The sequence below is a fragment of the Pongo abelii genome, chromosome 8 (assembly GCF_028885655.2).
Source record: "Pongo abelii isolate AG06213 chromosome 8, NHGRI_mPonAbe1-v2.0_pri, whole genome shotgun sequence".
In the NCBI taxonomy this organism is placed as follows: domain Eukaryota; kingdom Metazoa; phylum Chordata; class Mammalia; order Primates; family Hominidae; genus Pongo; species Pongo abelii.
Window position 1 is genome coordinate 73,586,689 of NC_071993.2, and position 285,503 is coordinate 73,872,191.

The window sequence follows — 285,503 nt, forward strand, 5'->3', positions numbered from 1 at the left end:
ATTCTTGAAAATTATTGAGGATTTCCAAGAGCTTTTGTTTGTGTGGATTATATGTATTGATAATTATTGTATTAGAAATTAAAACTGAGCCCCTGCTGATCAGTAGTGGGATTGTACTTGTGAATAGCCACTGCACTCCAGCCTGGGCAACAGAGTGAGGCCCTGTCTCTAAAAAAAAAAAGAAAAAAGAAATTAAAACTGAGAATGTTTTAAATATTTATTAATTCATAAAATAATAACCTATTACATGTCGACATTATATTTTAATTATCTAAAATAGTGAGAACAGTGGCATTATTTTATATTTTTGCAAATGCTTTAATATCTGGCTTAATAGAAAACAGCAATATTCTCATATCTGTTTCTGTGTTCAAGCTGTTGTAATGTGTTTATTCAACTGTATGAAGAAAACCCAGCCTCACACAGGTATGTAGTTAGAAAAGAAGGTTGTCTCAGATCCCCGAGGGGCTCTCCAGATCACACTTTGAGAACCGCTGCACTAGGGCAGCACTACTTCTACCCACAACGTGCCCAAGGTGGGACTGGGAAGACACTCATGGGTAAGGCCAACATAGCTACTACCATCATTCCCATTTTGCAAATGAGAGAAATAAGGGTAAGAGAGGTTGAGGGGAAAACAGCTGTTGCTTCGCTGCTCAGAGGGTCAAACAGGTGCTTGGCAAGAACATAGACAAAAGAACTTACACAGCCCAGGGCAGGCCAGGGCATTACATGGTACTGATTTTGTGGTGAGTGCCCCAAGAATCCAGAAAAAAAAGTCCCCTGCCTGTCCTGCCATCTGGAAGCTGCCAGAGGTGCAGAGGGCTGAGTTTAACCCTGAAAGACTCTGAGACTTTGGACATGCCAACAGAGACACTTCTAGTGGAAGGAAAGGGGAAGATACTAGTTTACATTTGTGTAGAGCTTACAGTGCGTGGTTGATAAAGTGCATCAGTCCAGTAGGGGCAAAGTAACTCACACCTATAATCTCAGCAATTTGGGAAGCTCAGGCAAGAGGATGGCATGAAGCCAGGAGTTCAAGACCAGCCTGGATAACAAAGCAAGACCCTCCTCTCACATTTCTACAAAAATAAAAATAAACAAAAAATTATCCAGACATGGTGGTGTGCACCTATAGTCCCAACCTACTCAGGAGGCTAAGGTAGGAGGATCTCTTTAGCCCAGGAGTTCAAGGCTATAGTGAGCTATGATTGCACCACTGCACTCCAGCCTAACAGAGCAAGACCCTGTCTCTAAAAACGTTAGTTAATTAATTAAAAAATAAAGTGCATCACTCTTTGAACTGTTTTTATTTACAAATTTTGGGGGTGTTCTGGGGACAGTGAGGAGGGTCCCTTCTGGCCAGAGCAAAGGGTGAAGATGGCACAAAAAAGTTAAGCCGGGCGCAGTGGCACATGCCTGTAATCCCAGCACTTTGGGAGGCCGAGTTAGGCAGATCACCTGAGGTCAGTAGCTCAAGACCAGCCTGGCCAACATGGTGAAACCCCATCTCTACAAAAATACAAAAAAAAAAAAAAAATTAGCCGGATGCGGTCGCGCACGCCTGTAGTCCCAGCTACTTGGGAGACTGAGGCTGGAGAATCGCTTGAACCCTTGAGACCGAGGTTGCAGTGAGCCGAGATCATGCCACTGCACTCCAGCCTGGGTGACAGAGCGAGACTCCATCTCAAAAAAAAAAAAAAAAAAAAGACACAGAGGATAGGACTAAAGATGGGATGAAATGAAATAAAGGAACCAAAGTACAATTTGAAAGTTTTGGGGACAGGTGCTTTTTATTTATTTTGCCAGGCAGCCTGGGGGAAGTGAACAGAGCACAGGTTTTGGAACATACAGACTGGGTTTGAGTCCCAGCTCTGCCATTTACAAGCTGTGTGACCCCAGACAAGGTACCTATGCTCTCTGAGCCTCATCTGTAATGTGGCAATAACCATGTTACCTCATCTGGTAGCCCTGTGAATTAGCATATAAAGTGCTTAGCAAATAATTGCCTCTTGACAAAGTCATACTGAAATTAATTGAGGTTTTATTTATTATTATTATTTTTGTTTGTTTTTGAGACAGAGTCTCGCTCTGCCACCCAGGCTAGAGTGCAGTGGCGCGATCTCGGCTCACTGCCAGCTCTATCTCCCGGGTTCACACTATTCTCCTGCCTCAGCCTCCCGAGTAGCTGGGACTACAGGCACCCGCCACCATGCCTGGCTAATTTTTTTGTATTTTTAGTAGAGACGGGATTTCACTGTGTTAGCCAGGATGGTCTCAATCTCCTGACCTCGTGATCCACCCGCCTTGGCCTCCCAAAGTGCTGGGATTAAAGGCGTGAGCCACCGCGCCCAGCCGGTTTTATTTTTTATTATTACTATGTGTTGAGTCAGAGTCTTGCTCTGTTGCCCAGGCTGGAGTGCAATGGCGTGATCTTTGGCTCACTGCAACCTCCACCTCCTGGGTTCAAAGCAATTCTCCTGCCTCAGCCTCTCGAGTAACTGGGATTACAGGTGCCTGCCACCATGCCTGGCTAATTTTTGTATTTTTAGTAGAGACAGGGTTTCACCATATTGGACAGGCTAGTCTCTTGGCCAGGCTGGTCTCGAACTCCTGACCTCATGATCCGCTCCCCCCCTTGGCCTCCCAAAGTGCTGAGATTACAGGCGTGAGCCATGGCCGAGGTTTTTTATTTATTTATTTATTTATTTATTTATTTATTTATTTATTTATTCATTCATTCTGAGACAGAGTCTCGTTCTGTCACCCAGGCTGGAGTGCAGTGGCATGATCTCAGCTCACTGCAACCTCCACCTCCCTGGTTCAAGAGATTCTTCTGCCTCAGCCTCCCAAGTAGCTGGGATTACTGGCACGTGCCACCACACCTGGTTAATTTTTTTGTATTTTTAGTAGAGACAAGGTTTCACCATGTTGAAACTCCTGAACTCAAGTGATCCTCCTGCCTCAGTAATTGAGGTTTTAGATTTTCCCATTAGGACCTCTGGTGTCTCCTGCACCTTTTCCTCAATTAAAAGTCAACAGTCAGCCCAGGTGCAATGGCTTATGCCTGTAATCCCAGCACTTTAGGAGGCTGAGGCAGGTGGATCACTTGAGCTCAAGAACTCAAGAGTTTGAGACTAGCCTGGCCAGCATGGTGACACCCCATCTCTATCAAAAATACAAAAATTAGCCAGGCATCATGGTGCACGTCGGGTCCCAGCTACTACTTGGGAGGCTGAGGCAGGAGGATCACTTGAACCCAGGGAGGTGGAGGTTGCAGTGCCACTGCACTCCAGCCTAGGCGACAGAGAGAGACTTTGTCTCAAAAAAACAAAAACAAAAACAAAAAAAGTCTATAACTGTCTGGTTTCAAAAGTACCAGCACAAAATTGCCGTTGTGCTCTTTTGAAATAAAATGTGTGTGTGCAAATGCATGTGTGTGAGTGTGGTTGTGTGTGTGTGGATTTCTTCACCTCTAGAAAAGCCTAAAAAAGCTCACTAAACTAATTTTTTCGCACTTTCTAAAAACTTGCTTTTTTTGGTAACAGCTTTGTTGAGATATACTTATCTACCATAAAAGTCAATCTTTTTTTTTTTTTGAGATGGAGTCTTGCTCTGTCTCCAAGCTGGAGTGCAGTGGCGCAATCTCGGCTCACTGCAACCTCCACCTCCTGGGTTCAAACAATTCTCCAGCCTCAGCCTCCCAAGTGGCTGGGTCTACAGGCATGCGCCACCACACCCAGCTAATTTTTGTATTTTTCGTAGAGACAGGGTTTCACCATGTTGGCCAGGATGGTCTGGATCTCTTGACCTCGTGATCCACCTGCCTCAGCCTCCCAAAATGCTAGGATTACAGGCATGAGCCGCCGTGCCCAGTCAAAGTCAACCTTTTTAAAATGAACATTTCAGTGGTTTTTGGTATATTTACAAAGTTGTTTATCCATCGCCATTATCTAATTCCAGAACATTTTTATTGCCCCCCAAAGACAGCCCAGGAACATAGCAGTCGCATTTTCACCAAAATGTCTTGAACTTGATGGAGCTTATGCTGATAAATTTTATTTATTTATTTATTTATTTATTTATATGTTTTGAGGCAGGCTCTTCGTCTGTCACCCAAGCTGGAGATCATATCTCACTGCAGCTTGGAACTCCTGGGCTCAAGCAATCCTCCCCGTTCAGCCTCCTAATGTGCTGGGATTACAGGTGCAAGCCACTGCACCTCGTCAAGTTTATATTTTTTATTTGTTATTGAATGATTTTTTGAGACAGGGTCTTGCTCTGTTTCCTAGGCTGGAGTACAGTGGCATGTCCACGGCTCACTGCAGCCTCAACTTCCCGGGCTCAAGCAATCCTCCTGCCTCGGCCTTCAGAGTAGATGATGGGACCACAGGCACGTGCCCTGCCCATTTAAAACATTTTTGGGATCTCACCCTGTTGTCTAGGCTGGTCTCAAATGATCCTCTCAAGTGATCCTCTGACCACCTCAGCCTCCCAAAGTGCTGGGATTATAGGTGTGAGCCACCATGCCCAGCCTCAGGTGAGAATTTAAAGGATAAATCTATTTCTCCCCCATCCCCGGAGCCTACCATGGGAGACTAGGAGGCCCTCTACATGGCCTCAAATGTACAGGTGGATATTATCTTTGAATGAGTTTATCTAGATAGGTGGGGACTGGGGAGCTGCTGATTCAATTGTGACCCCACAGACACAAGACCCTTTAGATTCATGCCTGATGTATTTCCAGGATCAAACATGAAAGATGTCCCACACGTAGCCAACCCTGTCTCTGAATTTTTTAAATTTATTGATATTACTGGAGTTTGAAAGAAATGAATGCCAGGCATGGTGGCTCACACCTGTAATCCTAGCACTTTGGGAGGCCGAGGTGGGTTGATCACTTGAGGTCAGGAGTTCGAGACCACCCTGGCCAACATGGTGAAACCCTGTCTCCACTAAAAATACAAAAATTAGCTGAGTGTGGTGGTGGGCGCCTGTAATCCCAGCTACTTGAGAGGCTGAGGCAGGAGAATCACTTGAACCTGGGAGGTGGAGGTTGCAATGAGCAGAGATTATGCCACTGCACTCCAGCCTGGGCGACAGAGCCAGACTCCATCTCAAAAAAAAAAGGAAGTGGTCCAGTGTCCCTGACCTAGGGGTATCCCTTCTGTAGTCATCGATTCCGATGTTCAGCCACTTTGGCTTCCCAAAACCCATTCCTTCTAATCACCTGCACTCACCTGCTGCCCCTGTTCCCTCTGGTTCTGTCTTTCCCAGGGGGACAGGGAGGCTGGTTTCTGCCCTCTGTGATGTAGCTACTCATGCTAGATCTGTATCATATACAGATATAGCTTATATATCTGTATCATATACAGATATATCCTTACATATAAATGTAAGGATAATAGCCCCTTACATTTAGATAACACTTTTCCACTTCACAAAGCACTTTAACAACAATTAATCTCATTTAAGCTGAGCCACAGCCCAGTGATGGAGGCAGCCTGCTTATTATTCTTATCTACATTTTACAGATGAAGCTGAGGCTCAAAGAAGTTAAGTGACTTCCCTGAGGTCCTATAGCCAGGACCTGGTGGAGCTGGGACTAGAACCCAAGCTCCTGGTTGGTGGTCCTCTGCACTTTCTCCTGCACCTGTTGGCTTCCTGCACTCCTAAAGAACGCGAGGTGTCCTTTGGACACCCACCATTTATCAGCACATCTGCTTAACTCATTGTGGGGCGAGCAGCATCCATCTCCTGAGCTCCTGAGATATAAGGCAGAATGTGTTGAGAAAGTGATCATAATAACAGATAGCATGTTTAAGTGACCAGGTTGTGTCAGGTGCTGTGCTAGATGTCTTTTAGAGATCTTATCTCTAATACCACTGCCATACATAGTAGGCATTATTATACCTATTTTACAAATGAGGAAGCAGCCTCAGAGTAGCTAGCTTGTCCAAAGTGATCTGCTATATCTCTAGAAATTTCTCTGGCCTCTCACAGTTGTTTGGAACAGGTCACTGTGCCTAGGCTTTGACATCAGGCATACCTTGGTTTAAATGCTAGCTCTAACTACCAGCTTGCTGTATGACCATGAGCTCTGAGCCTGTTGTCCAAAAAATAGGAGGAAAAACTGCTCATTCACGGAGCGCTCTACTGAGGATTGACTGTCAGGCCTAGCTGAGGCTTGGCTGACGGGAAAGGCGATTAAGCACCAAGCTGGATTCAGGAAGGTGCCAGGGTCATTAGGGCTGGAGAGGAGCAGCAGGCTAGCAGTGTGTCTGTCTGCCCAGTATGCTGGAGGGGTCCATGCTTTAGTTTTAGTATTTCCCTCATTTGGAAGTCTTGTCAGGTGATGCCTTTTGTCTGTAGCTGTAGACTTCAGAAAATGAGGTACAGCTTGCTCAGTGTTACACAGGCCTAATAAAGTCATCTATTGAAATCGGTATTATTTTCTGCCTACTTATTACAATTCAACACCTGTCATTCATGTCTTTCTTCCTCTTCATCCTGATATTTAGTAGAAGATTCTTCATGGGTACAACTCCCTATAACCCCTGGACTGCAGGTGAAAGCAACCATCGAAGTGGGCAGGATGCTTAATGCCACACCACACCTGGTGGGATGTGCTGGTTTTCATAGCTTGAGCTCAACCAGAGAGAGCACTTTTGAAATGGAAATGCACTGTCATCCAAACAGTGAATGGTGTGCCCTGCCCTGTGCCAGCCACAGCCCAAGGCAAAGAACACTGCGTACAGAGCCTGGGAGCCAAGTGCCCACCAAGTTGAGGCAAGAGGTAAGAGGCTCCCTTTGCCCAAGGGAGCCTCTTACCTTTCTTGGGTGGAGCCCAGATTTTTACGATGACTGGGTGGGCACTGTTGGATTCAGGGTGGAAGATGCTGACTTGACTCTTGGGCATCTAATTCTCCATGCAGGCTTTAGGCAAGCTACTTGGCTTCCATTTATCCATCAATGAATTCACTCAGAAGTATTTGCCCAGATCCTGGAATGGCCCTGGCTTTGGGCTCAGGGATGAACAAGGGTAGACCTCATGGAGCTCCCATCTAGCCATGGGATCCACCTGCCTTGGTGACAACTCCTTGCATCCATATCTTCTGGCTGGGTTTGGATGGGTAATTCATCCATCCACACTGAACTGGACTCAGAAGCTGTGGGGTAGCAATAACGAACAATGTAGATTGGATTGCATCATCACTCTTTCTTCCATGGCTCCCCATAACTCTTGGGGTCTTGAATAAGGCCCTGCATGGTCTGTCCTCCTCTCCCACCCTCTCTCTCACACTTTCTGTGCTCCTATTCCTCAAACAGGCTATGCTTCCTCCCATTCTAGGGTCTTTGCACATGCTATTCCCTTTACCTGGTTGTTCTCTGTGGTGAACAGACTTTAAGGTTGCCCTCATGATCCCCATCTCCTGGTGCTCACACCCTTAAGTGTGGGTGGGGCCTGTGATTCCAATATGGCAAAGGTAATGGAATGTCACTTCTGTGCTTATATTAAGTTATATAAGACTCCATCTTGGTAGTAGATTCACTCTAGATTCTTCTGTCATGCACACTAGCTTTAAATAAACATGAGTCCTACAGCCACAGGAAATAAACTCTGCTAAGAACCAAGAGAACTTGGAAGCAGACCCTTCCCCAGTTAAGCCTCCACATGAGAACTCATCCCTGGCTCGCATCTTAATTGAAGCATTGCAGGAGACCCACTTCTGCAGAAACTGCAATATAATAATTGTGTTGTTTTGGGCTGGGTGCAGTGGCTCACACCTGTAATCCCAGCACTTTGGGAGGCCAAGGTGGGTGGATCAACTGAGGTCAGGACTTTGAGGCCAGCCTGGCCAACATGGTGAAACCTTGTCTCTACTAAAAAAATACAAAAAAAATTAGCCTGGTGCAGTGGTGTGTGCCTGTAATCCCAGCTACTCAGGAGGTTGAAGCAGGAAAATCACTTGAACCTGGGAGGCAGAGGTTGCAGTGAGCCGAGATTGTGCCATTGCACTCCAGCCTGGGCAACAAGAGCGAAACTCCATCTCAAAATAGTAATAATAATAATAATAATAATTGTGTTGTTTTTGCTGGGTGCTGTGGCTCACACCTATAATCCCAGCACTTTGGGAGGCCGAGGCAGGTGGATCACCTGAGGTCAGGAGTTCAAGACCAGCCTGGCCAATGTGGCAAAACTCCATCAATACTAAAAATATAAAAATTTTTTAAAAAATTAAAAAATATATATAAATTAACTGGGTGTAGTGGTGGGTGCCTGAATCCCAGCTACTCAGGAGACTGAGACAGGAGAATTGCTTGAACCGGGGAGGCGGAGGTTGCAGTGAGCCGAGATCACGCCGCTGCACTCCAACCTGGGTGACAGAGCAGGACTCCTTCTCAAAATAATAATAATAATAATAATAATAGTAATAATAATTGTGTTATTTTAAACCACTGAGTTTGTTGTTTGAAAAAAAAATTGAGCAAATTCATTATTATTTCTTATATGCAGCACAGGAAACTAAAGTATTCTCTAATATTCACCTAGTTGACTCCTACGCACCTCTTATAATCCTCTTCCCAGTCAGATTAATTTTGTCAGGGAAGCCCTCCTTACCCTCTCTGCCAAGGCCCAATCTCCTTGTCATAGGCTTCATGTCCCTGTGTGCCTCTCCTCCACATGACCTGTCCAGTTATAATTGTGTGAGGATTCAATTAATATCTGCCCCTCCACTAAAATTGTATGTTCTATGAAAGCAGCCTGTCATGTTCTCCACTTTTTCTCAGGGACTAGCACAGTGTCTGGCACATGTAAGGTGCTCAATAAATATCTTTTGAATAAATAAATGATTTGTAGGACATTCAGAGTGAGGAGAAGTGGAGTGATAGGCAGGGGCTGGATTGCTCAGTGGTTAGAGGCTAAAATGTCACAGGGAAATGTTTAATGATGTAGTACTAAAAACTCACTTTTTTTTTTTTTTTTTTTAGACAGAGTCTCCCTTTGCCACCAGGCTGGAGTACAGTGGTGCGATCTCAGCTCACTGCAACCTCTGCCTTCTAGGTTCAAGAATTCCCCAGCCTCAGCCTCCTGAGTAGTTGGGATTACAGGCACCTGGCACCATACCCGGCTAATTTTTGTATTTTTAGTAGAGACAGGGTTTCACTATGTTGGCCAGGCTGATCTCGAACTCCTGACCTTAAGTGACCTGCCCACCTTGACCTCCCAAAGTGCTGGGATTACAGGCATGAGCCACTGCGCCCAGCCAAAACTCACTTTTATTGTGACATATCTGGACAACTGGAGCTAAAGCGTGTTTGGGAACATCCTTGATGGGAATATGTTTCCATAAAACAGTCACACCAAGCCACCCCAGGGCTTGGCTTCTCTTGGAAACTCCAGGGTCCTTCCTCCTTCTAGATGTTCCTTCTAGAAGAACATCTTGTATTCTGATCCCCAGATAACTTTCTTAACCATATCCTCCCTATGAGTTCTACCTTCATGGTCAGAGAAGGGAAATGCAGGGGGAGAAGAGAGGGGTGCAATGAGGAGGAGGGAGCTACAGCTTGGCAGTTTTAATAAAGCCCACAAAATGCCAAATAGCTGATAGATAGAAAGGTGAGTCCATGGGGTGCTATGGATGGAATTCTCCTCAAAATTCTTATGTTGAAGCCCTAACCTTCCAAGTGACTGTCTTTGGAAATGGGGCCCATAAAAAGTTAATTATGGTTAAATGAGGCCATAAGGGTAGAACCCTAATCCAATAGGGCTGGTGCCCTTTTAAGAACAGGAAGAGAGGCCAGGCATGGTGGCTCACACCTGTAATCCCAGCACTTTGGGAGGCAAGGCAGGCAGATCACGAAGTCAGGAGATTGAGACCATCCTGGCAACATGGTGAAACCCCATCTCTACTAAAAATACAAAAATTAGCTGGGCATGGTGGCGTGTGCCTGTAATCCCAGCTACTCAGGAGTCTGGAGCAGGACAATCACTTGAACCAGGGAGTCGGAGGTTGCAGTGAGCCGAGATCATGCCACTGCACTCCAGCCTGGCGACAGAGTGAGACTCTGTCTCAAAAAAAAAAAAAAAAAAAGAACAGGGAGAGAACCTGGAGCAAGCATGTGAGGACACAGAAAGAAGGTAAGAAGGTGGCCATCTACAAGCCAGGAAGACAGCCCTCACCAGAACCATCAGCCACCACCTTGGTCTTGGACTTCTCAACCTCTAGAACTGTGAGAAAGTACATTTCTATTGCTTAAGCTACCCAGTCTATGGTATTTTGTTATGGTAGCCTGAGCTAAGATAGAGGGTTATCCAAAAGGCTCCATTTTGTGCTATAAAAATAAGGTTGAGAGGCTTCAGCGTTCTTAGTCTTGTGTTCTCCACTATCTTCAACTGGACTTTTTCTGTCCCTTCTGTTTTGTTGGCATCAGAATTTAAATACGTCCAAGTCTCTCCAGCCTTAAACATCCCTCCCCAGGTCCTGAGGCCCTTCCTAGCTATAACCATACTTTCCTCTTTCCTTCCAGCCAAGCTTCCTAAAAGCATTGTCTACACTTGCCAAACACTGTCTCATTTCCATCCATTCACTCCTCACTTACGTTTTGGCCTCTACCCAGTCAGAAACTGCTTTGATGTCACATCCAGTGGATATTTTGGTCCTCCTCTGACTGTTCTCTTTTTTGACCATTTGTCCTCCCTCAAATTTCTGGACACTGGTCTCTTCTGCTTTTCCTCATTCCTTCTTGGCATCTTCTGTTTGTTTTTGATTTTGTTTTGAGACAGGGCCTCCCTCTATTGCCCAGACTGGAGTGCAGTTGTGTGATCTGGGCTCACTGCAGCATAGACCTCCTGGGCTTAAGCAATTCTCCTGCCTCAGCCTCCCACATAGCTGGGATCACAGGTCCATGCTACCACATGTGGCTAATTTTTTTTTTTTGAGACGGAGTCTTGCTCTGTCACCAGGCTGGAGTACAGTGGTGCAATTTCAGCTCACTGCAGTCTCCGCCTCCCGGGTTCAAGTGATTCTCCTGCCTCAGCCTCCTGAGTAGCTGGGATTACACCCAGCTAATTTTTTTTTTTTTGTATTTTTAGTAGAGACGGGGCTTCACCACATTGGCCAGGATGGTCTCGATCTCCTGATCTTGTGATCTGCCCACCTCGACCTCCCAAAGTGCTGGGATTACAGGTGTGAGCCACCACGCCTGGCCACATCTGGCTAATTTTTAAAAAAAAATTTGGCTGGGCATGGTGACTCACCTGTAATCCCAGCACTTTGGGAGGCCAAGGCGAGAGGATCACTTGAGGTCAGGAGTTCGAGACTAGCCTGGCCAACATGGTGAAACCCCGTCTCTACTAAAAACTACAAAAATTAGCCAGGCATGGTAGTGGGCGCCTGTAGTCCCAGCTACTTGGGAGGCTGAGGCAGGAGAATCACTTGAACCCAGGAGGCAGAGGTTGCAGTGAGCCAAGATCACGCCATTGCACTCCAGCCTGGGTGACAGAGTGAAACTCCATCTCAAAAAAAAAAAAAAAAAAAAAAAAAAAAATTCTTCTTTTTTTTTTTTTTTGTAGAGACGAGGTCTCACTATACTGCCTAGGCTGGGCAGCGAACTCCTGGGCACAAACTGTTATAACTGTCCTGTTAATAAATAAATCCTCCTGTTTCCCATATCAGTCTCTCTGGTCCTCTGTTTCCCACAGCAAAATGATCCTCCTGCCTTGGCCCCTCAAAGTGCTGGGATTACAGGCATAAGCCACCATGCCCTGCCCTTTTTGGTCTTTATCTCCAGTCTGCTGCCCTAGTGCCCCTCACAGAAATGTTGATGTTCCCCAGGTTTTGCCGTTGGTCTTCTTCTTTTCTCACTCCACACCTCCCTCAGGTGAGCCTGCCCACTCCTGTTGTTTCAGCTTCTTCCAATGGTTCCCAAATCTGTAGCTTCAGCCTAGATTCCTTGCTAAGACCCCAGCTCAGATATCTAACTTCCTCCGGGTGTCCCTCTAACTGGATGTCTCCTAAATAAAGCCTGCTGTCTCCCCCTGCCAGTTCCCCCGTCCCCTGCATGCCCTCTCTTGGTACATGACATCACGATCCTTCTGATCATTCCATCTTGGTACATGACATCACGATCCTTCTGATCATTCCAGCCAAAAATTAAAGGTCAACCTCAATTCCTCTTTTTCCTTACTCCTCATATCTAATCAGTTACAATGACTTGTCTTTTCTATCTCTTAAATATCTACGTGCCTCTCTCTGTTTCTGTCTTTTCTGCCTCTTAGTCCCATAGGGAGAAGCTGAAAGACTGTGACGTATCTGTTGGCTCTGTATGGCTTTAAAAAAAACAAAAACAAAAACAAACAAACAAACAAAAAAAACACAGGCAAAAGGGAAAGGAGCAATGGATGCACAGGGGAAATGTTCTTTTGCTCTTTTTTTTTTTTTTTTTTTGTATTTTTAGTAGAGATGGGGTTTTGCCATGTTGGCCAGGCTGGTTTTGAACTCCTGACCTCAAGTGATCCGCCCATCTCGGCCTGCCAAAGTCCTGGGATTACAAGCGTGAGCCACCACACATTTCCTTAGTCTATTCTATTTATAAGAAATGTTGGTATTGGGAGGCGAAGCTTGCAGTGAGCCGAGATCAGGGGCCACCGCACTCCAGCCTGGGCGACAGAGCAAGACTCTGTCTCAGAAGAAAAAAAAAAAAAAAAACAGAAAAGAAATGTTGGTATCAGCCACTGTGATTGGCACCAGCTGACATGGTTCCCAATGATTTCAACCTCCTGGTATTCTTGCCATGTGTAATTCAGTCCCCTTGAGTGTGGGCTGGACCTAGTGACTTGCTTCTATTGAATAGGACAAGAGTATTTAACCGCCCTATAGGTTCACCTTGCCCACTGCCTAGACAGAGCCGCTTTATCAAGACAGGGGAATTGCAATGGAGATAGAGTAATTCACACAGAGCCGGCTGTGCAGGAGACCAGAGTTTAATTATTACTCAAATCAGTCTCCCTGAACATTCGGGGATCAGAGTCTTTAAAGATAATTTGGCAGGTAGGGGCTTGGGAAGTGGGGAGTGCTGATTGGTTGGAATGGAGATGAAATCATAGGGTGTTAAAGTGAGGTTTTCTTGCCATCTTCTGTTCCTGGGTGCGATGGCAGAACTGGTTGCGCCAGATTACCTGTCTGGGTGGTGTCAGCCAATCAAGTGCAGGATCTGGAAAATATCTCAAGCACTGATCTTAGGTTTTACAATAGTGATGTTATCCCCAGGAGCAATTTGGGGAGGTTCACACTCTTGGAGCCAAAGGTTGCATGACCCCTAAACTGTAATTTGTTTTTTTTCAGATATTTTATCTTTTTATTAAAATCTCTTACTAAAGCCTGCTTACACTGTCTTGATGCTTCTTCAGTTTGGAGATTTGTTTTCCTTTAATTTCCATTTTCTTAACTAGACACTCTAGTTCACATTCTATGTCGTCACAGACTGAATGGCTTTCAGTTTCCTTCATTTGTTTGAGTAGTTCTTGGTGCTCCATGCTCATTTGGTCCAGCTCATCTTGCATTGCCATCAAAAGTTCAGATAAATTGTCACAAATGGAAATGGACTTTTCTGAGTCAGGAGGAATAGCTTTACACCAGGAAGTTGTTCTAGAAGGCTTGGGGAGACATCTAGTCTCAGTCACGTTAAAAGGTTTCTGAAGGATATGTGGGTCACGATGTTGCCTCATCTTTTCAGCCACAAAAGGCAGTGCTCCAAACTTTGAACAAATTTGCCAAGGTGGTCCTCTCCTTATATATTTAGTTTTCTTTGAAGATTTCTTCTTTTCCTTGGAGTGCTTTAGATTTGAAACTGAAGGCATTATAATTTTACTGATTTCAAGTCCAGTTTGAAGCTCAGAAGCTTTGTCTTGAAATAGCTTACATTGATGTTCTTCTTCCTTAAGTTTTTCTTCTAAATGTTTAATCTTGTCCTCAGCAGTTCTCTGAGTTGTTGTAAGTCTAAAACACTCTTTTTCTAAGACATCAAGCTTTTCAAGTTTTGCATACAGCTTCATCTGATCTTGCTCTTTTTCCTTCTGAAGCTGGGCCTGTTGTTCTAGGATCATGTTCTTTTCTCGCTCTCCATTGAGAACCATTCTCTTTGTATATTCTAGTTGCTTCTCTAGAAGAGTGCAACGAGACTGGGCTGAGCTTAACTGTATACTTATATCTTTTTTCTGCTTTATCAGCTCCTGATGTGCCAGATTTCTCTCATTTGTTTCATTCTCTAAGGCCTTCTTATACTGTGCTGCTTCTCTGGAAAGAATGTTCAGGTTATCTTCAGCTTGTGTTCTCTCCAGCTCTAAACAATGAATTTTTTCCTGAAGAGTTTTTAAGGCTAAAATAAGAGCTTGGCTATTTGGGCTATGAAGTATCTTAGGAGAGGTAACTTCTAAGTTCGCAAGATGGCAATTCTGAGATGGTTCATTCTGGGTGAATGAGGGAACGAATACTCTTTCTGGAGGTTTATGATAGCTTCCTACTATACTATGCATTAATTCAGAATCCATTATCAAGCAGACGCTGTCAGTCAGCCCCTGCCACCGCTAACCGTTGGTTCGCAGGCACCCCCCTAAACTGTAATTTCTAACCTTGTAGCTAATTTGTTAGTCCTGCAAAGGCAGAGTGGTCCCTGGCAAGAAGGGAGTCTTTTTTTTTTTTTTAGACAGAGTCTCACTCTGTCACCCAGGCTGGAGTGCAGTGGCATGATCTCGGCTCACTGCAACCTCCGCCTCCTGGGTTCAAGCAATTCTCCTGCCTCAGCCTCCTGAGTAGCTGGGATTACAGGTGTGCACCACCATGCCCGGCTAATTTTTGTATTTTCAGTAGAGACGGGGTTTCACCATGTTGGTCAGGCTGGTCTCGAACTATTGATCTCATGATCCGCCTGCCTCGGGCTCCCAAAGTGCTGGGATTACAGGCATGAGCCACCATGCCCGGTCACAAGAAGGGAGTCTTTTTGGGAAAGGGCTATTATCAATTTTGTTTCAGAGTAAAATCATGAACTGAATTCCTTCCCAAAGTTAGTTCAGCCTACGGCCCAGCCATGAACAAGGACAGCTTAAGGATTAGAAGCAAGATAGAGTCGGTTAGGTGTGATTTCTTTCACTGTCATAATTTCCTCAGTTATAACTTAGCAAAGGCAGTTTCAAGTATAGATGTCACAACCAGGATTGGATTCTAAAAGACTGACTCTGCCTTTTTTTTTTTTTTTTTTTTTTTTTTTGAGACAGAGTCTCACTGTCGCCCAGGCTGTAGTGCAGTGGCGTGATCTCTACTCACTGTAGCCTCCACCTCCCAGGTTCAAGTGATTCTCCTGCCTCAGCCTCCCGAGTAGCTGGGACTACAGGCGTGTGTCACCACACCTGGCTAATTTTTGCATTTTTAGTAGAGATGGGGTTTCACCAGGTCTGCCAGGCTGGTCTTGAACTCCTGACCTCATGTGATCCGCCCACCTAGGCCTCCCAAAGTGCTAGGATTACAAGTGTGAGCCACTACACCCAACCAAGGCCCTTTTTTTTTTTTTTTTTTTTTTTGAGATGGAGTCTCCCTCCATTGCCCAGGCTGGAGTGCAGTGGTGTGATCTCTGCTCACTGCAACCTCTGCCTCCTGGGTTCAAGCGATTCTCGTGCCTCAACCTCCCAAGTAGCCGGGACTACAGATGCACGCCACCAAACCCAGCTAATTTTTGTAATTTTAGTAGAGACAGGATTTCACCATGTTGGCCAGGCTGGTCTCAAACTCCTGACCTGAAGTGATTCACCTGCCTCAGCTTCCCAAAGTGCTGGTATTACACGCATGAGCCACTGGGACCAGCCCCAAGGCCCTATTTTTAAGGTTACTTTTTATCTATGGCAAATGACACTATTTTCCACTTGTGGAATGATATACAATTCCTTTTTAAAAATAAATGTTTTTTTTTAAGTTAAAAAGTGAGTTGAAGGAAAAATATAAGTAAATAGTACTATGGTGTGTTGGTAAAGCATTTCCTTCAGAAAAAAAAAAAAAGGTCATGATTTGTAGTGTGTGCTGATTTCTATGGTGTAAGTTCTTCCACCATGCCTATTTCTAGTAATCCAGGTGATGGCACTGTACCCAGAGCTGGGAAAAAATGGGCAGAAGGAGCAAGCTCCGAGTCTGCACAAGTGACTCCGGCTCACCACTGGATGGGGCTCAGATATAGCAAAAATCAGGAAGGTGGTATGGCAACAACTGAAGCTTGAGAAATGCTTTTTGAGTCACCTTTGATAAGAATCGTATTTTCCATAGCAGAGCACAACTGCCTTGAGTTCTTGCTAATTTGACTACTTCTTGCTAATTTTCGTAAACCTGCAGTACCTGGCAGGGTAAGAGGGGTGGGCACCTCTCAACAGGCTGAACCTTCTGGAAGAGGTACTGGGGGAACTACTCTTCTGCCTTAGGATGGCAGTGACTTGGAGTGACCTCTAGTTCCTGGCTGTTGGTAGCTCAGCTCCAGGGAGAGGTGCGGCCCCAGGTGGAGGACAGAGTGAGAAACAGGATGATGTGTGGGGGCAGGGTCTGACTCACACCTGTGGAAGGTAGGAACTTCTCGGTTCGTTTTTATTTAAATGTTCCTTCCTCCCTTCCTCCCTCCCTCCCTCCCTCCCTTCCTTTTTTTTGCGGGGTGGGGACGGAGTTTTGCTCTTGTCACTCAGGCTGGAGTGCAATGGCCCAATTTTGGCTCACTGCAACCTCTGCCTCCCTGGTTCAAGCGATTCCCCTGCCTCAGCCTCCCAAGTAGCTGGAATTACAGGTGCCCGCCACTGCGCCCGGCTAATTTTTGTATTTTTAGTAGAGACAGAGTTTCACCATATTGGCCAGGCTGGTCTCGAACTCCTGATCTCAGTTGATCCGCCCACCTCGGCCTCCCAAAGTGCTGGGATTATAGGCGTCAGCCACTGTGCCCGGCCTCTTCTCTTTTCTTTTCTGTCTCTCTCTCTCTCTCTCCCTCCCTTCCTCCTTCCCTTCCTCCCTCCCTTCCTTCCCTACTTTCTTGCTTTTTTTTTTTTTTTTGAGATGGAGTTTCACTCTTGTGGCCCAGGCTGGAGTGCAATGGCACAATCTCGGCTTACTGCAACCTCTGCCTCCTGGGTTAAAGCGACTCTCCTGCCTCAGCCTCCCTAGTAGCTGGGATTACAGGCACCCACCACCACACCCAGCTAATTTTTTCTATTTTTAGTAGAGACGGGGTTTCACTATGTTGGCCAGGCTGGCCTTGAACTCCTGACCTCAGGTGTTCCACCCTCCTCAGCCTCCCAAAGTGCTGGGATTACAGGCATGAGCCACCGCACCTGGCAAAGATGATTTTCTTTCAAGAGGTGTGAGATAAGGGCCAATATGAGGAGAATAGAGTGGAAAAGGAGAGATTTACAGTTTTATATTGTATTACAGCTACTGCAACAAAGTGCTGCAGGCCAGGTATCTTACCAACAGAAATGCATTGTCTCACAGTTCTGGAGTCTAGAAATCTGAAATCAAGGTATTCGTTGGGTCCTTCTGAAAGCTATGAGGGAAGGATCTGTTCCAAGTCTTTCTCTTTAGCTTGTAGATGGCCATCTTCTCCCTGTGTCTCTTTACATGATCTTCCCTCTATGCATGTCTGCCTGTCTACCAATAACCACTTCTTATAAGGACACCAATCATATTGGATTAGGACCCACCCTAATGACCTCAATTTTAACTTGATTCCTTCTGTAAAGACCCTACCTCCAAGTGAGGCCACATTCTGAGGTACTAGGGGTTAGGACTACAACATATCTTTTTTTTTTTTTTTTTCTGGTGGATGTGCTAGACCAATTAGCAGGCCTAGAAGTTCTTTGATGAGGAGTAGACTCCATCAGGGTCTTCAGTCACAGGAGTTGAGATGCTGACTCTGTCAATGGGATACTGTCCCTTTTACAAGTGCCCTGAGAATTTATCCTGCCCAGTGAGGGGCAGACCCTTCAGGGAATAACCACAGAACAATTTTGTCTTAGCACAAGAGTCTTCCTATCTGCAAGTAATTTGCAAGGATTTCAAACATCTCCAGAGGCTGTGGCCAAGCCCTGGCAAACATCCGAGTCTGTTCAGGGTGTACAGCTTCTGACTCAGGTGGCCAGGCTTGGACCACCTCGCTAAGGGGTCCAGGCCTCTAAAGACGCTCTGGGTCTCTTCAGAGGAGACTATTTGTTTGGGGCCAGTTGAGCTTCTTCACTGAGAAGCCTCAGGGCCTTCCCTTGCACAGCCCTACCTTCCTGATTCCCTCACTTGCTGTTCTGAAACTGAAAATGGCCATGAACGGCGTGAGGCTTATAGACCCTAACAGTGAGGGATAATATTTTGCCAATTGACTGCATTGAATGGAGTCAGTAAACATAGTGACTGAAAATCTTACCACTGTTGATACGTATTTTCTGAGTACCCAATAGGTATTGTAAGAATACTTTTTTTTTTTTGAGACCTGGTCTTCCTCCTGGGCTCAAGGGCTCAAGCTATCCTCCCATCTCAGCCTCCTGAGTAGCTGGGACTACAGGCCCATGCCACCACGCCCGGCTACTTTTTGTATTTTTTGTAGAGATAGGGTTTCACCGTGTTGCCAGGCTGCTCTCGAACTCGTGAGCTCAAGTGATCCTCCTGCCTCAGCCTCCCAAAGTGCTGAGATGACAGGCGTGAGCCACGGAGCCCAGCCCAAGAATACTTATGGAGTCCTGTGACAGATTACAAAATTAGCCCCCACTCTCTGCTCATCCCTGTACTCATATTCTTTGCAATGTGACTTTGCTGCTCCTCCCATCAGGAGATGGAGTCTATTTCTTCACCCTTGAACCTGGGTTGGCCTTGCCATTTGGTTTAGTCGATACAACTGTGGAAGTGGACTAGTGCCAATTTTGAGCCTAGACTTTGAGAGACCTTGCACCATTCCACTCTTGCTCTCGGAGCCCTGCAGCTCCATGTGAACAAATTAGGCTAGCCTGTTAGTAGATGAGAGACATGCGACCTACTTGCCTCAGTTGGCAGCTAGCCACTTCCCAGAAGCAGAGCCTTCTGACTGCCTGGCGATGAACCCGTATGCATGAGGGAGTCCAGCTGAGACCAGAAGAACTGCCCAGCTAAGCCCAGCCTCAAATACTGACCCATAAAATCATGAACTAAGTAAGTATTGTTTTAAGCCACATCTAAGTTTTGGGGTGTTTTATTATGCAGGAAACACTGATGGATACAAGCACTGAACATGCATCAAGTTCTGGTATTTGCAATCAGGCAGACTCTCGGGAGTAAAGACTTGTGTAGAGATGATAGAATAATGGGTATAATGCACTAAGTGCTCTGGAGAAGCAAAAACAGTAGGAATAGAAGAGGTGGATTCGAGCTAGGGAGGGATCTTGTCTCTGTGGAGTTAGAGGGTCCAGGATGAACTGCCTGGGACAGGGAACTGGCTGAGGGAAAGCATGAATGTTGGAAACCCCAGGCTGGGGCCATCAGCCAGCAGTATCTACTGAGCCCTTACCATGGGTACAGAAACACTGTACTGGCTGTCTCAGGTCTGCGTATGGACTAGCAGGGGAGAGAAGACATCCACGTGTAAAAGTTGGGTAGAAGTGTCATGCTGGTTTTCAGTGAAAACAGAAGTAGCTATGTCTGCTTTGTCCACAGTGGCAAGCAGCATCTCGGCTTGGGCAGAATGGGACTCTACCCATTAGTTATTTATATCTGGTACTTGGTATATATCTGGCAGGGATGTGGTGTTGATGGGTTGAGAGAGGTCTCCATAGTTTTCCCTGGGAAGGCACAAGGGGTCAGAAAACACGGCTGCTTAAGTATCCACTTGACTGGTAACCCCTTGAGGGCAGGATCTGTGTCTGATTCGTGTCAATATACCCCAAGACACAGGGTCTTGCACATACTAAGCATTCAGTTTCAAAAGACTTAGTTTGGAGATATTTATCATCCTCTTCTCTTTATTCCTACTAACCTATTGCAGTTTTTTCCTAGGGCTGCTATAACAAATGGACATAAACTGGGTGGCGTAAAGCAACAGAAATTTATTCACTTACAGCTCTGGAAGCTATTAAGTCCAAAATCAAGGTGTCTGGAGGGTTAGTTCCTTTTTGGAGGCTCTGAAGGAGGAATTATTCCCTGCCTGTTCCTAGCTTCTGGTCCCTGCTGGCAGTGCTTGGCACTCCTGGCCTTGGAAATGCATCAGCTGATCCCTGCCGCCATCACCACCGGTGGTTCTCCCTGTGCGTCTCTTCTGTGTCTCTTCTCTTACAATGACACCAGTCTCAGTGGATTAGGGGCCTGCCCTACTCCAGCATGACCTTAACTCATTACATCTGCAATGGCCCTACTTCCAAATAAGATCACGTTCTGATGAACTTTAACATATTGTTGGGGGTGGAGAGGGCATAAGTAACCCTTAACATCCATCGAGGCCCAAGGGAATGTGTATTCTTTGACTGCCTAGACTCCCTAGAGGAGGAATTAAATATTCTTTTTTTTTTCTTTGAGACAGAGTCTCACTCTGTCCACTCAGGCTGGAGTGCTGATCTCGGCTCACTGCAACCTCCGCCTCCCGGGTTCAAGCGATTCTCCTGCCTCAGCATCCCGAGTAGCTGCGGCTACAGGCGCCCGCCACCACGCCCGGCTAATTTTTGTGTTTTTAGTGGAGACGGGGGTTTCGCCATGTTGGTCAGGCTGGTCTCGAACTCCCGACCTCAGGTGATCCGTCTACCTCGGCCTCCCAAAGTGCTGGGATTACAGGTGTGAGCCACCGCGCCCCGCCCTCAAGTCATATTTTATAGATGAGAACATTAGGATTGGAAACGCAGGGCCGAGACACAGGGCCTTGCATATACTAAAAACCTCAGTGGGCACCCGAAGTCATCATAGGAAAAGTTCCCTATGCTCCATGTTCACGTGTTTCGAAGTATCCCTGATCTGGCTAATTCAACTCCATTCCCTCGAGAAAACCCAATCTGGAGCCCCGGTCCTAGAGATCCTGGGATGTACTGCACGTCCAACTCTGTATCTCCGCCCTCTCAGGCGTTCTCCCTCTAGAAGCAGCACACAAAGCGGTTACTCCCTGCGGGCGGGAGCGCGCGGGCTGCCCTTCCGCGCGTCACCCTCGCGCGCGCCGCTCCCGCGCTGATTGGCTGCGCGCAGCCCGGGCCCTGCCTGCTCCCGCCGCGGCGCCGGTCCTGGGGCGGGGATTGGCGGAGTGGCCGCGCGCGCAGATCCCGCAGCCCCGCGCGCCCCGCCCCGCCGGCTCGGAACCCGCCTGGGGCGCCGCCGGCGGCGGAGGGAGCGTGACTGCGCTGCGCAGGGCGCTAGGAGGCATTGTCGCCGTAAGTGGAGCCAAAGCGGCCCGGAGCGGGACCACACGCTTCTTGCCCCGCAAAGTAAACGTAGTCCGAGGTCAAGCGTTGCAGGGGCTGGGGGAGAGAGGGCGAGAAGTGTCCCGATTTTTGCAGCGTCCCCTCCCCTCCCCCAGGTCACCCGGTGGAAAAGAGCAGCGGTGCACCAGCGGAGGCTCTGGCGGTGCCAAGGGGCCCGACATGCGCGGGCTCTTGCTTGCTCACCGCACCTGGACCCCGATGGTTCAGGGGAGTGGGTGCAGAGGTGCCAGGAAATAGGGAGCTCGGAGAAGCGCTCCCGGGCGGGCCTCCATTCCTCGCGGGAGGCGCCCTTGCTTGGAGAGGCTGCTGTGCATTTCGTCCCCGAAGCGACACTTTCGGGGTTTGCTTCCGCTCTGGGGAGCTGCAGACGCCTGCTCCAGAGCGTGCCTCTCGGCCTCCGGGCAGCGTGGGAGCCCCGGGGCCTCTGCGATCACTACCATTCTTCCCTCTGCCAGCTTTATTCTCCCAGTCCCCGCCTGCCAGGCCAGCGGACGAGGTGCCATTGGCTGCAGGCACCGGGGGTGAGGCGGGTCCTGGCACGCGGGGCGGGGGGACCCTTGCCTGGCTACCGTGCGTAGTGCTGGAGGCTCAGTCCGAGGATACCTAGATGTTAGCGAGGGAGCACGCGCTGAGCTTCCCGAACCCCATGCTACAAAAACAAGGCGCCAGCAGGTCCCGCTCACGTCCCAGCAGGCTTCTTTCCCTGGGGTGGGAAAGTGGGTCAACTTCGTTCTGATCTGAAGGGGGGTTTGGGACTGTTTGGGTCGCTCCTCACCTCCCCACCCGCTCCCCGGCTTGGCATGGTCCAGAGCCCGGGCTGGAGCCCGCGGTAGGGCCAGCTTGCACACATGGCTCCGGAGGCTCCGGTTGCCCATCCGAGCCGCTGCCAGGCTCTAACGTTCCCAACTGACAACACCAGTAACTAAATATAGGAGCAAATGGTGGGGACGGGCTGTCGCAGCGGCTCCTTTGCAGAGGTCTCCGGACTGCAGATAAGGTAGAGTTATTGATGGTAAGGGCTGGAGTCTGGGGGCCAGGTCAGGGTTTAAGCAAAAATCACCCCTCCCCCAGCCAGCCTGAGTCCAGGTGAAACCAGGTTATAGGGACAGGAGGGCTGTATTGCCAGCTCCCCCAAAGCAGGACAACGTTTTTGTCTGGCATTGAATTTATTACATCCAAACTTCCTCTCTACACCTGTTTGATTACCTACTGGTAATGCCTTGGTGTGGGAAACATGTAATGGTTTGCAAAGTCCTTTCCCAAAAGTTACATATCAGTTACTTCCCACAATAATCCAGTGAGGAAGGTGGTATTTCCATTTTACAAATGGGACTGCTCACAACACTGTTAACTTTGCAAAACTATGGATTCGGCTGCCTTCCTCAAAAAACTCTTAGTTCGCTACACAGAAGCAGAGGACAGCCTTGTAAGAGGGCTGCAGTTCCCTTCCTCAGTAATCTGGGAGCCCATTGGCTCCCTGTCTCTCTCTCTCCTGAATCTCTCTGTGCACCTGTTGCTCAGCCCCTGTCCCTTCCCCCTGGCCATGCCACGTGCCTTCATGCCCCCCTAGGCCTGGCCCTGTAGCCTTACTAGTATCAGGCTCATCCTGCCTCCCAGTGGGAAGCTTGTTCTAGCCCATACCCGGTCTTTGCCCCTTTACTCCCACAGTGGGGGCCTTATGGAAGGTGTCCAGGAGACATCTGCTGGATTTAAACATTTCACCGGACCAGGATGCTCACTCTGAGGAATGGGGTTGGGGGTGTGTGTGGAGAGGGCCATGCTTTGAGGATGTAGGCAGTGTGAGTATGAGCTTCGACCCTGTGCTGAAGTGTCGGATTTGGAGTGCTTTCCTTGACATTTTCGAAGGCCTACCGTCTATTGCCTGGGACTGGCTGGGACCAGTAGTGCCAGCTGGCTGGGGTGCCCCAAGCGGCGATCTGGCCCATGTGGGCTAATGGTGTCTGTTTCTCCCTTTTGGGACACTCTGACTCTCCACTACCACCATCCCTGCAGATGGCATTGACCAGGTACCCTGAGGAGCCCAGGCCTGTCAGCTGGACTTCATGAAACAATTCTTCCTTGTGGAGGAAGGGGCAGTTTTAGGTGAAGGGAGGATGGCTTCCTAGCTAGTTAATAAGTGTGGTGATTTTAAACAGCAGGAACCTTTTGGGGGTCCTGAGCACATTTGTGCTGTACTCAGAGCATCCTCCATCCTCTGGCATAGAAGGAAGGGGCCCTTCTTCCTACTGAATTGCCCTGACACCCAGACTTTACATGTTTCTGTTCCTGTACCTGTGTACACTCTGACCCACACAACAGAATGTCTGAACTTGCCACCAGTGGTGAAATTTTTAATCTGACTAGTTTTCATCAGTGGTCTAAGGCAAAGGTCCTCAACCCCTGGGCTGTGGATGGCATAGGTCCGTGGCCTGTGAGGAACCCGGCTGCACAGCAGGAGGTGAGCACCAGTAAGCATTACCGCCTGACCTCTGCCTCCTGTCAGACCAGCGGCCACATTAGATTCTCCTAGGAGCCTGAACCCTATTGCGAACTGCCAATGCGATGGATCTAGGTTGTGTGCTCCTTATGAGAATCTAATGCCTGATGAACTGAGGTGGAATAGTTTCATTCCTCTCCCGCTTCAGTGGGAAAAATTGTCTTCCAGGAAACCGAAAAAGTTGGGGACCGCTGATCTAAGGCACCACCTCCCCCACCTGGTGGCAGCTAATAGAATTGCAGGCATAGTGCCTGATTGAAAGTATTCAGCCCAGGTGATCCCACCAGGGATACCCCCGACCCTGGGCAGCTTGGTGGCTTCCCTTCCTTTCCCTCTCTGCTGTGAGGCCAGGATTGCTTCAGTGCTGTTCTTCAGAAAGCTCTTCCTCATCAGAATCGCAAGTCAGAGCTGTTTCCTGCATTTCTTTCTCCCTCTTCATTCTTATCCCTCATAGCTAGGAGATGCTTAGTAAATGTTTATGATTATTGATGATGAATTGGAGATGGAGAAAGGAGGGAGCATGGAATGGTGGGAAGAGTCCTAGGCTGGGACTTAGGATACCTGGGTTTTTTGTTTTCATCTAGCTGATTTGCCTCCCCTCTTGGGTCCTCAGCTTTCCCATTCATAAAGGGGTTAGAACAAGTCACCAAGATGCTAGCAACATGGCTATGATTTAGGCTTAGGGGTACGGTCTTCGAAGCAGCATGGTGAAGTTGTTGGGTCCAGTTTGCCACAGTCCTTTCTATTCCCTTCTGCCCTGCACTGGCTCGCCTTATGCAGATTGGCCACCTGGCACTGTTAGGCATTTGGTTTTTGACCCTTCTCAATTTTGACAATGTCTTAGACTTGTTGTAAGAGTCTCTTGACCTGTATTCAGATTGGAAACACAAATGATGTCTGCTGATCATCACCATTAGGGGATACTAACTAAGCACCTGTGTTCAGTGTGTGGAGAGAAGCACAGTATAGGTCTATTCCCTGCCCACAAGCTGCCCACAGGCCAATGGGGGAGACAAGTGTTTGTTTGTTTATTTATTTATTTTTGAGACAGAGCTTTGCTCTTATCGCCCAGGCTGGAGTGCAATGGCACGATCTCAGCTCACTGCAACCTCTGCCTCCTGGATTCAAACGATTCTCCTGCCTCAGCCTCCCTAGTAGCTGGGATTACAGGCATGTGCGACCATGCCTGGCTAATTTTTTTTTTTTTTTGAGCCCGAGGTTCACTCTTGTTGCCCAGGCTGGAGTGCAAGGACACAATCTCGGCTCACTGCAACCTCTGCCTCCTGGGTTCAAGAGATTCTCCTGCCTCAGCTTCCTGAGGCGCCTGCCACCACACCCAGCTAATTTTTGTATTTTTAGTAGAGATGGGGTTTTACCACGTTGGCCAGGCTGGTCTTGCATTCCTGACCTTAGGTGATCTGCCCACCTCGGCCTTCCAAAGTGCTGGGATTACAGGTGTGAGGCACTGCGCCCAACCATTTTTTTTTTTTTTTTGTATTTTTAGTAGAGACAGAGTTTTACCATTGTCGGTCAGGCTGGTTTCCAACTCCCGACCTCAAGTGATCCACCCGCCTAGGCCTCCTAAAGTGCTGGGATTACAGGCGGGAGTTACTGCGCCTGGCTGACAAGTGTATATTTAAAAGCTCATAAGTAATCCAGGTGACTTGTGCTAAGTCATTAAGTGCTACTGAAACTCAGAGGGAGGAGAGAACACTGAGGCAATAAGAGGAGATTTCCTGGAGGTGGAGAGATAGAAATTCCACTCATTCCTCAAAGATGAGTTCCCTCAGTGTTTTGTTCAGACTCACATGAGTATTAAACTGGGGTTATATGCTGCTGTTACATCTACATGTGCACTGCTTTATCCTCTTAACTTTTATTGAATATTTACGTGTCCTGGGCTCTGAGCTAGACAGGTATATATATTTTGTTCAATCCTCATATTAACCTAGCAAGTTGGGTATTACTAGATCTCCTATTCACATGAAGAAGAAACAGGCTGAGAGGAGTTAAGAAACTCTCCCAAGGCCTCTCAGCTAATAAATGGGGGAGTTGAGCATTTGACCTGTCTCCAAAATCAGTGTTTTCCCACTGCTCTGTATGAGTGTGTCTCAAACCTTTAGTGCCAGCCTGTTTAGTGGAAATGCACACACATACTAAACTCACAGTAACTCCCTGAAGCAGATGGGTGGGCTTGGCCAGCCCTGGCTTGGCCTTGCCTGCCCTGCTTGTCCAGCCCTGGCTTGGCCTTGCCTGCCCTGCTTGTCCAGTTGACCACGTGGGAACTTTTTCTTGGTGACTGTTAGCTCTTAGCACTGTCCCCATGCCCCTTCTCTCTGCCCTTCACCTTCTTCTGCCTTCGGCCCTTGGAGTGAGTTCACTGGAGCTTCTTGAGCTGTCTGTGAAGCTGGGACTGGGGTCTGGGGGCAAAGAGGGGTGCTGACCTTGGACTTGAGCTCATTCCTCTCTCCATGGGGTGCTGCTATTTTTATAAAGAAGTGAGCACTGGCTATGGAGCTGGGCTGACCTGATTCTTGCCACTTACTCACTTTGACCTTGGCCAGGTCACCTAGCCCCTCTCTGTGCTTGTTTCCTTCTCTGTAATAAACAGGGAGTTGAGGGTGTTTGCAAGTCCTTATGTCTTAACACCTTATCATTTTGTTTTCCTCACCTTTCTTTCAGCCTCTTTTCCTCTAGTGATCCAACTTCTCTTCTCTCATTTCCATCTCCACTCCCCCGGCCCCTGCCCGCTTTTCTTGCAGATAAACTCAGCATCAGGCTGATAATCAGGTCTGCAGGCTAGTACTGTAACCTCTCCTTCCTATTGGCACATGGGAAAGGAATTCTTAGAGACCACCCACCGCCAGTCCGTGTGTTCTGATGGGCTCACAGGGCTCTGATTTGCCTTCATGTCCCCACTTCCTGCCATGCACAAGGCAGATATGGGTGGGGTGAACAGGGGAGATGGGGAAATTGTCCTGGGCAGGGGGTGGACAGGGGACCAGCTTAGAGCCTGTGGGATGGAGGGACGGGTGTCTTTCTCCTGCAGTTGGCTGCGCCCTACCTCCTTCCCAATGCCCCGCCTATAGAGTGAATCACAGGCCAGCACACCCCTGAGTCCTCACACCTCCCTGGCTGCTGGCTCAGGCCTGGTCCCCATGTCTGGTGAGGTCACATGTTGATCCTCCCAGAAAACCAGTAGAACCCAGCTGCCAGACTGGCAGACCAGCTTGTGCAAAGGCCAAGCTGGATGTGGCCTGAGCTCTCGGCCCTGCAAGAGGAGGTGAGTGGCCTGGGGCCCTCCCTGCAGGCCTCCTGACAGCCTGGGTCCTGGGGGAGAAGGATGCTGGAGGGGGATGCCTGGGTGGGCCCCTGGCTGGCAGGCGGGCACTTCATGGCACTGCGTCTTCCCCAGGCTCAGGCCCTTTTGTGAGCAGCAGACCAGCCTGGGGGCTGGCAGCAGGACACCTGTGTCTGCATGCTGAAGAAGATGGGTGAGGCCGTGGCCAGAGTAGCAAGGAAGGTCAACGAGACGGTGGAGAGCGGCTCTGACACTCTGGGTGAGTGAGGGCAGGGCTTTTCCCAACTTCCCTGGAAGCAGTTATGAGATCAGCTTAGAAATGAAACAGAGATGAAAGACATAAGCATCAGTGTGCAACCTCATCCTGAGAATAAGTGTTTTGTGGAACTTTCATTGCAACAGTGTGTAATTTGTGTAAGACATTTCTTACTGTGGGTCCTGGTCAAAGAGGTTTGAAAACCACTGAGTGATGGGGCCTGCCTGCTTGTCCTTTGACTGCTGATGACTGAGTGTGTGTGCCCTTGGACCACGTGAAAATACAGAGCTGGTCCTGGCCAAGTAGCATCTGTGTGCCAGGCCCCGTGCTGGGCGCCTCCTGAATGTTATCTTGTTGAATCTTCACAGGCTCCCTGGGGTGAATGAAGCCAGCTGAGCGTGGTTAGCCTCAGTCATCCCATGAAGAAAGTGACGGCAAAATGGGTTCTTTGAGGTTGCCCAGCGGGGAGACCCCTTTACACTCCACTATTTTTCTTGAATTGTGTCTTATATATTTTTTTGCTTTGAATTGGCCAGGGCATTTTATTCCATCAATTACCCCAAGACTCCCAAGCATTTAGGCAAACCATCCCATTTAATTGAATTCAGCAGATACTTATTGACTGTCCACCAAGTGCAAGGGGCAGCAGGGGATACAGTGCAGTTACCTGTGTGTGTGTGCCTGTGTGTGCGTGCATGTGCCCGAGTGTGTTTGCATGTGTGTATGTGCATGTATGTCACCTCTGGAATGCAGGCACCACTGTAGAGGCCTGGAGCACAGTCCTGCCTTGGGGATGATCTTGCAGATAGGCAGGCAGAATTGGAGTTAGGTACACGGAGAGGAATTTCACAGGCAGGTAGGGTTGTGTGTGTGTGTCTGTCTGTCTATCTCACAAAGGAGCGCTTCCTTCCATGGTAGTTACTGCCTTAGCAAAGTCACAGAGACTGGAAAGGCAGTCAGAGGCAGAGAGAGGTGGTCCAGGAAGTGGAGAGACACTCAGCCTTCAGGATGAGCTTGATCACTGCCTCTTCCAGGAAGCCCTCCGCCTTCCCTCATCCACCCTTTGCTCCCTTCCTCCTCCGTAGCACTCCTTCAGCATCTGTAGAGCACAGGGACCCTGTGGTTATTTGCTTCCCCCTGCCCTGCCCCAGAGCCCAGCTCAGTGTCAGGCGCTTTGTAAACGTGTGGAAGTGTTTGCTGAGCTTAGCTAAGGCCAGAGGCATTTCCTCTATCAGCAGGCTTACTGAAGATTGTCATTGGTGTTGGAGGGAAGCCTTTGGAAGGAGCTTTAAGCTAGTGAGCTGATGACTGTGAGCCCTCAGTGAAGGAATTCCGGAATCCTGTACTGGTCAGTAATATGGTTGTTTAAGGCTCTCTACCACTGAGACTGCGGTTCAGAGCTAGGCTTTGAGTCACATGGGCCTGGATTTGAATCCCTACTCTGCCACCCACTCACCTGGTACTGTAGCAGATTGCTTAACCTCTCAGAGCCTCAGTTTCTTCATCTATAAAATGGGAATGGTAATTGTGTCTACCTCATCAAGGTAGTTAAGAGTAATTGGAATGTCTTAATTCCAGTAATTGGAAGAGTAAGGTGTTTGGCACATAGGGAGCTCAATAAATGGCAGCTATTATTTTTAATTTTTGCTCATTCCCAAAAGCTGGTGGCAGGATCTAAGCCCTTCCCCTTGCAAATGCACCTTCTACGGGTGTCAGCCAGCCAGGTCTGCGCTGGGTGTTCTTCTCACTGCCTTCCAATGGAGGGTTCAGTGCAAATTGACAGATGTCTGTGGTAAGTAACCTACCCCTGCTTCAAAATGTCACAGGGGGCCGGGCATGGTGGCTCATGCCTGTAATCTCAGCACTTTGGGAGGCCAAAGCAGGTGGATCGCTTGGGGCCAGGAGTTTAAGACCAGCCTGGCCAACATACTAAAACATACTAAAAATTCAAAAAATTAGCTGGTATGGTGGTACACGCGTGTAATCCCAGCTACTTGGGAGGCTGAGGCAGGAGAATCGCCTGAACCCAGGAGATGGTGGTTGCAGTAAGTCAAGATCTCGCCACCGCACCTCCAGCTTGGGTGATGGAGCAAGGTTCCATCTCAAAAAAAAAAAAGGTGTCACAGGGGATAGGGACACAGCAGCTCCACTTCATTCAGATGTGGCAGGAGTGGAGAGGCTGCAGGGGAGGGAAAACAATTCTCACCAGGGCGTCGGGGAAGCTGCTTAGGGGGTGGGTGCTGTTTGAGAGAGGATGTTTCAGGAGGCAGCGGTGAGGAGACAGGCACTCCAGGCAGTGGCGGGGGTGTGCCTGAGTTGGAGGAGAGGCCCTGCCCAGTTACCACAGCAGCATTGGGGCAGGTGGTGAGGGATGGTGCCTGGCAGGCGGAGAGCCTGGAAGGCCGTGTTGAGGAGCCCTTGAACTTCAACCTCTGTGGACTGGAGATTGCAAGGTCAGGTGGGCCGGTGGGCAGGTGGGCATTTCTGTGAGCTGAAGAGTGGGCACCCTGCATCAGGTGAAGTGTGCAGGGCGGCTAGGGCAGGGCATGCTGCGACCAGCTCCCCTGCACTGCCTGGGGGCCATACCCACCAAGGAACCCAAGCAGTTCTCTGGCCACCCTGCCAGACCACTGCTATGCCTGGGATTGGAACCTTGATTTCTCACACCAGAGCCTGGGCCCTGTCTCCACCATGCAGCCCTGGGGTGGGGGCAGATGTTTGGTGATTGCCAGGGTCATGACTGCTGTGAAGCTCTAGTCAAGTTGGCAGAGACTTTAGCTATGGCAATCTTGCCTGAAGCTCAAGACTTTCATGTGGAGGGGACTGGGTCTTAAAGATGTGGTTGAATAACAGGGATCTTTTGCATCTGTGCAGTGGCCAGAGAAGAAGCAAAATTTCCAACCTGGCCATAGTGGGCACCTGTAATCCTGACCCTTAGGAAATGGAGCTGACCAGGCTTATACAATCTAAGGGGGCTGGGTCTAAGCAGTTAGCATGTATTGAGTACCTGCTGTATACTGGTTGCTTGGGGGCTCCCAGGAATGTGTGTAGTAGAGTCCTGGACCTGAGACCAGCCCATCACCCACAAGACAGTCTTCAGAGAGCAGTGACACACAGGCTCCATGCTAAGGTGTGTCGGATGGAACACAGGTTGTCCTAATTCAGAGGTGGGAGATATTGCTGGGTATTGAAGTAGACCAGGAAGGCTTTCTGGAGGAGGTGGTAATTGAATTGAATCATAAAGTAACTCTATATGGTTCTTATGTAAAATAGCTAACAATCTGAAGCATCCTAAACATCCAGCACCAGAAAATTGCTTAAATAAATTTGGTTACAGGTATACAATGCTTTTTTTTTTCTTTCTTTTTTTTCTTTTTGTTTTGAGATGGAGTCATCTTGCTTGCCCAGGCTGGAGTGCCATGGCACAATCTTGGCTCACTGCAACCTCCCTCTCCCGGGTTCAAGTGATTTTCCTTCAGCCTCCCAAGTAGCTGGGATTACAGGTGTGTGCCACCATGCCTAGCTTATTTTTCTTTTTTTTTAGTAGAGATGGGGTTGCAGTAAGTCAAGATCTCGCCACCGCACCTCCAGCTTGGGTGATGGAGCAAGGTTCCATCTCAAAAAAAAAAAAGGTGTCACAGGGGATAGGGACACAGCAGCTCCACTTCATTCAGATGTGGCAGGAGTGGAGAGGCTGCAGGGGAGGGAAAACAATTCTCACCAGGGCGTCGGGGAAGCTGCTTAGGGGGTGGGTGCTGTTTGAGAGAGGATGTTTCAGGAGGCAGCGGTGAGGAGACAGGCACTCCAGGCAGTGGCGGGGGTGTGCCTGAGTTGGAGGAGAGGCCCTGCCCAGTTACCACAGCAGCATTGGGGCAGGTGGTGAGGGATGGTGCCTGCTTGGCCATGTTGGCCAAGCTGGTCTTGAACACCTGGCCTCAAGCGATCCACCTGCTTCAGCCTCCTAAAGTGCTGGGATTATAGGCGTGAGCCACTGCACCCGGCCTATATAATGCTATTTATGTAGCATCAACAATGGCACGTAATATTTCATTGTATGATTGAATAAAGACTGGCACATTCTTGGCCGGGTGCAGTGGCTCACGCCTGTAATCCCAGCACTTTGGGAGGCCGAGGCGGGCGGATCACAAGGTCAGGAGATCGAAACCATCCTGGCTAACATGGTGAAACCCTGTCTCTACTAAAAATACAAAAATATTAGCCGGGCGTGGTGGCGGGCACCTGTAGTCCCAGCTACTCGGGAGGCTGAGGCAGGAGAATGGCATGAACCTGGGAGGCGGAGCTTGCAGTGAGCTGAGATCGTGCCACTGGACTCCAGCCTGGGCGACAGAGTGAGACTCCATCTCAAAAAAAAAGAAGAACTGGCACATTCTCATATATAACGTGAATTGGAAAAAATCAAGAATGCCAAACTGTATGTAGGGTAAGGTACGAATTATGTTAAACCTGTGCATATATATAGGAAAGAAAATGGAAGGAAATAACCAACGTGGAAATGGGAGTTAGAAAATACTATTTTGCATTTTCTAAATGTTCTATAATGAATGTATTACTCTTAAAATTAGAGAACAGATTTTAGGGAAAGGACCACCTGCCACTATGGAAATAAAACACACATCTTGACAACAGATGAGAGTTCAGGGGTAGCTCATTCTCAAAGCCGAGGCCCCTGGGAGAGACATAGGCTTCCCTGGCTTTTCCCGTCCTGCTGAGTTCCCTCCTGGGGTGGTGCTCCAGAGCCACAGGTGCTGCTGCAGAGTGGGAGATCCCCTGTAGAGACTGGGCTGGAAGAGCTCAGTTACAGGCTTGCTCTCACCTTACTCACGCAAGTAACCCTGGTAAGCACTTCGCATGCTCCCCCAGTGCTCCTGTGGCACCCCTGGCTACAGCTGGAGCCGGGCCTGCTTCCTCCTGTAACTCGAGGCGAGGATCCAGCCTTTCTCACTCCACTCCAGGCTTCTCCATCCCCGGAGACGTGGGCTCCTTTCCGTTTGGCCCCTGGGAGGCCTTCAGCTTGAGTTGAAGCTGCTTTCCTCCCAGCCTCTCACCCCTCCTCAGCATCATCTTCTAGATGCTTCTAAGGAGCATGCAGAGTTGCAAACTGCCCCTTAGGTAATCTGCCTCCCCTGAGCCAGGCTCTCTTTCCCTGCCCCTTTTCTATCTGGGCTTCCATGGGTCCTGGACCGCTGAGGGGCCTCAGTCTGACCCCACCCTTCACTCTAGCCTGTGGTTGTGGGGCCAGGCTTCCCTGCACCCCGCTCCTCTCCAGGTCTTAGGCTCCCAGCTCTGCAGTGTGCACGGGGGCTGGCTTTTAAAGAATGATCGTGACGCAGAGGAGCAGGATTTGAAAAGGCCTGAGGCCCGAGACTCTACTACACACATCCCTGGGAGCCCCCAGGCACTTAGTACGCAGCAGGTACTCAATACATGCTAACTGCTTATATTTTTGGTAGAGACTCTGTCTCTACCAAAAATAAAATTTAAAAAATTAGCCAGGTGCAGTGGCACGCACCTGTAGTGTCAGCTACTTTGGGAGGCTGAGGCGAGAGGATTGCATGCGTCCTGGAGGTTGAGGCTGCAGTGAGTCATGATCGGGCCACTGCACTCCAGCCTGGGCGAGAAAAAGTTCTATTTAAAAAATCTGATATAATATACTCTAGTTTCTCTTCAGATCCAATAAATCTTTTGCTTCTTACTGAAAAAAAAATCTGATTTAAGGGAATAATCTTATTTCTTTCTTATGCTCTATTTTTTATTTCTTTAATCATTTTAGAAACAAGGTCTTGCTCTGTCACCCAGGCTGGAGTGCAGTGGCGCAATCATAGTTCCCTGCAGCCTTGAATTCCTGGGCTCAAGTGATCCTCCCACCTCAGCCTTTCAAGTAGTTGAGACTACAGGCACTTGCTACTATACCGACTAATTTTTAAAATATTTTGTAGAGATGGGGTCTCACTATGTTGCCTAGGCTGTTCTCAAGCTCCTGGCCTCAAGCTATCCTCTTGTCTCAGCCTATGCTTGTTTTAAATCTTTACTGCTTTTTCTTTTTTTTGAAACGGAGTCTCACTCTGTCGCCTAGGCTGGAGTGCAGTGGTGTGATCTCAGCTCACTGCAACCTCCACCTCCTGGGTTCGAGCAATTCTCCTGCCTCAGCCTCCCAAGTATCTGGGGTTACAGGTGCATGCCACCACACCTGGTTAATTTTTAATTTTTGTACTTTTAGTAGAGACAGGGTTTCATCATGTTGGCCAGGCTAGTCTTGAACTCCTGGCCTCAGCCTCCCGAAGTGCTAGGATTACAGGCTTGAGCCACCATGCCTGGCCTGCTTTTTCTATAACAGGACGTTCTTGAGGGTTTGAGTCTGTTGTTCCTGCTGACTCTTGCTTACAGTAGGTTATTCTGGGTGGACTTTATATAATAATTTGGACCCTGTGCTCCTGTCTGGTGAACTATAATTTGTGTAATCCTGGGTTGCAGGGCTGTGTCCTCTGGAGGGGTCGTGATTGCTTTGGTCAGGTGCCTGAGTGTGACCAGCCTAGAAGCACGTCTTCTATTAATGTCTCAGCCCTAAGCGCTTCTGTATATGAATTAAGGGCTGTGAATATTCAAACGCTAAGTATGAACAGGTCTGTGATTTCAGAATCTTAGTGGAGATTTTTGTTTTTTAACAATTCAGTGCCCAGGCAAGGACTAAACTGCTTTTTGTCTTATCAGGTAGTAGATTTTTATTATTTTATTATTTTTTATAATCAAGTAGTAGATTTGGCTCATTACAACCTCCACTTCTCGGGTTCAAGTGATTCTCCTGCCTCAGCTATCCCCCAAAATTAGCTGGACACCTGCCACCACGCCCAGCTAATTTTTGTATATTTAGTAGAGATGGGGTTTCACTGTGTTGCCCAGGCTGGTCTCGAACTGCTGACCTCAAGTGATCCACCTGTTTCAGTCTCCCAAAGTGCTGGGATTCAGATTCTCTATTTTTGGTCTTTTGGACTTGCCCTTATTAAATGCCAGGCATCGTGGTAAACAGTTTGCTGGTTTTAACTCATTTAATCCCCCATGACAACCCTATGACAAAGGTGATGTTAATACTCCCATTTTACGGATGAGGAAAGATAGATGTGAGAAACATCTTTTATCCAGTGTGTGTGTGTGTGTGTGTGTGTGTGTGTGTGTGTGGTTTTTTTTTTTTTGAGACAGGGTCTTACTCTGTCACCCAGGTGCTGGAGTGCAGTGGCACCATCTCTGCTCACGGCAATCTCTGCCTCCCAGGTTCGAGCATTTTATCTGGTGTTTTTAAGTGTTTTGTTGTACAAGGGTATTCAACTTCCCTCCTCTCCTGCTTTGCTTTTGCGGTAGTTTTCCTCTGTTTTATAGCTGCTGGAGCTAGGCTGAGTGTAGGTGACCTGCTGGTGACACAGCTGTTTGGAGTGGGAGCAGAGTTCATAGGTCAGCCTAGGGCACAGCCCTGCTTTTCGCCATCCACCCTGCTGCCTGCCCCGAGGGATGGGGGTGGAGATGAGGAGGAGGGCTGAGAGAACTAAGCGAGGCCAATGATGTGAACCTCCCTCTTCCCGCCTTCTCCCACCCACACACCTGCCTCTCCTCCCAGGTCTTCTTGGAACCGCAGTGAGCCCACCCTGTTCCTTGAAAAGGAGGAAAAAAAGCAGAGGTGAACATCTACCTTTGTACTTAATATTTACATCATTGTTAGGCTGTCTCGAGTTAAAGAAACGATGGGGACAGCCCCCATGGACTGCTTTCATGGGCAAATGTCCCTCTGTCAGTTCCTTCACTCCTGCAGGATTTTCTACAGGGTAGGTCCTGGGTAACCAATATCAGGAACTGTAGGAGTACTGGTTAAAAATGCAGATTCAGGCTGGGCACGGTAGCTCACACCTGTAATCCTAGAACTTTGGGAGGCTGAGGCGGACAGATTGCCTGAGCTCAGGAGTTCGAGACCAGCCTGGGCAACACGGTGAAACCCCGTCTCTACTAAATATACAAAAACTTAGCTAGGCGTGGCGGCATGCGCCTCTAGTCCCAGCTACTCGGGAGGCTGAGGCAGGAGAATTGCTTGAACCTGGGAGGCGGAGGTTGCACAGTGAGCTGAGATCGTGCCACTGCACTCCAGCCTAGGTGACAGAACAAGACTCAGTCCCCCCTGCCGCCAAAAATAAATAAAAATAAAACCTCAGTTAATTTCAGAAAAAAAATGCAGATTCAGGTTGGGCGCGGTGGCTGACGCCTGTAATCCTTGTGGTGGGTAGCTCACTTGAGGTCAGGAGTTCAACACCAGCCTGGCCAACATGGTGAAACCCGTCTCTACTAAAAATGCAAAAATGGCCAGGCACAGTGGCTCACTCCTGTAATCCCAGCACTTTAGGAGGCTGAGGCGGGCGGATCACAAGGTCAGGAGATCAAGACCATCCTGGCTAACACAGTGAAACCCCATCTGTACTAAAAATACATAAAATTAGCCGGGTGTGGTCTTGGGCGCCTGTAGTCCCAGCTACTTGGGAGGCTGAGGCAGGAGAATCACTTGAACCCAGGAGGTGCAGCTTGCAGTAAGCTGAGATCGTGCCACTGCACTCCACCCTGGGCGACAGAGTGAGACTCCGTTTCAAAAAAAAAAAGCAAAAATTAGCCAGGCATGGTGATGCATGCCTGTAGTCTCAGCTACTTGAGAGGCTGAAGCTGGAGAATCTCTTCAACCTGGGAGGTGGAGGTTACAGTGAGCCAAGATTGTGCTACTGCACTCCAGCCTGGGTGACGGAGCGAGACTCCATCTCAAAAATAAATAAATAAATAAATAAATAAATAAGGCAGATTTATGGGCACTACTCCAGAGCTGTCAAAATAGAATCTCTGAGGGTGGGGGCTGGTAGTGTGGATTTTAGCAGGCCTCCCAGATGATTCTGCCATGCCTTGACCTTATGTATTTTATTGTTATAATTTATATATATAAAATTTACCCTTTTTAGTATATAGTTGAGTTCTGACAAACATATGTTTTTATAACCAACCACAACAAGACTCAGAACCTTTTTATCACCTCGTGCTCCCCGGCAGCCAAACCCTCCCCATCCCTGGTACCTGGGAGTCACTGATCTCTTTTCCATCCCTGAGGTTTTGCCTTTTCTAGGATATCATGGAAATGGAATGATAGAGTAAATAAGCTCTTGAGTCTGGCTTCTTTCACTTTAGCATCACATGTTTGAGATTCATCCATGTTTGGTGGGAATCAGTAGTTTGTTCCTTTCACTGCTGAATAGTGTTACATGGTGTGGGTGTTCCATGATCTGTTTATCCTTTCATCTGCTGAAGGACATTTGGACTGTTTCCAGTTTTTTAACATCACAAACAAAGCCTGTAAACATTTGCGTGCAGGTTTTGCTGTGAAGCAAAGTTTTCTTTTTCTTTTTCTTTTTTCTTTTTTTTTTTTTTTGAGACCGGGTCTCACTCTTTTGCCCAGGCTAGATAGAGTGCAGTGCAGTGGTATGATCTTGGCTCACTGCAGCCTGCGCCCCCTGGGCTCAAGCGTCCTCCCACCTCAGCCTCCTGAGTAGCTAGGACTACAATATGTGCACCACTGTACCTGGCTAATTTTTGTATTTTTTGTAGAGATGGGGTCTCCCTGTGTTGGCGAGGCTGGTCTCAAACTCCTGGGCTCAAGCATTCCTCCCGCCTCAGCCTCCCAAAGTGCTGGGGTTATGGGCACAAACCACGGCATCTGGTCAGTAAAGTTTTCATTTCTCTCAGATAAATACACAGGAGTAGGATTGCTGGGTTGTACAGTTGTCCCTCCATATCTGAGGGGATTGGTTCCGGGAGCCCCACAGATACCAATATTCAAAGATACTCAAGTCCTTTATATAAAGTGCTATAGTATTTGCATCTAACCTACACACATCGTTTTATATACTTTAAATCATTTCTAGATTACTTATAGTATATAATACAATGTAAATGCTATGTAAATAGTTGTATTGCTTTTTAAAATTTGTATTATTTATTTATTTTCAAATATTTTCTGTGTTTGGTTGAATTTGTGGGTACAAAACCCACAGGTATAGAGAGCCAACTCTATATATTAAGTATATGTTTGACTATAAAAAACTGCCACACTCTTTTCTGAAGAGATTGAGAACTCCAATTCCTTCACATCCTTTTCAACACTCGGTATGGTTTTTAATTGTATACATTCTCTAGGGTGTAATGTATCTCATTGTAGTTTGATTTATTTTTTCTTTTTTTATAGTATTAAGAGGTGTATCATTGTAGTTTTAATTTACAGTTCTCTGATGATGAGTGATATTGAACATCTTTTATTTTAATTTTATTTTATTATTATTTTTTTGAGACAGAATTTCACTTCTTGTCACCCAGGCTAGAGTACAGTGGCACAATCTCAGCTCACTGAAACCTCCGCCTCCCAGGTTCAAGTGATTCTCCTGCCTCAGCCTCCCGAGCAGCTGGGATTACAGGCGCCTGCCACCATGCCTGGTTAATTTTTATATTTTTAGTAGAGATGGGGTTTCACTATGTTGGCCAGGCTGGTCTTGAACTCCTGACCTCAGGTGATCTGCCTGCCTCGTCCTCCCAAAGTGCTGGGACTACAGGTGTGAGCCACGTGCCTGGCCGACGTTGTACAACTTTTCATGTGCTTGTTGGCTATCCATTTGTTTTTGTTTTTGTTTTGTTTTGTTTTTTTTTGAGATGGAATCTTGCTCTGTCACCCAGGCTGGAGTGCAGTGGCACAATCTCGGCTCACTGCAGGCTCCGCCTCCCACGGTTCACACCATTCTCTTGCCTCAGCCTCCCGAGTAGCTGGGACTATACGCGCCTGCCACCTCGCCCAGCTAATTTTTTGTATTTTTAGTAGAGATGGGGTTTCACCGTGTTAGCCAGGATGATCTCGATCTCCTGACCTCGTGATCCGCCCGCCTCGGCCTCCCAAAGTGCTGGGATTACAGGCGTGAGCCACTGTGCCCGGCCTATCCATTCGTTTTTGATTAAATCTCTATTCAAATCTTTTGCCCATTAAAAAACATTGGGTTTTCTTTCTTTTTAGTTTTGTTTTTTCGAGGTGGGGTCTTGGTATGTTGCCTAGGCTGGAGTGCAGTGCTGTTCACAGGCACAATCATTGCACACTGTAGCCTGGAACTCTTGGGCTCAAGAGATCCTCCTATTTCAGCTTCCAGAGTAGCTGGAACTACAAGTGCGTGCCACCTGCCTGGCTCACGTTTTTAATTTTGATGAAATTTAATTTATCGTTTTTTCTTTTATGGATGATACTTTTGGTATTGTATGTGAGAAGTCTTTGCCTAACCCAAGGTCAAGAAGATTTTCTCCTATCAGGATCATTTGGGTATTGGTTAAGCATACAGATCCACGGACCCTAACTCTAGAGCTTTAAAAGTTGAATCTCGCCGGGCGCGGTGGCTCACGCCTGTAATCCCAGCACTTTGGGAGGCCGAGGTGGTTGGATCACGAGGTCAGGAGTTCGAGACCAGCCTGACCAACATGGTGAAACCCCGTCTCTACTAAAAATACAAAAATTAGCTGGGCGTGGTGGCGCACGCCTGTAATCCCAGCTACTCGGGAGGCGGAGGCAGGAGAATCCCTTGAACCCAGGAGGCGGAGGTTGCAGTGAGCTGAGATGGTGCCACTGCACTCCAGCCTGGGCGGCAGAGCAAGACTTCATCTCAAAAAAAAAAAAAAATTGAATCTCAGAGAGGATCTGGTGATCTGCATTTTAACATGAACTGTGTCTGATTCTTCTTTGCCTTGTATTTTGAGAATCACTGGCTTACTGTTTAAAATTTGGAGCTTCCTGTCCTGATGGCTGCTGCGGGGTGGGGCAGGGGCATTGCCTGGCAGGGTTCTGGATGTGCGTGTGGGAGATGATGAATAAATATGGACGTGGATGTGATGTGCTCCTAGGGAGAGACCTGAGCAGCTAGGCTGGGAGCTGTGGAATCAAAACAGGGAGACCAAGGCTAGTGCGAGGGGTGTGTCTACCTTTCGTCCCTCGCGGGCCCACCTGCGCTTTGGCTGAGCGCTTGCTTCCTTTTGTAGTAGCCAACAGATGGCGCCCTGTCACAGGCCAAGCCAAGGACCGGAAGCCGAGCCCAGGGACCTGGCCAGGCTGTTGCTGGGTGAGTTGTTGCTGGGTGTTCTGACCAAGGCTTCCACTCCCTTCTTGTGTTTATGTTCCTGTCCAACCCCTGCAGGGACCTGATGTTGCAACCCCTTTTCTGAACAAGATTACTCAGCAAAAACTTAATAGATACCTACTGAATCACAACCTTTTCTTCGTTCAGAAATTGCCACTGGCTCCTCCTTCAAAAAACACACTTTGAGCAGCTGCTGTGTGTGCTCTGCCTGGAGGGCAATGCATGTGCCCGGGAGTGCCCAGTCTGGAGGGGAGGCAGACATCTCTCTAGCACATTCTTACACTGAAAGGGGGCAGCCAGGGACTGGAGTGGGAGCTGCTTTTCTGGCCTGGTGGGGTGGTGATCTTGGCCCTCACCAGGGCTTGTTGGCCTGTAGTTCCTGGCCCAGAGCTGAGGCCGGCACCTGGTAGGGGTGAGGGGAGTGTGTTTTGCTGTGATGTTTCCTGGCCTGGCGAGTCCTGAGGGTCCGCCTGGCACAGTCCAGCTCTGAGAGCATGGGGGAGGGACTGCGCTCTCACACGGCAGCTCCCAGATGGCTGGGGCTGCCTGGCTGTGTTTGCCACAGGGCTGAGGCCTCAGATCTGCCATCCTTGGCTCTCTGCCTCTCGCAGGAAGCAGGTGGGAGTTTGCCAGGCAGGAGAGGGGGCTGGAGGTCCCCACTGCAGGGTCTGTGCTGCTCTCCCAGGGGGACTGAGTTCCTCTGTAAGGAGACAGACCTTTCCCAACTCTGCCTCCTCTGTGGTGTGCTGTGGTGGGGGGTGACTTGGAGCCTTCTGCCTAGCATGCCACCTCTAGACTTGCTCTTTCTGGATTGGGGCTTCTGGGAGGCTAAGAATGACCCTTCTCCCTCTTCTCCTGTGCTCCCTGGGGAGGGCTTTCTTCCCTTGAGGGCTCTGCACCTTTTTGAAAGGAAGGCTTTGTATCCCTGGGTGGGCACATCTCTGTCTTGACACCTTTGGTTTTTGAGCTGGATAATTCTTTGTTCTGGGGGGCTGTCCTGTGCTTGGTAAGATGTTTAGCAACATCCTAGCCTCTACCCACTTGAGGCAAGATGCCTTAGTTCATTCAGGCTTCTATAGCAAAATATAAACAGCAGAGATTTATTTCTCACAGTTCTGGAGGCTGGGAAGTCCAAGATCAAGGCACTGGCAGGCTCAGTGTTTGGTGCGGGTCTGCTTCCTGATTCATTAACAGATGTTTCTCGCCATGTCCTCCATGGTTGGGGGTCCAGGGAGAGACTTTTCTGGGGTTTCTTCCTTCCTCCCTTCCTCTCTCTTTTTCCTTCTTTCTTTCCTTGAGAGAATGTTCTGGGGTTTCTTCTCCTCTCCCCTCCCCTTCCATCCCCTCCGCCCTTCCCTCCCTTTGCCCAGGCTGGAGTGCAGTGGCTCAAACTCTTAGGCTAAAATGATCCTCCTGACTCAGCCTCTCGAGTAGCTGGGACTACAGGCACACATCACCATGCCTGGCTAATTTAAATTTTTTTTTTTTTTTAGTAGAGACGAGTCTCACCATCTTGCCCAGACTAGTCTCGAACTCCTGGGCTCAAGTGATCCTCCCACCTCAGCCTCCCGAAATCTTGAGATTATAGGTGTTACAGGTTTGAACCACTGCACTGGCCTGGGGGTCTCTTTCATAAGGACACTAATCCTGTCCATGGGGGCTCCACCCTCACGACCTAATCACCTCCCAAAGGCCCCATCTCAAATGTCACATTAGAGATTAGATTTTAACCTATGAATTTTGGGGTGACACATACATTCAGTTGATAACACTAGTAGCACCCCCTGCCCTCACTCCACCCCCAGTTGTAACAGCCAAATTTGTCTCCAGACATTTCCAAATGTCCCCTGGGGGCAAAACTGCCCCCCTTGAGGCCCATTGCTCTGGGAGGTCATGCCTGTAAAGGGCCGAGCCTGGCACTGGGTGGAGTCAGCTCTGTCAGGACAGGCCTCACACCAAGTGAAGTTGGGTGAGGTGAAAAGATGAGAGTTCTGTTTTATAGGAGGCTGTGGTCCAGAAATGAGGAAGCTGGGGTTCTGGTCCTCACTCTAAGTCCCCATTGCAGGGCCCAGTTCTCATCTGTCAAATGTGGGACTCCAGTGCTGACCTTTAGCAGTTCTGTCTGTATTAAACCTTCATTGGCTTCTTCTACACAATGAGTAAAACCCAAGCTCATACCACAAAGCTGTGGATGACCTGACACTTGCCAAATTCTCTGACCGCACTTTGAGTAGCTTGGGGCTTCCCTCATCTTTACAGCCCAGACTATCAGTCCTTTGAACTATTAAGCCTTTCTAGCCACAGGCCTTTGCACATACTGTTCCCTTTGCCTGGGATGCTCTTCCCTGTTCTTCACGTGTCTGCGCCCTTCTTATACTTTAAGGCCCAGCCTAAATGCTTCTTTTTTTTTGAGACAGAGTCTTGCTCTGTCACCCAGGCTAGAGTGCAGTGGCACAATCTCGGCTCACTGCAACCTCCGCCTCCTGGGTTCAAGTGATTCTCGTGCTTCAGTCTCCTGAGTAGCTGGGATTACAGGCGTGCGTCACTATACCTGGCTAATTTTTTGTATTTTTAGTAGAGACGGGGTTTCACCATGTTGGCCAGGCTGGTCTCGAACTCCCGAACTCAGGTGATCCGTCTACCTCGGCCTCCCAAAGTGTTGGGATTACAGGTGTGAGCCACCACGCCTGGCCTGAATTTAAGATCTTTTTAACTGGCACCTGCCTCAATCTCAGTTGACTGTTTTTCACTAAGGTGCATATTTTTGTCGTGCTCCAGTTCATCCCCGAGATTCCTGGTTTTGTCACATTCACTCCGGCAGATGTGTATTTATTGTGTCCTGTGTCTGTTTACCGTTCTGCAGAGGATGGGATGGGAGGGTGAGGGCAGGGGGAGGGAGCCAATGGCTGGGCCCTGGCAGGTGTGCCATCAAGCTGTGCGCTTGCTGTGATTTCCACCTTGATCATCCTTTCCCCAAATCTTTGCATGCCCTGCTCTTTTTTATTCTTTTTTGTTTGCTTGCTTATTTTAACACTGTACCTCTCAGATCTTATCCTTTTTATTCTTGTCTCAGCTAAATGTCACTTCCTCCTAGAAGCCCTTCCTGATCACCCTAGTGAGGGTTGCCCCTGCCCCTGCCTCAGTTACCTGCTCTCCCATTACACCATTTTGTTTTCTTGAGGGCAGTTATCACTGCTTGCCATTCCCTCATGTACTGCCTTCTCGCCACACTAGGGCGTAAGCTCCCTGAGAGCAGGGACTCACTCTGTATTGCTCACCATCATATCCTCGGACAGTGCTGGCATATAGTGGATGCTCAGGAAATATTTGTCTGATGAGTGAGTGCATCTGATTTTCCCAGCTCTGGAGAGGTGATATTTCATGTCACTTATCAAAGGGGAAACTGAGGCCTCATGAGCTGCAGTGGTTTGCGTGGACGCTCACAGCCAGCAAATCTTAAAATCTTGTGCTGGGATTTGAACTTGAATCTGTTGGCCTCCTGTGCTTCATTCTCTCTTTCTCTCTCTCTCTTTCTCTCTTTTTTTTTTTTTTTCTTTTTTAGAGATGGGGTCTCACTCTGTCTTCGAGGCGGGTGCAGTGGCATGATCATAGCTCACTGCAGCCTCAACCATCTAGGCTCAAGTGGTCCTTCCACCTCAGCTTCCTGAGAGCAGCTGCGACTATAGGCGTGTGCCATTATGACAGTTCCCATACCCTCTTTAACATGCCACCCATTTCAGTGGGACCTAATTTCTGCCTTCTGGGAGCTCTCTGCCCTGCTAGGAAGAGTGAGACAAACACATTGACAACTTTCATGTGAGACACAATGGGATAGGGGCCCTGACAGAGCTGGCAGAAATGCAGTGGGCCCGGTGTGGTGGCTCACACCTGTAATCCTCACACTTTGAGAGGCCAGGGCGGGAGGATCACTTGAACCCAGGAGTTCAAGACAAGCCTAAGCCATATAGTGAGACCACCGTCTCTACAAAAAAACTAAAAGAAAAATTAACCGGGCAGGGTGGTGTGAGCCTGTAGTCCCAGCTACTCAGGAAACTGAAGCAGGAGGATCACTTGAGCCTGAGAGGTCTAGGTTGCAGTAAGCTATGATCATGCCACTGCACTCCAGCCTTGGCTATAGAGTGAGACCCTGTCTCAAAAGAAAAGAAGTGAAGAGCAAGAGAAGGAGGAAGAAGAGGAGGGGGAGGGGGAGGAGGAGGGGGATGGGGAGGAGGAGGAGGAAGAGGAGGAGGAGGAAAGCAATGAGGAACCAGTAGTGACTCACATCTGTAATCCCAATGCTTTGGGAGGCAGACTGGGGTCACTTGAGGCCAGGTATTTGAGACCTGCATGGGCAAGATAGCAAGACCCCATCTCTAGTAAAAATAAAAATAAAAGAAATGTGTATGGGCACAGTGGCTCACGCCTGTAATCCCAGCACTTTGGGAGGCTGAGGCGGGTGGATCATGAGGTCAGGAATTCAAGACCAGCCTGGCCAAGATGGTGAAACCCCATCTCTACTAAAAATACAAAAATTAGCTGGGTGTGGTGGCGGGCACCTGTAATCCCAGCTACTCGGGAGGCTGAGGCAGGGAATTGCTTGAACCTGGGAGGCGGAGGTTGCAGTGAGCCGAGATCACGCCACTGCACTCCAGCCTGGGCGACAGAGGGAGACTCCATCTCAAAAAAGAAAAAAAATGCAGTGGAACAACGGGGGTTCAAGGGCAGGAGCAATTACATTAGTTGAGGACATGAACAAAGGCTTAGTGGAGAGGAGGCATTTAAACAAGTCCTTGAAATACAGTGTTGATGAGAACTTTTGAAGATAAGGGAGAACATTCTACTTAATGGGAACAGCACCAGCAAAAATGTAGAGGTGGAAAAATAAAGGGAGTTGCAGGGAATAATAAGCAGCCTGGCTTGGCCAGAGGGCAAGAGCTTTGATGAAGAGGTTCAAGAGGGATATCTAGAAAGGGAGGTGGGAGGTGGGAGCTGGATCCTTCTGTGTGGATGCTTGGCTGTGGACAGTGGGGTCAGCACCTCCAAACTAGCATGGAGAGTATTATTTTGAGACAGGGTCTCGCTCTGTTACCCAGGCTGAGGTGTGGTGGCGTGATCTTGGCTCACTGCAGCCTCAAACTCCTGAGCTCAAGTGAGCCTCCCAAGTAGCTGGGCCCACAGGTGCATGCCACCACACCCAGTTAACTTTATTTTTTATAGAGACAGAGTCTCACTATGTTGTCCAGGCTGGCCTTGAACTCCTGGGCTAAAGTGATCCTCCCATCTCTGCCTCCCAAAGTGCTGGGATTGCAGGCATGAGCGACTGTGCCTGGCCTGGCATGGAAATTCTTGAATGAGAGAGTGATGTAATGGAAAGTGGTGTTCAGGTGTTCGAATGGAAGGGTGGGGCTGGGGTTTGGAGGGCAGGGAGAGGGATTCTTCTGTGTAGATACAGCCACCACCTTTGTCAAGGCAGATTCCAGGATTACAGAGCTAGTTTCTTTCAGGCTACAGTAAAACCATAGTAGAATAATTACTTTGCTGCAGACAGTGTGGTTCTTGCTGTGAACTCAACACCTAGATAAATATTAGCTCATTCTTTTCTTCATTCCCTAAAAGTGAATTTGTACCCCCATTTTACAAAGTGGGATGCTGAGACCAAGCTTCCCGGTGGTGAGGGGTGTGACTACGTTCAGAGCATTTGCCCAGCACTGTACTGGGTGCGAGGGGTGGTCTGCAGAGGCTGCCGGTGCCCCTGCATAAGCTCACCTCTTGTGGGTCCTGGAGGCAGGCTGCAGATCTCTACCAGCAAGGAGAAAACAGTCCAGGTCATACGCTAAGACAAGTGTCCTAAGGTTTGAGGTGGGTGCCCTTTCTGGGGAGGTGGGGCTAGGCTGGTGGGCAGAGAGGGGAAGGAGGGGCATTCTAGACCGTGGTAGCCAGTCGGCATGGTGGGCGAGCTTGAGGAGTGGCAGGTGGTTGAGGCCAGCCATGCCGGGCAGTGGTGTTTGTCTGGGGCAGACGTGGTGCACAAGGCACTGGTTGGCAACGTTTGTTGCTGTTTCCTGGGTCCCATCAGTCATGCATCTGTGAGCTCAGGAGGACAAACAACTGCTCTGAGAAGCCATTGCTTACAGGGGTGGATTCCTTGCTATATCAAGCCCTGAAAGATTGTCCAAGGAGGAGAAAGGTGCTGTAGAAATCTGGTCAGTCGGTAACTGCAGCCCTCTATCCCCAGGGTGCTGTGTCAGTTCAGCTGTTGCAGCTCTCGCAGCTTCCATCTGCAGCCCCCTCGCCCTCTGCCCTGCTCCAGGTGGATTGGATTGTTTGGCATCTCATCACACCTGAAGATAACCTTGAGAGTAGTTTTGTGCATCCCACATTTGGAGAGACATAGGCTGTGTTCATTTCTGCATTTCACAGATAGGGAGGTTGAGGCCCCACAAGTGACTTGCCCAAGGACACTGAGTTAAAGGCAGCAGCAGATCCAGGTTTCTGGACTTTCTCTGTAGGCGATGTTCTCAAGAAGAAGTCAAGCTCCACCCTTTGCCTACTTAGTGTGTGGCTTTGAGCAAGTTCTTAACTTCTCTGGGCTTTTGTTTCCTTATCTGCAAAAAGGGACTGATTGATGCTTTCCTTGCAGGAAGACCTCAGGGCCTGCCCAAGCCTCTCCAAGGTCTGGCTTGGCCACATGGCCTCCTCCACTTGGACCAGCTGTGGTCCCTTTAGAGCCATTGGTGGCCACACTGTTAGTGTCATCCTGGCTGCTGTTTCTATTCCCTTTTGTATGTATATGTTTGTGATGAGTCATCAGTTAAATCAAAATAATTTAATGTCTCAAATTGTTGACTGTGTGTCATTTGATTGTATTCTGTGTGGGGTTTACTTTTGATTTTAATTGAATATGGGCTTCTTTTCTCCTTACTGGCTTGCCAGGAAGATTTTTTTTTTTGGAAAGTCCCAAAGCCCATGATAGGACATGCAGTTGTCTCCTTGTCCAGGGGTTGTGAGAATAAATGCAATCCAGGGGTCATTTCTCTCCTCCAGGGATGACAGAGCTGAAGCACATCTTTGTCAGATTCTCAGATAAAAATAGTATTTTTTGCATCCTCATAGCAGCATCTCTTACTTACTGAGCACAAACTACCTGCCAGGCACTGTGCTAAGAGCCTTGCAGATATTTTATTTCATGCTCAGAACCACCTGTTCGTTGGATCCTGTTGTCCTCATTTCTTTTTGAGGTATATTCAAATACTGTAACATTTACATTTTAAAATATACAATGCAGTATTTATTTGTATATTCACAAGATTGTATCACCATCACTGCTGTCTAATTCTAAGCCGTTTTCGTCACTCAGAAAAGAAACCCCGTACCATGCGGAGTCCTTTCTCATTTCCCGGTCTCCGCCCAGCCCCAGGCCATTACCAGTCTACTTTCTGTCTCTATAGATTGCCTCTTCTGGACATTTTATGTAAATGGAATCATGCAACATTTGTCCTTTTGTGACTCGCTTCCTTCACATAGCAAAATGTTTTCAAGGTTCATTCGTGTTGTAGCCCATGTCAGGATTTCATTCCTTTTTATGGCTGAATAATATTCCATTGACTGGATATACGACATGTCCTTTATCTATTCATCAGCTGATGGACATTTGGATTGTCTCCACTTTTAGACTATTGTGAAAATGCTGCTGTGAACATTTATATACAGGTTTTTGTTTTGTTTTGTTTTGCTTTGTTTTTTGTTTTGTTTTGTTTTGTTTTGAGATGGAGTCTCACTCTGTCGCCCAGGCTGGAGTGCAGTGGCACGATCTTGGCTCACTGCAACCTCTGCCTCCCGGGTTCAAGCAATTCTTCTGCCTCAGCCTCCTGAGTAGCTGGGACTACAGGCACCTGCCACCACACCCTGCTAATTTTTGTATTTTTAGTAGAGACGGGGTTTCACCATATTGGCCAGGCTGGTCTGGAACTCCTAACCTCGTGATCTGCCCACCTCGGCCTCCCAAAGTGCTGGGATTACAGGTGTGAGCTACTCTGCCCAGCACTACATACAGGTCTTAAAACTTTATTTATTTATTTTTACTTTTTTGAAACAAAGTCTCAAAAGGTCTGGCTCTGTTACCCAGGCTGGGGTGCAGTGGCATGATCTTGGCTTACTGCAACCTCTGCCTCCCAAGCTCAAGTGATCCTCCCACCTCAGCCTCCCAAGTAGCTAGCTGGGACTACAGGCATGCACTACCACACCCAGCTACTTTTTGTATTTTTTATAGAACCAGGGTTTTACCGTGTTGCCCAGGATGGTCTTGAACTCTTGAACTCAAGTGATCCTCCCGCCTTGGCCTCCCAGAGTGCACTCCCAGAGTGCTTGGGTTATGGGTGTGAGCCACCATGCCCAGATTGCATACAGGTTATTGAAAGAGCTCTTGCCCTCACTTTACTGAAGAGGAAACTGAGATTGGAGTTAAGTAACTTGCCTGAGGTCCCACAGCAAGAAAGAGTTGGCCCAAGAAAGGACTCAATTTGGATTCTGAGAAGATGTTGCTTTCTAGGTCTCTTGTGTGGTTAGAAGTTATTCTGACTGTTTGAGTATGACAGCCACTGGCTGGAGGGCCACATGCTCAGCTTTCTTCTCTGAGGCCAACTCTCTGTAGCACATTATTTCCTAGAGAGGCTGGGGCCTCTGCAGCAGGACGTGAGAAGGCACCTCTAAGATGCAGGATTCGTGTGTGCGGCGTTTGTCAGAGGGGTGTCCGCACAGCCCTCTGAGCACGCGGCTGGTCTCCCCAGCAGCTCCCGTGAGCTTTGCCCTGGCAGGACTTTAGCTCTGTTCCCCATGTCCCCATCAACACCCATCTCCACTGATCCAGGTTTTTGGGCGTTTGAGGAAAAACATACCCCAGGGGTCACCGCATGTTGGGAATATTCCTTTCTTTTTTTTTTAAAGGAAAATATTTTTAATTTACATAGAATTGAATGAGATTGAAACTACAGCATATCAAAATGTTTGGGAGGCAGCTAAAGCAGTATTGAGAGAGAAGTGTATAGCACTAAATACTTACATTAGGAAAGATAAGGTTTTACATCAATAGTCTAAATCCTACCTCAAGAAAGTAGAAAAAGAAGCAGCAGAATAAGCTAAGACAAGCAGAAAGAAGGTAATAAATATCTCTGTTACTGTATTGCAAAAGTTTTGGTGTGTTGTATTTTATTTTATTTTATTTTATTTTATTTATTTTTTATATTTTTTTTAATTTATGAAGTATTTATTGATCATTGTTGGGCGTTTCTCGGAGAGGGGGATATGGCAGGGTCATAGGATAATAGTGGAGAGAAGGTCAGGAGGTAAACACATGAACAAAGGTCTCTGGTTTTCCTAGGCAGAGGTCCCTGCGGCCTTCTGCAGTGTTTGTGTCCCTGGGTACTTGAGATTAGGGAGTGGTGATGACTCTTAAAGAGCATGCTGCCTTCAAGCATCTGTTTAACAAAGCACATCTCGCACCACCCTTAATCCATTTAACCCTGAGTTGACACAGCACATGTTTCAGAGAGCACGGGGCTGGGGGAAAGGCCATAGATCAACAGCATCCCAAGGCAGAAGAATTTCTCCTAGTCAGAACAAAATGGAGTCTCCTATGCCCACCTCTTTCTACACAGACACAGGAACAATCTGATCTCTCCTTCCTTTCCCCACACTTCCCCCCCTTCTTTTCAACAAAACCGCCATCGTCCTCATGGCCCGCTCCCGATGGTCGCTGTCTCTTCGGAGCTGTTGGGTACATCTCCCAGACGGGGCGGCCGGGCAGAGGCGCTCCTCACCTCCCAGACAGGGCGGCCGGGCAGAGGCGCTTCTCACCTCCCAGACGGGGCGGCCGGGCAGAGGCGCTTCTCCCTTCCCAGACGGAGTGGCCAGGCAGAGGCACTCCTCACTTCCCATATGGGGTGGCGGCCGGGCAGAGGCGCTCCTCACTTCCCAGATGGGGCAGCCGGGCAGAGGCGCTCCTCACTTCCTCCCAGACGGGGTGGCGGCCAGGCAGAGGCACTCCTCACCTCCCAGACGGGGCGGCCGGGCAGAAGTGCTCCGCATCTCCCAGACGGGGCAGCCGGGCAGAGGTGCTCCTCACTTCCTCCCAGACGGGGTGACGGCCGGGCAGAGGCACTCCTCACCTCCCAGACGGGGCGGCCGGGCAGAGGCACTCCTCACCTCCCAGATGGGGTGGCCAGGCAGAGGCGCTCCTCACTTCCCATACGGGGTGGCGGCCGGGCAGAGGCGCTCCTCACTTCCCAGATGGGGCAGCCGGGCAGAGGCGCTCCTCACTTCCTCCCAGACGGGGTGGCGGCCAGGCAGAGGCGCTCCTCACCTCCCAGACGGGGCGGCCGGGCAGAGGTGCTCCTCATCTCCCAGACGGGGCAGCCGGGCAGAGGTGCTCCTCACTTCCTCCCAGATGGGGTGACGGCCGGGCAGAGGCACTCCTCACCTCCCAGACGGGGCGGCCGGGCAGAGGCGCTCCTCACCTCCCAGACGGAGTGGCCAGGCAGAGGCGCTCCTCACTTCCCATATGGGGTGGCAGCCGGGCAGAGGCGCTCCTCACTTCCCAGATGGGGCAGCCGGGCAGTGGCGCTCCTCACTTCCTCCCAGACGGGGTGGCGGCCAGGCAGAGGCACTCCTCACCTCCCAGATGGGGCGGCTGGGCAGAGGTGCTCCTCATCTCCCAGACGGGGCAGCCGGGCATAGGTGCTCCTCACTTCCTCCCAGACGGGGTGGCGGCCGGGCAGAGGCACTCCTCACCTCCCAGACGGGGTGGCCGGGCAGAGGCGCTCCTCACCTCCCAGACGGGGCGGCCAGGCAGAGGCGCTCCTCACTTCCCAGACGGGGTGGCCGGGCAGAGGCGCTCCTCACTTCCCAGACGGGGTGGCCGGGCAGAGGCACTCCTCACCTCCCAGATGGGGCGGCCGGGCAGAGGCGCTCCTCACTTCCCATACGGGGTGGCGGCCGGGCAGAGGCGCTCCTCACCTCCCAGATGGGGCAGCCGGGCAGAGGCGCTCCTCACTTCCTCCCAGACGGGGTGGCGGCCAGGCAGAGGCACTCCTCACCTCCCAGACGGGGCGGCCGGGCAGAAGTGCTCCGCATCTCCCAGACGGGGCAGCCGGGCAGAGGTGCTCCTCACTTCCTCCCAGACGGGGTGACGGCCGGGCAGAGGCGCTCCTCCCTTCCCAGACGGAGTGGCCAGGCAGAGGCGCTCCTCACTTCCCATAGGGGGTGGCAGCCGGGCAGAGGCGCTCCTCACTTCCCAGATGGGGCAGCTGGGCAGTAGTGCTCCTCACTTCCTCCCAGACGGGGTGGCGGCCAGGCAGAGGCGCTCCTCACCTCCCAGACGGGGCGGCCGGGCGGAGGCACTCCTCACCTCCCAGACGGGGTGGCCGGGCAGAGGTGCTCCTCACTTCCTCCCAGACGGGGTGGCAGCCGGGCAGAGGCGCTCCTCACATCCCAGACGATGGGCAGCCGGGCAGAGGCGCTCCTCACTTCCCAGATAGGGCGGCCGGGCAGAGGGGCTCCTCACATCCCAGACGATGGGCGGCCAGACAGAGATGCTTCTCACCTCCTAGACGGGATGGCGGCGGGGCAGAGACTGTAATCTCAGCACTTTAAGAGGCCAAGGCAGGAGGCTGGTAGGTGGAGGTTGCAGCGAGCCGAGATCACACCACTGCACTCCAGCCTGAGCACCATTGAGCATTGAGTTAGCGAGACTCCGTCTGCAATCCCAGCACCTCGGGAGGCCGAGGCAGGCAGATCACTCGAGGCCAGGAGCTGGAGACCAGCCCGGTCAACACGGCGAAACCCCGTCTCCACCAAAAATACAAAAACCATTCAGGCGTGGCGGCGCGCGCCTGCAATCCCAGGCACTCGGCAGGCCGAGGCAGGAGAGTCACAGGAGCCCGAGGCAGGGAGGTTGCAGCGAGCCGAGATCACGGCAGTACAGTCCAGCTTCGGCAACAGAGGGAGACCGAGAAAAGAAGGAGAGGGAGATCGAAGAAAGGGGAGAGGGAGAGGGAGCGGGAGCGGGGGAGGGGGAGGGGGAGGGAGAGGGAGAGGGAGAGGAATACTCCTTTCTTTAAACTGAAGATATTTGTAAGAAGTCATTAAGTGCTTGTAAAACTCTTGCACAATATACAAGTCCATGAAATAGGAAGTGAAAGAAAAAAATCCCCCTAAACCCACTGGCACATTCAAGTTGAGTGGTTTCCCCACGTCTCAGAAGACGCCCCTTCCCGAAGTGCCTTTCTGCCCTTCTCTTCCCGACAACCCTCCCAGGTCCAGTAGCTGTGTATGCTATTGCGGTGGGACTTTCTGGACATATGTGGACCTCGGTGAGCTCTTCCTCCTATGCCCTTTTCTCTATAAGGGGCATGAAACAGGAAACAGGCTCAGAAACATTGCTGTAGAGATCGGGAGTTAAACACCCCCAAAGACCTGAAAGTGGTTGTCCATGGGGGAGGGGATTTGTGAAGAGGGAGCAAGTCCGGCTGCTTTTTGTCTTAAGCCTTTTAGAGCTAGCCAGCTCTGTAAGCACTACAACAAACAGCTTTGTTAAAGTGATGCCTAATTGTGCCCAGTGATGCACGGCGCGATCCCTTGATGAGCAGTTGTTTTGCTCGCTGTCTGCATCCTGTGTGTCCCTACTTTGGAAATTGAGTGACATTTCAGAGACTGGCAGCTCAAGTCGTGGGGGGCTCCTCTTTGACAGAGGGCTGCCTGAAGAGCCTTTGTTTAGTAGAATCATGGAGTCAGAGGATGTCTGGCCTGGTTGAGACCCCAAATCATCTAGTCCAAACCCTCATTTTACAGATGAGGGGACAAGGCCCATGAAGAAGTAGTGTCTCTGAGCCCCCCTGGCTGATAGTGGAGGGGCTGGGATGAGAATTTGGCCTCCCGAGTTACAGCCCAGGGCGGCCTCCACACCGAGGGTCACGTGTGCCTCCGAGTACCAGAAGCATGAACAAAGCAAGAGAAGAAGAGTGAAGAGACTCTGTCTCAGCGGCTCTGTCCTGAAATAGTCTGCTCAGAGGGGAAGCAGGAGGCACCCAGGGCACAAAAAATTTCCATGAGTGTGTAAACCTCACACCCTTAGGCAGGCAGGAGCAGCCAGCACTCAGTTACTGTCATTACCACCCCATTATCATCATCAATATGGGAAGCAGCTACAGCAGGAGGAGGCCTGGCCCCTCTAGGCCGGTGATGCTTCAGCTAAAACACAGATGCCTGGGCCCTACCCCCAGAGTTTCTGATTCTGTGGGACTGGAGTGGTGCCTGACAAGTTCTGGGGTGATGCTGATGCTGTGGGTGATGCTGATGCCCTTGGAGAACCACTGCACTGGACTAGCCCTTGCTACTTAGTGTAGTCCTTGGACCTGCTGGGTGGAAATGCAGACTCTTAGGCCCCACCCAGACATGTGGCATCAGAATCTGCACATTGGCAGTGTCCCCAGGTGGCACACTTTAGTTTGAGAGGTGATGGTATGGTGCAGAGTTCACCTGGCTGCACGTTAGAGTCACCCAGGGAGCTTTCACCCTCCCTTCCATTCCCAAGCCCCAGCCCCCACTAATTAAATCAGACTCTCTGGGAGAGAGACTTAGGCATCAAAAGTCTATAGAGCTCCCAAGGTGGCTCCTGGTTGTGGCCAAGTCCTAGAATCCACAGTGGCAGCTGCAAGGGGCCTTGGAGATGATCAGTTGCAATTTACCAAGATTTGAAAACTAAGGGCATAAGGATCCAAGGTCCCACAGACAGTAAGTGACAAATCCAGGCTGTTGATACCCTGATGACTCTTTGACCAGCTCTTTCAACTCTAAGTCCCCTTTTATATAGTTCCATGGGAACTGCAATATACCAGTGTTCCCGGGGAACCCACTGTAAATCATGGAAGATCTATCTGCTCATTGGAAACCCACCATCTCCTGTTCTGTTTCAGCATGGCAGGCTGTCCTGAATGCGGGTTACATATTCTAGGGAGGCAGTGTAGCATGGTGGTTAGGAGTAAACCCTTAAGCTCAGCAGCTTACTAACCAAGTAAGCTCTGCGGCTTACTAACCAAGACTCCTGGCTCTGTGTCTTGATTCCTCCTCTGTACAACAGGAATAGTGATAATAGTGCCCATCTTATGGATCATCTGAGGTCAGGAGTTCGAGACCAGCCTGGCCAACATGGTGAAACCCTGTCTCCACTAAAAATACAAAAATTAGTTGGGTGTGGTGGTGCATGCCTGTAGTCCCAGCTACTCAGGAGGCTGAGGCAGAAGACTCGCTTGAACCCAGGAGGCGGAGATTGCAGTGAGCCAAGATTACACCAGTGCACTCCAGCCTCGGTGACAGAGTGAGACTCTGTCTCAAAAAAATAAAAAATACAAAATAGTGCCTGTCTCATGGGGATGTTGTGGGGGTTAACTGAGTTAATGCATGACAATGCTGAGATCACGAAATGCAAGCAGCAGGCACTTTGTAAATGTTTTTTATTATTTCATTAACTGGTTGACCTTGAATAAGTCATATGACTTAGAACAATTTGTTTGACTTCTCCATGACTCAGTTTCCTTAAATGTTAACCAGGGGTAAGCATAGTAGTGACCTATTTATAGGGTGGTTGTGAGGAATGGAGGGAATAAAAGGTCTGAAGCCCCAGCACAGCTTCTGGCACACATCTGGTGTCAATCAGTGGTGGCTGCAGTTATGTATTAGAGACTCAACACCTGTGCAGGAGAAAGTTCTGGCAGGGCCAGAGTCTGAGCTAGGTTGGTCCTGCTCCTCTCATGGGAGCAGCCAGAACCATGAGGATTGAAGTTTCTGGGGATGTTTTTGCCTGGAAAAAAGTTTATAATGTTCTGTGGTTGCCAGCAGCTGGGGGATGGGAAAATCGGGGGTTAACAAGTAAAGAGTTTCCATTTCGCAAGATGCAAAGTCCTGGAGATTGGTTGATTGCACAACAATATAAATATACTTAAAGCTACTGAACTGTACACTTAAAAATGGTTAAGACGGCACATTTTAAAAAATACTTAATTTTTAAAGGGGAGTGTTAGGTTCACAAGGTTCACAGCAAAATTAAGAGTTAAGAATAGAGATTTTCCAGTATACTCCCCACTGCCGACAAACAGGCATTGCCTTCTCCATGATCAACATCCCCCACCAGAGGGGCATATTTACTACAATTGGTGAACATACATTGGTGCATCATTGTTACCCAAAGTCCATGGTTCACATTAGGGTTCACTCCTGGTGTTGCACAGCGTTAGGCTCAGATTAATGTATAATGACATGTGTCTGCCACTTGTCACTTTCACCGCCTGAGAATCCTCTGTGCTCTGCCTGCTGTTCCCTTGCCACTGATAAAATGCTACATTTTTTTTTTTTAGCAGTTTTTAAAAGGAGGATTTATTTGACAAGTTTCACTTAGCACAATATACCTAAAAGGAAGTCACACTACAATGAAAGATTTAAATCAAGGCCTCAGAATTTCATACAAACACCAAGGCCAAAATTCTAAAGTATTGGTATTGCGTTTCAAATTTTTCCCATTAACTTAAAAAAAAAAAAAAAGCTTAAATGTACATGCCTTACAGGTTATTAAGTGAAACTAGAATTAACAAACATGCCAAAATGTTTCTAGACACAGCTCCTACCTTGAGTTTTACCAAAAAAAAAGCATGTCTTTCCACATGCATCCAGTGTTCAATGTAACATGGCAAAGGGCAACATTTAACGTAATTCAACTTCTTTCACCTAAATACGCTTACTAAGTACATCCTATAATATAACTAACTTGAGAAAAGCTGGAACTTGCTTAACAGTTGTAGTTTACTCGGCTTCACTGTTACATCCTAGATGAGTATTGTGTTACAAAATACTGAGCCTTAAGTCTTCATAACAATCCTGATTTCCACTAGTAAGCATAAATCACAAGCTTGTATTGCAGAAACTGGTAAGTTGACCAAGAGTCGGTGATTAGGATCGATCAATTACGTTTCCCTCCACCACTCACACTGGACGTGTTAGACATCCCTCCCATTCCTCATGCCCATAGATGCATGGCTTCCACGACTCTAGTTGCTGCTATTCATTGCTCCTTGGCTACTTATGCAATGTTTGATTGAAAATCACGGGAGTTTTCCTGTAAAACTTGGTCATATCGCTTGCTAAATTTTTATGTTATGTGTGTTTTACAATAATTAAAAAGAAAATGTTTATAATGTCCTTTGTCATCATTTATGTGAAGGATTGCCATGCAGAAGAGAGGGCAGCAGGACTGGTGAGTGGTGAAGGGTGGCAGTTATTAATATAGTTCGTGAAAGAACTCTCTAACGGTTAAACTCATTCTATGGAAGGAGTGAGCCCCCCCATCACCAGTGTTCAAGGAGAACTCTATGACCTCAGATGGAGACATGGAGAGATTTCAGGCCCCAGATTGGAGGCTGTGTTACTCAGTGTTTCCCAAGTTTGCCTATTGATAAGAATCACCGAGGATATTGTTAAAAACAAATTTCATGGCACCATCTCAGATTCACTGAAAGCTAGAATATCTGGGGGAGGATGAAAGGACCAGCCTCTTCAGATGATTCTCTCTCTTTTTTTTTTTTTTTTCCCTTTTGAGACAGGGTCTCACTCTGTCGCCTAGGCTGGAGTGCCATGGGACGATCTCGGCTCACTGCAGCCCTGACTTCCTAGGCTCAAGCAATCCGCCCACCTCAGCCTCCTGAGTAGCTGGGACTACAGGTGTGCACCACCATGACTGGCTAATTTTTTATTTTTCTAGAGACAGGGTCTCACTGTGTTGCCCAGGCTGGTCTCAAACTCCTTGGTTCAAGCAATCCTCCCACCTCAGTCTCCCAAAATGCTAGGATTACAGGCGTGAGCCACTGTGCCCAGCCTTCAGTTGATTCTAACTCGGAAGTTTGGCAAACGTGGGCCAAATGACCCCCAGTCTCCTAACCCTGAGATTCCATGAAGAAAGCTTCTCAGTGGGAGTGGGTCACACTGGCCACAGAGTTCCTCCAGTAGCCTTGGGAGCCTTACTTCTTGGCTAGGTCACAAGCCCATGTGCCTACTGGCCTGAGTCCCTGACACCCTCACCTCGGGGTCCCTGTGACTTGGTTGGCAGGGAAGTCCCTCTCCATTTCCCACTCTTGGGCCCTGTCACCAGGCCCACTTCTCAGCAGGGGCTGGCAGGGGGTCAAAGTTCTATATTTCTAAGTCACCTTGCAAGCTCGATCAGGCGCTCCTTAATTGCAGCTGAGTGTTCTCTCTTCTTGGAGTTTGCTCCTTCTGCCCTGGTTCTGCCCACTGGTTACCTTTCATCAAGCATTCATTAGAATTAACGAGATAAGCTTTAATAAAGGACCCAAGCAATTTGAATAAAAGGCTTCTTTATTAACGCAAAAAACTGTTCTAATTAGAAGTTTGGGGACATGCAGTTTGGTCTTCTTGCAATAATAATTATAATTAGGAGGATTATCGCAGCTTGTATTTATTGTACTGCTACCGCCTCCCCCAAGGATCTTTCTGTTCCCTGCTGCAGCCCAGGTGTCAGCGGCTGGGGCTGCTAGGCAAAGTCTAGCTGCTGTCTACATGGTGCTGGAGGAGCCTGGCATTGCCCCTTACCTACCACGCCATTCCTGACCCCTGTCGGGGTCTGTGACCACCAAAATGATGCTAATCATTTAGCACTAAATGATTCCAATGCCAGGAGCCTTCCTCTCTGAGCATTCATGCAGCATGGGCGAGGCTCTGAGAAATTGTAGAAGAAGGCAGAGCTCAAGGAGGGAGTCCCAGAGGGGTGACAGTCCATTGCTCATGCTGTGGCTCACTCCTGGGTTCCCTTCCCTCTCTCCTTTTTGTCTGTAGAACTCTCATCCATCCACCTGAATCCAGGGTGACCCTAAACATCCCAATCTGCCAATGACTGAGGAGGGATTCCCCAGGATGCAAGACTCTCAATGCTAAAATTAGGAAAGTCCTGCTTAAACTGCCCCACTCGTCACCCTACTTGAATCTTTGGTTTTGAATCTTTGCATTCAGATTTTTTGATCCCATCACTGTACCACAATGACCATGGACGATTTACCTATTAACACGTGCCTCATTCTCCTGCTGTGAGGGTAACTCAGGTTGTTAAAGGAATTAAATGAGTTAATATAGAAAAAGTGCCTAGAACTGTGACTGGCATATAGCAAATACTCAGTGTTGTTAGCTGTGTTTATTTATTTAATTTATTTATTTATTGAGACAGAGTCTTGCTCTGTTGCCCAGCCTGGAGTGCAGTGGCACGATCTCTGCTCACTGCAACCTCTGCCTCCTCGGTTCAAGCAATTCTTCTGCCTCAGCCTCCTGAGTAGCTGGGATTACAGGCACGCACCACCACGACCGGCTACTTTTTGTATTTTTAGTAGAGAGGGTTTTACCATGTTGGCCAGGCTGGTCTCGAACTCCTGACCTCAGGTGATCCACCTGCCTCAGCCTCCCAAAGTGCTGGGATTACAGGCATGAGCCACTGCACCCAGCCCTGTGTTTATTAACTTGAATGGGACCTTTGAGATCACCAGCTCAGCCTCTGTCTGGTTTAGGAATTCTCTCTGTGGGGACTCTGCCTGACCATGCTGCTTGATGTGGTCCTCACGTCCTCACCCAGAAGCCTTTTCTTTATGCCTTGGTGAACTATATACTGTCTGTGCTGAGGACCCATAGAGAATGAGAGCGTCTCAATGACATCCCATAGCTCCTTGAGGACCACTCTCTCCTGCCTACAGCCTGGATCTTCTCTTCCCTGGGTGGGGTCCCCCTTCCCTAGTGGGACCTGGCCTCCAGTCACATCTTGGCTGTGTTCTCTGGCAGCAGTGCTGTCTGTTCCTATAAACTCAGGGCCCAACATTGAACTTGGGGCTCATGGGGCTTTTTCCTTCTGCAAACAGGTAGAATGGGTATAGATGGTGCCCAACCTCCGAATTAGACCTGCAGAGGAATTTCCGGAGAACAGAAGGTGACTGGCTCATGCAGAAGGCTGTTGGCCCCTTTCCCCAGAGGCATTGAGGGCTCCAAACTTGAAGGGCCTACAGGAGTTTGTAATCAAGACCTCGGTTTCCTGTGGGGGAGTTCAGCATATACTCCCTTTCTCTGGCTTGGCCTAGAGGCAGGCACCTAGGCATGTTTTTGACTCAAGGAGGCAGTAGAGTGGAGTGGTTGGGATCCCTGGCTTCCTGATCCACCTAACCTGGATCCAAATCTCCCCGTCCTCACTTCTAGCTGTATGACCTGGGGCAAGTCACTTTATTACAGTTTCCTGTGTGCAGAGGGGATAGTTCGTACTTACATAGCACATGTGAAATAGTAAGTGGTGTTGTTGATGGTTGTTATTATTCCCATCCCCGGTGTGTGGCATGCAGTATATTGTTCCTTGTGTACAGATGGGAACATGACTGTGTAAGGAAGAGATTTGCTCCTGGATCTCCATTTTCTTGTCCCAGGACCATGGAGAACTGTTCTGGAGATCATGGACCTCTCCTCCCAGCAGGGGTGAGAGTCCACATGCTGTGTTAGTGGCTGGTGATGGGGCTGGGATGAGGTGTTTGTATCACTTCCCAGCAGGGCCCTTCTGTGGAACTCCTGGATTGCCTTTGCTGTCGGTGGCAGCCAGGCTGTTCTGGGTAGGAGCTTGGGGGTGCACCTCTCTCACACGCATCCTGGCCTCTGGTGGGTACTGTAAGGGTCACATAATGGAGGAAACAGATGGAATCCCTGGGGACACAAAAAAGTCATAGGTAAGTCACAGGATACCATGCAGATCAGTACCTGGCACACAGGAGGGCCTCGATAGCTATTTGTGGAGAGTGAAAGAAAGAAGCAGATGTCAGAGGCAACATTCCAGGCCCTCGGCATCCTCTAGTGTTAGGGAAGTATGGTCTTGCGACATGTCAGTTGGCCAGATGAAGCCGCTTGTATGTTGCTGGTTTTTTGTGTGTGTGTTTGTTTTTTGGGATTTTTTTTTTTTTTTTTTTTGAGACGGAGTCTTGCTGTGTTGCCCAGGCTGGAGTACAGTGGTGTGATATCGGCTCACTGTAACCTCCGCCTCCCAGGCTCAAGCAATTCTCCCACCTCAGCCCCTCAAGTAGCTGGGATTACAGGATGCGCCACCACATCTGGCAAATTCTTGTATTTTTAGTAGAGATGGGGTTTCACCATGTTGGCTAGGCTGGTCTCGAACTCCTGACCTCAAGTGATTTGCCCGCCTTGGCCTCCCAAAGTGCTGGGAATTCCACGTGTGAGTTGCCGTGCCCAGCACTTGTATGTTGCCTAAATCAGAGACTGGAAGGGTGGGTGGTGTAAGGTTGAGATGGTGTATGGATGGCCCAGGTGGTTGGAATGAGGCTGTGGGCTGGACATTTCCGGGCTGATCTACTCCAGGAAGACAGGCTGCTTTGAGTACCCTTGGAAATAACTTGCATGGCTTTATGGCTTCTTCCTCATTTGTAAGCACTTTCTCTCCCCACTGTGGGGAGTGGTGGTGCCTGAAAGCTCCTATTCACAGCTCTGCCCCAGCCCAATGCAGAGTTCCTGTGTTTCTTGGGTCCTGCTTTTCCCTGTTTCCCTCACTGACAAAGAGCTGGCTGCCCTCAATTTATCTGTGAATTTTCCAGGTTATTTTTTCCAATAAAAGTTAACTTTAGCACTTAGGGAGCATGAGGTAGGTGGATCGCTTGAGGCCAGGAGTTTGAGACCAGCCTGGGCAGCATGGTGAAACACTGTCTGTACTAAAAATACAAAAATTAGCAGGGCATGGTGGCACGCACCTGTAGTCCTAGCTACTTGGGAGGCTGAGGTGGGAGAATCACTTGAGTTCGGGAGGTGAATGTTGCAGTGAGCAGAGATCGCGCCACTGCCCTCCAGCCTGGGCGACAGAGAGAGATCCTGTCTCAGAAAAATAGCTAATTTTATGATACATTAATTTTTTATTTTAAAAGTAAAGTATCACTGTATACAGATACTTGGCAAATGGTTTTATATAAATATAGAATGGTATTTTACTTACTTTGTATAAAGTAAACAACCATGAAGACTATACTTTAGTAACAAATTGCTCAAATCCTTTGAAATAACCACTGTTAGCATTCTGGTTATTTTTCTTTCTATTGTCTTTCCCAGGCATGTATCCTTTTATACCTAGTTGGAATTACAGTGTGCATATGGTTTTTATGTCCTGCTTCAGAAAAAAACCCTACGCTCTGTAACATGAATGATTCAACAAGAGAAACAATCAACATACCTGGGCTGATAATACTATTTAAAGAGCTCTACCAACATTTGGGAGAAAAAAATGCCAGAGCTCCAAGTAGAAAAATAGTGAGACATGAATAGGATTTTCCACAGGGTAAACAAATGGTTGATTAATATTTATTTTATTTTATTAGAGATAGGGTCTTGCTCTGTTGCCCAGCCTGAGTGCAGTGATGCAATCATAGCTTACTGCAGCCTTGAACTGGGCTCAAGTGATCCTCCCATCTCATCCTCCCGAGTACCTGGGACTACACACAGGCACCACCATGTCAAGCAAATTTATTTTATTTATTTTTTTGAGACAGAGTCTCTCTGTCATTCTGTCGCCCAGGCTGGAGTGCAGTGATACAATCTTGGCCTCCCGGGTTCAGGCAGTTCTCCTGCCTCAGCCTCCTGAGTAGCTGGGATTACAGGCACCCGTCACCACACCTGGCTAAATTTTGTATTTTTAGTAGAGATGGGGTTTCATCATGTTGGCCAGGCTGGTCTCAAACTCAAGTGATCTCCCTGCCTCGGCCCCTCAAAGTGATGGGATTATAGTGTGAGCCACCACACCCGGCCGTATTTTATTTTTTGTAGAGACGAGTCTTGCTGTGTTGCCCGGGTTGGTTGTGAACTGGCCTCAAGTGATCCTCCAACCTTGGAGATTACGGTTGTGAGCCACCACGCCTAGCTGAAAAACAGTTAATTAACCATGAAAGATAATCAGTCTCATTAATGAAAATATTGCAGATTAAAGCAGGATACCATTTCCCTTGATCAACTTAGCAAGGCTTTCTTTTCTTTTTAATGATTCTATTATTTGTTGGATAGGTTACATGTAAATTGGCATAAATATTCTGGAAAGCAATTTGGAAACACATCAGGAGCTATATATTTGTTCACTAATTATGGTTTTTCCTTTGTAAATATCTTACATCCTTTCCTTCTCAAGTGGTCTTAATTTTTTCTTTATTCAATTATATTGAGTAGTTTCAGTAATAAAGATGACTCTGTATGCATCCTATTTACAGATCCCTGTTGCTTGCTTTATTCTTTTTAAGCTTCTAAGTGTTTTATATTTTTTTAATGCAGTTAGTTTTGTTGATCTGTTCCTTTGTGATTCTGTTATGCTCCTAGATTTGGGAAGTCATCCTCACTTAAGAGGTTGTATAAATGTTCAATTATGTTTACTTTTTTAAATTTGGTTTAAAAATATTTAAAGTGTAATTCTATCTAGGATGTATTTTGATTCTTAGATTGAGTCTTTCCCAAAATTGTTAAGGGGTTATTCTGACATCAGTTGATTAATCCTTCCTTCTCCAGTTTATTTGTGAAGCTTCCTTTAGCATTTATTGTGACATTATTTCTGGACTATATTTTCTGAACTATATAATTTCTTCCTATGATCTATTTTCCATTTTTCCCTCTGTTTTAATTATTTTAGGCTTATAATATTGGTTATAACCTCACCTTTTTAAGAGGGTCCTGCTTATAGATTTCCCTAGTTGAACTTTAAAACCATTTAGTTAACTTAAAATTAAATAAAAAACCTTGTGAGGATTTGGGTAGTAGTTACATTCAACAATATATAAATTAATTTCTTTAAAAAACCAGTGTTTCAATATTTTGACTTGTCATCAATGGACATGATATATCTTCACATACAAAATTATTTTAAAAAATGTCTTTGTGGGCCGGGTGCCTTGGCTCGTGACTATAATCCTAGCACTTCGGGAGGCCTAGGTGGGCAGATCACTTGAGCTCAGGAATTCAAGACTAGCCTGAGTAACGTGGCAAAACTCCATCTCTACAAAAAATACAAAAATTAGCTGGGTTTGATGGCATGTGTCTGTAGTCCCAGCTACCCGGGAAGCTGAGGTGGGAGGATCGTTAAAGCCCAGGAGTTCGAGGCTGCAGTGAGCCGAGATTGTGCCACTGCACTCCAGCCTGGGTGACAGAGCGAGACCCTGTCTCAATAAACAAAACAAAACGAAAACAAATATCTTTGTGAACTTTTCTACTTTTTTTTTATATTGGTCAGATACATTTTTCATTATGCTTATTTTTCTATATTTTATATGGTTGTTAGGAATAGTATCTTTAAAAACTGTATTTTCTTGCTGGTGCATAGGAATATCATTGCCTTTTGCATGCTTATTTGATTAGCCGCTTTGCTGAGACCATTTTAATTTATGTTTGTGTGTCAGATGACTGTTTTGGGTTTCTGAGGTTATACAGTCATTTCATATGCACCTAAGAATCATTTTGTCTGTTTTCAATGTCTGTGCTTTCTATTTAATTGGCCAGACCCGACTTGACTTTTCTTTTCTTTTCTTTTTTTTCCTTTTCTTTTCTTTTTTTCAGACAAGGTCTCACTGTCACTCAGGCTAGAGTGCAGTGGAGTACAGAGGCTCACTGCAGCCTTGACCTCTTGGGTTCAAGCGATCTTCTTCCCACTTCAACCCCCAAGTATCTGTGACTACAGGCACACACCACCATGCCCAGCTAGTTTTAAAATTTTTTCTGTAGAGATAGGGTCTCACTATGTTTCCCAGGCTAGTCTCAAACTCTTGGGCTCAAGCAATCCTTCCACTTTGGTCTCCCAATGTACTGGGCTTACAGACATGAGACACCATGCCCGGCCTGGCAAGAACTTTCATGATGCTATTTAGGGATACTGGTGATGAAAGACATCCTTATTTTCTTCTTTGTTTTAAAGGGAAAGCTTCTTCCATTACTTTGATGTTGCTCCTGGGATGTATGATGAGATCTGCCTACTCCTACCCAAAGGGACTGGTGTAATTCACAACAACTCTAACAAAACTTCTTTCCAGCCCTTAATATATCTGTCACAGAGCACTAGAGGGCTTGTTGTTTGGAACTATTACTCTTTTTAGAATCCCCAGCTTGCCCCAAGCTCTGAGCCCACAGTGCCTCTTTGCTTCCAGCTCAGCCCTTGCTCTCTCTCTTCTGAAAGCCTGACTTTTGGGAACTTGTTCCTCCCTGGCAGGATTTAGCAGTCTCTCCTGCCAACCCCACCTGCTGATAGAAGAGCTGATGTTTGACATTGGACAGCCACAGGGCTGGGTTACCAAGAGCAGCCCTGGACCAGAGGAGGCATTAACAACACCCCTTATAGGCTGCCTGGCAGAGGAGCCCTGTGGACCCTCAGTCATCTGGACTTTTGCCCTTTTCCCACCTGTCCCTTTTTTCCCCCCAAACCACATCTGTGAGGTCAACTGGAGCCCCTGCCTTGCCCATGAGTCTGCTGGACTTCTGGTACTATGCTCTGGGGGTCTTCCCAGTCCACTGGGAAAATAGCACAAAAAGGGGTTAATACAACACAGGGCGAAGAGGTCTTATTCGCATTATATGAGGCTCAGCTCATGGAGCAACTAACTGCTTAGGACAGTCAGAGAAAGCTTCATGGAGGAGGTGACATTTGAGCTGGGTCTTGGAAATTCTATGAGGCAGATGAGGGAGAAAGGCTTCAATTGTGATTATTTCCATGTATTTCGTATTATTGTTGCTGTTAGGAACAGAATCTTTTAAAACCATATTTTATTGCTGGCATATAGAAATATTGAGTTTCACATGTTTATTTTGGAGCAATCTTCAAAGGCTTAGAAGCCTGGGAGAGCCTGGCCTCTTTGGGGAAAAGATGAGAGTTTTCTGAGACATAAATGAGGTGGTGCTGTCAGGGTCGATGAGTGCTGTTGGGGTTCGAGGTTGGGGGCTGACTGGACACCAGCAAAAGGGGTGACCCACAAGACTTCTGGAAGAGATGAGATGGAAGCTGGCCTGAAAGCATAAAGAGGCATTAGATCCAGTGGCAAAGGAGGTAAAGTGGAAGGGGAGGACTGCTACAATATTTGTAGCATTCCTGCTAAGTATCTTCTAGGTGCTTTGTTAGTCATTATTTTACTACATTTAATTTTTCCCAACAGCTCTGCTAGGCGTGATGGTACCTTCATTGTGTGGATGAGGAAACTGAGGCTCAGGGAACTTGTGTGACACCTTGATGAACTGGACAGACTAATTTCTGAACCCTTATGCTTTTAGTGTCTGTCTGCTGCTGTTCATATATATAATAATATATATAATTATATATGTATATATAGCAGTTTTATTGATATATAATTCACATGCCACACAATTCATCCACTTAAAATGTATAATTCAGTGGTTTTACTATGTTCAGAGTTGAGCAGTTATCACCACAATCCAATCTTAGAACTTTTTTTTTTTTTTTTGAGATAGTCTCACTCTGTTGCCCAGGTTGGAGTGCAGTGGTGTGATCTCAGCTCACTGCAACCTTTGCCTCCCAGGTTCAAGCGATTCTCATGACTCAGCCTCCCGAGTAGTTGGGATTGCAGGCAAGTGCCACCATGCCCAGCTAATTTTTTTTTTTTTTTGTAGTTTTAGTAGAGATGGGGTTTCTCTATATTGGCCAGGCTGGTCTTGAACTCCTGGCCTCAAGTGATCTGGCCACCTCAGCCTCCCAAAGTGCTGGGATTACAGGCATGAGCCACTGCGCCCCGCCCAATTGTAGAACATTTTTATTACCCCTACAAAGAAATCCCCCACCCTCCATCCCCTGCAGCCTTGGCTAATCTACTTTCTGTCTGTATGTATTTGCCTATTCTTGACATTTCATATAATGAAACTGTACAATATGCAGGCCTTTGTAACTGGCTTCTTTTGCCTGGCATCACATTTTCAGGGTTCAGCCATGCTATAGCTGCTATAACATACATTGGTACTTTATTTCTTTTTAAAAATTTTTTTTTGGTGGGGAGACAGAGTCTTGCTCTGTTGCCCAGGCTGGTGTGCAGTGGTATGATCTGGGCCCACTGTAACTTCCACCTCCAGGCTCAAGTGATTCTCTTGCCTCAGCCTTGTGAGTAGCTGGGATTACAGGTGCATACCACCATGCCCGGCTTTTTTTTTTTGTTTTTAGTAGAGATAGGATTTCACCATGTTGGCCAGGCTGGTCTCGAACTCTTGGCTTCAAGCCATCCACCCGCCTTGGCCTCCCAAAGTGCTGGGATTACAGGCGTGAGCCACCACGCCTGGCCACTTCATTTCTTTTTATTGCTGGATGATATTCCCTTTCATGGAGAGACCACATTTTGCTGATCCAGTCCCCAGTTGGTGGACATTTGGGTTGTTACCACTTTCTGGCTTTCGGGCCATTGTGAATAATGCTGCCATGAACATCCACATGTAATGTGTTTTTGCATGGACGTATGTTTTTGTCTCTTGGGTATATACCTAGGAGTGGAGTGACTGGGTCATATGGTAACTCTGTGCTCTGTGTTTAATCATTTGAGGAACGGCCTGACTGTTCCGCACAGCGGCTTCCCAGCTGCTGCTTGTACGAGGCTTGCCTTCAGCGTGACAGGACTAGGAAGAAGATCAAACCATAAAGTCTGTGTGAATTGCCTGTTTTCAAAGAAGTAGACTATTGTAAAGCAGTCTTTAGACTGCATCTGCGCTGTCGAGTCTTTGATGATTCTAAAGGGACTTGTGGATTCTGCAGGATCTCAAGGGCACTGCTATGAATGCCAGTCATCTTTGTGCTGGCAGACACGATTCTGGCTAGTAGGCTGTGGTAACAGAGATGGTGCTAACATAAATCTTCAGGTTCAGGGTGCAAGGGACGGACAGATGTGAGTTAATGCCTATGAGGAGGGCTCCTGGAAGAGGGAGGGCAGGGTCTGAAGCCTGGTCCTGGGGAGACAGGTGGGAGGGCAAGGAGGCTGGAAGGGGGCATGGAGGTGGGGTCTATGTGAGTCTGGGACAAGTTCTCGAGCAGCTGTGGCTGATAACTCTGGTTTGTCTTTGTTCTTTGGCTGCAGACCTGGCCGAGTGCAAGCTGGTCTCCTTTCCCATTGGCATCTACAAGGTCCTGCGGAATGTCTCTGGCCAGATCCACCTCATCACCCTGGCTAACAACGAGCTTAAGTCCCTCACCAGCAAGTTCATGACCACGTTCAGTCAGCTCCGAGGTAGGCCCTGGTCAGCTCCAGCCAGGAGGGCATGGCCAGCCCTCATCCCTCAGGCTCTGACCCTGTCTGGGGAGTGCCACCAGAGCTGGTCCCTGGTCAGCGACACCCATGAAGTCATTCCCATGGGTAGACTTTGAAAATGGACCTGTGTTCTCCCTGCAGCTTGGAACTCTCTAGGTCACTTCTGCCTCTAGCTGGCCGTGAAGCAGATTGAACAAGGGTCAAGGGTGTGGTTCCTGGAGTGATTCTCTTGTTCTGAACAGACCAGCAGGGTGTTTGGGTCCTGAGGCTCTGGGAGTCGTTATTTCCCAGTAGTCTTGAATGAGCCCCCTTCTCACCTTCCAATCTAGTGTTGTTCTCCTGTGTTGCTCTCTCAGTTCAGGAGTGACAGATGCCAGGGATGTTGGCATTTTCTTTTCTTTTTTTTTTTTTGAGATGGAGTCTTGCCGTGTCACCCAGGCTGGAGTGCAGTGGTGTGATCTCGGCTCACTGCAGCCTCCATCTCCCAGGTTCAAGCGATTCTCCTGCCTCAGCCTCCCAAGTAGCTGGGATTACAGGTGTGTGCCACCACACCTGGGTCATTTTAACATTTTTAATAGAGGTGGGGTTTTACCATGTTGGCCAAGCTGGTCTCAAACTCCTGACCTCCGGTGATCTGCCCGCCTCAGTCTCCCAAAGTGCTGGGATTACAGGTATGAGCCACCGTGCCTGGCCGATGTTGGCATTTTCTCTGCTGGGCATATTCAGAGCATGTGGATGTAGGTGCTTGGCATCAAGGTGGCAGGAGTCCAGCAGGTGGGCCTCGTAGATGCTCTAGAAATGGTTCCTCTGGATGGACAAGCAGTGTGGCCTGACTGCTGCCGTGCCTGCCCTCTTCTCCAGAGAGCAGTCTCTCCATCCTTCTACTAGAGGTCACTGCTGCTCAGTGACCCATGTGGCAGAGCTATGGCGTGGGCGCCTGTTGTACGTTTGTGAAAGAGTGGAGTGGGAGAATTGCGGAGGGCACAGGAAGCCTAGGGGGGCGGATCCTGCTTCATCCCAGACTCACATGGACCCCAACTCCATGCCCCCTTCCAGCCTCCTTGCCCTCACACCTGTCTCCCCTGGAGACCAGGCTTCAGAGCCTGCCGTCTGTCTTCCAGGAGCCTTCCTCACAGGCATTAACTCACACCTGTCCCTCCCTTGCACCCTGAACTTAAGGATTTGTAACAGCACCATCTCTGTTGCCACAGCCTACTAGCCAGAATTGTGTCTGCTGGTACAGTGACGACCGGCATTCATAGCAGTGCCCTTGAGACTTTGCAGAATCCACAAGTCCCTTTGGAATCATCAAAGACTCAACAGCGAAGATGCAGTTTAAAGAGTGCTTCACAATAGTCTACTTCTTTGAAAACAGGCAATTCACACAGACTTTCTTCCTAGTCCTGTCACACTGAAGGCAAGCCTCATACAAGTAGCAGCTGGAAAGCCGCTGTGTAGAAAGGTCAAGCAGTTCCTCAAATGGTTAAACACAGAGCACACAGTTACCATATGACGCAGTCACTCCCCTCCTACATATATACCCAAGAAATGTAAAAACATACGTCCATGTTGCCAGGTGCAGCGGCTCACGCTTGTAATCCCAGCACTTTGGGAGGCTGAGGCAGGTGGATCCCCTGAGGTCAGGAGTTCGAGATCAGCCTGACCAACATGGCGAAACTCTGTCTCTACTAAAAATACAAAAATTAGCCGGGTGTGGTGGCGCACACCTGTAATCCCAACTACTTGGGAGGCTGAGGCAGGAGAATCGCTTGAACCTGGAAGGTGGAGGTTGCAGTGAGCTGCGATCGTGCCATTGCACTCCAGCCTGGGTGACAGAGCAAGACTCTGTCTCAAAAAAACAAAACAAACAAACAAACAAAAACCAAAAAAAACAAAACCATACATCCATGCAAAAACACATTACACATGGATGTTCATGGCAGCATTATTCATAACAGCCTGAAAGCTGGAAAGTGGAAACAACCCAAATGTCTTATCAACTGGGAAATGGATCCACAGAATGTGGTGTCCCTATGAAAGGGAATATCATCCAGGATCTACGTGATAGGGATATGAAAAGGGTCTAAGATCCTGTTTAGAGAAAGAAATACATGAAATGCTGATGATGCATGAGGGACCCGAGCAAGCCTATCTCATAGGGCTGACTTTAGGCTGGGCAAGCTTCCTAGAGGAGGTGTGGGCATTGGACAGCCCAGGAGGGAGAGGGTGCATGAAGTGGTAAACACAGTGCAGGGACAGTGGCTCAGGCGGGAGCTACAGGCAGGACCTGGAAAGGCCACCGTGCAAACAGAAGGACAAGGAGGAGGCATTAGTCTACATAGCTGTTTCTGAGTGAAGCTCACAGAGTTTGTTGCATTTGTGCCTGAAAAGCTAAAATCCCTATGACTTGGAGGACAGGGAGAGGCTCCTAGAGCAGGATTTCCAGGTCTGGAACTATCCAGGCCATGGCTGCCTTTCCAGGCCACCTGTGTTAGTCCCAGGGTCCTCTAGTGCTATACTCAGCCAATTGGGATTGGATGTTTGCTTTCCCGAGGAGAATAGAATGATTGAAAATGGAGGGCGGGGCTGTCTAGGCCCCCAGAAAGGGCACAGTCAGGCCCTTTGGGTAAGAGGAGAGTTCACTTGTGCTTTTCCTTCATTAGACCTTCCCTTGAACACCTGCGTCTCCCAGACCTAGGTCCGGAGGCCCAGAAACAAAGGCCAATCCACCAGGGTCTCCCCCTGAGGAGACCAGGGTTGCAGGACACATTGTCCTCACCACCCAGTGCTGTGATATGGGTATGGACAAAATGCTGGAAGGGACTGCTGGGAAGAGGAATGAATTCTTCCTGAGTGACATGGGCAGGGCCTAGGTATGGATGCAAGAGCTTTGAAACTGCTTGACATTTGGGGAGAGCCTTGTGGGATGAGTAAGTAGGCCCTCTCCAGAGGGCACGGGGAAAGGTGCCAGAGAAATGCTACTTAGCCCATGCATCTGTGGGATGCGGAAATGTATTTACGTAGCACCTTCTGGTTAGAAGTCTGTTGAAGTTGCTGTTTGAACTCCTTCTCTGCTGCCAGTGGCTCCTGACTCCCTCATGCTGCCTTGAATCACAAAGTGCCTGCTAATTGAATTCACAGAGGCAGCGGATTGAGGGATGTGGTGGCAGCAGGGAGGGTGGGAGCTGAGCACCCCGTTGGGCTCTCCCCCTACCCTGAGAGATGGCTCTGGGCCTGAGCCTTTGTTGTGGTTTCTCTTTCAAATAGAAAAGCCCACTTTTATGTGTGAAGAGGAGGCTTAAATAGGCCTGGCTGAGCTCAGCAGGCCTGCTGTGTCCTCCTCTGGGTGCTTGACAGAGGTGGGCTGCCTTGGTGCTGGGGAGAGAACAAGCTGCTTCCTCCCTGCCTGCCACAATGTCTCCTGGGGCTGCCCTGCGGACTCTTCTGCAAGGCCCAAGGACCTGGCAGGGGTGGGTCATCTCTAGGTGATTCCATCCCCTTGATGTCCTTCATCTCTTTTATGGAAGGAAAAAATAAGACATGAGAAAGCCAAGGGCACACATGGAATTGGTCTGATGGCAGGTGGGCCCTGCAGAGAGTGGGTCCTCTTGTCCCACTCTGGCTCTTCTGTCCCTTCTGCTCCTGTATCCCTGTTTCCCCTCTTCCTCAAGTCTTAGCTCTTTTTAGTGAGTGTGTCCTGGGACTGCCAGACCAGAGGTGTAGGAGGCACACCTATGGCAATAAACGAAGTCCACCCAAATGAGAAAAGCAAAGGCTATGTACTCGGAGCTTGCTACAGCGAAGGAGTCAGTCACCATCACTTGTGTGTCGGCAGAGACTCAAAGGCAGGCAGCAGAGTGGTAGAGTGGAAAAAAGTGAAGACTTCAGGTACTCTCTGTTGGCACGGGGGAGTTCTAACTAGAGGCGGAGCATCCTCTGCGATTGACAAGGAGGGCATATTGGCTTTCTTTTGTTGGTCCTTAATTGGAAGTGGGGACAAAAATCGGGAAGCTGTTAGTTGTTAATTGAGTCCCGGCCATTTGGGACCAGTTGTTACAGGGATTATTGTTTAGCTTCCTGAATGATTGCTAGAGATAGCAGTCTGACTTCCTGCAAATCTGATGTATGGCAGGCTGGCGTCCTGGCTAGTTACTGTAGATCATGGGTTGGTTTCCTGGGCAGGCTGCTGCGGGTTGTGAGTGGAGTTCTATTTTTATATTTGGCTTGGTCATTGTCTGTTTGTGTATTCAGTCTCTCACACCCCTGCCCATCAACTCAATCCAGCAGATTCCCACAAGCATTGGATTTGGTGTGGCTGTGGGGATGCACGGGTGAGTGATAACAGCAGAGCCCAAATTCACAGGCTGCTCAGCTCTCCCAGCTCCATGCTGAGCGTTCTCCCTGTATCATGTCATTTAGTCCTGGTAGCACCCATGTCATTTGGGAATGATAAGAAAACTGAGAGCTGGATGTGGCCCTGGAGGAGCCCCTCATCTTGCAGGGGAGGCAGGTTTATGAGCAGACACCATGTCATAATGTGAGGGGCGGTACAGCAGATGTTTGTCCACAGTCTGTGGGTGTCCAGGTGGTGGAAGTCAGTTTTGCTTTCAGTGAGTAGGGAATCAGAAAGCCTCCAGAGGAAATGGCTTAAAGCGTGGATTTGACAGATAAGTAGGAGTTTACCAGGTAAATAAGAAGGAGTTTCTAAAGCATCTTTGGGACAGTGAAAGGTGTGTTTGGGAAATAACTAGAAAAATGGTACAAGACTGAGTGTTACAGAGTGGAGGGATGGTGTGTTGTTAGGGACTGGCTGGAAGGAGTCATCTGCCTGGGCGGGAATGTTTGGGAAGAGTTCTGGGAGGTTGGGAGGGGATAGGCCCTGTGGAAAAGGCAGAGAAGCATCCTAGCAGGGAGAAGCAGTGTGAGGCCAGGCCGAGAAGGCGCGGAACAGGCAGGGCCTTGAAGCCAAGTCATAAGGGAGGTTGTGAGCTCCTTCTGCCCTCCAAAGCAATGAGTTCCCTCATCTCAAGAGCCTGGGCCTGGGCCAAGGCAGCAGGAGGTGGCTGCTGGGGCTGCTGCAGGGCAGGGGGGCGGCTTTGGTTGGTCGGGAGCAGCTGTGTGTGGGTGCGGGTGGGCGGACTGGGAGGTGGGTTGCTCCAGTCGGCCGGCCTGGGGCCTCCATGGAGACTTGCTGACCCCAAGACCCTGCATCTGGAGGCAACACAGCCTGGCGGAACTGGGCCCCAAAGGGCTTGTGAGTAGTTGGGGAGCATCCAGCAATATGGAGTTGAGACATTCCCTGGGGCTCGCGGCTCATTTTCTCTGATTTTTCAGCAGCACCAGACTTCTTGCCTCTTTCTGTTTCCCCAAGTGTGTGTTCTTTACACTGTCCCTGACAGGGAGATGCCCGCCAGCCATAAACTCCGGGAGGAAGTGTGGTTTCCTCCTTAGAGCCAGGCCCTCCCAGGGGTGACCTCGGAGATGTACCCAGGGTGAGCCCACAGGGTGCATGACACCTGGGGGGAGCCTGTCTGCAGAGGGCTTCTGGCTGCTCACTGGGCTGCCTCTTACCCTCACCACAGGGCTCTCCAGGCAGCAGCTCCTGGTGCCTGCCAGAGAAAATGGGGCGATTTTCCTCATTATCTTAGCAATTAGGACAGGCAGGAGGGAGGCACCAGGCTTTATCTTTACCTCTGGCAACCGCCTTGGTGCCACAGGGGGCCACGCCTCAGCCTTGGCTCCTCTCTGCACACCTTGGGGAGTGGTCTTCCTGCTCCAAGGGCCCTACATGCCTGGTGCCTGGGGGTGGGTGTGGGCAGAGGGCATGGAGAAGCTAGGTTAAAGCAACTGAGTTCATGCTAACAGGCCAGGGTGGTGAGGACGGGGCGGGTCCCTCTGTTCCTCAGGCCATGCCACAAAGCTGCTGCCGTCCACGCGTGGTCAGGAGTCTTAGACGGTATTTGGGGGTGGGAAGGGGGTGTGCCAGTGAACAGTGTATGTGAGGGCCCCACAGGACTTACTATTTTCTTGAGTTCTGGGAAGGGAGGAGACGGGGGGTGTCCCCTGGGCACATGACATTTCCAAACCCGGGGAGCAAGGGAACCGTCCTCAGAAAGGCTGTTGGGGTGGTGGGGTCACAGTGTGCTATTCCTCTCCAGCTTCCTACTTCACTTCAGCCCACTGGGTTTACTTTTTCTAATAGCTGATGTTACTTAGTGGACAAAAGAGAAAAGAAGAGGGGGCTCAGGAATGTTCAGGGAGAGCCGGGCAGACATGGAAGCTTTGTGCGGTCAGTGGGATGCTGAGGTTTGGTTGTGGCCTGGGATCAGGCAGATCTACTCTGTCAGAAACACATTTTCTTTTTTTTTTTTTTAAGATGGAGTCTTGCTGTGTCACCCAGGTTGGCGTGCAGTGGCACTATCTCTGCTCACTGCCACCTCCACCTCCCGAGTTCAAGCAATTCTTCTGCCTCAGCCTCCCGAGTAGCTGGGATTACAGGCACCTGCCACCACACCCGGCTAACTTTTGTATTTTTAGTAGAGATGGGGTTTAACCATGTTGGTCAGGCTGGTCTCACATTCCTGGCCTCAGATGATCCACCCATCTTGTCCTCCCAAAGTGTTGGGATAATAGGCCTGAGCCACAGTGCCCGGCCAGAAACACATTTTCTGGTTCTTTCAGTGCAGCCCACCACTGGAATAGTGGGGTCTGGGAGAGTCCATCTCCCCTGAGTTATGCACAAGGGGCAGACCCCAATTGCAGATGATCAAGAGTTCCTACCTGGTACCAAGGCAGTGACAAGGTTGTGTCCTTCTGCATCAGTTTTTGCCATCAGTCCTCAAGGGCGCCCCACCCCTGGAGCTACCTGGATGACCTCAGTGAAGCAAAGGCCAAACTGTTTGTGACCCCTGCATGGCTGCTTCTGGGCAGTGGGTCAGCCCTTCCTAGCAGTGTTAAGGAACCCAAGCGTCATGGGCTTCAGCATCCTTAGTAGAATCCCAGAGATGGGATCACTGAGGTCAGAGGGCATTTTGAGGCTCTACTACATATAGCAGAAGAACCACCCAGCAGAGACCAACCAACCTACAGAGCTACAAAAAATAAGTTAAATTCCCTGTGAAGGGGAGTTGGGGCAGCCTGGAGATGTATTGCTGCTGCACCAGCAGGAGAGCATCGCTTCCATCCTGTGTCTTAACCACCCCTAGAAACCAGCAGACCTTGACAGCACCCTTGCACCCCCAGCCCAGAATTCTGTACAGTGTGTTGGGGGAGGAGGGCACACCTGGAACACCAGGACCGTGTGGCTCTGAGCCTCTGGTACCTCTGTCCTCCAGAGCCCAAGCTAACACTTCTTGCAACCCTGTAAGGCAGAAGACTGCAGTTTCCCTTCACTTCCCTCTTCTAGGCTCTAAGTGCAGCTCATCCTTTGCTCTGCGATTCAGATGTTTCCATACCTGCCTCTGCCCTTCTTACCCATTCCCAAGCACCTCTCTTGTTGCTGTTTATGTCTCTGCCACACCTGCAGAGCTCTAAGGCTTCATTTGAAAAAGTATCCTATTTACTTATTTATTTTTGATTAGGCAGTAGATGCACACAATGTGATATTTTGAGGATTGAAAGGCTAGTGGGGAAAAATAAGTCTGCTCTTCTACTCCTGTCCCCAGACATCCAAGTCCGTGTCCAGAGACAACCACCATTACCAGTACTAGAGATACTCCATGCCTATGTAAATATAAATATACTTCATAATAGTAGCATTTATAATATACCACCATGGGTAGGTACTGTTGTAAGCAAACAGAGCATAAGTAACAAGTAACTTGCCCAAGTTTACACAGCAAGAAAAAAGAGCTACCTTAGTCTTTTCTTTTGAAACAGGTCTCCCTCTGTCACCCAGGCTGGAGTGCAGTGGTGCAATCTCGGCTCACTGCAACCTCTGCCTCCTGGGCTCAAGTGATCTTCCCACCTTAGCCTCCCGACTAGCTGGGACTATGGCACACACCATCACACCCAGCTAACTTTTTGTATTGTTTGTAGAGACAGGGTCTTGCCATGTTGCCCAGGCTAGTCTTGAACTCCTAGACTCAAGTGATCCACCTGTCTCAGCCTCCCAAAGTGTTGGGATTACAGGCGTGAGCCACCACACCTGGCCTGCCTTAGTCTTTTTTACGGAGGCAGAATGTTTAGTACTTCATTTTAGTCTGTTCCAGACCTTGTTAAAAGTGCTTTTTCTCCCCTTCCCCTTGTCCACCCCCAAGGAGTGAGTGTGGCATCTGGAAATGCCCTCTGACCCCTGTGGGCAGCAGCTGTCTCTGTGTGAAGCCTCCTCAACACTGAGCATGGGCTGGTGGAAGGACACTGCCACCTGACCATCTGACTCTGCCCTGCGGGGGAGTCCGTGCAGTCAGGGACTGTGATTGCTCACTGATGCAGGTTCAGAGCCGAGGTGCTGATTGAGGTTTGGTGAGCAGGTATTTTTGGAGCTGGCACATTCCTTCGAGCATGGGTTGTATAATTACTGCAGGCCAGCCTTGTCTGTCCCCTAATGGAATTGGCAAGCTTCTCTCTCAGCTGGGGTTAATCTAAGGCCTCTGAGTCAGCCTTGGCAATTGTCCAAGATAAGGATGGTACAGGAAGTAATAAGAGGAACTTGGGGAAGAAGAGGTCCATTTAACAGACACCGGAAACCACAGTTCAGTAGGTTTAATCAATAAGGAAATGTCATGATGGGGGCTGCTCTCAGGCTGGGTACAACGTTGGGAGTGGAATGGAGTGGGATCTTTTTCCAGAGCCCCAGTCCATCCTGGGAGCCCTGGTTGTTCCACTCTGAACCCTGGCCTGAGTGCAGGAAGAATCTTTGGAACCCCTAATGTAGTCTTCTGGGACCAGAAGATCTCAGCCCTCTCTGTCCAGAAGAGGGGGCAGTGAGACCTTGGGCAGATGGCCTGGGTGCTGTGACTCCAGAGGTGAGAAGCAAAGCCAGACGTGGCTGTGGCTGTGTTAGGCTGGAAGCCCAACACACTGGCCGATCCCGTGGCTGGGGCTTTGGCCACACTTTTGTTCTTCCTCTGAACTGGAAACAATAGAGAAAACCTTAAGTGCCCGGTTTGGGGCCATATAAGAGATAAAAAGAAAGCCAAGGCATCAGCAGCCTTGCTGGCCCCAGTTGGCCTTTGTGGACCTCAGTTTCCCTATCTGAGAAATGGGGAAACATCTACTCCGTAGTGATTTTGTGAGGTTGGAGATAATGCATATAAGGTGCCCTGTGTAGGGTTTGGTGCATGCAAGATTCTTGATGAATGATGCTTCTGATATGGTGATGGTGAAGACACTGGGGGGCTTAGTTGCAGACAAGAGAGGTCTCTGGCCAAGTAGTCAGGATGATGGTCCAGTCATAGGAATCTCTCTCCACAAGGAATTTCAGTGAGAACAGAACTGGAGAGATCCCAAGTCCACGTCTTCACGGATGGGGACCCTGAGGCTCAGAAGGGAGAAGTGGCTTTTCTGACCTGCCTCCAGGAAGATGTAGGGCGAGACCTCAGTTCAAGGTCCCCGGGTCCCCGGTCAGGCTCTTTGCCATGGAAGCAGGTGGTGTGGTCACTTGCTTCTCAGCTAATGCTAAGAGGCTGTTTTTAACTGGTTGTGTATATATACCCCACCTTACCACACAGAGGATTTGTGGAGCTTGTGACACAGGCAGCTTGGGTAGACCAGTGGACACCACAGTGGGAGCAGAAGCAACTCAGAGACCCTGCTGGGCTGTGGCTTCTGAGAAGTGAAGCTGGATGGCTGGGGAGAACTTGCTGTCTTGCCGGCGCCTCCCGCCCCCCTCCACATCAGGATGCATGCCCCATTCTGTCTAATTCAAGGCCTTTCTGTGGAATGCTTCCTTCCCATGGAGCTCAGATTTGGCTACCTGGAGATTTACTCTATCAATTTTGGTGGAATTTGTCACATACATTGACATTCATAAAGCCCTAGGGGTTGGACAAGAGGGTGACTGACAGGAGTGGGACACCCATCCCCAGGAACCTGCTCTCTTTGCCCTCCCTTGGGGAGGGGCCTAGAAGCAGCTCCATGGTTTAGTTCCCACTCAAAACCTATTAGGTTTATTATAAACAACTTTATTCTTATAAATTTGGCAACTTAGAAGAAATGGACCATGTTCTTGAAAACCACAAACCACTAAAACTCAGCCAAGATGAAATAGAAGATCTGAATAGACCTATGACTATCAAATAAGTGGAATTCATAAATAAAAAGATCCCAAAGAAGAAATCTCCAAGCCCAGGTGATTGCATTGGAGAATTCTGTCAAACTTTTAAAATGAGAATTAACATCAATTTTACACAGCCTCTTCCAGAAAATAGAAGGGAAAGGCATGCTTCCCAATCCATGCTATGAAGTTGATATTACTCTGATATCAAATGGAGACAAAGACGGTACAAAAAATGTGAAAGAAAAAGAAAATACAGACCAATATCTCCTATGAACACAGATGGAAAGATTCGCAGCAAAATATTACCAGTCAAATTCAGCAATGTATAAGAAGAATATATGACATGTGTAAGTGGGATTTATCAATTATTCCAGGTGTGCAAGTCTGGGTCCAACTTTAGAAATCAATCAGTGTAATCTATTATATGAAAAGGCTAGGCTGGGCAAGGTGGCTCACACCTGTAATCCTAGCACTTTGGGAGGCCGAGGTCAGTGGATTGCCTGAGCTTGGGAGTTCAAGACCAGCCTGGGCAACATGGGGAAACCCCGTCTCTAGTGAAATACAAAAAATCAGCTGGGCATAGTGGCAGCATGCACTTGTAATCCCAGCTACTCGGGAGGCTGAGACAGGAGAATCGCTTGAACCCGGGAGGCAGAAGTTGCAGTGAGCCGAGATCGTGCCACTGCACTCCAGTCTGGGGGACGGAACCAGACTTCATCTCAAAAAAAAAAAAAAAAAAAAAAAGGCAAAAGAAGAAGAATCACACAATCATATCATTTGACAAAGAAAAAGCATTTGACAAACTCCAACTCTCAGTACACTAGAAATACAGAGAAACTACCTCAACTTGGTAAAGAGCATCTTCAAAAATCCTACAGCTAACATCAGACTTAATGATGAAAGGCTTTCCTCCAAGCTGGGAACAAGGCAAGTATGTCCACTCTCATCCTCAAAGTTCTAACCACTGCAATAAAACAACAACAAGAAGAAGATAGCTTTTCCCTGGGCTTTTTGCAGAACTGTTTTTTTTCACTCTGACCTCAAATTCCTTCCTAGCAATCTGAAATAACCTTTTCTTGTTTACTATTTCTCCCTGCACTCGTCTGTAAGCTTGTTAAGGTTGGGATCTAGTCTGTCTCATTGCCATGATTTCCCGCTGTCTAGCAGAGCCTGCCCTGTGGTAGGTGCTGAGTAATATTTGTTGAGTAAGTGGAGGCTGTTTTGGCATCATTGGCTCTGACTGGCTTCCTGCAATCCATGTGTCACAGCTGCGCTGACCCTCTCTTATTTTCTCTTTTGATTCCTGCTATCATGTTGGCTTTCAGTTTTGTTTCTGCAAAGGTTCCATAATCCAGGAACCAAGTGTCATGTGTCTTCTGTCTCTAAGAAAGTCTCACTCTCACTCCGTTGCCCAGGCTGGAGTGCAGTGGCATGATCTTGGCTCACTGCAACCTCCACCTCCCGGGTTCAAGTAATTCTCCTGCCTCAGCCTCCCGAGTAGCTGGGATTACAGCTGTGTACCGCCATTCCTGACTGATTTTTGTATTTTTAGTAGAGACAGAGTTTCACCCTGTTGTGCAGGCTGGTCTTGAACTCCTGGCCCCAAGTGATCCACCCACCTTGGCCTCCTAAAATGCTGGGATTACAGGCATGAGCCACTGCGCCTGGCCTTGTTGAGTGTATTTAATTTTCAAAGATTACCCTTTTCTGGTCGGGCATGGTGGCTCCTGACTGTAATCCTAGCACTTTGGAAGGCCGAGGCGGGTGTATCACCTGTGGTCAGGAGTTCGAGACTAGCCTGGCCAACATGGCAAAACCCTGTCTCTCGTAAAAGTCCAAAAATTAGCTGAGTGTGGTGGTGGGCGCCTATAATCCCAGCTTCTTGGGAGGCTGAGGCAGGAGAATTGCTTGAACCCGGGGAGTGAAGGTTGCAGTGAGCCAAGATCACACCACTGCACTCCAGCCTGGGCGAAAGAGCAAAACTCCATCTCAAAAAAAACTCCAAAAAACAAAGATTACCTTTTTTACGTTCAGTTACAAGGCTGAGCATATAGCAGGTGCTTAGTAAATATGTGACTAGGCTGAGCATATAGTTGGTGCTTAGTAAATATGTGACTAGGCTGAGCATATAGTAGGTGCTTAGTAAATATGTGACTTGTGTAGCTTATCCTGCCTTTCACAGCTCTCTCAGCTCATCATCACAGCCTGTGATAAACAGGCAGGAAAGACCTTCTCATGAGGCCACCCAGAGAGAGGATGGGCCCAAGGACACCTGATGAGTTGGAACATAACCAGGTCCTTCCTGGTTCTCCTCTTGTCATTCTTTGGCCACTGAATAAGCAAGGATTTAATGGTTATGTATTCTGAGAACAGGTATTGAAGGGATTAGGGGTGTAAAACTGGATGAAGTGAGGTGCCAGGGTGGCCTGCTTCTCTTAGGGAGGGGAAAAATGCAGAGCCCATGAGACAGGACAATGATGGACGAGATGAGGAGTCAGGCTCTGGACATGGCTGGCTGGGGTTCAAATCCTGGTTTGGGGGTTGGGAGAGGAAAGTCACATACCTTGGGGAGAGGCTGGGGTTTCTGTGACCTTGGGCAAGTTATTTCACCTCTTTGTAAATTGATGGTAATGGGTTATAGAAAAATCACAATGATGATTACATGTAAATCCCTAGAACAAGTGCCTCAAATGTAGTAATGCTCTATTAGCGTAGTAATAGGTGTTAGCTATCATTATTACTTTTTTTTTTTAGATAGAGTCTCACTTTGTAGCCCAGGCTGGAGTGCAGTGGTGCGATCTCAGCTACTGCAACCTCTTTCTCCTGGGATTCTTGTGCCTCGGATTCTCGTGCCTCAGCCTCTCAAGAAGCAGGGATTACAGGTACGTGCCACCCTGCCTGGCTAATTTTTGTATTTTTAATAGAGATGGAGTTTCACCATGTTGGCCAGGCTGGTCTCGAACTCTTGATCTCAAGTGATCCGTCTGCCTCAGCCTCCCAAACTGCTGGGATTACAGGCGTGAGCCACTGCGCCTGGCTGAGATCTTCTTTACTCAGTCCACTGATTTAAATGCTGATCTCCTCCAGAAAAACCTAACAGAACATCCAGAAATCATGTTTGACCAGCTGTCTGGGCATCCCTTAGCCTACTCAAGTCGACAAATAAAATTAAACATCACAGCCCCCACATCAGCTTCCACGGCCGCGTCGGCCATGACCCCCAAGACTGCAGACAGGGGCAAGCTCCCAACAGGCTCTTGGAAATGTCTCCGGGGTAGATGCTTCTTATTTTTCTCAGCCACTGTGGAAATATAATTAGACTCATGCCTGAGTTGGTTTGATAAAAGGCTATTTAAAAAAATTCTGAACATGTCGGCCGGGCGCGGTGGCTCACGCCTGTAATCCCAGCACTTTGGGAGGCCGAGGCGGGCAGATCACGAGGTCAGGAGATTGAGACCATCCTGGCTAACATGGTGAAACCCTGTCTCTACTAAAAATACAACAACAACAAAAAAATTAGCCGGGCGTGGTGGCAGGCGCCTGTAGTCCCTACTACTTGGGAGGCTGAGGCAGGAGAATGGCTTGAACCCGGGAGGTGGATCTTGCAGTGAGCCAAGATCGCACCACTGCACTCCAGCTTGGGCAACAGAGCGAGACTCTGTCTCAAAAAAAAAAAAAAAAAAAAAATTCTGAACATGTCAAAAAATTGGGGATAACAAAATCAAGTGAGGGGAGATTCTCCTCCCTACCCTCTGGCAGTTATCCTGGTGGCCCTGCCAAGCTGTGTGTGGAGTCTGGCCCTATAGTGTGAGAGCCCAGGCCAGCAGCTTCTGAGATTCCCCCCAAGTGAATACGCTGTGTGTCTGTGACACTGGCTGTGTTTATCAGCTTCCTGATGCTTGGTGCTCCAAACCCGTGTTCCCAAATGCCTCAGGGCCCCTTGGGAGATTTTTTTTTTTTTTTTTTGAAACAGAGTCTGGCTCTGTCACACAAGCTGGAGTGCAGTGGTGCGATCTTGGCTCACTGCAACCTCCACCTCCAGGGTTCAAGCAATTCTCCTGCTTCAGCCTCTGAGTAGCTGGGACTACAGGAGCATGCCGCCACGCCCAGCTAATTCGAGGGGGCTTTTTGAAGCATTTTCTTCTTTCCTCAGCCTAAGCATGGGCAGTTAGCCATACAGGTCTAGGACATAAGTAACTCAGTACTAACAAGATTCCTGGGTTCCTCTGGCTGCCCTGTGTGGTTTGCCGTATCTATCAGTCCGTCCGTCCATCCATCCTCCTGTCTATCTCAATATTTACGTGGTATTTACTATGTGCCTAGCACTGTTCAAAGTCTTTTTCATGTATTATTTCACTGAAACCTTACAACAACCCTACAGAGAAAGAGGATCTAGTACAGTCCTCATTTCACAGATGAAGAAATGGAGGCAAAGACAAACAGCCTGCCTGAGTTCACACAGTCAGGAAGAATCCTGGGACATCTAGCCCCAGAGCGTGTGTTTGTAACCCCCATAACCCACTGTACAGCCTCCCACCACAAGCCTCAGGGGGAGAGGTTCAGGGCGGCCCGACTCCCCCACTGTGCATGGGGCTGTACACCACTTCTGGACACTGGCTCATGTCCTGGGCGTCTGTGTAGGCGAGCGGATCTTCTGGTGGGGTGCAGGATGCAGCAGGTCCCAGGGAGGGAGGGATGAGAGCTGGGTGGGCTGTTGGGGAGCCTTCCTGTAGGTGGTGCAGGCATGCTGGGATTCCAGACATGGAAATGAAACAAACCTGGGCACAGCTGGCACCATCAAGGACTTTGGCCACCTCCCTGTCTGCAACACTGAATGGTACCTGGAAGCAAAGCTGTGTCCTCAAAAATGCCCTGTGATCACCCACTGATGCCCCACGGAGGCCAGGCTGCTCCCTCTGTGGCCCATACAGGCCTTGCTGACAGACAGGCTGCAAACTGCGGATTTGGAGGTGCTGTTGGCAGCCAGACCATGGAGCATGGCTGCCTGTTCCTTGGAAATGAGGGCTTAGAGAAATAAACTAAACAAGAACCAAATGGCCAGAGAAAGTGGGCCATGTTCTCAGCTAAGAAGAAATGTCTGTTCCAGCAAAGTGACTTCTGAGCAACTCCACAGGGCAGCTGCTCCCAGCCTGGAATGTGCTCTTCCCCCCAACTCCAGACTGGTGTAAATCCACCTAGGGCCCAGATTCCTCATCTGGCAACAGTGTCCAGAGAGAATTGAGTAACATTATTTTTGTGGAACACAATAACAACTATTTTCTTTTTTTTCTTTTCCTTTTTTTTTTTTTTTTTTGAGATGGAGTTTTGCTCTGTTGCCCAGGCTGTAGTGCAGTGACACCATCTCAGCTACTGCAACCTCCACCTCCTGGGTTCAAGGAATTCTCCTGCCTCAGCCTCTGAAATAACTGGGATTACAGGTGCCCGCCACCATGCCTGGCCAATTTTTTTTTTTTTTTTTTTTGAGATGGAGTCTCGCTCTGCTGCCAGACTGGAGTGCAGTGGCGCGATCTTGGCTCACTGCAACCTCCGACTCCCGGGTTCAAGCGATTCTCCTGCCTCAGCCCCTCAAGTAGCTGGGATTACAGGTGCCCGCCACCACACCCAGCTAATTTTTGTATTTTTAGTAGAGACAGGGTTTCACCATGTTGGTCAGGCTGGTCTTGAACTCCTGACCCCAGGTCATCCGCCCACCTCGGCCTCTCAAAGTGCTAGGATTACAGACGTGAGCCACCGCGACCAGCCTATTTTTCTTTTTATATAAGTAAGAAAGAACAAATCAATTTTAAGGAAAAATAGTAGTGTATATGGAACAGATATTTGGCAGAACTGGAAGGGTGATAGATTCATTCATTCATTCATTTATGTACTCATCACTAATTCATTTATATACTCATCATAATGTACTCATCATTATTGAGTGCTCACTATGTACTGGGCAGTGTCATGCGCACGTTTCTACAGTGTAGGCAAAGCCTCACCCTTGTGCAGCTTCTGTTCTCATGGGAAGAGTCAGTGAATACACAGATAAGTCAGCATGTTAGGTGATAACAGATGCTATGAAGGTTAATACTGCAGGGAGTGGGAACCCAATGGGAAGGGATCTTACTTTAGATAGAGTAACATTTGAGCAAAGACACACATAAAGTCAGGCAGCAAGCCTCACAAATGTGTGGGTAAAGAGCATTTTATTTTTATTACTTATTTATTTTTGAGACAGGGACTCGCTCTGTTCCCCAGGATGGAGTGCAGTGGCAGCATCATGGCTCACACTGCAGCCTCCACCTCCTGAGCTCAAGCGATCCTCCCACCTCAGCCTCCTGAGTAGCTGGGACTATAGCTGCACACCACCATGCCTGGCTAATTTTTTTGTATTTTTTGTAGAGACAGGGTCTTCCTATGCTGGTCTTGAACTCCTGGCCTTGAGTGATCCTCCTGCCTTGAGCTCCCAAAGTGCTGGGATTACAGGCATAAGCCACTCTGCCCGGCCTCTAACACTGTGACCTTATGAGCCACTCTGCCGGGCTCCCAACACTGTGACCTTATAATGGTGATCTGGATAGCAGCGTTCTGTGGTTTAAGGTGTGGCTATTCAAGAACCTGGCTGCCAGGGGAAGCCTGGGTTTGCATGAAGCAAGCACTGGACCTGTTGATGGAACCTTGGGTTCTGACGTCCCTGAAGATGGAAAAATGGAAGGCAGTCCAGGCCCCCTGCACTGTCTATTTGCCTCCTGAGGGGAGAAGAGTCATTATTTATCACATATTTTCTGAGTGACACAAGGTGCCTGCAAGAGGCTGGATGTAGGGACAAAGATGAATCAGATGTAGTTCCTCCCAAGAACCCCAGTGTGCTGGAGCAGGGCACTTGCAGTGGGGCTGGTACCCAGGCGCGCGCGCGCGCGTGTGCACACGTGTGTGTGTGTGTGTGTGTGTGTGTGTGTGTGTGTGTATACACAGAGACGCTGGGAACGGGGCAAGGGGTCAGCTTTCACTGTAGGGATACCTGGGAGGGGCTGTGGGGACCTCAGAGCAGCTGCATTGTGGGGCTGTGGAAAAGCAGGCATGGAGCACTGAGGGAGGGGCAGGGCCAGCTGCAAAATTGGTGGTGCACAGAGATAAATGACTCCAGAAATCAGGGGTCATTTTTCTAAAAGTTACATAGGAAGCTTTTCCCTTTCTTTTACAGTCTCTCTCAGCATGTCATGGTGCCTTTCATTTACTATTTCATGTCGTTCTAAGTAAGGAAAGATCAAAATTTAGCATGAATTTTACCATTTATGTTGTGGAATGCTAGTTTTAAGTGCAATTATGAGAGCATTAAAATCATATATAGAATCATGAAATTATATAATTCATATTTTGTGGCTTATTTTCTCCGGAGGTGCCTGGAGTAGGCCAGAAGGACAAACTCAAACCAGACTCAGAAAGGTTGGAAGGCAGAAGGGAGGAAGGACAGACTCAGAGGGCCCAGGGGCCCTGTCCACAATGCAGGGCACCCACGCAACCACCCTCAGGCCTGACAGCTGCTAGGTTTCTGCCCTTACCAGATGCTGGACTGACTGCCTTCCACCCTGGCCTGGGGTGATCTGAGGAAGCTGAGCCAGGTCTTCCCTGCCTAAGAGTCCACCACCCTCAGCCTTGGCAGGCAGGCAACTCCAAGGCTCTTTAAACCTGTGCGTCAGGACCTGCTCAGTGCCTAGCTCAGGGGTGGGTAAGAGGCTCACTGCTGCTAAGCCCCAGTGGCCCTGGGTGAGGGTGAGGGAGAGCTGCTGCCTGCGTGCTCCACCCTGAGACACATGGAACACACGCCTGACTCTGACCCTCCCTGCCGAAGTGGAGGGTGCAGTGTCATTGCAGAGCAGGGATGAGGAGGGGGAGGCCAGGCAGGAGAGCAGGCCGCCATCCTGGGGAGGCAGTAGGAGGTCGTATCATGTGCGAGCTCAGACTCCATGACCCAGCTCCACTGATAAAACTCAGATTCAAGGATAAAATTATTAAGACATTCAAGATGGCCATACAAGGCATTCCACCCCAAGTGTGGGGCCCTTCTGATCATGAGACCTCATGTGAATACACTGGCCCCATGCCCACAAAGCCAGCCCTGGGAGAAGAACTGGGGGGCATTCTTCAGGTTACTCAGCATTTCTGGGCCTCAGTTTCCCTCGGGTCAGACAGGGTGGGGAGACACTCACTGTAAGGCCACACCTGGATGGGGACTGGACAGCCCCTGGGGTCTTACCTCTGCCTCTCCCTGTCATGCTGCTTCACCTGTGTTCACAGACTTAATCCTCTCACAGCCCTAGAGACAGGCATTATGATGTTAGCTCCTTGCTACAGGTGAGACGAGGTCCTTTCTGCGGGGATTAAATAACGTCGTAAGGAAGAACAGTGAAAGTAGGGGCACGGCTGGTGTGTACCCAAGCATGGGGACTCCAGTTCCTCCTCCCATCAGCCCTGGGCTGTGCTCCTCTACCACCTGCTACCCTTGCTTCCTGCCCCCCAGCTCTCCTCCCTGCACAGGGCCCTGTGGGCGCCCAGCTTCTCTCACTAGATTGTGGCATCTCAGCTTCAGCCCACACTATATCTGGCCCCGTCTCTTGGTACTGCCTCAGCCGAGTTCCCAGCAGAGGGACTCCCCCGGCCCAGCTGCCTTCCCATGTAGGTCCCTGCACAGGTCGCTGACCAGCTTTTAGAGCGGCTGCTCTCGGAGCAGGAACCCACCCACATTGGGTCAGCTGTGGTTGGCTAGGGGAGAAGGGGCACGTGACACTGAAAGAATGTGGCTGCCTCTGGTGGCTCCTTGAGCAGGGAGGGCCATGGAGAGTGGTGTCCCCTAAATGGAGTATGGGGAGCCCCGAGGGGGAGAGGCTGCCCATCCTGACCTGCCCCATCAGGGCCTGGAGTTGAGGCTTTGTCTGAGGGAGGAGCCAGCACCTCCTGACCCCTCGCTGAGGCCCGGGCTTCTGCTGGGAGAGCCTTCCATTCCAAAGTCAGCAGCAGGCGGCCTCAGCTGGAGTGACAGGTGGCAGGCCCCAGGCAGTGGTAGGAGGGTGACCCCTCCTCTAGCACAAATAAACATGGAATCAGCCCTGTGTGGGGCTCCCTCTGTGGCCTAGGGCTTCCTCTATGCCTTCCTGGCCCAGGCAGGGTGAGAGCCATAGCGGGCAGTCACTGTGGTCTCAGGGTGGCCCCCTTCTCATCCTGTTCTTTCTCCTTCCCTGCACGCGGCAGAGCTCCACCTGGAGGGGAACTTCCTACACCGCCTCCCCAGCGAGGTCAGTGCCCTGCAGCACCTCAAGGCCATTGACCTGTCCCGGAACCAGTTCCAGGACTTCCCTGAGCAGCTCACCACCCTGCCGGCGCTGGAGACCATCAACCTGGAGGAGAATGAGATCGTAGGTGAGTAGGCCTGGCCCACCTGGCCCTGGGCTGCTGCACGCGGCACTCATGGGACACAGGATTCTGGAGTCGACCTTCACAGGTGGGAGGAGAAGCTTGGGCTTTCTGTCTAAGATGCCTGAGCAAAGGACATGGGGCTTGGGAAGGTAGACATTTTGAGGCCCTGTTGCCTACCGGGTGCTGGGTGGGACACTGGCTTTCCCTGGCAGGTAGACGGCCTTGGCTTTCACCACAGTGCAGCTCTGAACTAGCCAGGCCACTGTGGGCCACAAGCTCTCCCTCTCCAGGTCTCACCTGCCAGCCCAGGCGGTCTCAGACCCTTTGGCTCTGGCCCTCTGTGTGCTTTTTCCTCCCTGAGCCCCCTGGCTTCACAGAGACCTCTTCACAGGAGTGAGCAGGGCCCACTAGACAGCCATGATCAGCACAGCCTCTCTATGCCTTCCAGAAGAAACACGCTGCTCCCTGTCAGCCCAGCCCGCCAGGGTCCTCACCACCAGGGAACCAGGGGTCTGATAGGTGCCTTCTGCAAACAGCAAATCCCAGGAGGTTGGGTTCTGCTGAGGTCAGGAAGCGGTCCCTCCTTCCTCTTGCAGCGATTATGTGTCTCCTGTCTCATCAGGACCTCAGAGAGCTGAGCCTCAACTCCAGCTAGTGGTCTAACCTGCCCAGACAACCTGGGCACTAGGTGGGGTCTCTGTGTGCCCTCCCCTCCACAGCACCCTCCTTCAGTGGCTTGGCCCCAGTTCATCCTCTCTCACGTGGCCCCTAATGTGGAAATGTTGTTCTAATGCCAATGATGTTCATAATAAGCCCCTTCAGTTATGCTTTCATTTTCTTAAGCCCTTTTATAGCCATTATGCCATTTGATTAAAAGCAACATGAGGCAGGCCATTCCCCATCAGATGAGTCCTAGTAGTTTGGGCCCATCTGATGGGGAATGGCCTGCCTCATGTGGTGCGAGTGCCCATCTGTCAGCAGTGCCACAGGCAGGACTCTGACCCTGGCTGGGGGGGAGGTGGGACCAGCTGACCTTTGAGGTTCTGAGTCTTTCCTTGGACAGGTGAATCAACCGAGGCCCAAACACATCATGAGAGTGCATCAGGTTGCACAGTGAGACTGCCGTGGTGCCAGGATAGGAATACGTGATTCCAGAACAGCCCTGTGCCCAGGATGGACGTCTCTTGCCTGGCCTCTGGGAAGCTCCTGGGGGTGGGCTCTGGTTTAGTCTTATGCTCCCAAGACCAAAGTCCTCAAGTAGCTTGCACCTGGATTGGCTCCTGGGTCACTGGGGCCTCTGAGTATTCTCTAAGCAAAAGGAGCCTGCCCAGAAGTGCCTTGGCCTGCGTGGCTCTCCCTCCTGTGCTGTCCTGCTCACCCAGGGGCTTGCTTTTGAGCACTTCGCCCCCTGCATTCCTGGCCAGGCCCTTCTTGCCTGGGTCCTTCCTCTCCTGTCTCTGTTCATTGTGGCCCCTCGTGATGCCTCCACTTCCTTCTGCTGCTCATCCAAATGGGGCAGTAACTGAGCAAGACCAGAGCTAGGTGTGCAGTGGGTAGACAGGTGGGTCTCACCAGCACCGGCTTTGGCTTCCCCATATCCTAACTGTGGCCTTGGAAGGCTCACAGCAGCTCTGTGAATCTCAGCGCCCTCTCATCTTTCAGATGAAGCTTATCCCCCACCCCCAGAAGGTGGTTCAAGATAAGAAGGTGGCTTTTGCCCAGATAGGGGAGCAGGTCTAGTGGGTATCTATGTTGGCTGCAGTCCAAGAAGTGACTTGCACTAAAGTGGGCAGCAAGGGTGGCCCAGATCTCCTGGTCCTTCCCCTTCTAAAAGGCTGACAATATCTCTTAGCAGACACAGCCACAGAGCAAAGATCGGCTGTTTTGGCTCCTCTTGCATAGACATATCTTGCTTTTCTGCAGAATGACAGTAATAATTTCGACGTGGAAGCATCTTACATCTTACCAAGAATGGTCATGTGCAGTCCCACGTCCACAGGGTGATGGCCTCCCCTTGACACAGGTAGAAACCGAAGCTCTAAGCCTTCATGGCCAAGTGCCTATCACACACCTGGTCAGGTAAGAGAGACATCAGTGACTGGGCTGTGTTTCCCAGTCAGTTCAGCCTGGGACAGAGCCCCTGCTGCCTGGCCTCAGCCAGGCCTCGGTGATATGGAAATGTCAGGGGCTGTCGCTGTCCAGGAGGGGCTCCTGGTTTACCCCAAGTGGCCAGCTGCTCCTGAAAGAGCTTGACTGATCCCAGGGCCTTGTCCACTGCAGGAGGCCTTGGTTGTTCTTCCCCTGCCCCCGAGCTCGAGAGAGGGGGCATATGGAGGCAGCCACTGTTTCCTTGCTGGAGTCTCTCTGCTTCTATTTTCTATCTCTCCCTGATCCATCCGAGTTACTTGAGTGGCTTCTCAACTCCCAAACCAGCAGCAGAGCCAGGTCACAGCCTTCATCCCCAGGCTGGAGGGAGGTGAGAATGAAAGGGCCTGCTGGAGGAAGGAGGGGCTGCAGTGACAGCGACAAAGATAGGGCTGCACGGTCTTCCATTATGGAAATAGTTCTGCACTCTTCGCTGCTTGTAGCTGAGCTCCTGCAGCACCTCACTGGGATAATTGTAGAAACTTAGGATGCCTTCAGAGTGGCTTATTTTTTCCTTCCAGAATGCTTAGAGGGTGGTGGAAAAATAAAACAAAATTTTTATGGGAAATAAATTTGAGATGCATGAGTGGCCTTTAAAGCTTTAGTAAGTGGAGAACAGGCAGCTCTGAAACAAGACCCAAGTGAATCAGAAGGACAGCCACCCTAAAGGGACCTCCCCAAAGCAGCCCCAGCCTGGCGCTGGAAAGACGTGGAGGCTCTCAGCATCCAGGCAGCTGCCAGGATCAACTCAGTCATCCTCTTATTTCTGAATAGAGCTGCCACGTGATCTTCCTCCACCCTCTGAGCCATTCTCAGGGAGAGAAGGAGGGAGGTCTGGGATCTCAACAGGGCATGGAGGCTGAGCAGGACAAGGATACTTCTGTCTGCTTTCTGATGCCAACCACTGGGAGGTGGTACCTGACCTTGGTGCTCACTGGTGGCTAAATGCCCCCAGGTTTCAGGTCTGTGTGGCACATGGATGCTTTTGTTGCCACCTTGAGCACATGGCCCTCCGGTCTATGTGTGTGACCCTTCTCTGCTCTCCCCATCTCCGCCAGCATCGGGTGTGGTGTGTGACGTACAGCAGGTGCTCAGCTGGGTGGGAGCATTATGTAGAGCAGGAATTCCAAAGCCTCGAAGCTCCTCTGAAATAAGTGAGACATGATAGGGCAGAGTTTTTTAAGTTGCATACTATGACCTGCTAGTGAATTGTTAAGTCAAGTCAGTGGGTTGAGACCAGCAATTTTTTAATGCAATAAAATAGAAAATCTCAGAGTACATCACCACATATAAAATGGTAATTACTATGTTGTAACTTTAATTTCAGTTTTACTATGTGCATGCACAGATCTATCTATCTATCTATCTATCTCTCTCTCTCTCTCCTGGGACATGATGAAAAATGGTATTTCTTACTCTTAGTCATGATGAAAAAATATTGAAAGCCACTCTTATGAGTTGTCCTGCAGAGATTTGGGGGTCTGTTCTCAGCCAACTCAGCCACCCATCCTCCCTAGCTCATGCCCTAACCACATTATACAGCCTTCCTCCTCTCATCCCTCCCCTTCTCCCGCCCCGCATGGCCCGTGCTGTCAGTCTGGAAGTCCTTTCTCATGTCTTACCATTTTCTCTGCCTGTGGCCAAATCCCCCAAGTCTGAAGGTCTGGGCTCCGTTCAGGTGAAAGGGAAGCAGAGCGGGTCAAGGGGCTTCTCCCTTTCCCGGCTGACTCCCTGGCAGACACACAGCAGCAGGTGTCTCCCACCCAGATGAGAGGCTTCCGGGGTCTTGGGGACTGGCCTGCCAGGACACAGTTGTTTACTCTAGGCACTCCTAAGAGGGAGAAAAGGGTTTGTAGCTTATAATATTTGTTCAGATAAGAGCCGTTTATAAGTTTCTGGGATATGAGATAGTTCCTGTATTTTTCAAATCAGAAAGTGGTGTATGGAAGTTTTTAAGTATTTATAAATAAGCCCACCTGGGAAATGTCATTTCTGAAGAAGGAGGGGCTACAGAGATGAATGAGATGCAAGTCTCAACCTCAAGTTGCTTATAGGTATTAGTGTCAGCAAACACTAGACGGCTAGCTAGCACCTGGTCACAGGTGTAGGGGAGGGCAGATGTGCCGTTGAGAGCCAGGGAGAGGACTCTCAGTGGAAGGGTGGCTGTCCTCATGTCCTTGTGGGAGGGTTTCTAAGGAGGTGGAGGCATGTAGTCTGACTGAGTGATGACATGGGGACATGATAGGTCGGGGGCAGTCAGCTTGTTCACCCCAACAGCCAACACACATGACTTGAAGGTGGATGCAGGGGTAGCAGGGCCTCACCACTTGCTCACCAGTACTTGGTGCTGCTTAGCAATTCAATCCTGGAACATGTGAGGGTGAAGACAAACATCACGTATTTGAGAGACTTCATTTTGCCCAGTAAAAGACTATTATTTCAGTTAAGCTGGAATTTAACTTTCTGTAACCCTCAGTTCTCTGTTGCTTTTTTTATCCCCCCTATGCACCCACTGCTCCAGAGAGCACAAGAGATTAGAGGAAAACAAGTCTTCATTAAGAATTTAAGCTGGGCATGGTGGCTTATGCCTGTAATTCCAGCACCTTGGCAGGCCGAGGTGGGGGAATTGCTTGAGCCCAGGAGTTTGAGACCAGCCTGGACAACATGGCAAACCCCATCTCTACAAAAAGTACAAAAATTAGCCGGGTGTGGTAGTGTGAACCTGTAGTTCCAGCTACTCGGGAGGCAGAGGTGGTAGATCAATTGAGCCTGCGAGGTTGAGGTTGCAGTGAGCCGTGATTGCACCACTGTACTCCAGCCTGGGCCACAGAGTGAGACCCTGTCTCAAAAAACAAAAAACAAAAACAAACAAAAAAGAATTGATTACACAGAGTAATAACACTTTTTTTTTTTTCTTTGAGATGGAGTCTTGCTCTGTCACACAGGCTAGAGTGTGTTGGCACGATCTTGGCTCACTGCAACTTCGACTTCCCAGGCTCAAGTGATCCTCCCATCTCAGCCTCTCAAGTACCTGGAACCACAGGCGCACACCACCATGCCTGGCTAATTTTTGTATTTTTGGTAGAGATGGGGTTTTGCCATGTTGCCCAGGCTGGTCTCAAATTCCTGAGCTCAAGTGATCTGCCCGCCTCGGCCTCCCAAATTGCTGGGATTACAGGCGTGAGCCACTGTACCCAGCCAGCGGCACTTTTAAGAGGAAAAGTATCTATGTCATATAGGATGCTTTGGGCTGAATTTACTTAATTCTGCCCTTGTCCTGTTTCACCTCTTACTATCCCAGCCGATATTTCTCAAAGTGTGGTCCCAGGACCAGCAGTGGCAGCATCGCTAGAGAACTGGTTAGAAATGCACATTCCCTGGCCTCGCCCCAGACCTACATCAGAAACTCCTGGGAGGGCGCAGCAGTCTGTTGTAATACCTGCCCCCGACCCCCAGCTTTCTGATTCACATTCATGCTAAAGCCTGAGAAGCTCTGCCTGGGCTCTCGATTCTCAAAGTGGCTTCCATAGGCTGGCAGCATGGGCATCCCGGAAGCCTGTTAGAAATGCAGAGCCTTAGGTTTCACTTCTTACCTCCTGAGTCAGAATCTGCACCTGAGCAAGAACCCCCAGTGATTTGTTTGTATAATAAGTCCTCATTTAATAAGCACTGTGCCAATACCTGGCCTGCTGCCCATGCTGTAGACCCACCAACCCTCAGTAGAATGGGGTCAGCAGGAAGTAGGGAATCTTGGCCGAAACAAATGCTTTTGGACCCAAAGCTCTTCCTCCTGCCAGGCCAGACAGTGGCATAGTGGGAGGCTTCGGACCTCCCAGCTTGCCAGGGAGGGTGCTTTGACCTGCCAGTGCCAGCTGCCCTCAGAACTTCCTCTGGGCTCACGAGGCAGATTGAACCATGGTCACAAAAGGCTTCTCAGTGTCCCCTGGGACTGACTGCCTGTCTTCAGCCTGGATGACACAGAGAGGGAGACGCCTGACTGGGCCTGGGGGCTCACGCCTGTAATCTCAGCGCTTTATGAGGCCAAGGCAGGAGGATCGCTTGAGGCTGGGAGTTCAAAACCAGCCTGAGCAACACAATGAGGCCCCCATCTCTACAAAAAATTAAAAAAAAACATTAGCCAGGCATGGTGGTGCATACCTGTAGTCCCAGCTACTCAGGAGACTGAAGCAAGAGGATTACTTGAGCCCAGGAGTTCAAGGCTACAATGAACTATGATTGCACCACTGTACTCCAGTCTGGGTGACAGAGGGAGACCTTGTCTCAACAACAACAATTAAAAAAAAAAGAAAGAAAAAAGAAAGGGAGCCTCCCATGGTGAAAACAGAAGCAGAAGCAGAAGCCAGGGCTCCCTCTTACACCTCCTTCTGCTTCTCTCCTGATGACTTGTGGCTCCCCTGCAGGGTAGAGAGCCTCTGAATCAAACTCCGCTCATTCCTGACCACTTTCCATGTTCAACTCTTGCCTGTTCTCCCTCCCTTAACCTTGGCTTCTCAGAGTTTTGTAGTCAGAAAGGCAAAGGTCTGAAGCCCCACACACATCATTAGCATGAGCAGGCCTCCTCCTCTCTGCGAGCTTCCGTTTCCTCATCTGCAGAGTGGGGAGGACACTGCCACCCACTGGAATCGGGGCTGGAGGCAGCGTCACTGTGATCACCTCTTGCCTCAGCCCACCTCCTGCTGCTCAGCCCACCTAGAGTCCTGACCACATGCTGCCCGCTCACTCCTTGCCCTCTAACCCATGGGGCCACTTGTTGCATATACTTCTTGCATGCAGCCAGGGGCCAGGACAGAGGAGCCAGAGGGCACTGTTCAGAGGTATGATGGAGGCTAACCAATGGCTGCAGGGTCCAGGGCCAGAGGCAGCTGGCCAGGGAAGGTTTGCCACAGTTGGCCTTCTGGAAGGTTCTGAGCGTCCAGCCCCCAGCAGAGTTGTGGCGCACCCTCCCTGGTCCCCCAGAGCCCACCCCACCCCTCCTTCTCCCCATACACACACCTGGAAGCATGCTGCTCTGTCATTTCAGGTCTCAGTCTTGGGTCCCATTGTGGCTCACAGAGTGGGGACAAATAATTTCTGCAGAGAAGGTAGCTGACAGGTGAGAAATTCCCCACTTATCACTGTAAGGTTGACGGAAAGGGCATTGTGTGGGGAGGCTGCACGTCTGTGTCTGAGTCCCAGCTTCAACACCATCTGTGTGAGGTCGATTAACTGGAAACACAGACTCAGTTTCCAATCTGAAAAATGGGAAGATAGTCCTCACAGCCCTCTCCAGAGGATAAGATGAAATTAATGCACACACCACATTTTATAAAGCATAAAATCCTTCATGGACTTCGAGGGGATTGTTGACCCTCCCCCCATGTAAGTGTCTGCATATGTAAAGGGGCCCCTCTACGTCCTGGTTGGTAGATAATGATGACTAACCTTCCCATGCCTGATACATCCTGGTTATAAAGCGCCTTCCCCCACTGTGCTTCCCCTAATCTCCCAGACACTGATCAGGAAGTACAGGAAACAGAAACCGTGTGGGCATTTTAAGTAAAAAGGGATTTTCATGGGGACTTAGGTTCTTACAAAAGCCTGGAAGGCTTTGGCAGTGGCTGCAGGCTGGGCTGCCAACCATTACTCTCAGAACACCGCTGATGAACCCTCCAGGTGAGTTAGTCCCTCCCATAGTCAGGAAGGGGAGAGCAGGAGGTCACCGTGGAACTGGTGAGCTCAGGTTGTTTTGCAGGACTGCCAAGTAGGGATTGGGAGGCCACTGCAGGGGGCCTGGACCCTGGGATGCTGAGACAGAAACCCACACCCTGCCCCCTCTGGGGCACTTACTGGCCAACCCTAACTGCAGGGGATCAAGGAAATGTGGGTTTATGTTTCCAGCAAGTTGCTCAGTCTCTCAGCATCTCCATTTCCTTCTCTGGACGATACTGGATTCAATGAGAATAGTAGATTAAATGAGTCAGCATATGCATTGCACTTTGAACCATGCTGACATGTGGGGAGCTCTCTGTATGGTGGTAGTTGCTCTCTAAGAATGTAAGGGGCAGTTCAGATGAGGGCTTGTGGAATGTAATCATGGTCTGTTAGAGTTGGGCAAGACCTCAATGAGTTGGGCAAGATCTCAGAGTGACCCTGGTGTAGCATGGAAAGATTAGAGCCAGTAACTGGGCAGTACAGAACGGCAGGCTTTCTGCAAGGGACTGACAGTGCTGGGGTGGCGGGGGTCCTTCCTCTTTCCCTCCCTCCCTCTCTTCCTTACCACATCTGTAAAAGGGATTTGAGATGGCCACTTAGTATCTAGAAGAGGGAGCAATCATGATGCATAGCCTTCAAGCCTGACAAGGATTGGACTAGGCAGGGATCCTCTGGGCTGGCACATCTGGGAGGACAAAGTCAAACCTGTGGCACTTCTCTCCTGCCTCTGGATCTGGGGCTCCAAGCCCATCTGGAGGGATGTTGATTTGTTCCCTCCCTGGGCATGGAGTTTGGATTGCCCCCTGAGCACAGCCAGCTTCCCAGAGCCTGACCCTTGCCCTGACCCCTATGCGCCGAGTGTCACAAGTCCCATGACAGGATGACTTGCCCTCTGAGGTGGTAGCTTCTTGCCTGCATGCCAAGCAGCTTCATGCCTTCTGCCCCGCATGCCCTTGCTTGGTGTCTGCAGAGCTCTGAGTTGTGCTCACAGGCATTAAGCAGTAGGTGCAGGCATCGATTGTGTTAGCAGGCACTTAGGAGGTGGTCATTAGACAAACAGTGCAAGGAGCGCTTGCTGGCTGTGCAGCAGCACCGAGGGAGAGGTTGGGATTAAACAAACAGGTGTCAACAGCAATTAATGCAAATTAGACATGGCCCCCAGACACGAGGGTGCAGGAAGCTCCTGTTTGCAGCCCCTGCCCCACTTGTGTCCACCTGCAGGGAAGTAGCAAGCCACACACTTGGTCTTTGCCCAAATGGCATTCTCTGTGCCAACCACTGTGTGGTGAAACCTGGATGAACCAAAACCTCCAACTGTCCAGGATACTGTTGGTGCTCTGCTGGTAGCACACAGGCCAACAGCAAGAAGTTCTTTGACCCTTGTTTAAAACACAAGAAAAGGGCCAGGCGCAGTGGCTCACACCTGTAATCCCAGGACTTTGGGATGCTGAGGTGGGTGGATCACTTGAGGTCAGGAGTTTGAGGCTGGCCTGGCCGACGTGGTGAAACCCCATCTCTGCTAAAAATACAAAAATTAGCCAGGTGTGGTGGCATGCACCTGTAGTCCCAGCTACTCAGGAGGCTGAGGCAGGAAAATTGCTTGAACCCAGGAAGCGGGTTGCAGTTAGCCAAGATTGCACCACTGCACTCCAGCCTGGGTGACAGAGCCAGACGATGTCTCAAAAGAAAAAAATAAATAAAATTAAATTAAAAAATAAAACACAACAAAAGGCTTCCAGGCTCCATTTACTGCCACTCTCCACTACTGCCTGTCCCTGTCTCTGTCCAGAGTGCTGGAGAGCTGTCTGATGTCCTGATCTCCAAGCCCAGATTTGCAAGGATGCCTTATCCAACGAATAAAAGGCTTGTGGGGATATGGACATGGGTGTGTAATCATAATGGGTTTGTTGCCTGATGCACTCAGCAAGTCAGTACGCCGAGACACTGGGTTGCAACAGAGAAAGAGGTTTAATCATAGGGTCACTGAATGAAGACATGAGAGGATACCTCAAATCTATTACCCCAAGGAATTTGGAATTAGAGTTTTTAACAGTTTGGGAGTGGGCTGAAGCGTGGAGATCATTGTTGGGTGGAAGAGAGCAGGGTGAGGTCATGGGACAGGGAGAGGAAGCAGCTGTGCTTTCATGCTGATCCTGATCCTCTGTGGTGGGGGGGGGTCTCCAAACTGGTTGCTGAAATTGGGGATCTGAAAAACATCTTAAGCTATCCTACAGCAAAAGTTGATGATTCTAATGTTAGTGATCCTGTCTATAGGAACAACAGGGTTGTGAATCAATTTGTAAACCGCCTTTGGACCCTAAAGTCAGAAATCCTATCTACAGGAACAACTGGGATACACAAGGTCAGGATCTTGTGCTGTGTGACTTTCAGCAACAAGGAAGTGGGCCAAAGTGCAGCCCAATTAATGCTTAATTATAACTCTATTTCAGTCCAGAATGTAGCATGCAATTCTTGTCAACCCTCTGGGGACACTTTTGAATTTAGGCATTTGGGGAAATGTTCCTTCATTCACCAGTTCTGTTTTTAACTAAGTGATTTGCTTTGTGCTGGAGCTGAGCTGCACCGAGCTGGAGATACAAATAGAACAAACACACTCCCTGCTCTCATGGAGCTCCTGGCATTGTCCCATGCACTAGTGACCATTTGCTGCACACCCAGCTCTTCTCTAAGCACTTTTCAAGGATGCTCTTGTTTAATCCTCATGACAACCTTATGAGGCAGATACTATTATTCTCCTCAGGTGAGGAAACTGAGGCACAGGGAGATTAAATAACTTGGCCAAGGTCACTCTATCTGAGCCGGGATTCCAACCCAAGTAGTCTTGCTGCATAGTCCCAGCTATTCAGGACAGTGCTTTGCATAGGGAGAGATTTTTGCAGATAGCTGTAGGGGGATAGAAAGCCATAGGAACATTATGGCAGAAGCGCATAACTTTGGTTGGAAAGAAACCCCTTTGGAGTGGAGAGAACAGTATAAGGCAATGAGGCGGGTTTCCCTAGGCTAGGTAGGCAGTCAGCCCCACTCCTGCTAGCTCCAGTCAACTCTGCAAGCCGGGGGAGGGTGGCACCCAGAATGGAAGTACTGTGCAAAAGTTTTCACCAGATTCTCTCATTAATCTTCACCGAGAAGACTGGAGGTGCTCAAACTATCTGTGCATTCAAATCATTGGGCAGGCTTTTAAAACTCCATGTCCTGACTACACCCCATGCCAATTAAATCAGAGTCTCTGATGGTGGGATTCGGGCTTCATGATTTTTGAAAGCTCTCAATGTAGTTGCCCAATGGTTTCTTCTGGCCTGCTGCCCAGGAAAGCAAATTCACTGAGAACAGCAGATTTTGCAGCAAAGAAAAAGTTTAATAATCACAGGGCCAGCCAAGCCAGAGGATGGGAGAGAATTCTCAAATCAACCTTCTTAAGAATTTAGAGGTTAGAATTTTTCAAGGATAGTTTGTCAGGCAGGGGGCTAGGGAATGAGGAATGCTGATTGGTTGGGTTGGGGATAAAGTCATAGGGGGTTGAAGCTGTCTTCTTGCACTGAGTCAGTTCCTGGGTTGGGGGTCACAAGACCAGCTGAGCCAGTTTCTTGGTATGGTTACTGGTTGATATGGTTTGGCTGTGTCCCCACCCAAATCTCATCTTGAATCGTACCTCCCGTAATTCCCATGTGTTGTGGGAGGGACCCAGTGGGAGATAATTGAATCATGGGGGTGGTTTCCCCCATACTTTTCTCATGGTAATGAATAAGTCTCACGACATCTGATTTTTTTTTTTTATTATACTTTAAGTTTTAGGGTACATGTGCACAATGTGCAGGTTAGTTACATATGTATACATGTGCCATGCTGGTGTGCTGCACCCATTAACTCGCCATTTAGCATTAGGTATATCCCCTAATGCTATCCCTCCCCCTCCCCCCACCCCACAACAGTCCCCAGAGTGTGATGTTCCCCTTCCTGTGTCCATGTGTTCTCATTGTTCAATTCCCATCTATGAGTGAGAACATGCGGTGTTTGGTTTTTTGTCCTTGCAATAGTTTACTGAGAATGATGATTTCCAATTTCATCCATGTCCCTACAAAGGACATGAACTCATCATTTTTTATGGCTGCATAGTATTCCGTGGTGTATATGTGCCACATTTTCTTAATCCAGTCTATCATTGTTGGACATTTGGGTTGGTTCCAAGTCTTTGCTATTGTGAATAGTGCCACAATAAACATACGTGTGCATGTGTCTTTATAGCAGCATGATTTATAGTCCTACCCAGTAATGGGATGGCTGGGTCAAATGGTATTTCTAGTTCTAGATCCCTGAGGAATCGCCACACTGACTTCCACAATGGTTGAACTAGTTTACAGTCCCACCAACAGTGTAAAAGTGTTCCTATTTCTCCATATCCTCTCCAGCACCTGTTGTTTCCTGACTTTTTAATGATTGCCATTCTAACTGGTGTGAGATGGTATCTCATTGTGGTTTTGATTTGCATTTCTCTGATGGCCAGTAATGATGAGCATTTTTTCATGTGTCTTTTGGCTGCATAAATGTCTTCTTTTGAGAAGTGTCTGTTCATATCCTTCACCCACTTTTTGATGGGGCTGTTTGTTTTTTTCTTGTAAATTTGTTGGAGTTCATTGTAGATTCTGGATATTAGCCCTTTGTCAGATGAGTAGGTTGCGAAAATTTTCTCCCATTTTGTAGGTTGCCTGTTCACTCTGATGGTAGTTTCTTTTGCTGTGCAAAAGCGCTTTAGTTTAATGAGATCCCATTTGTCAATTTTGGCTTTTGTTGCCATTGCTTTTGGTGTTTTAGACATGAAGTCCTTGCCCATGCCTATGTCCTGAATGGTAATGCCTAGGTTTTCTTCTAGGGTTTTTATGGTTTTAGGTCTAACGTTTAAGTCTTTAATCCATCTTGAATTAATTTTTGTATAAGGTGTAAGGAAGGGATCCAGTTTCAGCTTTCTACATATGGCTAGCCAGTTTTCCCAGCACCATTTATTAAATAGGGAATCCTTTCCCCATTGCTTGTTTTTCTCAGGTTTGTCAAAGATCAGATAGTTGTAGATATGCGGTGTTATTTCTGAGGGCTCTGTTCTGTTCCATTGATCTATATCTCTGTTTTGGTACCAGTACCATGCTGTTTTGGTTACTGTAGCCTTGTAGTATAGTTTGAAGTCAGGTAGCATGATGCCTCCAGCTTTGTTCTTTTGGCTTAGGATTGACTTGGCAATGTGGGCTCTTTTTTGGTTCCATATGAACTTTAAAGTAGTTTTTTCCAATTCTGTGAAGAAAGTCTTTGGTAGCTTGATGGGGATGGCATTGAATCTATAAATTACCTTGGGCAGTATGGCCATTTTCACGATATTGATTCTTCCTACCCATGAGCATGGAATGTTCTTCCATTTGTTTGTATCCTCTTTTATTTCACTGAGCAGTGGTTTATAGTTCTCCTTGAAGAGGTCCTTCATGTCCCTTGTAAGTTGGATTCCTAAGTATTTTATTCTCTTTAAAGCAATTGTGAATGGGAATTCACTCATGATTTAGCTCTCTGTTTGTCTGTTATTGGTGTATAAGAATGCTTGTGATTTTTGTACATTGATTTTGTATCCTGAGACTTTGCTGAAGTTGCTTATCAGCTTAAGGAGATTTTGGGCTGAGACAATGGGGTTTTCTAGATATACAATCATGTCGTCTGCAAACAGGGACAATTTGACTTCCTCTTTTCCTAATTGAATACCCTTTATTTCCTTCTCCTGCCTAATTGCCCTGGCCAGAACTTCCAACACTATGTTGAACAGGAGTGGTGAGAGAGGGCATCCCTGTCTTGTGCCCGTTTTCAAAGGGAATGCTTCCAGTTTTTGCCCATTCAATATGATATTGGCTGTGGGTTTGTCATAGATAGCTCTTATTATTTGGAGATACGTCACATCAATACCTAATTTATTGAGAGTTTTTAGCATGAAGGGTTGTTGAATTTTGTCAAAGGCCTTTTCTGCATCTATTGAGATAATCATGTGGTTTTTGTCTTTGGTTCTGTTTATATGCTGGATTACATTTATTGATTTGCATATATTGAACCAGCCTTGCATCCCAGGGATGAAGCCCACTTGATCATGGTGGATAAGCTTTTGGACGTGCTGCTGGATTCTGTTTGCCAGTATTTTATTGAGGATTTTTGCATCAATGTTCATCAAGGATATTGGTCTAAAATTCTCTTTTTTGGTTGTGTCTCTGCCCGGCTTTGGTATCAGGATGATGCTGGCCTTATAAAATGAGTTAGGGAGGATTCCCTCTTTTTCTATTGATTGGAATAGTTTCAGAAGGAATGGTACCAGTTCCTCCTTGTACCTCTGGTAGAATTCGGCTGTGAATCCATCTGGTCCTGGACTCTTTTTGGTTGGTAAGCTATTGATTATTGCCACAATTTCAGATCCTGTTATTGGTCTATTCAGAGATTCAACTTCTTCCTGGTTTAGTCTTGGAAGAGTGTATGTGTCGAGGAATTTATCCATTTCTTCTAGATTTTCTAGTTTATTTGTGTAGAGGTGTTTATAGTATTCTCTGATGGTAGTTTGTATTTCTGTGGGATCAGTGGTGATATCCCCTTTATCATTTTTTATTGCGTCTATTTGATTCTTCTCTCTTTTTTTCTTTATTAGTCTTGCTAGTGGTCTATCAATTTTGTTGATCCTTTCAAAAAACCAGCTCCTGGATTCATTAATTTTTTGAAGGGTTTTTTTCGTCTCTATTTCCTTCAGTTCTGCTCTGATTTTAGTTATTTTTTGCCTTCTGCTGGCTTTTGAATGTGTTTGCTCTTGCTTTTCTAGTTCTTTTAATTGTGATGTTAGGGTGTCAATTTTGGATCTTTCCTGCTTTCTCTTGTGGGCATTTAGTGCTATAAATTTCCCTCTACACACTGCTTTGAATGTGTCCCAGAGATTCTGGTACGTTGTGTCTTTGTTCTCATTGGTTTCAAAGAACATCTTTATTTCTGCCTTCATTTCGTTATGTACCCAGTAGTCATTCAGGAACAGGTTGTTCAGTTTCCATGTAGTTGAGTGGTTTTGAGTGAGTTTCTTAATCCTGAGTTCTACTTTGATTGCACTGTGGTCTGAGAGACAGTTTGTTATAATTTCTGTTCTTTTACATTTGCTGAGGAGAGCTTTACTTCCAACTATGTGGTCAATTTTGGAACAGGTGTGGTATGGTGCTGAAAATAATGTATATTCTGTTGATTTGGGGTGGAAAGTTCTGTAGATGTCTATTAGGTCTGCTTGGTGCAGAGCTGAGTTCAATTCCTGGGTATCCTTGTTAACTTTCTGTCTCATTGATCTGTCTAATGTTGACAGTGGGGTGTTAAAGTCTCCCATTATTATTGTGTGGGAGACTAAGTCTCTTTGTAGGTCACTCAGGACTTGCTTTATGAATCTGGGTGCTCCTGTATTGGGTGCATATATATTTAGGATAGTTAGCTCTTCTTGTTGAATTGATCCCTTTACCATTATGTAATGGCCTTCTTTGTCTCTTTTGATCTTTGTTGGTTTAAAGTCTGTTTTATCAGAGACTAGGATTGCAACCCCTGCCTTTTTTTGTTTTCCATTTGCTTGGTAGATCTTCCTCCATCCTTTTATTCTGAGCCTATGTGTATCTCTGCACGTGAGATGGGTTTCCTGAATACAGCACACTGATGGGTCTTGACTTTTTATCCAATTTGCCAGTCTGTGTCTTTTAATTGGAGCAGTTAGTCCATTTACATTTAAAGTTAATATTGTTGTGTGTGAATTTGATCCTGTCATTATGATGTTAGCTGGTTATTTTGCTCGTTAGTTGATGCAGTTTCTTCCTAGTCTCGATGGTCTTTACATTTTGGCATGATTTTGCAGCGGCTGGTACCAGTTGTGCCTTTCCATGTTTAGTGCTTCCTTCAGGAGCTCTTTTAGGGCAGGCCTGGTGGTGACAAAATCTCTCAGCATTTGATTGTCTGTAAAGTATTTTATTTCTCCTTCACTTATGAAGCTTAGTTTGGCTGGATATGAAATTCTGGGTTGAAAATTCTTTTCTTTAAGAATGTTGAATATTGGCCTCCACTCTCTTCTGGCTTGTAGAGTTTCTGCGGAGAAATCCACTGTTAGTCTGATGGGCTTCCCTTTGTGGGTAACCCGACCTTTCTCTCTGGCTGCCCTTAACATTTTTTCCTTCATTTCAACTTTGGTGAATCTGACAATTATGCGTCTTGGAGTTGCTCTTCTTGAGGAGTATCTTTGTGGCGTTCTCTGTATTTCCTGAATCTGAATGTTGGCCTGCCTTGCTAGATTGGGGAAGTTCTCCTGGATAATATCCTGCAGAGTGTTTTCCAACTTGGTTCCATTCTCCCCGTCATTTTCAGGTACACCAATCAGACATAGATTTGGTCTTTTCACGTAGTCCCATATTTCTTGGAGGCTTTGTTCGTTTCTTTCTATTCTTTTTTCTCTAAACTTCCCTTCTCGCTTCATTTCATTCATTTCATCTTCCATCACTGATACCCTTTCTTCCAGTTGGTCACATCGCCTCCTGAGGCTTCTGCATTCTTCACGTAGTTCTGGAGCCTTGGCTTTCAGTTCCATCAGCTCCTTTAAGCACTTCTCTGTATTGGTTATTCTAGTTATACATTCGTCTAAAGTTTTTCCAAAGTTTTCAACTTCTTTGCCTTTGGTTTGAATTTCCTCCTGTAGCTTGGTGTGGTTTGATCGTCTGAAGCCTTCTTCTCTCAACCCGTCAAAGTCATTCTCCATCCAGCTTTGTTCCGTTGCTGGTGAGGAACTGCGTTCCTTTGGAGGAGGAGAGGCGCTCTGCTTTTTAGAGTTTCCAGTTTTTCTGCTCTGTTTTTTCCCCATCTTTGCGGTTTTAACTACTTTTGGTCTTTGATGATGGTGTTTTACAGATGGGTTTTTGGTGTGGATGTCCTTTCTGTTTGTTAGTTTTCCTTCTAACAGACAGGACCTCAGCTGCAGGTCTGTAGGAGTTTGCTAGAGGTCCACTCCAGACCCTGTTTGCCTGGGTATCAGCAGCAGTGTCTGCAGAACCGCGGATTTTCGTGATCTGCGAATGCTGCTGTCTGATCGTTCCTCTGGAAGTTTTGTCTCAGAGGAGTACCCGGCCGTGTGAGGTGTCAGTCTGCCCCTACTGGGGGTGCCTCCCAGTTAGGCTGCTCGGGCGTCAGGGGTCAGGGACCCACTTGAGGAGGCAGTCTGCCCGTTCTCAGATCTCCAGCTGCGTGCTGGGAGAACCACTGCTCTCCTCAAAGCTGTCAGACAGGGACATTTAAGTCTGCAGAGGTTACTGCTGTCTTTTTGTTTGTCTGTGCCCTGCCCCCAGAGGTGGAGCCTACAGAGGCAGGCAGGCCTCCTTGAGCCGTGATGGGCTCCACCCAGTTCGAGCTTCCAGGCTGCTTTGTTTACCTAAGCGAGCCTGGGCAATGGCGGGCGCCCCTCCCCCAGCCTTGCTGCCGCCTTGCAGTTTGATCTCAGACTGCTGTGCTAGCAATCAGCGAGACTCCGTGGGCGTAGGACCCTCTGAGCCAGGTGCGGGATACAATCTCCTGGTGCGCCGTTTCCTAAGCCCGTCAGAAAAGCGCAGTATTGGGGTGGGAGTGGCCCGATTTTCCAGGTGCCGTCTGTCACCCCTTTCCTTGACCAGGAAAGGGAACTCCCTGACCCCTTGCGCTTCCCAAGTGAGGCAATGCCTCGCCCTGCTTCGGCTGGTGCACGGTGCGCTGCACCCACACTGTCCTGCACCCACTGTCCGGCACTCCCTAGTGAGATGAACCCGGTGCCTCAGATGGAAATGCAGAAATCACCCATCTTCTGCGTCGCTCACACTGGGAGCTGTAGACCGGAGCTGTTGCTATTCCGCCATCTTGGCTCCTCCTCTCCATCTGATGCTTTTATAAAGGGTTTCCCCTTTCACCTGGCTCTCGTTCTGTCTTGCCTGCTACCAGTAAGACGTGCCTTTCACCTTCTGCCGTGATTGTGAGTCCATGAAACCTCTTTTTCTTTATAAGTTACCCAGCCTCTGGTATGTCTTTATCAGCAGCCTAAAAATGGACTAATATACCAGTCCAGGTGGTTCCAGCTGGTTTATCAGAATGCAGAGTCTGAAAGATACCTCAAACACCAATCATACGTTTTACAGTTGTGATATTATCTGTAGGAGCAGTTGGGGAGGTTAGGAATCTTGTGATCCCTGGCTACATGACTTCCAAAGCGTAATTCTAACCCTTGTGGCTAACTTGTTAGTTTTACAAAGGTGGTCCCTGAGCAAGGAGGGAATTAGTTTTGGGAAGGGGCTGTTATTGTCTTTGTTTTAAGGTTAAACTGTAAACAAATTCCTCCCATAGTTAGCTTGGCTTATGCCCAAGAATGATCAAGGACAACTTGTGAGGCTAGAAGCAAGATGGAGTCAGCTATGTCAGATTTCTCTCCCTGTCATAACTTTTGCAGAGGCAGCTTTATCCAGATGATTCCAGTGTGCAGGCTAGATAGAACCACTGAGCTAGACAAGAACTTCTGATAAACCCTTTTGCCCCAGGTGTGCACCACCAGTTCTGAGGCAGGGAACACAGGCACATGAGAGGGGACAGCAAAATTGTCATTCTTTTCTGAGGCTCTTCCCAGAGCACCTTAACCAAAGCAGAGGAACTAAGAGAGGCCTGAGAGCAGCCTGTGGGAGGGCATAGGCCTTCCAGTGGCCGGAGTGCAGAAGGAAGGAGGAGGGTGCAGAGGGCGGGGAGGATAAATGTCAGGCATGGGCCCAGCAGTTTCAGCTGCTTATTTGGCTGTCTCCAGAGTGGCCAATAAGAAGACTGAGTCATTTTTGCAAAGAATTGTTATGATCTGGCTTTGATTGCATGTCAGATATGGGTTCAGGGGAGTCTTTGGAGGGAAAGGCTGTGGTGGGTGGCCCCCTCGATGCCCATTAGCCCACCGTTGCTGGCCAACCTGGGGCAGAGAGGAGGAATCAAAGCCAAAGGTTTTTCTCCTTTGCTTTTCTTTCCCTGCAGCTCATACTTAAGGACAGAAAAATGTCTCTAGGTTTATTGGTAGATTCTTAAAACATCCTGTGCTTCCCATCCTATCGATGGGGGTGCCCGCCATACTTCCTGCACCTCACTAACCCCCTCCTCCCTGGAGAGCACCGATGGTCCCACCCAACAGATCATGAGGTGGAAGGATGGTCTTAAAGATGAAAGGTTGTGGTTCAGAGATGTGAAGGGGCTTGCCTGAGGGTGCACAGCTTTAAATGGCAGTGCCAAAATTAGGGCCTGTGTCCCTGGCCCTGTTCACCCTGCCAAATGGCCCATCGTCAGCAGGAGACTCAGAACTCCAGTCCACCCAGCTTTTTCTGCAGGCTAGAACTCAGCCTGCAGGATTGTCAAGGCTGTGCAGTGTGCTCCTGGCTCTCTGAGGGCTGGAGCTGTTCTATTTCCGTTTGCTTCCGCCCCACCCCTGCCAGGATGCCCAGTCCAGGGCCCTGTGGAGGTAGGGAAGGCTCAGCCCCTGTCCCCACCTGACTCCGCCCAGCAGGGTGTGGTGGAGTGGTCTGAGAGATGTGTGTGTGTGGCCCTGGAGCCTTCTTGTTGTGGCATGACCCCCTGTCCCTGCCAGGTTACCACAGTCTGCTTGCTTGTCTCTTGTGGCATTTTGAGAGGGGGTGTGCAGCTCAGCGCAGCACAGCAGGGCATCCTTGATCTTGGTTGTTTTTGTGTCCAGGCGCCAGAGCTGCCTTGAGGCTGAGATGTGGGGCCAGGGCTGGCCTGGATTCTCCAGCAATGCTGGAATCAGAGGCCAGCCAGCAATTCTGGTTACCTCTGTGCTAGGTGCTCACCGCCCTTGACACTTCCCCAGGTCCTGACCCCTCCTTCTCCCAGGGTCCCACTGTGGGTGCCACGCTGGACCAGGAAAGCGCTCTGGAGCCATCATTTGTAATCATCCTGTTTCTCAGCCGGTTCCACTGATGTGAAACAAGTTTACCTGTCAATATTGCTAACAATTAGTGAGATGGGGGCAAGCTGACCTCAGGGAAGTAATTTTCTGTAAACACTGCCCACTCTGCTTCTACTATTTTTGATTACTCTAAACTTCCCACAGACATAGGTGGGAGTCCAGGGTGGCTGTCTGCAGTGGGAGGAGAGCCAGCCAGTGCATAGTTTAATTCTGCTTGAGGTTTTTGCCTTGCCATAGGCCACTGAGTCCTTGACTTTAGTCCTCACCTAAGACATGAGGCCTTGCAACAGAAGCCCATACACTTGGGGGCCATGGGAAAGTTAAAGGAACATTCCTCTGGCTTCATAAAAGGATTCTAGAACCTCACATCCTACATTCTACAGTCATAGACTGAAAGAGATGGAAGTAACCGCAGAATGCCCTGTAGACTCAAAGCCTCTCATTATCTGGAATAGTGGAATGTTGGAGGCCGAGTGCGGTGGCTCACACCTGTAATACCAGCACTTTGGGAGGCCGAGGCAGGCGGATCACTTGAGGTCAGGAGTTCGAGACCAGCCTGGCCAATATGGTGAAACCCCATCTCTACTAAAAATGCAAAAATTAGCTGGGTGTGGTGGCGTGCACCTGTAATCCCAGCAACTAGGGAGGCTGAGGCAGGAGAATCACTTGAACCCAAGAGGCGGAGGTTGCAGTGAGCCGAGATTGCGCCATTGCACTCCAGCCTGGGCAACAGAGCAAGACTCTGTCTCAAAAAAAAAAAAAAAAAAAAAAAAATAGTGGAATGTTGAAAACAACCTGGATGTCCAACAACAGGAACAGGAGCCAAAGTGGTACATCCATCCCATGGACTATGATGCAGCCATAGAAAGTCACCAATTTGTAACCTGAAAAGATATTTACGGTGTGTCATGAAGAACAGCATGTCATGGCATGCTATCCAGGAGGCCATTTGGAAATACATAGGTGTATGAGTGTATATACACACATACACAAACGCATTAAACAGTGGGGAAGGCCATATACCAAGACATTAATAGTGATTCATTCTAGGTGATGGGACGTGATGATTTTACTTTTGTTCATCAGTATCTCTGCATTTTCTAAATTAGATTACTAGTGTCAAAGGGGAAGGCTAGGATAAGTGTCTTATCATAGCGTTGGTCCACAGAGGCCTGACCCTGACTGGCAAATGTGCACACAATGGGTGAGGCCAGGGAATGGGCCCCAACTCTTGAGTGTAGCTGTGGTCACAGAGTGGATTAAGCAGCATTGATGGTGAATCTGCTGTTTGCCCAGCTCAGGGTGGTCTCAGCCTGAAGGGACTCATGGTCTAGTTCAAAAGGTTAGATATTCATTCATCCAACAGATATGGAGCACCCGTGAGCACTGTGCTTTGTGTCACATTTACAGGAGTGAACAGACATATTCACAGGTTGCAGAGCGTGGTGCATGATATGAGTGTGTATAAAGGAAATGTTCAGAGAGTTTGGAGGGGGATGCAGGGGAGTGGCAAAGGAAGCAGCCCTTGAGCTGGGATTTGGGGAGCAGCGGGATATGGTGAGTGGTGATGGGAGCATGGCCCATGGTACTGAAGGCAAAGCTGAGGTCCCTTTCCTCTCCACAACAGAGTCCAGAGACCACTGGGCTGTCTAGCCTCAGGACATTTATTTAATCTCTCCAAGCCTCAGTTTCCCCATCCACAAAATGCAGGTCATTTCATATTCTCCTCTGCAGCCTCCAGCTATCTCCCTCTCTTGTCAGGATGCTGTGAGCATAAATGATCTTTCAGCTTTATCTGGAAACTCCCAGTTGCCTTCTTGGGCTTGTCACTTGCGAGTTTGACTGCTCTGATGTGTTGGTTCTGCCAGCTTTGGTATGTTTGATGGTCCCATCGCTCCTTCCTCTAAGCTGCTCAAATGACTTTTGCAGTTAAATTAGGGGAAAGAGCTATACCTAATCCCTGCTCTGTGCCTGTGAAAGCTATTACTGGCCTTCAGTAGGGTGGTTCAGAGAATGCCACAGACCCTGGAGAGGACAGCTCTGTGGCAGACGTGGAAACAACAAGCTGAGACCCTGGCAGTGCCGCTCCCACTAGGCCTGGAGTCACGGGGATGTGTTCCAGGGCTGGGCTACAGTGGGTCTTCCTGCCATGCCCAGCAAGCCTGTGGCAGCAGCATGACAGGGGGACCCCCCTCCCACCCTCAGAAGTACTAGCCACTGTGTGGGCCACTGGCCTTCCCAGCTGAGGGACAGAGGAGACACAGAGTCCTGAGTCGGGAGGGTCCTTAGCAAGCCCCTGTTCAGCCTCCTCTGGAGAAACTGGGGCAGGATCAGTGGTCTTCAGTAGCGGATGGGGAGAAGGGTTGATAGCAGCTCTGAGCCCCCATTTCTCAAGTGGCAATATCTTGACAACTGAGGTTGTGATCTCTTAGACCAGGCTCCAGCCCTTACTGAATTGCTCAGCGAAACTTGCCTGTCATTGTTATCTTCTGGGGGCCAGGGGCCAGTGCAAGGAGACCAGGTTCTGGCCTTGGCCTTGCCCCTCTGCGTTTTAGGTTGAAGTGTATGGACTCTGGGATCAGGAACTGTCCTGCCTCCACCACTTACTGGTGTGGCAACCTTGGGCATCAAGAAACTGAAAATCAAATTCTTACCTGAGAAATGGGTCATTGTGAGGAACTGTCTAGCGCAGGGCCTCAAACATCAGTTCCCAGAAGCAGCCCGCTTTGCTGGGCCCATTTAGGACAAAGGTGCTATACCTCCTTGCGCCTTGATTTCCTCCTGTGTCCAATGGAGTTTGATGCCCCATGAAATAAAAGCCAAGTGCGAGGGGTCTTTCTTACTCTGGGTGATCAGGGACAGAGGGGATGGCATCTGTACCCCTGCCCACGCTGCTGGCTGTGCCCCTGGGGAGTGGCTGCAACAGAACTCCTGAATGTGAAGATGTGCAAGAGTCCAAGGAATTAGCCCTTTTCTTCCCAGCCATTATTAATAGGGAAAATGGGGGCCCTGCTTGAAAGAAGAGACTCAAGAACTACCATAGGCAGCACTTTTCTTTAGCCCCCACACCCAGCAAGAGGCTGGGACGAGCGAGGCCAGGCTGCCGGCAGCTGTGTGGTATGACATTTGTACCCGCATGAGCTCCAGAGAAAGCGAAGGAGGTGAGTGGGCACTCCTAGCACTTGTTCTTGCTTTTCCTCTTCTCCGAGGATTCACGTCTGCTTATAACCCTGCCTTCTGAAAACAGCCTGTCTCTGCGTCTTTTCCTGTCTGAGCCTCCATTTGCCGTGGACTCCTGGCCTCTCCCACCCCTCCTTGCTGGCTTGCTCGCCTGTCACGTGGTTCCTGCTTCAGGCAGGTGATAACCAGCCCCTCCCCGCCACACCCCCCAACCCCGGCTGCCCTATAGCCAGTCTTCTTATTGGGGACACAGCTCCTGGAGTAAGCAATTCCTGTGTCCCCCAGCATTCAAGGCCATGGACTGGGCCCCTGGTCTCATACGCAGAGCCTGCCTTCAGGGAACTGAGAGGCCAGGTCACCCCAGAGTCTAAGGGTGGGCAAGCTCCTCCTGTTAGGGAATCTGGCTGCCAGTTTACGGGGCTCGGGGACTCCTGCATTGCACTTCTCTGTGGTCAAGATTCTTCTCCGTCTCTGTGTCAGCCCTGCTACCCACTTGCTGGGTGACCCCAGGCAAAATTACTTCCTCCCACTGAGCCTGGGTTTTCACAACTTTCAGGACCCTCCTTCCTCCTGTGGTCTCTCTGCCATGATCTGTACAGCTTCTTGTCAATGGCCTATGAATGTGAGTGTGTCCAGGAATTTTCTAGTTGGTGCTCTCAGCAGAGGCCAAATCTGGGGCTTTGGCCTTCTGTGAGTGGTGGTGAGGGGCTCCAGGAGCCACAGTGCTTTTAGGAGACATCTGAGGCTCAACCCTTGTTCCTTTCTATGTGAGCCAACATCTGGGTTATCTGGATGGTGAACTCAGGCTGAGACTTTGCTGGCCAAACTCTGTGGGCTTATCCCCAGGGATCTGGGCTGCTGCTCAGCAGATGCAGGCCCCAGACCAGTGACAGGGAGCAGGAAACCTGCACTAGCTGGACACATGTTGCTGGAGCACTGTGCTGTTGTAGTGCATGCAGGCATCTTGTTGACTTCTGGGACCTCCCTGCAAGGTGAGCAGTATGACTCCATTTTACAGATGAGAAAGCTCAGGTGCAGGGATCCTTCCTGAGGCACCACAGTCGCTGGAAAGCCGGGCGTATCCTTCTGACTCCAGAGCTTGTTTATCTTAATAACCACTACCCACCCACTCTCAACTATCACGTGAAGCGAAGGATCTGGGGGCCTTTGCCTAAATAAGGTGGTGGTGTTTTCTAAGCTCCAGGCTTCAGAAGTGTCATGGACAAGAAGGGATAGGTTTGTTCTGTGTTGTGACCCACAGCAGGACAAGGAGGCCTGGAAGATTCCAGAAGCAATTTGAGAACATCTCCAGGAAGCTCTTTCTCTCAGGACGGGTCAGCAGCCTCTTTGAAAGCCTTTGTTGGGGGTGCAGCATAGGAAGCTCCTGGGAGATTCGACAGGAATTCTAGAGAGCAGTTAGTGGAGGTATATATACATATTCTTTGACAGAGCAATCAGTCTTGCTCCTGGGCATACATCCAAAGACTTTCCCACATTGGCTCCTAAGGACAGATAGAGGCCACTTGGGTGTCATTGCTGGCAGAGTAGAGAGGTAGAGTGTGTTGGGTACACAGCATGGTATACTAAGCAGCAGTCAAAAGCAGATGGATTCGATGTACACAGTCCTCATGGATGGAATGTAAAACATGGCTTAGTCAGTCACACTTACTATTGGGCACTAATACTCTTCCCCATTGAAAGGAACCAGGACTTCTTGGAGAAGTGGCTGATTCCAGGGCTGGGAACAGGGAAGGCTCAAGATGTGTCTTCCTAGAAAGTCAGGCAATGCATCCAAAAAGTGCTGGAGCCATGTCAAAAGATACAGGAGCCAGGCCAAAGGGGCTCCCACTGGTCAAATCTGGACAATTTGAGCATCAGAATAATGAAGTCCAAGAATGAATTGTAAATCACTAGAAACATAGGAGTCTATATTGATAATAGATAAATGGAAGAGAAGTAGAATGCTGAGGACTGTTGACATTAGAAAATCATTTTGCAGCCATCATAAAGATCAGGTCAGGTAAGAATCTTTAGTGGATGCTAAGTCTAAGGGTGATGGATGCTAAATGTTGGTGAGAACCAACATTTAGGATATTTGCACGCTGTTATGATGTGTCCCCACAGACTTCCTGTTAGATGCAAGGGAGAAAAAAAAACACAATAGCAATTATATAGTGGAGAAAGCAAGTTACACATTGATCAAATGATCAAAAGTAACGATAAAGATGAATTTGGTGTGCCTCTGACTTGATACCCCAGGAAAGACATGCACCCATGCACCTGTGAAGTCTTCAGCTGAGGATGCAAAGTCTCAGTCGAATAGTGAAGAAACACCAGACAAACACAAAATGAGGAACTTTTAAAAAAGGGAAGGGGGTAGTGCACTACTCCTCCAATGTCAATGTCATAAAAGACAAAGAGGCCCAAAGAGTTAGAAGTAAATGCAATCCTTGATTCCAGACTGGCTCTGGTACTAGAGGGGGAAGTGCTGTACAGGATGTTAGGGCACCTGACCACACGGAACTGTGGGCCATGGGTTAGATACACATTCTATCAGTGTGAACACCTGGAACCCTTAACTGCACTGTGGTTATGTAAGAGAATGTCCCAATTCCTAGGAAATACACACTGAGGGCCATGACGTATGTATGGTACACTCAAATGATTCAGAAAAAAAGCATGTGTGTGTGGGGTGGGGGAGAGAGAGAGAGAGACAGAAAATGCATGCACAAATGATAGAACAAATAGGGTAAAATGATAACAATTGGCGAATCTAGGTCAGGCACTGTGGCTCACGCCTGTAATCGCAGCACTCTGGGAGGCAGAGGTGGGCAGATCACAAGGTCAGGAGATTGAGACCATCCTGGCTAACACGGTGAAACCCCATCTCTACTAAAAATATAAAAAATTAGCCAGGCGTGGTGGCGGGCACCTGTAGTCCCAGCTACTTGGGAGGCTGAGGCAGGAGAATGGCGTGAACCTGGGAGGCGGAGCTTGCAGTGAGCCAAGATCGCGCCACTGCACTCCAGCCTGGGTGACAGAGCGAGACTCCATCTCAAAAAAAAAAAAAAAAAAAAAAAAATTGGCGAATCTAGCTAATGGTCATGTGGTATTTTTGCTAGTTTTTATTTTTAGTTTTGCAGCATTTTATACATTTGAAATTATTTCCAAATGAAAAAAGGAGGGGGGAAGAGACTTAAGACAATAATATTCAACTTTTCTGAGTAAAAAAATTTAAGACTTTCTGAAACTGAAAGTCCTAAAGACATTTGAATAAAAGCCTGGCCCCATGCTATGTGGTTCTATTTATATGAAGTTCAGGAACAGACTAAATTAATGATGAAGAAGATCAGAGGGTATAAACTGGAAAGGGGCATAAGGGAACCCTATTGGGGGTTCTTGAAATGTTTTCTATTTTTATCTGGGTGGGGGTCACATACATCTGGGTATACATCACATATATACCCAGATGAATGGAAAGCAGGGTCTCAAAGAGATATTGGCGCACTCGTGTTCTGAGCAGCATTGTTCATCATAGCCAAGCGATGGGAGCAACCCAAGTGACCATGGACAGGTGAACCTCAAGTTCATTCATGTTATGACATGTGTCTGAAGTTTCTTCCTTTTTATTATTTATTTATTTAGATAGAGTTTCGCGCTTGTTGCCCAGGCTGGAGTGCAGTGGTGCAATCTCGGCTCACTGCAACCTCCGCCTCCCAGGTTCAAGAGATTCTCCTGCCTCAGCCTCCCAAGTAGCTGGGATTTCAGGCATGTGCCACCACACCTGGCTAATTTTTTGTATTTAGTAGAGACAGGGTTTCACCGTGTTGGTCAGGCTGGTCTCGAACTCCTGACCTCAGATGATCCCCCCGCCTTGGCCTCCCAAAGTGCTGGGATTACAGGTGTGAGCCACCGCGCCTGGCATTTCTTCCTTTTTAAGGCTGAATAATCCTGCATTATCAATGCCGCATGCCATAATGTGGATGAGCCTTGAGGACATTATGCTCAGTGGCGTAAGCCCATCACAAAAAGGCAAATACCATATGATTCCACTTATATGAGGTAACTAGAGTAGTCAAATTTATGGAGACAGAAAGTAGAGTGGTGGTTGCCAGGTGCTGGGAGGAGGGAGGGATGGGGAGTTTTTGTTTAAATGAGTATAGAGTTTCAGTTTTGCAAGATCGAGTTCTGGAGATTGGTTGTAAAACAATGTGAATGTACTCATGCTTTTGAGCTGTACACCTAAAAATGGTTAGATGGTAAATTTATTTGTATTTTACCACAATTAAAAATTAAAAATAATATTTAAAAAAGATTGTTATTGGTGCTTAGTAAAATATATATATATATATATATATAAAAAGAAGTGGCCTGATATCTACATAGTGCAGTACCATTTGCCTAAAGTAAAATATGTGTATAATATCCACCAGTGTGTTCTAAAATTAAACACAAAACAACCACAAAAACAAAACCCCCCCCCCAACTCTCGGTAATATTTTGTGCCTAGGAGAGGACAGGAGCTGGCTCTTGCCATCACTATCAGCCTGAGGTTGTGTAGGACTCCATGGGATGAGGTCTGGCCCTGTCCTGTGCTAGGGTGGGAGGTTTTATGGGGTCTGGCTGCTCGTGGAGTTGGATCGGGGAAGAGCGGATGCAGCCAGAGCCTCAGCCTGGATAGGGCATGCATCGAGGGCAAGCGTCCTAGTGTTGTCTGAGTGATCCTAAAGGTTAGGTGGAAGGAACTATAACAGGTTACCAAGTATTAGTATAGCTGCTGCCTTATTCTGGTCCTTTAAAAAAAAAAAACTGAGGCAAAATTCACATAACATAAAATTAACCACTTAAATTAACCACATAAATTGTACAATTCACTGGCATTTAGGACATTCACAGTGTTGTGCAATCATCACCTCTATCTAATTCCAAAATACTTCTGTCACCCCAAAGGAGTCCCCATATCCTTTAAGCAGTTGCTCCCCAATTTAATTCTGTTTGAGGAAATATTAGTTATGTCCATTTTCAAGATTAGGAAAACAAGGTATGGGAAGTAATACAAATTTTTAGGTGGTAAAGCTGGGGCATCAGCTTAGGGCTGTCTTAAATTTCATGTCTATGACACTAGGCTGTGTTGCGTCTTCAGTTATAACTGAGAATATTGGACCTGGAATTAATTAGTAGATCACTGCTATCTTTATATTTATTACACTGTGGCATTTTTGATGAGTGTTGGAAAATGCCCTAGTATCTTATGTAAGTTAGGTAGATGACAGCTTGAAACTTGATTTCCAAATTCTACATGTTAAATTTTGGAAACTAGAGCTTGGACAGGAGATATGTTTGTTTTGATTCCAGAGGACATTCCATCTCTAAGTGATGATCCAGCATAGTGATGATCCAATATATCTGGAACTTTCCAGGTAGCTCTTATGGAGCAGTGATATAGGTAGGGCACATTATCAGGAGTCCTGATAAATTCAAACTGTAACTAACCTCCCTTAGATAGACCCAAGATAGTCATGTCTGCTTCTTTAGGGACTCTTTAGGGGTATGATGGAGCAGATGGCATGATATAGAGTGGCATTCCCACAGTTAAGAAGAATTTCCATAGGCCACTGTATGCGACTTCCTCTCTCTTGGCAAAAATATTCTTTATGCACATAATAGTCTTTGTTTTTTAATAGTTTTATTGACACATACTATACAATTCACCCATTTAATATATGCAATTCAGTGGTTTTGGCATATTACATTATTTTTTAATTGTGATAAAATATATATAACAAAATGTTCCATTTTAACCTTTTTTTTTTTCTTTAAAGAAATAGAGACTGGGGTCTCACTATGTTGCCCATCCTGACTTTGAACTCCTGGGCTCAAGAGATTCTCCTGCCTCAGCCTCCTGACTAGCTGAGACTATAGCCTTGGCTGATTTTAACCATTTTTAAGCATACTGTAGCTCAGTGGCATTAATTACTTTCACCATGTTGCCCAACCATCACCGCTATCTATTTCCAAAATATTTTCATCACTCCAATAGAAACTGTAGCTATTAAGCAATAAATCCCTACTTCCCCTTCTCCTAGCCCCTGGGAACCTCTGTTCTACTTTCTGTTTCTATGAATTTAACTACTCTGCGTACCTCACATAAGTGGAGTCATGCGGTATTTGTCTTTTTGTGACTGCCTTCTTTCTTTAGCACAATATTTTCTTTTTTTTTTTGAGACGGAGCCTTGCTGTGTCGCCCAGGCTGGAGTGCAGTGGTGCGATTTCCCCTCACTGCAACCTCTGCCTCGTGGGTTCAAGCAATTCTCTGCTACAGCCTTCCGAGTAGCTGGGATTACAAGCGCCCACCACCATGCCCGGCTAATGTTTTTGTATTTTTAGTAAAGACGAGGTTTCACCATCTTGGCCAGGCAGGTCTTGAAATCCTGACCTCGTGATCCACCCGCCTCACCCTCCCAAAGTGCTGGGTTTACAGGCATGAGCCACCACGACTGGCCTAGCACAATGTTTTCAAGGTTCATTCATGTTATAGCCTCTATCAGAATTTCATTCCTTTAAAAGGCTGCATAGTATTCCATATATCATATATATATGGACATATATATGGACAACATAGTATATATCATGTTGTTTATCCATTCATCTATTGGTGGACATTTGACTATTATAAATAGTGCTGCTATGAACATTTGTGTAAAATTATTTGTTTGAATGCCCGTTTTTAATTCTTTCAGTTCTACCTAGGAGTAAAATTGCTGGGTTGTGTGGCAATCCTATGTTTAACTTTTTGAAGCAGTTGATTCTTATTTTTTAGGATGCTTTCCTCCATGTGGTTGTTATATCCTGGTGGGCCTGATGGCCCTTCGCACAGGGCTTGGCACCAGGAGCTGAGCCCACGTGCAGTGGGCAATGGAGAGCTGCCCCTCACCATCAGGTGCTCAGAGTCCTCATGGCCCATTGTCCTTCTTTTCTGTCTGGTTGGCCTCCACCACTCTAACCTGTCCATTCTGTCCCCAATAGATGTACCCGTGGAGAAGCTGGCCGCCATGCCAGCCTTGCGCAGCATCAACCTCCGCTTCAACCCACTCAACGCCGAGGTGCGCGTGATCGCCCCGCCGCTCATCAAGTTTGACATGCTCATGTCTCCAGAAGGCGCAAGAGCCCCCCTACCTTAGGCCACCCTCCTCATGCCCACCCAGCAAGGGACAGAGGGCACTGGCCTGGAATGCTGGAAGGGAGGGAGGCCCATGGGAGGCCAAGCTTGGGGGCTGGGGGCGGGTGGGTCGAGCAGCACGTGGTGGGTGGGGTGCAGCTGGTCTGGATAGATAGCTTACAGCAGTAGTGGGCTCTGGAATGCCCAAGGTAAGAGGCAAGGTGGGGCCTGCAGCCTGGACTCGGCACTCACAGCTGCTGTGCAAACTCAGGCAGATCTCCTGCCCTCTCTGAGCCTTGTCACTTGAAAAAAATAGGACCCTTTACCTCCTTTGGGCTCCCTGGAGGTTTTTAAGCAGTACGTGCCTCCAAGTTACCTCCAGATCAGCAGGCACAGGTGGGCATTGCCGGGTATTTTCTGAACCCCTGCGGGTTTGAGGCCTTGTTTTTAGTGCTGAGAGCCAGTCGCTGACCTGAGAAGAGAAGACAACCTCCATCTATTTATTGCTTCCTGAGAACTGACCTGGATGCGGCCCTCCACAGGGCCCGGTCTTCAGTCCTGTGGTCCCTGGACTGGTGGGAACCTGAACTAGGAGTCCTGGGAGAGCTGTGGTGGGAATATGGGCTGGCACTGCTGCAGGGCAAGAACATTCATGTAGGAACCCGAGGACCAGCAGGCTGGGAATGGGGAGCAAGTCACGTCAGCTCTGTCATTCCCCACAGTTAACAAATTGGCGGGGTGGGAAGTCCTGAGTGCTCCGTCCCTCTAGCATCACTCCTGAGCTGTGGGAGAGGTGGCCCAGAGAACAGCAGAGTCAATTACACCTGCAGCTCTGGTCTTAAGTGATTAGATGGCCACCCTCACCACTGTCCTGTCCAGCAGCAGCCTGGCTGCCTTGTCATGGCCCCCTGGGGGCAGAAGGCGATGTGGACCACGGGATTTGTAGCCAGCCAGCTCCCAGGCCAACGCCCAAAGCCCTGATGACCCAGTTCTTTTGAGGCCCTCAACCTGGCATCTTAGGGTATGGTCAGGCAACAGGGTGACCAGCTGTCCTGGTTTCCCAGGACATGGAACTTTCAATGCTAAAACTGGGACAGTACCCGGCAAGCGGGGATGGTTGGTCCCCTACCAGGAGAGGGCCTGGGGCTCTTGCTTCCTGAGAACACCTGTGGCTTGAAGAACCTTGACTGCTTGGTCCTCAGGTATCTACCTCCCACCTTCTCCTCATCTGCGGAGCAAGCCGACTCTGCCCCACACCCCACCTGATCTGCACCTTTGTTTGAATCTCCAGAGACACCTGAGGCCCCAGGGCTTGAGGCAAAGCCAGGCCATCCAAATCCTGTGTGCTGTGGACGAGTGGCCACTGTACTACTCCTAAGGCTAAGATGTTGAGAGCTCAGACCACTGCTCAGAGCAGTAATCCCTGCTCAGAATGCTCCCAGTTCCCTCGTCCCTGCCCAGGTCTCTTGTCTCTTGGCAAGGAACTGATAGGTTGGGCCATTGTTGGGCCATCACTGAGTGCTCAGTATCTCAAGAGACTCTGTTCATTCTGCTCATATCCCAAGGCCTGGTTGGTCAAACTCTGGGCAAAGGGTTTTCAGGATGAGGAGGTCAAGACAGGATCTCCAGAGCTACCGAGTTCATCTGTGGGTGTTGGGGGTAAGTGGGGGCTGAAGTCCTGTCCAGTCTGCGCTGGCCCCACCTGCCTTGTGTCCTGGAGTGGGGTTTCTCCTTGTTGAAGAAGAGGCATGCTTCTCTGATGTGCACAAACACAATGTATGACCAGAGCCTTGCAACTCAAAGTGTGGTCTGTGGACCAGCAGCGGCAGTGACACCTGGGAGCTTGTTAGGAATGCAGAGTCTCGCCCTCACCCTATACCTCCCGACTCAGACCCTGCATTTTAGCAAGACCCCCAGCTGATTCCTATAAGCACTTTAGAGTTTGAGAAGCAAGGACCTAGGCTGGAGATGTCCTCCAAGCAGAGGGTGAAGTTTCTCTCAGTTCTCTCCCTGCCACTTCCAGGGATCTGAGCCTGTACTCAGCCTCCTCCTAACCCACCCTGGGAGACCCTTGGCCTGTTAGATTGTTCCAGAGTCTGCATGGCACTCCTGAGGAAGGGAGTGACCTGCAGTCACCAGGAGATGAGGGTTAGGTGTGCCCGGCCCTCCAGACCCGGCCTTTGTGGTTAACCCCTGCATGCCAAGCTGCCTGCTGCCCCAGGTCCTCACCTCAGGCCTTTGAAGGGGCAGCTTCTGGAAGTTGTTTTCTCCTCTGCTTGAGGAGTTTGCCCTTGTCTCTCTTAGAAAGCGTGGGCAGCCACAGACGCCCCCAAATCAGAGCTCACAGTGAGTGAGCCCCTAAGCTTCAGTCTGCAATAAAGAATGCATTGGTTTCATCTGCCTGGTTGGTGTTTGATTCATTCTCACTGTACAGACCTCCTATAGCCTGGGCGTCAAACCAGCCCACATGCAAGAGGGGTGCCCTCTTATTGAAAGCACGAGGTAAAGAAAGCTAGAACGGGATGAAATGTGGATTATTCACAGGTGGGCACAGGTGCAGCCAAGCAGAATTGGTGCGTGCCCCCCAGCTGCGTTACTGCAGGATGGCTAAACATCAGGGGGAAACTGTATCTGGGAAAGGATGAAGAGACCCACTATCTCCAAATTTCTCTCTTACCAGTGCCAGAAATTATTCCCTTAGTAATTTGTTCCTCTGAGTCCATGGTTCTCAAAGAGGGATCTCTGGGCCAGCAGCATCCGCAGCACCAGGAAGTTGGTTAGAAATGAGAATAGTCGACTCCACCCTAGATGTGCAGAATCTGAAACTCGGGGGTGGGGCCCAGCACTCTTTTAACAAGCACTCCATGTGGTTCCGATGCCTGCTGAAATTAGAGAACTACCGCCCTGGGTTCAATGTTAAAGTCAGGTTTTGCTTTTTTTTAAGTCTGAAAGGCCAACTTAAGTTTGCCTTGAGTTTTAGTCCAGATGCTCCATTGTTTCTAATTATTATTATTATTATTACTATTTGAGACGGAGTTTTGCTATTGTTGCCCAGGCTGGAGTGCAATGGCGTGATCTCGGCTCACTGCAACCTCTACCTCCCAGTTCAAGCGATTCTCTTGCCTCAGCCTCCCAAGTAGCTGGGATTACAGGCGCCCGCCACCATGCCTGGCTAATTTTGTATTTTTAGTAGAAATGGAGTTTCGCTATGTTGGTCAGGCTGGTCTCAAACTCCTGACCTCAGGTGATCCACCTACCCCGGCCTCCCAAAGTGCTGGGATTACAGGCATGAGCCCACTCCCAGCCGATCCATTATTCTTTTTATTTTATTTTTTATTTTTGAGACAGAGTCTCACTCTGTTGCCAAGGCTGGAGTGCAGTGGCACGATCTCAGCTCACTGCAACCTCCGCCTTCCAGGTTCAAGCAATCCTCGTGCCTCAGCCCCCTAGTAGCTGGGATTACAGGCACGCGTCACCATGCCTGGCTAATTTTTGTATTTTTAATAGAGACCGGGTTTCACCATGTTGACCAGGCTGGTCTTGAACTCCTGACCTCAGGTGATCCACCCGCCTCGGCCTCCCAAAGTGCTGGGATTACAGGTGTGAGCCACTGCGCCTGGCCCAATTATTTTTATTTAACAAACACACATAGAGCTTAGTGGGTACCAGGCAGTGTCTTAGTGCATTATAGCTATTAACTCATTTAATCCCGATAACAATCCTAGCTAGCTTTGTGATTTGGATAAATCTCTTTTCCTCTCCAGGCCCTGTTTCCTGTCTGTAAAACTAAGGAGCTGCACCAGGAGACCCCTAAGGGCCTTTCCAGAACTCATATGGTCACTATTTCTCAGCTCCTGAAGGCCCTGTGATCACTTATAACTGTCCCCTGTGGATTAGCCTGGACTCAGGCCACTGGCCTCCCCTACCCCAAAGGTCAGAGGTCAGAGAGAGGACTCCCACCTGTGTAGTTTCCTGTTGAAGGATGCCTCACCGAAAACATCACCAGATCCACCTGTTAATCAGGCGAAGCTGATTCTACGTTTCCTGCTCGAACTTGACAGTTTTCCTAGCGTGTCAGACTTGGGAAGACAGGAAGTGATGAGAGATTTCAGAGTTTGGTTTTAGGTGGGACTTTCAATGCAGAGAAGGAAGCCTCGATTAGGATTGGGTAAAGATCAGGACATAATTTAGGATCGGTGGACACAGCAAAGGGGGATTTTGAGGCAAAAGGTTCAAAGAGTCTTGGTGCATAAACTCTCTTTTGATGCGATTAAGAGTTGATCAGTTTGCTGTTGCTTTAAATGATTCCTTCAGAAAGTTCCTGGAACGAACAGTAAAGTTATTTACAACTTTTTCTTCCTGGGCAAGAGTTTCCAGGACTAGTACTGTTATGCTGGAAAGGATGGAGGAATCATGTGGACGGGAAGCTATGTGGGGCTACAGGATTCTAATTGTAGTCTCACCCAAATACCATGTTGTACCCCAGAGCCCCGCTTTGGGTCTGTTCTTCACATGAGATGTGCCCGTCCCTTCACAGAAAGCCAGCCCTGGGAAGCAAGCAGCAGTTCCTGACAGGGCAAGAATTGGCACCTACCCCAGAAGGCCTCGGCAGAGCCCTGAACCAGATGTGAAGGGCAGGAAGGGCGGGCCTGGGGGAAGAGCGTGACTCAGGCAACTGGGCAGGAAAACCTCTCCAGCCCATGAGCAGCCAGGCCGTGCTCTGACTGTGTCTCCAGGACAGGCAGGCTCGATCCATGCCTGAGAAAAGGGACACAGCCGAGCTGCGTTAGGTCCAAGCAGGAGCACCCCTGGAGCTCCTAGTGTTTATCAGCACCAGGCAGGCACTGGTATGTGGTCTGGGGTTTTTTGTTTTTTGTTTTCTGTTTTTGACACAGAGTCTCGCTCTGTCACCCAGGTTGGAGTGCAGTGGTGTGATCTTGGCTCACTGCAACCTCCACCTCCCAGGTTCAAGTGACTCTTCTGTCTCAGCCTCCCGAGTAGCTGGGACTACAGGCGCACACCACCATGCCCGATTAATTTTATATTTTTTTAGTAGATACAGGGTTTTGCCATGTTGGACAGGGTGGTCTCGAATTCCTGACTTCAGGTGATCTGCCCTCCTCAGCCTCCCAAAGTGCTGGATTATAGGCGTGAGCCACCACACCTTGCCAGTGTGTTTCTCATTTATTGTTAACATCACCCCTCTTGGTACCCACTCTATGGATGAAGAAACAGGCTTAGCACATGACTAGGAAGGAGCAGGGCTGGGGTTGGTTTAAACTGGGTTGCAAGTCCCGAGTTTTTGCTGTGAGCCCCGGGTCCCTCAGGAGGCCGGCTTGGACTGAAGTGGTTGATTGCTTTCTTTAGCTGACACGGTCCTTCTACCAACCCATTCCTGTGAAAAGGCCTCTCTGAAGCTTTACTTTCCTCATTTATAAAGTGGGTGCTAACACTGCCTTTCCTAATCCCATAGGGTTAAGAACAGGTGACAAAGGTAAGTGCATCAGCATGGTGTCCAGTTCACACTCCAGAGAGTTTCCTCTCACATCTGCTTATGCCCACCCTTGTGTGGGCACAGCCTTTAGTGCCCAGATAAGAACCTCACCTCTCTCAGTGCCGTGCAGAGCTGCATGCCACACATACCTGGAGCTCATCTGGCCAATGGGAAATTTAGTCCCACAGACGATGAGAAGATTGACAGGTCCCCGCTCCCTCCATCTTCATAGTTCAGGAATCTACAAAGTCAGGCCTTTGAGGATGATGAAGTACTCAAGGTGTTGGCTGGGAGCCAACTGGAGCTCTTGCTACCCTATGTGTGTACATTCAAGTTCATGCCAGCAAAAGCACCTGGGCACCCTGCTTCCTGTAGCTGGGAAGCACTTAAGTTGGGGTGCCTTCCAGGGTGGACTCTGCAGGACTGCCTCAGTGCATGACTGCAGGGGGTGTCACTCACGATGCAGTCTCAGTAACTGGCACCATTTGCATAGAAAACTGTGAATGGGCCACCTGGCGCTGTGCTAGGGCTGGTGCTGCATCTATGGACTATTTCCAAGAGAACCAATCACGGGAGCTTTCTCAAATGTAGATTACCAGGCCTATATGAGCCCCATTAAACCAGACTCTGGAAGTAGGACTCATACCTCTGCACCTTAAAATGTCCCTATTCATCCTTCACACAGTGCGCAGAGGATCCTTCTAAATCCCAACTCTCTCATCTGCTCCGAGCCCTGCCATGGCTCTCCACTTATTTCAGTATAAAAGCCCAGGCCTTACCATGGTCTTCGAGTTCTGGAGTCACCCACCCTCTGTTACTTCTGTGATCTGTTTCGTACTCCAGACACACTGGCTTCCAGCTGGTCCTCCAACACCCCACATGTGTTCACATCTCAGGGCCTTCGCATTTGCTCCCCGCAGCCCTCACACACCCACCGAGATATTCCCATGGCCAACTCCCTTATTTCCTTCAAGTCTACTCGAACCGAGGTCTACCCTAACCACCCTACTGCAGCCTGCCCCATTGCACGTCTGTCACTTTTATCTCCCTCAACCTGCTCACCTTTTCCTTTACCTATAGTGCTTCTCCAATATACGCTATAATTTACTTATATCTATTGCTTCTTGTCTGTCTACTCTCGCTAGAATAAAATTCCTATGAAGGAAGGATCTTTGTCCTTCTTGGTCTCTGCTGTGTCTCCAGCACCTGGAGTGATGCCTGGCCCATAGTGGGTACACATGTATGTTTACTGAATGACTGAATGGACAGGTGGTTGATGTGCACTGATGCTTGGGGGCCTCTGCTTGTGGGAGAACTGCTGTGTAGTATCCACCTACCAGCCCAAGTTCAGGTCCCATATTAAATACCTGTGCTCACCAGCGGAGTTTGCTTCCAAAGGACTGCAAAACACCAGGAAGTCTTCCTCACTTTGGTCTTTCCAGACACTCACAAGCCATGGTACTGTGGCTGGGGCTTTTCCTAAGTGTAGTGGCCAGGAGTCGGGGTACATGAGCTGAGAGAGAACAGTCAGTCCCCAGTGCTGTCCCTTAGACTGCCACTGTGCCTGAAAGCCCACCAGGATGAGACTGCTGCTGTTGATGAGGCATTGCCCTGTCCATATGATCTTATTTTAACCCCTGCCAGGATTCAGAAGGGAATTCCTACTGGACCAGGCCCTTGCTACTCAAAGTGTGGACCTCAGACGATCAGCATCAACAGCACCTGTGAGTGTGTTAGAACTGTAGTGTCAGCCGGGCGCAGTGGCTCACGCCTGTAATCCTAGCACTTTGGGATGCCAAGGTGGGCGGATCACTCGAGGTCAGGAGTTCGAGACCAGCCTGGCCAACATGGTAAAACCCCGTCTCTACTAAAAATACAAAAATTAGCCGAGCATGGGGGTGTGCACCTGTAATCCCAGCTACTTGGGAGGCTGAGGTAGGAGAATTGCTTGAACCCGGGAGGTGGAGGTTGCAGTGAGCTGAGATCGCGGCATTGCACTCCAGCCCAGGCAACAGGAGTGAAACTCCATCTCAAAAAAAAAAAAAAAAAACTGTATTGTCTAGGTCTCTCCCCAGGCCTATTGAATCAGAATCTGCATTTTAACAGGATTCCCATGTGATTTGTGGGCATGAATGTCCTGCCAGCTGATAAACTCAACTTGGGGTTATTTTTTTCTGCTGGACACGAATCCATAAGTTAACAAGTAACCTCACAGAGTCTGTGCCTTTAATTAATAGTAACTAACAAAGTTACAGTGGTACATTTCTCACAGGCAGGCCTGTTGAACAATGCAGTTAACATCTTTGTCTCTTTTCTAGATTTTGGGTCATATTTCCTTAAAACAGATTCTCCTAGGAGGATATCTTGAGCGTTAACATTCCTGGGACCAAGTTTATCAGCTGCTCCGTGTTTCTGTTAGAGAAAGGCAAGAGCCACCCAAAGCTTGAGGTGAAAGGAAAAAACCAGAGGTGTCAAAAAAAGAGTAGAGGAAGTGAAAAGCATCAATAAAAATACGTGCTAGCAGCTCACCAGGTGTCTGTGACCACACTAAGTGCTCTCCACTTCTCACCTCGTTTAACCCCCACAGCAACGTGGTAGGCAGCTACCATTATTTCAATTATATAGATGAAGAATCTAGGGAGAGGAGGAGGTGGACAACCTGGCCAAGATCAGACATTAGTCAAGGTTGGTGGCAGGGGGCACAATTCAGATTCAATTCAGGTCCAAATCCAGCTTTTTTTTTTTTTTTTTTTTTTTAAGAGACGGGGTCTCATTGTGTTGCCCAGGCTAGAGTATAGTGGCACAATCTCACTGCATCCTCAAATTCCTGGGCCCAAACGCTCCTCCTGCTTCAGCCTCCTAAGTAGCTGGGACTACAGGCACGTGCCACCATCCTCAGCTAACTTTTAAATTTTTTTGTAGAGATGGAGTCTTGCTATGTTTTCCAGGCTGGTCTCAAATTCCTGGCCTCAAGAGATCCTTCTGCCTCAGCTTCCAAAACACTGGGATTACAGGTGTAAGCCACCATGCCCAGCCTCAAATCCAGAGCGGAGTCCATGTCTCATAGAATTGGTGTCCAGGGCCCAGGAAATGGTTTACAGAAGGCCGCATCTAAGCTGGAGGAGGCCCCAGGGCTGCCCCAGCTAACCCAGATAACTGTCCACCTCTTCCCAAGAGGCTTCACCACTTTCCCACCACCTTGTGGAGATGTGTTTTTCCTGATACAGTGGCCTGAATCCTTCTTGACCTAGTAGTGCTCACTCCAAAAGCTCTCATTGCACCCAGGGTGCAGAACCTCAGACAGAGAGCTGGAGTTCCTCAGGGCATCCCAGTCTACCCTAGGAAGACTCCCTGCATGCAGATTCTCTAGAGGAGAAGGTGGGCTTTCAGAGGGGAAAAGTTCTGATCCAAACCTCTTCTGCTTCGTAGATGGGAACCCCGAGTTCTAGAGGGAATGTTCCACAGTGTTCAAGGGGCAAGTGGAGCAACCCACCCAAGGATGTGCAGGGAGTTGGTGGAACCCAGACGAATGCCCAGGTTTCCTGGCTGCATGCCTTGGGTTCTTTTGGTGGCCCTCACTGGGCGCTGGGGTTTGGGAGCTCCTCTACATGGCACTCTTGGCATCTCCTCTGTGGCCACTGCTGCCCTGGCTGTGCTGTGGAAGTGAGTCAGCCATTGGAACCCTCACTTGTCATTTATTAATGCAGATAATGACGCTGACCTGCTTCCCTAGGGAGAGCTGACTAATAAGCATTTTAAAACCTTTTGAAGCAACTGCTCCTCCAAGGCTGGTTAAGGAGATGGAGGGATGCCTCCTGGCTCCTAGGAAGGGACCTCACTCCTGCCTAGGCCTCAGCCTCTCTGCAGCTCCCCTGGCCTTGCTTTTCAAGGGGACACTCCCTCCTTTCACACCACCATAAACAAACACACTGAAAATGCTAGGGATGTGCTGGGGGTCTGACTCCAGGGGCCATGTTTTCACCACATGGAGACCCCCTTCCCTGTGGATTCTGTGCCTTTTCAAAATGGTAGCTACACCAATGGCCTTGCCCCAAAGGCCCATGTGCATTTCCAGCCAGGGAGAGATAGACTGAGTCTCCATGGGAGATGCCTGGCTTCCCCACCACAGGGGAGGTATGCCACAGGGCTCTCTTGGGCCTCATGCCAACCCTTCTCTCAGGCGCCTACCAACCCTCTCAGGCATCTCAGAACACACCTCTGACTCTGCTTAGAGGATGAGGAATGTGTGTATGAGGCCAATACAGGCCTTGTGGGTTCCATCAACACCCACTGAGGGCCTATGACCAGGGAGGATGCTAGGATGGGGCCTACTGCTGTGCAAGAGAAAGGGTCTCTGCCCTTGGAAGGCATTAGGGACTGAATGTGTCCCTCAAAATTCCTATGTCGAAGCCCTAACCCCACAATGTGACTGGAGATAGGGCCTGTAGGAAGTAATGAAAGTTAAGTGAGGTCCTGGGGTGGGGACCTTATCCCCTAGGATTAGTGTCCTTATAAAAGGAGACACCAGAGAGCTTCCTCTCTCTCTCCTGTGCACACACCAAGGAAGGGCCACGGGAGGACATGGCGGGAAGGGGTGTCTGCAAGTCAGGAAGAGTACCCTCACCAGAAACCAAGTCAGCCGGAACTTTGATCCGAGATTCTCAGCTTCCATAACCATGAGAAAAAAATTTCACGCCTGTAATCCCAGCACTTTGGGAGGCCGAGGTGGGCAGATCACAAGGTTAGGAGACAGAGACCATCCTGGCTAACACGATGAAACCCTGTCTCTACTAAAAATACAAAACAACAACAACAAAAAATTAGCTGGTGTGGTGGCATGCGCCTGTAGTCCCAGCTACTCAGGAGGCTGAGGCAGGAGAATTGCTTGAACTCAGGAGGTGGAGGTTGCAGTGAGTCAAGATTGTACCACTGAACTCCAGCCTGGGCAACAGAGTGAGACTCCGTCTCAAAAAAAAAAAAAAAAAAAAAAATCTGCTTGTTTACCACCCAGCCTGTGGGAAGTTCATAGACTAGCTGGGGAAACAGGCATGGGAAGAGAAGTATGACTGGAATGTCCCAGACAGTAATTCTGAAATCTTGCTGCACATTGGAGTCACCTGAGAATCTTTAAAAACTCCTGATCTGGGACCGGGCATGGTGGCTTATGCCTATAATCCCAGCACTTTGTGAGGCCGAGGCAGGTGGATCACTTGAGGTCAGGAGTTTGAGACTAGCCTGGGCAAAATGGTGAAACCCCGTCTCTACTAAAAATATAAAAATTAGCCGAGCGTGGTGGCATGTGCCTGTAATCCCCCCCTACTTGGAAGATTGAGGCAGGAGAGTTGCTTGAGCCCAGGAGGCGGAGGTTGCAGTGAGCCAAGATCGCACCACTGTGTTTTGAGACAGAGTCTTGCTCTGTCACCAAGGCTGGAATAAACAAACAAACTAAAAAACTGATCTGGTTCCCACACTGAGACATTCTGATTTTATTGGTATGGGGTGTGATGACTTCAAGTCTCCCCAGGAGATTTTAAAGTGCAGCAGTTTGGGAATCACTGATCTAAGAGCTATTCTAGATGTGGGAGCAGAGAGGATGGGACAAGAGACAGGCTGATGGGCAGGTGAGGAGGGGGACAGGAGAGGGAGCACCAAAAGATAGCCAGGCAGAGGGCATAGCACATTCCAAGGCGCGGAGCAGTTAGTGGAACAGCAAGGTGCTCAGTGAGGAGCGGGTCAGGTGGGAGGGAGAAGCGGTAGGATTGGAGGGTGGAGAAATGGACAAGGACTGGGCCGTGGGCATCTTGGGTGGCCTGCGGAAGAGATTGGGTTTAACCAGGAAGTACCTGGAAGTCTGCAGGGGAATGGAAATGGACGGTGAGGGGCATGATTTGGGGAGATCACTGGGGAGAGTATGGTGTGTGGACCACAGACAAGGTCATCATTCATTCATTCATTCACTCACTCATTCATTCATGTCTCCCGCAGTTGACCACAAGCTCTATAAGACCAGGACCCTTGTGGCAGGTGAAAAGCCAAGAAGGGTTGCAGCAGTGATTCTCTATCTTGCCTGAATGTCAGAGTCACTTGGAGAGTTTTGAAAACTCACTGATGTGCAGGCCCTATCCAAACAGAGATGAATACAATTGAATTGATCTGATTCCATAGAATCAAGTGAGCTTCAATTAGTCTGCGTTAGAGGCTCAGTGCCAGTGATTTTTCTTAAAGCTCCCCTATACACTTCTAATGTGCAGCCAGGATTGAGAATTCCTGGTCTCTAGAGATGTTAAGAAGTTGCAAGAGGGTTTAGAGCCAAATTCAACCCATTGACATATTGTTTGGCCTGTACCATGTTTAAAAGTAATTGTGAATTTGTTGCCCAGAATTTTTTAATTGGGAGCCGAAATTTTTTATGAAAAATATCTGGACGCCAGGCACAATGGCTCACACCTATAATCCCAGTGCTTTGGGAGGCCGAGGGAGGCAGATCACTTGAGGTCAGGAGTTCGAGACCAGCCTGGCCAACATGGTGAAACCCTGTCTCTACTAAAAATATGAAAGTTAGCCAGGCATGGTGACACACACCTGTAATACTAGCTACCTGGGAGGCTGAGGCAGGAGAATCGCTTGAACCTGGGAGGCAGAAGTTGCAGTAAAGCCAAGATTGCACCACTGTACTCCAGCCTGGGCAACAGAGTGAGACTCTGTCTCTAAATAAATAAATAAATAAATATCTGGATTTCTGGCTTTCTATTGTCTACTTTGACTGCCCTCACTATTCCCGAGAAAGTCTGATTCTGAGATCACCCTCCACCTCCTCCTCCACTGCTCCTTTTAGATGCTTCTCCAAGCAGGTGTCCACACGGATTCCAGTGTGCACAGGAGACTTTCCCCTTTTAAAGAACTTCTCAATTCCACTTTTTTCCTGCCACCTCCTGGCATCTAGCTTTTCAGATGGAAATCAGTTTCCAGGATGGTGGGGCTTCCTGCAAAAAGGCTCCCTAAGCCACAGCACATGTGCCCAGCTGTAGCTATTGGAGGTGGGGTGGGATGGGGAGTAGCTCCCCTGAGGATGAAGGTGCAGGTCAAGCTCTTGGGCAGAATGCATGCAGCTGGAAACCCTGCAGGCCAAGAGGTGGTGGGGCTCCTTGAGATGGACAGGGATTGCTTCTACACCTTGGATGGGTGCACCCTTATCTTTCTCAGATGCTCCCCCAAAGGGCCAAAAAAGTTGAGGGAAGCAGGGCTAAGGTCCAGCAGGGCCAGTGCCCAAGGAGTCCAGGGGAGTGTTCTTGGCCTCCTCTCCTCTCTCTTCCACTCTAGCTGTGTAATATTGGGCAAGGCATTTCCCTTGATGGCTTCATCTGTAAGATAGGAGCAATGGTGACTTGTTTGACTGAAAGACTCTGCATCCAAGGTTCAGGGCAGAGAAGCACCCCAGCCCTGCAGTCAGGTGAACTTTGGAGAAAAGCGTGATCTGCAATGGAGAATAATGTTGCCTTAGGTTTCCTGGGAGCTGCTTTGGGGTAGGAAGCTATCTTGGTTTGCTAGGGCTGCCATAACAAAATACCACAGACTTAAACCAGTGGTCCCCAACTTTTTGGCACCAGGGACTGGTTTTGTGGAAGACAATTTTTCCACGGACTCGGGGGTGGGGGCTGATGGTTTGGGGATGAAACTGTTCCACCTCAGATCATCAGGCATTAGACTCTCATAAGGAGTGCGCACCCTAGATCCCGTGCATGTGCGGTTCACAATAGGATTTGCGCTCCCAGGAGAATCTAATGCTGCTGCTGATCTGACAGCAGGTGGAGCTCAGGCGGTAATGCTCACTCACCTGATGCACACCTCCTCCTGTGCGGCCCAGTTCTTAACAGGCTGTGACTCAGGGGTTGGGGCTTCAACAACAAAAATTTGGAGACCCCTGGCTTAAACAACAAAAATTTATTTTCTCACAGTTCTGGAGGTTAGAGTCCAAGATCAAGGTGCTGAAAGGCTTGGTTTCTCCTGAGACCTCTGTCCTTGGCTTGCAGAGGACCACCTGCTCGCTGTGGCCTCATATGGCCTTTCCTCTATGCATGTAAATTCCTGGTGTCTCCTTCTCTTCTTCTTTCTTTTTTTTCCCTTGAGACAGGGTCTTGCTCTGCCACCCAGGCTGGAGTATAGTGGTGTGATGTCAGCTCACTGCAGCCTCTGAGCCCCCTGAGCTCAAGTGATCCTTCCACCTCAGCCTGCTGAATAGCTGGAACTACAGGCACACAACACCACGCCTGGCTATATACATATACTTTTTTCATATGTTTTATAGAGACAGGGTTTTGCCATATTGCCAAGGCTAGTCTTGAATTCCTGGGCTCAAGTGATCCACCCGCTTTAGCCTCCCAAAGTGCTGGGATTGCAGGTGTCAGCCACCACACCCAGCCTCTTTCTCTTCTTATACAGACATCCACCTTATGTCGTTAGGGCCTCACTTTAATGACCTGATTTAACCCTAATTACTTTTCCTATCTCCAAATACAGTCACATTGTGGGGTTAGGAATTTGACATATCAATTTTGGGGAGACATAGTTCAGTCCACAACAGGAGAAAGAGAGGGGGCACTTTTCTTTATCTGCATGGAGCAACTTTTACCCAATCTGTCTGTTTGGCCTCCACTCATGACTTTGGGGATGAGGAAGGGCACTGTATTTAATGGCCTGTGACTTTTAATCCACACAGCAGCCTTGAGAAGAAGTAGTATAAATCCCATTTTACAAATGAGGAAAATGAGGTTAGAGAGTGTATTAATCCATTTTCACATTGCTATGAAGAAATAGTGGAGACTGTGTAATTTATAAAGAAAAAGAGGCTTAATGGACTCACAGTTCCACATGGCTGGGGAGGCCTCACAATCATGGCAGAGGGCAAAGGAGGAGCAAAGTCATGTATTACATGGCGGCAGGCAACAGAGCATGTGCAGGGGAACTGCCCTTTATAAAACCATCAGATTTTGTGAGACTTATTTACTATCACAAGAGCAGCACAGGAAAAACCCACCCCCATGATTCAATTACCTTCCACCGGGTCCCTCCCACAACACTTGGGGATTATGGGAGCTACAATTCAAGGTAAGATTTGGATGGGGACATAGCCAAACCATATCAGAGGGCTTAAGTGACTTACCCTGGGCACACAGCTAACAAATAGTAGAGATAGAATTCACACTCAGACACACTGCCCTGCCTGCTCTCCGAGGCTAGATCCATGAAATTTGTTTTGTCTGGTACCACGTGGACTTGATACTATAAGAAGGTTGTAATGTAGAAGAAAAATGTCTGTAGAAGAGGAGGGAAAAGGAAGAAAAGGCTCTATGATCTGGAACTATTCAAATAAAAAAGATGGTGGAGCAATTGACCAAAAGGCGCTAGAGTGATGTGGCTGCTCAGGAAAGAAGGAAGGAAAGGGAAGAAAGTGAAAAAGTGAGACTGCATTATTCAAAGTCTAGTGCCCCAGCTGGGCATGGTGGCTCAAGCTTGTAATCCCAGCACTTTGGGAGGCCGTGGCGGGTGGATCACATGAGGTCAGGAGTTCAAGACCAGCCTGGCCAACACGGTGAAACCCCGTCTCTACTAAAAATACGAAAAAATTAGCTGGGTGTGGTGGTGGGCACCTGTAATCCCAGCTCCTAGGGAGGCGGAGGCAAGAGAATCACTTGAACTCGGGAGGCAGAGGTTGCAGTGAGCTGAGATTGTGCCACTGCACTCCAGCCTGGGCGCAGAGTAAGACCTTGTCAAAAAACAAAACAAAACAAAAAAAACAACTCTATTGCCCCAGTAATTATAGCTCATATTTATTGAGTACCTACATGTTCCAGGTACTGTTATCAGGGCTTTACATATATTAACTCATTTAATGCTCATAACCCTATGTGGTAGGTACTATTATCCCTATTTTGTAGATGAGAGGAAACTCAGGCACAAAGACATATAACTTTCCCAAAGCACACCAACTCTAAATGGCAGTGCTGGGCTATACAGACTTTACAGCACAGTGCCTCGAACTCTGCATTGCTCAAGGGGGCTTAATATGACCTGACATACTTCTGAGTTTTATCAGAGGGACTTCAAGAAATGTGAGCACTTCTACAGGGAGGTGGACTCAAGATAGTGATAAGATGAATAATATTTCTTGCGTACTGTCTATATGCAAAGCACTGTTTCACATGCTCTATATACAGTAACTGCTTTAATCTTCACAACTATAGGAGATAGGTGCCATTATTCTGCCCATTTTATAGATGAAGAGACTGAGGCAAGTCACAGAAAGAAAAAAGCCCAGTGAAATTCTTGTGTTTCTCCAGTAGAACAGCAGCGTTGAAAGAGCAACTTCCCTCCCACCTGACCTCTGAAGGGCTGCCCTAGGGGAAGAGAGAGGGACACGATGGCAGACGTACCCATTGCCGGAGATACTTCTTGCTGGGGATTAGGGTCAGGATGCCTGCTCTGGGTCAGGGTTAGACTCAGTGACCTCTAAGGACCTTCTAGCTGTGAGACTCTGCCCACTGCTCTGGACAGAGAAGGAACTAGGGAAAGAAGTGAGACTAGGAAGTATCCTGATGCCAACAGTTTCCCCAGTGTCCAGTGAGCAAACTCCTGACTCTTAAAAGAGGAAGGAATACACCATTCACTTTCTTTCATCTGCCTAGAACATGGGATCTTTTTTTAAAAAAAATAGTTGGGTACATAGTCAGTGTATATATTTATGGGGTACATGAGGTGCTTTGATACAGACATGTAATGTGAAATAAGCACATCATGGAGAATGGGGTATCCATCCCTTCAAGCATTAATCCTTTGAGTTACAAACAATCCAATTATACTTTTTAAGCTATTTAAAAATATACAATTAAGTTATTATGGACTATAGTCACCCTATTGTGCTGTCAAATAATAGGTCTTATTCATTCTTTCTAGCTATTTTTTTTGTACCCATTAACCATCCCCATCCTCCCATTACCCTTCCCTGCTTCTGGTAACCACATGCTTCTACTATGCTTCTACTATGTCCATGAGTTCAACTGTCTTGATATTTAGATCTCACAAATAAGTAAGAACATGTGATGTTTGCTTCCTGTGCCTGGCTTATTTCATTTAATATAATGATTTCCAGTTCCATCCATGTTGTTGCAAATGACTGGATCTCATTTTTTTTATGGCCGAATAGTACTCCATTGTGTATATGTACCACATTTTCTTTATCCATTCATCTGTTGATGCACACTTAGGTTGCTTCCAAATCTTAGCTATTGTAAACAGTGCTGCAACAAAAGCACATGAATGCAGATAGAACCTGGGATCTTTATTCATGTGGCAAAAATTTATGGTGGTGTCTGCTGGGTGCCTGACAGGGGCTGGAGATGAGTATTCTCCAATTCAGCTCAAGGAACCATTTGTTGAGCATCTGCTATGGGCTGGGCTGAAACTTTGGTATCACATTTACTCCCCTCAAAATCATTTTACAAATGCAGAAACATACTCAGGTGCAGGTATTATTATAAGAAACTTTTCCAAGGGTACCACCTGGTGAATGCCTGAACTGGTTAATTTCAAAGTCGTGGTCACCTAGCAGACCTTGTCCCCATTCTCCTGGGAGAGCCAGGAGCTGGTGGGGCTCCTCCCTGCCGCCCTCCCGAAGCCCTCCTGTTTTCACAGCTACCTCTCATCCCCTTCTCAGGAAGGCCCAGAGTGCTGGACCCCAGGCTAGGGTGGGCAAGGATGAGGAGTGGGGACAGAGGCTGGCATGTGGGGCACGGGAGAGAGGCGGGGAATTACGGGACGCCGCTGTCAGGGCTGCAGTGGGAGGAGGGATGTGTCCCCTACTTCGGAGGGGCGCTCGGGCTCTGTGGAGAGAGCGCCATGCGGGAGGCGGGCCCGGGGCGCCCTCGCTTGGCGGGCACAGGTGCGCGGGTGCCATGACGACTGCGCCTCACGAGCCCCCTCCTTCCCCTGGTCGGGAGGCGCGGGGCGGCGGGCGGCTGAGCCGGGCGGGCAGCAGCGCTGCGCGGGAGCCAGTCAGCCCGAGGGGAGGGAAACCGGCCAGGGCCTGGGGCCTGGGAGCGCACGCCCCCTGCCCACCTCTGCCCGGACCGACCGGACCTGCGGAGCGCGGAGGCAGGGGCGCAGCCCTCAACCAAGTGCCCGGAGACCGTCCCTATGCCCGCTGGCCCGAAGGGGCCCGCTGCCTCCCGCCATCGGAGACCGCCGGAGCCCGCAACTGGGGGCAGCATGGAGGGTGAGTGGTCCCGGGGCTGGGGACCAGCCGTGGGGCCGGGTACAGACTCCGGGGCATGGGGCCGAGGGAGAGGAGAGGGGCCGGGCAGCTGATCACCCACGGCTGTCCAGAGCCAGACGATGCGACCCTCTGTGTGTGACAGAGACAGAGACACTAAGAAAGGGAGAGAGACCTGGGGTGCCCATGTGTTCATGGTGTGTGTGTGTGTGTGTGTGTGCGTGTGTATGTGAGACAGAAAGACAGACAGAAAGAGACAGATAGAGAGAAAGACCTGGGGGTACTCTGTATTCATGTTGTGCCTGTGTGTGTGAGAAAGAGAGAGAGACAGAGACAGAGACATAGACATAGAGACAGACACTGAGAGAGAGAGACAGACAGAGACAGGCAGAGAAACACTTGGGGGTGCCTCTGTATTCATGTTGTGCGTGTGTGTGTGTGTGTGTGTGAGAGAGAGAGAGAGAGAGAAAGAGAGAGAGAGAGATAAAGACCTGGGGTGCCTCTGTATTTGTGTTGTACATATGTGTGTGCATGTACAAGACACACACACACACACACACACACAGAGAAAGAGAGAGTCCCTGTTGTTTGTGTGCATGCACACAATCCCTGCTGTCTGAGCAGAGAATCATTTGAGACCAGGTGAGGAGGTGAGGACAGCTTGGCTATTAGCTTCAGAGGAATTGTCACCGACTTTGTCTGCTTGAAGGGGTGGGGTTGTTGGGGAGATGGGATTCTAGAGGTGATATCCTCCATGTAGAGAGAATTTCTCTCCCTAAGGAAAGGAGAGTGAACTATGGACCTTACCTCCAGGATTTTAAGGGATAGCGGACCAAGGCGTAAGGCTGCTTGCTCCCACCTTACCAGAACCCTCTCTCAGCCATTGTGGACAAGGGGAATCATATTTAGGCTAAGAAACTGGAAAACCAAGGGCTGGTCCACTGTCTTGCTGGGTGTCTTTGAGATAGTGCCTAAACCTTTCTGTGCCACTGGTCACCCATCTATCGAATGGGGGAACTTAACATTCAGCTGGCTTCACAGAGTGTCTGTGAGGATAAAATAAGATGTGTTGTACAACACGCCAGTATGAGACAGCTGTGGCAAGAGGTAATAAAATCCCAAAATTCCAATTAGTAATTGCAAACACTGCTGTTAAAAAATAAAATCAAGTTTTATAGAAAATCTTGTGAGGCTGCACTTGTAGTTTTCCAATGAGCCAGGGTATGAAAAGCACACACACAAAAGAGGCAAGAAGGAATCAATAACCCAAGAGGAATCTGGAAGATTGGCAGGATCTGTAAGAATGGCGTTAGCAAAGCACTGAAGCTCCAGTGAACAGAAGTCGGGGGAAATTGGCAAAGACAAGAGCAAAGAGCTTTCAAAGTCTAAGAATAACAAGAAGGAATCTGCTCTGGCTTAGGCTCGAGGGCAGGCAGAACAAGGTACAGGCAATTTTACTTCAAATTGTGGAATAAAGAGGATAAGGAGGAAATTGAGACCCAAGATAGTCCAGCGATAGGAAGAAGACATCAAGTCACCTACAATGAGCTCACTCATTGAAGCCCAGACATATGACATCCCAGGGACCCAGAGGTATTTACAGATATAATCATTGCTTTTGGGGAAACTACAGAGAATGAAGGAAGTGCCAGAAAACTGAAGATGGGCAAATGTCCTGATTTTCAAAAAAGGGAAATATAAATTTTTTATCTAAAAAGCCTCTACACTGCTAAGATTAGTTTTGACCTCTATTAAAATTCCAGAAGAAATGATCAAACACAGTGTACACTTAGGAGAAAACAAAGCACTCACTCAGCTCAGAATTTTTCAAATTCTGAGCTGCACACTTGCAAAGATGTGTGCCTGAGCATGTTCATCACGGTGCAAAATTGGAAACCATCCAGATAGCCATAAATTATGTAAATTAAATAAAAAATGAGACACACCTGCAATGGCATACTATGCAGACATTAAAAACTGTGCTTAGGATTTTCTTTATTGACATGGAAATATGTTCGCTACCCAATGTGAGTAATTAGAAAAAAAACAGGTTTTTGAATGCATGTGTAGTATGATCCCCTTTATGCAAAATTACATAGGTTTATTATTGGAAATATACATATACAAGTGTATACGCAAAGAGGTAGTCACTAACATCTTTGTTTGATTCTCCTGCTTCTGAAAGCAGACCCTAAGACAAGAGCTTGGATATAGGGAGTTTATTTGTGAGATGATGCCAGGCAGTGGAAGTGAGGGAATGAGGAGAGTGAGATGAAGACGGGAGAAAAGGCAAGAAATGGGTGCCTTAATGAGCTGGTTTTAGCTGTGGGCAACTGGGGGGTTCTATCCTGCTGGGGACACTGAGAAAAGTGCAGAGTGAACCTGAGGTTTACCCCACCTGAGAGGTGGCATTGGCTGCTTCACCTCCCCACTGGTCTGGTATTGCCCCACTCCTGCAGTTTTGGGTTGTCTCTTTTTGTGACTTCAGAGAAAGCAGAGCAGAGAGACTCCCAGGTGCAGACTTGGTGGGGTTCTAAAAATTTGAGGAAGCATTCACCGCAGCTGAAATCTTTGGGCCAATGGGATGTGGCAGGCAGAGAGCATCACAAACGCAGGGATTATCTCTGGATGTGAGGGTTCTGTCATGTTTACTCTCTCTTTTGCGGTGCTCAGAATTCTTTGTTGTTGTTGCTTGAGACAGAGTCTCGCCCTGTCGCCCAGGCTGGAGTGCAGTGGCGTGATCTTGGCTCGCTGCAACTTCTGCCTCCCAGGTTCAAGCAATTTTCTTGCCTCAACCTCCTGAGTAGCTGGGATTACAGGCATGTGCCACCACGCCTGGCTAATTTTTTTGTGTTTTTAGTAGAGACGGGGTTTCACCATGTTGGCCAGGCTGGTCTTGAACTCCTGACCTCATGATCCGCCCGCCTCGGCCCTTCAAAGTGCTGGGATTACAGGCGTGAGCCACCACGCCCAGCCTAGAATTCTTTTATAATAATCACAACAAAACAAAAAAGCATTTTCAAAAAGAAAGAAAATAATGTATTGTTCATTAGGAGCCTATATTAGTACTCACTAAGAACAAATCCAGGAGCTCAAACAACTCAACAGCAAGAAAACAGAAAAACCCAATTAAAACATGTTAAGAAATCTGAATAGACATTTCTCAAAAGAAGACATACAAATGGCTAACAGGTATATGAAAAAATGCCCAATATCACTGATGATTAGGAAAATGCAAGTTAAAACCGCAATGAGACATCATCTCATACCTGTCAGGATGGCTTTTACCAAAAAGATGAAAGATAAGTAAGAATTATTGGAGATGTGGAGAAAAGAGAACTCTTGTGTGGTGTTGGTGGGAATGTAATAAATTTGCACAGCCATTATGGAGAACACTATGGAGGTTCCTCAAAAAGCTAAAAACAGAATTACCATATGATCCAGCAAGCTCATTTCTGGGTACTTACCCGAAAATCTGATATTCGTTACTTGAAGAGATGTCTGCACCACCAGGTTTATTGCAGCGCTGTCCACAATAGCCAGGCTATGGAATCAACTAAGTGTATATAAACCGATGAATGGATGAGGAACATGGGGTATGTGAACACAATGGAATACTATTCAGCCTCTAAAAGGACAGAATTGTGTCATTTAAAACAACATGGACAATATTGGAGAACATTATACTACATAAAATAAGTCAAGCACAGAAAGACAAATACCACATGTTTTCACTTATATATTGAATCTAAAACAATAGAACTTATAGAACCAGAGAGTAGGGTGGCTCTGTGGTGGGGGAGAATGGAGTGATGGTGGTCAAAGAGTACAAAATTTCAGTTAGACAGAAGAAATGGTTTTCTTTTTTTGAATTTTATTGCACAGCATGATGCATAGAGTTAATAATACAGTATTATACATTTCAAAATTGCCAAGAGGGCCGTGTGCAGTGGCTCATGCCTGTAATCAGAGCACTTTGGGAGGCCAAAGCGGGAAGATCATTTGAGGTCATGAGTTCGAGACCAGCCTGGCCAACATGGAGAAACCCCATCTCTATTAAAAAATACAAAAATTAGCTGGGTGTGGTGGCACACACTTGTAATCCCAGCTACTCAGAAGGCTGAGGCAAGAGAATTGCTTGAGCCCAGAAGGTGGAGGTTGCAGTGAGCTGAGATTGTGCCACTGCACTCTGGCCTGGGCGAAAGAGCAAGACTCCATCTTAAAAATAAATAAATAAATAAATAAATAAATAAATAAAGATTGAGTCTGGGTGCAGTGGCTCATGCCTCTAATCCCAGCACTTTGGGAGGCTGAGGCGGGCGTATCACCTGAGGTCAGGAGTTTGGGACCAGCCTAGCCAACATAGTGAAACCCCATTCCTACTGAAAATACAAAAATTAGCCGGGTGTGGTGGTACACATCTGTAATCCCAGCTACTTGGGAGGCTGAAACATGAGAATCGTTTGAACCTGGGAGGCGGAGGTTGCAGTGAGCCAAGATCTCTGCACTCCAGCATGGGTGACAGAGCGAGACTCGGTCACACATACAAAAAAAGATTGAATCTTACTAAAAAAAAGCAAAAACCAAAACTAAATTTCAGATGTTTTCACCACAAAAAAATGTTAAGTATTTGATGGATATATTAACTGGCTTGATTTAATTACTCCACCTTGTATTCATAAATTATACCATCGATTTGTATCCTCAAAATTTATACAATTACAAATTGTCAATTTGCAATAAAAAACTGAAAACTTATTTTAAATCTAAAAAAATATAAAAATCACGTCAATACCATTTGGAGCAACTGTTCGTAAGACACAACTGGCTGGTAAATGTTTTTGTAACTCTATCCAGCTGTTAATTTTACATAGCTATTCACAGTGTGCACGTTTTACTAAATAATATTTCCAAAACAAACAAAAGAACAAATCAAGCTAAACCTACAGATTTCCTCTTCCAGAATGGGTTTCTGAGGGGAAAAATGATGAATACAAAAGTTCAGCAGGACACTGCCAAGATCTCTCAGAAAAATCTTGTGAATTGATTGAGAGATATAGGAGAGATGCTGGAGGACCAACAACGAGGGCCTTATGAAAGGTTTGATAGCAGCCTAGGAGTCCCTAGAACTCCGACCCTGATATGACATTAATTAATAAAAATAAAAGGCATGCTTATCAAATCTCTGGATAGGAGCTGTAACACCCACAAGGCAATAAAGTCAAGATTTAAGGTTATCTCAACATACCAAAATGCTGGATTAAAACCAAGAAAATGAAAGGTACATGTAAGTGAAATGTAAAGTCCTGAATTTAGGTCTCAAAAAATTAATGGCATACATTTAAGATGGGGGAGATCTGGCTTTTATTCTTGAGGAAAGTTATGGGGCAGGGTGGGGGGTAGGTAGGGGAGGTCCCAAAATGGGCTGACTATGAGATAGGTCTGGAGTCCCTCTTGCTGGATACCCTGGGATGTGAGGAGAGGGGGATGATTCTGGGGACAGGGGCTCACTCTTGTTCTGGCTCCTGGGAGCAGAATTTGGAATGGTGAGGAAAGGTTGCAGTAAGGCAATTCAACTCAACCTCAGGAAGAACTTTCTATCATTCAGGGCTGGCCTAGCATCTGTCTCCTCACCAGTTCCCATATCCAGCTTGAGCAAGTGGAGGCTGACAGGTCTGATGACTGACTAGGGGACAGAAGAGATAATTGTTGGGTGGCTGGATGAAAACAATGGCCTGGAGGGGTCTCTGAGGGCCCAGAAGTCTTCCCCCAACATCTAGAGACAGACACTGCAGTCTGCCAAGCCCCTGCAGAGTTGCTGTGGTCAGCCGGGCAGTAATCCTCATTTGCCTTCCCCACTGGGCCTTGACTGTGATGTTATGCTGTGGGACAAGTCAGCAGAAGGGCAGCAAATCAGATCCGCTCCCCAGCCTGACCCCAGCCCGACCCCAGCCCAACCCCAGCCTTTCTGGGAGCCCCCAGGGGCCTCCACAGCTGCCTACCCATCCTGGAAGTTCTGTGGCTGAGAGAGGCCCAAAGGCTGGGAGGATATACACCCGCACTAGCTGGAAGTGGGCACAGCTATGGGGAAGTGGCCATGTGAGGAAGGCGGTCACTGGAGAGAAGAGGGGACAGGAGCATGCCAGCTGGTGTCCCTCCTGCACAGGACACAGTAGATCTTAGAGGTTCAGGTGGATGCTGCTTCTCCATATGCTCCTTGGAAATGCTTCTGCCAGAGTCTCTGTGCCCTGTCCTTTTCCACAAAGCATATCATCATCCTGGGGCTGCCCACCAGCCTGAGAATTCAGCAGGGAGACAACATGACCCCATTTAAAAGATGATAAAACTGAGGCCCAGGAGGCACAGATTGCACTGGTTTGAACTGCAGCAGGTCTGCACAAATGGTCTAGATTCTGGGGACACTGTGGGGCTGCAGCCTCCATGAAGTCTAGCTTTCCAGCTTTGTCCTGAAGACCTTTCACGCCTTCCTGTCTTACTGGGAGGGAAGAATGGGAAAGGTCTCAGCTGCTGCTGGGGAGGCAGAGGCCAGATGGGTGTAGGCCTGGTTCTCACTGGGACCATGATCTGTCTGATGGCAATCTGTCCTGCTTCCAGCAATGAGTTGAGGAGATATACTTACAATAAGTATTTCTACTACAATCATTGAGTGGCCCATTCTACTGTAAAAACTCTGGGCTATTAGAGCCAGGTGGTCTATGTAAGCAGCTGCTCAACTCTGAGTTCACAAATGAAGAAACTGAAGCAACAGTGAGTGGAACTGACAACACAGCTAACTTCTATCAGATCCCCTTAAGATATAAACATAAAGAATTAGCCTACAATCCCAGTACCTTGGGAGGCTGAGGCAGGCGGATCACTAGAGGTCAGGAGTTTGAGACCAGCCTGGCCAACATGATGAAACTCTGTCTCTATTAAAAATACAAAAATTAGCTGGGCGTGGTGGTAGGCGCCTGTAATCCCGGCTACTCAGAGGCTGAGGCAGGAGCATTGCTTGAACCCGGGAGGTGGAGGTTGCAGTGAACCCAGGTCGCGGCACTGCACTGCAGCCTGGGCGACAGAGTGAGACTTCATCTCCAAAAAAAAAAAAAAAAAGATACAAACGTAAAGAATTACATTCAGTCTGTCATGCTCAAAAGCTTTTTGTAGCTCTCTTGTTAATAACTGAAATTGCATTATTAGAGCTTTCCTTTTTCTAATTTAATGTCTGACTCCTTTTGAAATGCAAAAGCCTAAAAGAGACACAGCGCTTTGTTATGAGTCATTTCTTCAGCCATGTGAACAAGTTTATCAGAATATTTGCTAAAAGAAGACTCTGCTAGGGATGGGGAGAGAGAGAACATTAAGTAACCTAGGACTCCAAGCGGTGATGCCTCATTAGGAGGTAATGGATCTCAAAGGGGTTAGGTGTCCTCTTCTATTATTTCTCAGTTGAGCACAGAGTGACCCTGGTTCTGCCTATGGCCACTGTGTGCCTGGTTTTAGGCAAGGTTTTAGGTGATACATGCACTGTTCATAAAGTGTTAGCTTTGTAGCAGAAGCCTCAGGGAGGCAAAGTTCCTTCCAAATCAAGGATCCCTAATTGCTGCTAATGGACCCTAGAGGTCTTTATATGTGACCTGATGATACCCAGAGGATGAGAAAATGGATGGAGATGGCAGAGCCTAAGCAGGAGCTCAAACTCAGAACAGGTCTCCTGGTTTATTTGATGCACCCTGAATCCCAGAACCCAGGAAAACTTGGAGGTCTACTACTACTGCATGCTGTATTCTTAGAGCAAGTCTCTTTTTGTCTTTGAGTTTTGATTTTCCTGTGAAATGAAGATAATTCTCCTTTCCTTGTCAGAGATAGCTTGATGTTGTACAAAACAAATTTCAAAAATAATGGAAATACTATCTAATAGCACCTGTGGGATACAGCTAAAGCAGTGCTTCTAGGAGAATTCATAGCCTTTATTACCTAACTTATCAACATACATTAATCATATTTATGTTCTAGGCCCTGTGCCAGATAATGAGGAGCATTTCAAGCTGAACAAGGCATGGTTTCTACCCCTAAGACATTTCTAGTTTAACTAAAAGAAAAAAAAATCTCTATACTTAGTTGAAGCAGGACATGAAATGTGGCCAGCACTGCAGGTAAACTGAACCTGCAGACCTTGAGGAAGCAGCCAGCCATCGAACCCGGAAAGGTGCTCCAGGGCATATGTTTAGCCTTTCCAAGAGAAAGAGAGAGGGAAATCCCTGCCTCCCCTTTACTTTCCCCTCCTCTCCCACCTTAAGCCTCTTCTACCTCCACTCTCTAAGGCCTGGAATTCTTTTAAATAGACTGAGAGTACAGGCTCAGTATGTGATAAAGGCAGTTCAGTTTTCACTATGAGGTAAATGACTTGTATCAGAACCTTTTCTGAATACAAGTTTTGATGGGTAAAACCAGAGACCTCCTGCAGGAAGTAAGGAGAAATAAAAAGGCCTCAGAGTAGAAGAGAAGTACAAAGAGGGGCTCGTTTGGGGGCTCCTGATGGCTGTATTAGCAACTCAGCCCTCAAATTCTTTGGCCTTTGCCAATCCAAATGATTCTTGGAAGGGCAACCTGCTCTCATTCACCAAAAAGAGGCCAGGCTTGCAAAATCCATGTTGCTGTGGTGGGTGCCTGGGATGGAGGGGCTTTGGTTCAGCCTGCAAGAGGAACAGTAGGAGGTTGCAGTTCTCAAGAGGCCTCCTTCCTCCTAGATCCTCTGCCACATCCACTTTTTACTCTCCTAAGCCGTGCTAAGAAAGCTTTTGCCAAGGCTTGCTTCCCTGGGAACAAACCCAAATGAACTGAAACCACACTGCAACCTCCTGGTTCCCCACAGCTGCCTGGCAGATAGCTAATGCAGTCAATAAGCAGTCTGAAGTTCTGCAAGGCCCTTTGTAATTTACTCTGCTGTCTCTCTGAATGTATTAACAACTCCATGAGGTTGGGAGAGGCAGGAAGCCCAGGTCATCCACATTCGAAAGCCAAGGAGAACACAGGGATGAAGTAGATCTCCCCAGTTCTCTTAGGAATACCAAGATGTAGCATGGGGGCTTAGGGTCTACTATCATCAGTCTCCCAGCCACCCCAAACTAACTATACCTCCCTTTAAAAATTGTACAAAAGCAGCTTTAAGACAAGTTCCCAAGCTTCTCCTCCAAACCAAGTTTCCCAGCCCCCAACCTCTCTCTCTCTTTTTTATTTTCAAGATGGAATCTCGCTCTGTTGCCCAGGCCAGAGTGCTGTGGTGCGATCTCAGCTCATTGCAACCTCCACCTCCCGGGTTCAAGCAATTCTCCTGCCTCAGCCTCCCAAGTGGCTGAGATTACAGGCATGTGCCATCACGCCTGGCTAATTTTTTGTATTTTTAGTAGAGACAGGGTTTCACCATATTGGCCGGGCTGGTCTCGAACTCCTGACCTTGTGATCTGCCTCCTTCCATCTCCCAAAGTGCTGGGATTATAGGCATGAACCACTGTGCCCAGCCCCCAACCTCTGTTATATGCAGTCAGTGACCACCATGGGGCCAGCTCTCAAGGCCACGCTTTCTGATTCCCAGGTCAGTGTCCTTTCCTCTCTGCATTAGCACAGTCTCCGTGGAAGATTACATGGCCTGTTAAGAGACAGCGTGTGGGATGGTGTTGGGGAGGGAGGTGGGCGCAAACATCTAATCTAGGGAACAGGAAACTTGGGGGTCTATGGTGCTACCCCTGCCCATCTCTACCACTTTCTCTGACCCTGGGATTCTGAACCTGGACTCTGCAGACTCCCAGGAGGTCCATGGATGACTAACTTGAGTCCCCTTGTATTCACCAAGACACTAGGGTTACAAGCAACAGAAACGAGTGCTGGCCGACTTAACCAACACTGGGAATCCATTGGAAGGGTGTGGGGAGGTCATCCAAGGGAAGGAAAAGCAGTGTTATGAAGACTCAGAGGCAAATCCAAAGCAGAAGAGGTCTGATTGGCATCCTCTGGCCAGGGGTTGGTGCAGACTCCTGATGGACGGTCCCTCAAAAGCTCCATGTGAGGAGGAGGCTGACTCCCCAGGGGAAAAATCAGTACTCGAGAAAGAAGGGGTCATGGATGCAGGGTGAGCCCAGACCCTGATGCCCAACACTCCCTTGAAAGTGTGTGTCAAAATCCCGGGCTCTTTCTGGGAGAGGATCCAATGCTTTTGGAGACCATAAATTCCTCCAGACAGGAACCATTGATTGGCATAACAAAAGGAAGCCCTAGGAAAGCATTTGTGAAGGAATCAAAATGCATCAGAATCTTAAAGAATTTGATGACCCCCAAAATGTTAAGCCACACTAAACTTGACTGTGAGTGGCAGGACGGCAGGGACTGTATAGTTCAGTGGTTCTCAAATCCAGCTACACATGGAAATCACCAGGGGAGTTTTGTGAAAAATACCAGTGCCTGAACAACCCCATCCCCCGCCCATCATCCATCCCTCCCTACCACCCTGTAGAGATTCTGATCCAGTTGGAAGGGGCAGGATCTGTATTGTTAAAAGCCAGGTGATTTTGATATGAGTCAGGGCCAAGAACCAGTGACATCATCAGTATTTTATCATATGTATCAGTTTCCTTCTGATTAGAAAGGTTAAATGCAAGCTAGAAAAACCAAAAATAGAAATCACTTGAGGAAACACCACCCCTTGTGGACAAACATTGTTATTTTGTCTGTTCACCTACAGTTCACATAAACGTACACTTTCTATACAGAGTACAGACTTATAATGCATGTACATACTATTTTGTAACCATTACCATGCCCCATGGTCAATACTTTCCCTCTCATCCTGAGACCTCACCCTATTCCTTAGGGTAAACCGTGAGAAGTGGAATGGCTGGATCTGGGGGCGGGTCCCTCACTAGGGCACTGGACAGATGTGCCTTGACTGCGAAGAGCTGATTTGTTGTCCCCTCACCCTGCACCCCTCCCTACAGGGCACATCCATGCTCTGGCCCTTACTGAATACTTCAATCATTGCCGATCTGTTTGACAAAAAGGTTAACTCAACAATCCAAGCAAAAATCTGTTTGATGAAAAGGTTAACCCAACAATCAAAGCAAAATTGCATTGCTTAGATTACAAATGAACTTGAACTTTTTGTTTCGTGTAGTTAACAACCATCAGTCCTGTTCATGCTGCATGTACTCGGCAGCCCTGTGTTGTGTTCTTCAGCGGGTCCAGCGCCTCTCCGTCCAGGCCTGGGTTCACTGGCAGCCTCTCAGGAAGAGGTGGAGCACCCATGTGTTCCCAGGATCAACAAGCAAATGGTAACAAGGACGAAGCCATCAGTGGGAGGCCTGTGAACTCAGGGAAACACCCAGACTGATTCTGGGTTAAGCTTATTCATTTAGGGATTGTTTTCTATTATTTTCTTTCTCTTTCTTTCTTTCTGTCTGTCTTTCTTTCTTTCTTTCTTTCTTTCTTTCTTTCTTTCTTTCTTTCTTTCTTTCTTTCTTTCTTCCTTTCTTCCTTCCTTCCTTCCTTCCTTCCCTCCCTCCTTCTCTCCCTTCTTTCTCTTTCTTTCTTTTCTTTTCTTTTTTGAGGCAGGGTCTTGCTCTGTCACCCAGGCTGGCATGCAGTGGCACGATCTCAGCTCATTGCAACCTCCACCTCCTGGGTTCAGGCAACTCTCCTGCCTCAGCCTCCTGAGTAGTTGGGACTACAGGCACCCACCACCACGCCTGGCTAATTTTTGTATTTTTAGTAGAGATGGGGTTTCACCATGTTGATCAGGCTGGTCTTGAACTCCTGACCTCAGGTGATCCGCTTGCCTTGGCTTCCCAAAGTGCTGGGATTACAGGTGTGAGCCACTGCGCCCAGCCAGGGATTTTTTTCTTATTCACACTTCTTTCAGTTTGTATTATAAAAAATTATGCTCACATCCATTGTGTGGCTTAGAACTATCAGCCCCGCTGCTGCTGCCTCACACGGAGTGCCATGTGTACGATTTCCTTTAGTTCTCACATGTCGTCTCATCGAATCCTCAGCACAGCCCCTCTTTGGTAGGTGTTCATTTATCTCCATTTTACCAATGAGGAGTCTGGCTTTCAGGGAGATGACATGACCTACCCTAGGTCACACCCAGAAAATGTCTGTTTTTCTGTTTTTTCTATTTTTTTAAATTTTTTATTTGAGAAAGAGTCTTGATCTCTCAGCCAGGCTAGAGTGCAGTGGTGTAATCATAGCTCACTGCAGCCTTGACTTCTCAGGCTCAAGCGATCCTCTCACCTCAACCTCCAGAGTAGCTGGGACTACAGGCACGCACCACCACATCTGGCTAATTTTTTAATTTTTTGTAGAAACAGGGTTTCACTCTGTTGCTCAGGCTGGTCTCAAACCCCTGAGCTCAAGTGATCCTCCCACCTTGGCCTCCCAAAGTACCGTGATTACAGGGGTGAGCCATGGCGCCTGGCCTGTGTTTCTATTTTAAATATGAGAATGCTGAGTTCGCACAGAGGTAAGGAGGCAGGAAGAAGGGCTGGGACTTCCCAGACGTGTATCCACTCGACGTGTCTTTGGTTCAAGGCTTTTAATTCTGTGATTCTCAAACCACAGTGCGCATTGGAATCATCTGCAGGATGCTTCAAAATGTAAAACAGAGATAGCTGGGCCCCAGTCCCAAGGGTTTCTGGTTCCAAAGGCCAGGGTTGTGGCCCAAGAATTTCTGTTTCTAATGAATTCCAAGTGATGCTGACACTGCTGGTCGGGACCCCACTTTAAGAACCACACACCCTGATATCTCTTGGGTACCCCGGAGATAACCATTATTACACCCTGAGACGGGGAAGCTCCTCCAGTAGAGGAATGGCTTCATTGGGTTCAAGGATGAAAATTTCACAGGCTGTAATTACAAGGGCACCTGGCAGATCCCAAGAAGGACAAGTCCAAGGTGTCAGTGAGGTCTCTGGCCGCTAGCATGCAGCCCAGATGGGGTGGGAGGCCTGCCTGCCTCCAGTCCAGGGGAATTGCCAGGAATGGGAAGGAGTTTTTCCTCCTCCAGAAAGGATTCATGTGCAGTGCTGGAATCTGGGCCCTGTCTAGAAATGATGCCCAGGCTCAGCTGAGGCTCTAGCAATGAGCAGGGTCACTCTCAGATACTTCTCAAGACAGACTTCAGAAGATGAGCTTGAGGGCCAAATGAAGGGTAGTGGGGGAAATGGACTGGAGTCTAGCCTGAAAGGTTCTGGCACTTTCCTCTGCCCATCCACACCCACAGATCCCCCCAGTCATGGGAGATGATTCAGAGCTAATTTTGAGGCTCGGCAGGGGTAAGCAAGTCTCCCAACAGGTGCTGGGATGAGTGATGCCTCTCATGGGGTTTCTTTCTGGAGGGACCTGGAGAAGGCCTTCCAACATCAGCACTGCCTGCCTGCAGCAGGACCCTCTCACCTGATATCAGGATCCACCTTCCTTTCTTTTTTTCCTTCCTACAGATATTTATTTATTCCATAACTATTAGCTGTTTATTGAACCATTTACTTTGGGCAGGCACTGACAAGACGCTGAGGACACTGCCACCAACAAGACAGGGAAGATCCTTGCTTTGCAGGTGCTGTCAAGCATGGGGAAAAAGACAATCAACCTAGAAACACACGAACTATTGACAGATTGATGAACATAAACCAGATGCTATGGGAAGACAACATTTATGCTGAGAGCTAAAGGAAGGGATGAGCAAAGGCCCTGGGGTTGGAAGAAGCAGGAGTGCTTGAGGAGCTAAGCAGATGGCAAAGTGACCAGAGCATAATGGGCAAAGGGGAGAGTGGCACTGGGTGAGGTCAGAGAGATGTCAATAGGGATCAGACCGAAAGTGTTTTGGAGGCCTTGGTAAGGAGCGTGGATTGTATTTAAAATGCAATGAGGGTTGGGAGGCCGAGGCAGGTGGATCACCTGTGGTCAGGAGTTTGAGACTAGCCTGGCCAATATGGTGAAACACCGTCTCTACTAAAAATACAAAATTAGCTGGGTGTGGCGGCATGCACCTGTAATCCCAGCTACTTGGGAGCCTAAGGCAGGAGAATCACTTGAACCCGGGAGGCAGAGGTTGCGGTGAGCCAAGATTGAAGCCATTGCACTCCAGTCTGGGCAACAGAGCGAGACTCCATCTCAAAAAAAAAAAAAAAAAGAATGCAGTGGGGAGTCTAGGCAATAATCCTGAGTGTCTGCTGAAAATATTATGTTAAAAGCTGATGGCACAGTGGCTCATGCCTGTAATCTCAGCACTTTGGGAGGCCAAGACAGGAGGACTGCTTGAGCTTAAGAGTTCAAGACTGGCCTGGGCAACATAGTGAGACCTCATCTCTACAAAGTAACCTTAAATTAACCCAGCTTGGTGGTGCACGGCTGTAGTCCCAGCTACTCAAGAGGCTGAGGCTGGAGGATTGCTTGAGCCCAGGAGGCAGAGGTACATCACCTGAGCCCCCTGATTGAGCCTAGCACCACAAAGAGAAAGGCCACTGGACAAAATCTGATCAAGACTCTAGATCTGACTACCAAGTACAGGTAATACAGGGGACAGAGAGCAGAACATGTAAAATGACATCATAAGGGAGCAATCAGAAAAATCCAGCCTGCAGAAGTGCTACAGACCAACCACTCAGTCCATATGACAAACATAATGCAGAAGGGAAAAGAGACAGATTGGGGACCTGTGAACTAAAAGAGACTTCAGCATCACGTCAACCAAACGCAATATGGGGATGGTGGTAGACTTTATCATAATGGACCTTAATGAATCACAATTCCATGTCCTCACCTCTTCTGCAATGCTATATTGCTTTTCTTCCTATCAAGAGGTGAAACTATTTATCCACTGACTTGCACCTGGGCATCCCTTGTGACTTACTTTGGCCAATAAAATGTGACAGACGTGATGTGAAAATTCCAGAGTCTCGGACTTAAGAAGCTTGTAGCTTCTTTTCTTGCTCTCTTGGAACCCTGAGACCACTGTTCTCTGAAGAAGCCCACACTAGCTTCCTGGAGGATGAGAGGCTAAGTGGAGAACTGAGACATCCCAGCCAATGGCCAGCACTAATCACCAGCCATGTGAGGCACACCTTGGACCTCCCAGCCCCAGCTGAGCCAGCAGATAACTACAGCAGCTGCATAAGAGTCCCAAGAGAGACCAGGAGACGAACTACTCAGATTGCCAAGCCACAGAGCTGTACCATTAAATTTTGGGGTGGTTGACAACATAATAATAAATAATAGAAACAGAAATCTTGCTTGGATCCACACTCAAACAAACCAACTATTTAAAAAATTATGAAACAATCAGGAAATTTTGCTGGATGCTGGCTATTTAATGATATAATGACATAATTGTTAATTTTGTTAGGTTTGATAATGATGGAAATCACATTTTTTCATGTTGTTTTTTTGAGTCCTTATTTTTTAAAGGTACAAACTGAAACATTTATGGATGAAAGGAAGTAATGTCTGGTATTTGCTTCAAAATAATCCAAAGAGAAGTGGGGATACGGATGAAACAACTCCAGGCCTCGAGTTGATAACTGTTGAAAGCAGATGATGTATACATGGGGGTTCTTTATATGATTCCCTCTAATAACAGCTCATTAATCTTTCTACTCTTGTATATGTTTATTACCATATTCTGTCTTCTACATGTTTGACATTTACCATATTAAAATAAAGATGTTTGAGTACAGTTGGAAGTCCTTGGAAGGCCTAAACCTGGGAGTATCATCTCTCATCGGGCACAGGAAGTTTGCAGCTTGTTCGCCTCCTGCCGCAGTCCCTCTGCCCCATCCTAACACTCACCGCAGTGCCCCCTGCTGGTCCCTGCAGCCCTGATGATGCCAGCTTGCTGGCCCTGCTCCTCCGAGGGTCTCTAGCCTCCAGGCCCCCAGCCTCCGTTGAGCCTCCAGGCCAGTGGCTGAGTTCTGGGTGTGACAGAAAGATTCCACAGGGACTCTTCATCCCCTGGAACAGGCCTCAGGAGGAGAGTTTATGACACAACATCATGAGTCACCCCAACTAATGACTTCCCAGAAGAGCTGTGGTTGGACACTGAGCCTTCCCTTCGAAGCAAGCCTGGGGAAACACACACCAAAGCCTGGTCCTAATTCACAGACACACAGAGCAGGGCCAGCTGTGCTGCAGCATCATTGTGGGACCTTGAGCAAGTCATGGAACCTCTCTGACCTCCATTTAAAATGAAGCTAACACCTTAGGGTAATTCAATGAAGGTTTAAGAAAAATACAAAAGAAAACAAATGAGGCTAATACCTAATGACTTACATCATGGGATGGCTCAGAGAGCTAAATAAAATAATAGATGTGGAAGTGCTTTGTTAAATGCTATGCAGGCAGAACAGCTGATCACGGGATGGGAGGAGGCAAAGGTTGAACAGGAGCCTCTGCTTTGGATGTTCTGCTGAATGTGATGTGCCTCTGCTCCTTAGCCCTGGTTCATGGTCCCTCTTCATTCTCCCTTTCTCTACTGCCTTCTTGCCTTTCTCAGCTAAAGTTCCATGGAGGAGATGAAGGGGAACGACATCAAAGAGTTTGAGGGTATAATAATTGGGTCCCAGCAGAAAACAAATGGTGCATTCAGAAAGGGTTTAACTGAATAGAGTTTAATGGAAGAAGGGAGGGGTAAGAGAACCAGCCAGAAACGGTGAAGCACCCAGGGACTCACAACCACAGGAAGCTGTTACCATTGAGTGCAAGGAGAGGGAAGAGTGTTACTGTAGTCAGGCAAGGGCTAGAGCCATGAAAGGGGACTCACCCAATAGGAGCAGGCTGTGGCCGTAGGGAAAAACAGCTGCTGGAAGAATTGGGCCAGGCGGGAAGGGAATCAGAAGACAAATACCCTGACCTCTCTCTCTGCTCCTGCCCTCCCATCTCCTTCAGAGCCTGGCATTGGCTGAACCCAGCTAGAAGCCAGAAGACAAGGGAACCAGGGCAATGCAGAACTTAGAGGTTAGCCTCTGGGGCACACAGCAGGGCCAAGAAAGTTGGAACCTAAATGGGGTGGGGGTGTTAATAAAGAATAACCAACACTGGAGAATGAGTTATGGGCAAGACAGGGCATGAAGTACAAGACCAGGGTTTGAGTGGTTGTAGGCTGAAAGTCTTGGATCAGTGCATCGAGTTGCAACTGGAGCTGGGACATGCTTGGGGGACCAGGGCATGGTTAAGGTTTGGCACACGGAGGGTCTCATTAGTGGTGAGAAATCAGTAATCTCTTCTTTGCCTAAGGTCCTGACCCATATATTCCTTTGGTCCTAGGGGAGCCCTCCCAGCCTCCCAACAGCAGTTGGCCCCTAAGTCAGAATGGGACTAACACTGAGGCCACCCCGGCTGCAAACCTCACCTTCTCCTCCTACTATCAGCACACCTCCCCTGTGGCGGCCATGTTCATTGTGGCCTATGCGCTCATCTTCCTGCTCTGCATGGTGGGCAACACGCTGGTCTGTTTCATCGTGCTCAAGAACCGGCACATGCGTACCGTCACCAACATGTTCATCCTCAACCTGGCCGTCAGTGACCTGCTGGTGGGCATCTTCTGCATGCCCACCACGCTTGTGGACAACCTCATCACTGGTGAGTGCGGGCAGTTGGCAGCAGGAGTGTCCCCTTCCCCCACTTCAGCTTCTCAGATAAGGCCGGAAATCAAAGCTTGGAAGACAGATATCATTGCTGGGCTGGCCTCTTGGCCATGCCATGGTCTCGGACTCTCAAGACAGTCTTGGGGCTAAAGAGTTAGACTAGAAATAAGAGATTTAATGAATTCCCTGTTTTCTTTGTGCCTGGCATGATGTTACTTTTCATGCATTATCTTAATTCATCCTCACAACAATCCAGTGAAGTAGAGTTTATGGTCCTCCCCATTTTATGGAAGAGGAAACATGCTCAGAGTGGTTAAGAAACTGGCCTGTAGTTACACAGCTAATAGGTGTCAAGGTCAACATTCTCACACCCATACTTCTAATTATTGTATTATACCATTCAGTCCCCTCTCTCACGAAGCTCCCATGGGCAGAATTAGAGCCAGTGGGGAGAAGTGGAAGGGAGGCAGGTTTCCTCTGAATTGGGAATGAAAACTCCACTCATTTGAGCTGGAAATTGAGCAGGGCACAGAAGAGAGTCCTGCCTGTAAGTAATGAGCTCTCTGTCCCTTAGAGTGTCTAAGTAGAGACTGGCCGGCCACTCAGTGGACCACTTGACCTCTAAATTCCTGCCTGTGCATCCTGCAGATTTCAGAACAGCGACATCTACTCTCTACTCTCTCATGCAACTGGCCTTTCTTGTTTTAGAATCAAGTTTCCACCAACCTGAGACTCCAGGTGAGGGACTGGTTTTCAGAGATATGGAGACCCCTAGAGGTCTGAGCCTGCAGATTCTGAGCTCAGAGCTCCCCAGCAGCTCACTGGTCCTCAGGATCCAGAGCCTGGACAGCCCCATTCAGAGTGACTTCACTGATTGAGGGAGCCACAGCCCACGTTTCTGTAGGTTCTAGGACCCAGGATGTGGAGCCAGTGCAGAGTCAGCTCCCCTCCACAGTAGCAGATCTGTCTGGTGGAACCGTTACCCACTGCTGAGTCCCAGCTTCCTTTGCCGATGCTGAACATAAACTGCATTCCTCTCCTTTCCAACACATAGACACACACACATGTGTACTCAGGCACACAAGTGCAGAGATGCACACGTGCATACACATAAATACATGCATACCAGTCAACAGTGATATAAGGAGGTCACTAGCTGGTTACGGTGGCGTCTCTCAGTCTTTTTCATACACTCATATTTAAAATATTGTTTGAATACATAAAACATTCAGATGGTTCAATAGTCAAAAGCTACCAAAGTTCTCCAGTGAAAAATCTCCCTTCCGCCCCTGTCCTCTGGCCTCCCAGCTCCTCTCCCTCCTGGTAGAGGCAACCAGTGTTGCCAGTTTCTTGTGTCTCTTTCAAACAATATTTTATGCGAGTGCAAGCAAATTAAGGACATGCTAAGTTTCCAAACAGTCAGTCCCGTACTTTTACTTCCTACCACACCCCACTTAAAAATATACCATGTATGCTGTAAAAAAGATTCATTAAAATAAACTTACATGTTGTTATCCCATATTAATAAATAAAAGAGTTTCTCACTATTTTCACCAGCTGCTTAGCATTCCATTGTATGAATGTACTACAATTTATTTTGATTTGTATTTACGTTGTTTCTAATAGAATCTTCTGCAGTTAAATAAAACTTCACACAGCTTCACTATTTTTTGTCTTTCTTTCTTTTTTTTTTTTTTTTTTTGGAGTCTCACTCTGTCACCCAGGCTGGAATGCAGTGGTGTGATCTCGGCTCACTGCAACCTCCGCCTCTCAGGTTGAAGTGATACTCCTGCCTCAGTCTCCCAAGTGGCTAGGATTACAGGCTCCTGCCACCACACCCAGCTAATTTTTGTATTTTTAGTAGAGACGGGATTTCACCATGTTGGCCAGTCTGGTTTTGAACTCCTGACCTCAAGTGACCTGCCTGCCTCGGCCTCCCAAAGTGCTGGGATTACAGGCATGAACCACCACGCCGGCCTTTTTTTTTTGAGACAGTCTCACTCTGTCATCCAGGCTGGAGTGCAGTGGCACGATCATGGCTTACTGCAGTCTCGACCTCCCTGGGCCCAGGTCCTGGGACTACAGGCATGTGCCACCACGACCGGCTAATTTTTCTATTTTTTGTAGAGATGGGGTTTTGTCATGTTACCCAGGCTTGTCTCAAACTCCTGGGTTCAAGCCATCTGCCCGCCTTAACCTCCCAAAGTGCTGGGATTACAGGAGTGAGGCACCATGCCTAGCTTTTTCTTCCTTTCTTTCTTTTTGTTTTGTTTTGTGTTGTTTTTTTTTTTTAACTCACATACAGAAGGTTGAATCATTTATTCAGTTTACAGTTCATGGCACTATGTGATTTCACTCTGTTGCAAAGCTCTTCTTTTGTTTATTTGTTTCCTTCTATATACCTATCCCACTCTACATCTCTTCTCTGACCCATAGGCAGCCATTGTGTTATATTTCTGTCTTTTGTATGCATTCTTAGAAAATGTGCTGTGAATGGCTGGGCACGGTGGCTCACGCCTGTAATCCCAGCACTTTGGGAGGCCAAAGCGGGTGGATGACAAGATCAGGAGATTGAGACCATCCTGGCTAAAACGGTGAAACCCCATCTCTACTAAAAAATACAAAAAATTAGCCGGGCGTGGTGGTGGGTGCCTGTAGTCCCAGCTACTCGGGAGGCTGAGGCAGGAGAATGGCGTGAACCCAGGAGGTGGAGCTTGCAATGAGCGAGATCGTGCCACTGCACTCCAGCCTGGGCGAAAAAAGAAAATATGCTGTGAATGTATGCATGTTTTACATTTAAATATTTTTGTTAAGATACAATTTCACATACATTAAAATTTGCCTTTTTCAGTATACAGTTCCATAGGGGTTTTTGTTGTTGTTGTTGTTGTTGTTGTTGTTGCTTTTTAAAAAGACACGGTCTTGCTCTGTCACCAAGGCTGGAGTGCGGTGGTGAGATCACAGCTCACTGTGACCTCAAACTCCTGGCCTCAAGCGATCTTCCCACCTCAGTCTCCCCAGTAGCTGGGACTACAGAAATGCGCCACCATGTGTGGCTAATTTTGTTTTTAATTTTTGTTTTTGTAGATTCAGAGTCTCACTATATTACCCAGGCTGGTCTTGAATTCCTGGGCTCAAGCGATCCTCCTGCTTCTTCCTCCCAAAGTGCTGGGATTACTATGCCTGGCTGAGAATAGTATTTAGAAGCCAAGATCTGGGTTCTAGGTGTGCTCATGGGTATTGGGGTGTCATTGCTTCTAGGTGCTCTCAAGGGACAGAGCTAGGAAATATATGTATACTAACAGAAATATTTAACACACATATCCTTATTTCTATATCTGTCCATCTGTATGTGTATTAACATGAGTTCAGACTGATACCTCTGATTCTAACCCACTGTCACAGATTCATTTTAAACTTGACCCTCTTCCTTAATGGTAACTTCATTTTCAGACAGTGAGAAATCTAGCTGTATTTATCTACAACATATTTACTTATTTGTTCAATCTTAGTATACACATAAGGTAGTTTCATTATTGCTAACATAATTCTGTGATTTGGGTTTGCCTGATATTTTCCCATAATTAGATCCAGTTTATTCAGTTTTGTCAAGAATATACAAATTTAGTAATGACAGTACAGAATTTGTATACAGTTGTTTTTGCTGTTATAGTATACAGTCAAAATACTGTTTTGCAAAGTTACTCCAGTTCGTGTGTTCCTTCTTCACCCCTTCAATGTAAATATTATTCAATTTAAATACAGTATTATTCATTTGTAATACAATTAGACTTATTTGTTAATTTTGTATTTCACTTTGTGTCCCCCCTCCCCAACCACATCCTGATAGATGTTATTTATTTTTGAGTAAGTGATACATTGCCATGATTCTAAAAAGTCAGAACCATACAAAGATACACTCAGAGAGGCATCACTCTCATTATCTCACCTATCCCATTCATCCATTATTTCTACCCAGTTCTTATCTTCTCTCTGTATGGATAGCTAATCTCATTATTCTGATTTATCTTTTCTGTATTTCTCTGGTACAATGAGAAAATAAGCATATATTTTCTTAATCTCTTTTTTCTTACATGAAGGGTAATATACTACAGATAGTCTTTATACTTTGCTTTTTGCAAACCACATGCCTGTGGTTCCAGCTCCTCAGGAGGCTGAGGCAGGAGAATCGTTTGAGCCAGGAAGTTGAGGCTGCAGTGAGCCATGATCACACCACTGTACTCCAGCCTAGGTGACAGAGTGAGACCCTATCTCAGACAAAACAAAACAAAACAACTGATGTCTGGGTCCTGCCACTAGATATTCTGATTGTAACTGGCCTGGAATGGGTCTGAGCATTTGTTCTTTGCAAAGCTCTCCAGATGATTCTCGTGAGCAGCCAGTGTCGAGAACCACTGGCCTAGAACCTGTGACAGGGCTATGGGAGCAGAGAGTCAGGCAGGGCTGGACGGTCTAAAGCTCATGGAAAGAAATCATTGGTCAACATAAAGAAAATCTCACTAATACTGTTGACCCTTGAACAACATGGGGTTGAACTGCATGGGTCCATTTATATGAGGGTTTTTTCCAACTAAATGCAGATTAAAAATACAGCAAAACCCATGTATATTAGGCCATTCTCATGCTGCTATAAGGACATACTTGAGAGTGGGTAATTTATAGAGGAAAGAGGTTGGACTCACAGTTCTGCAGGGATGGGAAGGCCTCAGGAAACTTACAATCACGGTGGAAGGGGAAGCACATCCTTCTTCACAAGTCAGCAGGAGAGAGAAGAATGAGAACGGAGTGAAAGGAGAAGCCCCATATAAAACCATCAGATCTTGTGATGAGAACTTACTCACCATCACAAGAATAGCATGGAGGAAACCACCCCCATGATTCAGTTACCTCCCGTGGGTCCTTCCCACGACTCGTGGGGATTATGGGAGCTACAACTCAAGATGAGATTTGGGTGGGGATACAGCCAAAACATATCACCATGTATGTACAAAGGGCTGCCTTTTTCTGTACACAGGTTCTGCAAGGCTGACTGCGGGACTTGATTATGTGTGGATTTTGGAATACTTGGGGGTCCTAGAACCAATGTGCTGTGTAAACGAGGGGATGACTGTAGTGAGAACTGTCCATGGTTTTTTTTTTTTTTTTTTTTTTTAATTTATGAAGTATTTATTGATGATTCTTGGGTGTTTCTCGGAGAGGGGGATATGGGAGGGTCATAGGATAATAGTGGAGAGAAGGTCAGGAGATAAACACATGAACAAAGGTCTCTGGTTTTCCTAGGCAGAGGACCCTGCGGCCTTCTGCAGTGTTTGTGCCCCTGGGTACTGGAGATTAGGGAGTGGTGATGACTCTTAAAGAGCATGCTGCCTTCAAGCATCTGTTTAACAAAGTACATCTTGCACCGCCCTTAATCCATTTAACCCTGAGTTGACACAGCATATGTTTCAGAGAGCATGGGGCTGGGGGAAAGGCCATAGATCAACAGCATCCCAAGGCAGAAGAATTTCTCCTAGTCAGAACAAAATGGAATCTCCTATGCCCACCCCTTTCTACACAGACACAGCAACAATCTGATCTCTCCTTCCTTTCCCCACACTTCCCCCCCTCTTCCTTTCAACAAAACCGCCATCGTCCTCATGGCCCGCTCCCGATGGTCGCTGTCTCTTCGGAGCTGTTGGGTACACCTCCCAGACAGGGCGGCCGGGCAGAGGCGCTCCTCGCTTCCCAGACGGGGCCGCCCGGGCAGAGGCGCTCCTCACTTCCCAGACGGGGCCGCCCGGGCAGAGGCGCTCCTCTCCTCCCAGACGGGGCGGCCGGGCAGAGGCGCTCCTTGCTTCCCAGACGGGGCCGCCCAGGCAGAGGCGCTCCTCGCTTCCCAGACCGGGCCGCCCGGGCAGAGGCGCTCCTCACTTCCTCCCAGACCGGGTGGCAGCCAGGCAGAGGCGCTCCTCACCTCCCAGACGGGGCGGCCGGGCAGAGGCGCTCCTCACTTCCCAGAGGGGGCGACCGGGCAGAGGCGCTCCTCACTTCCCAGACCGGGCGGCCAGGCAGAGGCGCTCCTCACTTCCCAGATGGGGCGGCCGGGCAGAGACGCTCCTCACTTCCTCCCAGACGGGGTGGCGGCCGGGCAGAGGCGCTCCTCACTTCCCAGACTGGGCGGCCGGGCAGAGGCGCTCCTCACTTCCCAGACTGGGCGGCCGGGCAGAGGCGCTCCTCACTTCCCAGACTGGGCGGCCGGGCAGAGGCGCTCCTCACCTCCTAGACGGGGTGGCCAGGCAGAGGCGCTCCTCACTTCCCAGACGGTGTGGCGGCTGGGCAGAGGTGCTCCTCCCTTCCCAGATGGGGCAGCCAGGCAGAGGCGCTCCTCACTTCCTCCCAGACGGGGTGGCGGCCAGGCAGAGGCGCTCCTCACTTCCCAGAGGGGGCGGCCGGGCAGAGGTGCTCCTCACTTCCTCCCAGACGGGGTGGTGGCTGGGCAGAGGCACTCCTCACCTCCCAGACGGGGCGGCCGGGCAGAGGTGCTCCTCATCTCCCAGACGGGGCGGCCGGGCAGAGGTGCTCCTCACTTCCCCCCAGACGGGGTGACGGCCGGGCAGAGGCACTCCTCACCTCCCAGATGGGGCGGCCGGACAGAGGCGCTCCTCACTTCCCATACAGGGTGGCAGCCGGGCAGAGGTGCTCCTCACTTCCCAGATGGGGCAGCTGGGCAGAGGTGCTCCTCACTTCCTCCCAGACGGGGTGGCGGCCAGGCAGAGGCGCTCCTCACTTCCCAGACTGGGCGGCCGGGCAGAGGCGCTCCTCACTTCCCAGACTGGGCGGCCGGGCAGAGGCGCTCCTCACCTCCTAGACGGGGTGGCCAGGCAGAGGCGCTCCTCACTTCCCAGACGGTGTGGCGGCTGGGCAGAGGCGCTCCTCCCTTCCCAGATGGGGCAGCCAGGCAGAGGCGCTCCTCACTTCCCCCCAGACGGGGTGGTGGCCAGGCAGAGGCGCTCCTCACTTCCCAGAGGGGGCGGCCGGGCAGAGGTGCTCCTCACTTCCTCCCAGACGGGGTGGCGGCTGGGCAGAGGCGCTCCTCACCTCCCAGACGGGGCGGCCGGGCAGAGGTGCTCCTCATCTCCCAGACGGGGCGGCCGGGCAGAGGTGCTCCTCACTTCCCCCCAGACGGGGTGACGGCCGGGCAGAGGCACTCCTCACCTCCCAGACGGGGCGGCCGGACAGAGGCGCTCCTCACTTCCCATACGGGGTGGCAGCCGGGCAGAGGCGCTCCTCACTTCCCAGATGGGGCAGCCGGGCAGAAGCGCTCCTCACTTCCTCCCAGATGGGGTGGCGGCCGGGCAGAGGCGCTCCTCACTTCCCAGACGGGGCGGCCGGGCAGAGGTGCTCCTCACTTCCTCCCAGACGGGGTGGCGGCCGGGCAGAGGCGCTCCTCACCTCCCAGACGGGGTGGCCGGGCAGAGGCGCTCCTCCCTTCCCAGACGGAGTGGCCAGGCAGAGGCGCTCCTCACCTCCCAGAGTGGGCGGCCAGGCAGAGGCGCTCCTCACTTCCCAGAGTGGGCGGCCGGGCAGAGGCGTTCCTCACTTCCCATAGGGAGTGGCAACCAGGCAGAGGCGCTCCTCACTTCCCAGATGGGGCAGCTGGGCAGAGGTGCTCCTCACTTCCTCCCAGACGGGGTGGCGGCCAGGCAGAGGCGCTCCTCACCTCCCAGACGGGGCGGCCGGGCAGAGGCGCTCCTCACTTCCCATATGGGGTGGCAGCCGGGCAGAGGCGCTCCTCACTTCCCAGACAGGGTGGCGGCCAGGCAGAGGCGCTCCTCACCTCCCCGATGGGGCAACCGGGCAGAGGCGCTCCTCACTTCCTCCCAGACGGGGTGGCGGCCAGGCAGAGGCGCTCCTCACCTCCCAGACGGGGCGGCCGGGCAGAGGTGCTCCTCATCTCCCAGACGGGGCAGCCGGGCAGAGGCGCTCCTCACTTCCTCCCTGACGGGGTGGCGGCCGGGCAGAGGCACTCCTCACCTCCCAGACGGGGCGGCCGGGCAGAGGCGCTCCTCACTTCCTCCCAGACGGGGTGGCGGCCGGGCAGAGGCGCTCCTCACCTCCCAGAAGGGGTGGCCAGGCAGAGGCGCTCCTCACCTCCCAGACGGGGCGGCCGGGCAGAGGTGCTCCTCATCTCCCAGACGGGGCAGCCGGGCAGAGGCGCTCCTCCCTTCCTCCCAGACGGGGTGGCAGCCGGGCAGAGGCGCTCCTCACATCCCAGACGATGGGCGGCCGGGCAGAGGCGCTCCTCACTTCCCAGATAGGGCGGCCGGGCAGAGGGGTTCCTCACATCCCAGACGATGGGCGGCCAGGCAGAGATGCTCCTCACTTTCTAGACGGGGTGGCGGCGGGGCAGAGGCTGTAATCTTAGCACTTTAAGAGGCCAAGGCAGGAGGCTGGTAGGTGGAGGTTGCAGCGAGCCGAGATCACACCACTGCACTCCAGCCTGAGCACCATTGAGCATTGAGTTAGCGAGACTCCGTCTGCAATCCCAGCACCTCGGGAGGCCGAGGCGGGCAGATCACTCGAGGCCAGGAGCTGGAGACCAGCCCGGTCAACACGGCGAAACCCCGTCTCCACCAAAAATACAAAAACCATTCAGGCGTGGCGGCGTGCGCCTGCAATCCCAGGCACTCGGCAGGCCGAGGCAGGAGAGTCACCGGAGCCCGAGGCAGGGAGGTTGCAGCGAGCCGGATCATGGCAGTACAGTCCAGCTTCGGTAACAGCGGGAGACCGAAAAAAGAAGGAGAGGGAGACCGAAGAAAGGGGAGAGGGAGAGGGAGGGGGAGGGGGAGGGGGAGGGGGAGGGGGAGGGGGAGGGGGAGAGGGAGAGGGAGAGGGAGAGGGAGAGGGAGAGCTGTCCATGGTTTTATGGGCTGGTTGGTTCCTCATTTCTGAAAGTCTGCAAGCAGAGACCAGATAACCCCTAGCAGGACATGGAGGAAAGATCCAAGCTCAGAGGGGACCTGGCTTGAAGGGCTTGCGGTCTCTGGCTCTTGATGCGTGGGCATCTCTCACTCTTTGGGGATCTCTGTCATTGCAGGGTGGCCCTTCGACAATGCCACATGCAAGATGAGCGGCTTGGTGCAGGGCATGTCTGTGTCAGCTTCCGTTTTCACGCTGGTGGCCATTGCTGTGGAAAGGTGAGAGGTTTCCTGGCTGGATTATGCCTGAGCCAACTAGGGCCTGGCATTAAGAGGAGCCACTGCCTCTAATGCTGGGTTGCCTGGAAGGCTGGGGCTGCACCGTGGTAAGTGGGGCTAAATCCTGAGCCACAAGGAGAAGGGCTGTGGGCCCAGCTGCCCTCTCCCTAAACTTGGGGAACCTGATGAGGACACCACCATTCCCTTCTGGAAGGCCTGAAGGCAGCCTTGGTTGGCTTTTGTTGGGATTCCTGGGGCCTGTGAGGAGCTCAAGAGCAGTCCTCATTTCCTGAGCAGCAGGAATCCTGCCACCTCTAAGTCTGAGCCAGGTGAGCCAGAGCTAAGGGGGCCAGCTTATGGGTGGGTCTCGGTATGGCTGGGGAGGAAGGGTTTCTCCCTGCTGCTTATTCTGTCCCCACTGGCTCCTTGCTGGTTCCCGGCAGCCCAGGCTGTACTCAATCCCCACGTTCACCCCTTCTGGTCTCTCAGCCTCATATTCCATCAGATTCCCTGGTAAGTATAAGTCTATCATGTGGCCAAAGGTATGGAGGAGAGCCAGGACAAGGAGGCTTGCAATCAATAAAGCACTGAACCCAGGAGGCCTCCATATTGCACTACATGAGTGCTCCTCCCCCACAGCATTGTTAGCGGTGGAAGGGCACCCTCTGGGTTCTTCACCCCAGGGGAAGGTGGGCAGGCAGATCAGCTGGAGGTGTGCTCATTCCTGCCTTGGTGTATCATGTTGGGTAGGTCACCTAACTACTCTGAGCCCTTGTAATCTCATCTGTAAAATGGTAGCTACCCTACAGGATGGTTGGGAGGCTTCAGTGAGCTCCTGCTTATAAAAGCTTATGCACAGTTCCTGGCATAGAGTCCAAATATCAGTTGCTAATAGTATGTTGTTTCTTCTGCACACCCATCCCCTCCTCCTTGTTCTCTCCCCAGCATGGGCATATCTTAGCCCTGCCCTTTGTGGATTCTAGTGTTCACATCCTCTCTCCACCTCAAGCCCAGCTTTTTGTAACTCAGTGAAGTAAGCAGCTGGAGTAATGAATTGGGTTATACTCTCCACAAGGCCACTAACTAGTTGGGTGATCCGGAGAAGTCCCTTCCCTTCATCGACCTTTGTTTTGTTATCATTGTTGAAGGAAATGAGAGTTACAATTTCTCCCAGTGGTGTTTGCAGTATTCTTCAAGTCCCACCTCATCCAGGAAGCCTGCCCAGATTACCCCAAGATTCTCCTCCACCCATTTACTGCTATTGCACTCATAGCCAGTACTACAGGCTTTAAGAATTATTTATTCTCTGGGTATTTCTTTTCTTTTCTTTCTTTCTTTTTTTTTTTTTTTTGAGGGAGGAGACAGAGTCTTGCTCTGTCACTCAGGCTGGAGGGCCATGGCGATCTTGGCTGAGTGCAACCTCTGCCTCCTGGGTTCAAGCCATTCTCGTGCCTCAGTCCCTGGAGTAGCTGGGATTACAGGTGTGCACCACCATGCATGGCTAATTTTTGTCTTTTTAGTAGAGAAGGGTTTCACCATGTTGGCCAGGCTGGTCTCGAACTCCTGGCCTCAAGTGATCCACCCTCCTCAGCCTCCCAAAGTGCTGACATAAGCCACTATTCTCTGGAGCTTTCTTGAGTGTGTGAAGTATGAAGTCAGTAGGTCAAACTCATATAGGTTGAGATAACAAGGCCTGAGTCAGGCTGTGGGAGAGGTAAAAGGTCAGGCTATCAGGCCAAAAACTGGGTTGGCAGGAGGGCAGGACACAGTGTAGTGAAGTGGAAAGGACACTTGACTGAGAGTCAGCTCTAGACCTATGTTCCAGTGCAGGTTCTGACTCTAAACAGCCATGTGACCATAAGACCCCCACTGGGCAAGGTTTCCCCTCCATTAAACAAGTAAGATTGACTGGACATTCTTCAGGTTTCTATTTTCTGGCATCAGTAGATGACAGAAGCCATTCTGGGGAATAGGAGCCCCTCCTTTTTCCTCACTATTAGGCATTTGAAATGTCTCAAGAAGTGTGGTCAGTGTCATCTCACTTCATCTTCACAACTACCCAACAGAGTAGGTCATACTATTGGCTTCATTTTCCACATGAGGAAACTAAGGCTCAGAAAGTATTTTGAGTAATGCATTTATCTAATCACACCCTAGGAATACTGAGATGAAAAGTCATGGCATCTGCCCTCAAAGAGCTTGCAGTTGAGCAATCATTTTTGAACCACGCTGCAGGGGGAGGTTTTTACCTCCACCTACAGCAGCTGTTTTCAACTCTGGTTGCACAGTATGCACAGTAGACTTCTCCAGGAGCATTTTTTTTTTTTTTTTTTTTTTTTTTTTTTTTTTGGAGACAAGGTCTTGCTCTATTGCCTTGGCTGGAGTGCAGTGGTCTGATTATGGCTCACTGCAGTCTCAACCTCAACCTCCTGTGAAGGGGTGGCCTGCCCCTCCACACCTGTGGGTATTTCTAGTTGGGTGGGACGAGAGACTGAGAAAGAGAAATAAGACACAGAGACAAAGTATAGAGAAACAACAGTGGGCCCAGGTGACCGGCGCTCTGCATACCAAGGACCTGCGCCGGCACCGGTCTCTGAGTTCCCTCAGTTTTTATTGACTATTATTTTCATTATTTCAGCAGAAAGGAATGTAGTAGGAGGGCAGGGTGATAATAAGGAGAAGGTCAGCGACAAACATGTGAGCAATAGAATCTATGTCATAATTAAGTTCAAGGGAAGGTACTATGACTGGACGTGCACGTAAGCCAGATTTATGTTTCTCTCCACCCAAACATCTCAGTGGAGTAAAAAATAACAAGGCGGCATTGCTGCAAACATGTCTCACCTCCCACCATAGGGTGGTTTTTCTCTCATCTCAGAACTGAACAAATGTACAATAGGGTTTTATACTGAGACATTCAGTTCCCAGGGGCAGGCAGGAGACAGTGGCCTTCCTCTATCTCAACTGCAGGAGGCTTTCCTCTTTTACTAATCCATCTCAGCACAGACCCTTTACGAGTGTTGGGCTGGGGGACGGTCAGGTCTTTCTCATCCCATGAGGCCATATTTCAGACTATCATATGGGGAGAAACCTTGGACAATACCCAGCTTTCAAGGGCAGAGGTCCCTGTGGCTTTCCACAGTGCATTGTGCCCCTGGTTTATTGAGACTAGAGAATGGCGATGACTTTTACCAAGTATACTGTTTGTAAACATTTTGTTAACAAGGCACGTCCTGCACAGCCCTAGATCCCTTAAACCTTGATTTCATACAACACATGTTTTTGTGAGCTCCAGGTTGGGTCAAAATGGCTGGGGCAAAGTGGCTGGGGCAAAGCTACAAATTAACAACATCTCAGCAAAGCAATTGTTTGAAGTACAAGTCTTTTTCAAAATGGAGTCTCTTATGTCTTCCCTTTCTACATAGACACAGTAACAGTCTGATCTCTCTTTCTTTTCCCTACACTCCTGGACTCAAGTGATTATCCTGCCTCAGCCTCCTGTGTAGCTGGAAGAATAGGCAAGCATCCCCTCACCTGGTTCATTTTTTTGGTAGAGATGGGGTTTCACCATGTTTCCCAGGCTGGTCTCCAACTCCTGGGTTCAAGTGATCCTCCTGCCTTGGCCTCACAAAGTGCTGGGATTATAAGCATGAACCATGGCACCTGACCCCAGGAGCTTTAAAAACGAAAACAACAAATAACAAACAATGCTAAAACCACTTTCTAGACTAATTAGGTTGGAATCCTTGGCCTGAATAAATAGGCACAGGTTTTGTCTTTGTTGTTGAAATGCTTCAGGAGAGTCTCATGCACGTGGAGGGTTTACAGCTACTGGTTTATATGGCATATGAAGCAAGACAAATCTGGGTTCAAGGCTGGTCCTTGCAACTTGCTATGTGACCTTGAGCCAACTGCTTAACACTTGAGTCCCAGTTTCCTTGTCTGTAAATCAACAGTGTAGCAACTGTCTTAAAGGCCTCACCTTTAAAAAATAATAAAGGGTGTAATAACAGATGCTGAGTTGTCCTCATGAGGAAATAAATGGTGCAGACTTGTCCTTGCATTGTGGAGATACTGATACTATGGCCAAGATGACATAGGGACAGCCTGACATGTAGGCTCTACATCTGACCTCCTGAGGTTTTCTGGAGAATCCATAAACAGAAACAGTGTTATTTGACGCACCTAATCGTCCTTCTCAAGGACAGACTGCGCACTCTGATCGCTCTGCTAGCTGCCAGCTAATCAGTTTACCCCCAAAAGTACACAAATGGCCCCGCGAGGAGGCTCACACCTGCAATCCCAGAACTTCGGGAGGCCGAGGCCGGAGGATAGCTTGAGCCCAAGACTTTGAGACTAGCCTGGGCAACACAGTGAGACTTCATCTCTCCAAAAATTAAAAGAAATTAGCCGGCGTTGCAGCGCATTCCTGTGGTTCCAGCTACTCAGGAGGCTGAGGTGGGAGGATCACTTGACCCCGGGAGGTGGAGGCTGCAGGGAGCCGTAATCGCGCCACTGCACTCCAGCCTGGGCGACAGAAGGAGACCCTGTCTCAGGAAAAAAAAAAAAAAATGGAGAAAAGTGCAAAAGTGCACACAGGATTCATTGTTCCCACACGATCTGCGGTTTCCTCCTCCCTTCTCATAAATCCTGTAGCTAGCTGCCTTTGTTCTTTGACTACTCAGCCAATTCAGGTCTGAGCTATTCTTCGACGCCGCCCTAGATGCGATGATGAAGGTCAGGTGCCCGCATCCCACCGGCCGTCCCCTAGCAGGGGCCCTAGGACCCACCCAGATCCCGCCTCTCTCTCTCCCCGCGGCAGGTTCCGCTGCATCGTGCACCCTTTCCGCGAGAAGCTGACCCTGCGGAAGGCGCTCGTCACCATCGCCGTCATCTGGGCCCTGGCGCTGCTCATCATGTGTCCCTCGGCCGTCACGCTGACCGTCACCCGTGAGGAGCACCACTTCATGGTGGACGCCCGCAACCGCTCCTACCCGCTCTACTCGTGCTGGGAGGCCTGGCCCGAGAAGGGCATGCGCAGGGTCTACACCACTGTGCTCTTCTCGCACATCTACCTGGCGCCGCTGGCGCTCATCGTGGTCATGTACGCCCGCATCGCGCGCAAGCTCTGCCAGGCCCCGGGCCCGGCCCGTGGGGGCGAGGAGGCGGCGGACGGGCGAGCATCGCGGCGCAGGGCGCGCGTGGTGCACATGCTGGTCATGGTGGCGCTGTTCTTCACGCTGTCCTGGCTGCCGCTCTGGGCGCTGCTGCTGCTCATCGACTACGGGCAGCTCAGCGCGCCGCAGCTGCACCTGGTCACCGTCTACGCCTTCCCCTTCGCGCACTGGCTGGCCTTCTTCAACAGCAGCGCCAACCCCATCATCTACGGCTACTTCAACGAGAACTTCCGCCGCGGCTTCCAGGCCGCCTTCCGCGCCCGCCTCTGCCCGCGCCCGTGGGGGAGCCACAAGAAGGCCTACTCCGAGCGGCCTGGCGGGCTTCTGCACAGGCGGGTCTTCGCGGCGGTGCGGCCCAGCGACTCCGGGCTGCCCTCTGAGTCGGGCCCTAGCAGTGAGGCCCCCAGGCCCGGCCGCCTCCCGCTGCGGAATGGGCGGGTGGCTCACCACGGCTTGCCCAGGGAAGGGCCTGGCTGCTCCCACCTGCCCCTCACCATTCCAGCCTGGGATATCTGAGGTGGTCCAGGGAGGGCGGGACGCTGCCTGAGGGCCCCGATTGGACACGAGATACATGCGGGCGACAGCGGCCTGGTGTGGTTAGGTGAGGATGCGTGGTCTCTCCCTCTCCAGAGCCAGGCAGTGGTGGGCAGCTGCTGGTGATGTCTCCTCTGCTGCCTTCACCCTCAGTAGAGGCAAATGCGGGGGACGGGAAGGAACAAATTTGCCCTGTGTGGTGGGCTTGACAAACGTCATCTCACTGAATTGTCACAACGCTTTGGAGATAGGTTTTCTTCTCTTCCTTCTACAGATGCAAAAACAGGCCTGGAGAGGAGATGTGACTCGCCCAAGTTTCTCAGGTGGAAATGGCATGTGAAGCTATCTGACTCCAATACCTGTGTGGTTTTTATCATCTCCAGCTGGCTCCAAGAGGGCCCGGTAAGGTAGAACACTGTGAACTGAGTAAGTCCCAATTAGGCAGCTAGGAAGAAGCGAAAAGCAAAGCCGGCCTGTCCCTTGATGCTTTGTGTCCATGTGAGGGAGTCCCTCATGTTCGTTACTGAAGCCACTCCCCTTGATCCTTTTCTAGAAGAACATGGTGTGCCCCCACTGCCGGCTCTAATGTGTTGGTTTGTCTTGTTTGTTCCAAGAAGTTCCAAGAAGCCATTGTCCTCAGAGGACGGCAGCTTCAGAACGAGCCTTGGGGAGGCTGCCTCAATTGCAGGGCACTATAGGTCTTGCCCTCTGGGTCTGAGCTTAGAGAACGGAGGAGGGACTCCCAGACCCAGGCAAGAACTTACAATGCCACAGACATTGTAATGCTGCAGGGCCACAGGAGGTGTCCTTTTACGTACTCATAGGCAACGAGGAAGGGGAAGCACGGTATGCATTTTCCACATTGGGAAACACATCTGCTCAATGGGGCTGCAGGTACAAAGCCTTGCCCAAGGTCTCTCTCCTCCCTGCTTCCTGGGAGGGAGAAGTTGGTCAACTGAAGCTGCAGCCAGAGTGCCGTTTGGAGACTCCTGAAGGACACACACTAAACTCTTCCCCAGCACAAATGACTTGTGTACCCTAAAGAGGTACCAGGAGAGCCCTGTTTACTCTGGCTTTCCCCCAGCACCCCTGCATCAACTTGAAGAAATGTGGCTTCTTTCCAGGAGACGGGAGCACATGGGATTGCCTTGGAGGGTCCTTTCACAGGCCCCTTCATCTTGCAGTTAACTGGATATTTCCCCCCACCTCTATAGAAAACATAGTGTTGCTAGAAATTTAGTAAACAAAAAAGAAATGTTTCCAGGGGTCAGGGCTCTGAGGCTCTGTTCCCTTAACCGACACACAATGACTGTTTACTGTTTGCTCCACTCTAAGTTCCAGATTTAGGGGCAGAAGAAAATTCCTAAGCAGTTGTACAATACATTCTCCAAGCATGTCCCCAGACACCGTCTCATTTAATCCATAGTAATGAGGTTGAAGGAGATTGAATGTTATTGTCATTTCACAAAGTGACTGAAGCTCAAAGGGGCCAAGTTTCCAGGGCCACAGAGGGGCAGGATTTAGATTAAGATTTGTCTTCTGATTGTTCTTCCCACCCTGCATTCTGCCTTTCAAGGAAGGTGGGCATGACGGGAGAGCTGGTAATTTCCCCAAAGGTTTTTTGCCCAACAGTGAACCAGAATGCCCACTCCTGGTGCCCAAGCTCTTGGTCTGGGAAAGAAATCTATTGTGTTTACTCTCATCATGTCCAGCCTGAGTTGTTCTTGCCCTGGTGCTGAGCAGGCTGCCAAGAGCCATCATGACCTTGTCCTGGTTCTGGGGGTGATGGATGAGGGTCTGAGAGAGAGTATGCCATCCTGCCCCTCAGTGGTATTAGCTGGTGCCATGCATTTCTGGTACTGTATCAGTGTCATGTGTCACATGGGCCAGAGAGTTCCCGGCTGGTTCTGGGCTATGTATTGTGAAGAAGTCTGACTCCAGGCTCTAAAAGTAAGCCAGAGAAAGGGCCGTCTCAAACCGCAAATGCCTATCCCTATGGCTGGGTGGGAACTGTCTGAAGACACCACCTGGTGTCTCCTCTGGGGTGTGTTTCTCCTTTAGCATAGCCTCCCCAAGTACAAAATCAGCAACTGGGGCTGGGGGCAGGTATGGATACCAAAGTACTCACTCAAGCCAACCTTTCCATCACAGCCCCTTTGTCTTCCCCCAAAAGATGTCATGCTTTGAAAGGTTATAACTACCCAAAAAACTCCTTCAACTCTTGTTGAAGGTCACAATTAACATATTTTGCTGTTATTTTTGTTTCTTCTAAAAAATCAATCAGAGGCTATACCTGCCCATTCAGATCTGAGTGATAATGGGCATGACTTAATGCTTTAATGAAGCAGTGAGACGTTGTGGGTATGTGGGGAGTTTGTTTCTTTGTGGATGTGGTAAAATATAAATAATATAGAATTTACCATTTTGGCCATTTTTAAGTGTACAGGACTGGAATTAAGTATATTCACATTGTTGTGTAACCATTACCACTATCTATTTTCAGAATTTTTTATTATCCCAAACTGCAACTCTGTATCTATAAACAATATCAGCGCATCCCCTCTCCTCCTAGCCCCTGGTAACTACTATTCTACTTTCTGTCTGTGAATTTGGCCACTCTAGGTACTTCTATACAAGAGGAATCATACAATACTATCCTTTTTGACTGGCTTCTTTCACTTAGCATAATGTCTTCAAGGTTCATCCATGTTGTGGCATGTGTCAGAATTTCTTTCATTTTAAAAGCTGAATAATATCCCATTGTCTAGATAGTCCTCATTTTGTTCATTCATCCATCAGTGGACACTTAGGTTGTTTCCATCGTTTGGCTACTGTGAATAATGTATGGAGTTTTTAGATGCTAGAAGTAGTTCCTGACAATAGTGCCTGTGTGAATCCTGAGGACAGAGACCCCAGGTTGGGAACCAGGGTCTCTCCCAACTTACCATTTATGGGTGACAAAACAGAGGCTTCCAGGACAGCTGTGATGTGTCTCACTTCCCTGTGCCCACACCAGCTGCTCTGGGCTTCTGCTGGGCTTTACTTCCTGACTAGAGTGGCTAGAAAATTGTATGTTTCCTCTACAAGATGTTTTTATGAAGCTATTTTATAATTATAGATTTATTATCCTCACTGGATTCCTATGTTCTGACACCTGGACCCTGACGGGGCCTTGTGCAGCCTAGGAACACAAGGGCAAGCGGTGTGGACCATTCCTGACGCGCCATCCTCCACCTCCAGGTTGGCTGGGTTTCCTAAGGTGACTGCCCTTTCATAAGCGGAAAGTTCGGAGATGAACGGGATGTGTTATGGGGGAAAAGGGCCAGAGGCCTGTTGACACTGAGCATCCCCACCCAGAGGGCCTCCTGGAGGGACTCTGTGTCCTGTCCTGCCATGTGTGGCATGAGTGGTCACCCTCATTGTGGCTCTCCACTGATGAATGGCCTCTTGACTTTACCAAGACCAGGCAGCACCCAACAGACCAATGTGAGCTGGAGGCGGATGCCAGGCCTGGACCCCACAAACCACAGTCTGCCCGGCCCTGTGCTGAGGAGTCTCTCTTGGGGCCTGGAGGACGCATGAGCTGATTTGCATTGGAATGGAGGGCAAAGTTGGCAAAGGAAGATGAGAGCTCCCTATCATTAGTCTACTGTGTATTCATCCAAAAAGCAAGGTGAGAGCCAAGCCCAGGGCTGGATGGACAAAGCATTGCTATTAAGCTCTGTACCTTTTTGCACCCGTTTCCTCAGCTCACCCCTCAGAAGTGTCACTGATGAAAGATAGATGAGAAGGAGGTGGTCTAAATGGGCTTCATTACAATGAACAATGTTGAATGAACAATACATTCCTTGTTGAATAACCCAATTATTTATGATCATGGCATTTTATTGTTGTTTTTCTCTTTCTCTACAAAAGCCCTACATAATCATTGTGGAAATTTTACAAGATTTCAATAAGCAAAGACAAGAAAATGAAAAGCACCCAAAATCCTACCGCAAGAGATGAGTATAGCATCCTTTTCTGTGCATATATCTCTCAATATATTTAACATTCTTGGAACAGCTTTATTGAGGCAGAATTTGCATATGAAAAAATTCACCCATCTTAAGTGTACTGCTTGATGAGTTTTAACAATTGCATATAGTTATGTCCCTACCACACTGAAGATATTTTCATCATCCTAAAATGTTTCCTTGTGCTAATGTATAGTCAATCCTTTCCCACGCTCCTGATTCCAGAAAACGATGATCTGATTTCAGAATATCATGTAGATGGAATCAGACAGTTTGCAGCCGAGTCTGGTTTCTTTCACTTAAAATGATGTTTGCAAGATTCATTCATGCTGTAGCATGTATCAGTAGTTTTTCCTTTTGATGGCTGAGTACTACTCCACTGTATGAATAGATCACATTTTGTTTATCCATTCATCAGTTGATAGACATTTGGTTGTCACCAGTGTTTGGCTATTATGAATAATGTTGCCATAAACATTCATGTACAAGTCCTTATATGCATGTGTATGTATGTTTTCCATTTTTCTTGGGTAGATACCTAGGATCGAGATTGGTAGGTTGCACGGTCTGTAAAATTTAACTGTATAAGAAACTGCCAAAGTGCTTTCCAAAGTCGCTGTACCATTTTGCATTGGGTACAGCAGCAGTGTATGAATGTTCCAGTTGTTCTACTTCCTGGCCAACACTTAGCAGTATTAGCCTTTTGAAAATTTCCAGGCCAGGTGTGGTGGCTCATGCCTGTAATCCCAGCACTTTGGGAGGCCGAGGTGCATAGATCACCTGAGGTCAGGAGTTCAAGACCAGCCTGGCCAATATGGGGAAACCCCATCTCTACTAAAAACAAAAATTAGTCAGGCGTGGTGGCACACACCTGTAGTCCCAGCTACTTGGGAGGTTGAGACACGAGAATCACTTGAACCTAGGAGGCAGAGGATGCAGTGAGCCAAAATTGCGCCACTGCACTCCAACCTGGGTGACAGAGCAAGATTCTGTCTCAGAAAAAAAAAAAAAAAAAGAAAAGAAAATTTCCCTGATGACTAGTGATGCTAGGCATCTTTTTGTGTGCTTACTGCATTCTTATATCTTTTATTGTAAAGTATCTTCAAATCTTTCTTTTAAAAACATGATTTTGGCTGGATGCAGTGGCTCACACCTGTAATCCCAGCACTTTGGGAGGCCAAGGTGGGCAGATCACCTGAGGTCAGGAGTTCGAAACCAGCCTGGTCAACATGATGAAACCCCGTCTCTACCAAAAACACAAAAATTAGCCAGGTGTGGTGGTGTGCACCTGTAATCCCAGCTACTTGGGAGACTGAGGCAGGAGAATCACTCGAACCTGGGAGGCAGAGGTTGCAGTGAGCCAAGATGGCACCACTGCACTCCAGCCTAGGTGACAGAGTGAGATTCCATCTCAAATAATAATAATAATAACAATAATAATAATAATAATAATAATAATATTTTATTGTAGAGACTTTAGGACAAAAATTTGCCCTAAATCTAGGGATTTTTTTTTTGTGAATATAATTTTTTTTTTTTTTGAGACAGAGTCTTGCTTTTGTTGCCCAGGCTGGAGTATGATGGCGTGATTTTGGCTCACTGCAACCTTTGCTTCCGGGGTTCAAGCAATTCTCCTGCCTCAGCCTCCTGAGTAGCTGCGCTTACAGGCACCTACCACCACACCCAGCTAATTTTTGTATTTTTAATAGAAATGGGATTTTACCATGTTGGCCAGGCTGGTCTCGAACTCCTGACCTCAGGTGATCCGCCCTCCTCGGCCTCCCAAAGTGCTGGGATTACAGGCGTGAGCCACCATGCTCCACCAATGATTTTTAAATCCATTAAGAATGGGTCTAAAGCAAGGTAAGAGGATATAGTGTGATAGAAGTAGGAGGGCTATTTGAACAGATGGTTAGGAATGGCCTCTGCAAGGAGGTGATGTTTGAGTACAGATATGAAGTGAGAGAGGGAGCCATGTGACTAGCTGGGGAAAAAACAAACCCAGACAGAGAGAGCATCATGTACACAGGTTCTGAGGGAGGAGTGGGATAACTGAAAAAGGAATTAGTAGATATCAAAATGCTATTGAATTTCAATAATTAAATTTCTGGTTAACTCAAAACATGTATTCAGTGTCTATTAAAAGCCAGGCATAGGCCAGGCATGGGGGCTCATGCCTGTAATCCCAGCACTTTGGGAGGCCGAGGTGGGTCGATCACTTGAGGTCAGGAGTTCGAGACCAGCCTGGACAACATGGTGAAACCCCATCTCTATTAAAAATACAAAAATTAGCCAAGCATGGTGGCAGGCACCTGTAATCCCAGCTACTTGGGAGGCTGAGGCAGGGGAATCGCTTGAACCTGGGAGGCGGAGGTTGCAGTAAGCCAAGATAGCACCACTGTACTCCATCCTGGGCAACAGAGTGAGACTCCATCTCAAAAAAAAAAAAAAAAAAAAAAAAAAAAAAGCCAGGCATAGTACTACGTACTTTGTGTCTGTTATTTATTTCTCACAGTGGACCATAAGCTCCATGAGGACAGGAACTATGTCCATTTCACTTACCTTTGTGGATTCAGGTAGGATATTGCCTGGTGCATAGGAAGCACTCAATAAATGTCTGTTGAATGAATGAAGTAATTAACTAAGCAGGAATTTGTTATTATTCCCATACAATAGATTGGAAAAGCAAGGCTCAGAGAAGTAAAGTAACTTACTGGAGGTTATATAACCAGGAGGTCCTGAAGGTGAGACTCAAACCTTAGTCTATCTGACCACAAAGCCCAGGTTTTTGCCATTCCCCAAGCTGCTGTGGTCTCTCCTTCCCACATCTGGGAAACTGAGGTTCAGAGTAAAAGAAAGAGACTTGATGGAGGTCTCCCATAATCCTAAAAATAAAACCAGCGAGCCACAGGCTCCAGGCTGCTGTTTTGGCCATGAGACACATTTGCATCACTTTCAATGGCTTCCAAAGATTTGGGATAGAAGGAATACCAGCAGTTTAGGTAAAAGGTTTAAATTTAGTTTGACTCAATACCACATCAAGCCCTCAAAGCAGCCATGGGCTCCCCTGCCCTGTGGTCACTGAAGGAGCAAAAGCTGCTGAACTGGCTGTAGCGTCCTGCCTTGAGTTGTTTGTGTTCTCCTGCTAGCTGCAATGCCCAGGTCTTTGAATCCTGTCACCAAAAAATGATGCTGTTGTCATGTGCAAGCAACCAAATTAATGTGGGTGGAAAAACGCAAGCTTAGTGATTTGGGCAAATTAGTTTATCTGTCACATAGCCAGTGGTGGTGTTAAAATCACTCTCTGTTTGAGGAGTAATCACTCTCCCCCCATCACCACCCTGTCTTCCTTTCGCTGTGGAAGTTAGAACAGCCAAGTCAATCTGTTTCAGTGACTGAGCGATCTACATTTCTGTGTTTTGACTGCCCCCCAGGAGGAGTATGTTGTGTAGTGCATTTTGTTTGTACATAGTGCTGTCTCGTGGTCCTCCGAAGCCACCTCTAATGATCATAATTGCCTCTTTTATTCTTCTCTAGTCCGTGTCTTTGCAAAATGATTCTGTTACCTATGCTATAAATTATGGAAAATAAACTCATTATGAAAGAGTTGTTTACTTTTTACTCTCCATTGCATTAGTAGTTTTTCCCCTTTGCTTCCTCACTGTGAATGAAATTTTCAGGCAAAATAGCGATCTTTTCCAAAAAGGTAGAGAGTAGGCTATGTGACCACTAACATAACTGCGGTATTTCCATTTTGTGGATGGGTAATTAAGTTGCATGGAGGCGCAGGCATATTACTGAGGGCCCCATAGCTCCTAAGTGTTGACAGCAAAACAACATTTTAGGCTTTGTGGATGGCAGTCCAGTGTTCTTAACACAACACCAAATTACCTGTTTTGTTAACTCCACATTTATAAATATTTGTGACAGTTTAGGTGAAACTTAATTCTAGTATGTTAACACGAACTCAACATACTTAGTGTCTATTGAGTCTGGGAACATTGGACCTCTCCACAGTCCAGTGAGCAGAGACAGAAAAGAGAAAAACCTACAATCAGGTACCATGGTCGGCCAAAAAAGTTAGGGAACAGCCAGAGGGGTGTCAGAAAAGGGTTCCCATAAGAAGCCTGAAATAAGTCTTAGAGACTGAGTTTGGGACCACTACTTAGAGAGGAGGGTTTGAAGCAGGAAAGCAATGCACGGAGACCTTCATCTTCTAGAGCTCATGTTGGCAGCATGTAGAGTACACCAAAGGGAAAGGGAGCTGGAGGCCAGTAAGGCCGGAGGTATTTACAGGCATTCAGGTGAGAAATCTGGGATTGGCTAAGGCAATAGGGATAGAGAAGAAACAACAAATTCAAGAGATGTTTGAGAGATCAGTTCAATGTTGCCTGGCCTGGGAGGATGTGGCAGGATGGGTCATCACCTATGATGCTTTTAGTTGCCAGTAACAGAAACTTGACTCAAACTGGCTTAAACTAAAAAGAATATAATGGCTCACATAACAGCTAAGTGCAGAGGACTGGTTGGTCCAGGGGCTCAACAATGTCTTCAGGGACCCAGGTCATCTCCATTCCTCTGCTCTTCCATCTACCCCATGTGACCTTCATCCTCAGTCTGGCTTCCCTCAGGGTGTAGAATGTGGCCAATAGCAATCAAAGCTCCTTGCTTCCTTGTTTACATCGACTCAGAGAAGCGGGGAGGGGACAGGAATCTCTATCATCATGTGTTTCTCTAAGAGCAAGCAGTGGCAAACTCTCAATGGCTCAAATTATTAGGTGAGGTACCTATTCCCGAACCCAACCCTAAGGCCAGGGGAATGCCACATTCTGAATCCCATGTTCTGGGATGGGGTTCCTGAACAGTTAATGAGGATGAGATTACAATGATTTGGACAAATCAATGGCCACCCTGGACCTAGAGTCAATCCCCAGTTTAATTAGTCTGGGGAAAGGGTGAAAGGCTTTTGAGAAGTTGTATCCATTAGAATGTTTTTCAGCTGCAAGAAACAGAATGCCCTGAATCAAACTGGTTTAAACACGACAGCACAACAAAGTCAATTTATTATCTCACATTACAAGACCTGAGGCAGGGAAGCTCCAGAGTTGTTAATTCAGCAGTTTAATGACACCATCAAGAGTTAAGGTTTTCCCACTATGCATGTTCATTGTAGATTTATCAATATTACCTAAGTCTACCTCTCTTCCAGCTTGTAAGGCAGTGGTTGGCAAATTTCTATGACAATGTCCAACAGAAGAAGAGCGGGCCTCCTCCTATGTATCTCTCATAGATGCAAGAGATCCTTTCCCAGAAGCCTCTTTCACAACTCCCCTTACATTGCTACGGCCAGAACTGTGTCACATACCCATGACCAAACCAGTCACAGGCATGAGGAATGAAACAACTGTGATGAACTTAGACTGATCAGGATCCTTGTCCAGGGCTGGGGATGGCACTGAGTTAGGGTGGTAGGTGGAGGCATGTCTCTGAGCAGAGTACTGTTAGAAAAGAGGAAGGGAGAGTGAACAGGTGTTAGGTGGGTACCACCAGTGGCTGCTGCAGAGGTCAGCCAAGAAAAGCCCAGAGGAACTTCCAGGTTGCTGACTGGGCAGATACTGCATCATTAACTGAGATAGAAGACTCAAGGGAGAGATGGTGAATTCACTTTTGAACGGGGGGAAGGGGTTGTTTGTTACCACAATATTATCTAGAAAAACTAACTAATAGAGCAATTGGTACAAAGAGCAGAATGCTGTCCTAAAATGTGTATTGTTGGCTTTGGGGCCCAGCGGTAGGCAGCAAAGAAAATGTAGCCTTTGATCACCTGGAAGACAAACAATATACTAAATAGCTTATGATTTTAGAGAGGTGGGAAACGGATTATTACAAGTGTGACTTGGTTGCTTTCAGCTGCGTTTGACAGGATTCCACAATAAACAGATGAACTCAGAAAAGAACTTGGTGATTTGTAAGCAGGGATGAAAGGAAAAAGAGAATCCAGAAGTTCCAGGGTTGATAGATGCAACTGTTGTTCATCTCCAACTAATAAAGGCAGATATTGAGAAATGCTTTGATTTAAGAAGCTGATTAAGTCTCAACTTAAAACTTAGCCTTGGGACAGACCAAGGGGCTGAGCAACACCTCCTAGTGAGTCCTTTGTTGGATAAAATGGCTCAGGGAAAACAGACCAAAGGCATGGTTCTCCCATGGAGGCCTGTTCAAGTTACCTTAGTAATTATGCCCAGAAAGCAAAGAATTATAGGTGTGGTGATTGACACACAATGCTGACTAGAATCAGACAGGTAAAGCACTATCTAAGCTTTCAAGAGCATTGTGAAACCAAAGACACACCAGCCTGGCTTAAAAGGGACTATGACTGTTGGGGAAAAACCTTTGGGCTCTGAAGTTTCTGTGGGCAGGAAGGAGGCTGAGAAAGTGACTCAATCCTCATGGAGTAGATATTTTCTATAATAGATATGGCCAAGAAGGATAATGCAGAGGGTAAAGCCAAGAGCCCCGAAGAATGATAACGGGGGCTACTTCCGGGTAGCTGAACTGGGACCAAATGAAAGAACATTTCCTAGACACAGAAAGATTTGGAATTCTAAGAACCACTGATGTTCTTTCTGTTTATGAATGGGAGTGTTAATCTCAGTGCTTATTCTGTCTTTGGCCATTGCACGTCAGATATAGATGTGGGGTAGGGAAACCTTTCCTCTATAAAAGATTAGCTGGGTGTAGTGGTGTGCACCTGTGGTCCCAGCTACTCGGGAGGCTGAGGTGGGAGGATCACTTGAGCCTGGGAAGTTGAGGCTGCAATAAGCTGAGATTGTGCCATTGAACTCCAGTCTAGGTGACCGAGTGAGATCCTGTCTTAAAAACAACAACAAAAAGATATAGATGTGGGGTGATAGGTAACATTTGCTTGTTTTTAAGTTCATACATCTCTGGATGAAGAGGAGCAGTATCTGGACATAATGTGGAAATTATCATGAGATACTAAACTTGATACCATGATTGTTTGAGACTTTTGGGCATCACTCTTTAGGGAGAGTGAGTATGTTTTTCCTGCGAAAAGGGAGAGATGAACTTTTATGACTAAGAAAGTGGGCTGTAATAGAGGGTATTATTGTTCCCAGTTAATTGCTTCTCTACCTGTAAGAGGATTACACAGTCTTAAACATGGTTACGCATTTGTAGTTCCCCTAGAGGAGGAGTATTCATATGTCCATGCCCAAAGTCATAGGACTTTGTGCGTAGAATGAGTGAAAGTGACATATACCATTTCTGAGCAAAAGCTTGTGAGCCATTGTACAGTTTGCCATTTCTCTTTTCCCTCTGCAGCAAGACCAAGATGGGGGATACTTCTTCAGCCTGAGCTGAAAATAGGAAGGCAGATGGGGCAGAACCATAGCTGACCCATTGTCACCACCATGTAACCTGAACAAGAAATATGTGTTCATTCTCATAAGCAAATGAGATTTTTTATATTGTTTGTTACAGCAGCATAAACAGGTAAAAGTTGACTAACACAGCTGGCTTCCATTGGGGCCCAGCCAACGGAGACACAGGCAGGAGATTGGAGTGGTTGAGGAAGGGAAGGGGTGTGTCTCCCTTCCTTTTCTGCCCTAGGCAGCATCTCCAGCAGCAACTCTGTACAGATGAACAGGCCCACTGTGCTGCCAGCTCCACCCAGAGACCCTGCACTCCTCCCTTTGGGTGACTGTGCCTCTTCCTCCCATCTCTCCAGCCTAGAGATGATAGTGGCTTCCTGCCATTGCCAATCTCTATTTGGTTTCTCAACTCTTCTATTACCTGTTGACCAGTTCCCTGCCTTTAAGTTCCTGTCTTAAACACTTTGAGTAGCTTTTGTTTCTCTGGTTGACTTTAGTTGATACACCATCCTATGTACAAAGTTTGGAGTAACTTAATCTCAGATGTCTCAAACTTTGTTTGGAAAAAAGATATATCTGCTTTTATAATTTTTTTTTTTACCATCTTAACCATTTTTAAATGTACAGTTCAGTGGCATGAACACTCATATTTACAACCATCACCACCATCCATCTCCAGAACTTCTTTCTTTTTTTCTTTCTTTCTTTTTTCTTTTTCTTTTTCCTTTTTTTTTTTTTGAGACAGTCTTGCTCTGTTGCCTAGACTGGAGTGCAGTGGCACAATCTCGGCTCACTACAACCTCCGCCTCCCGGGTTAAAGTGATTCTCCTGCCTCAGCCTCCCGAGTAGCTGTGACTACAGATGCATACCACCAGGCCCAGCTAATTTTTTGTATTTTTAGTAGGGATGGGGTTTTGCCATGTTGGCCAGGCTGGTCTTGAACTCCTGACCTCAAGTGATCCATCCACCTCGGCCTCCCAAAGTGCTGAGATTACAGGCGTGAGCCATGGCACCCAGCCTCCAGAATTTTTTCATCTCCCCAAACTGAAACTCCACATCCATTAAACAATAACTACTTTTTCCTCCTTCCTTCTAGGCCCTGACAACCACCACTCTTCTTTCTGTCTCTATGAATTCCACTATTCTAGGTACCTCATGTAAGTGAAGGTACACACTATTGGCCCTTTTCTTGTTTGGCTTATTTCAGTGAACATAATAATAGATTTCAATATAAATTTGAAAGTTTTCATGTTATAGGACCTCTAGGTGGCAGTTGACGCCAAAGATATACATGAGATAATCTAGACAGAGAGTATCGCTCTAGAGAGAGAGAGAGAACATGAGAAATAAGAAAGACGATGATTAAGATGATGAAATGAAGAAGGCTGAGAGGGAGAATGAGAAATGAGTAGCAAAGAAGTAGGAAGAACATGAGAAGAGAATGTAGTCTTGGCTGGCACGGTGGCTCACACCTGTAATCCTAGCACTTTGGGAGGCTGAGGTGGGTGGATCATTTGAGGCCAGGAGTTCAAGACCAGCCTGGCCAACATGGCGAAAGTTCATGTCTTCAAGTTACATCCATGTTGTAGCACGTGTCAGAATTTCACTCCTTTTTCAAGCTACCAGTCTGTCTTACCCAAGATATTTTTGGTTTCGAGTCATAGAAACTTTCCATTTAACAGGTTTAAACTGCAAGGAATTTACTATCTAATGAGACAAGAAGTTCAGAGGCAAAGTAGTTCTGGGGTTAGTTAAATCAGTAGCTCAAAAATATCTTTTTTTTTTTTTTTGAGATGGAGTCTTGCTCTGCCGCCCAGGCTGGAGTGCAGTGGCGCGATCTCGGCTCACTGCAAGCTGTGCCTCCTGGGTTCACGCCATTCTCCTGCCTCAGCCTCCCGAGTAGCTGGGACTACAGGCACCCGCCACCATGCCTGGCTAATTTTTTTTTTCTTTTTTTTTTTTGGATTTTTAGTAGAGACGGGGTTTCACCATGTTAGCCAGGATGGTCTCAATCTCCTGACCTTGTGATCTACCTGCCTCAGCCTCCCAAAGTGTTGGGATTACAGGCGTGAGCCACTGCGCCCGGCCAATAATATCTTAAGAACACAAGTTATTTCCATCTTTCTGTTTTGCTGATTTCTGCATGGTAGCTTGGTTCCCAGACAAACTCTCCTCATGGTGGAGATCTCATAAGAAAACTGCAGGACTGTTAGCCATTTGTATTAATCAGCTCTTGCTAGATTATGCTGCTATAACAAACAGCCCCCAAATCTCTGTGACTTCAAACAAGCATCCAGAACTATACTCTTAAGATAAAGGAAAAATGTTCCAGAAACCCTCTAGCAGCCTTCCCTGCTAGAGGGACAGTACTGTATCACATTTACATGACTGAAAAAAATCACTGGCAATCATGATTGTCTTTGCTCATTTAAAACTCATTCCTTGGCTGGGCGCAGTGGCTCATGCCTGTAATCCCAGCACTTTGGGAGGCTGAGGTGGGCAGGTCATGAGGTCAAGAGATTGAGACCATCCTGGCCAACAGGGTGAAACGCTGTCTCTACTAAAAATACAAAATTAGCCAGGCGTGGTGGTGTGCGCCTGTAATCCCAGCTACTCGGGAGGCTGAGGCAGGAGAATCGCTTGAACCCAGGAGGGCAGAGGTTGCAGTGAGCTGAGATCATGCCACTGCACTCCAACCTGGCGATAGAGGGAGACTCCGTCTCAAACAAACAAACAAACAAACAAAAAAACCTCATTTCATGAAGATGAAGGAAGGGCTGGGTGCCCTGAGGCAAAGGTGTGCGCAGGAGAGCAGCTTCTTTTCATTTTATTTTATTTCTTTTTTGAGAGAGAGGTTTTGCTCTTGTTGCTCAGGCTGAAGTGCAATGGCATGATCTTGGCTCACTGAAACCTCTGCCTCCTGGGTTTAAGCGATTCTCCTGCCTCACCCTCCTGAGTAGCTGGGATTACAGACACGTGCCAACACGCCCAGCTGATTTTTGTGTTTTTAGTAGAGACGGGGTTTCACCATGTTGGCCAGGTTAGTCTTGAACTCCTGACCTCAGGTGATCCGTCCTCCTCAGCCTCCTAAAGTGCTGGGATTACAGGCATGAGCCACCGCACCCGGTCTCTTGAACAAAATCAGGATTTTGTTAGAAAAGAGAAGGTAATATGGCCATTGGGCAGGGAGCTAGGAGTGTTTGGTATAATACTCTCCATCTCACCCACTCTCTCTCAGTAAATGACATACCATTCAACTCAACCAGTTCTTGTAGCCAGAAACCTGGGACTCATCCTCAGATCTCCACCTCTCTCCTCTTCCACGCTATTCAATCAATAATTCCATTGATTCTACCTTGAACACAGCTCTGTAATCAGCCTTCTCTTTTGCCGCCCAAGTTCAGGAAACCAACATCATCTTTCATCTGGGGCCCTGCAGTGGACTGCATTGGTCTCCCTGCCTCTAGTCTCACTAAACCTCAATCCAAGTTCTAAGCTGCTGATAGTACCTTTCCTTAGTGCAATTCTGATCATGTTATTTTCCCATTAAAAACCCTTCTTAAGTTTCCCATTGCTCTTAGGAGAAAGTTCAATCCTCATATCATGCCTTCCAAGGCTTTCTAGCATTTGGCCCTGACTATTTCTCTAGTCTCACCTCTTTTTTTTTTTTTTTTTTTTTTGAGATGGAGTCTTGCTTTGTTGCCAGGCTGGAGTGCAGTGGTGCAATCTCAGCTCACTGCAACCTCTGCCTTCTGGGTTCAAGAGATTCTCCTGCCTCAGCCTCCTGAGTAGCTGGGATTACAGGTGCGTGCCACCACGTCCAGCTTATTTTTGTATATTTTTAAATAGAGACGGGTTTCACCATGTTGGTCAGGCTGGTCTCGAACTCCTGACCTCATGATCCACCGGCCTTGGCCTCCCAAAGTGTTAGGATTACAGGCATGAGCCACCGCACCCGGCCTAGTCTCACCTAACCATTTTCTGGCTTTTGCCTTGTCCCCTTTGCCTTATTAATCCCATCTCATCATTCAGATTGCAGGTTACAGGTCACTTCCTTGAAGAGGTTTTCTGTTCCCATAATGTAATGCCCTGTACTTCCTGTATCATTCTACTCACCCAAATTTATTATAATTATTTGTTGAAGTCTGTCTTTCCTCTAGATTATAAGTTCTGACTATAAGGCCTAGTAGGGCTACATCCCTACCCACCTATCACAGAGCATGAACATAGTAAGTGTTAAATAAGACTTAGTCATAGATTTGAAAGTTTTCATGTTATAGGACCTCTAGGTGGTAGTTGACACCAAAGATATACATGAGATAATCTAGACAGAGAGTATCGCTCTAGAGAGAGAGAGAGAACATGAGAAATAAGAAAGACAATGATGACTAAGATGATGAAATGAAGAAGGCTGAGAAGGAGAATGAGAAATGAGTAGCGAAGTAGGAACGGGCCAGGCATGGTGGCTCACGCCTGTAATCCCAGCACTTTGGGAGGCCAAGGCAGGCGGATCACGAGGTCAGGGCTTCAAGACCAGTCTGGCCAACATGGTGAAACCCGGTCTCTACTAATGGTACAAAAAATTAGCCGGGCGTGGTGGCGCGCGCCTGTAATCCCAGCTACTCTGGAGGCTGAGGCGGGAGAATTGCTTGAACCCGGGAGGCGAAGGTTGCAGTGAGCCGAGATCGCACCACTGCACTCCAGCCTGGGCCACAGGGTGAGACCTCATCTCAAAAAAAAAAAAAAAAAAAAAATAAGTAGGAAGAACACGAGAAGAGAATGTAGTCATGGCCTGGCGCCGTGTCTCACGCCTGTAATCCCAATGCTCTGGGAGGCTGAAGTGGGCAGATCATTTGAGGCCAGGAGTTCGAGGCTAGCCTGGCCAACATGATGAAAACCCATCTCTACTAAAAATACTAAAATTAGCCAAGCATGGTGGTGCATGCCTGTGATCCCAGCTACTCAGGAGGCTGAGGTACAAGAATCACTTGAACCTGAGAGGTGGAGGTTGCAGTGAGCCGAAATCACACCACTGTACTCCAGCCTGGGTGACAGAGTGAGACTCTGTCTCAAAAAAGAAAAAAAAAAAAAAGAGAATGTAGTCGCAAGCCAAAGAAGGAAATTAGAGACACCCAACAGGGTCACCCACAGCAAAGGGGACAGGATATGGACTGAAAAGTGCCACTAGATTTGGTCACTGAGTGAGAAAGATAATATTTGAGAAGAGATGGACTCCTTCTTTGTCAAACCAATGTACTTAAGAAGGTATTTTCCACCTTTACATTAAATCCTCTACCCATCCGTCCAGCAAAGATTCACTAAACATCTACTCTAGGCTGTGTACTGTGCTAGGCCCTAGGGAGACATAGTAGACCAAGGTCCTTTTGGGCCTATGGGCTCACTACACTTGCCTGCAAAGGAAAGTTACAATGCACCAGGGCTGGGTGTTTTACCAGAGCTGGTACTGACTGGCTCTCTGAATACATTCGATGAAACAAGAGCCAGTGTGCAAGTCCAGAGGTCAGTGAGACTTTATTATCTTGCTCTGAGCTGGCAGGAGGCAAAGGGAAAGTGTATGTAGAACATTATTATTGCATCACTGCTGTCTTCTTAAGTCAGTCACAGATGAGAGTCTGGGTTTTTCCAAGAAAATTGGTTCCATCTGCTCAAAGGCAGAAAAGTGATAGAGCAGTTCAATCAAAAGAGCATCCTCTTAAAATATTCTTTGAACTTGATCCTACTTTTTTTTCTGAAACAGAGTCTCACTCTGTCACCCAGGCTGGAATGCACTGGCGTGATCTCAGCTCACTGCAACCTCCGCCTCTTGGGATCAAGTGTTCTCCTGCCTCAGTCTCCCGAGTAGCTGGGATTACAGACGCATGCCACCAAGCCCAGCTAATTTTTGTATTTTTATTAGGGACAGGGTTTCACTGTGTTGGCCAGGCTGGTTTCGAACTCCTGACCTCAGGTAATCCGCCCAACTCGGCCTCCCAAAGTGCTGGGATTGAAGGCGTAAGTCACCGCGCCTGGCCTTGACCCTAATTATTGACTAAACTATTGCTTCGCTAATTTTTTTTCCTGCCCTTCTGTTCTAACGGCAGTAAAAACAGTGTGGTGAAATGTTCAAAAAATCAGTGAATCACAGCCTTCTGAAAATTAATGGGTGTCAGTGGGGTTTGGGAGTTGGATGGAGACAAAGGGAGGGACACCATAACTAACTGGAGATCTTACTAGGTTTTCATTTAATATTCATTTTTTACAATAGACATTGTTTTGAAAAAAAGAGTTTAATTCAAAATGTCATTAAGGCACATTATCTTTAATGCTCTAGAAAAACAGTTAGTTAAAGAAATCCTGGCCATGAAATTAAAAAAAACAAATAAATAAAACCAGGCATTCTTTGAAATGTGAATAATAATTTCCTAATTTATATTTAGGATTTTGGATATACTTTTTTTCTTTTACATGTATTCCTGGGGAGGTAAGTGATGCAAATATTTTCCCACTGCCTCAATCAGACTTTAGTTTTTGGGGTCTGGCATGATATGATGAAATATAAACAGGAAAACAAGATCAGAGGAACCTGTCCCTGAGAATACTCCTTCACGGGACTCTAGCTCACGCCTGGACCTTCCCAGTGCTTCCATCTGAAGCCCCTGGAGACCCAGGTAGATTAAGTAGGGTGGCAGGGGGATGGAGGGGGCGGGGGGTGGGGCGCGGGGGCGTAAATCCTCCCCCACTGGGGAGGGTGACAGTAACAACTTCCAGATTTACAAAGATACAGGCTCTGCTTCAGGCATTTGACGTGTATTAACTCGGGTAATCATCCCAGTAACTCATTAAATAGTTATATTATTATCTTCACTTCCCAGATAGGCAACGGAGTGAGAGAGATTACAGAAAGTGGAGGAGCGAGTACCTTACTGGTAGCCACTAGGGGTGTCAGTAATATGGCTCAACTTTGTTACGACGGATCAGAAAAATCCTCACCTTTAAGACCGCAAGCAGAGCCTGTCTGGGGAAGCAGGTGACTTATCAACGCCTTTTGAGATAAGGAATAGGTCTGCGGGGAGGAGTGTGTGAGAATCAAAGGTAAGTTCCCTGTGTGCGTGGTCGGCGGTCAACTCCTAGCTAGTCCAAGCTTAGAGCCTGCGAATTTGCCCTCCCGGGTCAGAGCCCAAAGCCGAAGGAACAGAACCAGCCCCGGCGGCAGCCACGTGGCCCAGCCTCTGAGCCCTTGCTGCCGTAGCGGAGGCTGGGCCCGAGGGGCGGGGCTGGGGAGTGCGGACGCCCGGGCCTGGAGGAGTGCGCCTGCGCACGGGGTTGGCCCGGCGGGGGTGGGAACACTAGCGGAGCCGCGTTAAAGGCGCTCCCCGCCCCGCCCGCCGGTCCAGTGCTCGCAGTGCGCAGGCGCAGGGTTCTCTCCTTGTCAGTCGGCGCCGCGTGCGGGCTGGTGGCTCTGTGGCAGCGGCGGCGGCAGGACTCCGGCACCATGAGCGGCTTCAGCACCGAGGAGCGCGCCGCGCCCTTCTCCCTGGAGTACCGAGTCTTCCTCAGTGAGTGTCTGCGGCCCGCGGCCCCTCCGCGCCGGTCCGCCCATTCATTCCCGGGCCTTGCCTCCCCGGGAGGGTGCGGCCCGCGCTCGGCCCCAAGTCTCCGACGCGGGCCCGTCTCTTCGGGCGCGTTGTGGGGCCTGGTCGGCCTCACATTGCATACTTGCCGCCGCCGGTCGGGGCGGCGAGGGTCGCCTCCCGCCATCCCTCCCCGCTGAACGGGGATGGTCCCTTTCTTACGCTCTGGGGTACCCGAACCTGGGCCCAGCTAGTTTTGCAGGTGTCTGGCTCTGACAGGGTCTGATGGGAAAAGGAAATCACCGACACACCCTAGAAAGGTGCTTGGAAGTAACATAATTCCCGTAAGAGGATTGCTCAGTTTGGAGAAACGGCGACTCCGAGGGGGGGCAGTGACTTCTTAAAGACCTTAATTCCGCCGCCGTAGCTCAGATTATCGGCGCTGAGCGGAGCCAAGTCCACCCCCTCGTTTTACAGACGGGGAAACTGAGGCCCGGATCGGGAGCCGTCTGTGAAGGCGCTGGACCGGTCCTCCGGAGTCCCGGTAGCGCTCCTGCCTCTCCGCCGCCTGTTTTCCCTCAGCGCCGATGCTGGGAATGCTCCTTATGAAACAGAAAGCTGGTTCTCTCAAATCAAACAGATGACGTCAATCTGGAAACATGACTGAGAAAGTGCCAAGTTTTTACCTTTGCAGGATTCGGCGTCTAGGGGGTACCTACCCCGGGTCCTGCACCTAGGGCTGCACGGGGAAACCGGGAGGCTGCATGCTGGCGCCCTCCACGCTCCTTAGGGCACCACCATTTTTTGGCCTTGTAGGTGGAGGAAAGCTACTTGGAGTTTTTCTTTATCCTCTTATTCCCCCCACCCCCAGCTACTAGGAGTAGATTATGGGCGATAACGGAGGCGTTCCTAAATGTGTCACCACAGGCGCTTCTATTTTAATCTCTTTACAGTTTTATTTGGAAGGAAATGGGCAGGTGCCTCGAACTCTGAGTTGGTGTGTGAAGGACGGGGAAGCGGGGAGTAGAGGGGACGAATGAATAGGCATTGAAGGAACAAAAAGTAGCCTGGTGCGGGAGGAAAAGGAAAGTGAACTGTAAAGCTTACACATCTAGCCGAAGGTTAACAGGTAAAATCCCGGAAGCGTGAGAACTACCCCCCACTCCCCATTTTATTTAATTTTGCAATTAAGCAGCAAGGGCAGTGCAGTAACTTTTGACTAATAATTCATGGGACTGTTTTTCTGGAAATAGTGTTGGCTCCAGAATTTCTCTGTAGGAAAGGCTTACAGAGGTGACTGTCTGGTTTGAAGGTGAGGGGTGGATCTTCAAGCTATATATGCAGAACAAACACACTGCTTTTACTTAGGTTATTTATTTGCAATTAATATTTGGTGGCCGTTATGGGAGACCAAAGCTACTCCTAGAATTTGGCACTAGCTGAAGTAACTGTTTTTATCAAGTGGAACTCTCTGGAACTTAAGAAATACTAATAATTAGAACCCACTATATAGTTATCAAATTTTAAGTGCTTTATCCTTCCTTAATAGAAATAAACTTTTTAAAGCTTTATAATGTTACATTTGTCAATTTCTTTAAAACTGATAAAGGGCTGGACAGACTGCAAAGTCACAATTGGCCCTAAAGGGACTTTTACATTTTATTGTTTGTGTTTTGAAACAGAGTCTCGCTCTGTTTCCCAGGCTGGAGTGCAGTGGCATGATCTCGGCTCATTGCAACTTCAGCCTCCCGGGTTCAAGTGATTCTCCTGCCTCAGCCTCCCAAGTAGCTGGGATTACAGGCACTTGCCACCATGCCTGACTAATTTTTGTATTTTTAGTAGAGACGGGGTTTCACCATGTTGGCCAGGCTGGTCTTGAACTCCTTACCTCCAGTGATCCACCTGCTTTGGCCTTCCAAAGTGCTGGGATTACAGGCATGAGCCACCGTGCCTGGCCTCCACTTTGATTTTTAAACTTGAAGGGATGCGATGTGGACAGTCCTTAGGTTTCCTAAAGAATACTGAAGAAGTTTTAAAATTACTTTTTGGCTATAGTTAGGCCTCTAGAATATATTAGTAATATATATCTAGAATATAATAGAAATTATTTGTGAAGATGTTTGTTGCAACTTGATTATCCTTAAAGAAAGTCATAATCTAAGATGGCTGGCTGTCTCCTGGAACACCACTTTTAGTAACATTGTTTATAATTTAGTAAAGTGGTCCCCTCCCTTCCCCCCAAGTACTTCATAATGGTTCTGTAAACTTAACTGATGTAAGATCAGTCCAAAACAATTTAATTGCCTTTTGTGTCCTCAGTAGTCTCTGCTCTCAGTATAGAAATTAGTACTTATTAGATGCCTACAGAGTGCGTAGGATGTAAACCCAGCCTAGCCTGGGAGTACAGTCAGGAGAAGTGAAGTATACAACCAGTTTTTCTAGTGTAAGAATAATATCTTGGTTTAAAAATGTGTACTGGTCGGGTGCGGGGTGCGGTGGCTTACCCCTGTAATTCCAGCCCTTTGGGAGGCCGAGGTGAGCAGACTGCTTTGAGCTCAGGAGTTGGAGACCAGCCTGGGGAACATGGCAACACCACCTCCCTACAAAAGATACAAAAATTAGCCAGGCGTAGTGGCTCATCCCTGTAGTTCCAGCTACTCAGGAGGCTGAGGCTGGAGCATCACTTGAGCCTTCAAGAGGGAAACAGAGGTGGCAGTGAGCCAAGATCACACCATTGCACACCATCCTGGGTGACAGAGTAAGAGACCCTATCTCAGAAAAAAAAAAAATGTGTACTGTGTGCATTTAGCAATACAATTAATTTTAGTAATAACTTTTTCTAATTTATTTTGCAGAAAATGAGAAAGGACAATATATATCTCCATTTCATGATATTCCAATTTATGCAGATAAGGTAAGGCATCCTTGTTTTCGGACACAGTCTCTTTACTCAGATCAGCTAGTTCTGCATATGAATTTTCTTATATGTCTCTCAACAAGTGCTTAAAATGCCTCGTTGTGCTGTGAGTTAAAGGTCCGTTGATTAGGCTGGGCATGGTGGCTCATGCCTGTAATCCCAGCACTTTGGGAGGCTGAGGCGGGTGGAGGGCTTGAGGTCAGAAGTTCAAGAACAGCCTGGGCAACATGGTGAAACCCTATCTCTACAAAAAAATACAAAAATTAGCCGGGCATGGTGGCATGTGTCTGTAGTCTCAGCTACTTGGAAGGCTGAGGTGAGAGGATTGCTTGTGCCTGGGAGGCAGAGGTTGCAGTGAGCCGAGATGGCACTACTGTACTCCAGCTGGGTGACAGAGTGAGACCCTGTCTCAAAAAAAAAGGTCCATTGACTAAATAAGAAGTTAGTCTTAAAACTAGATTATTTAGTTAAAGAAGCAAATATAATTTGGGGAAGGAGAGAAGGAATAAAAGCAAAAGTATTTAATCTGTCTTGGAAAAAAAAAAGAAAAAATTACATTGGTCCTTTTTGTATGTATATTTGGAACTAAAGTCGTAATACTTCATTACTGGTTCTAAAATAAACCAGGTAGCCAGCACAGAATTTTGGCTGTAGGATCTTTATGAAATAGTGAAAGTAAACTAGATTATTCAATGAGTATAGGAAAATTTAGTAACGGGCTAGTACAGTTAAGATTTGCACAGTTAAGATAGAGTTAATAAAGGTAGGCACACAGACTTCTAAAAGGAAATAGCTGTTCCTGTATACACCAGTGAGAAGAAACCTAACTTTAACACAGATTGGTAGGCTTACCACAAATTGTAAAAATCTTTACTTTTCTAGGGGAAAAAAAAGTCTACAACTGTATACACCAGAATATCTGAGTGTGGGGCAATTGTAATCCCACTTGGGAGGCTGTGCTGGGAGGATCACTTGAGCCCAGGAGTTTGAGACCAGACTGGGCAACATAGCAAGACCCTGTCTCAGGAAAATAAATAACAATAAAATATATATCAAAATATTTATGATTCGTGGGACTGCCAGTGACTCTTGGTTTTATTTTCATTTTTGTCTTTTTATATTGTCTAATCTTTTTATGAAGAACATGTGTTATAAGTACAACTTTAAACAGTCATTTTAAAAAATACATCTCTTCTTAGCCTCCTTTCCAATGGAAGCAGTTTGTACTGTATTTAGCAACTTAACACAAGGACAAATATCTTATTCTTTTTCTACCTTTCAATTTTTTTCCTTCAGTAAGGAAGTCTGATTCACATTGAGTACAAAGGTTTTTGAGTTGTAAGAGTTACATAGGTTATTGACCTTCCTTAGCTAGATGTCAATACACAACACGAACATCACTTTGCAGCGCACGTCTAGAATAATAGTAATTTTGTTCTTGTGTGTGCTGTCTTACTGTTTTTCTGGGCCTGACTGTTAGATAGAGATAGACAAATTAATTGCACTTCTACCAGGAAGTTTGCTGCAGTTCTGTACTGCCTGAAATTCCAATTTTTGCATTGCTTCCAAGGAGCCTTCCTGGGTAAGACTCCAATTAGAGGCAATGGAGCAAACAGCCCCAGGCCAATTATGTGCCACAAATACAGGAGGGACTTCTAATTGGCATGTTTTTCCTGTGGGAGTGTCAGAGTGGTATTTATTCAGAAACTCGAATTTGTTACATCTGATTTCCTGGGAGTTGATATAAACTGCAAAATCTTTCCCTCTTGAATTGGCTCCATTGGGTTGGCTTGAATTATCTGCTTGTTGTATAATAGCATGTATATCATACTGTAGCATCTCAGACCGTTTTGAGCAATGAAGAGGTATAAAATGATGACCCTAAGCTTATTGGTAGTACCCTGGCATACAGGTATGCTACAGGAAGGAAAACATTTTCTTGACATAGAGCTGTTTTCCCAGTGTTCTAAGTGACTGTATTCCTACCAAGGACTAGAATGATCATAGATGTTTTGGTACCTACTCTTATTGCTGCTTCAAGTTACTCCAAAATAGGAAACAGGCTACATTTTGGTGTCCTGTTAAGTGTGTTCACTTAGATTACTCTCGGACACTGAAGTCTTATAAGGGACTGGTTGTGTCTATAAAGTGGATTACTCAACGGAAGACTCTGCCCTTGGCCCGCCCTGTCCCATCTCAAAATCACAAGCTCTTATGACTCTGGATTTTGCCAGTAGTCCAGACCTCAGTGGACCTTGGGCAGAAGACTTCCTGCCTGAGAGGCCGGAAGGAATTCTTTTGTTTTGTTTTAAAGGAAGTTACTTGTTTAAAACACAAATAAAGGTGTGGTAGACATCATTTTGGATTATAGCCTTTAAAAAAAAATCTGATTAACTTGATTCGTTAGAGTGTGATTTTCTTTCTTTTTTATAAAAAATCTATTGTGATTAAGTTTACATGAATACATTCTCATGGGCTTGTCCTTGGACTTTATTCCTAATATGGTCAGTCGTCCGAGGGATGATAATGAGGGAATGTCATGATCAAGTGAGCATGTACCTTTAACACAGCTCAGTCAGTTCCACTAAGGAAAAATGTCCAAGGGCTCATATCGATATCAGACTAAGGAAAAATGCCCAAGGGCTCATATCCATATCAGACCTTTTTTTTTTTTTTTTTTTTTTTTTGAGATAGGGTTTCACTTTGTCACTCAGGCTGGAGTGCAGTGGCATGATGTTGGCTTACTGCAGCTTCAACCTCCCAGGCACAAGTGATCCTCCTGCTCCAGCCTCCTGAATAGCTGGGACCACAGGCACACACCACCACGCCCAGCTAATTTTTCTATTTTTTTGTAGAGACAGGGTTTCCCTATGTTGCCCAGGCTGGTCTCGAACTCCTGGTTTCAAGCAATCTGCCCACCTCAGCCTCCAAAAGTGCTGGGGTTGCAGGCGTGAGCTACTGTGCCCAACCCATATCAGGACCTTTTAATGTGGATATTCAGTTTGGCATATGCCATTAGGTAATCAGTCCAGCCAGTTTTGGAAAATCTTGTGACTCGGGTACACTGCTTTGATTATTTCCGAATCCAGTGGGTAGAGAAGGTAAAGGCAAGGGCTCACTGGATATTTTTAAATTGTAGGGATGTCCTTTGCTCTGGGTCAATTTTAGGATCAAATATAAAAGCACCTATAGCTCAGAGTATCTTCTAACATAAAACTTCTGAGATACCAGAAATTTTCCAAAACATGGTATAAACAGTATGAAACACTGGGTAGATAAAAGTTTTCTCTAAATCTTAAAGTGTTCAAATATCATGACCTGATTTTTTAGTTTTAGAAATCACATATTTTTCTATTCTGTATCTTAAACTTTCATCTTAAATTCTAGTTCTGACAATGTAGGGTTCTATTTTTTTCAGGTGATTGTTGGGAGCGTATAGAAGCATATATAAATATGGAATATGTGTTTCTTTTTTTCCCTTCTGAAAGAAAGTCAAGCCTCTAATCAAACAGATTGATGCTTCAGAAACTTAACAGATTATCTGCAATTTGGCATAAATGCATTTTTGTTGGGAAAGTTTCCATGGTCAAAATTATTAGTCATTGCAAAACAGAAAAGTTTGACAACTGGAAATGCAGACCCTTTTGCTTGATTTTATAAAGACAGGAAAATAAACAGATTATGCTTAGAATATCTGTTTTCAAAATTTAGTCATCATAAAGCTTATCTGAAAAGAAAAATAGCAAAAATAGCAGCTTTTTCTTTCTTTTTCTTTTTTTTTAAGACAGGGTCTCACTCTGTCACCCATGCAGTGCCGTGATCTTGGCTCACTGCAGGCTCCATCTCCTGGGCTTGAGCAATCCTCCCACCTCAGCCTCCTGAGTAGCTGGGACTACAGGCGCACACCACCGTACCCGGCTAATTTTTTTGTATTGGTAGAGATAGGCTTTCGCTGGTCTCGAACTCCTGAGCTCAAACAATCCACCCACCTCAGCTCCCAAAGTGCTGGGATTACAGGCGTGTGCTCCCACACCCAGCCAGAAGCTTATTCTTAATTATGGCATGACAAATTAAGTTATTGCTCTACATAGGTTCATATGGTAGTGTGTAGTAGCAAATACAGGCATTTGTTTGAGCTGCAATGAGTAGAAAATCTATGTAATTGGAAAACAAATGAGTATTACTAAAAGTTTTCTGTGTATGTGTTTTAATTTCTTTACTTTAATAAGTTAATGATCTCCCTTGGAATCTTAACACAATTTGTTGAACAAATGTTTTTTGGGTTGGTGTAAGTCATGTCTTTCTTTGCTAAGTCACAGTTCTAAGTGAATAAGGGGCACAACAGTGTGAACTTTGGTCATCATATTTCTTTCTGATAGCTTCTCAAATAGACTTCTGTCACTGTCGATGAAATACTTCAGGTATCCGTATACTTTTAACAACTTAAGAGTATATCCTTCTAGAATCATATAACCAACTTTATAGCCAAAACTTAGAGTTAAGAGCCATTGTCATTTGGTGAGCAGTGAATAACATAAAGTATTCTTGGAAATGATGAAATCTGGTATACCTTTTCGAAAGCATCTTCATGGGGATGGAACATTTTCTTTTAACTATGTGAGCTCTTCTGATAGGGATTTTATACTCCAAAACTAGTCTAGAAGTTCCAAAAAAAAAAAAGTTAAAGCTTGGTTTGGATTAGCTTCTTGCTTTATGTTTATTCTCTAGATAAATTTAGAAGAAAATTCTCTCTACCTCTACTGTTTTTTTCTCCAAATTTTATTGCAAAACAATAAAGATTAAAAAATGGGGGGTGGGCTGGGTGCCGTGGCTTATACCCGAAATTCTAGCACTCTGGGCAGCCTAGGTGGACGAATTGCTTGAGTTCAGGAGTTCATGACCAGCCTCAGCAACATGGTGAAACCCTGTCTTTACCAAAAATAGAAAAAAAAAAAAAATTAGCTGGGTGTGGTGGCAGGTGCCTGTGGTCCAGGAGGCAGAGGTAGGAGGATCACTTGAGCCCTGGAGACAGAGGTTGCAGTGAGCTGAGCTTGTGCCACTGCACTTCAGCCTGGGTAACAGGTGAGACTCTGTCTCTAAATAAATAAATAAACAAATAAGAGTGTTGGGACCAGAGGGTGATTTTTGTGTTTCTTTCTAAGTCTGGTATTTACTAGATTTCTGAAGTTATCTAGAGAAACACACAATGAGTCAATTTGAAAATGCTAATGTCAGCCACTTGGTGTGATTCTGTAGTATAGTTCATCGAATTTACCAAATCCAGGGTTACAAATAAATCTCAATGCCGGGCGCGGTGGCTCATGCCTGTAATCCCAACACTTTGGGAGGCCAAGGTGGGCGGATCACCTGAGGTTGGGAGTTCGAGACCAGCTTGACCAACATGGAGAAACCCCGTCTCTACTAAAAATACAAAAATTAGCTGGGCATGGTGGTGCATGCCTGTAATCCCAGCTACTCGGGAGGCTGAGGCAGGAGAATCGCTTGAACCCGGGAGACGGAGGTTGCGGTGAGTCGAGATTGCACCATTGTGCTCCAGCCTGGGTAACGAGGGAAACTCTGTCTCAAAAAATAACATAAAATAAATAAGAAATAAGTCTCAATAAAGACACATTAAACTTAACTGCTAAGATTTAAAGATGTGATGTAAGTAAATTAAGAGCATGTTCCCTATATATGTACTTAACTGCATTAGTAATAACAGCCTACCAAATGGCCATAGCCTATTCATTAGTAAACGACTTGTCAGACTACTGACTTGGTCCTCAAGACCCTAACCAGTTTGGAGATGAGATGGGCCCTCACCATACTACTGTAATTAATATTCCTGTTTAATTAATGAAGTTACAAGCCTAACCAAGATATAGGAGATATTTCTTCTGTTCCTGAAACATTTTTATTTTAAATCTTTTTGATTAACAGAGTGATATAATGTAGACTTGTTGAGTTTCCAATTTCCTTAGAATCTGGACATCTTTAACATTTTGTTGTAACATCTTGACTACTTGATAAAATGATTATAAATCTGGGAAGGGAAATAGACTTTTTTTTTTTTTTTAATTGTAGAGACAAGGTCTGTCTATGTTGCTCAGGCTGGTCTTGAACTCCTAGTCTCAAGCAATCCTCTTGCCTCAGCCTCCCAAAGTGCTAGGTTTACAGGCACGAGCCATCATACCTGGCCTGAAATAGACAGTTATATTTCTGACTTTGGGAACAAGAGCTAAAGTTATAGTTTGCCTTTTCCGGTATCCCCCATTGGTTTATCAGCAAGGTCATTATTGAGTTTATCAAAATCATCCCTCTAGGGAGACTTAACTTCCTTCTTTTCTGAAACTGTTAACAGAGAGCTGAGAGCTCTGATGCCAGAGCAATGACTGAGACTCCAAAGCATGGTAGGATTGAAGGATGGAGTTCTGGGAAGTCCTAACAATGGGAGTAACAAGATAGTAAATCCAAGATCCAGCTAAGTAACAGCTGAAACCAGTTGGGATTAAAGAAGAAGGAATGAATTTGTAACTGGGTAGTATTAAATTTCTTAAAATCAGTATTTTTTAAGTGCATGAATTTTGGAATCATTAGAATGCATAAAAACAGTAATAGTTTTTATAGCAACAGAGTTGCTATAAAATTCATTGAATTTCTCATATCAGTTGCCCTGAAAAATCCTAAATATCACTGTTGTTCACCTAGTGGCAACTCTTTGAATTGTAGCCAGATGTCTAGAAGAAGGTTGTTCTTTAGTAGTAATTCCTGCTGAAGTATGTGGGACACCCGCTCCTTATAAGTACAGAGCTGGGCAGGATGGCTTTGCGCCTGTAATCCCAGCTACTAGGGATGCATAGGCAGGAGGATCACTTGAGGCTAGGAATTAGAGACCAGCCTGCTCAACATAGTGTGACTTCATCTCCAAAAACATAATTAAAAAACAATTAGCCAGGTGTGGTGGTGCACACCTGTAGGCCCAGCTACTTAGGAGGCTGAGGCAGGAGGATTGCTTGAGACTGGGAGTTGGAGGCTGTAGTGAGCTATGATTGTGTCACTGTACTCCAGTCTGGATGACAGAGTGAGACCCCGTCTCTCTCTCTCTCTTTAAAAAAAAATTTTTTTAAGAGACAGGGTCTTGCTATGTTGGTCAGATTGGTCTTGAACTCTTGGCCTCAAGCAGTCCTCCTGCCTCTGCCTCCCAAAGTGCTAGGATTATAGGCGTGAGTCGCTACGCCTGGCTGAGACAAGTATTACTACAGCATCTACATGCATTTGAAAGTGTGCTAGTATTCCATGCATAAAAAATGATGATTTCATGTCCTTTGTAGGGACATGGATGAAGCTGGAAGCCATCATTCTCAGCAAACTCGCAAGGACAAAAAACCAAACACCGCATTTCTCACTCATAGGTGGGAATTGAACAATGAGAACACATGGACACAGGAATGGGGAACATCACACACCGGGGCCTGTTGTGGGGTGGGGGGAGCGGGGAGGGATAGTATTAGATATACCTAATGTTAAATGACGAGTTAATGGGTGCAGCACACCAACATGCAACATGGCACATGTATACATATGTAACAAACCTGCACGTTGTGCACATGTACCCTAAAACTTAAAGTATAATTAAAAAAAAAAAAAAAAGAAAGTGTGCTAAACATCGATTTTACAGATGAGTCACTCACCCCAAGCTGTAGCCTGAGGCCTACAAACTGGAAGTACCTGATTTAGCAGGCAAGAATTCTACCCCTGAACCACCAATGCTACCAGCAGGAAGTACCTGATTTGGAAATCCAACTCTTTGGGAGTTAAAAGAACTTTTATTTTGTTCATTGCTAGTCTTCAGAGCCTAGAAAAGTGCCTGGCACATCCTGGTGGTTCACAACAAATATTTGTTGAAAAAAATCAATGAATTGACTCTGGCTTTTGCAGGTACTCCTTGCTGTTTTTCGCCCAGCTAATTTCTTTTCTTTTTTTTTTTTTTTGAGACATAGTCTTGCTCTGTGGCCCAGGCTGGAGTGCAGTGGTGTGATCTCGGTTCACTGCAACCTCCACCTCCCGGGTTCACACCAGTCTCCTGCCTCAGCCTCCCGAGTAGCTGGGACTACAGGCGCCTGCCACCACGCCCAGCTAATTTTTTTGTATTTTTAGTAGAGATAATTTTCCACTGTGTTAGCCAGGATGGTCTCGATCTCCTGACCTCATAATCCGCCCACCTCGGCCTCCCAAAGTGCTGTGATTACAGGTGTGAGCCACCACCCCCGGCCTCACCCAGCTAATTTGTAGAAAGCACCAGACCTTCAGGCTTTTGTTCGCAGCAGAATTCTCTTACCATTTTCTGAAGGAAGTTTTCTTCCTTGTTATTTTTTTCCTTCCCATTAATTATGTAGATTTATGTTATTAGGTAATACTGTTTTGAGGGTCTGTACATATTTGTCATTTACTGCTATTAAAGTGTTCAATATAGTTTCTAAACTTTGAATTAGAAACTATATTTCTAAACTTTGAATTTTAGCTCTATTTGCTATATCTTTCTTGAAGCAATGTATTCATTTGGTGGTGTTTTAACAAAATTAACAGCTAATCTTGGCGAGCTCTTCAGTTGATCTTTCATGTCATAACAGCTCCATCTTGTGAATCTTTAGGGTACTGCTGCTGGAAACAGAAAGCCCTGACTTGTTCTTTTCACAGACCTACAGATCTCTTGTTTTTACACCTGAGAAGTGGACAAAATTCTTGAAAACCTAGTGGGCAAGGTGAAATTTAGTCAAAGATTGATTCTGAGGTTTTCTACCCAGGATGAACAATTAGCGTTACATTTTCTAAACCATCTGGTTATTTTAGAGGGAAACAGGGATAGAGCAGTTTCTTCAGTCCTAGATTTAAGTAATATCTCCATTCTTTTGGTTTTTATGTTGTATTGGGTAGGTGAGGTATCAGGAGGCTTGGAGCAGAAACCCATGGATGCTTTAGTCTCCCATGGTTTCAGCAGGAACTTAAAATGACAGAAGTTCTACACTTTTGAATCGAAGTCAGTGTAGTTTTTCTACTTGGTAGCAGCAAGGTAATTATTGACTTGAAACCTTTGACTTATTCCCTTGTGGCTTATCAGTTCCCGTTTTTTGATGGAAAGTAGCAAAGAAGTAATTCTAAAGAGTGGTGTAACCAAGTGATTTTCATTTTAAGTTAAGTTCTTAAAATGTACTTTACCAGTCTGGGGTAACATGGCAAAGCTCCATCTCTAAAAAAAAAAAATATATATATATATATACACACACACACACACGCACACACACATATACACATACATACACACACACACACACACACACAATTAGCTGGATGTGGTGGCATGCACCTGTAGCTCTAGCTACTCAGGAGGCTGAGATGGAAAGATTGCTTGAGCCAGGGTGGTTGAGGTTTCAGTGAGTCAAGCTCATACCACTGCACTGCAGCCTAGGTAGCAGAGTGAGACCTTGTCTCAAAAAAAAAAAAAAGTACTTTTTATAAGCATAATTGCAGCCAGGTGCGGTGGCTCACACCTATAATCCCAGCACTTTGGGAGGCTGAGGCGGGTGGATCACCTGAGGTCAGGAGTTTGAGACCAGCCTGGCCAACATGGCGAAACTCCATCTCTACTAAAAATACAAAAATTATCCAGGTGTAGTGGCACGCCCCTGTGTAATCCCAGCTACTCAGGAGGCTGAGATAGTAGAATCGCTTGAACCCAGGAGGCGGAGGTTGCAGTGAGCCAAGATTGTGCCACTGCACTCCAGCCTGGGTGACAGAAAACAGTAATTGCAGATTTAGCTTCATCTGTGCCCTTTGTAGAGGCTAAAAACTGAAAAACTGCAGTTAAAGTTCTATTCCTTGAAAAAAATAGTATTCTGAATAATTAAAGCTCAAGTTTAATTAAAGAACCTATGGCATATTTAACTCCAGTGTGCAAAATGGGTTGGCAAAGTATGGTTTGTTTTTTCATTGTGTTTTTAAACTGCACATCTGGGAATTTACTTCCTGAATATATCATCCATTTTATAGTAGTCAGTTTAAGGCTATAAGCCAATTACAATAGAACTATCATTGATTAAAATATTTTTAAAGCATATTCTCTTATCTTCACGGTCAAAGTCCTTTTCAGGGGGGCTTTATTTCTAAAAACGGCCGAATTGGGAGAATAATGTGGATAATGAAGCTGATGAGTTTTGTTTGATGCTAAAACTAAAGTATGACCAAGTAATTAGGCTGATGTGGGGTTCATCTTATAAACTAAAGTATGATCAAGTAATTAGTCTGACTTGGGGTTTGTCTTATAAACTGTCTCTGAAATAGAAGCTCTAAAAACATTTTGAGTAATTGCAGTGTCTCTGAAGGAAATAACACTGGCCTTTGGAGAATGTTTTGAAGATGGTCTTCTTCAGAGATACAGGTTCTGTTAAGTTTATTTAAGAACTGTTTCCTTCCTAGGAACATTCCTTCCACTGCTAGTTTTTATTCTGAAACACTTAAAGCATACAGAAAAGTTAAAAGATTTATATAGTAAGTTGGCTGGGCGAGATGGCTCACACCTGTAATCCTAGCACTTCGGGAGGTGGAGGCAGGAGGATCACTTGAGGCCAGGAGTTTGAGACCAGCCTGGGCAACACAGTAAGACCTTGCCTCTATAAAAAATTTAAAAGTAAATAAAAATTAAGAAGAACTATACAGTAAGCAATCATATACTGACCACCTTGATTCTATAATGAATATTTTCCTATAATTGCATTATTTTCATCCATCATTCTCTTTTTTTTGATTCATTTTGTTGAAAATCCAATTGACTTCAAAGATCTGATACAATGAACAGTTTGACTTTGGAAGAAATAGTGCATGCTCCCTCAGAGAACAAATTGGCTCCTGTGACCATCTCACTTTCTCTTTGTTTTTTCAGGATGTGTTCCACATGGTAGTTGAAGTACCACGCTGGTCTAATGCAAAAATGGAGGTAATATTTCGCCTTACATTTGAGTCAGACTTAGGATATTGGTTTTGATCTAGTCACACTGACTTGATCAAGGATGAACCATCTGAACGTCAAGGTTTTTCTCTGTCTGGTCCCAGTCTATTTTCTAGTTGTATCTCCCATTGCCTACTAGTCTTCCCTTTGGGCTCCAGTTAAACTCAACTGTTTACAAATATGCCCCAAACTTTTCTTCCCAACATCTTTGCTTCCGATGTTCCCAAAGCCTAGAATTACTTTTTCTCCTCTTACTCTCTGTAAGCCCATCACTGACCCCTCCTTAGTCACCCCAGCCACAGGTACTCTCATTGGAATTTCAGTTGCATGGTGTTAGTTTCTTTCTGATGATACCTACCATAATTGCCTTTTTGTTATGGATATTTATAACATATTTTATATCAGAAACTCTTAACAGTAATCACATTTTTTTGTGTAATAAATACCCAAGTATTTGAATAATTTTAAATTCTGTGAAGGAAAACTAAAATTGGATAATATTTATTTTGCCCTTTTAATAAAAATTATGGTATTTTTATTACTCAAACATTAGAATTTATTCCAGCTAATTTTAGTCTTTGCTTTCTAGAATTAGTAAATTTTTTTTTCCCTTCTTGATAGTTCCTTTATACCTCACATAACCTTTCACTTAATGGCTGATTATGGAAACACCTTAGTTCAATTATAAAAGTGTTAGGGATAAAATATATCATTAAAGTGGAATTAGGGAACATGGATACCATAATTCATTTCCTCAGATCCTTATTTGAATAGTATTTCACATCCAAATATGCAAAGATTTGAAATTTTTTTATTTCAGATTGCTACAAAGGACCCTTTAAATCCTATTAAACAAGATGTGAAAAAAGGAAAACTTCGCTATGTTGCGAATTTGTTCCCGTATAAAGGATATATCTGGAACTATGGTGCCATCCCTCAGGTATGTCTTCATGCAACTGCTGACAATGTACTTTTTAGCTTACTAAATATTAATTTACTGCTATTAGTAAAAAAGGTTTGAATACCTGTGGAGAGTTTTTTCTATGGTAGATTTTGAAAACATAAGAAGGGATAATTAACTCAGAATGCTTCCTTAAATAACTTATTTTCAAGATAAACTAAATATTTACAATGTTTAAATTCAGATTTGAACGTTTATTCTTTTCTGAAATATTTCTTTTTTTTTGGACTGGTAATAAGCTATATAAATTCTCTACAGACTGAGTTGCAAGTCTATTCAGTCAAGAAAGAGTGTATGGTAGTAGTCAGAAGCACTGATTTTTGGCACCAGACAGACCAGAGTTCAAATCCCAAGGTGGCCACTTCCTAGCTTACCTAACTTGCCTCCCTTTCTTTCTCTTTGAGACGTTCATATCGCCTCCCTGAGCTATTCACAGTATGTAGGTGGTATGGTTATTTCAAAAAACAAAGCATTTAACACCTGCACACAACGAGCTGTCATAGCTGCTGACTTTATGTTTAGAGTTTTGATTCCCTCTTCTTCAGGTCAAGTAATGAGAGGTAAAGTAATGAAAGGATCATGTTTTTCTTAAGTAGTCAACCTTTTTTTTTTTTTATTAAAAAAATTTTTTTTTGAGATGGAGTCTTGCTTTGTCACCCGGGCTGGAGTGCAGTGGCGCGATCTCGGCTCACTGCAAAAGCTCCGCCTCCCAGGTTCACGCCATTCTCCTGCCTCAGCCTCCCGAGTAGCTGGGACTACAGGTGTCCACCACCGCACCCAGCTAATTTTTTGCAGTTTAGTGGAGACGGGGTTTCACCGTGTTAGCCAGGATGGTCTCGATCTCCTGACCTGTGATCCGCCCGCCTTGGCCTCCCAAAGTGCTGGGATTATGGGCGTGAGCCACCGCGTCTGGCCTAATAGTCAACCTTTTGAGAAGGGTTGTTTACCAATTTATTCCCAGCATAATGTCAGTATGTAGCAGGTTCTTTTTAAATATTTGAATGAAGAATCACTAGGATCTTGTCTATAATGAGTAAATGACACCTATTTAATTCTGATTTGGCTGGGCCAGTGCTGTGGCACTTGAAATTTAATACTGAGACACTAACTAAATATTCAGTTTAATTTTTTTGCTGTTGATAAATGGTTTGTTTTTATTAACAATGAAGTCTGTTAAATGGAACCTACTATGAAACAACCCATAAGATAGTAGAACCTAGGTCTGACCCTTCTAGCTTGTTAGGTAAGCACAAAGTCATTTGTTTGTCTTAATTACAGTGTTTCACCTTATACTTTAATTGAATTTTTTTTTTTTTGAGACGGAGTCTTGCACTGTCGCCCGGGCTGGAGTGCGGTGGCACAGTCTTGGCTCACTGCAACCTCTGCCTCTCAGGTTCGAGCGATTCTCTTGCCTCAGCCTCCTGAGTAGCTGGGATTACAGGCGCCTACCACCACGCCCAGCTAATTTTTTGTATTTTTATTAGAGACGGGGTTTCACTGTATTGGCCAGGCCGGTCTCAAACTCCTGACCTTGTGATCTGCCTGCCTCGGCCTTGCGAAGTGCTGGGATTACAGGCATGAGCCACCACGCCCGGCCTCAGTTGATTTATTAATAGTATTTAGTCTTGATATATCATCCTTGTAGGAGAACATTGCTGAAATACTTACTCTTCTGTGGGTTGGATTTTGCTTTCTTAATGTTGGATTTGTTAGATGTGGTCTCCCTTTATCCCCCTTCTCATTTATCTTTTTGCCTTTACTCCAGCTGAGTAGACAAACAAATCCGAGTAATGTGTTCTAGTTGGAGGAAAAAAGAACCAATGCAATGGCTACATTTTAAACCTAACATCCTGGCTAGCACAGGCTATCAGTTCTTTTGTGAGATGTTCTGCAAGGACTCTGGCTTACAATTTAGGAAGGAAAGAAAACCAGTCATGTAAAGCTCCAGAAAATTCTGGTTAAACTTTTCAGTCCGGGCTCCTGGTCAGTGATGATACTTTTAACATCAGAACATAACATTTTGGCTGGGTGTGGTGGTTCATGCCTGTAATCCCAGCACTTTGGGAGGCCAAGGTGGGAGGATCACCTGAGGTCAGGAGTTCGAGACCAGTGTGGCCAACATGGTGAAACTTGATCTCTACTAAAAATACAAAAATTAGCCAGGCGTGGTGGCGTACACCTGTAATCCCAGCAACTCAGGAGGCTGAGACAGGAGAATTGCTTGAACATGGGAGGCAGAGGTTGCAGTGAGCCAAGATTGCGCCACTGCACTCCATCCAGTCTGGGCGACAGAGCAAGACTCTGTCTCAAAAAAAAAGAAAGAAAAAGAACATAACCTTTCCATTTTACTATTATTGCCTATCTACTTCTGTTTTGGGAATTTATTATAAAGAAAATCTAAGACCAGGTGCAGTGGCTTATGCCTATAATCCCATACTTTGGGAGGCCAAGGTGGGAGGATCACTTGAGCCCAGGAGTTTGAGACCAGCCTGGGCAACATAGTGAGACCCTGTCTCTACAAAAAAGGAAAAGAAAAAAACCACACATTTTTGTTTGTTTTGTTTTCTTTTTTGTTTGTTTGTTTTGTTTTGTTTTTTTGAGATGGAACCTTGCTCTGTTGCCCAAGCTGGAGTGCAGTGGCATGATCTAGGCTCACTGCAACCTCTGCTTCCTGGGTTCAAGCAATTCTCCTGCCTCAGCCTCCCAAGTAGCTGGGATTACAGGCATGCACCACCACGCCTGCCTGATTTTTATATTTTTAGTAGATACAGGGTTTCACCATGTTGGCTAGGCTGGTCTCAAACTCCTGACCTCAGGTGATCCACTCGCCTCAGCCTCCCAAAGTGCTGGGATTATAGGCATGAGCCATCATACCCAGCCTAAAACCACACATCTTTAAAGTAAACGTTTGGGTCTATATTTGTGTTTCCCTGTTGTCTCAGTTATTGAGTAGTTGGCTTTTGCTTGTTTTAAATAGGATCATTATCTGTTTTAAAGCTTAAGTTTAGTTTAGCATTAGATGTGTAGTAGGAGCTACAGCATTTAATTGAAACTCTTGTGTGTAGTTAAGATTCTTAAATGCGAATAAAGAACTAAAACAATGAGAAAAAAATAGCTGAAGAGTCATAGGATGTTATCTGTTATTCTCAACATGATCCATTTTGTCAGTATGTATAGGAATGATATACACTGTCTTATTTTTTTTAGACTTGGGAAGACCCAGGGCACAATGATAAACATACTGGCTGTTGTGGTGACAATGACCCAATTGATGTGTGTGAAATTGGAAGCAAGGTAATGAAATGTGACATTTTTTTCTTTAGTGTTGAGATATTAATAAAGTATACCAAATTTCATACTTTAAAAAATACTGTGAATAAAATGCATGAATATTAGTGAAATAATGATGTCTCTTTGGTATTAAAGGCTTCTCTTGCATTTTAAACATTTGTATATTATAATTTTTACATTTAAACCTAGTCTGAAAAAAACGTGTCTATGTATGTATGATTGAACATATATCTAGAAGAACTGGACATGTTCTGCATTGCTTTAGAAGATGGATAATTAGTCAATAGGTGAAAGGTACCAGGAGGGAAATTCCCTCTCAATACATGGCAAATCTTGCCTAACAATTTAGAATGATCAGTAAATTGACCCGAACCAAACAACCTCATGAATTGGAGATCCATGGTAGTAACTCCTCCATCAAGTAGGGTTGTTCTAAGATTCTGATTATAGTTATTTCTTTGTGTCTCTCTCAGGCTCAGAGAAATAGTAAACAACTAAAAACAAAGTTATCATTTTGTTTTTTAAGTCATAAAGTTTTTAAGTCATTGTATGACTTGCTTAACTCATGACTTTTATAAGATAAAAGGTAAAGCATGTTAAGATATGTATTTGAGACTATGGAGGACTTATTCTTCAGTATAATCAATGACAATGCAAAAAACATTGATTACCCTGAGCTATGTACTGGTTTCCCTATGACCTAGAAGAAAATAGGACCTATAAGTCCTGTTTTCAACTTCAATAAGACTGATGAAACATTTACTCATTTAGGTTCTTAAAATTTTCTTAAAGGAACAATCTTCAGGTAAATTCTCAAGAACTTGGCCTCTTTCTTATTTCCTGTTAGCCAAGTAAAACTGTCTTCTAGAGTTTGGTTCTGTAATGTTGTCCTGACTTTGGCTGTTGACTCTCAGGTATGTGCAAGAGGTGAAATAATTGGCGTGAAAGTTCTAGGCATATTGGCTATGATTGACGAAGGGGAAACCGACTGGAAAGTCATTGCCATTAATATGGATGATCCTGATGCAGCCAATTATAATGGTAAGAAAATTTGAAAAGTCTGAAGTCTTTTTAATTGATTTGTAAGCACCACCATACTTAACCTATAATGACAGAATTGTAAGCCCTTGCCTTCAAACTGCTAAAGGATGGAGGAACAAAGCACTGGACAAGCATTATTTCTGTGACTGCACTTGTAATTAACTAAGTAAACTTTCTCCTTCATTCCAGGAAAGAAAAAATCTGGTAGGTTCTTACTGTTTTTTTGGTCCTTTCCTTCCCCACATACCAGCACTCAGTTGGTATGTTTATTTTAAAACGTTTAATTGAGATATTCACATATCAAAGAGTCACCATTGTAAAATGTACAATTCAGTGGTTTTTAGTATATTCACTAAGTTGTACAACCATTACCACTCTCTAATTGCAGAACATTTCATCAGCCCAAAGGAAATCCTGTATCCATGGGCAATCACTCCCTGTCCCCCTTCCTTCAGTCCCTGATGACTGCGGATCTACTTTGTGCCTATGGATTTGCCTATGCTGTCATTTCATGTAAATGGCATCATATAGGTGGCCTCTGTGTCTGGTTTATTTCACTTAGTGAAGTAAGTGTTTTCAGGGTTCATCCGTATTGTAGCATGTATCAGCACTTCATTCCCTTTTTTTTTTGGTGGTAAAATTTACAGAACATGAAATTCACCATTTTAATTAAAGTGTACAATTGAATGGCATTTCATTCATTCACAAGGTTGTGCAGCCATCACCACTAGTTCAAGTCATTCCCTATTCCCTCCTCCTCTCCAGACCCTGGCAACCACTAATCTGCTTTTTGTCTTTATAGCTTTGCCTATCCTACCTATTCTAGGTATCTCATATACATGGACTGGTACAATATGTGGGTTTTTGTTGTTGTTGTTGTTTTTTCTGGTTTCGTTCACTTAGTACAATGTTTTCTAGGTTTATCCATATTGCATAATGTGGCATCTGTCAGTACTCCTTTTTATGGTTGAATATTATTCCATTGTGTGGATATACTACATTTTGTTTATCCATTCATCAGTTGATGGACATTTGGGTTGTTTTGGCTGTGTAATACTGCTATGAACATTCCTGTACAAGTTTTTGTGTGGACTTACGTTTTTATTCTTGGGTACATACATAGGAGTTGCCAAAGCTAGAACAATTTGAGCAAGAAAATAAAGTAGTACTGTAATGTAACCTGGAACATAAAATAAATATCCATGAGTCTATACTGACAAATAAATGATTGAATAAATAGACAAATGAGGAAGAATAGACAAATCTCAAAGCAGAAGAATTCCAAATAATTTATGCAGATACTCCATTCTCAAGGAGGTCCTTAATTGTGAGTTGTGCCTGGTGACTTCCTTCCAAAGAGTACAGTGTGGGTAAGGGAGAGGAGAGGATGACTTTAGAGCAGAGAAACTTGACAAACACTGCCTCAGCCAGGTGATGGAGGTCAATGTCAGCAGCGATAAGAGTCACCTTGAGAGCATGTTCCCTCAAAATGATGTGATGTATATTTGCATCTGTGTTAATTCATTGAAGAAGGACTGGAAGAATGCCAATCCTTTAATGTTTCGTTTCAATTTTGAAAGGTGAGAGTGCATTCACACCATCTGTTCACTACTTGGTGGTACGGCTCTCTTCTGTTGGTCCGTGTGTGCATTTCCAACGTACTTCTTATACAAGAGAACTTGGCATGCTGTGGCCACGATTAGTGAAGCCAAGCCCATCACTCTGTCAGCACTCATTTACTAAGGCATTATTTTCCTGCAGTTCAGGTTATTAGAACCCTGAAAACTTTCTCGGGGTGGCTGGTCCCATGGTGCAAGTAGTATGCAGCTTTCCCTAATGTCAACCTAAGGCAGTGTCTATTGTCCATCCTATAGCTTGCCCCTGTGCATCTCTTCCATTTGCTGTCCCTGAGTTGTATGCATATAACGAAATGTTAAACTTCAGTGTTTTCCTGAGTTCTGTGAACCATTTTAGCAAATTAGGGAACCTGGGGAGAGGTTTGTAGAAACCCCTAATTTATAGCTGATAGTCAAAAGTACAGGAGGCATCTGAAGTGGGGCAGTCTTGTGAGACTGAGCCCCTAACCTTTGAGATCTGATGCTAACTCCAGGTAAATAGTATCAGAATCACAGTGAATTACTGAGCACCCAGTTGGTGTCTGAATAATTGGAGAATTAGTTTCTGGTATTGGAAAACGTCAACATTTGCATGTTGGATTTCTGGATTTCCAAATTATTTCTATATCAGGTGACACATTTCATGTAAATTATAAGTTCTTTGAAATTTACTAGTGCTTAAACATTTCCCAGTGCATTCTGTAAAGTTTCCATGCTTTTAGTGATATTATGATAATAGAATGCATGCTATTCTTTATGCAGATTATAAATTGGATTGAAGCGGCCGGGCGCGGTGGCTCACGCCTATAATCCCAGCACTTTGGGAGGCCGAGGCAGGTGGATCACGAGGTCAGGAGATCGAGACCATCCTGGCTAACACGAAACCCCATCTCTACTAAAAATACAAAAAAATTAGCCAGGCATAGTGGTGGGCACCTGTAGTCCCAGTTACTCAGGAGGCTGAGGCAGGAGAATGGCGTGAACCCGGGAGGCAGAGCTTGCAGTGAGCCGAGATTGCGCCACTGCACTCCAGCCTGGGAGACAGAGCGAGACTCCGTCTCAAAAAAATAAATAAATTGGATTGAAGCCATGTTATCTTATACAAATATAAATAAGCTTTTGTTGTTGTTGAATGTATTTCTCTTCCTCATAATACTTTTCCTAACTGACTTTTTAGGATGTGCATTTCTGTTTGCTTGCATTGAGCAGGAGTTTGTTATTTGAAGTGCAGTTTGATGACATTGACGCTAGCCATTGTTGATGGCTATACAGAAACTTAAAATTTTTTAAGCAGTGCACTTTTCTGTCAGCCAGAACTAAAGTATTGTTATGTACAGTGCCTGTACTATCCAGCAAAGTCTAGTCACATTTAATACGTAACCCATCAATGGATATCAATCTAATCTATTTTTCTTATCTTTTAGTATGTAATAGTGTTGTGATCCTCTGACATATAGCCTCTGCTTCTGGACCAGGGATAGTACCTCAAGCCTGTAATCCCAGTGCTTTGGGAAGCCAAGGCAGGAGGATTGCTTGAGCCCAGGAGTTTGAGACCAGCCTGGGCAACATGACGAGACCCTATTTCTACAAAAAATTTAAAAATTAGCTGGGCGTGTGCATGCTTATAGTCCCAGCTACTCAGGAGGCTGAGGTGAGAGGATCGCTGAACTCTGGAGGTCAAGGCTGCAGTGAGCCTTCTTCGGGCCACTGCATTCCAGCCTGGGTGACAGAGCAAGACCTTGTCTCTGAAAAAAAAAAGATAACCTCTGTCTTTTTCAGTATCTTGTGCACTTCTCATAGGAATTATCTACATTTGCCAAACTGGTTGTTTCATTATGTAGCCACCAGCTGTTTGTCCTTACCAGTTTGTAGAGACAGGGTTTTTCCTTACCAGTAATCAGAGATTACTATTGTACTGATTGTTCTCTGTACTTAATGTCAGAGCTATTCAGAGACACTAGATGATTTTCTTTCAATGTATACGTGTATGGCTTCTCTTCTCAACAAGGGGCTTCACTCCAACGTTATCTTGAACTTCCGTGATAAGTCATTCCACAGCTCTTTCAAAATAAGTACTTGGAATTTTTGTTGAATATATAATTATTTGTGCATCTTGAAATCTGCTTATTCTCTTCTTTCTTTTTAAAAAAATCATTCTCACTGTCATCTTATGCTTCTTCTCTTCTTAGATATCAATGATGTCAAACGGCTGAAACCTGGCTACTTAGAAGCTACCGTGGACTGGTTTAGAAGGTATAAGGTTCCTGATGGAAAACCAGAAAATGAGTTTGCATTTAATGCAGAATTTAAAGATAAGGTAATATGTCATTCAGAACTGTAGCTTTAGGCTCATTTGTATTGAGACTTATAATTTAACCATATTGTTACCATCTAAAGATTCACAAAACAGAAGTCTGGAAACATAACACAGTCTTGGTGTTTATTTATTCACTTTAATATTCTCTTCCATTTTTAGAATAAGGAAATGATTCAGAAGAGACAAAGTATCAGGCTTTGGGGATATGTTGATAATAGGAAAATAATACCTTTTTATCATTGTAATGCAAATCTCTTCAAATTATAGGACTTTGCCATTGATATTATTAAAAGCACTCATGACCATTGGAAAGCATTAGTGACTAAGAAAACGAATGGAAAAGGAATCAGTTGGTAAGTGTAAACACTTTGCATGTTTAACACACAAAGCAGACCAGCTTGCAGAAAAGGTTTTAATAATCATAAGACACTGTACTGTTACTTTCACTTAGAAAAGAGATACAGTGCTGGGTGCGGTGGCTCACACCTGTCATTCCAGCACTTTGGGAAGCCAAGGTGGATGGATTGCTTGAGCCCAGGAGTTGAAGACCAGCCTGGACAACATGGAAAAACCCTGTCTCTACAAAAAGTACAAAAATTAGCTGGGCATGGTGGTACATACCTGTAGTCCTAGCTACCTGGGAGACTGAGTTGGGAGGATCACCTGAGCCTCGGGAGGTTGAAGCTGCAGTGAGCCGTGATCGTACCACTGTACTCCAGCCTGGGCAACAGAGCGAGACTTGGTCTCAAAAAAAAAAAAAGAGTACAAGAAACAGCCAATGTACAAACATAATTCTTCCAGAAATCTTCTATTCTGTGTCAGGATAATGTCCTATAAAATGAAAACATTGTCCTTCCAACAAACAGAAGAAAAATGGAGAAGAGTTATATATATTTGTGTAAAAATGTACAGTCCTAAGAGTTGGCATTTGTCTGGGTGCTATGGCTCATTCCTGTAATTCCAGCACTTTAGGAGGCTGAGGCAGGAGGATCACTTGAACTCAGGAATTGGAGACTGGTGGGGGCAACATAGTGAGACCTCATCTCTACTAAAAATTAAAAAAAATTAGCCAGGCATGGTGGCGCTTGCCTGTAGCAAGGCTGAGGTGGGAAGATCACTTGAGCCTTGGAGATCAAGGCTGCAGTGAGTTGTGATTGCCCCACTGCACTCCAGCTGGGGCAACTGAGCAAGACCCTGTCTCAAAAGAAAAAAAAAGGAAAAAGATTTGGCTTTTAAGTTAATTTCTCTATTTTTTGGTATCTTATGATTTCTATGAAAATGGTCTTAATGTATGTTAAATAACAGGTAAGCAAAGATGATTCATTTTTCATTTTGATGGTGTATTTCTTTGTTGCTGTTGTTTCCTGAGACAGAGTCTTGCTCTTGTTGCCCAGGCTGGAGTGCAATGGCATGATCTCGGCTCACTGCAACCTCTGCCTCCCGGATTCAAGCGATTCTCCTGCCTCAGCCTCCTGAGTAGCTGGGATTACAGGCGCATGCCGCCATGCCTGGCTAATTTTTGTATTTTTAGTAGAGACGGGGTTTTGCCGTGTTAACCAGGCTGGTCTCGAACTTCTGACTCATGATCTGCCCGCCTCGGCCTCCCAAAGTGGTGGGATTACAGGCGTGAGCCACCACGCCTGGCCTTGATGGAATATTTCTAACTGGGCACATATTATATTAGTACTATAATGACTAATATGTAGGAAAACTTGAACTACGGATAAACAAAAAGAAAATGTATTTTTAAAACATGATCCATATTTTAGACTAAAGTGGGCTAAAAAAAACCAAAAAACAAATTAGGATTGTATTATATACACGACTTGTCTTACGATTTTTAAAATTTAACACTATATAATAAGCGTTTCCTCATGTCATTAAAAATATAATTTTTTTTTAGAGACAGGGTCTCTCGCCCAGGCTGAAGTGCGGTGTTACTATAATAGCTCACTGTAACCTCAAAGAAGTGATCCTTCTGTCTCAGCCTGCCAAGTAGCTGGGTACTACAGGCACGTATCACCACTCCCAGATGATTTTTAAATTTGTTGTAGAGACAGTGTCGTGCTGTGTTGTCCAGGCTGATCTTGACCTTCTGGATTCAAGTGATCCTCTCACACCTCAGCCTCCAAAAGTGCTTAGACTACAGATGCGAGCCACCATGCCCAGTCTAGAAATATCATATTTTAATAATATAATATTCCATCTCTGTCTAATATGTTTTATGGATAAACCTTTTTATTTTTAAATCCCCTGCAAAGAAGGATAAACTATTTTTAATCATTTCTTATTATTGGACATTTTGGTTACTTCCAATTTTTCACCACTATTAATAGTGAAATAGTATATGGTAAACACCTTTGTAAATTACCGTTTCAGTCTTGGATTGGGTTCTTAGAGGTGGAATTTTTCTATCAAGACCTATGAGCTTTTTAAAAGGTTTTGGATACATTTTACAGAATTATTTTTCAGAAAGATTGAACCAGGACTCCTGCCAGAAGTGTCTTTTCAGATGTCTCACCAACACTACAGGAACTGGGGTTTTTTTTGTTTCATTATTTTTTCCAATTAAGAAAGATATGTTTCTCATTTTAATTCACATTTCTTAGCTATTTCAGTGAGAATTACAAAGCATTCAATCTCAGTTTCTTTCCTCCTCTCCTCCCCTCCCTTCCTCTCCCCTCCCCTCCCCTCCTCTCCCCTCCCCTCCCCTCCCCTCCCCTCCTCTCCCCTCCCCTCCTCTCCCCTCCCCTCCCCTCCCCTCCCCTCCCTTCCCCTCCTCTCCTCTCCTCTCGTCTCCTCCTTATTGCAATGCAGTCTTGCTCTGTCACCAGGCTGGAGTGCAGTGGCGCGATCTCAACTGACTGCAATCTCCACCTTCCAGATTCAAGCGATTCTCCTGCCTCAGCCTCCTGAGTAGCTGGGACTACAGGCATGCGCCACCACGCCCAGCTAATTTTTGTATTTTTAGTAGAGATGGGGTTTCACCATGTTGGCTAGGATGGTCTCGATCTCTTGGCCTCATGATCCGCCTGCCTCAGCCTCCCAAAGTGCTGGAATTACAGGCGTGAGCCACCATACCTGGCCCAATCTCAGTTTCTTAAATCCGAACTTGTTAAGATATTTGAATAAAATTGATCACAAGAATAGCTATGCCTTGCCAAAATACATAATTAGAATGTTAAATATAGGTGAAAAAGCTTTCGACTAAAGTAAACTTGAATATCACCTGGTCAACCACTTTCAACTCATTTTTTAACTCTTAAGAGATAATTTTTGTTATTTTGTCTTATGACTACTTTTGTTTTATTTAATAGCATGAATACAACTGTGTCTGAGAGCCCCTTCAAGTGTGATCCTGATGCTGCCAGAGCCATTGTGGATGCTGTATGTAAAAGTTCCCTTAAAAAAAAAACAAACCTGTTTGCTAAAAACTATGATGCTAAATGGGAAGAGGAAGTACTTGTTTCGACAATACTTGAGTGCCTTTTGTATGCATGTTACTGTGTGGAGTCTTGAAATTAGAAACCATGAACACATACAAGTGGCCATTTGACTGAGGGAGAAGCTGAGGGAGTGATTCTAATCAATCATAAGTTGGACAGATAGCATGGTAGTAAGATTTGTAAAAATCAAAATGGTTCCAGAATGTACCAAGTAACCTGTGTGCCTGTGACCCATCATAAGCCATTTCCACAAAAGAATCAATGGGAATTTACTTGACTTGGTTCTAGCAAGGACTGAGGAAGGTATCAAGTTTTAGGTACCATTGCAGGAATGATTTATAATCTAAGAAAGGCTTTCATGTGCGGTAGTAAAAGTACCCGTCAAAGCAATAATTTTGCTTTTGTACTATTTTTAATTATTTGGTTTGGATTAACCAAAAGATTGAACGAGATCATCTTAAATTATTTTCATTTATAATATTAAATAAGAAAAACAAAAGAAAATGAGGTCTGACTTTTTTACTGCCTTGTAAATGGGGTAGAACAAGGAAAAAAGGACAATTTAATGATGAAACCAGTACATTTAGATTTATCTTTATTTATATATGAATCCCGACAAAGTTGAGATAAATAAGAAAAATTGTAAGGGAAAAGCCAGTGGTTAACTATTATAATTTTTCAGTGAGAACACTTTGCCCATATTTTATAAATATGTGTGTATATATAAAATTGTTATATATACATAAATCAGTTTTTATTATTTCAAAAAACATTCTTATTATTCTGCATGTCATAAAAAGTCAAGAGGCTTGAATTTTTTTTTTTTTAAGACAGGTCTCGCTCTGTTGCCCAGACTGGAGTGCAGTGGCGCAATCTCAGCTTACTGCAACCCCCGCCTCCCAGGTTCAAGTGGTTCTCTGCCTCAGCCTCCCGAGCAGCTGGGATTACAGGCGCCCACCACCATGGCCAGCTTTTATTTTTGGTAGAGACGGGGTTTCACCATCTTGGCCAGGCTGGTCTTGAACTCCTGACCTTGTGATCCACCCACTTCAGCCTCCCAAAGTGCTGGGATTATGGGCATGAGCCACTGCACTGTCCAAGAGGCTTGAATTTGTTAGCATCTCAGCAGTAGAGCAAACCTTCTATTGTTCCTATATATTATAAATTATGTTTAGATCCTAAAATTTGGGTTAGTCTTCAGATTCTCTTAAATTTTTGTCAGTATACCTTTTTAGCTTTTTAAAAAATGAGATTAGACTAATAGATTTTAATATTTTTTATTTTAGTTACCACCACCCTGTGAATCTGCCTGCACAGTACCAACAGACGGTAAGATTTCTATTCCAGTAAAATTTCATTAAACATTACACAGATGTATGGAAAAATTATGTTACTTTTATTTTTAGTTGACAAATGATAATTATATATATTTATGGGTACAGTGTGATGTTTTGATATATGTTTACAATGTGGAATGATTAAATCCGGCTAATTAAGAAATCATTACCTCACATACTTAATCATTATTTGGTATGTGGTAAAAACATTTGAAATCTACTCTTAGCAATTTTGAAATAGACATTACAGTCACCATCCTGTGCAATAGATCACTAAAGCTTATTCCTTCTGTCTAACTAAAACTTGGTACCCTTTGACCATCGCCTGCCCTTTCCCCATCCTTCAGCTCCTGGCAACCACCATTCTACTACTCTCTACCTCTATGAATTCGCCTTTTTTATATTGCACATATAAATGAGATCATGTGGTATTTGTCTTTCTGTACCTGGCTTGTTTTTTGTTTTTTTGACACAGAGTCACCCAGGCTGTCACTCTGTCACCCAGGCTGGAGTGCAGGGGCACGATCACAGCTCACTGTATCCATAACCTCCCCAAGTTAAAGTGATTCTCCCATCTCAGCCTCCCAAATAGCTGGGACTGCAGACATGTGCCACCATACCTGTCTAATTTTTTTATAATTTGTAGAGATACAGTTTCACCATGTTGCCCAAGCTGGTGTCAAACCAGGTCTCGAACCAGGCTGGTCTTGAACACTAATCAGGCCGGGTTTCGCCATGTCACCCAGGCTGGCGATCCACCTACCTTGTCCTCCCAAAGTGCTAGGATTACAGGCGTGAGCCACTGCACCCAGTCATGTACATATTTTTAACATACACAGGAAGAGAGGGAAGAAGGGTGAGAAGAGAAGAGAAGCGTTTTTAGAATTCTGTAGTGTACGTGGGAAGGAACATGAGCTGCTACATACCACCTTAGTGCCACACTGTATCACAGTGGTTTCCAAACCATGACCCACAGTGCCCCTCTGAGTTCCATGGAGGTGCCTGCTGGACACTGGAGGGGACCCTGAGTGGGCTGATCTCCACATTCCCACCTGGCCACAGGCTGCTTCACCCAGAAAACAGTTCTCTCCTCCTTAGATGTCAGAATTCTCTGTAAGATTTTCCTGGTAAGAAAATGATTCTGCCACTTAAAAAAACAAGTTTGAAGTCTGGGTGTGATGGCTCACACCTGTAATCTCAGCACGTTGGGAGGCTGAGGCGGGCGGATCACTTGAGCCCAGGAGTTCGAGACCAGCCTGGCCAACATGGAGAAACCACGTCTCTACAAAAAAAAAAATACAAAAATTTGCTAGATGTGGTGGCACAAGTCTGTAACACCAGCTGCTGGGGAGAGTGAGGCACGAGAATTGCTTGAACCTGGAAGATGGAGGTTGCAGTGAGCCATGATTGCTGCCACTGCACTGCAATCTGGGCAAGACAGTGAGACCCTGTCTCAAAAAAAAAAAGGTTGAAAATCACACTATACAATTAGCATGAAGTGTAAGGAAGCCCAAAAGAAAACACCTGCATTTGCTGTAGAGAAATTTTGTATGTATGTCTGTTAATTTTCAGGTAATTCATAGTAGGATTCATTAAAGCAAGTATATTAGTCTTTGTTATATGTTAGGTGTACTTTTGATTCTTAACAGGAATTCTAATTTGTTTTTCTTTTCTCTGAATACAGTGGATAAGTGGTTCCATCACCAGAAAAACTAATGAGATTTCTCTGGAATACAAGCTGATATTGCTGCATCGTGTTCATCTGGATGTATTAGATGTAAAAGTAATAGCTTTTCAAAGCTTTAAATTTGTAGAACTCATGTAACTAAAGTAAATTCTGCTGTGACTAATCTAATATACTCAGAATGTTATCCATCTAAAGCATTTTTCATATCTCAACTAAGATAACTTATAGCACATGCTTAAATATCAAAGCAGTTGTCATTTGGAAGTCACTTGTGAATGGATGTGCAAGGGGAGCACATATTGGATGTATATGTTACCATATGTTAGGAAATAAAATTATTTTGCTGAAACTTGGCTTAGGATATTTTTATTTTAATCTGAAGCCAACATTAAGTAGGTATGGGTATTTTTGGTGTTTGTTTTCTGTTGATAGTCTTATAATTCAAATTTATAATTATTAGACAAAGAAATCGCTTATATTTATAGTACTCTTGATACTATGCTCTAGTACATAAGTCCTAGCATACCATTCTAAAGCAAAAGCTTTTAAATTTATATCACATTAGCAGAAAGCACAATGTTGCTCACCCTTTGAAGTTATATATTAATAGTTATTTTTTTACTTCTTCAGTCAACTAATTGGACCCTTAAGTCATTTATATTATATTCTAAGTTATCAGCTGAACAAACCAGTTTGAATGCCAGCCCATCTTCTTACTAGCTCTGTAATCTTAAGTCAGTTACCAACCACTCAACTTCAGTTCCTTCATCTGTGAAACAGACATTATTCATGTAATGGCATGTAGTATACATTCAGATTCTTTCTTTTTTTTTTTTGAAACAGGGTCTCACTGTCGCCCAGGCTGGAGTGCAGTGGTGTGATCTCGGCCCACTTCAACCTCCGCCTCCTGGGTTCAAGTGATTCTCCTACCTCAGCCTCCCAAGTAGCTGCGAGTACAGGCATGCACCACAATGCCCGACTAATTTTTGTATTTTTAGTAGAGACGGGGTTCACCACGTTGGCCAGGCTGGTCTCGAACTCTTGTCCTCAAGTGGTCCACCCACCTCGGCCTCCCAAAGTGCTGGGATTAGAGGCGTGAGCCACTGTGCCCAGAACATTCAGATTTTTTTTAATGAAAATTTTATTGAGATGAATATAGATTCACATGTAGTTCTAAAAAAATAATTCAGAGATAATTCAAATAATTCTGTATACCTTACCCTGTTTCTCCTAAAAGTAAGATTTTGTAAAACTATAGTTAACAACCAGGACATTGACTTTGATATAATCCACCAATCATATACAGACTCCAAATCCACCAATCATATTCAGACTTCCTAGTTTCACTTGTATTAATGAATATTTGTGTGATGTATTCTATATAATTTATAATTCTATAGTGTAATCACCTATGTAAGTTTATGTATCCTATAAGATATTGAACAGTTTCAACACCACAAGATCTCTTGTGTTGCTCTTTTATAATCACACCCACCTCCCTCCTGTCTTCTCCACACCACCATCCTTAACCCCTGGCAACCACTAATCTGTCCTCCATTTTTCTATGATTTTGTCATTTCAAGAATATTATATAAATGGAATCATACAGTATGTAACCTTTCGGGATTGGCTTTTCACTCAGTGTAATTCCCTGGTATTCCTTCAAGTTGCCACATATATCAATCTTTCATTCTTTTTATTCATTCCTTTTTATTGCTGAGTACTTTCCATGATATACATTTGTTTTACCTGTTGAAGGACATCTAGGCTGATCCAGTGTTTGGCTATTACAGCTGCAATGAACATATTTGTACATGTTTTCACGTCAACATAAAACATTTTCATTTCTCTCAGATCTCTAGCAGTATAATTGCTGAGTCACATGATAGATGCATGTTTTATTAGAAGGTACCAAATTTTCTAGAGTTATGGTACCAAATTTTCTAGAGTTATGGTCCCATTTTACATTCCCAACAGCAATGTCGGAGTGATTCAATTTTTCCATATCCTTGCCAGCATTTGGTTTGCCTTTTTTTTTTTTTTTTTTGAGACAGGGTCTCACTGTCACCCAGGCTGGAATGCAGTGGCACAATCTTGGCTTACTGCAACCTCCACCTCCCAGGCTCAAGCAATCCTCCTGCCTCAGTTTCCCAAGTAGCTGGGAATACAGTTGTGTGCCATAATGCCCAGCTAATTTTTGTAGAGATGAGGTTTCACCATGTTGCCCAGGCTGGTCTTGAACTCCTGGGCTCAAGTGACCTGCCCGCCTCGGCCTTCCAAAGTGCTGCTGGAATTATAAGCGTGAGCTGCCCTGCCTGGCCTACTATATTTTATTTTAGCCATTCTGTTGGGTGTGTAATAGTATCTCATGGTAGTTTTAATTTGCATTTCTCTAATAGTTAATGATGTTAAACATCTTTTCATGTGCTTGTTTGCCACCTGTATATCCTGTTTGGTGAAATGTCTGTTCATGTCATTTACTCATTTTAAAATTGTTTAGTTTCATTTTTAACTGTTAAGGTTTGGAGGCCTTCAGAGTTCAGATATTTGGTTTGCAAACATTTTTTTTCCCGGTTGGCAACTTGTTCTTTCATTTTTTTCACATACTCTTTCACAGAGCAAAATCTTTTAATTGTTAAAAAGACCAACTTACTACATTTTCCTTTTATGGTCATTCTTTAGGTATCAAGTTAGAACTTTTCCTAGCCCTAGATCACAATATTTTCTCCTGTGTTTTTCTCTAAAAGTTTTATAGCTTACATTTAAGCCTATGATTCATTTTGTGTTTATTTTTATATAAGGTTTATGGTTTAGGTATGAGTTCATTTTTTCCTATGGATGTCTGGTTGCTCCAACGCCATTTCTTTGAAAGCTTATTCTTCCATTGAATTGTTTTGCACGCTTGTCAAATATCCATTGAGCATATTTGTGTGGGCCTATTTCAGGGTCCTCTGTTCCGTTCCATTGATCTGTATGTCTGACCGTCTGCCGATACCACACTCTCTTGATGACTATAGTTACATGGTAAGCCTTAAAATCAAATAGATTCTTCCCACTTTATTCTTCTTTGTCAAGATTGTATAACTAGGGCCTGTGCATCTTCATATGTATTTTAGAATAAGTTTTGGCTACGTCTATTGTCTATGCCTGTAAAAAATCGTACTGGGATTTTAGTAGGCATTGCATTAAATCTATAGATCAATTCTAGTCATGTGTTTAGACATCTCCTAATGTGTTTCTGTTACTAATTTCTAGTTTGGCTCCATTGTGGTCAGAGAACATGCTATCATTTTGATTCTTTTATTGAGGTTGTTTGATGGTCTGTCCAGAGTGTTTCATGGGTGCATGTGTTTTGTTATTGTTGGGTGGAGTGTTCTGTTTATGTCAGTGAGATCCTGTTGGTTTATGTATTGTTCTGATCTTCTATACCCTTGCTGATTTTCTCTCTAGTAGTTCTATCAGTTACTGAAATGGAGGTATTGAATTCCCTGATTATAACCATAAAGGCCTTTGAACTTTTAGCTCTATCAGTTTTTGTTTAATGTATTTTGAGGCTCTGTTGTTTGGTGAGTACATTTTAGGATCCTATGTATTCTGGTGGATTGAACTTTCTGTTATTATGTATGTCCCTGTTTGTCACTAGTAATTTTCTTTGCTCTGAAGTCTACTTTATCAGATATTAATATAGCTACTCCCACATTTTTTAAAAAATAACTAATATTTGCATGGTATATTTTGTTCTATTCTTTTACTTTCAACCTATTTATGTTGAATTTGAAGTGAGTTTCTTATAAGCAGCATAAAGGTGTCTTTTTTTTAATTTTTATTTTTTAATCCACACTGCCTCCTTTGCCCCAGAAGTGCTCACAGCAGCGGGAGGCTTCTGGCCCTTTCCTGAGCAGTGCTTCCTTTTAGTCCGACATCTCAGTAAAGCTGCAGAGGTCGCCACTGCACTTGGAGCTTTGCAATGCCTCCCAAAGACCACAAGAAGAAGAAAGATGCCAGAAAGTCAACCAAGAAAGACAAAGACCCAGTGAACAGATATGGGGCCAAGGCTGAAAAGAAGTAGTCCAAAGGCAAAGTTCGGGACAAGCTCAATAACCTAGTTTTGTTTGACAAAGCTACCTATGACAACCTATAAGGAAGATCCCAACTATAAGCTTATGACCCCAGCTGTGATCTCTGAGAAACTGAAGATTTGAGGTTCCTTGGCCAGGGCAGCCCTTCAGGGGCTTTTTAGGTAATTATGGATATGTTAGTACTTTATCCTGTGAGATTTGCTTATCATCTTGGATCTGTAGGTTTGTATCTTTCACCAACTTTGGGGGATTTTTAGCCACTTCTTCAAATACTGTTTTTTTTTGTTTTGAGACAGAGTCTTACTCTGTCATCCAGGCTGGAGTGCAATGGCGCAATCTCGGCTCACTGCAGCCTGGTCCTCTGGGTTCAAGTGATCCTCCCACCTCAGCCTCCTGAGTAGCTGGGATTACAGACATGTACTATCACATCTGGCTCATCTTTGTATTTTTAGTAGAGATGGGGTTTCGCCATGTTGGCCAGGCTGGTCTTGAACTCCTGACCTCAGGTGATCAGCCCGACTAGGCCTCCCAAAGTGCTGGGATTACAGGCATGGGCCACCACACCCTGCTTCAAATACTCTTTCTGTCCTACTTTCTTCTCTATTTCTGGGACTCTGATATGAATGTTAGATCTTTTGTTATTGTCCCTTGGGTCAGAAGCTTCTGTTCTTTTTGTTTTTCACCTGGCTGAGTTCTGTTATGTCCTTATGTTCATTGATTCTATCCTCTGTCACCTAACTTCCATTTTGGGGGGTTTTCTATTTATTTATTTATTTAGAGACGGAGTTTTGCTCTTGTTGCCCAGGCTGGAGTGCAGTGGTGTGATATCGGCTCACTGCAACTTCCACCTCCAGTGTTCAAGCGATTCTCCTGCCTCAGCCTCCCGAGTAGCTGAGATTACAGGCTTGCGCCACCATGCGTGGCTAATTTTGTATTTTTAGTAGAGACGGGGTTTCTCCATGTTGGTCAGGCTGGTCTTGAACTCCCAACCTCAGGTGATCTGCCCGCCTCGGCTTCCCAAAGTGCTGGGATTACAGGTATGAGCCACCATGCCTGGCCGGGGATTTTCTATTTTTTAATTTGTTTCTACCGAATTTCGAATTGACAGTGCACTTTTAAGACAGTTGCTTTAAAATCCATATCAGGATTCACCTCAGTGCTGGCATCTGTTGATTGCCCTTTCTCATATGAATTGTGATTTTCTTGGTTCTTAGTATGATGGGTGGTTGTCAATAATATTGGAGACATTTTGTCTATTAGGTTGGGAGACTGTAGGTCCTATTTAAATCTTTCGTTTTAGCAGACAGCACCCTGTTTAGCTTTGGCACATGATCTTGGTCTACAGTTGTGGTCTGTGGTTCCAGTGGTGGTTTAATTTTCAGCAGCTTTGCAGTGTTATCTTGGTCTGCGTGGTTTATCCAGTGCTGCTGGGCTCCTGTTTATTCCTGCTGGTGCTGCCTGAAGGGGCTCATTGTTGTCTCTTAGTGGTGGAAGGGGGTGTCCCCCAACTGGTCCCCCACCCCTGTTGCCCTAGTGTCTGAATTGGGGAGAGAGTCTTGGGCCACAGGAATTAAGAAGCTTCCTGAAGCTTTAGGCCACTTGCTATAGCTCGGTCTTTCCTTCAGCTCAGCCTGCCCACCTACCTGCCTCTGTAGCTCTTGGTGGAAAAGATGTCTCAGGGCTTGCAGGGAGGAGAGTCCCTCCCCTGGTTGCCTGATTCTGGCTGGGCTCCCAGTTGATCTCCCTTGCCAGTGGTGTCAGCCTCACCAGAACAAACCCTGTTTGATCCAGGAGAGAAATGAGCCTTTTGCTAAGTCAGGAGGCTGGGTGACAGGATGCGTGTGCCTTACTGTGTGCTGTGCCTCTGATCCTAGGGTCCCAAACCAGTTTGCCCTCTTACCACCTTTCAGAGTTCTTTGGTCATCTCTCTTACCATTTTCAGGGTTTATAGCGTGCTTAGCATGGAGAAGCAGGGAAAAACAGATCTATGCATCTTGTCACCGACATTCAAATTTTTTTTTTTTGAGACTCATTGTGTTAGCTGGGTTGGGGTACAGTGGCATGATTGCAGCTCACTGCAGCCTCAACCTCCTCTGCTCAGTCAATTCTCCTGCTTCAGCCTCCTGAAAAGCTGGGACTACAGACACGTGCCACCACCCCCAGCTATTTTGTATAGAAGTGGGGTTTCACCATGTGGCCCAGGCTGGTCTTGAACTCCTAGGCTTAAGCCATCTGCCTGCCTAAGCCTCCCAAACTGTGTGAGCCACCGCGCCCAGTCCACATTTGGATTTTTTTTTTTTTTTTTTTGAGATGTAGTTTCATTCTGTCACCCAGGCTGGAGTGCAGTGTTGCAATCTTGGCTCACTGCAACCTCTGCCTCCCAGGTTCAAGCAATTCTCCTGCCTCAGCTTCCTGAGTAGCTGGGATTACAGGTGCCTGCCACCACGCCTGGCTAATTTTTGTATTTTTAGTATAGATGGGGTTTCACCATGTTGGCCAGGCTGGTCTCGAACTCCTGACCTTGAGTGATCTGCCGGCCTTGGCCTCCCAAAGTGCTGGGATTACAGGCATGAACCACCATGCCTGGCCTGGATTTAAATAACGTTTTTCTTATTTCTTTTGTAAGTGCTTCTATTTTTAAATGATGTCTCAGTCATTGTAATATGTGATTTATAAAATGATTCAATTTTGTAGGGGTAAGAAATCAGTTTTCTAATGATGATTATACAATGTGAGAGACCTCACATGTATTGGCCTCCTAGATAGGAATTACCCACATTATGAAAAGGAAAGAGGATGGAATAGTACAGGAGGAAATATTAGCAATAGTTCTGTGCAAGATCCTCTGCAGAAAGCTGTCACTCCTCTGTTAAAGCAAGGAAATGTATAATACTCGTGTATTTGTTTGCTAGTGCTGCCATAACAAAGTGGCAAACAATGCATTAAACAACAGAAATGTATTGTCTCATAGTTCTGAAGGCTAGAAGTCAGAGATCAAGGTGCTGACAGGGCCGTATTCCCTCTGAAGGGACTGGGGAAGAGTCTGTTCCAGGCCTCTCCTACCTTCTGGTGGTTCCTGGATTGTGGCAGCAGAACTCCAGTCTTCACATGGTATTTCACTGTGTGCTTGTTTGTGTCTAAATTTCCCTTTTTTATAAGGACACCAGAAATACTGGATTAGGGGTCCATCCTACTCCAGCATGACCTTATCTATTTTATTTTATTGTATTTTATTTTTATTTTATTTTTTAAAATTTATTTATTTATTTATTTTTTGAGACAGCATCTTACTCTGTGGCCCAGGCTGGTGTGCAGTGGTGCAATCTCAGCTCACTGCAACGTCCACCTCCCGGATTCAAGCGATTCTCCTGTCTCAGCCTCCCAAGTAGCTGGGATTACAGGCACCCGCCATCATGCCCTGCTAATTTTTTAATTTTTAGTAGATACGGGGTTTCACCATATTTGCCAGGCTGGTCTTGAACTCCTGGGCTCAGGTTATCCACCCACCTTGGCCTCCCAAAGTGCTGGGATTACAGGTGTGAGCTTATCTTAACTAATTACATCTGCAATGACACTGTTTCCAAACAAGGGTCACATTCTTATTCCTTTTATAAGTGCTTGTATTTTTAAACAATGCCTCAGTCATTGTAATGTGTAATATCTAAGTGATGTATTTTTGTTGGGGTAAGAAATTCGTTTTCCAAACCAAACATTGTATGTTCTCACTCGTAAGTGGGAGCTAAGCTATGAGGATGCAAAAGCATAAGAATGACACAATGGACTTTGGGAACTCAGGGAGTAAGGAGTGGGAGGGGGTCGAGGGATAAAAGACAACAAATTGGGTGCAGTGTACACTGCTCGGGCGATGGGTGCACCAAAATCTCACAAATCACCACTTAAGAACTTACTCATGTAACCAAACACCACCTGTTCCCCAATAACCTATGGAAATAAAAAATTTTTAAAAAAAGAATTTCATAATACAATTGCAAGTATTAATAGCAGAATAGACCAAGCTGAGGAAAGAATCTCAGAGCCTGAAGACTGGTTCTCCAAATTCACTCAGTCAGACAAAAATGAAAAAAATAAAAACGAATGAACAGCCGGGCACGGTGGCCCACGCCTGTAATCCCAGCACTTTGGGAGGCTGAGGTGGGCAGATCACGAGGTCAAGAGATCAAGACCATCCTGGCCAACATGGTGAAACCCCATCTCTACTAAAAATACAAAAATTAGCTGGATGTGGTGGTGTGCGCCTGTAGTCCCAGCTACTCAGGAGGCTGAAGCAGGAGAATCGCTTGAACCCGGGAGGCAGAGGTTGCAGTGAGCCGAGATCACACCACTGCACTCCAGCCTGGGCGACAGAGTGAGACTCCATCTCAAAAAAAAAAAAAAAAAAAAAAAAAAAAGGAATGAACAAAACCTCTGAGAAATATGAGATTTTGTAAAGAGACCAAATCTATGACTCATTGGCATCCCTGAAAGAGAGGGTGAGAAAGGAAGCAACTTGGAAAACATTTGAGGATATCGTCTACAAAAATTTCCCCAACCTCCCTAGAGAAGCCAACATTCAAACTCAGGAAATGCAAAGAATCTTTGTGAGATACTATACAAGACCATCCCCAAAACACAGTCCTCAGATTCTCCAAGTTCTCAGATTCTCCAAGGTTGACATGAAAGAAAAAATATAAAAGGCAGCTAGAGAAGGGGAAGGTTGCCTACAAAGGGAACCTCATCAGGCTAACTGAACTTTTCAGCAGAAACCCTACAAGGCAGAAGAGATTGGGGACCTATATTCAGCATCCTTAAAGACAAGAAATTCGTTTTCCAAAAGAGGGTCACAGGCTGGGTGCGGTGGTTCACGCCTGTTATCCCAGCACTTTGGGAGGCTGAGATAGGCAGATCACCTGAGGTCAGGAGTTCCAGACCACCCTGACCAACATGGTAAAACCCTGTTTCTACTAAAAATACAAAAAAATTAGCCAGGCATGTGGCTGGCACCGGTAATCCCAGCTACTTGGGAGACTGAGGCAAGAGAATCGCTTGAACCCAGGAGGTGGAGGTTGCAGTGAGCTGAGATATCGCCATTGCACTCCAGCCTGGGTGACAACAGCGAGACTCCATTTCAAAAAAAACAAAAAAACAAAAAAAGAGGGTCGCAAACACCTCACATTCTGAGGTGCTGGGGATTAGGACTTCAACATGAATTTTTGTGGGACACAATACATAACTCTCAAAGAGAAGCTTTGTTTGGAAAGTTCTCTTTTTCATCATCCATGCTAGATAAAAGTTATCTGGGTACTAAAGCCAAAAGAAATCTTAATTCCTGGAACAGCCCTCTTAGGAACATTTCTTGAGATTTGAGTTTGCCAGGCACTGTTTTAGACACTGGGGATACAGTGTTGAGCAAGACAGATGAGGTCACCCTGACAGTAGGATGGGCTTGGTTATTATGCACGGCGATCCCCCCAAATCTCAATGGCTTAAGGAAACAAAAGTTGATTCCTCACTCACATGAAGTCGGCTCTGCTTGTGGGCAGCTGTTCCCCTATGATAGCTTAGCATCACGCCTCCGTGTTAACACGTGCTTTCTCATGTTGATCAGCCTCTCGGAGGAAGAAAGCGGTGGAGTCTTGCACTGGTAATTAGGTGCTTCTGCCCAGAAGTGATGCACATCACAGACATTTCATTGGCTAGAGCAAGCCGAATGACCATGCCTGACCTCAAGGTGGTAAGAAAGTGCAGTCTTACCATGGAGTAAAGGAAATAACCGTGAGAGTGCCAGGTATTTTGACACATCTCATTTAACACAGAGAGAAATAAGCTCTTCTTATTTATTTATTAGTTAGGGTCTTGCTCTGTTGCCCAGGCTGGAGTGCAGTGGTATAATCATAGCTCATTGCAGCCTTGAACTCCTGGGCTCAAGTGATCCTCCCACCTCAGCCTCCTGAAGATAGCTAGGACTACAGGCATGTGCCACCATGCCTGGCTAAATTTTAAATTGTTTTGTAGAGATGGGGTCTTACTATATTGCCCAGGCTGGTCTCCAACCTCAAACTCCTGGACTCAAGTGATCCTCCCACCTCAGCCTCTCAAAGTGCTGGGTTTACAGGGTTTACAGGGTTTACAGGTGTGAGCTACCACACCCAGCCTCTTTTTTTTTTTTTTTTTTAATAAGAAAAAGATGCAGAGAACCTAAGTAATTTAGCCAAAGTCACTTAAATTTATCCAAAGTCAGTAAGTGGCTGAAGCAGGACTTAGACCCAGGTCATCTGACCTTGAGACCAGGGATTTTCCTACTAACTTTATGTTATTTGTCTGCCTTCACAATCATTATTAGTGGGTACTTAACATGTCTGGGCTTTAGTTTTCCCATCTGCGTCACAGGATTGGCAGGAACATATGTGAAGGAGCTTGCCCACTGTCCATGTCATAGTGGGTGTTCGGTGAAGGCTGGTTGTTTATAGTTGTGATCTCAACAACTCTTAGTGTGATCAATGCATTTTTTTTTCCCAGGTAAGAAAACTTGATGCCTTGGCCTGGTTATGTAAAGGGTCTGAATGAGAACCCAAATCACTCACCACTGAGCCCAGGCCTACACGTGCTGCTGCTCTGATGGCAATTATGTTCAATCTGATAAGCATATTTGCTCTACAAGGGCCTAACTTGTGCTTTTGCACACGACGTTCTTTACATTTAGAAAAAGCTGCTCCTACTGCTTCCTGGGAGTCTCAAGGCAGAAAGGAATTTACTTTTGCATTAATAAGAATGTTGTGCAAATTGCCATGGTGGAAAAGTTTTTATGAGTTATGAATTTGAATCAATTGCTATATAGTTCATTGCTACCTTTGTCAATCTTTGAGATCTTTCCCCGATTATTACAAAACCTTTAAATTAAGGAAATACTTGCCAGGAATAAGGTTAAGCAATGAGAATCACAAGGTTATGTGGCAATCTGAACTTAAAAAGAAGTCTGAGAGCAATTTGGCAATATCTATCAAAAATTTAAATTCATACTTAATCTTTGACTCAGCAATTCTAAGAATTCATTCTGCAGAACAGTCAACCAAACACATAGTATACAGCAGCTTTGTTTGTAATAGCAAAATCTGGAAAAGTACCTAACTGCCCCACAGAGGAATGGCTGAATACCCACAGCACTTAAAGAGTGAAATCACTGCATGGACTGATATGGAAAAGATGTTCAAAATATATAAGTGAGGAGAGAAAATTGTAGTACTCTATAGTGGTAAACTATGACTTGTGGGCCAAATCCAGCCTGCTGCCTGTTTTGTAAATAAAATTTTATTGGAACATAGCCAACATCTTTTCATTTGCAAATTGTCTGTGGCTGCCTTCCATCTACAGTGGAGTGTTCAGTAGTAAGGACAGTGACCATATGGCCCCAAAAGCCAAAAATATTCACTATTTGTCTGTTTACAGAAAACATTTTCCAATCCCTGCTCTATCATATGATCCTATTTGTGTTTTTTACAAAGAGAGCATTTGGAGGAAAGACGTATATCAATAGATATGCTTCTATAAGCATAGACAATGAAAATCCAAATCCAAACCACAGTTAAGAAAATCTAAAACCACAGTTAACAATGATTACCTCTGGGGAGTGGGACTGTGGAGTAAGCAAGGAATAGATAAGATCAGAGAGTTTCCTTCTTCTTTAAAAGCTTCTGTACTCTTGCAATTGTTTTTCTAAAAGCATATGCAGTATGCCTTATTTTATTTAAAAAAAAAATCAAATGAAGTAGGAGAACACTGATGAATGGTGTTCAGCACACCCAGTGATATAAGGGCTGCCAGCTCTCTAAGGCAGACTTTCTCCAAGTGGTCCCTGAACCACCAGAGCTATCTGTTTAAAAAAAAAAAAAAAAAAAAAAAAGCCGAATGAATCATAACTGGGAGGTGCTGGGCCCTAAAATCCACTTTTTTTTTTTTTTTTTTTTTTTTAGACAATCTCACTCTGTCGCCCAGGCTGGAGTGCAATGGCACGATATCAGCTCACTGCAACCTCCACTTCCCGGGTTCAAGTGATTCTCCCACCTCAGGCTCCCAAGTAGCTGAGCCTACATGCGCACGCCATCACGCCTGGCTAATTTTTTGTATTTTTAGTAGAGATGGGGTTTCACCATGTTGACCAGGCTGGTCTTAAACTACTGACCTTAAGTGATCCTCTTGCCTCAGGCTCCCAAAGTGCTGGGATTACAGGCATGAGCCACTGCACACGGCCTAAAATTCACTTTTCAACCAGGACCCTGATGTTTGAAACCGCTGCTCTTGTAATAAATGCCAGAGATCAGCAAAAGATTTTTCAGTGGGGTTTAATATAATCAGTGTGAGATCATCCAGCAAACATCTACTCACAGCAAAAGCAAAAACAATAATAGCTCCCAATTATGAGCACTTCCTAAATGCAGGCCCTGTGCTATAGGCTTACCCACTTGGACCTGTTGAATTCACTTAGCAACCCTGAGCTGAGTGTTACCGTGATGAACTTGGCTCCGAGAAGGTTGCGTGGTGACCCGAGGTCTCTGAGCTCCTTATTTAGGTCTGGCACAAGGCTAGGGGCTGGAAATGCAGATCCTAGCCCCATGGCACTTGCACAGAGACGAGTTAGTCTTCTTCTTCTTTGTGTTGTTCACCCAGCAAGCCATGTGATGCTGGTTTAATAGCTGGATCACCTTCAGCACATGAGTTCCACACCTGCAAAAGAAGAGGTTAACCCAAGTACTCTGGAAGGCCTGTTTCAGCTCCAACATTTCTCTGGCTTAAAGCAGACTCATCACCGTAGTGTGGATGTTCAAATGTGACATGTGGCTCCTTGTCACTGCCCCCATGCACCAGAGCCCTCTTCCTAGGGCCTGTCCTCCTGTCCTTCCCTGTTGAGACAGGCAGAGGTGCTGTGCCCCGTTCCTGCACATTCAAGTCTATTTCCTTGCTTCTCTGTCTCTCCTCATGAAAGTGGATCGTGACTTCAGAACTTATATCCCTGACTAGTCTGCCAGCTCCTCACAAGCAGGGGCCATGTCACAGTCATGTTTATGCCCCTGACGTCCCGCACTGCCCATAGCAGGATCTCTGTTAATAACCTTCCGATTGCTTCTCGAATGGCTTTTCAAACAGGACTGCCTTTTTGTGCTCCTCAAGATGACAAAGTCAGCAGCCTAGTGACTGCCTGATTCCACAGAGAGGTTCTGCGTGGGCATTTCATGTGGCATTGTGCATGGCTTTCCACACTGGGGTTTCTACACCCCACAGGGACACAGAGTGTGTGCCAAAGGAGACTGAAGCCACAGGTAGACACCATGCAAAGCCCTGGGGCTTCCATTTTACTGGGGAGTGAATAATGACAAGGTTCTTCATAGGCTACAATTTTATTATTTAAAAAATTAAAAAATATATTTTTTCAGATGGAGTCTCGCTCTGTTGCCTAGGCTGGAGTGCAGTGGTATGATCTCCACTCACTGCAACCTCTGCCTCCCAAGTTCAAGCAATTCTCCTGCCTCAGCCTCCCAAGTAGCTGGGACTACAGGTGCCTGCCACCATGCCTGGCTACTTTTTTGTATTTTTGGTAGAGACGGGGTTTCACTATGTTGGCCAGGCTGGTCTCCAACTCCTGACCTCAGGTGATCCACCTGCCTTGGCCTATTAAAATGCTGGGATTACAGGCATGAGCCACTGTGCCCAGCCATAGGCTACAATTTTAGATGCCAGTTTTCCATGAATTTTGAAGGAAAAATGTGCTATTTCACGGCAAATTGCTATTGGTGGCTTCCATGTCATGACTGTGCCACTAGACTCCTGGAGTCAAAGTTGAGAACACTCTGGGAAAGAACTCTGTGCTGGAAATCCTGAGACCTACATGCGGGCCCTGGCTCCTTTGTGACATCAGGTGGGTCTTTTCACTTCTCTGGGACTCAGTTTCCTTATTCTGGATAACAAGGTAGTGGGTTCCTACCTCGTGCATATGTTTCAAGGCGGAAGATGTCACATCTCCACGATTTTGATATAGTCCGGTGGGGCAGGATGCAGTGGGGGAAAAAAACTGTCTCTACCACTGAACTGGACAAGGTGGGTGATTGGGAAACTGATATTAAAGTTCAAAGCCATATTTGCATGATTCTGAAATTGTAGACCACAAAGACTGGTCATGACCCTTCGCCATGTCAGGATGTATTCATAGCTTCTGTCAGAGGATGTGACAGGGCAAGGTGGGACCTCACAATGTCCTGCTGTGTCCTGCTGTAGCTTTATCTCCACAGTTCCTGCCATGGGGATAGTGTGCAGGGTTAGAAAGTTAAGGTCATTATTACAGAAAGTAGAACAAGTCCTCGGGCACCCTCAGGGTCCTAGTCTAGTGCTCAGTCACAGGTGTGCAATCTCTTTTTTTTTGAGATAGAGTCTCGCTCTGTCACCCAGGCTGGAGTGCAATGGTGCGATCTCGGCTCAGTGCAACTTCCACCTTCTGGTTTCAAGTGATTCTCCTGCCTCTACCTCCCGAGTAGCTGGGATTACAGGCATGTGCCACCATGCCAGGCTAATTTTTTGTATTTTTAGTAGAGATGGGGTTTCACCATGTTGGCCAGGCTGGTCTCGAACTCCTGACTTCAGGTGATCTGCCCACCTCAGCCTCCCAAAGTGCTGGAATTACAGGCGTGCCACCATGCCCAGCCTTTTTTTTTTTTTTTTTTTTTTTTTTTTTGAGACAGGCTTGGTCTATCACCCAGGCTGGAGTGCAGTGGAGTGATCATGGCTCACTGCAGCCTCAGCCTCCCACGCCCAAGTGATCCTCCCACTTCAGCCTCCTGCATAGCTTGGACCACAGGCATGCACAACCATGCCTGGCTAATTCATTTATTTATTTTTTGTAGAGATGGGGTCTCTCTATATTGCTCAGGGTGGTCTCAAACTCCTGGGCTCAAGGGATCCTCCTGCCTTGGCATTCCAAAGTGCTGGGATTACAGGCTTGAGCCACCATGCCTGGCTGCAATCTCTGCCAGCAGGAACCACAAATAAATCTGCTGGAAGAATTTGAGGGGGAAAGTGTATGCAGAATTGGGCTCCCTTCTTTTTGAACAAATTCTCTTTCCTAAGGAACAGCAGAGGGAAGCAGACTCAATGTTTGGGGTGACTTTATAGAACATAACTATTGCAAATAGCAAGAATCAATCGTAGATAGAGATACTGTGTGTATATATATGTATATTTCTAAAACAGGCCAGGCACAGTGACTCACGCTTGTAATCCCAGCAATTGTGGGAGGCCGAGGCAGGCGGATCACTTGAGGTCAGGAGTTCTAGACCAACCTGACCAACATGGTGAAACCCCGTCTCTACTAAAAATACAAAAATGAGCCAGACGTGGTGGTGTGCACCTGTAATCCCAGCTACTCGGGAAGCTGAGGTCGCAGTGAGCCGAGATTGCACCACTGCACTCCAGCCTGGGCGACAGCGTGAGACTGTGTCTCAAATAAAATAAAAATGTGGCATATATGCACCATAGAATACTATGCAGCCATAAAAAACGATGAGTTCATGTCCTTTGTAGGGACATGGATGAAGCTGGAAACCATCATTCTCAGCAAACTGTTGCAAGGACAAAAAACCAAACACCGCATGTTCTCACTCATAGATGGGAATTGAACAATGAGAACACATGGACACAGGAAGGGGAACATCACACACCGGGGCCTGTTGTGGGGTGCGGGGAGGAGGGAGGGATAGCATTAGGAGATACACCTAATGTTAAATAACGAGTTAATGGGTGCAGCACACCAACATGGCACATGTATACATAATGTAACAAACCTGCACGTTGTGCACATGTACCCTAAAACTTAAAGTATAATTAAAAAAAAAAAAAAGAAAGAAAAAATAGCCGGCCGGACGTGGTGGCTCACACCTGTAATCCCAGCACTTTGGGAAGCTGAGGCAGGTGGATCATCACGAGGTCAGGAGATCGAGACCATCCTGGCTAACACGGTGAAACCCCGTCTCTACTAAAAATACAAAAAATTAGCTGGGCGTGGTGGCGGGCGCCTGTAGTCCCAGCTACTCGGGAGGCTGAGGCAGGAGAATGGCATGAACCTGGGAGGTGGAGCTTGCAGTGAGCCAAGATAGTGCCACTGAACTCCAGCCTGGGCTGGACAGAGCGAGACTCCATCTCAAAATAAAATAAAATGAAATAAAATAAATAATAAAATTTAAAAATGGGGTTTGTAACCTTTTATTGTAACTTAAGTGTGAACTCTTCTTCATTTATAAAGATATTCAATACTATACAAAATGACTCAATTAATTATGTAATGCAGATAACAGTTCATGTATTCAGTCTCCTGTGATTCGCCTTTTGGTTTGTTTCCAATTTCTTCTGATTTTAAATAATGCTGCAATAAGAGAACGTCATTATAAATAAACCTCAGAGAATATCTCTGGCTTTTTTCCTGAGGATAAATTTCTAGAAGTGGAAGTACAGGGTCAACAAGTGTGCACATTGACAAAGATCTGGACATGTGTTAAATTGCCCTGCAGAAAGGTCTTACCGGCTTGCCCGCCTGTTTATGAGATTGCCCCAAATCTCAGGGTTTTGATCATAATAAAAATTTTGTAAAACCTCTTGGCTTATTAAAGGCACTTTCCCCCTCTCCCCCTCCCCCTCCCCCTCCCTCTCCCTTCTTCGGTCTCCCTCTCCCTCTCCCTCTCCCTCTCCCTCTCCCTCTCCCTCTCCCTCTCCCTCTCCCTCTCCCCTTTCTTCGGTCTCCCTCTCCTTCTTTTTTCGGTCTCCCTCCGTTGCCGAAGCTGGACTGTACTGCGGTGATCTCGGCTCGCTGCAACCTCCCTGCCTCGGGCTCCTGTGATTCTCCTGCCTCGGCCTGCCCAGTGCCTGGGATTGCAGGCGCGCCCCGCCACACCTGACTAGTTTTTGTGTTTTTGGTGGAGACGGGGTTTCGCCCTGTTGACCGGGCTGGTCTCCAGCTCCTGGCCTTGAGTGATCTGCCCTCCTCGGCCTCCCGAGGTGCTGGGATTGCAGACGGAGTCTCGCTCACTCAGTGCTCAATGTTGCTCAGGCTGGAGTGCAGTGGCGTGATTTCGGCTCGCTACAACCTCCACCTCCCAACCGCCTGCCTTGGCTTCCTAAAGTGCTAAGATTACAGCCTCTGCCCCGCCGCCACCCCGTCTAGGAAGTGAGGAGCGTCTCTGCCTGGCCGCCCATTGTCTGGGATGTGAGGAGCCCCTCTGCCCGGCCACCCCGTCTGGGAGGTGAGGAGCGCCTCTGCCCGGCCGCCATCCCGTACAGGAAGTGAGGAGCGTCTCTGCCTGGCCGCCCATCGTCTGGGATGTGAGGAGCGCCTCTACCCGGTCGCTCTGTCTGGGAGGTGAGGAGCACCTCTGCCCGACCGCCCCGTCTGGGAGGTGAGGACCGCCTCTGCCCGGCCGCCCAACGTCTGGGAAGTGAGGAGCGCCTCTGCCCAGCCGCCCCGTCTGGGAAGTGAGGAGCGCCTCTGCCCGGCCGCCACCCCGTCTGGGAGGAAGTGAGGAGCCCCTCTGCCTGGCCGCCCCATCTGGGAAGTGAGGAGCGCCTCTGCCCAGCCGCCCCGTCTGGGAAGTGAGGAGCGCCTCTGCCCGGCCGCCACCCCGTCTGGGAGGAAGTGAGGAGCCCCTCTGCCTGGCCGCCCCATCTGGGAAGTGAGGAGCGCCTCTGCCCGTCCGCCCCATCTGGGAAGTGAGGAGCGCCTCTGCCCGGCCGCCCCGTCTGGGAGGTGAGGAGCGCCTCTGCCCGGCCGCCCCGTCTGGGAGGTGAGCAGCGCCTCTACCTGGCCGCCCATCGTCTGGGATGTAGGAGCCCCTCTGCCCGGCCGCCCTGTCTGGGAGGTGAGGAGCGCCTCTGCCCGGCCGCCCCGTCTGGGATGTGAGGAGCGCCTCTGCCCGGCCGCCCCGTCTGGGAGATGAGGAGCGCCTCTGCCCGGCCGCCCCGTCTGGGAGATGAGGAGCGCCTCTGCCCGGCCGCCCCGTCTGGGAAGTGAGGAGCGTCTCTGTCCGGCCACCCCGTCTGGAAGGAAGTGAGGAGCGCCTCTGCCCGGCCGCCACCCCATCTGGGAGGTGAGGAGCGCCTCTGCCCGGCCGCCCCGTCTGGGAGGTGAGGAGCGCCTCTGCCTGGCTGCCACCCCGTCTGGGAGGTGAGGAGCGTCTCTGCCCCGCCACCCCGTCTGGGAAGTGAGGAGCGCCTCTGCCCGGCGGCCCCATCTGGGAAGTGAGGAGCGCCTCTGCCCGGCCGCCCTATCTGGGAGGTGAGGAGCGCCTCTGCCCGGCCGCCCTGTCTGGGAGGTGAGGAGCGCCTCTGCCCGGCCGCCCTGTCTGGGAGGTGTACCCAACAGCTCCGAAGAGACAGCGACCATCGGGAGTGGGCCATGAGGACGATGGCGGTTTTGTTGAAAAGAAGGGGGGGATGTGTGGGAAAAAGAAAGGAGAGATCAGATTGTTGCTGTGTCTGTGTAGAAAGAGGTGGGCATAGGAGACTCCATTTTGTTCTGACTAGGAGAAATTCTTCTGCCTTGGGATGCTGTTGATCTATGGCCTTTCCCCCAGCCCCGTGCTCTCTGAAACATGTGCTGTGTCAACTCAGGGTTAAATGGATTAAGGGCGGTGCGAGATGTGCTTTGTTAAACAGATGCTTGAAGGCAGCATGCTCTTTAAGAGTCATCACCACTCCCTAATCTCAAGTACCCAGGGACACAAACACTGCAGAAGGCCGCAGGGACCTCTGCCTAGGAAAACCAAAGACCTTTGTTCATTTGTTTATCTCCTGACCTTCTCTGCACTATCATCCTATGACCCTGCCATATCCCCCTCTCTGAGAAACACCCAAGAATGATCAATAAATACTTAATAAAAAAAAAAAAAAAGAAAACTAGTAAAGAGGAAAAGGTCCAATATTTGGAAAAACAGCAGGTTTAGAGGAAGTACATAGAATCTAAGAACAAATGATGTTTATTTTGTTAGACTCGCATGTAATTATTTTGTACTTCCCTGATTTTGCTTTATCTTTGTTAATGCTATAATTAAAAACACATTTGGGTAAAAAAAATTAATTAATTAATTAATTAATTTAAAAAAGGCACTTTCCCCTTCCTCCTAACAATGCCTAATTCAGCCTTAAAAGAATACTGTGACACTGTGCTTCTCAAACTCCAGCAAACATCAGAATTACCTGGAGGGCTGTTAAAGCCAATTGCTAGGCCGCCTGCCCAGAGATTCTGATCTCCTAGATATCGGGTGGCACTTGAGAATGTGTGTTTCTAATAAGATTTCGGGTGGGGCTGGGGTGTGGACTGCACGTGGCGAGCACAACGCCAAGAAGAGACTTTCTTGGTTTCATGGTGAAGACTAAACTTTTCCTGTGGACCCTGCATTTCTCTGTATTGTGAATTTCTCTGAGTCATGTGTCTTACTCTGTACTCTGAATATTGCTTCCTAGAAGCCCCCGACTAGCAGCAGAATGTGGACCTGATAGGCTTTCTGCTATCTGGTGAGCATGTGTTGCAAGTTGACCCTATGCTGGCACTGGGCTAATAAGAGCTGGGGTGGCTGAATACCACAATTACACTCTCTTTGCCTTCAAGGGGTTCACTAGTAAGGCACTACTCATAGTAAAAATCTGTCATAGGCTGGGCATGGTGGCTCACACCTGTAATCCCAGCACTTTGGGAGGCCAAGGTGGGGCGGTCACTTGAGCCCACGAGTTTGAGACCAGCCTGGGCAAAATGATGAGACCTCATCTCTACAAAAAATGTAAAAATTAGCTGGGCGTGGTGGCACCTGCCTGTAGTCCCAGCTACTTGGGTGGCTGGGGTGGGAGGATTGCTTAAGCCCAGCAGGACAAAGCTGCAAAGAGCCGTGACTGTGCCCTACACTCCAACCTGGGCAACAGAACAAGACCCTGTCTCAAAAACAAACAAACAACGGAACAAGACCCTGTCTCAAACAAACAAACAAACAAAAAGCAGGTATTGTAGATGTGGAGAAACTGGAACCCTCATACACTGCTGGTGGGAATGTAAAATAGTGCAGCCACTTTGGAAAAGTTAGTCAGTTCCTCGAAAAGTTAAACATAGGTGGGGTACAGTGACTAACACATGTAATCTCAGTAGTTTGGGAGACTGAGGCGGGAGGATCGCCTAAGTCTGAGAGTTTGAGGCCAGCCTGGGTAACACAGCGAGATACTATCTCTACAAAAAATGTTTAAAATTAGCCAGGCGTAGGCTGGGCATGGTGGCTTACACCTGTAAACCTGGCGCTTTGGGAGGCCGAGGCAGGCGGATCATTTGAGGTCAGGAGTTCGAAACCAGGCTGGCCAACGTGGTGAAATCCCATCTCTTCTAAAAATACAAAAATTAGCTGGGTGTTGTGGTGGGCACCTGTAATCCCAGCTACTTGGGAGGCTGAGGCAGGAGAATTGCTTGAGCCCAAGGAGGCAGAGGTTGCAGTGAGCAGAGATCTCACCACTGCACTCCAGCCTGGGCAACAGAGCATGATTCTGTCTCAAAAAAAATTAGTGAAGCATGGTGGTAGTCCTAGCTACTTGGGAGGCTGAAGCTGGAGTCTCATTTGAGCTTAGGAGTTCAACGTCACAGCGAGCTGTGATTGCACTACTGCACTCCAGCCTGGGTGACAGAAAGAGACCCTATCTCTTAAAAAGAAAAAACAAATATATATGTGTATATACATATATATTTTTAAAGTTAAACAGAGTTACCATATGACCCAGCAATTTCACTCCTAGACATATAGCCAGGAGAACATACATTCATAGAAAAACTTGTACACAAATATTCATAGGAGTGTTATGCATAATAGCCAAAAAGTGTAAACACTCCAAATATCCATTGGTTAATGAATGGATGAACAAAATTTGGTGTATACATACCACAGAATATTATTCAGTTATAAAAAGGAGTGAAGCATTGATAATGCTGCAGCACAGACAAGCCTTGAAAGCATTATGCTAAGTGAAAGAAGCCAGACGCAAAAGGACAAACAGTGTATGATTCTATTTACGTGAAAGTCTAGAATAGGCAAATCTATAGTGACAAAAAGTAGACTAGTGATTTCCAGAGGCTGGGTTGAGGTGAGAGAAGATGTAGAGTGACTGCTAACAGGTTTTCCTTCTGAAATGGTGAAAATATTCATTTTTTTTTTTTTTTAGAGAAGGTTGGAGTGCGGTGGTGTGACCATAGCTCACTGCAGCCTTGACATCCTGGTCTCAAGCCATCCTCCCGCCTCAGCCTCCCGAGTAGCTGGGACCACAGGCCTGAGCCACTGCACCTGGCTAATTGTTTGATTTTTTTGTAGCGATGTTGCCCAAGCTGGTCTTGAACTCTGGAGCTCAAGTGATCCTCCCGCCTCAGCCTCCCAAAGTGCTGGGATTATAGATGTAAGCCACTGTAATCCCACGGCTGAAAATATTCTAAATTAATTGTGGTGATGGTTGCACAACTCTGTGAATATGTACTAAAAATCACTGAATTGTATACCTTAAATGGGTGAATTTTATGGTATATGAATTATATGTCAACAAAGCCATTACACACCCCTCATCATTAGGTATGAACATTAGACGTATTACAGTGATAGGAAGGAAGCAGGCAGGCAATGTGGGGAAGGACCACCTGGGAAAGGCTGACTATAGAGGCTTGCTTGACCTGGGTCTTGAGAAATAAAGTGGAGAAGTAGAAGGTGCTCCAGGCAGAGTTGTGGCCTGTTCACAGGTCCAGAGGCAGGAAGGAGTCCCAAGGCTGAAGAGGATGTGGATGGTAATGCTCAACATCTATTGAATGTTTGTGCTAGCAAACTAAAATTATACAATCTTATTTAATCTCCAAATAAATTATGTATTAACTCATTGATTCACTCAGCCAATTATTGAACAAATTTCTTTTTCCTTCCTTCCTTCCTTCCTCCCTCCCTCCTTCTCCTCCTTCTCCTCCCCTCCTCCTCCTTCTTTTCTCCTTCCTTCCTTCCTTCTCCCTTTCTCTCTTTTCTCCCTTCCTTCCTTCCTTCCTCCCTCCCTCCCTCCCTCCCTCCTTCCTTCCTTCCTTCCTTTCTTCCTTCTTTCTGTCTCTGAGAAAGGATCTCCTTCTGTCCCCTAGGCTAGAGTGCAGTGGTGTGATCAGGGCTCACTGAAGCATAAACCTCTGAGGCTTAAGCCATCCTCCAGCCTCAGCTTCCCAAGTAGCTGGGAGTATAGGCATGTACCACCATTCGCAGCTAATTTTATTTTTTGTAGAGACAAGGTCTCACTGTGCAGGCTGGTCTTGACCTCCTGGGCTCAAGTGATCCTCCTGCCTTGGCCTCCCAAAATGCTGGGACTGGTGTAAACCACCGCACCAGTTCTGAACAAATTTTATTAGGCACCCACCACATACCAGGAACTGTGCTAACGACTGGAACCACTATAATGAAGTAGACACTATTATTATCCATTTTATACAAAGAAAGGTTAAATAAGTTACTGAAATTTACAGAGCTAGTTAGTGGAAAAACTGAGACTCAAATGCAGGTTGTCTGATTCCAGAACCCATTTTTCAAAAAAAGTTATAGTTTTATACCTCCCCACAGATAGTTATAATTTAACATAAATGTATACACACAATCACATACTCCTCTTTCTCTATTATTCTCTCTTTCAATCTTTTTCTTTTTTGCTTGCCTATCCTTCCCCTGTGACAGTTGCTGTCCCCAACAAAGGTTCCTTGTGGGGGAGAGGTGAGACTGAAGTAGTTTTATTAATTTATGTTTAAATAAAAATTCAATTTTAAAACATTTTTAGATTTACAGAAAAATTGTGAAGACAGTAGTACAGAAAGTTGCTGTGTGCCCCCCCCCCCCCATTTCCCTGTTATTCACATCTCACATTACTATGGTACACTTGTTACAATTAATGAATCAATATTGATACATTTAAAATATATATTTTTTAATTTTTAAAATTTTTATTATTTTTATTGAGACAAGGTCTTTTTCTGTTGCCCAGGCTGGAGTGCAATGGTGCGATCTTGGTTCGCTGCAGCCTTAACCTCTCAGGCTCAAGCAGCCCTCCCACCTCAGCCTCCCAAGTAGCTGGGACCACAGGTGCACGCCATCACACCTGGCTTCTTTTTGTAGAGATAGAGTCTCAGTATGTTGCCCAAGCTGATCGTGAACTCTTGGGCTCAAGCGATCCTCCCGTCTTGGTCTCCCAAAGTGTTAGGATTACAGGTGTGAGCACCACTCCTAGCCTGAGGTATGTCAACATTATTAATTAAGGCCCATACTTTATTCAGATTTCCTTAGGTTTTTTTTTTTTTGAGACGAAGTTTCACTCTTATTGCCCAGGCTGGAGTGCAATGGCGCAGTCTTGGCTCACCGTAACCTCTGCCTCCCGGGTTCAAGTGATTCTCCTGCCTCAGCCTCCCGAGTAGCTGGGATTATAGGCATGCACCACCATACCTGGCTAATTTTGTATTTTTTTAGTAGAGACGGGGTTTCTCCATGTTGGTCAGGCTGGTCTCGAACTCCTGACCTCAGGTGATCCACCCGCCTTGGTCTCCCAAAGTGCTGGGATTACAGGCGTGAGCCACTGCACCCGACCCAGATTTTCTTAGTTTTTTACCTAATGTCTTTTAATGTGTTGAGATACCATACTTTATTTATTTATTTATTTATTTATTTGAGATGGAGTCTTGCTGTGTCGCCCAGGCTCTAGTGCAATGGCACAATCTTTGGCTCACTGCAACCTCCGCCTCCTGGGTTCAAGTGATTATTTTGCCTCAGCCTCCCAAGTAGCTGGGATGATAGGTGTATGCCACCACGCCTGACTAATTTTGTATTTTTAGTAGAGACGGAGTTTCACCATGTTGGTCAGGTTGGTCTCGAACTCCTGACCTCAGGTGATCTGCCCGCCTCAGCCGCCCAAACTGCTGGGATTACAGGCATGAGCTACTGTGCCACGCCAAGATACCATACTATATTTAGTTGTCCTATCTCCTATTTTCTTCTTAGTGGTTACAATTTCTTAGACTTTCCTTTTTTTTTTTTTGAGACAGAGTTTCACTCTTGTTGCCCAGGCTGGAGTATGCAATGGCACAATCTTGACTCACTGCACCCTCCGCTCTTGGGTTCAAGCGATTCTCCTGCCTCAGCCTCCCAAGTAGCTGGGATTACAGTCATGTGCCACCATGCCTGGCTAATTTTTTGTATTTAGTAGAGAGGGGGTTTCACTATGTTGGCCAGGCTGGTCTCGAACTCCTGACCTCAGGTGATCCACCTGCCTTGGTCTCCCAAAGTGCTGGGATTACAGGCGTGAGCCACCGCACCTGGCCGCTTTCCTCATTTTTGATGACTCTATCTTTGAGGAGTATGGTCAGGTATTTTATAGAACATCTCTCAGTTGAGATTTGTCTGATATTTTTCTCATGATTAGACTGGGGATGTGTGTTGGGAGGAGGAAGATCATAGGGATAAAGTGACATTCTCATCATATCATATGAAGGGCACGTAGTATCAACATGACATATCACTGGAGGTGTTAAACTTCATCACCCGGCTGAGATAGTGATTGTCACACTCCCCTCCTTGAGGGTAGACTATTTACCTTAATTATTTGGAATTCTTCTCCATGGAAGATATGTCTGTTCTTCTCCATTTATCTATTTATGTTTCTTTGTTTTTGTTTTTGAGACAGGAGCTTGCTTTTTCACCTAGGCTGGAGTGCAGTGCCCTGATTATAGCTAACTGCAGCCTGGACCTCTTGGGCTCAAGCAAATCCTCTCAACTCAGCCTCTGGACTAGATAGGACTACAGGTTCACAGCATCATGCCCGGCTAATTTTTTAGATTTTTTGTAGTCATGGGGGTCTTGCTATGTTGCCCAGGCTTTCTCAAACTCCTGGCCTCAAGCAATCCTCCTACCTTGGCCTCCCAAAATGCTGGGATTACACATGTGAGCCACCATGCCCAGCTATCTATTCAGTCAATTATTTATTTATGTCCATATGGACTCATGCATATCTACCTTATACTTTAGGTTCTAATCCAAAGCTATTTTAAAATTTATTTTGTTGCTTAAATTATGCCAGCTTTGGCCACTGGGAGCTCTTCCAGTTGCTTGTCTCGTTGATCCCCTCATTCTGGGTGTTTTTTGGATATGGGGATACTTCTATACTTTTTGGCACAAGGTGTTCCAGGCTTATCTTGTATATTCCCTGCCCCAGCCCTAGAATCAGTCATTTTCCCAAGAAGTCCTGGTTCCTTTCACTGAAGAATGGTATTAGAAACCAAGATCTGGGCACTAGGGTGCTCACTGCTACTGAGTTGTTGCTTCTATGCCTTCTCAGCTGACATAGCAAGGAAATATGTATGTGTGTATTGACATATATATAAACATATCTGTAAATGCATTTCTGTCTATATCACACTAAGCATGAGTCATACTGATATCTCCAACTCTAATCCATTACTACATGGATCATTCTAGCCTCTTCTCTCCTTGCTTATCTATAACTTCACACTCCAACAGTGAGACACCTGCTGCCATCATCCACCATCCATTTGCTTAATTGGTAAATTCCGGTATACATAGTGGTTTCCAAATTTTATAATGGTTTCCAAATTGTTGGCCTTTACAAACCCTGTGGGAAACAACCTGATCAACCAGAATACAGTGTTTATGTGTATTCCTTTTGCCTTTAGTCTTACAGACTCCAGTCATTTCCAAAGTGACTTAGCTCAGCACCTTTTCTGCCTACCTGCTTCAGTAAGTTTGTTCATACATTTATAATATAGTTTTTTTCTCAGATTCTGCATCTTTTCTAGGATCCCCTGATCTCTAAAGGATTTTTTAAAATTTGCATATGCTAAAGTTCAATCTTTGTCCTGTAACGGACTGTGGCTTTTGACAAATGCATCGTGTCATGTATTCACCATTGTTTTATTTATTTATTTATTTATTTATTTATTTATTTATTTAGACAGAGTCTTGCTCTGTCATCAGGCTGGAGTGCAGTGACGCAATCTTGGCTCACTGCAACCTCTGCCTCCTGGGTTCAAGAGATTCTCCTGCCTCAGACTCCCAAGTAGCTGGGACTACAGGCGCGTGCCACCATGCCCAGCTAATTTTTGTATTTTAGTAGAGATGGGGTTTCACCATGTTGGCCAGGATGGTCTCTATCTTTTGACCTCATGATCCACCTGCCTCCGCCTCCCAAAGTGCTCGGATTAAAGGTGTGAGCCACCATGCCCAGCCTGTTTATTTTTTAAATTACACAAATACTAGTGTGTTAAAAAATTTCAGCTGGGTATAGTGGCTCATGCTTGTAATCCCAGCAGTTTTGGAGGCCGAGATGGGAGGATCCCCTGAGCCCAGGAATTTGAGACCATCCTGTGTAATATAGTGAGAACTCACCTCTACAAAAGATTAAAATACATTTTTAAAAATTTCAAAAATACAGATTAAAAAACTCTATCTTGATTGCTGTTAATCCCACTCCCTTCTTATAAACACTGTTATCAGTTTGATAAGAACCTTTCTAGATTTTTCTCTATGTCTTTATACACATATTTGAACATATGTAAATGTATAATTTTGTGTGTGTGTTTTTTAAAGAGGCATAAGATTATACTTTATATACATTTTGAAATCTCATGTTATTACTTTGTCAGTGTACCTAATTCTTTTAAACTGGTATAAAGATAATAGAGATGTACTGTTGAACACAGATGCTTAATCCACTCCATGTGATATGTTCCAGAACCCTAGTGTATTCTAGAAAGCTGGGACATTGGGTACAAGGGTACAAGTTGGAGAATAGAAGAAGGGCAGGCAAGAAAGGAAGCAGGAGCCTCATGCTTAACAAAGGCTCTGTGCTCCCCAGCTAAAGAGATCCTGGACTTTAAAGAGGCCTTCGAGAAGCACCAAGAGTTTTTAAAATTAGAAAAGAATATGGTTTTATTTCTGTAATGGGTACAGAAGAATTTTAGGGAATGTTAGTTATGTGGAATGTTGTTTGATAACATATCCACTTTTTACCCTTAAACTCTTCTCATTAGAAAATATTCAAGTATATTTCTTGAGTGTATGACTGCTCTGTAAATACTGGAGTAGCCATGGTATGACACGCCATTTGGACACCTTCATCTTCTCAGCTATTTATTGGGTGGCACCATAGGAGCAGTAAAGGAGACTACAAAGCAGTGTATGTATGTATGTGTGTATGTATTTATTTATTTATTTTAAGATGGGGTCTGGCTCTGTCGCCAAGGCTGGAGTGCAGTGGAGTGATCCCAGCTCACTGCAACCTCCACTTCCCGGGCTCAAGCCATCCTCCTACCTCAGCTTCCCGAGTAGCTGGTACTACAAGGTGCACACCACCACACCCAGCTAATTTTTGTGTTTTTTGTAAAGATTGGGTTTTGTCATGTCGCCCAGGCTAGTCTTGAACTTCTGAGCTCAAGTGAGCTGCCTGCCTCAACCTCCCAAAGTGCTGGGATTACAGACGTGAGCCACTGCACCTGGCCCAGTGTGGTGATTCTTAAAGCGGGGTCCAAAACCCTCTGAGGGGTAAGAAAGTCTTCCAGTTGGGCCATTAAAACTAGGGGGCCAGCTAGGTGAGATGGCTTTACCTATACTTTCAACACTTTGGGAGGCCAAGGCAGGAGGCTCACTTGAGCCTAGGAGTATGAGACTAGCCTGGGCAACATAGCAAGACCCTATCTCTTAAAAAAACATTTAGCCAGGGCATGATGGCATGTGCCCGTGGTCTCAGCTACTTGCGAGACTGAGGTGAAAGGATCACTTGAGCCTGGGACATCAAGGTAGTGAGCTGTGTTTGTGCCACTGCACCAGCCTGGGTGACAGACTGAGACCCTGTCACAAAATAAATACATAATATACACATAAAAAAATTAAAAATAAATTAAAAACTAGGAGATGATCTCCAAGTGCTGCTAGACTGTAAGCTCTATGAGTTTAGGGACCCTATCTCTTTTGTTCCCCATTACCTATTCCCAGTGCCTAGCATAGGTCCTCACATAAAACATGTGTTTCATAAATGTTGAATGAATTAATCAATCTAAAAATACACAATTTTTTTGTAAAGGTGGGGTCCCACTATGTTGCCCAGGCTGGTCTCAAAATCCTGGCTTCAAGTGATCCTCTCATTTCAGCCTCCTAAAATGCTGGGATTACAGGCGTGAGCGCCTGTGTCTGGCCTAAAACTGCAAATTCTTTCACTCCTTCCTAGAAGCAAATAGTTTCTTCCATTTCTTCCTTGCAAATAGTTACGTACCAATATATCACCATAATTCAGTATTCACAAAGGAAAACATGAACATTACTGGAGTTTACCCAAATTCAGTATTCCACTAAATCTAGCTAGCTGTTACATGATAATTGGCAAGTTTATAAAGCTTCCTCATTCAGGTTTTTTTTCTCTTTTCCTTTTTTGCATGGAGGTAGTTGGAATTTCTGCAGTTTGAGGAAAGATAGTTTTATTATTGTTGCATACTCAGTGCTTCTTGAATTGGCTGGAGACCTCAACTAATGTTTTTAATTAGAAATTATGATTAACTTAGTGTCATTATTATCAGTGTAGTATGTTGTAGGTGTTACGTTCACCCTGTAAGGTGAACAGATGCATCAACTGTACTTTTCACCGGTAATGTTTCTGATGACTAGATTTTTTTAACCATCTTAACCAATTTTAAGTGTCCAATGACTACACTTTTAATATATGTTTGCATCATGGTACAAATATGAATCATTCATAAACCTAGCACCAAAAGAGATCACAGTCATCTCCCCCAACTCTGCCTGTACAGTGGAATTCCATTACTATTACGGGTTCTTTTTCTCCTGGACTCCAGGTAGGTGTAGCATAGGTTAGCCTCTATCATCTCTATCCTGGTTTAAAAAGACTAGCTGGGGGCGGGCACGGTGGCTCATGCCCGTAATCCCAGCACTTTGGGAGCCCGAGGCAGGCGGATCGTGAGGTCAACAGATCGACACCATCCTGGCCAACATGGTGAAACCCTGTCTCTACTGAAAAATTACAAAAAAATTAGCTGGGTGTGGTGGCACGTGCCTGTAGTCCCAGTTACTTGGGAGGCTGAGCAGAAGAATCACTTGAACCCAGGAGGCGGAGGTTGCAGTGAGCTGATACTGTGCCACTGCACTCCAGCCTGGGGACAGAGTAAGACGCCATCTAAAAAAAAAAAAAAAAAAAGAAGACTAGCTAGGCTGGGTGCAGTGGCTCAGGCCTGTAATCCAATCCAAGCACTTTGGGAGGCTGAGGAGGGTGGATCACGAAATCAAGAGATAGAGACCATCCTGGCCAACGTAGTGAAATTCCATCTTGGCTAAAATTACAAAAATTAGCTGGGCATGGTGGTGGCAGCCTGTAGTCCCAGCTACTCAGGAGGCTGAGGCAGGAGAATCGCTTGAACTCGGGAGGCGGAGGTTGCAGTGAGCTGAGATTGCACCACTGCACTCCAGCCCGGGGGACAGAGTAAGACTCCGCTTCAAAAAAAAAAAAAAAAAAAAAAAAGACTAGCTGTAGTCACCCGGTATGCTCAGGCAGGAGAATTTCTGCAGTCCAGTTTACCCAGGAGTAAGGGCTGAGTGCTTCCCATGATGCAGGGTTTTTAGTTTTTAAAACAACTCAAGGCCGGGTTTGGTGGCTCACATCTGTAATCCCAGCACTTTGGGAGGCTGAGGCAGGAGGATCACTTGAGCTCTGGCCTCCAGCTTGGGCAACATAGTGAGACCCCCATCTCTAGAAAAAATTAAACAATTAGCCAGGCATGGTGGTGTGTGTGGGTGGTCCCAGCTACTCAGGAGGCTGAGGCAGGAGAATTGCTTGTACCTCGGATGTCGAAGCTACAGTGAGCCATGATCGCACCACTGTACTCCAGCCTGGGCAAGACTGTCTCAAAAACAAAGATGCAAACAAAGAAAACCAGTTGGTCCTGGGAAAAGTGGGATGAGTTAGTCACCCTCCCTGGAACCCCAGAGGCCAACTTGGTCTTAACCAATTATAGAAGGAAATATTCCTAGAAAAACCCTTCTGAGAACTAAATTCCAATTGCTGCTGTGGTCTGTGAGGGAGAAGAGACCCATGAATTGTATAAGAAGGAAGGCCCTCCGACATAAAAGAAAGAGAGGCTACTGAGTTCCTGTGTGTGTCAGGCACTATACTAAGCACTTCACAAACATGATTTCACATAACACTTGAACTCTGTGAGGTGGTACCATGATCTGTACCCAAGGATAATCCAAGAAGAACCAGCAAAGGAGCTCCTCTCCTGCTTGCCGCTCGGTGGCCAGAGGCAAGGGGGACTTTCCTGAGGTGGTGGAAGTAGGTCAGACCTAGGTGAAGTAAGAGAACAGGAAGAGTGGCCTGGGCAAGGGAGGGAGCTGGGGATTGGGTGAAGTGACCTGGATTGGAGACCTGGCTCCAGAATGTCTTGCTGTGTGGCTTTGGGCAAGTCCCCTTCTTTCCAGGGTGGCAGCTTACTGTCAGTGAGACCTTTGGCCTGAACTTTTTTTTTTTTTTTTAGATAGAGTCTTCACTTTGTCGCCCAGGCTGGAGTGCAATGGCACGATCTCAGCTCACTGCAAGCTCCGCCTCCCAGGTTCATGCCATTCTCCTGCCTCAGCCTCCTGAGTAGCTGGGACTACAGGCGCCTGCCACCATGCCCAGCTAATTTTTTTTTTTTTTTTTGGTATTTTTTTTTTTTTTTTAGTAGAGACGGGGTTTCACTGTGTTAGCCAGGATGGTCTCAATTTCCTGACCTCGTGATGATCTGCCTGCCTCGGCCTCCCAAAGTGCTGGGATTACAGGTGTGAGCCACCGCGACCGGCCATGGCCCGAACCATCTTAAGGTTCCATTTGGATGCCCCATTTTAGTGGAGGTAGGTGAGAATTCCAGAAAGCAGTGCTGTTTCTGGGGAGTGAGGAAATTAAAGACCACTTTTCTGGCCTTTGGGCCTGACGTGAGAGCTGTGGAGGCAGGACACAGCAGGCATCCTGGCTTTCTCAGGCTGAGATTTTCCAAGATCAGGAAGGAATGGAATTTCTCAAGATGCCCAGTACTTGTCTAATTGAAGATATGCCGAAAGAGGGTCATGAAAGTCATGGAATACTTTAAATGTTTTAAATGTCTACATTTAAATATCTTTAAATGTCTATGCTTACCAAACTAATGCATTTAACACACATTAAAAAGCAGAGCAGAGGGCTGGGAGCAGTGTGTCATGACTGTAATTCCAGCAGTTTGGGAGGCCAAGGCAGGAGGATCACTTGAGATCAAGAGCTTGAGACCAGCCTGGGCAATATAGAGAGAACTTATCTGTACAAAACATTTTTTAAAAATCAGCTAGGCATGCTGGCACATGTCTGTAGTCCTAGCTACCCGAAAGGCTGAAGCAGCAGGCTCCCTTGCCCAGGAGTTTGAGGCTGCAGTGAGCTATGATCATGCCATTGCACTCCAGCCTGAGGAACAGAGTGAGAAAAAAAAAAACAAAAACCAGAGCTAGCTGGGCATAGTGGCTCATGCCTATAATCTCAACATGTGGGGAGGCCCAGGCAAGACGATCATTTGAGCCCCAGGAGTTTGAGTCCAGCCTGGGCAACATAGCAAGACCTTGCCTCTAAAAAATAAGAAAGATTTTTTATCAAGCAGGATAAAAAAAAGAAAAATAAAGAGTAATATGAAGAAGAAGTGACAGCAACTCCTGGACAAACCAAAGCTGGTATTGGCCGCATCCTTGCAGGCAGTGCGTATTCCCCACCTCCACTGCATCAAGCCCAAGAGAAAGGCTGAAGGGGATGCTAAGGGAGTTAAAGCCAAGGTGAAGGACAAACCACGGAGAAGATCTGCAAGGTTATCACTAAAACTGCTCCTCCACACCAGAGCCAAAGCCTAAAAAGCCTCTGCAAAGAAGGCAGAAAGAGGTACTCAAAGAGAAAAGGGGGAAAGCGGCTGCTGGCAGGGCTGGGAATAACCCTGTCTATCTAATGCTGAGAATATGTAAGGGAGTAAGCATACAGTCGGGGGAAGAATTACATAAGATGACTCTCCTCAAACCCTCCATTGGCTCTTCAGGTCAGCAAAAATAAAAGCCAAAGTCCTCACCTACAAGGCTCTCAAGATTTGCCCCCTGTTAAGAGACAATTCTCCATGAAGCTCTTTGATTTTTGCACTTCTTTCAAACAGAGGTGCCAGCTGCCTTTGTTTGGACTATCTTTTGAAGGACATTTATATAATGAACAGCCTTGGAAGACAGTGTCCCTCTGGTGCAGGGGACAGGTCTGTATACTACCCAGTGTCATACCATTTCCCACTGGGTCAGAGTTCAGGCAGGTCCGCTTGCAGCCATTATGAAAGATTTGGGTTCCCTAAGTTCTGAGTTCCTCAGCTGTGTTGCACACCATCGAATGGGCAGTGTCCATCCAGACTGCTCTGTGTCACCCCATTGTCCTCGGAAAGGAGGAGGGAAGAAGGGGCAAGTGGAAGTAACACAAACAGGAAGTTCATGCTGCTCACTATGCCGGAAGTAATAAAATAGTTTGTCTCTGATCCAGGAGTCCTGTGACTCTGCCAGCATCTGAAACTGTGTCAGGCTAACCTGTTAACCTTCAAGTTAGGTAAAACCCCAGAACCTCCACAGTTCTGACCACAAACACCTCACCCCATTTTCTACCACTCCTTCTGTTGCTTACCTTGCCTGGTCATGCTGGCCTCCCAGCTGTTCCTGGAAACTGCCAGGCACACTCCGGCCTTAGGGCCTCTGCTGTCAGCCTGGAACATTCTACCCTGACAGCCGTGTAATGTCCTTCATGTTCTTATCCAAATAGCACCTGGGTGGGCCTTTCTTGACCTCTGTATTTGATTTAGTTAATTAATTAATTAATTTAGAGACAAGGTCTCGCTCTGTTGCCTGGGCTGGAGTGCAATCACGGCTCACTTGTACTCTCAACCTCCTGGGCTCAAGCGACCCTCCTGCCTCGGTCTCCCAAAGTGTTGGGATTACTGGCGTAAGCCACCATGCCCAGTCTGACTTCTGTATCTGAAACAGCCTTCCCACCAATAAACTGGTGAACTTTTGCCAATCTGACAGGTGAAAATGGTATCTCAGTAAGTTTTAAATTTATCTTTTATTTTTTTAAATCTATTTCTATTTCAGTATAGATATAACTATACAGAGATACATAGACAAATAAATGGATTTATATATTTTCTATATCTATTATTCTATAATATCTATATTTATATTTTCTATAGTGTCTGTATTTCTATTACTATTTTATTATGCCTGAGTCATTTTTGGGCCAGGCGCGGTGGCTCTTTGGGAGGCCTAGGTGGGCGGATCACTGGAGGTTAGGAGTTTGAGACCAGTCTGGCCAACAAGGTGAGACCTCATCTCTACTAAAAATACAAAGACCATGTCTACTAAAAATACAAAGATTAGCCGGGTGCGGTGGCTCATGCCTGTAATCCCAACTATGCAGGAGGCTGAGGCAAGAGTATCGCTTGAATCTGGGAGGCGGAGGTTGCAATGAGCCGAGATCGCCACTATACTCCAGCCTGGGTGACAGAGTGAGACTCGGTCTCAGAAAAAAAAAAAAAGAAAAGTCATTTTTATTTCCTTTCCTATGAATTGTCTGTTCTGAACCGTTGCCTATTTTCCTATTGTGTTGTTAGTCTTTTTCATACTTATTTCTTACTTGTCTATGATATGATTAAGTATTTTTCTCAACTTGTCATTTGTCTTTTGAGTTTGCTTATGGTGTCATGATTGTTGTTATGCCATATAAGTTTTTAATTTTTATGTAGTTAAATTTGTCAATCTTTTATTTTATGGCATCTAGATTATTTTTTCTTTTTTTTTTTTTCGAGATGGAGTCTCACTCTCTCACTCTGTTGCCCAGGGTTAGAGTGCAGTGGTGTGATCTCAGCTCACTGCAACCTCTGCCTCCCGGGTTCAAGCGATTCGCCTGCCTCAGCCTCCCAAGTAGCTGGGATTACAGGTGACTGCCACTACGACTGGCTAATTTTTTGTGTTTTTAGTAGAGATGGGGTTTTACCATGTTGGCCAGGCTGGTCTCGAACTCCTGACCTGTGATTCGCCGGTCTCAGCCTCCCAAAGTGCTGGGATTACAGGCATGAGCCACCACGCCCGGTCTAGATTTTCAATCATACCCAGAAAGGTCTTCTCATTGCAAAATTATAAGGAATCCATGCTTTCTTCTGTTTTTCTAGTACCTTTATAGTGTCATTTAAAAATATACACATCTTTTCATCACTGGAAACTTGTTTGGAGTAATAAACTTTTTGGAGATCAACCTGTAGGTTTTTTTGACTACCCAATTGTCTCAACCCCTTTTATTATTTATTAATTTATTTAACAACACATAATAGAATCATTTATTGAAAACTGTACTCTGGAAAAACTATGTGCACAACAATGCCTGTTTCACCCATTTTACAGTGGGTACACGGTGGTCTGGGGCATTTGTCAACTTGCTCAAGCCTTTAGGTAAGTAGAGTTTGCAGCTTTTCTGAGAATCTGCCTGCATGTTCCCTCCTTCCCCAGCCTCCCAAGCCATCCTGTGGTTCAGACACCTCCACCTTGTGCAGCCAGGCTCTCAACAAAGCCAGTAATCCAATGTGTTGGCTTGTAGGGACCAGCCCCACAGGGTCGGTGGGTCTCTCCCCGTGTGCGGCGACGAGAGAGTGTAGAAATAAAGACACAAGACAAAGAGATAAAAGAAAAGACAGCTGGGTCCGGGGGACTACTACCACCAATGCGCGGAGACCGGTAGTGGCCCCGAATGTCTGGCTGCGCTGTTATTTATTGGATACAAGGCAGAAGGGGCAGGGTAAAGAGTGTGAGTCACCTCCAATGATAGGTAAGGTCACGTGGGTCACGTGTCCACTGGACAGCTGGCCCTTCCCTGCCTGGCAGAGAGGGAGAGGAGACAGAGAGAAAGACAGCTTACGCCATTATTTCTGCATATCAGGGACTATTAGTACTTTCACTAATTTACTACTGCTATCTAGAAGGCAGAGCCGGGTGTACAGGATGGAACATGAAGGCGGACTAGGAGTGTGACCACTGAAGCACAGCATCACAGGGAGATGGTTAGGCCTCCGGATAACTGCGGGCGAGCCTGACTGATGTCAAGCCCTCCACAAGAGGTGGAGGAGAAGAGTCTTCTTTAAACTCCCCCGGGGAAAGGGAGACTCCCTTTCCCGGTCTGCTAAGTAGCGGGTGTTTTTCCTTGACACTTTTCGCTACCTCTAGACCACGGTCTGCCTGGCAATGGGTGTCTTCCCAGACGCTGGTGTCACTGCTAGACCAAGGAGCCCTTCTGGTGGCCCTGTCTGGGCATAACAGAAGGCTCGCACTCTTGTCTTCTGGTCACACCTCACTATGTCCCCTCAGCTCCTATTTCTGTATGGCCTGGTTTTTCCTAGGCTATGATTATAGAGCGAGGATTATTATAATATTGGAATAAAAAGTAATTGCTACAAACTAATGATTAACGATATTCATATATAATCATATCTAAGATCTATATCTGGTATAACTATTCTTGTTTTATATTTTATTATACTGGAACAGCTCATGTCCTCTGTCTCTTGTCTCGGCGCCTGGGTGGCTTGCTGCCCACATTGGCTTGCACTGGGCTTGCATCTCTGTCTCCAGGATGCACAAGGGGTTCCAAGTCCCATGGACACATTGTCCCTGGTTTAGCTAAAGCTGGTGAGAAGCCTCAGAAGTGGCCTGACACCTTTCTGTGACAGGACAGGGTTCAGATTCAACATCCAAGACCCCAGGATGAGCGGAGGGTAGAGGGTGGTGAGCTTGCCCACTCAGCTCCCTGAGTATTGCTGGAGTCCCAGGTGCTACTTTAGTTTTATTTCTGCATGTACTTTAGTCATTTCTGTACTTTGCTGTGTTCCATTGTGTTTTGTGTGTGTGTGTGTGTGTCTGTGCATGTGCACGCACACCAGTTTTAATAACTTAGGCTCTATAATATGTTTTAATATCCAACAGGGTTAGTTCCCACCTCCTTGTTCTTCATTTTGAAAGCCTGTTTCTGGACTAGTCTTGTTTGGTTTTCTATATGAATTTTAGGAACAAATAGGGTAATTAAAAAAAAGAACTAAACCACACACAACCTATTAATCCCATTAGTACTTTTATTGGGATTATGTTAAATTTAAATTTTACTAAAGGAGAATTGAGATCTTCATGAATCCACAGACGTCATTCATCTTTCCATTAGACTGTTTTATTTGTAAAATGAGAGTAATAATAGTACCAATCTTGTAGGACTGTCCTGAGAATTAAATGAGAAAATGCATGCGAAATATACTGGGGTGAACACGTTGCTTTGCCACTTAGCTGTGTGAACTTGGGCATGGTAGGTTATTCTGAACGTTGGTCTCTCATTTGTCAAGAAGGATAATACTAGCATCTGGAGTCACAGGACTCCAAAGAGGGTGAAATTAGACAAAACGCGCAAAGTACCCAGTGCTCTGCCTGGAACACAAGTGCACAATAAATATTAGCTGTTTTTCTATGTTTTTCTAAAACATAGGCCACCCCAGGGCAAGGACGTGTGACTTAAAGCAAAAGCAGCTGGGCGCGGTGGCTCACGCCTCTCATCCCAGCACTTTGGAAGGCCGAGAGACCAGCGGATCACTTGAGGACAGGAGTTCGAGACCAGCCTGGCCAACACGGTGAAACCCTGTCTCTGTAAAAATACAAAAAATTAGCCAGGTGTGGTGACATGCGCCTGTAGTCCCAGCTACTCGGGAGGCTGAGGCATGAGAATCGCTTGAATCCGGGAGGTGGAGGGGAGGTTGCAGTGAGCCGAGATCGCGCCACTGCACTCCAGCCTGGGCGACAAAGTGAGACTCCGTCTCAAAAAAAAAAAAAAAAAAAAAAAAAAAGGCAAGAAAAAAAAAAGCAAAAGCTTGGAGGGATCCACCTCAAGTGGAGGGCCCCAAGGTCAACTCATCTTTCCCAGGACCTATGTCACCGTCGGTCCCCACTTCCGACTTTCCTGGTGCGTCTGGAATGGGAAGCCGCGATGCCGAGGGTACCAGGCCGCTCAGGGACTCCAGGACCTAGCTCCGGACCCAGGGTCCGGGCGCTGCCACGTCTCGCGCGGTCAGCTAGCCAGACGGGAACAGGCGGGGCCGAGGCGGGGCCAAACCCCGAGCGCGCTTTGCCACGCCTTATGCCCGCCCCTCCGCGGCCTGAGTCGCTGGTGGGACGGCACCGGGGCAGAGAGGCATAGCGCTGCGAGGGGGCGGGGCCCATTACGCGCCCGGAAGTCCCGGGGAGGGGTGTGACGTACATCCGGCGAGTAGCTGGCGGTCCCGGGTGCTGCTGGTTAGTGTGCTCTGAGGGAGGGTCCGACCTAGCCGCTGTTTTGCCGGAGGAGCCCCTCAGGCCGTGAGTCTGAGGGCCGCGTCGGGGAGGGGAGTTGGGGCTCGAGGGGCTGGGACGGAAGGCGGGGAGGTCGGAGCGGAGGCTGGCCCTGGCGGGGTTGGGGGGGGAAGTGACACGCAGGCGGTTCTGTGGGGCCGCGGGGCTGATTCTGGGCGGGGACGGGCCAACTTGGCCAGATCTGCTCCGTCCCCTGCTGTCCTCTTTGGCCTGGGGTCCACCTGCATTCCGCTCGGGGGTCTCGCAGCTGCTGGGCCGGATAACAGTTTCTTGTCTGTACCGTGCGCTCCGGTTTACGAAATGGCTCCATGTCCTCTGTCTCGGAAGAGCCTCACAGCCCTCGGTGAGGCGGGTGGGAGCCCTTGATGATTATCCTTGTTTTATAGACTCGGAGACTGAGGCTGGCCAAGGCTCCACAGTTAGCGAGTGTGAGCGCTCGAACCTGGTCTACAGGCCCCTAGTCCAGGGCTTACCCCCAAGTCAGTGCTCGGTTGTCTTCCGATGGCCCGGGTCGAACCCTGTATTTTCTCCTTCCACCTTCCCCTTTTCCCCTGTCTGGTCTCTGCATGGAAAAATTTCCTTATGTGCATTTGACATGGATTAGCGTTTTCTTCACGATTCTAGCCAGTGGGTCAGGAGCCTCTTTATCTTGTTGATTCCATCTGCTTCGGTTGGGACAGGGGGCTTAGGGAGATTTGCCATGGGGCTGACCTTTGACATTTACCCCGCAGCTAAGCAGAGTTAGCTAAAAGCCAGCCGCCTACTACCCCAAATCTGCCTGGAATGGCGTCTTAAAGTTGCCCTAATTATGTATAACAAGTAATGCGTAAATTTTTAAATTGGCTAATGGTCAGATTGGTGCCCTCCTTTTCTATTAACATTTGTTTGAATCATTTAGCCCTGGAATTCGCAAGTTTTCATTTTAGGTACATTAATAGTGTTTTGTTGATAGTTTAGAGATCTACCTTAAATTTTAGATTACTCTTAACTTCTCGTAAGGTGGTACAATGGACCAAGAATAGAAAATAAATAGAATGCTAGTTATTAAAATACCATTCAAAAGATGTGATGAGTTGTAAGGAAGAGAACTTCGGAAGATCATCCTCTGTGTAGTTGGTGGGTTAAAGAAGTTTTAGGTTTTTTTTTTTTTTTTTCAGCAATTTTGTGGTTTGGGTTTGAATTTTATGTACTGTTAACAGGAAGAGCTTAGGCTTTGGTGTTAGAGATGAGGGTTTAAGCCCTGGCACTATTACTTTTTTAACTGAGCAGTCTTAAACGACTCAGCAAAACTAGGAGTATCCTCATCTTTCTCTTGTTAAATGAGGCCAGTGATCCTTGCCTGGTAGGGTTGGTGTGAGGATGAAATGAGATGTACAAGTACTGTGCAGATTGTAAAACTACTGATAAGTTGGTACAAATCCTAAGATCTTAAGGAGAGAGGAGCCACCAAGGCCATTTTCAGCTGCTGAGGAGTCTGAGGTGGGAGGATCTCTTGAGCCTGGGAGGTTGAGGCTGCAGTGAGCCATGATGGCAACACTGCACTTCAGCCTGGGAGACAGAGTCTTGGTCTGTCTTAAAAAGGGAGGGGTGGGTGCAGGGGCATTTTCTTAACTTTTGGTAGCAGTGCAGCCCAACTCTTTGGATCTAGTAAGGGTTTTTATTATTTTTAGCTCACCTGAAGAGTTTCTTCAGTCAGCCTCCACTCTGATCACTCCATTACAACCCAACACTTCTATATACATTTGTACTACACTTGTTTTCAGTCAATATTGTAAAAAATGTTTACATCACTTTAGAAATATTTTCTTTCTTTCTTTTTTTTGAGATGGAGTTTTTGCTCTTGTTGTCCAGACTGGAGTGCAATGTCGTGACCTCGGCTCACTGCAACCTCTGCCTCCCGGGTTCAAGCGATTCTGCTGCCTCATCCTCTTGAGTAGCTGGGATTACAGGCACCCACCATGCCTAGCTAATTTTTGTATTTTAAGTAGAGATGGAGTTTCACCATGTTGGCCAGGCTGATCTCGAACTCCCGACCTCAGGTCATCCACTTGCCTCGGCCTCTCAAAGTGCTGGGATTACAGGCATGAGCCAAGTATTTTCAACTAGATGAATTCTGCAAAGGTGAAAAGGAGAAAATGCCACACTTTAAATAGTTTTTCATGGCAATTGAACTACTTTAATTTTCCATTTTGTTTTCCTTTGACACTCCTGCTTTTAAGCCGTCTCCTCCCTTGGAGCATACAAATCAGCAGCAGCCGGGATTTAGCTACTTGGCTGCTTTAATTCTTCCCTCCAAAATGATCTCAGTGGGAATGACCTTAATGAGGGGTGTGCTCTAAAGGTGAGCTGTGCTTCTCCAAGCAGTAGATTGAGAAAAGTATAGGAGGATGTTTGGTTTGAGGGAGTTGCAGAGGAAGGGCACATTGTTCTTTTACTTATTTACAGTAAATGGGAATTTCAGCACAGGAGCTTTATTAAGTATATTTAAGTTATTGGACTCTTTAAAGTGGGGACTCAATTTCCAGAGAAAACTATTAGTTAATGTGATAAATGCGGTCTTTCTGCTGAAATATATTTGTTACCGAAAAGGCAAAAAAGAAATCACCTCATTTAGTATTTTTTCATAAGAGCTTAGTATGTACCTCCACCCAAACTGCCAAACTTTATTTGGCTGTCTTTGGTAAGGGCCATGAAAAATAAATATTAATTAGGTCCTAAAATTTATAGATTAGGCCATGGGCCTGATAAAACCCAGTAATTGGATGAAAAACATACCATCTCTACTTTTCAATTTACTCTTTATTTATTTATTTATTTTTTGAGACGGAGTCCTGCTCTGTCACCCAGGCTGAAGTGCAGTGGAGCGATCTCCGCTCACTGCAACTTCTGCCTCCTAGGTTCAAGCGATTCTCCTGCCTCAGCCTTCTGCATAGCTGAGATTACAAGCAAGCGCTGCCGTGCCCAGCTGTTCATTTTATTCTTCATCTGGCATTCTTTGAATGTAAGGGGATTTTTTTGTGGGTAATGCTTTTACTGGTTACTGTTCATGAAAATTTTGATTGCAGTTGGTCATATCTAGTATAAAGCCCTGTGTTCAGATGCTCCTGCTGATGGAGAGGAGTAAAAGTGTGGACCTTCCATTTTTCTGCACCATATCTGAGATACTAAAGCAAAAATTCAGCATGGCCAGACAATGCTGAGAAACCTTAAGACCCACCAGCGTGTCTAGATCCTACCCTCTTAATTTCATTCAGAGGTCATTTTGCTTATTACCAATATATGTAAACCTTTTAGTAGCTTTTGATAGCTATGAGAAACAATAGAAAAAGTAGTGTTAATATCAGTACCAGTTAAGTTGTTTACTTGCTTGGGAACTTACTGCTATATCCTGAACAAGTATTCTTTTTTTGTTTTTTGAGACAGGGTCTTGCTCTGCCACCCAGGCTGGGGTGCAGTGACACAATCATAGCTCACGGCAGCCTCGAATTCCTGGGCTCAAGCAATCCTCTTGCCTCAGCCTCCCAAGTAGCTGGAACTACAAGCATGTGCCACCATGCCTGGCTAATTTTAATTTTTTTTTTTTTTTTTTGTAGAGATGCAGGTCTCTCCATGTTACCCAGGCTGGTCTTGAACTCCTGAGGTCAGGGAGGAATCCCCCACCTCAGCCTCGCAAAATGCTGGGATTACAGGTGTGAGCCACGGGGGCCCGGCCTGAATAAGTATTCTTATTTTAAGAAAGTCTGTTTGTAAAATGAGTTTGGGTGTGATTATTCATGTATGAAAAGATTCTCTTCTTATCCCTTAATGGTTCTCTAAAATAGTGATGTCATTTCTTTTTATAAATTGAGACCCGTGTCTGCAAAAATGATTAAATATTGAGATAGCATTGGTAAATGGAGCAGGGCAAGTGGTGCCGGCCAGTAGAATTTTGGGTGACTTGTTTTTTAAGAGTTGTTTACAGGATAGATTAATATGTTTTTCATTCAAATCAATGTGCTTTTCATTCTTATTTTCTATTTAGTGCATCTAAGTGGCATTTTGATTCACATTATTGATGAGACTGATTTCCTAGAGTTGTTCTTCACTGGATGACAGCAGTGGTATGTCTAGGGAATGTGAATGAACCGCTGCCTGGAGGAGTAAGTCACACAGTAAAAGAAAGTGTAGGCATACCTCGGATATATTGTGAGTTTAGTTCCAGACTACTGAAATAAGTACAGTAAAGCAAGTAACACGAATATTTTGGTTTCCTAGTGCACATAAAAGTTACGTTTACACTATACTGTAGTCTGTTAAGTGTACAGTAGCATTATGTCTTAGAAAATACGTACCTTATTTAAAAAATACTTTATGGCTAAAAAATGCTAACAAGCATCTGAGCCTTCTGCGAGTCATAACCTCTTTGCTGGTTGGGGATCTTACCTCCATGTTACTCCACATTGATGGCTGTTGAATGATCAGGTTGGTGATTGCTAAAGGTTGGGATGGCTGTGGCAATTTCTTAAAATAAGACAACAGTGAAGTTTGTTGCATCAGTTAATGCTTGTTTTCAAGAAAGATTTCTCTGTAGCATGCAATGCTGTTTGATAGCATTTTACCCATAGCAGAATTTATTTCAAAATTGGAACCAGTCCTCTTAAACCCTGCTGCTGCTCAAGTAAGTTTATGTAAACTCAAGTAAGTTTTTGTAATTTTCTAAATCGTTGGTGTCATTTCAACAGTATTCATAGCATCTTCATCAGGACTAGATTCCATCTCAAAAAAACCACTTTTTTTGCTTATCCATAAGAAGCATCTCTTCATCCATTAGTTTGATCATGAAATTACAGCAGTTGTCACATCTTCAGGCTCTACTTCTAATTCTAGTTCTCTTGCTGTTTCTACCATATCTAAGGTTACTTCTTCCTCCGAAGTCTTGAACCCCTCAAAGTTATCCACAAGGGTTGGAATCACTGTCTTCTTAACTCCTGTTAATATTGATATTTTGACCTCTTCCCGTGAATCATAACTGTTCTTACTGGTACCTAGAATGGTGACTCCTTTCCAGGAGGTTTTCAGTTTACTTTGCCGAGATCCAGCAGAGAAATCAGTCTATGGCATTGATAGCTTTGTGAAATATATTTCTTAAATGAAAGACTGGCAAATCGAAAATACTCCTTGATCCATGGGAAGCAGTATGGATGTTGTTAGTAGACATTAAAACAACATTTACTTCTTTCTGCACCTCCATCAAAGCCCATGGGTGACCAGGTGTTTTGTCAATGAGCAGTAATATCTTCAAATCTTTTTTTCTGAGCAATAGGTCTTCACAGTGGGCTTAAAATACTTAGTAAACCATGCTGTAAACAGATGTGTGGTAGGCAGAGTAGATTTAGTGTAATTCTTTTTTTTAATTGTAATTTTTTTTATTGGAAAACAAATACAAAACTTGGAATGGATTTGAGGCAAATTGTGCCATAAGCACATTTTCTTTAAGTGGCTAAACAAAGTTTAAAAAGCAAGTAACAGTAAAAGAAAATGTTTCTGGTACAGGACCAGCAGTACAAAAAAAACAGTGTGTGAGTTACCTGGGAGTACCTGGATAATACACCCGTTCTGCAGCAGTGCAACTTTTAAGTACATATTGTTGGCTGTCCGAGGTCCACACAGAGTTACAACTCCATACTTCAACAACATGCTGACAGTTCCTAAAGAAAACTACTTTAAAAAAAAGGCATAACCCAGATGTTCCCTTATTTGACCAACTCCACCTAAGTTTAGATGTGCAGAAGGGCTTAGATATATCCAGAGTAAGCCACAGGCAACATGTTACTTCATCAGTTTTCTAAAATAAGGTTTCAGGGCAATGACAGTAATGGAAGAACACATGGAGGAATGAGGTCCTGATTACCATACATGCATATTTTTTTGACAGTAGGGAGAAGCCTTTTACAGATAAGTTACAAACAAAAGGCAAATAAACAGTTTTGTACAAGAAATTTAACACATTCTGTACAAGGTCTTCATTATGCTGTCATCATTTGTACAAACTCATAGTTTACTTGACCATCACCATCAGGATCTGCTTCCCTGATCATTTAATCAACTTCTTCGTCTGTTAACTTCACTCCAAGGTTTGTCATCACATGGTGAAGTTCTACACCACTAATATAGCCATTGCCATCCTTATCAAACACACAGAATGCTTCTCTAATTTCTTCTTCACTGTGTCTTTCATTTTTTTTGCCATCATTGTCAGAAATTCAGGGAAGTCAATTGTGCCATTACCATCAGCATTTACTTCATTAATCATGTCCTGTAACTCTGCTTCTGTGGGATTCTGCCTAAGACCTCATTACAATTCCCAGTTTCTTTGTTGTTATAGTTCCATCACCATCTTTGTCAAATGGTGACAAAACTTTGAATTCTGCAATCTGCTCTTCAGTCAGTTGGTCAGCCATGCTGCAAGTGCTACTGGTTTCCGAGGCGCAACCACACAACCACTCTGCTCGCTCACTTGCTCCACTTGGACTGATTTAGTGTCATTCTTAAGGGCCCTAGGATTTTCAGAATGGTAAATGAATATTGGCTTCAACGTAAAGTCACCTTGCATTAGACCATAACAAGAGAGTCAGCTTGCCCCTTGAAGCTTTGAAGCCAAGCAATGAATGACATCTCCCCTCTAGCTATGAAAGTCCTAGATGGCTTTTCAAATAGAAGGCTGTTTTGCCTACATTGAAAATGTGTTGTTTAGTGTAGCCACCCACCTTCATCAGTTATCTTGCTGCAGCTTCTACTTCAGCACTTGCTTTTTTACCTCATGTTTTTATTTTATTTTTATTTTTTTATCAGCAATAAGGCTGTTTCGTTTTCTTGATGCTCATGGGTTTGCTGGAGTAGCACTTTTAATTTTCTTCAAGAACTTTTCCTTTGCATTTACAATTTGGGTAACTGTTGAGTGCAAGAGGCCTAGCTTCTGGCTTATCTCAGGTTTTGATGTGTCTTCCTCACTAAGCTTAATCATTTCTAACTTTTGCTTTCAACGGAGAGACCTGTTACTTTCACGTGGAGAATAGGGAGGCCTGGGGTGGGGGCAGGGCTGTGGAGGAAGTCATTAAGTTTGCTGTCTTCTATGGTTGTGGTTTGTGGCACAACAAAACAATTATAATAGTAATACCAGATATCACTGATCATAGATCATGATGACAGATATAAGAATAATGAAAAAGTTTGAAATATTGTGTGAGAATTACCAAAATGTAACACAGAGACGTGAAGGGAGCACATGCTGTTAGAAAATGGTACTGATACACTTACTCAATTCAAGGCTGCTTCCAACCTTCAATTTGTAAAAAACCAGAAAACCTCAGGATCCACAAAGTATCATCAAATGAGGTATGCCTTTATATTTTTAACTCCTAGTTCTCTGAGTATCATAGATCAAAAACTATCAGGAAACCAGTTATTTTTGCACAGGATTCTAGACTCTCCTCCAGATTGCAAAATCTGTAAGTGTCAAGAAAGAAGAATATTAGTTTCTCTTTACTTTGCTTCCTCCCCTCCCCTTCCCTCCCCTCCTCCCCTTCCCTCCCCTCCTCCCCTTCCCTCCCCTCCCCTCTCCCCTCCCCTCCCCTCTCTTTTCTTTTCTTTTCTTTTCTTTTCTTTTTTCTTTTCTTTTCTTTTCTTCTCTTCTCTTCTTTCCCTTTCTCTTTCGCTTTCCCTTTCCCTTTCCCTTTCCCTTTCCCTTCCCTTTCCTTTCTCCTGTCCTGTCCTGTCTTTTTTCTCAGAGTCTCCCTCTGTTGCCCAAGCGAGTGCAGTGGCACCATCATGCCTCACTGCAGCGTCAAACCCCTGGGTTCAAGTAATTCTTCTGTCTCACCCTCCTGAGTAGCTGGGACTATTGGTGTGTGTCATTATGTCCAGCTATTTTTTTAGAGATTGAGTCCAGCTTTCTTGCCCAGGCCAGTTGTGAACTCCTGGGCTCAAGTGATCCTCCTGCCTTGGCTTTCCCAAATGCTGGGATTCCAGGTGTGAGCCACCATGCCTGGCCTGCTTTCTTATTCCTGAAAACATGGGACTATAAATGTGCATCATGGCTAGGGAACAAGAGTTAACCTCTCCACAATTGTACTGTCATTCAGAAAGCTAATGTTTGCTACTTTCATATTTTATACAGGTAGTAAGCATTAATAATGTCTTTCATCTTTGAGTGGATCTACAATGGCTTCAGCAGTGTGCTCCAGTTCCTAGGTAAAGCCATTTCCTTGAAATACAGGTTTCAAAGTTTGTGCATTTCCTTCAGTAATTTAACTACAAATAGGCTTTGGTCTGTAGAGAGTAAATGTGTTAACAATTTTTTTCTCTTTTAGGACTGTACAAGAAATCTGGAAAACTTGTATTCTTAGGTTTGGATAATGCAGGCAAAACCACTCTTCTTCACATGCTCAAAGATGACAGATTGGGCCAACATGTTCCAACACTACATCCGAGTAGGTTTGAAAATATCAGGTGACCTTTTGATCTTTAAAGGTCAGTGTTAGGCGTGGAGGATGAATCCCTAGTTGGTGGAGTTCTTTTATTAACTGAAGTCCCAAAAGCCAACTCATACGAAAAATTTCCCTGTAAGACACACTCAGGTTATGTACTTTCAGATCTAAACCTCTGGAACTTTGTCATTATCTGTTGTCACTGGTCCTGTAAAGGGACACCTCTCCTATACCTACTTCTAAGAAGTGGAAAATAGCTTGGAAAAAAAGAAGCCTTTGGCTTTTAGAATAGTTTCAGAACATTTCACCCTTGTATTCCTTTTCTTTGTTGGGAGTGGGGTGTTGCCTGGGCTGGTCTCAAAAATCCTGGGCTCAGATTATCCTCCTGCCCTCAGCCTCCTGAGTAGCTGGAACTACAGGCAGGTGCCACCACACTCAACTTCTTGTATCTTTTTCTTTACAAGGTGAAAGCATTGATATTGGCTTATAGTACTAGTAGTTGGGGGTTGTTGAATTGACAAGTTTTTTTCTTCTTTTTAAATAATTTTTCAGCATCAGAAGAGCTAACAATTGCTGGAATGACCTTTACAACTTTTGATCTTGGTGGGCACGAGCAAGGTAAGTGATGACTCAGTGGAAAGCATGTTTATTGACTTATTTTTTTTGTGCCCCCCAGCTCCTTTTAAAAGCAGTGTGTCATTTTTACCTTTTAAATTACTTACATTTTAGAATTAGGATCTTATTACTTTAGTGAAGTTGTTTTATTCATTTATTTTTTTAAGTAATTTCAAACTTGTCAAAAGTTGCATTAAATAATACACAGAAGTCCCCTTCAATATTACCCTATTGAGCTGGGATAAAGTTAGCCATAATGTATAACTATTCATGAACTTTTAAGTATTTGCCTGATATAGCCAAACTCAACTCAAATCTTGACTGAAAATTTTTACAAAGCAGGACAGCATCTTGCCATTTTAATCTTTACTACATTTTTACTTATTAATGTAGTTTACCTTGTAACTGGAAAATATGTTAAAAGATATATGTATTGCTTCAACAAGAGTAATGATTTCATCATTTTAACTAGGCTTGCCCTAAGCCAGTATATTTTCTTCTATACCTTTTGCCCAAATTTGTCAGTCTCCTCCTCCCTACATAATACATATTAATGCTTATTTTTTATGAACTGTTTGTGAGCATATCATGCCCCTTTACTCTTTAATACTTTAGTGCCATTTTCTAAGAACAAAGATATTTCCTTGTATATAATCATAATAGTTATCAAATCCAGGAAGTTTTATTTTTATCCACTCTGTATTTCCTTTTTTTTTTGGTCAGTTGTCCTGATAATCTCTTTTATACCATTTTTTTCATCTTGACCAGGTATACGGTATCATATATTTAGTTATCAAGTCATTTTTGCATCCTTTATTCAATGGAGTGAAAGTATGTAGGAAATTAAATATTTGTAAGTAATTTCAGACTTGGCAAAAGTTGCAAAAGTAATACAGTGACTATGTGTGATTACTCTGATACAAGTGGATATTTTGTATATTCTATCCATTTCGGACAGTTGGTGGAACATTTCCTTCTACCTTTTTGCTTTCCTCAGAAGTGCTTTTTGCCTACTTAGGCTATGTCTTTGGTTTCCAGATTCCTATCAGGTGTTTAGAGACATACAGAGTGGTGTCTTTGTCTGATGGGCACTCAGTTCACATTTGACAAGACTGTAGGTATAGGAGTAAAACATTTTATGTGAGAATAAATAGTCTGGGAAGGTAGGGAAAAGGAACTATTGAAATTCTGTCAGATTTACTTACTTGTTATTACACTGAGTGGAGAAGTCTTGTTTTGAAACATTAGGTTGAGTTAATACCGTTTTTTTCTTTTTTTTGAGATGGGGTCTTGCTCTGTTGCCCAGGCTGAAGTGCAGTGGCACAATTTTGGCATACTGCAACCTCTACTTCCTGGGCTCAAGCAATCCTCCCACCTGTTTTTTGTAGAGACTGGGTTTCCGCCATGTTGCCCAGGCTGGTCTTCAACTCCTGAGCTCAGGTGATCCACCTGCCTCAGCCTCCCAAAGTGCTGGGATTATGGGCGTGAGCCACTGTGCCCAGCCTAATACAGTTTTAAAAAAATGTATAGTAAAATATAACATTGGTCATTTCTAGTTGTTAAGCCTAATAATTTTATAATCAGTGGTTTCATTAACATATAATTACATTTTAATTAATTTATTTAATATTTATGCCCTGAAAAATCATGTATGTTATGATCATAATCACATAAAATACCAGTAAAGAAAAAAGACTGGAAGAGAATATCAAAATATTGACAAGGGGTGTGTTTTGATAGAGGGATTAGAAATTATTTTGTTTCCTTTTTTTCTGTAAGGAGCTTGTATTTTTTTCATTTGAGTAAGAATGGGTATATGGTGTCCTTTCTGCTGCTTCCACAAAAGGATTTGTAAATGCTTACAAATTTAAATTCAGAGCAAGATAAGACTGAACCTAGACCATCTGGAGAATGCAGAAGGACCAGACACCAGATGGTTTTATATACCTGAACTGGGAATTGTAGATTGTTTGGTGTGATAAATTTAGGTTTCAGGTTTTGTTAAAAGTAAGAAGGGAAATGTATTGATGTATTTAGTTTTGTTTATTTGACAGAGGAAAATCTACTTAACAAAAACACTTTTACATAATGACCTAGCCACCATTTTATAAAAGTTACTAAAGTACTGTACATCTGGAGGTTTCCTTTTTTTTTTTTTTTTTATAACTTAAAAATTTTAACTTAGGAGAGCAAGTTCGATGTAACAAAATCAGTATAGAACTACGGAAAGTAAAATAGAAAGTTCATTCAACCTCTTTTTCCTAGCTCCACTCTTTAAAGGTAACCATTATTAACTGATGTAGAGATGCTTCGTTATTCATTCTATTGCAAGGGCTAGAAATTAATGGCTTAGAAATGATAGTACAATTAAATCATTGCTTCCCAGCCTTTATCGTTTCATGTCACAAGCAAAAAAAGAAGTAATATTTATAAGGCATGCTGGGTTAAATATGGTAGGCTGAGATAACTGGCCTGGGGCCTTGAACCACTTGTCAGGCCTAGTCTCCCTAAGGGCTGAGCAGAGGAATGTGTCAAGACACCTACACACAAGTTGGCTAGAAACTAACTGGGACTAAAATTACATGGACAAGTAATTTGTATCCTGATGTTTTAACTCAGAGATACAAATGCAAACTAGACTTGGCTCCAGGGGCAAGGCAAGTCATTTAAGTGAGTAAAATTGGCTGGCTGTAAGACAGCAGGGAAATTTTGTCAAGCAAAAGTGTTCAGACATCATCAGAAGGGGCAGCCACTGCTTAGTTCCTGCTGATAATTGTCACATGGATAAGTAGGCATGGGATTGCTAGATGTTGTAGTTTTTCAAAAAAAGCGGAAACTCTGATTTTCAAATTTACAAAAATTAAGTTCAGCTTATGGACCATCAGTTTGCATCCTCTGTTCTGAATTAATACTGGCCAGAACTTGGAGAAATCCATAGCGTCTAATCTTACTGAAACCCAACCAAGATTTGTCCATTTTATAGACCATTAGGTTATTCATTTTCACAATGTATATTTTTTACTGATGCAACTACAAACTTTGTTTTTTAGCACGTCGGGTTTGGAAAAATTATCTCCCAGCAATTAATGGGATTGTCTTTCTGGTGGACTGTGCAGATCATTCTCGCCTCGTGGAATCCAAAGTTGAGCTTAATGTATGTTTTGTCCTTTAATGTGTATTTTAATGTATATTTTGTCCTTTTTTGGCCTCTATTTTTTTTTAAGGAATATAGCTCAGTAGTGCCAATAATTAGTCATTCCAGTTAACATTTGGCAAAAAGACCTAGTTGCAGGAGGAAAATGTTTTAAATCTAAGACATTGCTTTTCAATGTCCTGAGGAAACTCAGCTCAAACCTGAATAAATTAACTGTTGTTTCTATCATACAGGGATTATATGGCCAAGTTTGCTCATGATACTCCTCATTTATGCCTGTTGTCCCAGCATAATTAATAGTATTCCGTTTCACGTGTCATGAACAGTAATTCTGTTTTTTTTGTTGTTGTTGTTTTTTTTTTTTTTGATGGAGTCTTGCTCTTGCCCAGGTTGGAGTGCAGTAGTGCAATCTCGGCTTACTGCAACCTCCACCTCCTGGGTTCGAGGGATTCTTCTGCTTCAGCCTCCCAAGTAGCTGGGACTACAGGCACGTGCCACCATGCCCGGCTAATTTTTTGTATTTTTAGTAGCGACGGAGTTCACCATGTTAGCCAGGATGGTCTTGATCTCCTGACCTCATGATCCACCTGCCTTGGCCTCCCGAAGTGTTGGGATTACAGGCATGAGCCACCGCGCCTGGCCCATGAACAGTAATTCTTTATAAGTAGTGTTGGCATAGTGAAAGCCTAAAAGCGATATTAGAGTTCTTTACATTTTTGAATCTGCATTCTCAGCTTGTGCCTACCCACCCTCCCACTGAATGACTTGCCAAACCTTCATGGTCTGTTCTCAGTCTTCAGTTTTGGTTGCGTACATCCTTTGATACTATCAAGGACTCACTTCAAGTTTTCTCCTTTGTCAACATTGCATTTTCTCTTGGCTTGATGGTTTCTATACTATTGGCTTTGTTATCCCTACTCCTTTACCCTATATCTCTTCTTTCTCTTTGATTTATAACTCCTTGCATTCTTGTTTCTGGCAACTTGAACCTGTCTTGAATTTATTTCTAAGTATGTTTCTCACATCTATAGCTCCAGCCTCACGTAGAATTGCTTGCCACGCAATCTTTACCTTGTTTTTTTTTTTGTTTTTTTTTTTTTTAAAGAGAATCTTCCTCTGTGGCCCAGGCTGGAGTCCAATGGTGCAATCACAGCTCACTGTAACCTCCAGACTTCTGGGCTCAAGTGATCTTCCTGCCTCAGCCTCCCAAGTAGCTAGGACTACAGGCATACACCACCACACCCAGCTAATTTTTTTTTAAAAAGTGTTTTTGTAGAGACAGGGTCTCATTATGTTGCCCAGGCTGGTCTCAATCTCCTGGCTTCAGGTGATCCTCTGCCTCGGCCTCATGAGGTGCTGGGATTACAGGCATGAGCCACCATGCATGGTCTCCATTCTCTTTGTTTAAACTCCTCTTTTCACTCTTGATTTTGGAGCTACCTCTCTGGCTGATACTTCTGTCTCTTTGAGAAGCACTAGTTCTTCTTGTTAGTCCTTAAATGTTGGTGTTCTCCAGAGTCTACTTTCTCCTAGGCTGGTCTCATCTACTCCCTTCATTTGGCACCTACATGTCAGTGACTCTCAAATGCATTTCTCTCCTCTAGACCTCTCCTGAGCTCTAATCTGATACCTAATCCTGCCTACTCTCGACAACTCCTACTACTGATCTGTTTTCCTAGAATGGAACTATTTGTCTTTCCCACCCACCACCTACCTGGACATGCAGTCCACAAATCTGTGAATTAATGTAAATCCTACCATGACCCTGATATGCACCATAATGCTAGAAGGAACTTTCTCAGACTTCATTGCCCTACTTAATATCCTTTGATAGTTCTGTCATTTTCAGGATAAAATCTATAAATCTTTTGCATAGCACATAAGATCATTCATGATCCTGCCTCTGTTTCTTTTTACTGCCTACCTTGAACTATATTCCAGACAAACAACTTAGCCATCCTTGAATATGCACAAGTAGCTACTGCCTGGCTTTTTCACCTGTACCTCTCCTCAACCCCTCAGTTTGTCGGCAAATTTTAAAATGCTCTATAAGAGACCTCAGAGTTCAGATATGACTGCTTCTGGTAAGTCTCCCTTGACCTCTGAGACTGTGTTAGACTCCCACCTTACCAATGTCTGTTGTCTTTATTGATTTTTTTATAGTTCTTTCTCATCAGACTATGAACTAACATGATAGGGACTGTGTCTTATTTCTTTGCAAAACCCCTGCACCTAGCAAAGTATTAGACACATTAGGTACTTTGTTATTGCTTAATGAATGAAGGACATTCTTATTCTAATTTTGTGTAACATTTCCTGGAATTCCAGATGGTCAAAGTATGTTCCCCTTTATCTCTTTAACTCTGCTTTCCCCCCTAGCTTTCCTGCTGGTGACAACTAGATTCCCAGGCTTGAAATCGATGCCAGTTTTGACTCATTGGTCTTTTTTTAATTTTTTTTTAATCATTTAGACATTGGTCTCTTCAATTCTTTCTTCAAAATGCCTCCTGCAGTATTCATTGAATGCTCTACCTTAAGCTAGATCATGATCTCTTACATGAACACCACAGATACTATTTGTGAATTCATTATACTGAAAAATAAGATTTTATTCACTAACTTCTGGATTTGTGGTCTTTTAGGATATATTGCAGCTCACTTCTTACACTGGCCCCATAATGTGAGTCATCTCTTCTCATCCATTTACTTTGTTGCTGCATGTCTATCTAAATGCTTGAATCCAGCCATGCAGTACTGTGTGGCTTCCTGAATTATTGTCCTAATGCAAAGCCGTTGTTTATGTTCTTCCTTCTCCTTTACACCTATCCAAACCCTGCCCTTCCTTTAGAGCCCTGTTTCGGTTCCAGATCTTTTCTAAGACTTTGCTTAAGCCCAAAATTGCCATTTTATTTCCCTGAACTTGTCTTAGTGTTAATATTCAGTTCCCATTCATTGTGACACTTATCCACTATGTTGTGTTCTTACTTGGCTTTGTTAACATAAATGTGGCTGGGCGTGGTGGCTCATGCCTGTAATTCCAGCATTTTGGGAGGCTGAGGTTGGCAGATTACTTGAGGGCCAGGAGTTTGAGACCAGCCTGGCCAACATGGTAAAACTCCATCTCTACTAAAAAAATAGAAAAATTAGCCAGGTGTGGTAGCACATGCCTGTAGTCCCAGCTACTCAGGAGGCTGAGGTGGGAGAATTGCTTGAACCTGGAAGTCACAGGTTGCAGTGAGCTGAGATTAAGAAAAAAAAAAAAAACATAATGTGAACACAGAGTGAGGATTTTTTTGAGGACAGGAATGTGCTTCCTTTTGTATCCTCAGTGCCTGAGATAGTTACCCTTCCTACTGTATTCTTCTCAATGCCTGAGAGAGTTCTTTGCACACATTGAGACTTGGTGAATACTTGGGGAGTTCCTGTAGTCATCTTTGAGGCTCTGTAGCCAGAGCATTCATTCTTGTAGGACTGTGTTGAGGGACATCCTGAGGATAGTTTGTGGCTGAGCAGATTAGCTCAGAAGTTAATGTTGGGGCAGTTCTGCCGCCTTGTAAATAAATAGACTAAAGTTGTAACTGTTTCGAGGCACTTAGGAGATTTTTACTTAATGTCATGGGTGTTATGTCAAGGTGAATCTTTAATCACTCAGGTGTAAAGTTGATCAGATTTTCACTTTACATTAATGCCTTAAAAGATTAGTGGAAGTCAGAATTTTCATTATCTGGTGGGCTTTTGTAGATTCCTCACTTAATTCTTTTTTTTCTTTTTTCAATCTTTAGGCTTTAATGACTGATGAAACAATATCCAATGTGCCAATCCTTATCTTGGGTAACAAAATTGACAGAACAGATGCAATCAGTGAAGAAAAACTCCGTGAGATATTTGGGCTTTATGGACAGACCACGGGAAAGGTAAGAGAAAAATATTTGGGTTACATACAAAGGACATTAACAGTTTTTAAAACATGATGTTTTGCTATTTAGATTACCCTTCTCTTTTAAAGGCTTAAACAGGCTTAGGATTTGTTTTACTGTGGGTATTTTTAAGCTCACTAGAGGCAGGAGTGTGTTCTTTTTAACGTTTTAAATGGGATTCATTCATCGGGTATTTGAGGAAGAAGGAAATGGTAGAAAAGGCAAACTTACTCTTTTAAGAGTTTATGATTATCTTTCAAATTTGATTCTAGAAATTGCTTTTGAAATAGCCCTTTTTAGCCAGAAAAGAATTTGTTTTTTGGACTGGAGTTTGCAGGTTATGAAGAAAAATAATCATTTCAATCACTTTCCAAGCATTGAAATCAAAGCACTTGATTATCCTCATTGCTTCTTGCTGAGAGAGGTAGGACTGTTGGCCCCATTTTGCAGAGGAAGAAACAGAGAGTGATTTGTTCAGGTCTACACAGCAAGTCAGTGATAAAACTAGAAAAAGAACTTGAGTCTTCCAAATCAATAGTTTTTACTGTCTTCAGTTGGAAGGAGGACTCTTGTAGAAAAGCAGGCTTAAGAGAGAGAAAATCTAGATCAGATAAAGTTAAGCAGGAATCTTTCTGTTCTTTTTAGCTTGGGGTTTTGGCATATTTAGTTTTTAAAAATCTTCCTTTTCTGTGATAACTTTCTGACTTTTTTACATGGTTCCTTAGTCTCACCTCTTCTTGATTATCTGTTTCTTTATAGAAATACTTCCTTTCTTTCATTTAATTTCTCCTCTTTTGCATCAGTATTAAATACACATGAATTCTTCATTTCTTCAGTGCCACCTGTTATGAGTGTTTATTTCTGCATGCTTTTGTTAATGAGAATGTCCTTATTTCTAAACAGTCCCAGACCTCTTTTCTGCATCAGAGAGCATGCTGGTTCCATAAGTCCCAGTGGCTTTTTTCTTGGTTTGCTGCCATAACTTTACAGATAAATATTGGGTGTTCAAAGCAAATGCTCTTCAGAGAGAGAGAGGCTGGGAATAGAACTGTGCTGCTTATTCTATCCTGAAAACACGAAGCCTGGGGAAGTCATCTATATGGCCTTGATCACATTTCTGTAGTTAATACCTACTTAGGTTTGCTTTTAAGGAATGGATAAAATGATTGTAATGATCGTCTTTTGAATCTTTTCCACCACAGAGATGCTAACAGGCCTTTCTTGGTTTTGCCTCCTTTAGGGGAATGTGACCCTGAAGGAGCTGAATGCTCGCCCCATGGAAGTGTTCATGTGCAGTGTGCTCAAGAGGCAAGGTTACGGCGAGGGTTTCCGCTGGCTCTCCCAGTATATTGACTGATGTTTGGACGGTGAAAATAAAAGAGTTTTACTTCTCTGGACTGATCCTATTCACAGCTTCCTCATGAACTTTTCTAATAGAACAAGGAAAGCTCTCCAACCATGTCTGGCGTTGAGAAGCCAAGAGTCTCTGTCAACTCTCTCATTGCCCAGTGGTGACATGTGCTCTTCTCCACACTGTTGGGAGGTAATGCTGCCCCACGTGCTGGTGCAGGTCAGTATCCCGGGACTTGGAAGCTGGCAGGATTTGCCGGGTAAAGCTGTGTGCCATCATGGGGCACCTGAAAAGAAAAACACGTCTCACCACTGTGGTTGATTCAAAAGAAAGTGATTCTATTTTTTAAAGAAAGTGTTGTTAATGTAATTGGTATCCCTCCTAACTTTTTGAGTTCACAATTTACTTGGTCCAGAGTTTTCTATTCTTTTTTTTTTAAAAAACTAATGAATGACATTTAGATACTTCATAAAATTATGAACAGATATGGAAGCCAGAGCTCATTTGGGTGAACTTACTCCTGCTGAGTTAGCAGATTGGTGAGAGAAGCTCCCCTGAGCTCACCTGTCTCTCTGACTGCCTTGGAGTAGGTGGCATAACCTTGTGCACAGAGAACTAGAAGAGGGGCAGAACCCTGGCCTTGCAGTTGTGGCAGGTTTCCACTGTGGTAAGCTAGGGTCATTCCTCATCAAAGAATGTGTAGCAGATTGTTCACTGTGGAGGAGTTAATTATAGAATGGGTTATTGTTGTTATTCTTACTCATGAAGTTACAGATTTCAGCCAGTCTTTGCTTTTATACTTTTTTGAAATTTAATTTCTCTCTATAGCACCTTCCTTTTTCATTTTCAGTATCAAAAGTGACTTTCACCTCATAAAAGAGTTGAGAACATCTCTCATGTCACATACTGCAGGTGCATCGGTTACTTTTGCACAGATTGTAGGGGGATGTTTTTCTGAATAGGAAGACAGGACAAAGTTAACAGCTTAAGGGCTCTTAATTCTGTGAGTTGAGGACTTAAAAGTATTGTAGCATTTGTTTGGATCCAGGAAAAATGTATTCAGTGGGCTTTAAAATTTCTGTTTGCAGAATTTGGTCTCTCAGGCTGTTTCTGAGCTCTTTTTCTTACATTTTTTCTCCTTTGATACCTATTTTATTGGTGTTTAAAATAAAGGTTAACATCTGTAGCTTTTCTAGGTTTTTTTTTTTTTTTTTTGGTATGAAATTGTCTTTCTCCATTGCAGAAATAAGTTGGGGAAACACTAACCCAAAAACTTTCTGTAGAGCTGTTCCTTTGGAGGCAGCATCACCTATTGGCAGTAAAGACTTAGTATAAAAGCACCAGCATCCCTACTTGGGTGATGAGGATTAATTTTATAGCATTCCATTTTCCTAGTGCCACATGTGAAATTGGATTTTGATGATCTTAATTTATATTCTACCCTTATAGTAAAAGATCGAAAGATATATCTCCTAGGAACAGACTGGAGATAGGAGATGAAAAGTTGGGAGGATGTCTTTATTCTAATGTGAGGGTAGGGAAAATGTGGATAACATTACTGGGGTGAGGGAGGCATTGTTCTTTAGTTGGAGTTCTCATTCTTATTCTCCAGTACTGACTTGTGGGGAAAGCATACTTTTTCACTGCCAGGTACTGAATGCAGAGGCTCAGTGAAGTATATATGTGGGAAGTGCATGCATTTCGTTTATTAGCAAACATAGCTGGATTAAGACAAAATTGTTGGTTTGGAAAGGGGTTAAAGCCTTAAGTGAACAAATCTAGCTAACAGTGAATGAACTAGGTAATTGCATATTTTTAATTAATTTCCTTTGGTTAAAGGTCCCCCATACTTCTCTATTCGGAGACATGAGAAGTATGATTACTTCAGTGTTAGTTTTCTTAGTCTTTTTTTTTCCCTATTTGTCCCTTGTCACTTTGTTGCAAGCTAGAAATCTGTGGGTTATACATAGGGCAGCTCTTTGTGAAAGTGGTTTATTCCACTGGAGAAAGGGGATTGAAAATCAGTTAGAACCAATGTATTTCTTGCCCCACGGAACACTATTCCTATAAGATAGCTGAAAGAAGCTGCTGTGAGGAGCTCAGTTCCAAACACAGGATCAGCACCTTGTATAGGAATTCCCATGAATTATGACTTCTCATTCTGTTTTATCAGAGTGCATATATGTCCTATTTCAGGAAAAGTAAAACAGTCATTTACAAAAGAAAGTCAATCTGTATCCTAAGCATTTTAATAAAAAGTTAAAACAAATGTGCTATTTCCTTTTTTTTTTTTTTTTTTTTTTTTCTGAGTTTGAACAATGCCGTTTGTTTGGGGAGGCAACCAAAAGTTCCCTGCATAGAGGAAGAGACATTTAGGGTGCGTGTGAGATACTTGAATTTTGCCACCAGGAGGGGGAAAAAGGCTGGGGTACTAGAGGTAGTAGATTTAGTACTACTTGAGAGATTTGGAACATGCTGTGGATCCAGGGTTGTTGGTCATCTCTGCAACAGGATGGGGATGGCAGATGTTTGAGCAAAATCTATATTAACATGCTAGCAAGGACTAGTTCTAGTTTAGCTGTGTTTCACTCATTTTACACAGAATTAGAATTGGCCGGGTGTGGTGGCTCACACTGTAATCCTAGCACTTTGGGAGGCTGAGGTGGGTGGATTGTCTGAGCTCAGGAGTTTGAGACCAGCCTGGGGAACAGGGTGAAACCCCATCTCTACTAAAATACAAAAAAATTAGCTGGGCATTGTGGTACATGGAGTAGCTCCCAGCTACTCTGGAGGCTGAGACGGGAGAATCGCTTGAACTAGGTGGTGGAGGTTGAAGTGAGCCGAGATCATGCCACTGTACTCCTGCCTGGGTGACAGAGCAAGACTCTCTCTCTCTCTCAAAAATCAATTAAATGCTACATTTGGCAAAATGGGAAAGAAAGAATTTCCTTTACTAGGCTTGTAGGAAGCCTGCTTTTAGAAAAACCCAAATGAGATCATAAAACTAAAGTACTGGGACAAACAGTGGGAAACAGTGCAATGGGTTCTTTTCAACCAAGTATTAAAGTATTGGAGATGTTGCCGGGCGCGGTGGCTCATGTCTGTAATCCTAGCGCTTTGGGAGGCCAAGGCGGGTGGATCATGAGGTCAGGAGTTCAAGGCCAGCGTGACCAACATGGCAAAGCTCCGTTTCTACTAAAAATACAAAAATTAGCCAGGCATGGTGGGACGCACCTTTAATCCCAGCTACTCAGGAGGCTGAGGCAGGAGAATCGCTTGAATCAGGGAAGCGGAGGTTGCAGTGAGCCGAGATCGCGCCACTGCACTCCAGCCTGGGTGACTCTGTCTCAAAAAAAAAAAAAAAAAAAAAGTACTGGAGGTGTCCTGTTGTCCTTGTTACTGTGAAAGGATGCGATGGGTTGTATGGGCAAATGAGTTGGTTTTGTTTGAGGCAGAGTGGAAAATAAAATTAGGCTCAGTCAATGAGCCTAGCACTCAACAGATCTTACTTTGGCTGTTCTGGCTGTGACTTGGGACTTCTTTTTACCATGGTCTGCTGTAAACACAGAAAACCCAATGTCTAACAGTTCATGCTGGAGTCTTGAGCATTGAGGGAGAATCACTGGACTCTAGAGAGAATGTTTGTTTGTTTGTTTGTTTGTTTTTTGAGTTGGTCTCACTCTGTCACCCAGGCTGGAGTGCAGTGGTATGAACATAGGTCACTGCAGCCTTGACCTCCTGGGCTCAAGTGATCCTCCCATCTCAGCCTCCCAAGTAGCTTGGGACCACAGGGGTGCATCACTGTGCTCAGCTAGTTTTCAAAATTTTTGTAGAGTTAAGGTCTCATCATGTTGCCCAGGCTGGTCTCAAACTCCTGGGCTCAGGAAATTCTCCTGCCTCAGCCTCCCAACGTGCTGGGATTCCAAGTGTGAGCCCCTGTGCTCCACCAAGAGAAAAACTCTTTAATTGCTAGGAAGTTGGGATAAAGAAATTTTGCTGTGATCAAGCCACCTTCTGTGTCATAGAACCAAAAGAAGACTGCCTGCTATGGCAAGACGGCCTAATTTTACTCCTGCCTCATACTATCATGGATAATCGTTTTCCTTTCTCTAGCAGGTTTGTGTCACTGGGAGTACTGGGAGCATTACCCTGTGTTGTGCTGGGGTTATACCAAGCAGTGTTAACTTTATTTAAAGAATTCAGGCAGAAAGGTTAGAGAATTTAAGTAGCAATTGTATATAGTAAGCAATACAGTAACCTTAATAAAAATTAATGGTGGCCGGGCGCAGTGGCTCACGCCTGTAATCCCAGCACTTTGGGAGGCTGAGGTGGGCGGATTACAAGGTCAGGAGATCGAGACCATCCTGGCTAACATGGTGAAACCCCGTCTCTACTAAAAATACAAAAAATTAGCTGGGCATGGTGGCGGGCGCCTGTAGTCCCAGCGACTGGGGAGGCTGAGGCAGGAGAATAGCGTGAACCCAGGAGGCGGAGTTTGCAGTGAGTGGAGATCACGCCATTGCACTCCAGCCTGGGCAACACAGCGAGACTCCGTCTCAAAAAAATGAATAAATAAATAAATAATAATGTGTATTTTATCAATTCAGTGATAAAGCAGACCTTTGTAAACTGTCTAGCTTGTGGTGACTGATTGAGGGTATCATGAAGCTCCGCGCCCCCCCACCCCCCGACATACTCGTTCATCCTCCTCTGTCCTAAAGCGTACTTCTTTGGAAAAGTAGAGAAGTTTTATGTTAGTGTACACTAGAGATGGTAAACTATGCCTTGTGGGTCAAATCGGGCCTGCTGCCTGTGTTTGTGTGGCCTGTGAGCAAAGAAAGGTTTTTACACATTTAAATGGTTGGAAAAAATATTTAAAGAATGCTATTTCTGCACACAAAAAATTATATGAAATTCAAATTTCAGTGTCTGTGTCTTTTTATTGGGACACAGCCACCGCCATTCCTTTAGCTTTTGTATGCAACAGCTGCAGAGTTGACTATTTGAGACACGTTGTATGGTCCCCTCAAACTGGAACTGTTTCCATTCTGGCCTTCTACAGAAAGTATTTGGACCCTGGCCTAGATAAATCCTGGCTGGTGGTTATGTTATGTGAAATGTGCACACTGCAAAATATAGGGCTGTATGATTAAAATTTTTGATTTCAGCTACTGTTCATAGTCGATTTAAAGGGCAATTTAATTTACAGCAAATCCAGTTTCTCGGAGATTTGTGTTGGGGTTTTGGCAGCAAAAAAAAATCCTAGGAGTAATCTTGAGAGTTCCATGCCCCCTAGTGGATTGCTATAGGGTTTACTTTTAAATTTTCAAAACACTGAATTGGCCAAGGATTTCCTTGGTCCATATTATCCCAAGGGTCAGAGGCTGAAGACCTGGGCAGATGCTCACAGGTACTGTCATGGCCTGGGCAAATCTAGCCACGTCAGCGCTCATTTCTATTCCCTTTCCCACATTCCAGCAAACAAGAGACTAGGCTTGAAGGGACCCACCTTCCTCTCCTCCGATTCCTCGTGACGCCGCACGCCTCTTACTCTCCCCGGGGCTCATCCGGGGGAATGGGGCAGAGATTATGTCCCACCGGTTGGACGAACTAACGAGGGCGGGGAAAGGAAAAAAAAAAAAATCAGAATAGGCAGCCAATCAGAGCTCGGCACAAGTCCAGCCAATCGGGTCGGGTCAATTAGGGCTTAGCCAATCGGGCTCGATGAGGAAGACCTGAGTCAGAGCTTGCGCCTCTCGCTTCCAGCTGTGGGTGGCGCTAGGCTGGTTCAGCCGGACCGGGTAGGGGTCCTCGCTCGCTAGCTCGCTGTTTCTCGGAGAAGCCCCCGAGTGTCCGGCCTAGAGGCCATGAGAAGGCAGTGGGGGTCTGCCATGAGGGCGGCCGAGCAGGCGGGCTGCGTAGTGAGCGCCTCCCGGGCCGGACAGCCCGAGGCGGGCCCATGGAGCTGCAGCGGGGTAATCCTGAGCCGTAGCCCGGGCCTGGTGCTTTGCCACGGGGGCATCTTCGTCCCCTTCCTGCGAGCTGGCAGCGAAGTCCTGACCGCGGCCGGCGCCGTCTTCCTGCCTGGCGACAGTTGCAGCGACGACCTGCGCCTGCACGTGCAGTGGGCCCCAACGGCCGCGGGTCCCGGCGGCGGCGCGGAGCGGGGCCGCCCAGGGCTGTGCACGCCCCAGTGCGCGAGCCTCGAGCCCGGCCCACCTGCCCCGTCCCGCGGGCGTCCCTTGCAGCCCCGGCTTCCCGCTGAGCTGCTGCTGCTGCTGAGCTGCCCGGCCTTCTGGGCCCACTTCGCGCGCCTCTTCGGGGACGAGGCAGCGGAACAGTGGCGCTTCTCGAGCGCGGCGCGGGATGACGAAGTGTCGGAGGACGAGGAGGCGGATCAACTGAGAGCGCTGGGCTGGTTCGCGCTGCTGGGCGTGCGGCTAGGCCAGGAGAAGGTGGAGGAGGAGCGCGGGCCAGCCATGGCCGTGTCGCCTCTCGGGGCCGTGCCCAAGGGCGCGCCGTTGCTGGTCTGCGGCTCCCCTTTCGGCGCCTTTTGCCCCGACATCTTTCTCAACACGCTGAGCTGCGGGGTGCTCAGCAACGTGGCCGGCCCGCTGCTGCTCACCGACGCACGCTGCCTGCCCGGCACCGAGGGCGGTGGCGTGTTCACCGCGCGGCCCGCTGGGGCGCTGGTGGCGCTGGTGGTGGCGCCGCTCTGTTGGAAGGCCGGCGAATGGGTGGGCTTCACGCTGCTCTGCGCCGCCGCCCCCCTTTTCCGCGCCGCCCGCGACGCGCTTCGCCGCCTGCCCCTCAGCGCCGCTGCCCTGGCTGCCCTCCTGCCGCCAGAGGTGGGCGTCCCGTGGGGTCTGCCCCTCCGAGACTCCGGGCCCCCGTGGGCAGCCGCGGCAGTGTTGGTGGAGTGCGGCACCGTATGGGGCTCCGGAGTGGCTGTGGCACCCCGCCTTGTAGTGACCTGTCGGCACGTGTCCCCTCGGGAAGCAGCCAGGGTACTGGTGCGCTCCACCATCCCCAAGTAAGCCCGCAGGGCTGACCCCACTTCATCTCTTTCCAGGTCTCAGATCTGGGTCCAGCCCTAATACTCTTGAGTATTGTGCAGGCCTTTCTTGTGTCACGCGGATGCTTTGGGCGTGTAGTGGGTAGAGACCTGGAACCCTCCCCTCATTCTTTATACCCAGAACCCCTGTGGGGAGAATCTGGGGCAAGGTGTCAAGCTCGAAGCAGCTCTGGATTTCGGTACTGTGGGACACCCTGAATCCGGAACTGGGCATCTTTGAGCTCCCCTCAAAGTCTGAGTTTCTACTGGGCAGCTTCACTGTCTGATAGCCCTGCACGCCATACCCCACGGTTCTCTGGCCCTTTGAACAGAGATTCCCTAACCCTGCTGCTACTCCTCTGAAAGTGATAAGGTCCCAGAGGCCCAGGATGGTGCTCTCCTGGGGTAAGGAGATGGGTTTGTTAATTTTATCCATCTTTTAGAGCTTAGCCAGAGCTTCCCTTCTAAGTGAAATGTGGGTTTCTACCTAATCAGAAGGTAGGGGGGTGGCCCAGGCAGCTCTACGTGGTTCAACCCAGCCTTGCAGCCCAGGCTTTTCCAAATCTCTTTCCTGAATCCCCAAGCTTAGCCAGGTGTGGGTAACACTGCCCAGTTTTGCCATAGGTGTCCCCACTGGTGGCCTATAGGACAGCCATGACTTTATAGGGAAGACTGATGATGAAGGTTTCCCTGTGATGTGTGGCCCCCACCAGATTCCTTCCACTCCCCCACATGCCCCTTGCTCCTAAGGAGACTGCCAGGTCTGTTGGAAGCTACCCCTACAGAGTGTGTGGTAGGATGCCCCTGTCTGATCCCGGGCAAGTCATTTAATCTGTCTAAGCTAGCCTCCCTGGGAGTTGATGTGAAATGTCATGGAATGGAGCCTGCCACGTAAGTGTGCTACGGAAGTGTTAGCATGTATGTAAATAGGGACCCAGAGGAGTGAAACCATGTCATATCTGCCCCACCAACTGACAGGATTGTTGTGGGTATCAACGAGGCAGTGAAGGAAAGTATTGTGTTTGCTTTGGCTCCTCCCACTTTCTGTTTGTTGTTGGGAATGTTACTGAGCGTCTCTCAGCCTCAGTTATACCACCTAAAATGGAGATAATGCCAGTGCCTAGTTTATAGGGTCGTGAAGACTAAATAAAGTGATGTCCGCAAAGCACTAACACCAAACCTGGCCCACAGTGCTAAGTGTCAGGTTGATTATTCAGGTACAGGAAGCTTTATAGAAGCAGCACACTTTGTCAGCCACCTTTGGAGATACCACAGAATGGTTACGTGATGTGCCCAGAGTTGCCTGGCTGGTTGATTTCAGGGCTGATAACCAGATCTTCTGACTTCTGCTGTCACTCTCAGCTCCTTGATTTCTCCCAAGTACTGAGGAGTCAGAAAGCTAGCCTGTCATTTGTTTCCCTTGCTCCCAGGAGTGTGGCCATCTGGGGCCGTGTGGTATTTGCCACTCAGGAGACATGTCCCTATGACATAGCAGTGGTGAGCCTGGAGGAGGACCTGGATGATGTCCCCATCCCTGTGCCCGCTGAGCACTTCCACGAAGGTAAAGGACAAAGGGCGACGCCTGAAGGAGGGCCCCTCTGGGCTAGGGTGGGCCTCAGGAAGGAGAATCAGTGTTGGGCATTCTCACGCAGTCAGGGTGGCACTGGTCAAGGACCTTGGAGGCCTCCCTTCTTGTGCTGGTGGGGCATGTGGAGTGCCCTGTGAAGGATAATGCACACCCTTTCCCCGAGTGCCTGCAGCAATGTAGTGTGAGGATGTTGGGCCTTTGGGGTTCCTTAACACTTCAGTCTGGTCAGAGAGGCATGTGGCACTTTCAGGGCTCCAGAGACACGATTTGGGTAAAAGGCTTTGTGATGCTGCCACATAAGTACTGATGTTGCACTCCATGGAGGCAGTGTGATACGGTGATAAAGGGTCCAGGGGCTCTGGATGGGCATCTTTCCTCTGCCACTTATTAGTCCCATGTCCTTGGACAGACTAGTTAACTGTCCTCTGCCTCATTTTCCACGTCTTTGAAATGGGGCTAATGCATCCTACTTCTGGGTGTTGTGAGGGCTGGGTGCGACGTTGCCTGTAAAGCACTTACCCCCATACCCTGCACTTGGAAAAGGAAGGTCATGGCTGCCTTATAGCCATCATCACCATTTCTTTTCACCAAGAGACTTCTTAGGAGTTCCAGGAGGAGATGGGTGTGAATTCCACAAATATTTATTGAGCATGTAGCTAGGTGTTAGGAACTCCTAAAAGTCACTGCCCCGCCTGTCCAGGGAACGAGGACTGGGGAACAGCCTGTTGCTCAGAAGTGGTCATGCAGATATAGTGCTAGGAGCTCAATGGAGTTCTCAGCCTCTTCCAGCCAGGGGACCTGGGGAAGGCTCTCTGGAAGCAGGAGTATCTGAGCAGAAACTTGAAGGGTGGAGGGGTTTGGGGCGTTTGGAGAGGGTAGGGATGGGAGTTAGGGAGTGTGAGTCCTGCTATAACACAGGTGTCCCCAGCTTCACCCTCCTTCCTTCCCTGGCAGGCGAGGCTGTGAGTGTGGTGGGCTTTGGCATCTTTGGCCAGGCTTGCGGGCCCTCGGTGACCTCAGGCATCCTTTCGGCTGTGGTGCAGGTGAATGGCACGCCCGTAATGCTGCAGACCACGTGTGCTGTGCACAGCGGCTCCAGTGGGGGACCCCTCTTCTCCAACCACTCAGGAAACCTCCTTGGTAACCAGCTCTTTGGCCCCCTCCCGCCCTCCCACTTGCCAGAACCTCAGTCCCACCCCATGAGTGCTTGTGGCCAGCCCCAGTGCACCCTCTGTCTGGGAAAATGGTGGGCATTATGAGTGAGCTAGCCAAGGTTTGCAGGCTGTTCTCCTGATGGTGGAGAGGGAGGGATGCTGAACTGGGAGGAGGGAGATCGGGGCTCTGGTCCCTTCTCTGCTACTAATATAATTTGGTTTGATCTGTGAAATTCAGGAGTTGGATTAGTCAAAGCGTCACAGACTCCAAAGCCAACAGAGTCTGGAAAGGTAAAGCAAATGAATGAGAGAAGACAACAGGGAGGGGAGGGGAGAGGTCTCAACTGAAGCGCACCCGACTCAGCCGCTGCAGACTGTGGCCGTGAAGGAGGATGGGCCTGACGTTGGCTGGTATTCTAGTATTTTCACAAGACATGGAAAGCTTTTTTTAAAAAAATACATGTGGCCGTTAAATTGATCAATTTTTAAATTTTGGTAACATTCAGGTTTTTAAAAAACTGTCTGTTTAGCTGTCAAAAAGAAAAAAGAAAAAACATGGGTTCATCTAGAAATCTCCAACTCCAGTCCGGTCTAACTCTCCTCGTTTGTTTCTTCTTTCTCCTGTAGTGAAAAACCTTGCTCTTGCTGTCTACAATATGTTTACTTACCTGTTCCACCCTAGTATACAAGTAAAATTGTATTTGCATAACTTTAGTATATTTCCTCTAAATATTTAGTACTTACAAAGAGGAGATATTAGAGCCGTAAGTAATATTTAGAGCCGTAAGTCTAGGCCTGGTGTGGTAGCTCGTGCCAGTAATCCCAACACTTCTGGAGGCTGAGGCAAGAGGATCACTTGAAATGGGAGTTCGAGACCAGCCTGGGCAACATAGTGAGACCCTGCCTCTATTTTTATTAAAAAAAATTTTTTTTAATTAAAAAAAGAAAGGAAAATACTAAGTCTACCTTGGAGAGGCCTGGCAGATAGCGCCTCAGCTAAGTGATCAAGGTGAACATCACAAGTACTCCATACAGACATCAGACAGCTGAGACACTGGGAAGGACACATGGCTTTTATGGTATTCTTCCCAATAATGCGTAACCTTAAACGATTAAAAGTAATGGCAGAACACTTAAAAGTGATGACAAAAACCACATTCACTTTTGCACCAATCCAGTAGTCATGAGAAAACATTAGGTAGGCCTCAACTGAGGGTCATTCTCTAAAATCACTGACCTGAGCCAGACATGGTGGTATGTGCCTGTAGTCCTGGCTCTGCAGCAGTCTGAAGTGGGAAGATCACTTGAGCCCAGGAGTTCAGGGCTGCAGTGAACTGTGGTCACCATTACACTCTAGCCTGTGTGACAGAGCAAGACCCCATCTCAAAAAAATAAACTGTATGTTTATTTAAAAAAAAAAAAAAAGCCAGGTATGGTGGCTCGCACTTGTAATTCTAGCACTTTTGGAGGCCAGGGTGGGAGGATTGCTTGAGTCTGGGAGTTCAAGACCAAGCTGGACAACCATAGTGAGGCCCCAGCTCTACAAAATATTTTAGGGAGGCTGAGGCGGGAGAATCACTTGAGCCCAGGAGGTCGAGGTTGCAGTGAGCTATAATCCCACCACTGCACTCTAGCATGGGTGACAGAGCGAGACCTTGCCTCTAAAAAAACAAAAACAAGAACAAAAAAAAAACTGTAAATAAATAAAATAACCTGCACTCCTAAAAATGTCAAGGCCATGAAAGATAAGGAAAGACTGAGGAATTGATCCAGATTGGAGGAGATTTGGGAGATGCGACAACTAAATGCAATATGGAGTCCTAGATAGGATGCTGGAACTGAAAAAGGACATTAGTGGAAAAACTAGTGCAACTCATGTCAGTGAGTTCTATAGTTCACTTAATAACAGTATTCTACCAAGGTATATGTTTTGGTTTTGATAAATATTTTTTGGTGACATTAGATATGAACATAAAGGAAAGCTGGCCAAAGGGTATATAGAATTCTGCACTATTTAGGCAAGACTTCTGTATGTCTGAAATTATCTTTAAAAAACTACACACACATCCATGCACCGAGCAGGCCAAACAAAACATGTCTGTGGGTCTGATTCATTCATTCATTCATTCATTCAACAAGCCTTTGTTGAGCGCCTACTTGGCACAAGGCAGTTTGAGGTACTGGGGAGACTGCATGAACAAAACATCAAAGTCCTGCCCTTATGGAGCTGACACTAGGTGGAGAGAAAGATAACAAGTGAAATAAGTGAACTATCTAGTGTGTTAGATTTTGAGAGTGTTAAGGAGAAAATGTAAAGCCAGGAAGGGGTGTGGGTAGCAGGTGTTCGTGTCTAGAAGCTCAGCGTCTGTCACCATGTGGGGTGGTATCCAGCCCTACCAGGCCCTGGGGGCTCCAGGGTGGAGATGGTCCTCCTCCCTTCTGCAGCCTTTCTGCCCCCTGGCTCACATCCTCTTTTGCTCTCTGACTCCTCAACAGGCATAATCACCAGCAACACCCGGGACAATAACACGGGGGCCACCTACCCCCACCTGAACTTCAGCATTCCCATCACGGTGCTCCAGCCGGCCCTGCAGCAGTACAGCCAGACCCACGACCTGGGTGGCCTCCGTGAGCTGGACCGTGCTGCTGAGCCAGTCAGGGTGGTGTGGCGGCTGCAGCGGCCCCTGGCAGAGGCCCCGAGGAGCAAGCTCTGAGGCTGTGTTACCACCTTTGGAAAGAAGAGTGACCTTTTTCTGCTGTAGGAAGTGATGTTGAGGTGATGGTGGCCTCAGGATTCAGGGCCCAGCCCCTGCAGGGGCCCGGGCTACCTCTCATCTCCACCCAGTGACTGCAGTCTGGGCTTTGGGCTCTGGGGCAAACTTCTCTTCAGCCCCATGGATCCTTAACCTGGCAGCCCGTTTTGGGGTGCTTTCTTGAGCCCCCAGTTCTCTGTCCCCTAGCACTAGACTCCGCTGTATTGTTTTTCCTTCTGGGGAGCCCACTCCAACTGCACAGAAGTTCTGGGCCTGACAGGTAGATGCCAGCTGGAAGGCAGGCCCATGCCTGGTTTTGCGTCTGTTCCCCTGAGGGCCATCGTCATCCTGGAGCTTCAATGGGGCCTTGGCTCCTGTCTGCCTCTCAGTCAGAGTCAGGGCTGACAGAGGACTCAGCTTCCTTAGCATCTCATCAGAAACCTTGCTGTGAAGACCAGAGACAGAAGGGACAGAAACAGGAGTGCCTCCTGCTGTGCCAGGCCCGTGGGCAGTGCAGGCAGATCCCTGAAGGTCAGCACTCCTGGGTCTTCATAAGCCAACAGGGGTGCTCTTGACACTGTGCCTTTGTTTTCCAGCCCACAGCCTGGGTCTCAGGGATCTTGAGGGGTAGAACATGTCTGGTTGGGGCTTGGGAATAAACCTGATCTATTGAAAAACCTCTGTATTTATATATCAAATTGTTGCTTTTTTTCAGGAGTTGAACTGGGAATAGGCGAGTACCAGGCAAAGAAACACACCCTTTCCTTTTTTTTTTTTTTTTTTTTAGAGCTGTGGTCTTGCTCTCTCACCCAGGCTGGAGTGCAGTGTTGCGATCATGGCTCACTGCAGCCTCAAACTCCTGGGCTCCAGGAGACCTCCTGCCTCAGCCTCCTGAATAGCTGGGACTACAGTCGCGCACCACCACGCCTGGCTAATTTTTTATTTTTGTAGAATTGAGGTATTGCTTTGTTGCCCTTGCTGGCTTCAGCCTTCTGGTTTCAAGCAGTCCTCCTGCCTCAGCTTCCCAAAGTGCTGGGATTACAGGTGTGAGCCACTGTGCCCAACCCAGAAATACACCGTTTCTGTGCTGTTTTCTCAGCAGGGTGTGAGCTCATGGGATACGGTCCTGCCAGACTGGCCCTCATAGCTGTTCATGTGCCAGTCAGAGCTGGGTGGGGCTTGCAGGTCCCGGAAGGTGGTGGTCTTGACCTGGCAGCAGGTGCTTAAAGAATGCCTAAGGTGGGTGTCAGCTGGGGAGTTCAAGGGTGAATGAGGCCAGGGCAACCCCCGGGAGCTGAGGCCAACTCTTTGAGTCAGGACTGTGCCGTGTGCCCAGGGCCCTGCATGTGTGGGCCCTCGAGTGATTTCTACTGGCAGGCTGAAAGCCCTGTGAGGGGTGGCTGTGGGCGGAGGCCACGCAGGAAGAGTGCTTAGGAGTAACTTGTTTCTAACACCTGTGTGCTGAGTGCCAGTGCTGGGTGTGGTGTTATGATATATATTGGTTTTCATCCAGCATTCCTGACTCGTAACGCTCATAGTCCTTGTTCCAGTCTTTGTTAGAATGTTGGGTATGTTAGGGCTCAGGGGGCAGGCCTCTGACCTCTGGGTATCCTTTCACTAACGTTCGTCCACCTTTTTGACAGTGGGTCCTAAAGACCTTCCCATGAGAGGGTCTCAGTCCTGGGGGAAGGAATGCTGATGTCATGAAGCTTCCATAAAAACCCAAGAGGACAGGGTTCAGAGAGCTTCTGGATAGCTGAACACCTGGCGCTTCCTGGCATGTGGCGTGCCCAGGGAGGGCACGGAAGCTCTGCACTCCTTCCCCTTTCCTCATTCCTTGCTCTATGTGCGTCTCTTCATCTGTATCCTTTGCGATATCCTTTATAATAAACCAGCAAACATAAGTAAGTGTGTCTCTGAGCTCTGTGATCCACTCTAGCAAATTAATTGAACCCAAAGAGGAGGTTGTGGGAACTCAACTTGAAGCCAGTTGGTCAGAAGTTCTGGAGGCCTAGACTTGTGCCTGGTGTGGTTGAGGGGGGCAGTCTTGGAGACTGAACCCTCAACCTGTGGGGTCTAACAAGGTCTCTGGGTAGATAGTGTTGGAACTGAATTAGAGGACACC

The 285,503-nt window shown here is 46.7% G+C and overlaps 6 protein-coding genes and 1 pseudogene across 20 annotated transcripts; 5 read left to right on the plus strand and 2 right to left on the minus strand.

Annotated features, from left to right (window-relative positions):
• Positions 1-13,378: 13,378 nt before the first annotated feature.
• LOC100454215 (centrosomal protein CEP57L1-like) lies at positions 13,379-14,608 on the minus strand. The gene has a single exon (XM_054522533.2). The coding sequence runs from the start codon at positions 14,552-14,554 to the stop codon at positions 13,379-13,381; it is 1,176 nt and encodes a 391-aa protein (XP_054378508.1). The 5' UTR covers positions 14,555-14,608.
• Positions 14,609-21,248: 6,640 nt separating this feature from the next.
• Positions 21,249-119,242, plus strand: LRRC20 (leucine rich repeat containing 20). Of its 5 annotated transcripts, none has more exons than XM_024254051.3 (5): positions 21,249-21,388; positions 27,352-27,496; positions 66,843-66,992; positions 86,482-86,649; positions 116,714-119,242. In XM_024254051.3, the coding sequence occupies exons 2-5, from the start codon at positions 27,415-27,417 to the stop codon at positions 116,866-116,868; spliced, it is 555 nt and encodes a 184-aa protein (XP_024109819.2). In that variant the 5' UTR covers positions 21,249-21,388; positions 27,352-27,414; the 3' UTR covers positions 116,869-119,242. The 5 variants fall into 5 exon arrangements, with proteins under 5 accessions (XP_024109819.2, XP_054378509.1, XP_024109820.1 ...); XM_063727358.1 differs by lacking the exon at positions 21,249-21,388 and adding an exon at positions 26,984-27,219; XM_054522534.2 differs by lacking the exon at positions 66,843-66,992 and having other exon boundaries at positions 21,305-21,388.
• A 15,031-nt stretch (positions 119,243-134,273) lies between these two features.
• On the plus strand, positions 134,274-174,762 carry NPFFR1 (neuropeptide FF receptor 1). The gene is made up of 4 exons (XM_024253947.3): positions 134,274-134,608; positions 151,916-152,230; positions 161,333-161,432; positions 166,255-174,762. Exons 1-4 carry the CDS (start codon positions 134,530-134,532, stop codon positions 167,123-167,125), a joined length of 1,365 nt encoding a protein of 454 aa, XP_024109715.3. The 5' UTR covers positions 134,274-134,529; the 3' UTR covers positions 167,126-174,762.
• An 11,107-nt stretch (positions 174,763-185,869) lies between these two features.
• PPA1 (inorganic pyrophosphatase 1) lies at positions 185,870-216,085 on the plus strand. Its single transcript, XM_024253706.3, has 11 exons — positions 185,870-186,106; positions 188,977-189,035; positions 199,975-200,028; positions 200,861-200,980; positions 204,209-204,295; positions 205,207-205,333; positions 209,139-209,266; positions 209,534-209,619; positions 212,584-212,653; positions 213,999-214,041; positions 215,734-216,085. The coding sequence occupies exons 1-11, from the start codon at positions 186,043-186,045 to the stop codon at positions 215,763-215,765; spliced, it is 870 nt and encodes a 289-aa protein (XP_024109474.1). The 5' UTR covers positions 185,870-186,042; the 3' UTR covers positions 215,766-216,085.
• Positions 216,086-253,129: 37,044 nt separating this feature from the next.
• Positions 253,130-273,098, plus strand: SAR1A (secretion associated Ras related GTPase 1A). 7 transcript variants are annotated; one of them, XM_063727144.1, is made up of 9 exons: positions 253,227-253,333; positions 256,225-256,328; positions 256,921-257,016; positions 261,483-261,556; positions 261,676-261,795; positions 262,345-262,410; positions 265,458-265,561; positions 269,344-269,475; positions 270,719-273,098. In XM_063727144.1, exons 4-9 carry the CDS (start codon positions 261,499-261,501, stop codon positions 270,833-270,835), a joined length of 597 nt encoding a protein of 198 aa, XP_063583214.1. In that variant the 5' UTR covers positions 253,227-253,333; positions 256,225-256,328; positions 256,921-257,016; positions 261,483-261,498; the 3' UTR covers positions 270,836-273,098.
• On the minus strand, positions 258,745-259,767 carry LOC134761994 (calmodulin-like; annotated as a pseudogene).
• A 3,468-nt stretch (positions 273,099-276,566) lies between the features above and the next one.
• TYSND1 (trypsin like peroxisomal matrix peptidase 1) lies at positions 276,567-284,055 on the plus strand. 5 transcript variants are annotated; one of them, XM_024254220.2, is made up of 5 exons: positions 276,697-277,862; positions 279,314-279,444; positions 280,426-280,611; positions 280,864-280,916; positions 283,122-284,055. In XM_024254220.2, exons 1-5 carry the CDS (start codon positions 276,697-276,699, stop codon positions 283,125-283,127), a joined length of 1,542 nt encoding a protein of 513 aa, XP_024109988.2. In that variant the 3' UTR covers positions 283,128-284,055. The 5 variants fall into 5 exon arrangements, with proteins under 5 accessions (XP_002820908.3, XP_024109988.2, XP_024109987.2 ...); XM_024254219.2 differs by having other exon boundaries at positions 280,515-280,611; XM_002820862.6 differs by lacking the exon at positions 280,864-280,916 and having other exon boundaries at positions 276,567-277,862.
• Positions 284,056-285,503: the final 1,448 nt, after the last annotated feature.

Bases quoted from the DNA above. Each gene is read 5' to 3' on its own strand.
- SAR1A (XM_009245524.4), top strand. From the start codon at position 261,499: ATGTCTTTCATCTTTGAGTGGATCTACAATGGCTTCAGCAGTGTGCTC. The intron at 261,796-262,344 runs GTAGGTTTGAAA...ATAATTTTTCAG, and splicing joins TGTTCCAACACTACATCCGA to CATCAGAAGAGCTAACAATT. The intron at 262,411-265,457 runs GTAAGTGATGAC...TTTGTTTTTTAG, and splicing joins TCTTGGTGGGCACGAGCAAG to CACGTCGGGTTTGGAAAAAT.
- PPA1 (XM_024253706.3), top strand. From the start codon at position 186,043: ATGAGCGGCTTCAGCACCGAGGAGCGCGCCGCGCCCTTCTCCCTGGAG. The intron at 200,029-200,860 runs GTAATATTTCGC...TTTTTATTTCAG, and splicing joins GGTCTAATGCAAAAATGGAG to ATTGCTACAAAGGACCCTTT. The intron at 209,267-209,533 runs GTAATATGTCAT...TTCAAATTATAG, and splicing joins ATGCAGAATTTAAAGATAAG to GACTTTGCCATTGATATTAT.
- TYSND1 (XM_002820862.6), top strand. From the start codon at position 276,697: ATGAGAAGGCAGTGGGGGTCTGCCATGAGGGCGGCCGAGCAGGCGGGC. The intron at 279,445-280,425 runs GTAAAGGACAAA...CTTCCCTGGCAG, and splicing joins CGCTGAGCACTTCCACGAAG to GCGAGGCTGTGAGTGTGGTG. The intron at 280,612-283,121 runs GTAACCAGCTCT...ACTCCTCAACAG, and splicing joins CCACTCAGGAAACCTCCTTG to GCATAATCACCAGCAACACC.
- LOC100454215 (XM_054522533.2), bottom strand. From the start codon at position 14,554: ATGGATTCTGAATTAATGCATAGTATAGTAGGAAGCTATCATAAACCT.
- NPFFR1 (XM_024253947.3), top strand. From the start codon at position 134,530: ATGCCCGCTGGCCCGAAGGGGCCCGCTGCCTCCCGCCATCGGAGACCG. The intron at 152,231-161,332 runs GTGAGTGCGGGC...CTGTCATTGCAG, and splicing joins TGTGGACAACCTCATCACTG to GGTGGCCCTTCGACAATGCC. The intron at 161,433-166,254 runs GTGAGAGGTTTC...TCCCCGCGGCAG, and splicing joins GTGGCCATTGCTGTGGAAAG to GTTCCGCTGCATCGTGCACC.
- LRRC20 (XM_024254051.3), top strand. From the start codon at position 27,415: ATGCTGAAGAAGATGGGTGAGGCCGTGGCCAGAGTAGCAAGGAAGGTC. The intron at 27,497-66,842 runs GTGAGTGAGGGC...CTTTGGCTGCAG, and splicing joins GAGCGGCTCTGACACTCTGG to ACCTGGCCGAGTGCAAGCTG. The intron at 86,650-116,713 runs GTGAGTAGGCCT...TGTCCCCAATAG, and splicing joins GGAGGAGAATGAGATCGTAG to ATGTACCCGTGGAGAAGCTG.